This window comes from Thermobia domestica, chromosome 3, assembly GCF_964235325.1.
Source record: "Thermobia domestica chromosome 3, izTheDome1.hap1.1, whole genome shotgun sequence".
NCBI lineage: Eukaryota > Metazoa > Arthropoda > Insecta > Zygentoma > Lepismatidae > Thermobia > Thermobia domestica.
In genome coordinates, this window is record NC_137456.1 from 154,953,820 (window position 1) to 155,242,177 (window position 288,358).

The following is a 288,358-nucleotide window of genomic DNA, read 5'->3' on the forward strand; positions in this document are numbered from 1 at the left end:
AACCTTCTCCCTGAGTGCTGCTGATACTCTGGTTCACTCTTGTTTCACGAGCAACTCTTCTCCGTTTATTTGCAGTACTTGGGATGTGATTACTTCTTTTCGATCTTGTTAGGATTGTCCCATCTAGTTAGTGCCACTTAGATCGAACCGGAATATTCTGTCGTCTTCTTTATACTTTTTCTTTATTGACGATATATGCTACCGGGAGGCGATGTTGCTGCTTTAAAGACTCACCTGGCATTACTTTACAGTCGTTTGCAGCATGTAGGTTTTTTCTTTTCCATAAGAACAAGTCGATCTGAGACCTTGCGGTGCCACTCTTATATGTAATAGTGTTATTCTTTCTTCGTGTAGAGGGTCGTCAGGATAGACAGATAGTGTGCTTTTGCCAGTTTTAGTATGATCTCGCCTTCCTTATTTCTGTTTTCAAATTCATATCTCTGTGTATTCTTTCATATAATCTTCCTGGTCGTACTATGTTTTCATTTAGTTATCCTGGTAGGGTAAGCTTTCATGTAGTGAACAATTTTGGAGAGTACTATGTAGTTCTAAAATTCTTGCTTTGTCTCATCACACTCAAGATGTGAGGCACAGGTGCTGGTTATATTAAAAGCGTCTCCTTCTTCTACCACGAGGTTGACTATAATAATTCTCTCGCTTATTCTATTTACGTCCAGCGGTTCCTCCTGCATATTCTTATACGGGACAATCCCAATGCCATTCTTTCTCTTGTTTATTTCTCTATATATAAGCCTGTACCCATTTCCTCTTTCCTTCGGTCTACTGGATGCATAGTATGCTTAATCTTCTGCTGACAGCGTCTTCAATAACTCGTAGCTAATATCTGTCAAGATTTCAATATTCCACGTTTCTACTCTTATTTCCTGCTGTTCTTGGACTCGCTTCTTTAGCCCCTTCCGTCCATTGTTAAGGGGTAGCCCTTGTTCACTTGTCACGGCCTTAAGGCAAAGGGTCCGCGCAGCGATTCTGGGTCTCACCTTTGCCTTTTTCTCATTCTCAAATGTTTTCAACTTGGGTTCAAATATCATTGGCTCTGTCATCAATCAGTTTAGCAATTCCGAAAACTACGGATTCGACATAATATCGGTCATTTTAAACATGTTATCTGCTATGCATATATACCTTAATTTCCATAACGTTCTGTGCGATTAATTGGATTTGAACGACATCGAGGACATCATTGTTCATCTCAGCAATCTTGAAACTATTAAGTTACACTAATATAAGTTATTTTCTACATTTGTTTCATGCCTCTTTGAACTCGTCATAATACTGGGGTTAAACTGGGTTTGTATGGTGTCGGAAGTGTTACCATTCATTTCAGTGTCCCCGAAAACTATGAATGTTACACTAATATTCATCATCCTGGATATTTATATCACTTTATGCATACAATTTGACCCTCCCATAATTTTTTCCCGTATCGAAATTTGAACAAAGGGCTTTCGTATACTATTAGACGTGGTGACAATGTATCCGCCTACCAAATTTGGTGGATATACGTCGCTCCAGTCTATGCAAAAAGCTGATGACAGATAAACAGATATAGAGACATACACATTATTTTAATAGTAGTAACGCTAATAATTATAATCCCTCAGCTTTTTTTCCTTCATCGTTTTCTTCACTTCTACGTCACATATCAAAGAACGCTGAAATACGTATCTAATTAATTTAAATGGTAAGTGCAAATATAAAATCAAATTTCATGTTTCTACTTTATAGATCGAGAAACAATGGACGTTTTGATAACAGGTATAATAATTTGTACCCCTATTTCCAGCTTTCATGTCAAATTTCTCCAAATCCTTTCTTAGTGGTACCCTATGCCACAATCTTATGTATTGTACAAATTTCAAATATCTAGCTCAAGCAATTTGGCATGGTGGTTGATCAGTTTGTCCGTCAGTCGTTCAGTATAGACAGATTTATGAGTGCTTACACAACACACAAAATTCACAGTGCGTACATACGGGATGTTCGGAGCACAAAAAAATTAAGTCCAATTATCAACTTGTGTCTTGTTAATTATAGCTTTGGGAAAATATTCCACACTATTAATAAAGTAAATTTGAACAAAGCACCAAATATACGGTAAATTTTTGAAAATGTTACACAAATATTATCAGTGTATATTTGGTGTTTTGGTCAGTTTTTTGTTTTACTAATACTGGCCAATTACCTAAGTCATAACAAAAAGACATAGTTCATATGGTACATTTAAGTACATGGAAATGTTAACTACTTCTTTTTACATTTTAAAAATTATTTACAACTAGTGTCAATTACCCTCTTCGCTGGGTTAAAAAAAAATTAGTAATATGTTCCCCTAGTAAGTCACTTTTTACTTTTACTGAAACACTCTCAAATCGATAGAAACAAAGACAATATAATGAAAAATTACAAAATTATAAGTAATCTATACTCAGTAAGTAGTATTTGAATTTAAACGGTATCAGAAGTGTCACTGCTCTGGTGTCGTTAGCTTTGTAAATCTGGGGGTGGGGGTCGGATGAATCAAAATGAAAATCCTCTTTCTGACAAAAGTTACATATCCAAAGTAGGATAGTTTCTTTAAATATACTTGACTAAAATCTGGAAAAAGTGTTCACCCCGACCACCCACTAACGACACCCGCGGTCATTGTTCATCTTACCTATCCCGAAAACTATGAATTCGACTCTAATGTCGGTCACTTTCGATCATCCCAAACTTGCACAAAGTGAAATAATAAAAACATTCCAGACCCGAACACTATCTATGTTGAAAATTTGATCGATATCAGTCGGGTGGCTTAAGAAGTATGAAGTTACAAACATAATCTCTTATATATATATATATACATATATATATATATATATATATATATATATATATATATATATATATATATATATATATATACAGGGTGACGGCGTAACTATGTTACAAAATTTAAGAGATGATTCCTGACACGGAAACAAGAAAAAAAGTTCAAATAAACTTTTGTCCAACGTACATAATTTCGGAGCTACAAGGTGCCGAAAGCGTGGGAAAATGACATTCAAAGCTCTATAGCTCGACTATGGTGAATGATAGAGCTAATGCGGCATGGTGACGTCAAAGACACCAAAGCTGCTGTATTCAAAAATGCTTAGGTCGAGATCGTGCAATTCATGCACAAGGGATTCCCCAAAGGAGCGTAGGGATTCCCGGATAATCTGTCAAGAAAGATGGGTCGAAAAGGATACGGATGAATAGCTGTCCCAACTGCTAGCAATAATGCGTCTGTACTAAGTCGATATCTCGCACAAGCACAAAATGGCGAACAGTTTTATACGTGCCATGTGTGGTTGCATAACGCGCACTAAATAAGAGTGGGAAACATGAAAGGAAAATGTGAATAAATTGGTACAAAAGGTGAATATATGATAGTACACTGTCCTGTTCATTGTACGTATAGACGCGTTTAATAAAGGGAATAATCATGAAACGTACTAAAATGTACAAACATCACACTAACATTGTTTTCTTCCATGTAGTTTTGTCATTGAAAGCAAGTAAAGCTAAGGGGATAAACCGGGAGATATGGGTGCTTTCTTCCAGGCAGAAATCTTATTTTATTTGATGATACGAGCCGAGGATACTTTTAACGAGAGGGGGATTTTTCCGCCATCCCTTGTTAATGTGACCACTGCCAGAGAACAACAGTAAAATATCCGTTTCTTATCATTAGCCGAAATGTGCGTTACCCGAACATTGAAAAAGAACAAGGAAAAACAATTTATCAGGACGTTTGTTTTAGTCGCTGCTTCTGATGTTTTGCAGGACTGATTCCGAGATTTTGTCTAGAATGCTTAACATGTCGTCATATTGTTATCGTTTAGAAGATATTTTGTTTTCACAGACGGTGTTATCACCTGAAGTACGCACAGTTTGCAGGTTTGATCACAAGCATTAGTTCTTCCTTCTGTCGTAGAAAACAATCGAAGGTAAGGAAAGTATAAGACAACCCTACTAGAAGGCGTTGTGGAAGGTCATTCTTCATGTGGTTTCTTCGTAGCGTATGAGTTCCTTAGTGCAGTTTGTGCTTTGCTTGGAGATCAAATGGAGTATTCGATAGCAGAACTTGCGGACATGATATTTGTATACGCTCAAGCAAATGGCAACAGTCGAGAAGCTGATAGGTTATATCGACTGAAGTATCCACAAAGAAGACATCCAGCCCATACTATGTTTGCCAGACTTTTCCAACGCTTACGAGACACGGGGAATTTACAACCTCAATACTACGACCAAGGAAGACGAAGAACCACAAGGACTCCGGACTTTGAAGAACAAGTGCTTGATCGTTTCGCCCAAGACGAAACAGTAAGTACCCGGAAAGTAGCACGTGAAAGGGGAGTAGCACAATATACTGTTTGGAAAGTAGCACACGAGCAACAGTTACACCCCTATCATCCGCAGAGCGTTCAGGAATTACGTCCAACTGACTTTCAACCTCGCGTTCGGTTTTGTGAGTGATTTCTCTAACGCTTTGTAATTGATCCGCAGTTTGCTTCCTACGTGGTTTTCACCGACGAAGCTTGTTTTACGAAAGACGGGATATTTAATAGTCACAATAGTCATGTATGGGCAGACGAAAATCCTTATGCAATTGTGGAAAGGGGTCACCAAGACCGATTCGCCATAAATATGTGGGCGGGTATTATCAGTGATCAGATAATAGGTCCATATTTACTACCACCACGATTAACTGCACCAGTGTATACGAGATTCCTGCGAGACATACTTCCAGAGTTATTAGAGGATGTTTCTCTCGGTGTTCGTCAACGGGTGTGGTTTCAACATGATGGCGCCCGAGCCCACTTTTCAGCTAGTGCTCGAGAGTATTTGAATCAAACGTTTCGTGACAGATGGATTGGAAGAGGTGGTCCTTGTAATTGGCCTGTACGTTCCCCAGATTTGGCTCCGCTTGATTTTTTCTTGTGGGGTCATGTCAAAACACTTGTCTATGAAACGCCTTTAGACAACGCAGAAGAATTATTAGCACGAATACTCGCTGCATGTGATACTATAAGAACAGCTCCTGGGTTGTTACAGCGGATGCGTCAGAACTTACTGCGACGCTGTAACGCCTATGTTGAAGTAGAGGGACGCCATGTCCATCACCTATTGTAGGATAATTGGGAGATTTGTCTCGTTTACAGGTAATTGATGATGTTCTTGGCTGCATTCAATCCTGCTGTAAAATTCTGATTGAAGACATTATTCCCATTCTTGTGACTTTTGTTTTTAGGAAACAAGTTCTTTTGCATTATGGTTGTTTCGCTCAGTTTTGTTTATTTGGTTTCAATGACAACAATACATGGAAGAAAGACTTTAATAGTGTGATCCTTTTACAACATTTTAGTACGTTTCATGACTATTACCTTTTATTAAAAGCGTCCTTCAATGATAGGACAGCGTAATATCATGTATTTACCATTTGTACCAAATTATTCACATTTTCCTTACATGTTTCCCACTCTTATTTAGTGCGCGTTATGCAATCACACATGGCATGTATAAAACCATTTTGTGCTTGTGCGAGATATCGACTTAGTACAGACGCATTATTGCTAGCAGTTGGGACAGCTATTCATCCGTATCCTTTTCGACCCATCTTTCTTGACAGATTATCCAGGAATCCCTACGCCCCTTTGGGGAATCCCTTGTGCACGAATTGCACGATCTCGACCTAAGCATTTTTGAATACAGCAGCTTCGGTGTCTTTGACGTGACCATGCCGCATTAGCTCTATCATTCACCATAGTCGAGCTACAGAGCTTTGAATGTCATTTTCCCACGCTTTCGGCACCTTGTAGCTCCGAAATTATGTACGTTGGACAAAAGTTTATTTGAACTTTTTTTCTTGTTTCCGTGTCAGGAATCATCTCTTAAATTTTGTAACATAGTCACGCGGTCACCCTGTATATATATATATATATATATATATATATATATATATATATATATATATATATATATATATATATATATATATATATATATATATATATATACAGGGTGTTTCGAAACAACACCGGCAACGTTTGGGAGGTGATACCTGACACCAAGGTAAGACGAAAAGTATAGACCAAACTGGGTGCACAAATGCTTCCTTTCGGAGTTACAGGCTACCGAAAACATGAACAAAAATAAGTTTAAAAGTCAATAGCTCCAAAACTATGGGACCTACCCTAGTCAGGTCAAGAATTCACTTAGAAACTAATGTGTCGTATCGAAAAATACATGTTTTAGAATCCTAAGGTACTTAAGGTACTTACGCAACATTTTTTATAGAGGCATTTTGCCTACGTGATATAATTTCAAGTACTGAAAAACTACCTCTGTAAAAATTGTTGCGAATGTATCGCAGGATTCTGAAATATAGTTATTTGGATAGGGCACATATTAGTTCGTAAATAAAGTCTTGACCCGACTACGGTTATTATCCAAATGGTAAATGAATGTCAATAGTCACGTGAGTACGTTGCGAATAACGCTATAACTAAGTTTTCATTTCATCACGATTCAGGATACCTAGGTTGCCAATATGTTTTGAGTTGGGATGGAGACAGATTCACGCAATGGACCTCTATATCAAAATAACTTCTCCCACAATATAGTTAGAATCCTTGGAATGACCTTAAAAGAAACGTAGGTAACAAGTGTGATATAATCTTAGCAAATAGATAATGCAATCATTGACTGCTTGGTATAGGTTGTAATTCAGTAAGTCTTGTCTAATTGTGCCAGTGAAAATTCGAAGTTCGTAATGAATTTTTGAACTTAATTTAGAGCCTTAGAAAGTTTGCTAATTTTCTGCCACTACCAATAGATAAATAAATATATCTGCATTTATCTGCATGAAACAGAAGCAGTGACTCGGTGGCTGAGACTATGCTTCCTAAGTATTTTTGTATTTAACTAGTACTCAGTTATATTATTCTCCATTTTGCTTATTTCGCGATACCAGCCGTTTCAAGCATTCACACTTTTTCATACAATTTTGGATATGTGAGGGTATGCCAGAAAGTTCTTATTCTCACTATGATAGAGATGAGCCGGGGGTTAGCAATTTGGTGTGCAGACGATTCTTCGTAATTAAAATGAATGGATGTTTAATTGTAGATGCCAAATTCATGTTAGAATACAGAAAAAGTTCGAAAGAAGTGACGAAGAGTTGCTTGTATTGCCGCTTAAGGTGGTTGTAAGATTAGTATTGAATGCTTTGAACACCCTATGTAACGTGTTCTGGATGGCTCAGGAGAGATGTTGTGATTATTACCATCGTGAATCACCAACATTGGACAAAACCCTGAATTGCTACTCTGCTTTCATAAACTAATTAATACCAATTTATATCAATATGCGTACATTGACAAAGATACTGCTGAGTCAGTCTTTTACTTATTTTAAACTAACTTTTTCTGCATATGTTTTAGATTTTATACAAGTGAACGCAGTAATGTCTATGAAATAAATTACGGTGGATACCTTAATTGTTCGAGAACTCCCAAGTGGGTACATGATTAGTGTACGCGCCTTTGACGTGGGAGATCTGAATTCGATTTCTGGTCCGAGCTCATGTAGTTTGAATCCCACGTTTTAAGTTGTGGGTAAACGTCTCATATAGCCCCCTTGCTAATAATCAACCAACTTGATTATTTTGAGAAAATGTAACATACTGGAAAGTTAATAAGCGCAGGAAAAAAGATAATTGAGTATTTCAATAGCACTAAGTTCCTAAACCCTTTTTAACTCTTTATTCTTGATATTGCATTACAATTACACAGCTTTTGTCAGCTTCCGTCATCTGTAATTTGCTCCTAATTTTTCTTAGTGCATAATTTTGAAAAATGGAGCCAAGAAAACTAAACGTACATGATACAGTATAAATGATTTTCTAATTGTGTAAAATTAAGAAAAATAACTAACTTGGTCATTTTTTTCTATCTTTGCAGTGTGTTTTGTGTGACCACCTCACAGTCTCCATCAACGTGTGCATATAATGGCCAGGATTTCCATGAATCGGATTGGAGCAGGGAATCCTCAAATATAATATCTGCACCTTCCTATACTAATGCAATATACGATCATGAAGTTTTCAATCTTCAGTAAGATATTAATATTAATCGTTACTACTTTGGAGCACCCTATCACAAATCTAACAATGCTTCAGTTGATGAATTGATAAGCCTCATCAACTGCTGCGAACTATCATAACGTCCTGGGACTGGATATGGAGTGACTGAACATAAGTGAACAACTGTAAAGCATCCTAAACGGCAATGGGTACATATGCCGGTCAAGGGTCGACACGTCACGGTTATGTCTATAATCTACAATCTCCTACATTCTTTATTCAAGCAAAACTACATACTTTAAACCAAGGAAGACAAGAAATGTGTAGTTCAAAGCCAGTATGGATTATCAATCACAAACTTCTTCAAGAAGAGGTAGTGCGTCTGGAGATGAAATGTCAAATTATTTTCACCGTTTTGCAGGTACTCCGCGATCAGCAATGCGAAATGGGATCTTTATTCAAGATCTATATATAACCCACAGTCCTACTAGCAAAGTGGCGTATTATACTGAAGAAGATACATTATTCCCTGCATTTCATACTTCTTCGTGGTAAATCACCAGCATTGGACCAAATCCTGAATTTCTACTGGATTTCTTCTGATGGCTTAGAAGATATGATTTCACAAGCCCAAACATGAAAGCCAGCTTTTTTATCCAACAGCCAACCAACAACAACAATCAAAATCACGAAATGTTTCTTCAATTACAAAGGAATAGATGTAAGGGGTTTATCATCGTCATCCTTATTGTCTGCATCTCCAAGAAAGAATAAGAATCTATTATTAGGAGCACGAATATGCTCTCCATTCGACAGATGACTAAATGTATCTTCTGTAAGAACAGTGAAGTGCAATGAATGTACTACTTTCATACATAGAGGCATCCGGTAACAGAGATCCTTATATGTTCAATACTACGTCAACATGTATGAGAAGAATGTGCAATTACTGTTGGCAGTTCTCATACCAAATTGTATTGTACTGTTGTATAGCAGATACTGGGAAAGCAAAAATTTCTGAACGCTACATTTCTTCTAAATATACAGTACGAAAAGGAAATGGGTAGTTAAGAAAGCACAAAGGAGAAAAACTGGATGTTGTAAGTATCTGGTTTGACAAAATTTGAGAACAATTGAAGACCTGAATATCAGAACATCCCAAGTGCAACGGAGTACTTTTTTATTTTAGGAGAAATGACAAGAAGATTATGCTTTGCATGCTCTGTTTAGCTGAAATTATTTTGTATTTTCTTAAAAATGTTTGGTTTTGACTTACATATTATGGAAGTGAATAGCCCTTAAAACATAGATGCTAATGTAAAAAACAAGAAACGCAAAATACGAAGAAAAAGAGTGGACTTCGGATGTTTTGCAATTCAGGTCTTCAATTATATTTGGGATATAAAAGGCAGGAAGAGTGATATAGCTTCTTAAGTGTTGAAAGATTTGAATTGCAACTTATTCTATTTTTCTCTTTCTTAGCCTACTTTAATTACAGAATATGGTTAATATTTTCTTATAACTATCACAACCAAAAGATAATATGGGGTGATTAGAAAGTAAGGTTACAATGCCTGTACTGATATGTCAATAAAATATGTCAATATTATTTCATACAACCAAGACAGCAATTATATTGTACGTACGAGAATTTATTTATCGACATAGCCTTCATATTCATTGAGGAACTTGTCGCATCGTGGAATCAGTTTGAAGATTGCCATTTGGTAAATATTCTGTACTTGTGTGTTTAGCGACGTTGTCACATATGTTTCACCTCCTCGTCTGAAGCGAAGCGACGACCTCCCAGATACTCCTTTAAGTGAGGGTACAGGTCAAAATCGCTTAGGTCAATGTCCGGGCAATAGGGAGGATGGCAGATGATGTCCGAGCAAAACTGCTTTAACAGCGTGGTTGTTTTCTGGACTGTCTGCTGGCGCAAGTGGTCGTAAAGAATGATGACGCTCTCGGTGAGAAGTCCTGGCTATTTCCTCTTTATTGTTTCGCGCAATCGTGTCAAGGTCTCACAGTAGTGGTCAGCGATCACTGTACTCCCCCTTTCCAAAAACTCTACGTGTATGATAACGGTGCTGTCCCAAACCACTGAGACCATCACCTTAACAGCAAATAGCGTCACCATAAACATTTTTGTCTTTGTAGGGGAAGGGTGTTTTCACTCCTTTGATGACCGCTTACTGCTGTGAATGTAATAGAAGATCTATGTTTCGTCTCCCGTGATAATGAGGTGAAGAAAACTGTTCCCTTATGTACAGAACCGTTTCAAAAATTGCATACTTGTCACCATGCGCTTTTTCTTGTGTTGGTTAGTCGGATTGGTCGGACGATTGATTGGTCGGAACCCATCTGGAATAAACTTTCCGTTACTGTAGAATGTGAATGAATTCTTTACAATCTGACGAACGCTTCCGAACGCCATTCCCAATTCTGCCATCAGGTGCCATAACGTTACCCTGTTGTTGCCCTGAATCACTTCCTGCACGCGAGCTGTGTTCAATTCTGTTGATGCTGTGCTGGGTCTTCCACTGCACTCCTTGTTAGTGACGTTTTCTCTACCAGACACAAACTTCCGACACGATTACCGACATACTGACGAGACCAGTTTGTCTATAAACCTCTACCAGCTGCCGATGAATTTCAGCCGCGTTTCACGCCAACAGAAATCCTATAACTGAGCTTACTTCTTCATGAGTCCAGTTTTCCAAACGAGTCGCCATTTATGTTTTCATACAACTAACGCCTATGTGGGTGGCTGAAACTCTACATAGTTGCCAATTCAATGTATTAAAATTATCATTCCTCTATAACAGACGAAACTTCAGAAATATAGTCCTTGTATGTAACCTTAGTTTCTGATCCTTCATCATAATTAGAATTTTATAAGTTTTAAATAAATCGTATGTTGGTGCATGGACCGTAAAATAGAGTATAAAGTTATTTCTTTGCTTTTTATTATGGATTGGGATGTTCTCTGTCAGATTCCCACGGGTCCCACTCTGGCACCATGGGGCAATTCCCAGTATGACGTCACTGATGCACCCGCCGAACGTATGTAACAAACGATAATCCGCACAAAAAACTTCTCTCTTATTCACAAATAGTACACAATACTTAGGCCTAATTTTCAGAATAAGATGTGGCTTGTCCGTTTCACAATTTGGATTATTCTGGTTGGCATAGGTGGTATGATGATGTCACAATAATAATATAAAAATCAGACATCTAGATTTTAAAGAGTTTTCAATTTGTTAATTTGTATCCCACAAATTACGTATCAAATTGAGCTAAGAAAGAAACTACTGTAAAAATCCAGCTATACAAAGCACAGTATTACATGTATTACGAAAGAACCTGAAAGAAATTGGTTTAGGATATGAACAGGAATAAAACTTGTTTTAAAATATAACAAAAACTAACACTTCTTTCTTTCACGTATAAAGTATTATATTTTTTTCACTATTCTACAAGCGAAACAAAAGTTGGTAAGCTTAAGACAAATCATCAAAGCTTTCACTGTTATCACAGCTATCACTACTTCCATCAACATCGCTTGTACGATCGTAATAATCAGAAATAGCTTTTGTGTACACATTCATGCACATACCATTGGCTACACGCTTGCAATGCATTGTACATGATAATTTACACGATTTACAACTGCAATTACTTTGCTTACAACAAACACATCCACTAGCAATCCAGTATATCACCTGTAATTGGGCACACTTCATATGTTGCGCATGACCTCATCTGTTGGTAGCAGCACCTTCAGGTTGGGTGGAGCATCCTTTTTAGTGATAAAGATATGGTGTCGCAGTTGATTCATAGATAGGCAGGTTCTTGCTCAGTACAAGAGGGCGAAGAATTGCATTACCAGCTTTAGAAATCTCCTTGTGATGTACCAAAATGCACAAAAAAATGCGACATTTATGAGTACAAATCAGTTATTAGTATGTGGAGATAATAGAAAGCTATCCGTCTAAGGAAATATTTCCAAAAAAATATAATAAAATAATAAAAATATAAGCAAAAAACAAAATTACGCTCGGTTTTGTGTATACTGGCAATCATGCTTTCATTTTATTTTTCAGTAGCAGAGAACGATTGCAAAGGGAAATTGACAATAGGTAGTAAAAGACCTGGCGGAAGGAACTGGAAAGTGGAGAAAAATATTGAATTTATTGGTTTAAACCTAGTATCTAGATGGTTTGTCAAATATAAATCAGGTTCTGTAACTAAGATGTCATACGAAAATATAGAATTAAAAAGAAAAACTCTTATCTTAAGGTTCGAAGCGATACGCAATATGGTTATGAGCATTACTTGTTAAGAAAAAGAGACAAAACAAAACGTAATTTCCGTGGTTAGTTGGATAGAGTGGTGGACTAGCAGTTATTTTATTATTTTGACACAACATCGAATCCCATCCCATCCCATATTTTTCTTTGTTTTTTTTTACAAAACATTATAGGAAGTGTATAATTTTGATGTTAATGAGTACCGAAACAATATAATAAAGAAATAACTTATTGATAGTATCCTTTAATCGACGTATTTATTCAGTATTGGAATACGTGTAGGCCTACTATTGGAAACAGCGATTGCTTTCAGTTCATGGTCTTGTATGTTATAGCTTAGCTCACGAATCTCTGCCGCAGTTGACGGACAAACGTATTAGAATCGCGGCAGAGATTCGTGAGCTAAGCTCTACACCTCCCGTGCCCGTTCTTGAACAGCAGACAACTCACTTGGGATTTGTGTGTCAGGAAGAAAAAAAAGAACATACGCGACTTGGACAGTCTTTCAAGTCTTACCCATTGTTATATCGACATGACGTTACATCGAATGAGTAGCTGGACATGGAAAAAAAAAGGAAGAAAGGGAAAAGCTCATGTAAAATTACTGTTTGTGTGTTTGTGTGTGCTTGTGTTTTTTTTCTTTTTAGACTATTGACTTTCTCTCTCTTTTTTTCATATCCACAAGTGCAAGAAATGCAATCGTAAGTCTATGTAAGAAAAAGCGTTCGCTTTCGTAGAACGAAACTAAAAATATACAGATCTATGTGTGCGGAACACGAATATTTCCAAAAGATAGCATGAATATGAACGATAATCATACCATATTTCTACATTATGTAGTAGCGTGAAAAAATGATATTAAAATGATATAACAAACAGCATAAGCTTTTTTTCTAGCATGGCAAGACATTAAAAGTAAGTCATTAAATTTTGATTATTACAAATTATCAGCTTCCGTGTAGTTGTATTCCTATTCGTTTTCACGTTCGAGCGAGGAAAGAAAAAGTTGTAGTGATAGTGATAAAAATCGAGTTCGAGATTTCAATGAATTCAAGTTTCACGCCCCCACATATCCAAAGTGATTTTGATGTCTGTCGATCTGTTCGTCTGTCGGTTCGTCACGCTTTTACATGCATTCAAATAGAGGCCATACTGTTCGACGTATCTGGACCGAATGCTAGACATGAAGTTTTTCTAACACTTTATCGTTTCGAATTCTATATTCTCCGACACCTAAAAATAAAGGTAGTTTACTGAAGGATGAAAATTTAAAATAATTAAATTGTCTCAAAACCAGCTATAAAGATTTTTCGTATTTTTTTTACAAATATATATTTTATTAATAACCCTTCACCGTAGTATGAATCATTGCTCTGAAAAAATGTATAAGGTGTAATTCACTGTTTGGGATGCGTTTTTTCGAACATTTTTTTCAATCACATTTCATAAATAAATGTATCATTAGTAACCTAACAATATGACACAACTCGTTCGTCCTATAAACATTCGGAAGGGGTAGTTTACTTTTAGTTTACTCTTCTCCGTCGATTTTCCCATTAATGCCTCACCTAATTTTGTTCATATTTCATAAATAAATGTTACATAAGTAACCTAACGATATGGTATAATTACATCATCCTAAAAAGCTAGAAGTGGTATATTACTTTTCGGAGTAAATTTTACCCTACGATTTTGTCGAGAACGACTCAGGCAATTTTGTTCGTATTTCATAAATAGCATAACTCGTTTGTCCTGAAAAGACATACAAGGGATATTTTATTCTTGGGGATGACTTTTTTGACGATTTTCTCAGAAAGTACTCAGACGCTTTTGCTCATAGTTCACATACAATTATTTCCTTAAAAATTCTAATATATGGCATAACAGAAATATGACCAATAGGTACTTTACTTTTGGACGTAAGTTGCTTCGAACAAAGTTTTTGAAAACACATTATTTTATTCGCATTTCCGAAATAAGTGTTTCAGTAATAGTTGCACCCTAACACGAGTCAGTTTAAGGAATTCGAGCGAGAAAATTCAGTGCGTTTCATCCGTACCCATTCTTAAATATATTTTTAAATTTTCCACCTAATCACAATTTTCCAAACAAAATCGAAACTTCTTTTTAAATGTGCCTTGTTGTGGCCAAACGGTTCAAGTGAATTGGTTTTGGATTTGATTTCCGGTGAGAGCCTGTGCATTTTTATCCAACGTTAAGGTATAGGTAATAAGTAGGTTGAAAGAGAAAAGTGCTTAAACAAGTCTAACCAAGCTAATGAATAATACCATATCACGAAATTATAGAAGAAACGTTGTTAATATTAGATATTTGCGTGTAAAATGTCCAACCGATGACTGTTAACTCCAAAGGTAAGAAAGTGAAACATCCAATACCAGGTTAATCAGTGGTCTCTAGGTAAAGCTATCCTACTAGGAAGTGATTGAGATACCAAAAAATGATGTAATCGTTGGGAGACATGTTAGGAGAATACAGTGGGTGAGAGTTTAATACTGCAACTCATCAATAGTCTGCACCTTCATTGAGTATTGAAGTGCGTAGGCCTATATAGGTTTGCACTGAAATGAGCATTAATACACAATATCTTTTGAACAATACGGGGGGCTTGCGGACAGGTTTGCAGTGCATTTCACGGGGTTCGATATTGTAAGGATCCTAGCAAACTCCTGAGCCTTCCCCACTGTACACTATAAGTTAAATTCGTGCTTAATTAAAACTCTATTTTTTAGATTTAACACTGTTAACCGTTATCACGTGTGCACTACGAGCAATAATCCGCCAGTAATTCTTTATTCTTGCCCTTTGTTTTAGCGCCATAAATGTCTTTGTTCATAAATTTCTTTGTCTATGGTTTTGCATATAAGTAGCGTGAACATTAAATTTTGACTTCTACGCTATATGCATCTAATAGCATACACATCTATAGAACAAACACAACAAACTTGGAATATATAGTTTGTGTATGGAAAATCATACACGAACCGCTGCACGGTAGAGCCGTGTGCATACATATGGGAGTCAGTTTCCAAAGAAATTTATAATAATAATAATAATAATAATAATAATAATAATAATAATAATAATAATAATAATAATAATAATAATAATAATAAACAGAAAACGAAACAGTTATCTACATAATTTATTTCTTTAAGTATGTAAGTGGAATGGATTTAAGTTATTTCTCTCTCTCTCTCTCTCTCTCTCATTGAAGGCAACAACCCTTAGAGTGCCAAGACGTAGAAAAGGACTTACGGCTATAGGGTAGTGTGTGGTTGGCACATTGGCTTCCTTTGTTGTTAGTCCCAGCTTTCTAGACCGGATGCAGTTATTCCCGGTAGAAAATACAAGAAAATATACCTTTCTATTACTATTAAAGTAAATAATTGCACTCATTCCCTCAATGTGGTACTTGTTTGTTTTACTGTATGAAGACAGCTGATCCGTGGAAGAATAGTTGATAATAATAAATAAAATAAACTCAACCAATATTCTTGTAAATAATAGGTAAAAGTTTGCGCCACACTGTTCATTTTGCTGGGCACGCCAGTTTGCCGTGTTATCCGGTTGTGGTGTTATCCTGTTGAAGCGAATATAGGGTATGGGTTTCTAATTTTTCCCAACTATTTTAACTGATTCAATTGAAATGAATCTATAGTAATAAGAGAGTGAATTTAGTCTTCTTTTCCTTCGATTTAGAAATAAGGTCCGCTGGAATTGTATATATAAAAAATAATAATACTCAGAATTTAATAGAGTAGTTTGTTTTATTCTAAATGACATACTTCCTGCAACTGTTTGGGTTGGAATTATTTGAAATCAAATCTTTAAGTTTTACGACCCACGGTTATACCGGCTAGGCTAAAGGAAACGGTTATGAGAAATGAATGAAATGGTGGAATGAAGAAAGTGGGAGAAAACGGGACAACCCCGAGAAAACCCATGCACATGGTGTTTGTCCACCACAAAATTCACTTGGTGCGAGCTGGGATCGAACCAAGGATCCCATGCACCAAAGGTTAACACTTTATCACTGAGCCACCGAGGCCCCTCTGAAATTATTTATAGGAGCGAGTGACTACTTTATAAAAACTTGATAACGAACACATTTGTTTAAAAATACCAGCTTTTTGTGAAATATTGCTTAATATTCAGGAAAACCTAAGTCAATAATAATAATAATAATAATAATAATAATAATAATAATAATAATAATAATAATCTGAAATTAAAAACTCTCTGGACCTAGTGCATTGGCACAATTCCACGAATTAAAACGAATTTGTTTACTTCTCATGTAAGTGTAGAAGGACTTAATTCCTGTTGCTTTCAATATACGAAGAAAGTGTCCAACTGTCAAATGATATGCTACGTAAAATGCCCTATGCAACATAATGTAGTATAGAGTCATCATTTCTAGGTGGTCTAAAGAACACTTTTGTTTTAGCAAGAAAGGAATAAAATAGAAAATGCTCAGTTTTAACCTAGTAGAAAATTTGCAGATTTAAGGGAAAATGCACAGAGTTGTTAGATATTAAATGTAGTTCGGATTAATGGAGTAAGGCACCGTAGTTATTGTTTGAAATATACTGGGAGTGACCAAGCCATTACCTGTGGAAATATCGAAAGAGACACGTTAATAGTGTTAGTTGCAAACTATTGTAGAAATGAAAAAAATTAAGGAAATCTCTAAAACTGAAATCACAGATCCAAATTGACTGACTGTTAAGTAAAACTGCTAAATCTGACTAAAGCACAAAAAAAGGTATTAATTACCTGTGTTACAGTTTCAGACGTATCATTATCATATCAAAACTACGATAGAAGTAAATTATGAATAAAGCTGAATTTACAGTTCTGGAATACCAACAAATGAGTTTTGCTAGATGTAAATTTTGGGAAAACTTTTTTATAAGCCTTTAGATTTATTTATTGGTTTGTTTGTTTAATAGCTTCACCATGTAAACGTCGCACACACCTAGTGGCCCTTTGCCGGTAAATGGCGATCGTCGATGTAGCGACGCGCCGAAGGATTGCCGCTAGTGTGCCACTAGTGGTAGGGATTGTCGAGTCGAAGCAGATATCTAGAATCGGGGGCATTGAAGTTACCACCGTGTAACAGCGAGGACTTAACTTTGATCCGCGCTCCTTTGATTTGATAGAATCTCAAAGGGATCAACACGAACTATCCCCAGTCATGTGCATGCGGTTATTATATTATTTTTCGCTAACGAATTGTTATTATACGGACAATAAATGAGCTCCGGGTGTCAAGAATAACTCATGCCTTTACATCATGAAGTGAAAAATCTTGAGATGGGCGTGTATAATTGTATGAATTTAGATGACAACTGTCGCCGATCAGTAGCGAGTGAATATGGGAGAACTATGAAAAAAGTAAATAGACGCTTGCCATTTTGTTATAAAATTACATGGCGAGTACATTTGATCTGATTTCAAACAGTTATTGTCAAATACACGGTTAAAGGAGCACTCTGATTAGAAATATTAGAAAGACTTCAATGATTTATTACTCTACAAGCTGTGTTTTCATAATCGTCTCCGGCCGAATTCGGAAGTATACGCAACTAGTAACCCTAAGGTTGGTGGTTCGCGTCCAGTTCAGGACACTTTTTTAATTTTTACAAATGTATTAGACTCACCTTAATGCAAACAAATTACGCATATAGGCGATTTAACGTATTTTAGGGGAAGATTTTGTGGTCCGTTGGTGTTCCGTCGCTTCTCTGTCGCTGGTGGTATAATTTTCAAAACGAAAGTGAGACCATCGCCGATCGTCGCTGCGGGACCGCCAATTTTGGGGGACATTCCGCCAGTTGCCTATCTGTGGTCCACCGACGCTTACGGCATGGGGTTGTCCCCTCACAAGTGAGGCAGATTGTAATCAATCAAGTGTGTTTTGGAAAAATGGGGAACGTCTTCCGACTTCGACTTCTGAATAATTCGTTTAGGATCAAGTCGAATCAAAGCTTCCCCACGGGAAGGTAGAACAAGTGAGGTAATCGTTCGAAGCACCACGCTCGAGAGCCTCCGTCTCCTTCAAGACTTAGACTCTTCAGGAAAAGTAACAAGATTATTACTTGTAATTTATTCTTTGAGTCAAAGTATTTTGCAATAAACCATCGTTTTGTAAGATATTTTTACGATTCTATTCTATTAATTTCGAAAATTGTACTCATAATTGTATTGACCCTTAATTTATTTTAGTCCTAGGCAACGCGAATCGACGGGATGGTTCTAAGTGAAAACATTCATTTAGATGGTTAAGTAGTCAGGAAATTGCTGCTGTTATTTCACGAAACACAACGGATCTTAACGAAAAAAACAATTTTGCTTACTAGGCGGAGGGAGTAAAGCATCTGCTTACGTTTGCTTAACTATGAAGAAGGCCAGGGCGCCGATCCTGGAGGGCCGTGATCCCCGAAGCTCATGTGGTCCTCCTTTGTATTTATGAATATACAATATTTGGCATAATTTGAGTGGAATTTGTCTTAAAATCCTCATATATAAATCTTCTGCATTTGAATAGGCTCCCCAAATTTACAGAGAAATAAGCGCCCTTGGAAGAAGGTCTAGTAAAATGAATAAAAATGTTACAACGTAATACTTGAACAACTCTATCTAATGGAGGAAAGTAAATTAGTATTCAACACTTCTTTCAATTTTAAGCATTTCAAAGATTCTCGTAATTTAGTAGCGTCCCGGGTTTGCATTTCTGAAATATGGGAACTCTATCTATACCTTAACGTAGGAATCGGTTTTGGACCATGCACTTAAGCCGCTTTACCACAAGAGGCACATAGGAGTTTTTCTTTCGATTTCCTTAGGAATATTGCGAATGGTATGACTTAAAACTATCCTTAAAAATAATACACATCGACACAGTAAGATGATAATCTGATACCTAGGAAATATATTGAATTGTTTTTAATTTGTTCTCACGCTACCACAACAGTACTTATGCTTTTTTATTCCAGCCTTTTAATATAAGCATTTCACACTCTTGTCTGTTCTAGGACGATACAATTCTAGTTCATGTATATGCTAGCTTTTGAAATACAGTAGAGTTTCGTTTATCCGACATAAACAGGCAGGCAGAACACCGGATAATATGGATGTGTTAAGAAAAGACCTATTAAAAGTAAAATTTATCATATAAATTTACATATTACGTATCTAATAATCATGTTTTATAACAAATAAATGCACTGCACTGAATCAGGGACGTATCCAGCGTGAGGACCTGAGGGCTGTCCCCCTCCAAAACTCAAGCAGTTTTTTAATAAACTTGCTTTTACACTTTTGAGGTTCTTTTATATCAGTTTACTTGGAGTCGGTGTCCAAACTTTGAGCGATGTGCTGTTTTCTTGTTATAATTCTAAGAACATCCCATCATGCCATTATACCAGACAGAATTAAAGAACAGTTTTAAATAGGATTAACATTTCGTTTCCGTTCTGTTTTTAACTTTAATATATTAGAACGATACACTCAATGTCTTCTTGCTATTTTTGTTATGTGATATACGTAGCAGACAGTTTTCTTTAGTTCCATTTCTCTCGAAAATATGTTTCATTTTGTTTGTGCTATAATGCAGTTTCCCAATTAAACCGGTTTATAAATGAAAAGTAAGGAAAATTTTAAGATAAATACAGAACTGTTGCATTATTATTATTATTATTATTATTATTATTATTATTATTATTATTATTATTATTATTATTATTGATATTTTTAATACATTAAATTTACGTGCTTACGAGGATTCTTGTTGAGCCCCCCCCCCCCGAATAGGAAACCTGGATACGTGTCTATACTGAATTATAGACATATGAGTCAAGGTGTAGACGGGCGCGCTAGGCGATAAGACTCCAAAGCATGAAAAATAGATTAAGACCACAACTTGCAGTTCTTCTTGCCGATTGGTGCTATCTGCAATGACATGTCGGATTATACGGTATGTGGAACAAAGGAAAGTCAGAGAAGCGAGACCATGGTGTATTTGTGTTTCACGCAACTAAATCTCAAAAATGTTTGTATAAACAATTATCTTTCACTCCCTAGCTAAATTTGTGGGTATGATCACACACCTTGCGCTATTAAGTATAGCCTTATAAAGAAGAAAATATTTATTTAGCTAAAAGCTAAAGAGAAGGCAACTTCAATAATTTACTTTAGGTTTTTTTTTAAATAATGAGAAACTAGTTCATTTCATCACGATAAATTACGTTTGGTACTAAGATGTCTTTTTGTGTCAGTATATATCCTTCACACTTTTTTGGAGACAAAATTGTTCTTTTCCCAAGGAAACAGGATGAGAAAAGCCATACAATAGCATGAACTGAAAACAATAGTTATTACCAATAGTACTCAAATACTGGATAAATACATAATTACAGCAAAATATCAATAAGTTATGTCCTTATTATATTGCTTCAGTTCTTATTTACATGAAAAGTATAATGTTTTGTAAAAAAGATGGGATCGGATGGGATAGGATTCGATCTTGCGTCAAAATAGTGTAAGAACTACTAAACCACCACGCTACCCACTTAACCACGGAAACTACTTTTTGCTTTTTCTCTTTTTCTTAACAAATAAATGCTAATATTCATAGCGCATATCACTTCCAACCTCAAGACAGGAGGTTTGCTCTCTTTTTCTATATTTCCGTACGACATCTTGGTTACAGAAGCTACTTTATATTTGACAGACAATCTACACACTAGGTTTTAACCAATACATGCAACATTTTACTCCACTATCCAGTTCCTTTATCCAACTCCTCGAATCCCCTACTAAATTCTTTCCGCAATCATGCTCTGCTACTGAAAAAAATACCTTGAAATAATGATTGCCAGTATACACAAAACCGAGCATGAATTTTTTTGCTTATATTTTTATCATTTTATTATATTTTTTGGAAATATCTCCTTAGATGGATTACTTTCTATTTTCTCTACATACTAATAACAGCCGGTACACATTTTTAACCTGACTTCTTCCCAACTCTCTTCTTAGTTTCTGCTAATACTTTGAACCTACTGCCAATAACAAATGAACAATCAGGAAAAGGTATTTTTGGGGAATTTTCCCACTAAAATTCCCTTTTTACTATTTTACTAATGTGCTTTACATAATTTGAAAATCTTTTCTATTGCAAATCAACTGATATATAATTTATACCTCTGTAACATTTACAGGCTTAAGTAGTTATTTTTAAGTAGAGCCTTTAGATTCCTAATGAAATCCTGGAAATCTGAAAGGTTTAAGAGAATTTCCCACGAGTTTTAGCCTGGCACTCGTAATTAATTTGAAAGTTGAAGTACCTAACTATTATAAAATGCAAAGAAAAACTTTATACTAAGTGTTACGTTGTCACAAATTTTTACATGGGTCACCTCCAGACTATACGATTGTACCAGGCGATCGAGTTTTAGGCTTATATAATTTTAATGAATAATTTTATAATTTTATAATTTTATTATGGTATTAAAAATGTTATTGCATATTTTTATCGTTTATTATTTACTATGAACTTTAATTTTTTATTGCAGATGGTTGTGCGGCTGAAAAAGGTATTTCATATCCACAGAGTATCTTACATTTTTTTTAAATTCTGAATATGTTTGGGTTTTTCACTTTCATTATTATCTGTACATGCAAAATATGTAATGTTTACATGCAATATTTCAATAGTATATACAGGGAGTATTCTGTGAAAACAACTCATTTTTTTATACAGCAGATCCCGTGTAGGATCAAAGTTAATAACACTTAAAGAGTGAAAAATGGAACAAGACCATCAGTCGAAATTTCGATCTTTTACATACCGTGCCGATGCGTTCATCACGACTTTACAAACTCCGCTTCACATAATAGCCCCATACCCTCTAACGCATGAAGATGGTGGTCTAAACTCAAGCCACATGGAGTGTACCAAATTTAAAGAAAGTAAATCTCAACACTAAGCGGATTTGCACATCCACACTCCTAACTATGAAACATTTACGATCACTTCATCCTCAATTATTTCACGTATTCAACCTGTTTTATATAAGTTATTAGGACTAAAATCTAACGCAGTTTATTTATCACTTTTATAAAAATTGCAACCTCTCTCGAGCTGACCAATACATTGCCAGTTAACCCTTATCCGGGCAACCGGGGCCTCCCAGGCCCAGTAGCTTCGTTTTTCAAAAATTTCTCAATAACCATACATATTTCGAAGACATAAAATACTGAATTCTTCTATCTTTCGTCGAAGTTAAAATCATGAACATATCGAGTTGGTAAAGTTTTTTTTTTAAAATTTGAAAATCTTTTCCTGACGTAACCGGGCAACCGGGGCCTAGGAGGCCCCGTAAAACTTTAGTGAAATTCCTGTCAAATATTAGATCAAATTGTCACATAATTATATATTGACCACGTGACTATTGTAACCTTTAGTCGGAACAGTATGCGGCAACAGACATTGAATTTTGAGTGTTCTGCACTTAAAATATATACTGTGCCTGACAGGCCCCGGTTGCCTGTTTACGTTACAAAAATGTCTTGCCCGGATAAGGGTTAAGGGTTAATAAAAATGACTTCCTACTGCGTTTGGACACAGAAACATCTAACTGGTTGACTATTGAACCAAACCTCTCGACTATTTCCTATGGAATCACAAAACTTATTTTGACTTTTGTGTAAATTAGTTTCTGCTCCATATTAGGTTTTGTTTAATCCGATACAAATATGAATATCCTTTGAATTTTTCGAACTTGAAGCTCTTTTAATGTAAAAATATAAAAAGTTTTCTCGAATAAATTACAATTTATTTTACGTCTTAATAATTCATACAAAACAGGTTGAATCCATGAAATGATTGTGGTTGGAGTCATCATAAATGTTTTCACAGATAGGAGTCTGAATATCGAAATTGGCTTAATGTGGGGATTTGCTTGCTTGAAATATGGTACCACAGCATAGCTGCGGTTCTTGGGCAATTTACTGTCAATATATATTAATAACACCTTTTGACTGTTGTAATTTCATAAATATTAATGAAAGAAGGAAACAACCGCCTTTTTACATACAAAATTCACTTCAGGGCTGCAAAATCTCTTCCCACGCATGCGATCTTTGATCCTCGGGGACAGAAAAAATCACACGGGGCCAGCTCAGGGATATACCGCGGATGAGTCATACGCTTGACCTCCGTAGAGTCTAAAAACTGAATTGTGATGTTGGCCGTGTGTGCGGACGCGTTGTCATGATGAAGCAGGATCCCCGCAATCCAGTTCTTGGACGCCGTTCCCGAAGCTTCTGGAACACTTTGTTAGGGAAACAGTGGTGTACCACTCAGCAGTAACAGCCCTTTGTTCTTCAAATGGAATAGTTGCAACATGGCCAGATTTAGGGAAGAAAGTTGCGACCATCTTCTTCCCACACTTTGCGGTCGCTTCACTTTCGTGGTTGGATTTTGTACTGGAAGGATCCAAACTCTAGACTGGCGTTTATTTTCAATGTCAAATTCATAGATCCAAGTCTCATAACCAGTAACAATGCCAGAGACGCGTCGAGGATTGCCTCCATCAAATCTTGCAAGCATTTCTTCACACCATTCCACACGCATGCGCTTCTGCTGTTCAATCAAAGTATGAGGCACCCAACGAGATGAAACCTTCCTAAGCCGAAGATGATCTTCAAGAATTTTTCTTACTGCTGGCGATCCAATGTTCACTGTAGATTCAATGTCCTTGAAATTGTTCGAGGTTTTTCTTACAACATCCAGTTTTTCTCCTTTGTGCTTTCTTAACTATCCATTTCCTTTTCGTACTGTATATTTAGAAGAAATGTAGCGTTCAGAAATTTTTGCTTTCCCAGTATCTGCTATAGAACAGTACAATACAATTTGGTATGAGCACTGCCAACAGTAATTGCACATTCTTCTCATACATGTTGACGTAGTATTGAACATATAAGGATCTCTGTTACCGGATGCCTCTATGTATGAAAGTAGTACATTCATTGCACTTCACTGTTCTTACAGAAGATACATTTAGTCATCTGTCGAATGGAGAGCATATTCGTGCTCCTAATAAGAGATTCTTATTCTTTCTTGGAGATGCAGACAATAAGGATGACGATGATAAACCCCTTACATCTATTCCTTTGTAATTGAAGGAACATTTCGTGATTTTGATTGTTGTTGTTGGTTGGCTGTTGGATAAAAAAGCTGGCTTTCATGTTTGGGCTTGTGGAATCATATCTTCTAAGCCATCAGAAGAAATCCAGTAGAAATTCAGGATTTGGTCCAATGCTGGTGATTTACCACGAAGAAGTATGAAATGCAGGGAATAATGTATCTTCTTCAGTATAATACGCCACTTTGCTAGTAGGACTGTGGGTTATATATAGATCTTGAATAAAGATCCCATTTCGCATTGCTGATGGCGGAGTACCTGCAAAACGGTGAAAATAATTTGACATTTCATCTCCAGACGCACTACCTCTTCTTGAAGAAGTTTGTGATTGATAATCCATACTGGCTTTGAACTACACATTTCTTGTCTTCCTTGGTTTAAAGTATGTAGTTTTGCTTGAGAAAAGAATGTAGGAGATTGTAGATTATAGACATAACCGTGACGTGTCGACCCTTGACCGGCATATGTACCCATTGCCGTTTAGGATGCTTTACAGTTGTTCACTTATGTTCAGTCACTGCATATCCTGTCCCAGGACATTATGATAGTTCGTAGCAGTTGATGAGGCTTATCAATTCATCAACTGAAGCATTGTTAGATTTGTGATAGGGTGCCCCCAAGTAGTAACGATTAATATTAATATCTTACTGAAGATTGAAAACTTCATGATCGTTTATTGCATTAGTATAGGAATGTGCAGATATTGTATTTGATGATTCCCTGCTGCAACCCTATTCATGGAAATCCTGACCAATATATGCACAAGTTGATAGAGACTGTGATAAGGTAGTAGATATTTTCAACCCCTTTGGGGCGTTTGTATGAGCGCTGGCAGGAAATATCAGCTTTGTGGAGTCCATATATATTGTACAGCTATATACAATGACCCTGTGGCTAATCATAATCATTAGATATTATCATACGTTTTAATTTTACTGAGAAGTGAAAACTACTACATCAAAAACATCAAATTTAACCTTAGTTTGAAAAGCTGTTACGACAGTTTTCATTGATTTCTAAAAAAAGGCGGTTATTTCGTTTCTTCACTAATATATACAGTGGAGTCTCGTTAATTCGAACTTGGATAATTCGAACAGAAGTCTATTCCCCTTGAAAACTGTATTGAAAGCAATAGTAAAAAATCGTGGATAAATCGAACTTTTGAGCCTATGTTTTGGATAATTCGAACTAAATACAGTTGAAAATTTTTAATGTTGGACAGATATAAACAGAGAAATACAGTTTTAACGTGTTTTCAGTTATCCATATGCAGCCATAGAGAAGAGTAATACAAAAGATAAATAGAAAATCTATGTAATGATAAAGATGAAGGTGAGTTGGGGAAGAAGTAAAGATAGAGAACGTGTGCCAATCTCATCTTGTTTCAGAATTGGTTGAAAATTTAAGATGAATTATTGATAAAGTCAACCAAATGTTATTAATGTCGTATTCCACGCAATACATGAAATTCAATATTTATTGACCGTACAAAAATAATCAAATTTAAGCAAATGAGATTTACGACTTCTTAAAAGTGAGTGCGTGCTGGTGTTTAATTGTTTGGGCTATTCAATGTACGTTGTAGTGTTGTACGTAAATATATTTTCCATTGTACACGTAGTTTGAATTATGTGGAGTCAATGTCGTTTGTTAGTTTGCGGTATTCGATCACACAAATAATAAGCTGCTTTAAAGGTAAAGTCTACACCATATGAATATGTTTTTGATGCACAGTACTTTGGTTTGTTTGTTGTTATATATGTGAAAAAATGTTGTTGGATAATTCGAATTTCGGATAATTCAAAAGTTTTTTCGTGTCCCCTTGGACTTCGAATTAAAAAGAGTCCACTGTATATGAAATTACAACCGTAAGGAGGTGTTCTCAATATATATGGACAATGTACGAGGGCCATCCGGAAAGTGGTACCCGTTTGCGCCGCATGAAGCGATTACGACTCGGGGAGCCGCTGCGCAAGGCCAGATCGCGTCAGTGGCTTGTCTGCCTGCTCTGTGCGAGTTTGCGTGACGCTAGCAGTGCTTTTGTTGTGTCTGTGCTCGTTTATAATGATTAAACGAATTGAGAACCCCGCCAGTTGTGAAGTGAGGGCCGTGATTAAATTTCTTAATGCACGAAACGTTCGACCTTGTGAAATTCATTGCCGATTAAAGGAGGTGTATAGAGACAATGTGATGGACGAGTCGTCTGTTCGGCGCTGGTGTCGCAACTTCAACCTGGGAAGGGGGAGTACACACGACGAGGAGCGTTCAGGGAGACCATCTGTCATTACAGACGAACTGCTGAGGTCAGTAGACGAATCCGTGAGGAACGATCGGCGCGTCACTATTGATGAACTCTGTGAACATTTTCCTAATGTGTCTCGAACAATTGTTCGTGAAATTGTCAAAGACCATCTGCATTATTCAAAAATCTGTGCAAGGTGGGTCCCTCGCATGCTCACAGATGACCACAAAACCAAGCGTATGGCTGCAGCACTGACGTTTCTGGGACGCTATTCCGATGAAGGAGACTCTTTCCTGAATCGCATCATTACAGGGTACGAAACATGGGTTTGTTATGCATCACCTGAGAGTAAACGACAGTCCATGGAGTGGCATCACGCTCATTCACCAACCAAACCAAAAAAATTCAAGACAGTTCCGTCAACCAGGAAACTCATGGCAACCATATTCTGGGATCGACGAGGTGTACTGCTCATTGATTTTATGGCCTGTGGAGAACAATTAATGCTAATGCGTATTGGGAAACATTAAATAAATTACGGCGGGCAATACAAAATCGACGGCGAGGTCTGTTGTCTATAGGCGTCATTCTCCTTCATGACAATGCCAGGTCCCATGCAGCTGCGAAAACACAAGAACGTCTGCAGCAATTCAAGTGGGAAACCTTCGACCATCCACCGTATGGCCCGGATTTGGCCTCTTCGGATTTTCATCTCTTTACGAAGCTTAAAGACTTTCTGGCGGGAAAAGATTTGACAGCGATGAAGAACTTAAACGAGGCGTGACTACGTATCTCAATACGCTGGCGGCGGAGGACTATGACGCTGGAGTACAAAAACTCGTCACACGGTATGACAAATGTCTCAATTTTCTGGGTGATTATGTGAAGAAGTAGCGTAAAGTATGCTCTTTCCAATAAAAATGTGTATATTTGTTAATATATACTACTGTGTCTTTATTGCACAAACGGGTACAACTTTCCGGATGGCCCTCGTATTGTCCAAGCTCAGAGCAAGACTGTGGCACACTTCTCTTCACAAAAACTTACAGTTAATGTTACGTTTGGGTGAATCGAATTGCTGCCAGAGACATGTGTGATAGAGTAATACCAAGTGTGCCAAATATGTCAGTGAAGGTTTAGATGCAAACTCAAAGGGTTTAGGAGATAAAGCATCTAGAACGTCACATGGAGGTACATGTTATTCATCTAATACATAGTTCAGAACATAAGAGAGAAGTCTTACACCTATTATTTTCTCTAAATTACATTATGTTCATGTTTCCAGCATTTTTAAGTGATGAAACGCAAGTGAAAGTTGTTTGCTTTGCAAATCCAAAGTGGTTTTGTTATTCCATAAAAAAGTTATCTTTTACTATAATCAATATGCAGTTCAGAAAAGAGTGCATGCCTCGCACAAATACTCTGCTCACAGTGAGTGAGACGCAGAATTTCTCCTTCCAAGGACACAACCAGTATTATCATGTAGGAATGAAATGTTACACTCACATATCCATTATTGATCTTTGCTGAGCCTTCCTCCCTTAACATCCGGTACGAACGCAATTTCTTCTCGAATAGACTTTGAGCCGCATTAATGACATTGGCACGAATGTCATCAGTGATCATATCATGTACTGAAATAGAATATAACATGCAGCTACATGTAACCTTCTAGTGGCTGTATCTCCTAAACTCTTTGAACTTTGCACCTGAAACTGACACGACATACTGAACACACTTAGCAGTACTCTATCATATATGCGTCGGGTAGCAATTTGATTCACACAAACATGATGTTTACTTGTTAGAATCCCTTTCAGAGACTGAGTCCAAAAAGTTGAGCCGAGATCAATCATAATTCCCACAGATCTGTGCAGAGAGAATTGCTTTTCTCTCCATTCTTTATATAGATATTACAGAGTGTTCCGAAAGAAATCCCAAACGTTGATCGGGAATATTTTTTGAATTAAGAACGATAGAGGCATGACATTTGTGACAAAAGTTAGCGTTGTCTAAGGAGATAGTGTGAGAATAAGACCAATGAGCCAAATTGTAAAGTTAAATCCTGATTTTATTTTGAGTTTAGTGTTTCGATCAGCAGCGAAGCTATATGACATAGACCTACAGTTCAAAGTGGGATCCGAACCACATGAGCTCCTACCGGGAATCGAACCCGGGTCTCCCACGCCAAAGGCGCGTACGCTAACCGCTTAACCATGAAGGTGCTCTAATTGAATTTTAGTAATTATTTAAAAGACTAAAAGTCTATTGCAATTCAAAAATTTGCAAATTGCGAATAATCAATTGCAAGGAACAGAAAAAATTAATTGAAGTAATTCTTGATGTAAATGTTTAGTGCGCATCAATAATTATCGGATGGGACAAAAACTGCATGTCGTTTTGGGTCGTTGACACTTATAAAAGTTAATTTTACACATTCAGAAAAAAAATTTAAAATACCGCATTCTGGCAACAATGTTTCAGCAAAAATACCTCCATAGCAATAACTGATCCTCGCACACGTTAGGTGATGTGCTTTATCAAGAAAATAATAAATTGATTTTTAGTTTAAATAAACACGATTAAAATAATTACTCATCTGCTGCTGGTACCCGTACTGGCTTGAAGAAAAGTAAAAGGCGCTTTAGAGAAAGTGTTCAAAGTGGCTCGCACATACTGGCACACACAATGTTACGCTCCTTATCATTTCGTGAATGTTCCGAAGAGAGTAACTGGCAATTGCTTCCACTTCTGTTTCAAAGTTTCTTTCAATTGTTCTATCGTTCTGGGATTATTTTCGTACAACTCTCTCTTCAAGAAACCCTACAATTAAATGAAGTGTTGTTAAGTGTGGAGAACGTGGAGACCAAAGTTTTTAGAAACTGTGATCACCAAAGACATTTTGTAGTATTTCTAAAGTTTCAATAGAGCTATGTCTCTTGGCTATGTCTTGCTAGGAACAGCAGTCTCGCTCATCATAAATAAATCTCAAGAGAAGATGCCATCCACAGTTGTATTGAGAAAGAGAGGACCTATGTTTCGTTGTCGCGTTTTCGCACACCACACACCGACCTTTTGAAGATGAAGCGGACTTCCATGTAAAACATGTTGATTCTCGGTTATTCAATAACCACATTTCTCGATATTTATGTAACCATTCAAATGTAACTACTTCTCGTCGGTGTAGAAGAACTTATCCAATGTGTCTATTATTTTATCTAACTAAGAAATTGAAACAATGACAGTATCTCACTGGTGCTTCATTATCATTTTCCTTTTGTCTTTGTAGAGCACGAATTCTGTACGGTTGCATTTCCAAGTTGTTTATGGTTCGGTGAGCGGTACTTTTAGGTTAACTGGATTGGGTTGCAAGTTTTCAAACATACTTTCTTGGAGAATTTGTCATTCGTACCTCAACATTGTAAAGGGCCTCTTCACTTAGTACTATAGGTCTTCCTGTGCGAGGCTTGTCGCAAACAAAACCAGTCTCATGAAATCGTTGCACAAGGCGCCATATTTTGCTTTTGTCTGCAACTATTGAGCTGAACAAGGCTTTTTGGAAATAGTACTCTAACCGCTTCCTACAAATAGGTTTGAAAATATAGCTCAATAATACGAGTTCTTTCTTCGATGAAACACCGCATTGTAACGAATAACAATGTCAATAATCAATGCAACACAACACATCACAGCACACAATGCAATTCGACTACCACCTGACCCGAAGCAAAATTCCACCGCGAATAAAGATATATAAGGGGGTTTCAAAAATACCGACATTTGGGAGGTGATTCCTGGGACCAAGGTAAGACAAAGAATATAGACCAACCTGGGTGCACAAATACTTACTTTCGCTGCCAAAAATATAAGGCTGCCGGAGTTATAGGCTGCCAAAAATATAAAAAAGAATTTAAAAGCCCATAGCTCCAATACTATAGGACCTATTGTAGTCGGGCAGCCAAGACTTCACTTAGGAACTAATATGTGCGCTTTCCAAAAATACACGTTTCAGAATCCTACCATAATCACGTAAGAAATTTTATAGGTATAGTATGGCTACGGGTATTTAATTTGAAGTACTCACCAACTACCTCTATGAAAATTGTTGCGGAAGTGCCACAGGATCCTAAAACTTTTATATTTGAATAGGGCACATACTAGTTCCTAAGTAAAGTTTTGACCCGACTACGGTAGATCCCAAAGATTTGGAGCTAGGGGCCTTTAAAGTCCAGTTTTCCATGTTTTTGGCAGCTTATAACTCCGGAAGAAAGCATTTGTGTAAACAGTTTGGTCTATACTTTTTGTATTATCTTGGTGTGATGAATTACCTCCCAAACGTTGTCGGTGTTGTTTTGAAACACCCTGTATATTTTCCTCTCTGCCAGTACGGTTGCCAGCTGAAAATGGGTAACTATATTGATCGTTTTTTCCAAAAAAAAAAAAAATATTACTTTATTGAGAAATCACATTGCCTAACACGTACAAGAATGAGTTGTGCCTCCTGTTGTAGTACTTTCGCTGGAATATTGTTGCCGGAATGTGCTATTTTACTTTCAAAAAGTGTATCTTTCTGAATTCATAAAAGTAGGCTTTTCAAATGTCAACGCTGCAGAACAACATGCTGTTTTTGTCCTATCTGATAAAAGTTGATGCGTACTAAACATTTACATTAAGAATTACTTCGTTTAATTCGTTTTTCTGATCCTTGTAATTGATTCTAAGCGATTTGCATGTTTTAAAATACACTTTTGGTCATTAAAAAAATAGTAAAATTAAACGTTACGATTTGTCTCAATGGTTTTATTCTCTATATATCTCCATGGTCAACACTAACTATTGTCGGAAAAATTATGTCTCTATCATTCTTACTTCAAGAAATACAATCGATTAAAATTTGGGTTGCATTTTGTGGGACATTCTGTAGCTGCAAGAAGTGCTTGTAAAGACGGCAGTCGAGTGTGATGAGTCACGTAGATTTGTGAAACTTGAAGATCGAGGGTCCGAAACTCAGACTCAGATGTTTCTTATTTATTTTTTAAACACGAAGTTACGATGAAAATATTTTGTTACACAAGTAAATTTCAAGAACAATCAGTGACATATGCATAGGTGTGAAATTAGACTGAAACAAATGCAAATAAGAATATAATTAGAAATTTATTATTATTATTATTATTATTATTATTAATAATAATAATAATAATAATAATAATAATAATAATAATAATAATAATAATAATAATAATAAGTAGTTTGCCTTTAGGCAGGTCCTGGGTCTAATGAGTATTTTTCTTTTCTTCTTAATTTTCAGTTTGGATCTGGAAATGTTTCTTCCACGTTTCTCGATTTCAGCTTTCTCTTTTACCTTCCAACATTTTCTTCTATTTTTCAAATCATCGATCACTTGTGTTCTTCTGTTCCTATTCCTCTGTTTCCTTCCATCCCTCCTTCTATGGCGGTATAAAGAAGACAATTTCTTCGCAAGATGTGTCCAAGCCGATTGGCCATTCTACGAAGGGTGGTTTCTAGAAGCTCCTCTTCTCTACTATCTGTTTCACAACGCTTTCGTTTATCTGTACATTTTATCTTCTTCATCTTTCTCCAACATCACATTTCAAAGCTCTCTAAATATTTCTGCCTCTAACGTCCGTAATGTCCAAGTTTCTGAACCATAACGTACAATGCTCCATATATAACTCTTGGCCTATTTCTTCCTTAGTCTGATATTAAGGTTGCTAGTTACAAGTGACCTTTACTTGTTGAATGCTTTTTTTGGCTATGGCAATTCTCGAGTTGATCTCTCTGATGCAGTACGCGTCTTTCGCCAAAATACTTCCGAGATATTTGAAATGGTCGAACTACTCTTTGTTCTACCTGTACTCTGACCCGTAAGGCTGCATTTCCACGGGATATTCTCATGACTTTCGATTTTTCCTCGTGTCAACTATGTTGTCAATCATCTCTTTTCGTTCTTCTTCGGTTCTAGCTATAATAACGTATCATCTGCATTCCTGATATTGTTAATGATCTGCCCTCCAATCTTGAAGCCTTTAATATCCATTAAAGCTTCCTTCATTAAACATTCACTGTAAATTTTGAATAATTGGGGCGACACACTACGGCCAATCCATACGAAGTGGCCCAGAGGTGGTTCCTCGACAATCTCCGAAAATTATAAAAATTTGAGTGTGATGAACGTTGTGTATGAGAAGGTCAATAATATCATTCAAATTGTCGTATGCACAAGTGTTCCTGAATGGCGGCCATCTTTGTTGTCGGTGGAGTGCCAAGTTTTGCACTTGCAAGCATTTACGAAAACTACAGTTGCTCAGGATGAACGAATCAGACGAACACGAAGCAAAAACGAATGTTTAGAGGAGAGAGTGAGGTACACGGAGAATATGAACTTTTGCGTGTAAATAAATACGCAGGGTTGGAAACCAATGCATCAAATCACCAGAAAAACTAGAGAAAATTACACTTTTAAAGAGACTGTATTTTGGAATGGCATATAGTGGGTGGTTCATAAGTTTTGTGGTGAATACTATAGCATGTAGAAAGTCTATATAAATATCCACAGCTATGATACTACTTTTACCGTAGATTTATGGGGGTCCGAAAGTTGAAGTTTATGACTTTGCTGCCATTTTTGGGGCGTAAGATCTCAGAAGGGCAAAGTGCTGAAAATTGCTTCTTATGCCACCAAGTAATTTTGTATGTAAATAAACTATTGGAAAAAATCATGACTGATGTTACATGGAGAAAAAAGCGAGCACATGGTAAATACGCGAAGAAAGCACCTGCGTGACAGTAGTCGTAGCCCAGAAAAATTTAAATGTTTCGATGTGTTTCATGCTAGATCTGAAAAACTATGCATTGTGCAGCAATTAGGCCTCGCTTTTGTCTGTGTTCAGTTGTGAAAAAGCTTGCGAGTGGTGTTTGTTCCATATTTCTAGCTCCATGATCATTGCCACGTCTATGTAGTAAGGGGTTAGCACCCCCTTGCATCCAGGACACACGTCGTCGAAGTGGGCCGCGGTATTAATACACTTTTTGTATCAGCAAAGTGATATTGAAAGCCAATCCCAGTTACGGAAGTCAAGATGTTCACAAGGTTGCGTTATATAGGATAGACTAGCCTTTAGCTACCTTGGATCTCCGCTCTCAGACCCCCGTGTTTGCTCGGTCTACGGCTTCGAACCTCTAAAACCTACAATTCTACTAAAGGCTAGTTTCTTTTCGTATTTCAACTATCTAAAAGATAAGATTTTGTATCACAAGAAAACACCCGTTTAAAGAACATGGGAATTACTTCATCCCCTCAATAGATACCTTAAAAACTAAACAAATTCACTTTTGGCAATTTCCCTATGCGTTTATCCCAGAAATCTACAATAATGCCAAATTTCATTATTCTAATCCTGCCGGAAGTGCCTAAACATTTTGGGGTGTAGAAGATGTCCCATATAAATAGCCAAACATTGGAAGGACCTTTTAGTTCCCCATAAAACTTCTCTACGATTGAAAATCTTTATTTTTGGTCATTAACTTAACTAACGACAACGGAACCATACAAGCATACTGAATTTAAAGTTTTTATTCCAATTCCAAGTACCTAAAATATGAGATTATAAGTCCAAAAAAGGGTCCATTTAAAAAAGCAGTGAGAATTTCTTCATCCTCCCTTTAGACCCCCTAAAAATTAAAAATATTAATTTTTGGCAATTTTCCTGTGGGTTAGCACTTGAAAGCTACAATCATGTTAAATTTCGCCTTTCCACGTCAACCGAAATTACCCTTTTATTTTATGTCGCTTCATGTAGTTTTATATTTAGCTAAGATAGATGTAACGCAACTTTGTGAATATATTAATTTCCATAACTTGGATTGGATTTCAATATCACTTTCCTGATACATTATGTGCTTTCATACCGCAGTCCAGTTCGACGACGGTGTCGTGGGTGCAAATCGGTGTAACCCCCTTACCATATAGGCGTGGCAATGTTCATGGAGCTAGAAAGATGGAACAAACGCCACTGCACAACTGAATACATACAAAAGCTTGCCTAATTGCTGCACCATGCGTATTTTGTGAGATCTAGCATGAAACATATCCAAACATTTAAATTCTGGCTACGACCATCGTCACGCAGGTGCTTTCTTTGTATTTTTACCATGTTCTCGCTGATTTCTCCGTGTAATATCAGTCATGATTTTTTGGGAATAGTTTGGTGGCATAAGAATTACTTTGTGGCATAAGCAGCAATTCTTAACACTTTGTCCTCCTGAGATATTACGCCCCAAAAATGGCATCAAAATCACAAACTTCAACTTCCGGATCTCCATAAATCTACGGTAAAAGTAGTATCATAGCTGTAGATATTTATACAGACTCTTTACGTGCACGGGCCGCGGTGGCTCAGTGGTAGAGCATTCACCTCTGGTGCTTGGGGTCCCGGGTTCGATCCCAGCCCCCGCCAAGTGAATTTTGTGGTGGACAAACACCGTGTGCGTGGGTTTTCTCGGGGTTCTCCCGTTTCCTCCCACTTTCTTCATTCCACCCTTTCATTCATTACTCATCATCACCGTCTCCTTTAGCCTAACCGGCATAACCGCGGGACGTAAAACTCAAAGATTTCATTTCATTTCATTTTCTTTACGTGCAATAGTATTTACCACAAAACTTATGAAACCCTTACTTTATGCCATTCCAAAATACAGCCCGTTTAAAAGTGTAATTTTCCCAGTTTTTCTGGTGATTTGATGTATTGGTTTGCAATCCTGGATATTTATTTAGACACAAAAGTTTATATTCTCCGTGTACCTCAGTCTCTACTCTAAACATTTGTTTTTATTTCGTGTTCGTCTGATTCATACGTCCTGAGCAACTGTAGTTTTCGTAAATGCTTGCAAATGCAAAACTTGGCACTCCACCGATAACAATGATGATCGCCATTCAGGAACACTCGTACATACGACAATGCGAATGATGTTATTGGTCTTCTGATCCACACGGTTCGCCACACCTTAAATTTTATAATTTTCGGAGATGGTCGAGCAACCATTTTCAAAATTTCTGGAACACTTAAGATGGATTGACCCACTACACACGTACTTGTCTGACTCATCTTCCAACCTACACACTATTGGCTTCTGCTTCATTCAAGGTTATCTTGACTCGTTGTCCTATGTTGCGAATGTGCAGGTCGCGAATGAGCAGTCGGTCTTTCTAGTTGACTCCAATTTCTTTAAGTATTTGCAAAAGTTTTGTTCCAATAGACCCTGTTAAAAGGTTTTTGCCAATCTATGAAGCACAAACACAACTCTTCCTTTACGTCAAGAACTCGGTTTGAGATAACTGATCATCCATTGGTATCTCTGGTGCCTTTTCTTTTCCGAAATCCAAATTGGTCTTCCTCCAAATTATCTTCTATCTCATTTTCCAGCCGTCTTTTCAATATGCGCGCAATTATCTTTCCAGTGTGAGAAATAAGGCTAATGGTTCTGTGATCGGTGCATTCTTTGCTTCCTTTCTCTTGAATAAAGCAATCATTGTAACACCAAGAAAATCCTTTGGCTATTCTTCACTCAGGTAGATGTTCTTAATAAGCGAAGTCAATACTTTCATTGCATTGTCTCGTAATCCCTTGCGTAAACCTGCTGGTATTTCGTCTTTTCCAGCGTTGACAATTCTTATATAGTTATGATGTGGTAACTCTTTCTGTGAATTTTTACCTCTTAATTCATTAATGACGGTAATTGCATTTACCGTAGCAAAGGAACACGTTTCGTGTGATACTTTTTTCTCCTATTAGTTCTCACTCTGCCCAGAAACAAGCTATTTAAAACGGGACTGCCAAGCTCAAATTATCATACAATATTTACAACTTACGAAATAGTTGATTTTAATGTTAACACATAACCACACCAGACAGGTAAAAGCTCGGTTCTATAAGGTTGCTTACTACAATGGCTTAATAATATATTTTAAATATGACCCACTTAATTTTTTGAGTTCTTCAACTTCTTATATCTCTCTCCAAGAGAGAGTGAGTAAATGTTTGAATTTGTACCTAAAAGATCTGGGATTCTTTCTTCTGAAAGCCGTTCATTTTGAAAATACTACAGCTGATAGTTACTGAATGATATATATGTTCGTGTTAGTAAAGAAAATAAAGTTACCTTAATTGCACTGACTGTACTTTATCTACAATTTAGTTTTCAATTTGTTAGTATTGTACTTATGATTAATTATTTATCAAATATGTTTGAAGTAGAAATTTACTTTTTCAGATATAAAATTTCTTTGGCATACAAATTTCTAATTACATTCGTATTTGCATTCATGTCAATCTAATTTCTCGCCTGTTCAAGTATCAATGATTATTCTAGAAATTTTCAACCGAAAAAGTCTTTATGTGGTGTATACAATCAATTTATGAACTGAGCTAGTAGGGTGATCTTGAGTTGAAGTTAGGCCATACGTATTGTTCCTATGTTGGCAGCAAACCGATTGGAACGGCAAGAACTGCCAGATCGTCCGTGTGTCCACGTGAGCATACATCTAGAGGTGGCGTTTGTATTGTCATACCTACATTTGTTCGTGCCGATGATAGATTTAATGAGACGATTGAACAACGTATCAACATACAAATCTTTGGTGAAATTTGGAAGAAAACTTTTAGGATATTCATGAAATGTTTATGGCTGCTTATGGAAATAACACACTAGAACAGACAGCTCGTTTCTAGTGAATGAAGTATTTCAGTGAGGCCTGTGAATGGGTGCAAGGATGAGGCATGACCATGACGATCTTCGGCCACCTGTGCTATTGAACGTCAGTGGTCTCTTGCGCTTTCTGAACATCAACTCACTGTCCGGAGGGTTGTTGGTAAACTAAATTTAAGAAAATCATCTGTGCACACGATTTGAAGAGAACATTCGGAGTACATAGAACTATCTGCGCAGGTGGTTTTCCTAAATTCAGTTGATCAATAAATATCCGGACAGTTAATAGAGGATAAGAAAACACAACGGACGACACACGTTCTATGAAACACAAGAGGTTGTCGGTCGTCTTGGTGTTATCTCATCCTTGCAATCACCACTGCCCTTACGGAAACACTTGATCCACTTGAAAAGAGCTTTTTTCCTCGGTGCATTATTTCCATAAACACCTTGCAATATTTCGTGAATTTCCTGAGCGATTTTTTCAAGTTTCAGTAAAAATTTGATGTTGATTCGTTGTTCTATCTTTTCTTTAATATTCATCGTCGACACAAACAAATGCAGGACACGGCAAAACCAATGCCACCTCTAGTTGTACGCTCCCCTAAACAGTCTGGCAGTTTTTGCCACTCAAGTGGGTATCCTGCCAACAGAGAGGCAATGTGCATGGCCTAACTTCAACTCAAGGCCACCCTGTTAGCTCAGTTTGCATATTTCTTGGAAAGATCACATAAAGATTTATTTTGGAACTAAAACTACAAAAAATGTATTATATACAATAAACATTAATTTTAACACAAAATCATTCAATTTGAAATTTACATGTGTAACAAACATTGCACTTTTAATTATTTCATCATATCTTCATTTAAAAAGCATATACATACATCGGAGACGAAAATAAGAACTGAAGCTTCTCTGGTGGCATGATGAATATATTTGTTCTTAGCCAATGACCAAGGTGAATCCTACGTCGTCCAACCTTTCGAGATCCGACAACATTGTTCTCGTTTGCAGGTTAAAGAATGAGATACCAAAATGAGAAGCCTTAATTTGTAGGTAATTGCAGAAAAGGGATACTATTTGAATCGTCTATGGTGATGTCCAATCAGTGTCTGTTTATTGTCTCAGTTGTGATTGGCTGGTTCCTTGGGTTGCTTGGCAAGTCCTGTTTAGTCGTTTTGTATACGTTTCCTTCCAATGAGGGAAGCTATGTTTGGCCGAGTTGAAGACTTCTATCCTTATTGAGATCCTGCCTTCTTCTAATATTGCCTATAATATCCTCCTTTACTTTTCTTTCCAATGCCCTAAAAACTGGAGTTTCTGCTAGTTTCAGAGAAAGAGATAATAATATCCTTGTTATGGTATCCTCCACCAATCCTGAATTTTTCTGTTTGCCTTTTCCTGATGTAATCGGAATGTTTCTTTCATCGAATTTCAATTGAACGTTCAGTCTTTATAATATAGGCATTCCCACATTCACATGGCTTACGATACACCCTGGATGTCTAAGTTCTAAATCATTTATCAATGGACGAAGCAGGCCCTGAGTTGGGCAGGAGGTCCATGGATAGTTTCTATTCCGTGTTGTTGTAGGATTCTGTAGGAAAGTGAATCCATGTATGGAAGTCAAAAAAGGAAGAGCCTGTCCTCCATACACGGCTTCACTTTCGGGAAAACTCTGCAGAATCCTACAGAAACACGTGATAGAAATTATCCATAAACCTCATGTCAATCTCAGGGCGCTACTACGTAAAGTGAAAGATGGTTAAAGAATTAGGACATTTGAAGCGTCCATGTGAATGTTGGAATGCTATATTGGAAAGTCTGGACGTACAATTGAAATTCGATGAAAAGAACATTTAATTTACATTAAACGAAAGCAAGCAAAAAATCAGGATTGGCAGAGCATAATGTAACTGACAAGCGAGGTTTCTCAATTGTCACAGTCCGATTTGCTTGAAACTTCTGAAGTGAATAAATGAATCAAAAGTAGGACATACGTGTTTTTATATCGGCCAACGTGGGGTATAAAAGGGGTAAACACACTTAAAGTGCGAACATATGGCAATGTGATGCATTTTAGCAAGGCCATAACTAGCAACGCATAATGGGAATTTGCTTGAAACTCCTGCAAATAATTAAAGGAATCAAACAATATTTACCACTTTTCCACTTCCACTCAAACAATATATTGTTTTTTCCTCTACGAATTTTAAAAGCGTCTAGCTAATCGAAAGAGCATGTTGCTTGTTATTGCCTTTCCTACATGGTGTTATATTGTCCAATATTCGCAGTTTAAGGGGATGTTTATCCCCTTCATCCCCCAAGTTGGCCGATATAAAAAAAACACGTATGTCCTACTTTTGATTTCTTTATTCACTCCAGGACTTTCAAGCAAATCGGAATGTGACACTTGAAAAACCTTGCTTGTGAGTGACACAACATCTCTTTGTCTGATAGAGGTTTCATAGCATAGTGTTCAGGCTACATGGAAAGACAAGTGAGAGGCAATATGAAAAGAAGGGAGTAACCTGAACAGGGATACAGTCTTTAACTCAGCCAAACATTGCTTCATCTCATTGGAAGAAAACGTATACAGAAAAACTAATTAGGGCTTACCAACCAACCTACTAAAAGCTGCAAATCACAACTGAGACCGTAGATTTAGACTGACGGGAAATCACCATATACCAATCGATTTTTCCGCTTTCCTACCACCACTTATATAATAAAGGCTTCTGATTTTGGTCTCTCATACTTTACCCTGAACACTAGAAGTATGTTGTCGCTTCTTCAAAGGTTGAGTGACGTAGAGTTCAGCTTGCTCGTTGCTCAAGACTGACTATATTCACCACAGCAAAAGAAAAGCTTCAGTTCTTATTTTGGTTTAAGATGTTTCTTATTTCTTTTTTGAACATAAAGATATAACTAAATAATTAAAAATGTAATATATGTTACACATGTAAATTTAAATTTAAAGCCTTAGTGTTAAAATTGGTGTTTATTGTATATATGCATATAACTGTTTTTACTTTTGGTTCCAAAAGAAATCCTTACATGGTCTTCCCAACAAATACACGAATTGAGCTAATATTGTGACCTTGAGTTGAAGTTAGGCAATACACGTTGCTGGTCTGTTGGAAGGGGACCCACTAGAGCGGCAGTAACCGCTAGACCGTCGAGGCGAGTGTGCAGCTAGAGGAGACATTGCTTTTGCTGCGTAATGTTTTTGTTTATGTCGATGATGGATATTAATGAAAGGATGGAACAACGAATCAACATCAAATTTTTGCTGAAACGTGGAGAAACATCTTAGGAAATTCATGAAATATTGAGAACTGTTTATGTAAATAACGCACTAAAGGAAACAACTATTTTAAGAGAATCAAGCATTTCCGTGAGCGCCGTGGAAACTGCCAGGATGGGATAATCCTAGGACGACTGTCGACCTCCTGTGTTAAACACAATATATAACGAGTGTGTTGTCTTATGCTCTCTGATTGTCTGTCCGGACGATTGTTGATCAACTGAATTTAGAAAAATCATCTGTGTAGACAATTCTATCAACTCCAAATGTTCTCTTCAAATCGTATGCACAGACGATTTTCCTAAATTCAGTTGATGAACAATCATAAGGACAGTTAATTAACGATCAGGAAGCACACAAGAGGCCGCACACGTTCTATGTTCCCTTCAACACAGGGGGTCAAAGATCTTCATGTCCTTGCAGCTTTAACAGGCCTCTCGGAAACGTCCGATCCCCTGGATAAGAGCCATTTCCTTCAGTGTGTTATTTCCATAAACAGCCATCAACATTTCGTAAAGTTTCTTAAAGCTTTTCACTAAAACTTTGATGTTGATTCGTTGTTCCATCTTTTCATTAATATTCATCCTCAACACAAACAAAAACAGGACACCGAAAAACCAATGCCAGCTCTAGCTCTATGGTCGTCTCAATGGTTTGGCAGTTATCTCCGCTCCAGGGATCACCTGCGAACAGAGTAGAAAAACACATGGCCTAACGTCAAGTCAAGGTCCCCTTACTAGCTCAGTTTGCTCATTTATTGGAGAGACCATGAAAGTATTTTTTGGAACTAGAAGTAGAAAAATTCAATATAGACAATAAACATACATTTTAACATCAAAGCATTAATTTAGAGTTTATATGTGTAATAAATGTTACACTTTAATTATTTTATCATATCTTCATGTTTAAGAAAAAAACATTTGAGTCTGAAATATAAACTGAAGTTTTTGTGGTGTCGTGATTAATATAGTTGTTCTCGGGCAATCAGACAGGTAAGTTCTACGTCGTCCAACATTTTGAAAACAGACAAAATTGTTCTCATCTACAGAGTAAAGTATGAGAGACCAAAACAGAAGTCTTCAATATACAGGTGATAGTAGGAAAGGGCAGAATTTGATTGATCAATGGTGATTTCCAACCAGTCTCAGCCTTAGTTCTGATTTTCAGCTTTGATTGGCAAGCCTTGAGTAGTTGTTTTGTATATGTTCTGTTCCAGTGAGGGAAAGCCATATTTGGCTGAGTTAAAGACCGGTGTCCTTATTCAGATCCCTGCCTTCTTCTGAAATTTTCTTCTTCACTTTTCTTTTCAAACAGCTTGAACGCTTCGGTATCAAAGCTCTAAAGGATAAAGAGATATTGTGTCACTCAGTCATGCTATGCTCTGCCAATCATGATTTTTTATTTGCTGTCGTTTGATGTAATGGGAATTTTTTCACGAATTTTAATTGTTTGCCCAGTATGTTCAATCTAGAGTTTTCCACACTTACATGGAGTACCGTACACTGCCGGCGTCCTAAGTCCTAAATCATCTTTTACTGGACGTAGCAAAACCCAGAGTTTGGTAACAGGTTTATGGATAATTTCTATGCCGTGTTTTCGTAGGGTTCTACTGAGTTTTCTTGAAAGTAAATTCGTGTATAGAAGAAAGAACAGGAAGTGCTTGTTTTCGGTACACGGGTTCACTTTCAGGAAAATTCTGCAGAATCCTACAAAAAACGGAATACAAATTATTCATAATCTCCTGCCAAACGCAGGGCCTTGCTACGTCCAGTGAAAGATGATTTAGAACTAGGGTGCCAAGAGTGTGCCATGTGAATATGGAACATCCTATATTGTAGAGACTGGAAGTGCAAGTGAAATTCGACGAAAACAACATCCCGATTACAGCAAACGACAGCAAGAAAAGAAGCCGGATTGGCTATGCATAGCATAACTGAGGGACGCAACGCCCTTTTCTCTGAAACAACTTACATAGTGGTGTTCAGTCTACTTGAAAAGAAGAGTGAAGCAGACAATATTATAAGAAGACAGCAATCTGAATAAGGATACTAGTCTTCAACTCAGCCAAACATAGCTTCCCCTCATTAGAAGGAAAACATACGAAACTACGAATCAGGGTTTGTCAACAAAGCCAGTCAACCAGCCAATCACACTTGAGGCTATAGACTGAAGCTGATTGCATATCACCATAGACCAATCAAATTCTGACCCTTCCTACCACCAGCTGGTTAATGTAGGCTTGTGTTTTCGATGTCTCATTCTTTACCCTGAAACCGAGAGCAGTGTTGTCGGTTCTCCAAACTTTGGATCACAGAGAATTCACATGGCAGATTAATCGAGAGCAACTCTATTCATCTGAGACCGTTTCAAACCCTCGATCTTCATGTTTCACAAGTTGTTTACGAAGCCTCCATGTCTCACCACGCTCGGCTACCGCCGACGTAAATACTTCTTGCAGCTATTGTCTGTATAAAGAACGGAGATAAAATGCACTTCCTTCTACCCAGATCTGTTGAAATTGTGATGGATCTAGACTCATCTGGTTGTGCTTAGTCTCTGAAAGGGACTCTAGACTTTGTTGAACAGAAGTGTACAAGCCATGTGGTTGGAGTGGAGAGCACGGACTTCATGAGTGAGAAAGTGTTTGGCTTTTCTGTGAAGCGAACTGGTTAGCGTAGTGGTTAAAGCATCGACACGGTATTCTGAAAATCCTGGCTCAGTAATTCTCTTTTTCACTCGTTGTGTGTTATACCTAGTCTTAGAGGGGATGGACAAAAATATGGAAACATCTGGAACAAAACAGGTAGCCCTTTCAAACACGATTTGCGTCTGAATGGTAGGTGTCGCTGTGGTCACCAGTACCTCTTGTGAAATATACAACCTCGCCAGTCGAACAGATGGGCCAGTCACAATTTAGCAACCGGTCCGTGCAGGTTATCGTGAAACATGTCTGAGTTAAGAGAGATTCAAAGAGAGCAGAAATGGTGGGTGTGCGTATGGTGTGAGCTTCCATGACGAAAGTATCGGAAATATTTGGTGTATCAAGAGATACAGTCTCGAAGATCATGACTTTCTACGATTATTCCGAAAAAAAAAAACTCCATAAGCGAAGCATCAGCGAGGGCTCAAGTTTTTGTTGCCTGACAGAGACAGACGCACCTTGGTTAGGATTGTGACCAAACAGAAGGTCACGACGGCGCCATAAGTCACAGCTGAGCTGCATGGACATATCACTGCCAAGTACAATGTAACCAGCTGCATCCCATGGCGCAAACATTGTTCCCAGATGGTAATGCCGTGTTTCAAGATGACAAAGCTCCTTCATATAGCTCCCATCGTCCAGAACTGATTTGATGAGCACAAAGATGAAGGGTCACGTGTGTCATGGGTTCGACAATGGCCGGACTTCAATGTCATTGAGCTCCTGTGGTAAGTTTTGGGGACCAAGGTGCGAGCCACCTACCCACCACCATGGTCTCTTCAACAATCACTCCCCGATGACTGCAACCCGTTCTACGTGGCAAAGATGGTCCTACTCATTATTAATAAAGATAATGTTCATTTTCTTAGGTGTTTCCATATTCTTGTTCTTCCTCTGTACCATAAATACTGTCCCAACTTTTAAGGGTGACTTCTGAAGTACAGGCAAACGACGTCAAGCGTGGTATTGTGAAGCATAAGTCATTGCTGGATGAGCTAAAAAAAGCGTAATAGTGTTAGTTGTAAGTGTTCAAGATGGAATAAGAAGAGTGTGAAAATCGTATGTCCACACAATGTAGGCAACCACCAAGGTAAATTTTCATAACCCTCCAGGAGCTGATAATTATTTAAAAATTTGTGTACTGCTTTATCCAGTAGCTTGTTGAGGCTAGATCTGTGAAAAGTCGCTCGCGGCAAGGAAGACTATGCACAGTACTAACTTGTGAAGTATTTTCCTTTGATATTTTGTAAAACATGTTTGTCGGTCACAATCTCAATGTGCTGATAAATTTTATTGCGTTGTAAGACATTTTTCAAAAGTGAACAAGGATTATTCAAGAACATTCTGAAATTATTACGCAAAGATGATTATGCTGCCTTAGGGAATAATTAGAAATTTTGATATGTTACACTTATTTTATAGTACAAGATGGCTGTGTGGACAATTGAAAGAATTTGTACGAAGGTTACATCAAATTATAGTATTGTAGAACTCTACATTTTGTTCTATCATCGTTAATGATTAAGTTATTTTACCTTTCGTAGGTAAACAATCCACAAGTTTCAATAATACTTTTGTATTTCTTCAATACCTGAAATATTTACATTAAATGTGCGTTAATGTATTAAAGTTTCGGCTTTTAATAAATGTATCTTCCTATAATACTGACTTATTATTTTCTTGTAGAAACATTTCAATATTTTAACAATTAGTAATTCTCTCTCTTATAGGAAGAGAGTTTTCTTTTGAAACTGATATGCAATTAAACTTTTCTCCTGCAAAAAATCTACCAAGGTAAATTTTAAAAAGTGTAACAAACAGCAGTAATTCAATAAATTGTCTTATTTCCAAAAAAAATACGATACTTAAAGGAAACAAAAACATATTCTCTAATTATTGGTTGATTACGAATGTTTCAGAACCGAATTCATCTCAAGATGAAGATAGCCAAGACTGAATCTTGCAAATACTCGGAAAGGAATCCCTAAAGAAAGTAGCCTTATTAGTAAAATTGAAACTGATTTTACATATCCTGTTATCCAATATGAAGATGAGAATTTCTGGAGTGTTACGACCCCCACTAATCCCCGTGGAATCAGCAGTATAGATTTTAGAATATTATCCTTGTCTATCAAATGGAAAATTCATCTAATCCGAAATTGGAAACATGGAATCTAACAGTTCTTCATGTGAAATATGTTTAAAGTTTATGCAAGCTTCTACAGTACGACCATATTCTGAGAAGATAATTTGTAGATGGGTTATGAATCAAATTGTTTTTAACGCTTTCTAGATGTGTATGTTAACTGCAATGCGACAGTCATATTTACATCAAATGACAAACGTTACATTTACAGAATAAAGTGCTATATTAAGTATCAAGTATACTTAAACTCAGGTTCTATTTGTGAAATCTTGTAAAAATTGTTAAAATAGAACTTCTAATTATGATATTTCAATCCGTTTACTCTTCACTTCAATGAAATATATAGATATCAAAATCTTTAAAAATGCATATTCAGGAAAATCTGATTTGTGGATTAAGATCATTTTTAGTATAAAGGTAAGTAATCGGTTAGGAAATATTTCTATGAGTTCGCAGTTTGGAGTTTATATCCCAAAGGAAGGAAGAAAACGCAGTATTTCACTTGCGTTAGAAGCCTCGATATAAAGGAAAGAAACTTGGTACATTAATCATATTGATACATGGAATGCGAATGTGCAATTCATTTCTCGAATTCAACGTGGTTGATATAGGAACAACTTTCAATACCTTGTCCAGCTTTCACAAAAAAATCAGGAACTATTATTTTGTAACACGAAAACATCAAATAGTGATGGTTTAAGTTCTATTCAGAAAGGGAGAGAGTGAAAAATATTCTTACACTAAAATCCATAATTTAAAAGCATTTTACAAATAGGATACGATATTAGGGACGCAATCATGAAATTTGGTCAATTTTGGTCATTAGAAACCTAGACGGCCCGTAAACAAACTAAGTAACTAAGTATAAAAGATGAACTTTTTTTAACGGATTTCTTTATGTTTGATTCATTTTCCCTGGATTTCTGTTGCAGACAGTGGTGGATGTTGCATGATAATATTATTGAACGCATATTGTAATTTTGTTTTCTGTACGTGTTGATCAAAAATATCTACCATACTGGAAAATGCGATAATTTTAAGTCGTATTTAATATATAATTTATATTTTTAATGTCGAACTATTAAAGTGACCGACAAAAATACAGAGGTAACATGAGAACCACAAATAGCCTGCAAAGATTAACCATCTGTTTCACGCGATTTGTTTCTTGTTTCACTGCCAATTCGAGTTTCCGTAAAGCATAACCTTACCCAGTTAACTTCATTGAAACCAAACTAAGGAGCAATTAAGAAAATCTGTCGAAAGTAGCAGGATAAAAGCAAGAATATTTGAAACGATTTGACATATGATAAATCTTATTCAGGGACGTAGGTAGGAGTTTATTTCGGAACGCTCGAAAGCGTCTCAATTTCAATACCACTGCCTATTGAAAGGGAATCAATTTCAATACAAAGACGACAAAATGTATTACAATTTGTCAAATCGCCCTTAAAATTTGGCGAAATTTGAAGAAAATTCTGAATTTCGGGGGTTTAGAGTCGAGGATCATCCCTGCGTACGACTCTGGCAAATTACTTTTTTTTAACAAGAGAACGGCCGCGGGACTTACAGCAAAATTTTTTCTAAAGGCCGCATATATTCCATATTACCTGTATGTTTACCATATCTTGCTACTCTTTGAAAATGCCATCAGTCGTTCTTGCTAAGTTATTCCCAATAGAATAAACCGACAGGACTCTATTGGGAATAGAGGTTTTCTGAAAACGGTCCAGTAAATTTATTTTTATTTTTGTCACTTTTATTTGCAGTTCATGCAGAAAGTTTAATATGGTTTTCATGGGATATTTACATGGCACTTAACTATTTTTTTTAATTTGACTTCTTAATGCAATGCTTTTTCCTGTATGAATTTTGTGTTGTAATTCCCAACCCTGTGCTCATAGATCATCAGAACAACATTTTTACTTTCTCTCGTGAATTCTTAAACATTCCTTTTCACTCATAAAGTAATTTTAAACATTGTCGGCGGTATCTGAATACTTCTATTAAAGCATTGATTTACATATATATCAAGTAAATAATTAAAAATTGATCCCGATTTTAATAACTGTTAGCTTTACTCACAGCCTATCTACTTTAACTGTCAAGAGAACGACATTATTCATCGAAAATATTGTTTCAGTTGTAAAAAATGTGTGCAAATTAAGAAAGTGACAAACCATAGATCTAAGATTCGAATTTATTCTACGAACTATGTTTTTGAGTGATATAATTGAAATAGGAAAAAAGATATATTCATCGTGGGCTCTATAGATTCACACAGACCAGAAAAGTAAGCGTTTCATAATGGGGTAATTTATACCAAAAACATGTTTCATGCCAAAATAATCGTCTACCTCAGAGAGTAGCAAATTGGTTAGCAGTCTCTTTCTTTTTAAAGGTTGAGACTACCAAAACCATAGAACGCATGCATGGAAAGTAGTGGATTTTTTTTTTTTTTTTTTTTTTTTTTGCTAACGAACGAAAACCCTTGCTAAATCATAGTGTCTACACAACTATGGAAAGATTTTTTTAAAACAATCGTTTTACGTTCTACTTTTAAACTTTACAATTCATTTTTCTCATACTTTATTATAAAACTTATGAATGGGAATTATAGTTGTATAGTTAAATAAGATCGTATTGTTCTATAAAAATAATAATGAAAATGAATGACTGACATATACTGTAAATAATTAACACTTTTAAATTATTAAATACATTTACATATTTTATAGGATTTTCTCTTATATACGAAAGGATACTTAATAAGTCCAGTGGCGTAACAAGGCCAAGTGGGACTCCGGGGCAGACATTGACCAGTGGGCCCCATCAGAAAAAGTAAAATGTTGGTCATATAATCACCTTTTTATTTTTGACATAGAACACATCATTTAACAGTACCTTTTTGAGGCACATAATGTAATAGCATTTATAGTGTTTAAATTTCATATTGTTTGTAAAAGTATATTTTTAACCAGATACAAGAAAAGATAATATCCTTAATCCGGAGGAATTCATATAAATAAATAAATTTGAATAAAATATTATGAGAATTTTCGATGTTTTAAAAATTAATTACCGGTATTTTTCAAGCAGGATGAAATAACACTTTTTATCTTATAAATATTTATGAGACAATAACTTATAAATAAATATTTTCATACATTTATTATATATTGTATTTTGACAAGATTAATACTCAGACGACAATTCAATTCTATTTTATTTGAATCAATCATTTCACAAATTTAAATCAGTTTTTTTATTGAATTTGTTATTGACAATTTCGTCATCTGCAGATATCGACACATCGTTTCCATCATAAATCTATCCTTTTTGTAATCCCATAACTCCATTCACATTAGCTTTGCACCGAAAATTAGTACAACTATTTTTTACCGTGTATTTTGGGAGGTGTTTCGAAGTTTTTGTTGTCTTTGAACGCTGATCTGTCAAAAAAAGTCATCATATTCCCATAGAAATAATTACCCTTGCACGAAATTTTGATGCAAAGTTATCGCAAAAGAAGTATAAATGTATTTGTTTAACAATCACCCCATACAGCTCAATGGCCATTTTGCACGGGGTATTTAACCATAACAAAGGAAATGATTTGGGTAGGTAATGGCAAGCGCCTATTTATTTACTAGGTATAGTCCTGGAAGTTGACTGATAGAACTGAGGGAAAACTTAATCAGAATAATCGGCAACAGGATTCGAACCTACAACCTCCCGAATGCGAAGCCAACGCTCTACCAACTGAGCTAATTCGCTATACGTTCTTTTTCGTAATATGGACTTGATAAATACATTTCTCGTACACTGTCATACCTTTCAGAAACAACGTAAGTCACAATATTTTCAACATGGCTTTTGCACATACACTTTTGACATATGTAAGTTAGAGCTTAATATGCATGATTAAACAACGGTTTCATGTTACAATAACAGTTAGTACTTCACTTTACTGGTGATTTTCGTTCTTTTGAATTTCACTTAAAATTCTTTTTTTAAAAAAAACTATCGATTATCTCAATTAAAAGGATAGGGTGAACACGTGACCATATTAGAAAATGTCAGTGTAGAAACTTGATACTGATCAGATTGATGCCGCTAGTTTCGGAGATATAAGGTGCCGAAAGGGTAGTAAAATGAATTTCAGAGCCTATATTTCAAAAACTATCCAGTGTAGAGACTGTGGCTTAAAACGTCATACTGAAAGTAGTACCTGGTCTAGTTGTAAATGCGTGTTTCAAAGCTCTGGAATTGATTGGACAAGGGATTTTGCAAAGGGACTGATGAACCAACAATCAATTCATATCGATTTGACAGTTCCTTTGAAGAGTCCCTTGGAAATACATGTCTCTGAAATTCACTGTTCCACGCTTTGGACACCTCCGAAACTCCGAAAGAAGTTGCATTTAACAAAAGTTCAAGAGGATCTTTTCTTGATTTGATACCTTTCTTCGGCCAGAACAGTCCATCATCTACATCAATCATTTACCCTTTTCTTCTAACATAATCAAGCGCTCCTCTGTATAATTCTTTACTTACCAGAAGCTAATGAAAAATCATTCCTCGTATTTTCTGGAACAGTCGTAAAAAAGAATCAATCTTCATATGTTTTCTCTTCACATTTCTCTTTCTTCCTTCTTTCTACTCTTTGATTCGCCACTTAGTTCATCCATCTTTTAGCGTTATTTTTGTGCCATCTAAACGTAAGAGAATTGAACCATGAAATGCGTCATTACCATTTACTACCCACCTAGGGTTCAGCGATGCGTGGCCTGTTATAGAAACCACATAAAAACAAATTGCAGAATTACAAATTCCAGGACATTTTACGGCATGCTTTAATATCTACAAGTTTTAGGTAAAGCAAAAAAGTTAAGCTTTGCTGACTCAGAGGTCCCGAGGTCGGGGCGTGCAGACTGCAGGAGGCATTGACCTCGACATGATAATACTGCTTTTAGATTCTGACATTACAGGTGTGTGCTGGCATCAACACCTTCCCTGGCTGAGGGTGGAACAAGGAAATCCTTGGTAACAATCAATCCGGAAGGAAACTCGTTTAAATCCCGACCCATGCTGCTGTTATTTCAAGGAGCTTATTCCAAGTAAACAACATGTTTATTTTCAATTTAACATGACGCACATCACGGGTAGTCTTGATTGAAAAAGAAGTTCATGATCACGTATTGAGCAGGGAGGTCGACAAATGTAGTATCATTTTTACGTTTTTTCAGTTTATATATATCGATGGGTATCTGGACAAAGGTGATAAGTGCATGCTTGCATTTTTCAGGAAACAAAAAACAAATTTCAAATCATCTCATAAATCAGAGATTCATTCAAAACTTAGTTTTTATAAATGAAATGTTAGCTTGAAGTTCTTTTGTTTTTATGTAACGTGCTATAAAGTGTGTACTGATCGCTATTTACAAAATAAATTAGTTTTCAGCGATTAATGATGGACATATCACTATAGGTTAGATACAATCAATTATAGACAAAAGGTGTAAGTCCTGATAAGCAGTCCTTTGCAATGCAGCATTATGAAAGTTTTCTTAAAAACATAAATTTTCTTCTTAGACAAACAATAATAGAGATTCCAAAGTTACATACAGGGTGCCCCATAAATCCCTTAACATAGACCATTTGGGTAACTATTGACGAAAGAAAAGAATTATAAGCGGGCAAAGTTACTGTAAATTATGGCTTTTTAGTTTAAAATCTTAGAAGTTTTGAAATTGAACCAACCGTATAGCGCCCAATGTACACATGAATGGCGTCCAATAGTAAAGGAAAATGCAACATAGCCACATCTTTGTTGGATAACAGTAAATGATAGATTGTGTCGTTCGGAAAACGGTGGACAGCGGAGAATAGCTGAGACATCCATAATGTATCACAAATATCACATGTGTTGTCAGTGCCCAAATTTCACAAACTTTACTGTTATCCAACAAAGATGTGGCTATGTTGCATTTTTCTTCACTGTTGGTCGCTATGTAAGTGTAGAATCCAAACGGTTGGTTCACTTGAAAAACTTCCAACATTTTAGATTCAAAAGCCATCTTTACAGCAACTTATCCCGCTAATAATTTTTTCGTATCATTAATAGGGTAACTGTCCCAGTAATTGACAGTGTACCAGTAATTGACACTGTCATCTTTTTCTCGCCACAACAAGACTGCGGGGCTGGGTACGAGCAAATGTTGCCTTCTTTTATTCCTTTGTAATGTTGTCAATCCTACACTCCTGCTAATATCTGCCACTCGGTAGTAGTACTTCAAAAGTAGCAAAACATTGATGGAAAGTGAGAAGTGAACTGTTTTTTCATACTTCTAGTAACGGTTTATCTTAAGGTAGGTTGTTTCTGTATCCGGTGCATATCAAATAGATCATAATAAAAACTGACGAGCTGAAGATGTTTTCAGGTAATTGAAGGACTAATAGATCAGACTAAACCGATAAATATAGCTTTTTGAAAGTAAAATCAAGTTTTCAGGGGGGTGTCAATTATTGATCACAAGTTATCTGCAATAACCAGTAAGTGACATCCCCTGTCAATTACTAGTGATTTGCCTAAGCTCAATAAATATCAGTGGAGATTTTTATAACGCGTATTTCCTTGGAGTTAAGTTGACTGATAAGTTAAAAACATTATTTCTTATAAAATCCCAGTAGTTGACAGGGGGTGTCATATACTAGATCAAGGAGTGTCAATTACTAGGCTACTGCAGAAGAATTGTACGAACTATTTACCAAGGCATACCTGAGTTGTTAGTGTGATTTGTTATAATTCAAAAGGTCATGGGTTGACACCTTTGTGATTAACAGAGAACCGACCTTGCTTTTTAATTTTTTTCTGGAAGTGATATATACCTCTTGGTACGGGGTTAAGCCCTCCTACGTCTTTTTCTTTATTTTTCTTTGTCTCTTTGAGCGTTAAGTGTGACTTTTAAGCAAGTGCCTTCCCTTAATCTGCATTACTCTTACTTGGCACGTTGCCACAGGTAGAGTAGCCTACAGTAACCACTAAGTTTAAAAAAAAAACTATGCATACTGTAAATGCTTTACACTGATTAAAAGTTTACTACTTTGTTTCAATACAATTGCCAACCATGGATAACCCTAGAAGGAAGACGAATCCATCAAATGTAATTCCAGGTAAATCGAAACCTTTCTTCGAGTACTCAAAGTGCAATGTTGAAGGCAATCGCAACAGAGAGAGTAGAATGTCATATGCATCTGCAAGGAAACAGTTCGAGGTTCCTAGAACAACCTTATTAATACAAGTGTTCAGAAAGGACTCCAGAGGGTAGGAAAATGAGGCAACAGACAGTAGTTACTGAGACCGAAGAAAACCGTATTGTTGATTGGGTACTTTCAATTACAAAGCGTGGTTTCCCGTTAACGAATGATGTTCTAGTAGCAGTTCAGAAAATTGTCTTGAACTCTAAACGTCAAAATCCATTCACAAAAACCTGGCCGTCATTGGTATGAATCATTTATGGGGCGTCACCTCGAATTAGCTAAATGAATACCTGAGCAGCTCACAAGCCAGCGTGTGAATGTGTCCGAACAGCAAATTCGTAACTGGTGTAACGAAATACAACCATAAATGGAAGACAAAAAGCTGATTGAAGTTCTTCAGGGTTCCTCTCGTGTTTTCAACTGCGACGAAGCTGCATTCCAGTTGAATCCAGATACTATTAAAGTGATTGGACCACGAGGAGAAAACAAAACAGGTATAACATAATTTAAGGTTCAGATGAAGACTCCATCACCGTATCTCTCAATGTGTGTGCCAATGGTACTGCCCTCCCATTTAAAGTGTTCCCGTATGCTCACATTCCAGGTGAGTTGTGCAAAATGTGCCTGACGACTGGCCAATAAGAAAAACTTCGTCGGGATGAATGACTGGAGAACCCTTTTACGAATATATAACCACTGTGCCTCTGCAGACCCACATACCCTGTGACATGTGAAGCAGGACTGACAAAATATATTCCAGTTGTGTATCCAGCGCAATGGAGGTCATATTGAACAAATGCTCTAATGCCGACTCTGACAAGTGTCCCAAACTTTAACAGGTCATATCTCCTACACAAATAAAGATTTCGCAAAACGGATTGCACTGGTGTATTCCCCAGAAAGAGATAGTGTAAAATATGTGACATGACCCCATTTACATTTCATAAACGTAACCCAAATCCAGGATGGCTGCCGCTGTTGCCACAGCCCCTATAAGTTGTGGCTCCATTTATAAACATCCCATACCAAACGACATTATGATTCCTCACACCGTTTGATTTTTATAAGGATGTATCCAGACTTTCGCCTCACCCTGTATTTTACCCATGGCTTCTTAGTCATAAAGTGAATTTTTCAATAAATTTTCTTTTTCTGTGCTATGAATATTTGTATTATTTGGTCTAGGAATTAATTCGTGCGGTTGGAACGCACTCATTGAAGCTGTAGTACAAACACAAAATACATAAATACCTTAAGAAAAATATTGTCCATCGCTAGCCACCACTTTCGCCCATCTGTCAGGCGATGTACGGATTCCGTGGCGAAAGAAGTCCTCATCCTTGGAAGCGATCCAGTCAGAGACCCATGTTTCGATATCTTCTGAAGAAGTAAACCACTATCCAATCAAATCGTTGTTCATGCAATCGAACAAGTAGTAGTCCGAAGGAGCAACGTCTGGTGAATACGGCGGGTGGGGTAAAACTTCCCATCCGACATTTTCTAAATAGGTTTTGACCGGTTTTGCGACATGTGGGCGAGCGTTATCATGTTGAACAATAAGTTTATCATGTCTGTTCTCCCATTCTGGTCGTGTTCTGGCCAGAGCTTGCTTCAAGCGCATTAATTGTCGTCGATAACGTTCTCCATTCATAGTTTCACCCGGTTGCAGCAGCTCATAGTACACCACACCTTTCATATCCCACCATATGCACAGCATAACCTTTGCACAGTGAATATCTCGTTTTGGTTGTGATGGACCTGGTTCACCTGGTTTCATCCAGGCCTTTTTTCGTTTAGGGTTCTCGTAATGGATCCACTTCTCATCACCCGTAATAATTCGATGCAGAAACCCCTTTCTGCTCTGTCGTTGAAGCAGCAATTCGCAAATGGTTTTTCGTCTTTCAACGTCTCTGTCTTTCAATTCATGTGGAACCCAATGTGGCATCTTTTGAATCATTCCCATGGCTTTCAAGCGTTTGGAGACTGTTGTTTGATCAACGCCTAATGCTGCTGCAAGTTGTTCCTGCGTTTGACACGAATCCTGCTCGAGCAATGCTGTCAATTCTTCGTCTTGAAATTTTTTTGGCCGTCCAGCTCGCTCTTGGTCTGCCAAGCCGAAATCACCACTTCTAAACCGTGCAAACCACTTCTGACACGTTCGCTCAGCTAGAGCATGGTCACCATACACTTCCACCAAAATACGATGACTTTCAGTCGCACTTTTCTGCATGTTAAAGTAATGCAGCAGGACACCCCGCAAAAACACTTTATCAGGCACAAATTGCGCCATGTTCACTAAACTACAAACTGGTGTTGTTGACGCTTTAATCCACTGCCCTATACTACGAACGATACGCGATGACAGGGGTTTGCAACACATGTGTGGATACACGGAACTGTGGGACGCTCCGTTCGTTGCGCCATCTCTTGTCCACCCGCACGAATTAATTCCTAGACCAAATATTTCAGTTTTAACATCCGTTGTATACAAAAATACTGTAATAGCTCTATTTGAGAAAGAAATAAACATATGTTTATGTAAATAAAAACTTATAAATCAGCTTGGAAAGTTGGTAGAAAATTATATGGTCCATTGGAATAAGATATTAAGAGATATCAATTACTGAGCCATGATGTGTCAATTACTGATGATTCTCTCAAATCACAGTGTCAATTTCTGGTACAATGAACAACCTTTCATAAACATATTAAAAAATAATTATCAGTCTCTTATTTTCATGGTGGTGTGTATGGATGAAGGGAAGATGCCTTCGTAACTATACGAGAGATCAGTAAGACAGGCCCATTTAAAGGGTGAAAAAACATGCAATTTGTCACTAGATACTGAGATGGCCTGAGGGGGAACATCACAAGTTAAACCGAAGCACTATGTTCAGTCTTCTTCACAATCTTCTTCTGCTTATAAATCTATCAACGGTGGTTTTACTGACTGGGATACGGTTGTAAAAACCTTCGTAATCCTTTGGTATGACTACACTCTTGATCATGGGTAGCAGATCAGATTTCTTTTGTACTGATATGGGAATTCTGCTACGGTATAAGGAGGAAACTGTAATGTTTCCAGGTTTTGCTCTCCTCCCCTTTGGTGTAAAAAGTGAAGTTCACGGAATTCTGAATCCGATAAACGTTCTTTAAACTGTACAACATAGGGCCTGCACTTCTCAAACCGTAGCGATTTTATAGTTAGCCAACACAGTTCTGTTTTCTGTATCACGTTATCACGTGTTGATAATCTTGGCCGCTAAAGCATAATAGTCTTTGAAAAACTCATGATGAACTAGTTTCACTGAGTAGTGGTTGGGCCTGATGCGCGTTCCTTTAATATATACTTTCCATTCTCTTGTAGTGTAAATTTGTCGCCCCTTCCGCTCGTGTTCTATTTTTGCATGCATACTGTCGGCTTCAAGGTAAATATGACCGGACTCCATGAATTTTATATCGATGGTTTCCATGCTAAGTTCAGTCTCGATGGAATGAGCAAGTGCTGCAACTAAGTATTGGTTCCTATTTTGGCCCGCGCAAGTATCACAATAGCACACTACATGTTTTATCTTTGATGGTAGACTGCATAAGTAATCGATTATGCATGACGCGATTTCGCAAGCACCACGTTTACCTTCCGATTCGTCAGAGAGATAGCAGTACCCGTTACTTGTAGGATTCTCGAAAATTGCAAAATTATAGACAGCCAGTTTTCTTTTATAAAAATTTATACTGTCAGCAGCGTGTGGAGCATATAGGAAACCTTCCATATCAAAACTAATACAAATAAACGAATCCGTTGTTTTTGACTTCTTCTTGTCAGCATCTTTCGACTCCATTACTTCCCATCTCCCTTAATTTATGAGGATTCCACTCAAGAAATAATTTCTTTTTTTTCTCACTTCCCTCATAATACCGATGGCACAACGAACGGTGGTCCTTTTTCGGAAGAAAGAATTTCAGTTTGAAATCAGTGTGGAAAATCTTTCTGTACGTCTGTTTTCCAACTGGCACTGCATTCAGTTCACCGCACTTTTCTACATGCAGGCGATACATTTTTGATATATTCAAGTCAGAAGACAAGTACTTGTAATTCGTCTCCTTGCGGCAATAATCAGGTGGTATCTGAGGAAAACTTCCAATGTGATCAGGTACAACTTGTAACTGATCATACGGCACCTTGGTTTGAGGAATGTGGCCTCTCCTTCCATCTTCATCATGGTAAGGTCCAGATGTTTTCCTTTTCAAGCAATTGTAAATAACCTTCTTGCTGATCGCAAGAGTGGAACAAAAGGATTTTTGGCAAACGCGACACTTTGCACCACCCACTGTCAAGGAATACTGTACACTTTGGCTCTTCACTTTTTGATCAATATTTTTGCGACTTCTTTGACGCGCAACATGTTCACATATAAAATCTTCTTGTCTTTGATAATCTTTCATATCATAAAAGTTCTTGCAAATGTCCTTTCTATGCTCTTCTGAAATTTTCATAGAACATCCATATCTACACTGTGAACAATCTACTTTCCACGGAACTTTGGCTAGCACCATAAATCCTTTTCAGGTGATGTACGACTATCCAGATACGTGTGCCTCTTTTCTTTAATTCTGCTTCCAATTTTCTGGTTGTGCTTCCTTCTTTCGACGTCGAGTGTGGTCACAATTATTCATAGGAACATTATCTCTCTCTTGTTCTGCTGGGTGGAATGTGGCATCGCTGTCTGAGTACTCCACATGATCTGCAAAGAAAAATAAAGAATATGATTAGGCTTAAGTTACAATAAAATTATTATTCAAAGTGATTATTGCCCACAAAGACATTTAAAGAACAAACCTCCAGTAGGGGCGGGCATTTTCAAGTCGGAAATGGACAGATAACCACATCCACCCCTATCACGATTAACCAATTGCGGGCATTATGAAGTCGAAATAGATTGCCACACTCTACACTCACAATGATTAATCAATTATCTAACGAAGGAAATTATGTGCAGTACGTTACTTATAATTTTACAGAAGAATCATAGAGTGGGTGGTAGAATTAAATGTTATGTTAGAAATAAGCGTAACTCCGCCTACCCTACCCTGAGCTCCGCCTATCCTCTACAAATTTTGGCTTCATTCAGCATAGTTTTTTAGATATAGGGGCTGGCGGTCTGCTCTTTACTTCGATATCTGTGATTACCCAGTAATAACATCGAGATAACGAACGTTCCCCGGGTTTGTGGAAAACGGCCTTTGAGTAGGGTATTAGGTTAGGCTATAAGAAGTATTAGGTTATTGCATCGAGATTATAATTCTTGTACCAGAACGGGAGGCCAGAAATAGCATAAATTAGCAAATAGGATAAAATATACGGGAGAAAATAAATAACAGAAACTCTAGTAAAATGTTATAAAAAGAGTATAACTATATTTAAGCAATTTGAGCGAGAGAAATTGATATTGTGTAAAGAAAAAACTGTGAAAAGTTTACATAGGCCTACATAACCTAAACAGGTCACAATAACCTGCAAACCAAGATTTCCCAAGCTGGAATTTTGCGGTATTATTGCTGACCAGAAGTTTGCTGTCATCCTCACCTGATCCTTTTCTAACATTAATTTGTTCGTGAATTTCTGGCAATCAAAACTTTTAGTAGCAGTCTTGGATATCAAATGTGGCGATCAGTGGTTAAATGTCACTCAATGATGACAATAGAGCAAGTTTAGCATTCCTACCATGGAGCCAACGCTTGCAACCAATGAAGCTTCATTGAATATTTTTTTGGAGGGAGGAGCCAAAGTTTGAGGCTTAGGAGGTTAGAGCAGACGGCACCTGCAGCTTGAAACTTGGGAGGGTAATGGAACTCCTGGAGCAAATCTGAACTATTGACAAACTCCGTAAATAACCAGCGTGATTGCCAAACTCTTCCGAATAAACTAGGGTTGCAGGCGTAAACATTACAGTAGGAATGGCAAACTTGCCCATAGGAACGATCCTAACCAACCAAAGTTACTCGCTTTCGTTCGCTACCTTTCGCTCGGAATTATTGTGCTTTAAAAGCTAAATGAAATATAAATCCGTAATAAGAAAAGCTCCAAACAACAAGAAAATTGCGAAAATGTACTTAATCTTATAATTTCAGCAGCAGTAACTACTTCTTAGTGCTGAAACGAGACTTACGATTAGTTGCTTCAATTCTTTCTTCTCTAGGTACTTCCTGTAATATGTATTCATTGCCTAACATGTTCACCACATATTCCACAGGTTCACTGTTATTTTCTAGTTCTTTCAGGATCTGACTATCGGTTAATTCTCCACGGAACGGCATACTTCTTCCACCAACGTAAAACCCAGAACACCTTTCTGTCTTCTACAATCATCAACAGAAGTTATATGTCCAAACAAACAAATTACTACTACTAACCATTTTCAGAAAACAGAGGTGACATGTCCACATAAATGAAATTATCACCTCTGTTTTATGAAGAAACAAGTGATATGTCTATATAAAAGGACTTATCACTTTTGCTCACAGCATATCATGATTCCAAAACATCGCCTTTGTTTTTTTGCCAACAACTCGTTATTACGTAGTCAGAACCAGTGCTCACAAATGAAAAAGCACTTCTGACATTATCCGTATCAGTCATAACCTGATTTTCGAAAAACAATGGACATATCACCTTTGTCCTGATACCCATCGATATATATTGCTAAAACCTTAGATATTGTTTTCCCAAAATACTTTTTGTGACAGACTGCATTTTCGTTTTTCATTTACTTCTATGGAGCCGGGATTCCCCCAAACACCTCCTCCAAACCTCTGGGACCCTGGGGCACCGTCCCGGCAGCGCCGGTGTACCTACCTCACTGATAAGTCTAAATATTATGTAGAAGGGTCAATAGTTCTCAGAAGATAATCGTGAAACATTATTAAATATTAATCACATTGTATGTGTTCTGGGTATAGCTAATAATAGTCCTGGATTTGCCCTTCAATTTTATTATAAAATAATTCACTATAGAATAGTTTACAGTTTGTTTGTAAAGATAAAGGAATAAATGTTTTCAATGCTAGTTCTTAGCGCATGTAAAGTGGTTTCGGTTTGATGAAGGTAGAGATTTCAGGCTTCTTGTTTTCCTGTTATTTGGTGTATCGTCTGCTTGTATTGGTTATTATAAACAATAGAAAATGTTTTACAGTTGCAACATGTGTTTGAAGAAATAGTACACACTGAAAGTGTTGTTCCTTACACCCCCCACACTGGAAAAAAATAATCTATAGGATTTTTTTTAGAAAACACACATACAATGAATTATCGTGTCGTGACACAAAGCACTGAGGCACTATAATGACACTAAAACACTAAACATTTAAAAACACTTGTAATGAAATATTTAAAATAAGAAAATGCTTAATACACTACAGTTCTGTTCCGACTAAGCAGGATCAAAACGTTATGATCTCCCTCAAAGCGGCCGGAATATGCTATCATTGTATTTTAGTATATGTACAGTAAGTGACTAATCCTGTGTATCGTCCGAATTTCTTGATGAAGAGGTTCGGTGTATATTTTAATAATTATCATGTCCGGGAGGATTTATTTGTATCGGAGAGATATCAGTCTTATCACCAGGTGCCGATGAAATTATTCTTTTTAATGGTAGCAAAATATCCAGATGCAATGGTGAACCTTTGCAATTATAATAGAACTTACAAATTGTGAGGCTTAACCGTACAATTACGAGCGTTATAATGAAGAAAAGAATTAGAATCGAACGAAAGTTCGGCAACACTTACTGAAAAGAAGAAGTATCATTAAGCTTGTGATTTTAATGATCGTAACTTTCTGCTCATTATGTTTATAGTAACTAGAAACATGATTTTATGAACATCCTGTAATAACAAATCTTTGTTGAAAACAGAGTTTATATTGACAAAAAATTGTTATCTAGTTGAAATTTGGATATGAATGTTTTGATAATACATTGTTACATTATTACGTTATCTGTAGGTTATTACGATTATGCTATTTTCTCTCGTTTAAGAATTAAAGGAAAATTTGATTTATAGAAAACTCCTTGAACGCATTAGATGAGATTAATAACTTAGTTTCGGTTGGATTCTTTAGCAAAAAGCTAACTGATGAAATATCTAAGAAATTAAATTTATTAGCTTGGTCAAAACAATATATAAGTGTGCACAAACGAAACACTAACAAATGGCAACCCTTTCCTTTGTGATTCATGTGAGGCAGTCATGACCATGAGATTCATTTTATTTAAAAAAAAAAAAAATACCACAAATTTGTATCCAGTTTCCAACTCCGTTTTCAGTTGTTGCCTTATATCTTAGGAGCTATTGAAGCACAAACGATGGGGCTTCGTGCATAGGCAAGCACAAAGGATGGACTTAAGAACGACACTATTTTCAGCGTTTGTGCCTTAGGTTGGCGGACCAGTTTAAACATTCCCCCCCCCCCCCTACCCGTGTTCCGCTTCTATCTCTGGAAAGCACAAACGATATAGTTTCGTGCAGAGACGAACACTAAACGATGCACTAACTACCGAAACTAATAATATCATTTGGGTTTAAAGTCGCAAGGAAAGTGTGAATTATCAAAATTTTTCGCTTATATCTCCGGAAATAATGAAGTACAAATAATAGGGTTTCGTGCATAAACTAGCACAATTACACTTACGAATTACATCATTTTCATCTTTTATACTTGAAGTTGGAGAGCCAAGTTCATGCAGGCCCCTAAAAGTTTTTCACTCATATGTCTGAAACGATTAAAGCACAAACGATGGGGTTTCACGCACAAACGTTGCAGAAACCATTGGCATTAATTCCATAGTTGCTGCTTCACATGTGGTAGAAATGAATACACTTTATTTCAAAAGAAATAACAAACATTTGTGTGCGGTTTCCAACCCTGTTTTCAGTTTTTGGCTTATAACGCACGAAATATTGAAGCATAAACGATGGGATTTCGTGCACAAATGATGCAATAACGAACGACAATACTTTGATTGTTTCTGCACTAAAGTTGGGGGCGAACGTGAACTTGGCCCACTACAAGTTTTTCGCTTATATCTCTGGAACTGAAAAGCACAAACGATAGAGTTTCGTGCACAAAATAATACTAACGATGCACTAACCAATGGTACTAATTCCATCACACATGTGGGAGAAATAAATGTACATATACTATTTCAAAAGAAATATAAAAAAATTGTATCCGGTTTCCAACTGTGTTCAGTTTTCGGCTTGTAACTCAGGAAATATTGAAGCACAAACGATGGGGTTTCGTGCATAAAGGAGCACAAAGGAAACACTAACGAACGGCACTACTTTGATTGTTTGTGCTTGAAGTCGGAGGGCAGCGTGAAATCGCCCCCTACCAGTTTTTCGCTTATATCTCTAGAACCAATAAAGCACAAACGATGGGGTTTCTGCACAAACGAGTACAAACGATGCACTAACGAATGACACTAATCCCATCGTTGGTTCTCCAAGTCGTGGGGTCAAGTTTCTGATCTTATGAATGTTAACATTTTGTTTCTCGTTATGTATCTAGTTTCCCTGCACAAACGATAAAAATCAAGTACTTTCAAGCACAAACGTTGAAGAATCGATTGACATGTTGAAAACGTTGTTTTCGGAAAGTATCCTTGCAAACCTGACGTCAAGCTGGCCGCGACATACAAAGTTTATTAACGGCATTTAATTCACTTTGATAACAATGAAACTCAAGTACTTTCCTGCACAAACGTAGCTCAAATGATCAAGGTAATAAAATTTACTTATTATAAGAATATCCCGGTTAACTTGACGTCAAGTTGGCCTGGACATTTGAAATGTTAATTTCGTCGTTAGTTTCATTGCACGAATATTAAAACTAGATCCTATTTTAACACAAACGAAGCATAAATGATTAATGTCTTTAAATCTGTACCATCCTAAAAATCTACAAAAATGTCCCGGCTAACTTGACGTCAACTTGGTCGGTACTTTTGAAGTGTGAATAACATCATTATTTAGATTGCACAAACAATAAAACTAGAGCACGTTTCAGCACAAACTATTAATGTGTTTAAATATGTGCCATCTTAAAATGATCCGGCCAAATTGACGGACATCCACGCTACCTTTATATACCTTTACATATATGGTCTGTTGTTGGAGAGGGTGAGGATTAAGTTTTCTTTCTTCCCTGCCTCTATTTTTGTTTTTTCTCCCTTGTCCACTATTATGTCAACTCTCAGCCTGATGTCACTGGAGCCTCCTTTAGCCGAACTATATCTCTTGCCTTTTTTGAGTTAATTTTTCTACATCCTTACAACAATCACGCGATGAAAAATATATCTGAAAAACTACATTCTTTTTCCTTTTGTTATTTTTGTTATTCTGTTAATATTTTAATGTTCATTATTCAAATATATATATATATATATATATATATATATATATATATATATATATATATATATATATATATATATATATATATATATATATAGGGCTGCATCCAGGATTTCTTCAAGGGAAGTGCACCAATAACTAACATTATATTTGATTTAAATTTTTAAGTTTTAAATGGCTTTAGGCATCTGTGGTGTGAATGAGGATTATTACTTTGCTCAGTGAATTCTTTTCCTTCAACCTTCAAAAAATAGACTTAAAATATTGCCTTAGCAAAACTAAGCTTTCTTTTAAGACTCAAACGGACACATGACAGCAGAAATTTCGGAAAATGTTCCTTTCCCACTGCGAGGTTCTCATTTTAGATAGTGTATATTTACAGTGAAGGGGGTGCATGCAGGGCCGGCTTTAAGCCGATTGGACCGATTGCTCCCAATCGGGCCCCGCGCCTAAGGGGGCCCCGCGCTGGTGCCATTTACTCTACCCTCCAGTGTCGTTTTAACAGCATGTTAGGCCCCAGAGCAAACAAGTGTTGTGTGGTCCCTATGACCAAATTTTGCTCCTAATAGGTCTACTTATAATTAATACATGCCATTCTGCTCGCGGGGCCCCCGGTTAAGTGGCTATGTACCGTTAAGATGGCTCTGCTACTCTCGGTTGTCAAGCCCATACAGTGGCGTATTTACGATTTTGTTTCGGGAGGGGCTTTGGTAACTTTCGGAGGAGCGCTTTGCCTGGAAATGTGAAAATTCTGCAAGATATTTACTTTAATGTAGTAAGTAAGATTTCGGGGGGCTTAAACCCGGAATCCCCCTAAATACGCCACTGAGTACACACAACAACATATTGCAATACAGGTACATTCATGGACGCCACAAAGGAGGGTATGGCCTCTCTCTAACAAGTAAATAAATAGTTTGTATTAAGTTTCCGGGAATAAGCAAATATTTTCTGAACTTAATATTGCAGTAATTTCTTTATTTTTTTACGTTTACAACTTCTGTTGAATAAATAGACATTATGTCCAAGAATTATTCTGCACACTCCTAACACTCCTCCAAATTTCCTTACATACACACCTCTGGACCAAGGGCGCCGATCCTGGGGGCCGGGCCCCCCAAAGCTCATGTGGGCCCCTATTGTATTTATGAATATAGAATACAATATTTGGTATAATTTGAATGCAATTTGTCTTAAAATCCTCATATATATATATATACCTTCTGCATCTGAATGCCCTCCCCCCCAAATTTACAGAGAAATCGGCGCCCTTGCTCTGGTCGTAAAAATATTGTTTTCTTTGACTTGCGTAAAAATGTAATTATTCTGGGTGCTTATTCTCTTTCATTTTGAACACCTCACTAAGTAAACGTTCCTGGCGTTCTTAGTGATTGGCATGTGATACTACCGTGAATGCCGAGATGGTATCAAATAAATCAATCTCAGTGCGACTTCTTTGCATATCCTTTCTCTTATTAAGCTATTATAAAAATACAAAACCAGAGGACAAACTTTGCCCTCTCCTGCGAAAAATCTCTCGGATGTATTTTTTAAAATCAAGTAAGGAAAACCAAATGTACACTAGTGCGTACTGAATAGGTGGCTGCTTATGAAGGTTTGTCTTCTGACGCGAATAATCGAATGGAAAACGTGTCATCCATCTTCCATCAGTTCTAAGATTTGTGATCATCTCATCACCATTTCATTTTGTCTGCAGTCGATAACGATTTCAAGTTGATTATACCTCTCATAAGTGGCTACCTACGATGTTCTCACTAGCGTACATTAGGCTTTCCAGAGTTGATTTATTTTTTCAAAAAGATACGGCTGTTAAGAAATCTTTGAACCAACGAATTCATATCTATGTGCATTACATTGTGTCTTACAAATGTAAACTTATGGAAACATAGACTTCACCATTGTATTTCTCGTAAAACTCTAGCCCAATTTGATATATTACATGACTCCTTTCCTATTTAAAGAAGTCGAGCGAGATACAAGTTGGCTGACTTCAAGATGGCCGCCATGATAAACATTCCGTCAAATAGATGTGCACTTTCTCCCGATGTTGGTTAATGTGTCTTTGTTTCCATCCCTTTACCCGTTTTACAAATAAAATAAAATTTTCAAACTTGAAACACATTGTTATGGCTTATTCTGATCAATCATGTTTTTGGCCACTGTGGCCGTCTTTATTGACGGAAGCACTTTAAATTTTGCTTACGCTCGTTTCTTGATATTCCCCACTTCTCTACCAAGTTTGGTTAAGAAATTAGATTTCGACATTGATAGGTTTACTTGTAAGAGAACAAAACTATGGAATACTGGTACAGAACCTTCTTGAAAAATTGCGAGGTACAGGGGTGGAGTATTTATTTTAAAATTCATTCACTGTCTGCATTTCTATTTGAGTTATTTCTTTGAAAAATTAGCTACTATAAGCAATAAACAGGGGTGAGCGTTTTTACCAGAACATTTTGCAGATGGGAAAACGTTATAAAGGGAAATAGGATCCGTCCATAATGAGAGATTACTGTTAGTTCCTTCCCAAAGAGAACTCCATAACATAGAAACGGGAAAATGTTTCGAAACTGTCTTTGCTGTTAATCAGTTTTCCTAATCAAGCCTATAAGTAAATATGCAGGGTGTTCCGGGGATAAACTGACACTTATCATTAGGGTTGCCAACATTGGAAAAAAAAATGGCACCCTCCTCAAAATGCCCTATGATATAGGTCTAAGTGTGAAATATTCTTGTTCGGACCCATGTACTATCGTGAACAAAAGTGCATTAGCACCTGTATTCTGCATATCCTTAGCACATTCACTAATAAGCTTAATAGAAGATACATTGTGCTATAAATGAGAAACTGAAATCGGCATTGATCATTTTATTGTATTTACCAGTAACTGCCACTTCTTTAAAATTATCGAAACAGATGAACAGAAGTGTATTAATCCTTACGTGACAATTTTGGATTTGGAAAATGAAATTTATTCTTTAAACTTATACTTCAACTACAGGAAATTGCATTAAGAAGTCTTTTTCACTCTCAATAAATGTACAAAATTCCTTGTTACAAGTAAATTTCAAATTTTCCCTAATACAGTCCCTGTCATCTCTTTAAAATTATCTAGACAGACGAACAAAATATATTAACCATTGATAGATGGTGAAAGGTGATTGTTTTGGATTTACAGAATGAAAGTTACTTTTTAAATCTATACTTCGAACTACATGAAACTGCTTCAAACTAGCTACAAATTTGAGAAAAAAGCCGGTCATAAAGGGGTTGATAAGAAGTTTGTACCGGTCACCGGCTTTAATCAAAATCACAGCAATATATCCGGCTAGGCTGGTCAAAAACCGGCCAGTTGGCAACCCTACTTATCATATGTGTTCAGGATCTCAATACAAGAAATATATATATTTTTTGCGACTTTAGTCGGAAACGTTTAATTACGGAGAGAAAGCCAATTAAAAGTAATTACTGGAATTGGTCATTACTCTTACCCTTTTATTATCCGTATCTCCATAATTAAGCCGTTTCGATTAAAATTGCAGATTTTTTTTTTTTTTTTTTTTTGTATGGAGGTTTTGAACACATATGCGAAGTTTGTCGGCTTTTCCTGGAATACCCTGTATATGAGTACGTAATAACGATATATAGATAAGTTTGTAATTGATGTGTTTGCAATGTTTAGTGTGACATACATGCATTTCTTTGATTGAAACTTGGAATTTATCTTCATACACAACCATTTTATTTTATATCTCAAATTACATTTACTCCTGTCAGCAGTTTTCATCATCATCCTAGCAGAAAATCTGAGGATGATACAAAAAAATGATTGCATTTTCGTTTTCAGGACGTGTGATTAAGTAAAGATTGCATTATTTTATCTCTGCACATTTTTGAAAGTTGAAATTTGTAGATATGTGTTATCAGTGCTTCAAAATTTGTTACTGAAACTATATGTAAAAATGCGATTCTACAGAAGAAGGTGCACATCATACCATCAGCCTTTAGATAATTTTTACATTACCCTCAATCAAACCTAAGGGTAATTCCACAATTATCACCAAAAAGATATGACACCAAGAATGTTTCAAGTAATCAAGGATGATTAATGAAAGGGAGTGATTATGAAATTAAGAATCGGGAATCGGGCTCGAGACTATGTACACCACAGGCCCACGCGCTAACAACTAGAACAGCAGGGACAGTGATATATATATATATATATATATATATATATATATATATATATATATATATATATATATATATATATATATATATATATAACTCTATGGCCTATGGAACCCAGAGGTTCAATGCCGCGTTCACAAAAGCTCTCCACTGACTTCTATCCTTAGCTAACTGCATCCAGTTTCTTTTGCTGAGGTAGTGCCAAGTTATCAGTCCTTGTCCGAGGCTTTTGTGAACATTTCTGAACAAGTGCTTTTTTTTTTAAGAGGATGAGGTTGTTAGCCCTACCCTAACCCCCAAGCTGGAGGACCACTCCTAGTCGGCTGTCCGCGACTGCTTATTCAGTATATTCGCAGCTAACCTCTATATCTAGAGGCCTTCTCCTCGATCCGCAACCTGAGGACGCGCCATGCCGCGGTGACAGGAACCCACGTTACATATATATATATATATATATATATATATATATATGTGTGTGTGTGTGTGTGTGTGTGGGTGGGTGGGTGGGTGTGTAGGTTATACAGACCTTAGTGCAAGTTAGTTGTAAACCTGGGGCCCCGCAAAATTTTCCCAATTGGGCCCCGCACCACCTAAGGCCGGCCCTGGGTGCATGTGCATATATATTCCTTCAAGGACTCATTGCTTTGTGGTACTTTTCTAATCTAACAAACTGCTAACGGTCAAAGGCCGCCATAATTTGCATTAATCAAATCATAACACGATTGAACTATTGCCCCCGCCAAGTGAACTTTGTGGTGGACAAACACCTTGTGCGTGGGTTTTCTCGGGGTTCTCCCGTTTCCTCCCACTTTCTTCATTCCACCATTTCATTCATTACTCATCATCACCGTCTCCTTTAGCCTAACCGGCATAACCGTGGGACGTAAAACTCAAAGATTTCATTTCATTTTTTACGATTGAACTATATGCGATCTTTTTTGTTACTTCTCCCTCTACATCTAGCGAAAGTACAGCATTTTTATTTCAAGCAGGAAGAAGCCCGGGCTAATGGCTATTATTTGATTCATTAGTAATAATATATGCGTGTGCGTTCACGAAACATATCGTAGAATACATTTTTCATTGAGAATAATTAACACTTTAAATTCTGGACGGATTTAAACCCATGTAGTGATTTATTGGGAAGTCTACAATAAGGTATACGAAGTGTTGCATGAAAATCTCATATTTTTGTAGCAGTGAGCAAAAGAACATTTTTGTATATCATAATATTTCAAGGAAAAAACCTTGGAATTTGAGAGAAATTAACCCACTTTACAAACACAAAAAATGTAACATTAGCTAGTGATAGGTGGAGGTCCGGGATACTGTGAATTTCAATGATTATATTTAATACATACTAGTATCAATTAACTCACACCACTATTTATTAGACGGTTGTCAATCCGGTACACGGCGGGTCCATAGGTGGTGGATAGTGGAACAACCCTACATCATATGGGTTAGGGACAAAAGATTCTCGAACCAAAACAGACAAAAAAGATACGCGAAATTGATAAAATACGAGTAATATATTCTAGAAAATCGGGAAATATTTATTTGCGATCATCATTCATGAAGAACAATAGTGAGTGTGGCTTAAGGCAGGGACTATAAGTGTCAGGAATCAACGAACCTACAAAATCAGAAAAAGAATGAAAGGAGCCCATTTTTGGATATTGCGTAGGTGTCCATGCGATCTTATGCTTTGGTATTTGAGGTAAACGAGGCAAGCGAGAACACGTCAACTCTGCGAAGTTTGCAATAACGGTAAGCGCGCACTTCACTCTCTTAAGGTTTTATTTTAAACGTTCCCATACCTCTAAGTATATTAATATATACACCGTTCTAAAGCTAAAGAAGCGCAAGCGCTCTACAACTTTTATTTAATATGTTCCTACAAAGTATCGAAACAAAAGTCAAAATATAAAAAACGGGAAAAGGTACACATAAAAATGTAAAATTTTATATATTTCTATGAATAGCTCTTAAAGTATTAGAGCTAGCGAAAATTGTTTATATATTTTTTTAGATCGTGGTACAAGAAAAAGAACAGTAAAAAAGTTTGAAGATCGAATTAATAATAATGGAGATATGAGCGATAATCGAAAACTTGCAAATTGGATGTTAAAGGGAGTGGAGGGGAAAGCACAAGTGGGAGGGATAGGGAATTTTGGGAAAATGCACCTCTAGTTGGGTTCTAACAACTGGCAAAAATTGATTTCCCCGACAAAAACCTCTTGTTTCCTGGGCTAAGACTGAAACAACGGGGAAAATCTGCAATAGTCGAACACTGCATACAATACAATTATACGACTATGTGAGACCAAATTGAAGTTCTAAAGAAAAGCAAAAAGTTATGGGACAGGAAAATACATGAAGCTCTATTCATACGTACACACAAGCCCTGCATCAACAGAGACGAAGGTTATCATCTACCTGACATGTGGCTTCAGCTTCTCAGTACGAAAAAAATAACAAGATCAAATCAGAGAACAGTTTCCAGTGGCATCATCAGATCATGCTATTGGTCAATGACAACAACCAATAGAAGCACACCAATTCCTTAAGACTACAATATAAATTGTACGACCAGCATACTCCAACGCATAGCTCTGAAGATGTTACCGCTATATGGTAGAGAAAGCTCAGCATTGCAACATTCACTCTGGCAGCTATCCCGAGAACATTGGATTAATTAAATCAAATACAGCTACTTACTTGGATACCCCCGATTTTCCAAAAGTAGCCGAAATGTCTGCCCTACATCATTTTAAAGGTTAATTGATATCCACTATTCTTAGCTCGATTATTCTCATATTTGATTACCGGTGTCACATTCCTTCATCTACCAAGTCTTCAATACTTAAAGTATACATTTTTTGCATTTTTATATTACAAATAACGCTACAGTTTTTTTATAACATTACGCAGGAAGACTAAGCAAAACTCTATTTGAACTAAGCGGTACTCAAAAAGTTTTACGGACTCGTTGATTAAACTTTGACGATCCCTTATAAAAATTATTTACTCCGGCTCCCCTAAGTAAAGAGCCTTTTCTGCTCGCTTAAAACAGTAGCTTCTTAATGGACAAATTGATTGGCAAAACAGAGGAATATATAATTCAGAACTCGGAGGCTATTATATCATTTAATTCACTAAATTATCAACATTACAGATTTTTTTAAAAAACAAAAAGCAAAATTGCTTTATTTTGAATCAAATACGGTGCATATATTATACTCGTAAACAAACTAAAGATGAACCAATTATTGCGTAGTGATCGTGGTTCAGAGGTGTTTGATTAGCAATCTGAAGGTAATCGAATCGGATCCACGAAAGACAAGTACCTTTTTTTTTTTTTACTTTACAATTTTTGGTGGCAATTGGTCGGCGATGACAAACGTTTTATTATCTTCAGATATTTGAATACTTGCATGTTTCAATGCTTGAACTATCAAATATTCAGTAATAATAATAATAATAATAATAATAATAATAATAATAATAATAATAATAATAATAATAGTAATAATTCTTCCTCTTATTATTACTGATGATTTGAGACCTCAATATTACGTCCTATTGTAATGTAAATAAGCATAGTGAAGTCGATAGGAAAAGAAAAAGAAAGAATAAGAGATACTTTTGAAGGATTAGTGTCCGAAAGAAAAGAGGGAGAGAGAGAAGGTGTCAGCTAGACAATATTAATATCGAAACTTCGGATGCCTAAACAGAAACTAAGTAGGATTTGTCTTCATCACGATACATAGTAACACGCTTTCTTTGGATAAACGATTTTGGATTATGAATGCGTTATATTGATATTTTCGCAAAATATACATACAAATGTAAAAAAGAATAGTTCCTATTTACAAATTTTGGTTGACCGGATATATGGAACGTGTTAGAAATGGCGAACGAAAATATTTCTAGCAGTACGTGTTGGAAATGTAGCGAACGAAAATATTATTTCTAGCAGTAGGAGTAATAACCGTGTAACGTGGGTTCCTGTCACCACGGCATGGCGCGTCCTCAGGTTGCGGATCGAGAAGAAGACCTCTAGATATAAAGGTTAGCTGCGAATATACTGAATAAGCAGTCGCGGACAGCCGACTAGGAGTGGTCCTCCAGCTTGGGGGTTTGGGTAAGATTAACAACCTCAACCTGTAAAAAAAAAAAAAAAAAGCACTTGTTCAGAAATATTTACAAAGCCTCGGACACGGACTGATAACTTGGCACGATATCAGCAAAAGAAAATGGACATGAGATTTGGAACATGGAATATTAGAAGTCTTTATAGGGCAGGCGCGTTAAAATCCGTAACGAGTGAGCTGGAGAAATACAGAATGGACCTAGTAGGAGTTCAGGAAGTTAGGTGGGAAGGAAAAGGATCTGTGAATTCCGGAAATTTTACGTTGTTTTACGGGGAAGGCAATAAAATCACCAGTTAGGAACAGGGTTTTTCGTTCACAAACGAATACTACCAGCAATTGAACGGGTTGAATTTGTTACTGACAGACTTTCTTTTATTATTCTTAAGGGACGGTGGTGTGATATTATTGTTTTAAATGTCCCAACTAAAGATAAGGATGATGATATAAAAGACAGCTTTTACGAAGAAGTGGAACGGATATTTGACCAACTCCCGCGATACCATATGAAAATTCTATTAGCGGATTTCAATGCGAAGGTAGGACGAGAAGATATTTTCAAACCGATTATAGGGAACGAAAGTCTACATATGGAAAGTAATGACAACGGTGTTAGACTCGTGAACTTTGCAACATCCAAAAACTTAGTCGTGAAGAGTACAAAATTCCCACATCGCGACGTTCATAAATACTTTTGGACATCACCAGACGGAAAAACACATAATCAAATTGATCACGTTCTAATAGATAGAAAAAGGCAATCTAGCATAATTGATGTCCGGTCGTTTAGAAGGGCTGATTCTGACACTGATCACTACCTGGGTGATCAGCAGCGATAATACGAAAGAGATTATCGATGAATAAAGGTAATATTCAATGTCCGAAAATGGAGAGATTCAATTTAAAGAAATTAGAAGAAAGCCAGGTAAGAGAGGAAAACCAGTTTGAAGTTTCGAATAGATTCTCGATCTTAGAAGACTCGGAGTGCACTAGTGTTGAGGATACCTGGATTGAAATTAGAGGTAGAATTAAAATTTCAGCAAAAGAAACGTTACGACACGCGGAAATACGTAGGAACAAACCATGTTTCGACCAGGAGTGCATTAAACCAGCAGAGAAGAGAAAACAGGCAAAATTACGCTGGCTACAAAATTTGAATGAAATAACTACACAAAATTTCGCAGATACCAGGCGGGAAACTTCCAAAACATTTAGAACAAAGAAACGTGATTTTTTTAAAGTTACAATTAAGGAACTTGATGATAATAGTAAAAAACAAAACATCCGGGACATGTATAAGGGGATCAGTGAATTTAAGAAAGGCTACTAACCTCGTATTTATATATTAAATAAATCTGACGGTACAGTTCTCACTGATAGGGGTAGCATCTTAAATAGATGGAAAGATTTCTTTGACGATTTGCTTAACACGCAACCAAAAACTAGTGTGCGTGGAGAAAAGGAGATAGATACCGCAGAACCGTACATTCCAGAACCCAACCGAATAGAATTAGAAACCGCTATAAAGAAATTAAAGAAACACAAATCTCCGGGTGTAGATGAAATTCCGACTGAGTTAATTTTAGCTGGAGGCGAAAAATTGTGGAACAATATACACAAACTCATTCCGAAAAATTGTGGAACAATATACACAAACTCATTCTCCTTATCTGGAACAAGGAAGAATTGCCACAAGAGTGGAGAGTATCAATCATTGTTCCAATTCACAAGAAAGGCGACAAAACTGACTGTAATAATTATCGAGGCATTTCTCTTCTGTCAAAATCCTATAAAATACTTTCAAATATTCTATTAGCAAGACTGACCCCATACGGAGATGAAATTATTGGAGATTATCAGTGCGGATTTAGACGAAATCGATCAACTATCGACCAAATATTTACCATTCGCCAAATACTCGAAAAAAACTGGGAATACAATACCCCGGCACATCAACTATTTATTGATTTTAGAAAGGCGTATGACTCGGTTAGGAGACGAACATTATAAAACGTTCTTATAGAACTTGAAATACCGAGAAAGCTAATTAGATTAATTAATATATGTTTAAATGAATCCCAAAGTAAAGTCCGGGTAGGAAAATTTTTGTCCACGAGCTTTCACGTCGAAAATGGCCTGAAACCAGGAGATGTGTTATCGCCATTATTATTTAACTTTGTTCTGGAGTACGCTATAAGGAAAATCAAAGATAGCAACCAAAGCCTAGAGTTGAACGGTATTCACCAGGCTACGGCTTATGCTGATGATGTAAATTTAATAGGGGATGATAGGAGAACAATAAAAAGAAATGCAGAGATCTTATTAAAAGCTTGCAGGGACACGGGTTTAGAAGCTAATGCTGAGAAAACTAAATACATGGAAGTGCGTCGGGACCGTAATACAGCAAATTATGGATGTGTTAAAATATTAAATAATACTTTTGATAAAGTGGATAGTTTCAAATATCTAGGATCAATGTTAACACACGAAAATCATATTCACGAAGAAATTAAATATCGACTGAAAGCAGGGAATTCGTGTTACTATTCGCTTCAAAATCTCTTGTCACGAATTCTGTCCAGGAATTTGAAGCTTAAAATGTACAAAACGATAATCATGCCTGTTGTTCTGTATGGTTGCGAAACATGGTCGCTTACTCTGAAGGAAGAACATAGACTGAAAGTATTTGAGAACAAGATCACTAGACAAATATTCGGATCCAAGAGGAACAGGAATGGGGAATGGCGGAAACTTCATAACGAGGAACTACATAATTTATACGGTTTACCAAACATTGTTAGGGTCGTCAAGTCTAGGAGGCTTAGATGGGCAGGTCATGTAGCTAGAATGGAAGAAATTAAAAACGCTTTCAAAGTCTTGACTGGAAGACTAATCGGAAAACGACCATTAGGAAGACCTAGGCGCAGATGGGAGGAAAATATTGAGATGGATCTTGCAGAGATTGGAATACAAAGTAGAAACTGGATGCAGTTAGCTAAGGATAGAAGTAAGTGGAGAACTTTTGTGAACGCGACATTGAACCTCCGGGTTCCATAGGCCATAGAGTTAGTTAGTTAGTAGGAGTAATAGTGGAAGACGTTCGGAAGAAGTACTAGGAAACAATATCGTTTCAGACACATTTATGACTCATACTAGGCCCTAAGCATGACCTTTATGTATTCACGAATTGTTTGCTAATCACATTACATTTTCATACAGTACGATTCAAGGTTGCAGACAGACATGTAACGGCATATTGCTAGTACAGTATTTTCCGTTTGAAGAAATTCGTTTCTACTCTAACTTGTAAGATCGAAAGAAATTTAGTATTTTCTATTGTATTACACGTCAGAAGTATGAATATTGTTGTTGATAAAACAACATACCGCCCAGGGAATCGAACCCGAGACCCAAGAATTACGAAATGATCGCTCACGCCACTACGCTAAGACTGTTCAGCTAAGTAAGATTAAAAAAAAAAAAAAAAACTCGCGTGTGTAGCAAATTGCACAAGTTTACGTTAACGACGAAACATACTAATTTCGGTCATGATAAAATTCTATAGTCGTGAGACTTCAAATTTAAATTAGAAAACAAAAATAGACATACAAGCACGCAAGGACATGAAGGAGAAACTGGTTTTAAGAGTAATTCGAACCCTTATATGAAACCTGGTACCTCAAAGAACTTTCTTTTCTGATTCACCGAAAGTAACTCCGTAAGTTGTCTCTATTATACTTAGTAATACTCGTTTTACAGTTATTTCCAGTAACCTTGAACTACAGGGACATAAACATAGATACATCGACAACATATAGAATTTTAAAGGATCACGCACCGGGAATCGAACACGGGACCGCGAGCACTGAACTATCTGAGGCAGTGATGGCGTGGGTCAATGAAAACTTGACCCACCATCCATCGTGTCCCACCGTCCACCATGACCCATTCTGATCCACCACCCACAAAAACACATCATTATCAACTGTGACACATGATTCACGACCTCTTCTTTACTGACTAAAGACTTTATACTTGAAATAAAACCAAGTTGTGAAATTCTAACTAATTGGAGTTTAGACTAATCGGTCAATCGCACAAGCACCGCTCTGTTACAATGAAGGTGGATCAGACCTTTACTATATAAAATGGTAAAGTGTTTATCATCTGCCAAATTACGATGAATTTCAATTAAATTATCATGTTATAGTTATTTCCTTCTTGAATTATCGATTCTTTTCAGTGGAAAAACGCATGAAATTTGGAAGTCCAAAATCAGGGTAAGTATAAAAAAGTACAGTACAAACTAAAAATTTCCGTGTAACTAAGCATATAAATTTTTCAATGATGCGAAGCAGTTTACTATTTTTTCTCAATCTTGTTCCCAACTAATATTGAGAGTTTTCGATTATCCTCACAAACCAAACCACTACCAATTTTGCATATATATAGAAAATGGCGCCCCCTCATAAAGGAGAACTTTAAATAATGCTATAAGAAGTTTTGTTCATTTTCAATAAAGAGTTAATATACGGAATTTCAGCTCCGTAATTTTAACGGCTTGTGACAAACTAATCTTTTTTTGGCGAAAATTCGAATCCCCACCACTCCCTTAAGATATTATTATAATGAAAGTGATATGATAACATCCCAGTTTTGATTAAGGCATAACTATATACCAAAAGTCATTCCATTTGACTTTCCAATTTGGCCGTGATGATCAGGCACCCATAGTTACATCAATTGTTTATATAATAATTAATATATATTACAGTGATTCAAAAATGTATTTTTTCGAGTAGTTAGCTCCTCCAAAAGCTCACATGGTGTGTCTGTAAAGCAAGTAATAGTGTAAGTCCTATTACTATTATTTCAAGTACAAATATCAATATCCAAAAATGCCTGAAGTTCTTTTTTCACTTAGAGAAACTGATCTGAGGTAAGTAAACAGAAACAAATGGAAAACGAAGGGTAATGCAGGCGTTGAAAGTAAAACGTAGACAAATTCATCAATGTTCAGAAGAATATTTGTCAAAGACACTCGACGCTAGCCACAGGACCTAAATACGCGGTTGTGATTAGATGAAGTTGTTCGTTTCTGGTTCGCCACGTACCAGAAATATAGCAGAAATCAAACAACTACTACTGTCGGTCTTCGTGGCCGAATGTGCTAACACAACTGGTTATTAATTATAATCAATTTTGACGTGGGTTGAAATCCGGCTCAGGTTTTTTATATTTTACTTTTTATTAAGTTTTCATAACACTTTTTCATTAAAATAAGATCAATAATACTCAAAAATGTGATTTACTTACGTTACACATGCAGTTTTGCTACTCGAATCCATAGTATAAGTATTATGAGTTGTAGTAGTGTTAGTATTAGTATTAGTATTATTATTATTATTATTAGTAGTAGTAGTAGCAGTAACCAGTTAGAAGCCCGGAAGGGCTCGTTTTGTTCCAACTTCACTGCCACGAAATAAATTTAACCTCAGCTGCTTCTTCAATTTTCTTCTTTAATTCCAACAAAGTGACAATTTTCTTTTATTACTATAAAACACAATACATACACCGGAAGGGTTCGACAATCACAAACTACAAAGAATTAGAAACGTTATTTAGTTCCTATGGCTAGGATCGAGGGTGAACAAATATACTGTTCAGAAGATACTCTCTACAATACCGTAAGTAGAGTGCGTCGGTGGGTTGCAGTGGATCATGGTGGTTAGCAGTGTTTCATGGTGGGTCGCAGTAAGTCACATGCTGTTGACCCATGACCCGCTCATAAAACTCGACCCACTTGACTCCCTGACCCACCGACCCACTCCTACTTTGATCTGAAGGTGGAGTAGTTGGTTCGTTCCCAAGGCAAGTAAGCTTGAGGTGGACAACATCGTGCTCGTGGGTTTACTCGGGACATTCCAATTCCCTCCCACTTTCTCCTTACACTAATTCGTGCATAGTAATTCACTTGCTTTAATCATGGTCTCCCTTAACCTAACAACATAATCGTGGGACATTAAACGCAAAGATCACGAAATATCAAAAGTGCTAATAACAGTACGTCAAAAGTGCGTAAAGGACATGAAGATTTGTAACGAAACTTTGTATAGACACAATACGCAAGAAATAAACGGATACGTGTTTATTATATTCTGCGGAAAAACTGTTTTAGGGGACAAAGGAACTCACCAAAAATTTTAAAATTTGACACCAGAAATCAATAAGTGGACCGAAGCGAACCAAATTGTGTACAGGTATTCAAGACCCGAATGAGGGAATATGTGTTTCATATTTTTCTGGAAAAAATGGTTGGGTGGGCACGGACTCCCCAAATACTTTGATCATGAAATTTCAAAATTGTTAATAACAGTACGTCAGAAGTGCCTAAAGGTCATAAAGAATTGCAACGAAACTTTGTGTAGGACCAATACGCAAAAAGGAAACGAATATTTGTTTCCTTTTTCATTTTCTGGGGAAAAACTGTTTTCCGCAAAAGCAGAAGCCCCCACCCAAAATTGTGAAAGTTGACAACCTAAAGGCAAGATGAAGTGGACTGAAGTGAATGTAATTGTGCACAGATATTTATTGTAAAATGAGGCAATATGTGTTTCATATTTTCCTTAAAAAAAAAAAAAAAAGTTGGGTGGGGCACAGCCCTTACAAACCTTTGATTATCAATTATCAAGTGGTTATAAGTATACGCCAGAAGTGCATAAAGGATATGGAGAATTGCAAGGAAATTTTGTATACTTATAATACGCAAAAAGTAAGCGAACATGTGTTTTTAGCTTGTGTGGAGTAGTGTTGTTGCCAAGGCCTCGTCCGGAAAAAGTAAGTATTATCGTAAAAGTACAGGAAGGAATGGATCGAAGCGAATGAAATTGTGTTTAGGTCTAGATATTGTAACCATCTAGAGGTCGAGGTCCATGTTCGGGCAGCTATTTATTTGTAATCGATTGAGTGTTCATGTCACTGTTCGGGCTTCCATTTATTTGTAACCGGCGTGGTTCTGTTCGCTGTCCTTGGCTCGTGGTATTACCAATAAGTATGCTCCTGATACTTTAACTTACCTGGACAGGACGACGAAGACCTCTCCAAAGAAGGTTACAAACTGTTTCCCCAAAAAGCTCGTCGGTCTCAATAATGAGATGAGCATTAGGCGCCGAGAGGTTCGGGTGTCTCGTCTCGAAAACCTCACGGACGATCAGACGGTCATCCAGACCATAACGCACACAAATATCACTCATACAAACAACGAAAACACACTGGATTAATTGACACTATACTTATTTATTGGAACACTATTTTGAAAAAAAAATAACGAAGAGAAATGAATACAACACTGGACACTAATAAATTTTGCCGCTGAAATTACGTTTTGCCCTATTCGGGAAATATAGCCCTTTCTATGTATATATGATTATAATTTAGGTATCACTATAAATACTTTGCTCACACCATGAACACACTTGGGGGATTCGCACTGGGGGAAAGTTGTCTGGATCGTCCCACGATGAACCCAATTGTTACGCTGAACAGTCCTGCAGCGTAAAAGTAAATCTTGAGTAAATAAACGAAAAGAAGGTCTTCACAGTTGAATTCTGATATTGGAGGGCGCGAATATAACTTTTGAAACGCACAAGGTCTGAGGACCTGGGATTTCACTGATTGGGGCTAGCCGTAAGTAATCGTCCTTCATCGGCTAAATAGCTTGTGCCCCTTAACACAACTTATGTTTGAAGTTCAACGCGAGATGCGTGGTTGCATCTTCCAGACCTGGAGTCAAACTCCTCGAGCGTCCAAGCTCAAGCTACGGGTTGCAATGGTCAACGGAATAGTGTTGGCAGTTCATTTCAAAAATTACTCAGTTACTCACCTGTATGCACATACAAACAGAATACGGAAAACAATTTATGTTAATTTTAGTCAACTGCCCATAATGCACTAGACACGGCGATAACACTGGCGTGAGAAAGTACAGATAACGGGCTACGAAACAACACAGTTGGTGCCACTTTGGTTACTGAAACATCTGGTCAGCCCGTATTTCTCCAATCTATTATAATGTTTCCATAAGCGATTAAAGAAAACACTTAATTCAGTTCCCATTAACTATAGAATATATACTGTGCATATAATAAGTCAGGGAGAAACACTGAAATGGTTAGTCACTAACTGAAATGTTCTCAGCGAAAGCAACGTTTTAAATATATATATGAAAAAAATGATGAAAGACTTCTTTGTCCAATTATGTGGGAAAGAAGCAATTCCCACCAAAGAAAGAACTTATGTGCGTTGCAGAATAAAGTACAAATCGAAAATAATAATCACTGTCTTCACGAAATATACAGGGCGTCCACAAAAAATACTTCTATAACCTGGTGGCGGTTATAGATTGGTGTCCGAAAGTGGAACGACCTGTCAAGTGCACACGTGGACAGGTTGAGAACCCTTGGCCGTCTGACGAAGTATGAATAAAATTAGGTTTTTCACCTGAAAATTTAAAATAAGTTAGTTGGCAACACTGTCATATGGTGTGAGACTTACGTGCATAGACGATGAATGGTTTTTCACCTGAAAAAGGGCTATTTAAAATAGTTAAAGAACTAGTTCACTCACTACAACATGATGAGGTTCCTGCATGAGCAATGTCCAATCCAAATGTTCCATGAAGTAATAAGATCCTCTTGAACAACTGGTGCAGTTGGGTTTCCTTATCTTCCGTTACTTCACATGTTGAAACCATGCTGTCTTCCTGTGTGAGTATCCTCCATGATTCTCCAACGATGAGTTGATGGGGAGAAGGGGAGATTTTTTTTTTTTTTTTAACACTGGTGTGAGAAACGAGGTACGGTTGAAACACCTGTATGATAACTTTTTTTTTTTTTTTTTTTTTTAAGTTCGCAGAAAGCGTTTGTAGGGCTATTAAAATTCCTTTTTTTTTTTTTTTTAACACGCAAATACTTTTTGTAAAATGTCTAAGTGTTCCGTTTCGATCACTTTATTTGATATAATATGAAGTAAATACGTTATAGGGCTATTTAAATGTTTTTTTTTTTTTTAACACTAATAAATTCTTTTCGTAAAATGTTTGAGTGTTCCGTTTCGATCACTTTATTTTGTGCAATATGAAATAAATATACACACACGATAACTATTTATGAAAACATCGACTTGAAGAATTATCAAATATCTCAATAAAAATTAGTAAATATACTGATATCTATATTTAAAATATCAAAATGTGAATGAATAAGCAAATAGTAAAACATGTTAAAGGTACTAAAATATTAAAATTATTATCAAAGTTTCGATATCACTATAATATATTTGAAAAATATGAAAATCATTGAAAAAGTAAAATGAATGGAAATGTAAACACATGATAAACTGACAATATATAAACAAAATAAGATTTTCACCTGTATGTCCCTTTTTTTTTTTTTTTTAACTGTGCCTCGTGTTGTTTGGCAGAAAAGAACGAAAAATCGTTTTTCAAAAATAAAAAAAATAAACTTAAGTGTCAAAATTGACGTTTATAGTAATTCCAAGAAATAAGCATGATTCTGCATATCAAAGAAAAAGATCGTGATTTCGTTGACATGTATGAAGGAAATTCGGCACGCCATAAGATCAAATGCCATCTGCTCGTCGAGACTTTAGTTCGATAATGCTCAATACAACAAATGATTTCATTCTGAAACAAAGTTATTATGAGCTTAAGCCTAAAATAATGGTTGTTGTTCACTTCCAAAAACGTAAACATTGTAGGGTTACCAAAATAGATGGGTATTATCTGCAAAGAATTTATTAATAAAGTGTTGAAAACTATTCAATATTGATCCAAGTTTTTCGAAGGTCTGAATCAAGGAAGTTGACTCACTAGTCCAAACATTCCTGAAAATAAATGGTCATTACGCCATGAATTGACCAAAACCATTGGTGGGAAAAATGTGTAATACTACACGTACTTACACACACAATATGCCATCGACACCTGCGAGGCAAAAAAAAAACTAGAAACGAGGAAGGCCTGCAACCCTAGGCACTTACAAAATTGTTTCTGCACAAAACTGAAATATAAACATTAATATTCAGTAAACTACGCGTATGTTCCCTGGAACATAACATACGTCTTCCACCTAGAAAAAATGTGTAAACACACAAAATACAAATGCTCTCGTAGCATCGTAAAATATGTCTCTAAAAGACAAAATACATGAGACCTGTGAAAAGAAAAACATGGGATACAAACAAAAATATAGTCAACGACATTACAACTTTCTGGTCGATCTGAAACATCAAGATTAAATTCCCTACAAAATGGTTATGTAATTTCACGACAGTTAAACTTTCTTAGGCATCATTGCTACAAAATATTCAAAATGTTCTTATTGACACATAAAAATTCAAAGTCATCGAGCATACGAAATAATTGACAAAGTAATTTTCAAAAAATCGTTATGGCTTCATGCTGTTGGAAATAAAATAAGTTTATTATTTCGGGATCTATATCGATATCTCAGAGACGGCTGAAACCTCATAAATAATGGGCCATGTCGATTTTTGAAGAAAATCATCCGTCATTGGCAGTATGGCTGAAACCTAAAGATTTATATTCCAAAACCTTTGGCCATGTTGATTTAAAAAATCCTCCATAACAAAAACAATGTTACTAATAAATTTCAAATAGTTTTGGGACATACTGTGACTAAAATATACGATTTTCTCAAAATTAATATGAAAAATAAACATTACAACTCATTAGCATACAAGTACACAACATAGTTACGATTCATAAACGTTAAAATATTCGCTGAAATGTTACTAGACAATAACATACTCAAAAAATCTAACCTAAGAATACGCATACTTAGTTACGGATACCATAAAGAAGAGAAATGAAAAACTATATTTTGCGATTGATGGCGAAAATACAGTTAGCTATGGAATATCCAATGGATTAGCCACATCCATTTTTGCAACAGATCTGCAATTCCAGGAAAAATTGCCTCCCTGAAAAAAAATATTTATATTTATCCCCATAAAATATCCTACCCGAAGAAGTTTCCCTACGGTCGTTCAGTGGTCTAGAGAAGAAAAAAAATGTTAATTAGAAATTACAAGAAAATATAGAAGTTAAACATATTTCCGCATACATATTAATATGAGGGAAAAAACGACCGTTCACCATCAGAATATCTGTTCATATAGTTCTTTCTAAAATAAAAAGATTACTGCTTCCGTTCGGAGAATTATACTATTCACGCGACATTCCTACACACACTATTAGCTAGCAAGGAAATGTCTGTTTCACTCGTTTAAGGCTTAGCCTACTTTCCGTTCTAAACTTTTCTCTTCGAACGAATTATATCATGTCACATCCTGGAAATTCAAATAAGTCAAAATCGGGTAAATGACGTAAATGAGGTTCAATCAAATTACAGTAAACATTTAAAAATGAAAACGGGAATCTAAGATTAACACTGAAAAAGAAATTTAACATTGGTAATTGTAAAGTTTCATGTTCTACGCATGAGATTACGTACTAAGTTTTAATCACAAATATAAAATGTATATATATTTAACAACCAAAAGTTTTCTTATCCTGGGCATCTCGATAATTTTTTTTTTTTCTAAAAGAAAATCAAACATTAATTCTAAATAACATGTAATAACATATTTAAGAATTTCGAAAGTGGGAAAGGATCCTAAAAAGGGATTTAAAATTTAAAATACAATAAAAATATATATTATAACGCCAAAACATCTTCCCACTAGCTGAGGTACGGATATCTCGCCAAGATATCAAACCGTTTTTGGATAAGTACGGTCCCTCTACGTATGTGATACGTTAATTATTTACTAAAAAAATCTAAATTCAAACATCTGAAATGAAAAGAAGAAAAAATTAATAACATTAAACTAATAGTAAGTTAGTGATAAGGTTTGCAACACAAATGCACAGCTGGTTGAAGTATGAAGTACTACGTTGAGCAAAGACACACACATACACACACACAAAGAATCAATCAGCTGTGTGTTGTTCGTCATTCATCGACATTAACAGGTGATCGAAAATGCAGCGACTATCTTATCAAAACAAAGGAAGAAAAACGTGTTATCTATTCTTTGCTGAACAGTTAAAAGCTAGAAGCAAAAAGGAGTATTAAAAGAAATGCGTAGTTCTCCTTTTCGTATCCAGGTGTTCTATCAAAAACTAAAAGCAAAAAAGAAGAAAAATGAATATATGTTTATCGCTTGGAAATGCGTCGCTCGCCGAGGAGAAAAATTTGTATTAACACACAAAGTCTTGGTTACTTTTTTTTTTCTTTTTCTATGATTACTGTTTCTGCTTTGATAATTACGGTTTGTTCGTCTATTTCTACGATGGTTATCTCTCCGTACAAATCTATGCTTAATGTCACACAAATTGCGGTTCCTGTCTAGTATGTGATAACTCAGGCTACGTGGCCGTGATTTACGACTCCTTCTGTTTCTGTTACTACCTTTTCGAGTGCGGTCTTGGTTCTGATTCCCTTTAAATTTCGTATTATTTACGATCTGAACTTGGTATCTTTGCTTATTGCTATAACTGTAACTTCGTTTACGCTTTTTCTCTCTGTAGTTTGTGGTAGTTGTTTTTGTGCGCTTACGACCTCTGTCGTCTACAATCATATGTTCGTGATTTTCACTACTACTACTGTGACTACAAGTGGTGTTACTAGATTCTGAATGAATAAAATCATTATCGGATTTGTTACGAGGTTGGCTGAGACTACCTGTCTCTGGTTGGAGTTCAGATTCCTGCGTTTCCTTTTCATTAGGAGTATTAGTTTCTAGCTCAGGTTCCAATTCCAATGTTTTATTTACACTAGGAATATCAGTCACTAACTGAGGCTCAAATTCCGGTGTTTTGCTTTCGGTAGGAAAATCTGACTGTAACTGGGATTCACATTCCGATGTTTTGCTTTCAGCGCTCTCTGTTTCTTGGCTATTTTCACGAAACACGTCCCGTAAAGCGTCTATCTTTTGCCCTAATTCGCTCTTTACCTCAGTAAAAGTCTCTCTATTTTTATCCAGTTTTCGTTCTAACCTGGCAAAATTCTCTCTATTTTCCTTTTTTAATCTGTCAATATTCTCTTTAAAAAGTAAGCTTATCTTAGTAAACAAATCTGCTTCGTTGTATGCCATCTTCAACAAGAATAAAACAAAACATACAATTAGGATAGAATAAACTATCACTAAAACATATTATTAAAATCACCTGAAAAAGAATATTTTTTCAAATTCCTGGTACTAAGCTGAAAGAGAAATCGTATATCAAAATATTGATCTTATAAGTTTTCGAGCACCAACGGTCTCGATTCGGGTCGGTAGTTCGGGCGTCATTTATTTGTAATCGATTGAATGTTCATGTCCCTGTTCGGGCGCCATTTATTTGTAACCATCTAGAGGTCGAGGTCCATGTTCGGGCAGCTATTTATTTGTAATCGATTGAGTGTTCATGTCACTGTTCGGGCTTCCATTTATTTGTAACCGGCGTGGTTCTGTTCGCTGTCCTTGGCTCGTGGTATTACCAATAAGTATGCTCCTGATACTTTAACTTACCTGGACAGGACGACGAAGACCTCTCCAAAGAAGGTTACAAACTGTTTCCCCAAAAAGCTCGTCGGTCTCAATAATGAGATGAGCATTAGGCGCCGAGAGGTTCGGGTGTCTCGTCTCGAAAACCTCACGGACGATCAGACGGTCATCCAGACCATAACGCACACAAATATCACTCATACAAACAACGAAAACACACTGGATTAATTGACACTATACTTATTTATTGGAACACTATTTTGAAAAAAAAATAACGAAGAGAAATGAATACAACACTGGACACTAATAAATTTTGCCGCTGAAATTACGTTTTGCCCTATTCGGGAAATATAGCCCTTTCTATGTATATATGATTATAATTTAGGTATCACTATAAATACTTTGCTCACACCATGAACACACTTGGGGGATTCGCACTGGGGGAAAGTTGTCTGGATCGTCCCACGATGAACCCAATTGTTACGCTGAACAGTCCTGCAGCGTAAAAGTAAATCTTGAGTAAATAAACGAAAAGAAGGTCTTCACAGTTGAATTCTGATATTGGAGGGCGCGAATATAACTTTTGAAACGCACAAGGTCTGAGGACCTGGGATTTCACTGATTGGGGCTAGCCGTAAGTAATCGTCCTTCATCGGCTAAATAGCTTGTGCCCCTTAACACAACTTATGTTTGAAGTTCAACGCGAGATGCGTGGTTGCATCTTCCAGACCTGGAGTCAAACTCCTCGAGCGTCCAAGCTCAAGCTACGGGTTGCAATGGTCAACGGAATAGTGTTGGCAGTTCATTTCAAAAATTACTCAGTTACTCACCTGTATGCACATACAAACAGAATACGGAAAACAATTTATGTTAATTTTAGTCAACTGCCCATAATGCACTAGACACGGCGATAACACTGGCGTGAGAAAGTACAGATAACGGGCTACGAAACAACACAGTTGGTGCCACTTTGGTTACTGAAACATCTGGTCAGCCCGTATTTCTCCAATCTATTATAATGTTTCCATAAGCGATTAAAGAAAACACTTAATTCAGTTCCCATTAACTATAGAATATATACTGTGCATATAATAAGTCAGGGAGAAACACTGAAATGGTTAGTCACTAACTGAAATGTTCTCAGCGAAAGCAACGTTTTAAATATATATATGAAAAAAATGATGAAAGACTTCTTTGTCCAATTATGTGGGAAAGAAGCAATTCCCACCAAAGAAAGAACTTATGTGCGTTGCAGAATAAAGTACAAATCGAAAATAATAATCACTGTCTTCACGAAATATACAGGGCGTCCACAAAAAATACTTCTATAACCTGGTGGCGGTTATAATATTCTATATGTAAAATAAGGCAATTCGTGTTTCCCAATTGTCTCCATCCAATTTGCTTCAAATTTGGCACATCAAAAGTAAACAGAAAATAAAATCGACACGTTGTTTTGTTAATGTGGCAATTGCTCGTTTGTCTGTCTGTTTGTACCATGCTAGAGTACGCAATGTTCAGTCTTTGAACTAGAACGTTTGAGGTAGACGCAGGAAAGACACACTCAAAATGCACTGTATTGATTATAAATTTTAGGTCATTTATCTATTGATAGAAATTTTCTATTTTAACACTAGCCGTTTCCTACCTATGGCGTATTTTATAGTATTTCGTGGGGCGCCTTTAACCCTTACAACATTTTCCCACATAAACAAAAACACATAACGATTTCTGTTTATTCGTAGTGTTCCAAATGTGAAGCAAATCCGATGGGGACAATTGGGAAACACGAATTGCCTTATTTTACATATACAATATCGACAAACAATTTCATTCGCTTCGATCCACTCCTTCCTGTATTGCTACCATAATATTTACTTTTTTCGGAAAATGCCCTGGCCCAAAGACTGTTTCTCCACACAAACTAAAAACGCGTGTTCGTTTATTTTTTGCGTATTGTCCCTACACAAAGCTTCATTGCAACTCTTCATGTCCTTTAGGCATTTCTGGCATACTGTTATTAGCACTTTTGATATTTCGTGATCTTTGCGTTTAATGTCCCACGATTATGCCTGTTAGGTTAAGGGAGACCATGATTAAAGTAAGTGAATTACTATGCACGAATTAGTGTAAGGAGAAAGTGGGAGGAAATTGGAGTGCCCCGAGAAAACCCACGAGCACAATGTTGTCCACCTCAAGCTTACTTGCCTCGGGAGCGAACCAAGTACTTCACCCTCAGATCAGAGTTGGAATGAGTCGGCGGGTCAGTGGGTCGAGTTTTCTGAGTAGATCAGTGGGTCATGGGTCAATAGGATGTAACTTACTGCAACCAACCACCCACTATGTCGAACTGCGACTCACCATGACCCACTCTGATCTACCGAATCATTGCAGACAGTATCTTATGAACAGTTTTTTCACCCTCGACCCTAGCTATAGGAACTAAATACTCGTTTCTGATTTTTTGCAGTTTGTGATTGTCCATACTTTCTGGTGTATGTATTGTGTATTAAAGTACTAGAAGAAAATTGTCACTTTGTTCGAATTAAAGAAGAAGAAAATTGAAGAAGCAGCTGTTAAATTTATATCATGGCAGTCAAGTTGGAACAAAACGGGTCCTTCCGGGCTTCTAACCCGTCCCTACTACTACTACTACAACTACTACTAGTACTAACACTAAAACTAATACTACTACTACTTCTACTACTGCTACTTATACTATTGATTCGTGTAGCAAAACTGCACGCGTAACGTAAGTAAATCACTTTCTTGAGTATTATTTATCTAATTTATTAAAAAAGTGTTATGAAAACTTAATAAAAAATAAAATATAAAAATTAAAGAAAGTTCCCTGAGCCGGGTTTGAACCCACACCAAAGTGATTATAATTACTAACTGGTTGTGCTAGCAAGTTCAGACACAAAGACCGACAGTAATAGTTGTTCGACTTCTGCTATTTATGTTACGTGACGAGAAACTGATAACTTCATCTAATCAGATCCTCGTATTTAGTTCCTATGGCTAGGGTCGAACATCATTGAAAAATATGCTTCTGAACACTTGTGAATTTGTCTACGTTTTACTTCCAAGGCATCCATTATCCTTCTTTTTTATTTGTTTCTGTTTATACCTCAGATGGGTATCTACTTACCTTGATTTTGGACTTTCAACTTTCATGCCTTTTTAAGCAGAAAAGTATCCATAATTCAACAAGGAAATAATTATAACATGATAATTTAATTGAAATTCATCGTAATTTGGCCCATGAGAAACACTTTACCATTTTATATCGTAAAGGTCAGATCCATTTTTATTGTACCAGAGCGGTGCTTGTGCGATTGACCGATTTGTCCAAACTCAGATTAGTTAGAATTTCACAACCTGGTTTTATTACAAGTATTAACTTTTTAGTCAGTGAAGAAGAGGTCGTGAATCTTGTGTCAGAGTTGATGACGATGTGTTTCGGTGGGTCGGAGTGGGTCAGTGGGTGGTGGATCAGAGTGGTCATGGTAGGTGGTGAGTCACGATGGTGGATGGGTCAAGTTTTCATTGACCCACGCCATCACTGCCTCAGATTGTTCAATGCTCGCGGTCCCGTTTTCGATTCTCGGTGCGTGATCCTTTGAAATTGTATGTCCTCGACGTATCTGTGTCCGTGTCCCTGTAGTTCAAGGTTACTGGAAATAACTGTAAAATGAGTATTACTAAGGATAATAGAGACAACTTACGGAGTTACTTTCGGTGAATCAGAAAAGAAAGTTCTCTGAGGTACCAGGTTTCATATAAGGGTTCGAATTACTCTTAAAACCAGTTTCTCCTTCATGTTCTTGCGTGCTTGTATGTTTACTTTTGTTTTCCAAATTTAAATTTGAAGTCTCTCGACTATAGGATTTTATCATGACCGAAATCAGTGTGTTTCGTTGTTATCGTAAACGTGTGCGAATTGCTACATACACGAGTGTTTTTTTACTCTTACTTAACAGAACAGTCTTAGCGTAGTGGCGTGAGCGATCGTGTCGTAATTCAGGGGTCCCGAGTTCGATTCCCTAGGCCTTAAGTTGTTTTTATCAACTACAATATTCAGACTTCTGATGTGTAATAAAATAAAAAAATACTAAATATCTTTTGGTCTTACAAGTTAGAGTGAAAACGGGTTTCTTAACAGGGTTTGTTTAGAATCTTGATTCGTACTGCATGAGAACGTAAGGTGGTTAGCAAACAATTCATGAATACATAAAGGTCATGCTTAGGGTCTAGTATGCGTCATAAATGTGTCTGAAACGACATTGTTTCTTAGTAATTCTTCCCAGTGGCAGGCTGACCAGGGCCGCTAGACCCTCTCAAAAGCAAATAATGAAAATAATAAAGAAAGAAATAAATCTAAAACAGAAGAAAGCTAAATAATTCAGTAGATCACTGGTTATTATGCTGTCAACACACATCCCTCTTCCATCCTTCCATCAGTTACAACGACTCACCAAAGGTAGTCGTTAACCCTGGTTCAGTTATATCTTCAGTGGCAATAATCGTTTTCACCTTAAAATATCTTCTGATGTTTTATTCACTAAGATGATCACCTTTTAACGAAATTACAAGTTCATGATAAATATTAAATAATTTATTCTTTGATTACCTTTTAACGTATATTTACACAAACTGTCTTGCAATCAAACATGTTAAGCAAGTATCTATAAACAACGACATAGCAACCCATTAGACAATAATGTATATTTCTTCTATATATTAAAACATTCTTCTTTTATTATTTTTAATTAACATTATAACACGTATAGTGCTTGTGTAAAAGCACTTTCTGCCCGAGATATATGTAATTATGGACCGATACAAAGTATCTCGTTATATAAAATGTCGCCCGATAAAGGGACTAAATATAAAAGTTACAAGGGAGCTTGACTTTTATATTTAAGAAACATTGGTCCGTTTATAATAATGACATAAGAATAGTGCTATTCTTTACATTTTGATCGCCCTTCATATATAACTTCATTAAGTTTCCTGCATATAAATACATTTATAATAAAACTTTTATTCCATTATTATTTATCTTTTATCATTAAAAATGTCGTCGCTTACTAATACAATCAACGAAGGATGCGAAATCAAAAGCGTAAGAGATAATTACATTTTAAAACACAAATTACAATGATCAACGATTTCATTCATCATTAAAAACGGTCATGTAAAAAAAATGTTTGCTCTTTCCAGGGCGCATTATATAACAGTAGTATGGGCTGCACTTTAGGACACTTTTTGGCCGCTGGGTCCCTGCCTCAGGACCCATGGTCCCTGGCCGGGGTCAATGACCTAGGGGTACATAGGACCACCCCTCTAAATTTTGGCAGGGGTACCATGGCCCACCCCCTAAATTTTGGCAGGGGTACATAGGACCACCCCCCTTAAATTTTGGAAATTGCCAAATCTAAAAATTTGGTATGGTAGCCTAGGACCACAGTATGTATCTCTATCAGTATTGGGTGTCTATGTCGTTCCCTTTCATGGGTAAAAAATTGCCAAAAATTCAAATTTCGGGGGTTTTTGACCTAATTTATCCCCTTTGATGAGGTGTTATTACCCTATATAGTTATATGGGCGTATACAGGGGTCCATTACCTTTCATAAGACATGGGTATATTAATGCACCCCTTGAAAAATCTGGGAGGGGTACCTTGGCCCACCCCTTCAATTTTGGAAATTGCCAAATTTAAAAATTTGGAGTGGTAGCCTAGGACCATAGTATGTACCTCTATCAGTATTGGGTGTCTATGTCGTTCCCTTTCATGGGTAAAAAATTGCCAAAAATTCAAATTTCGGGGGTTTTTGACCTAATTTATCCCCTTTGATGAGGTATTATTACCCTATATAGTTATATGGACGTATACAGGGGTCCATTACTTTTCATAACATATGGGTATATTAATGCACCCCTTGAAAAATTTGGGAGGGGTACTTTGGCCCACCTTTTAAATTTTGGAAATTGACCAATTTAAACATTGGGTATTATAGTGCAGGACCCTAATATGTATCATGATAAATTTGGGTGGTCCACCTCGTTTCCTTCCAGGGGCACAAAATTGCCAAAATATAAACGTAAGCAATACGTTATACCACGTGTTTGATTTTTGGTCGATTTTATCCCCTTTGATGAGATGTTATTACCTTATATGGTTATATGGTCATGTATAGGGGTCCATTACCTTTCATAAGATATCGGTATATTTGTACCTCCTTTAAAAATTTGGGAGGGGTACTTTGGCCCACCCCTTAAATTTTGGAAATTGCCCAATTTAAACATTTGGTATTATAGTACCGGACCTTAACATGTATTATGATAAATTTGGGTGTTCCACCTCGTTCCCTTTTAGGGGTACAAAATTGTCAAAATATAAACGTAAGCAATACGTTGTACCACGTGTTTGGTCTTTTGGCCCAATTTATCCTCTTGGATGAGGTTCTATTACCTTATATGGTTATATGGTTATGTATAGGGGTCTATTCCCTATCATAAGACATAGGTACATTTGTGCACTCCTTTAAAATTTTTGGGAGGGGTACTTTGGCCCACCCCTTAAATTTTGGAAATTGCTCATTTTATATATTTGGTATTATAGTACCGGACCTTAACATGTATTATTATGATAAATTTGGGTGTTCCACCTCGTTCCCTTTTAGGGGTACAAAATTGTCAAAATATAAACGTAAGCAATACGTTGTACCACGTGTTTGGTCTTTTGGCCCAATTTATCCTCTTGGATGAGGTTCTATTACCTTATATGGTTATATGGTTATGTATAGGGGTCTATTCCCTATCATAAGACATAGGTACATTTGTGCACTCCTTTAAAATTTTTGGGAGGGGTACTTTGGCCCACCCCTTAAATTTTGGAAATTGCTCATTTTATATATTTGGTATTATAGTACCGGACCTTAACATGTATTATTATGATAAATTTGGGTGTTCCACCTCGTTCCCTTTTAGGGGTACGAAATTGCCAAATTTTAGTACAACCACGTGTTTGGTCTTTTGGCCCAATTTATCCTCTTGGATGAGGTCCTATTACCTTATATGGTTATATGGTCATGTATAAGGGTCCATTATCTATCATAATACATAGGTACATTTGTGCACTCTTTAAATTTTTTTTGGGAGGCGTACTTTGGCCCACCCCTTAAATTTTGGAAATTGCTCATTTTATATATTTGGTATTATAGTACTGGACCCTAACATGTATTATGATAAATTTGGGTAGTTCACCTTGTTCCCTTTCATGCGTAAAAAAAATTGCCAAATTTTACTACAACCACGTGTTTGGTATTTTGGTTCAATTTATCCCCTTGGATGAGGTCCTATTACCTTATATGATTATATGGTTATGTATATTGGTCCATTCCCTATTATAAGACATGGGTATATTGATGCACCCTTTAAAAAATTTGGGAGGGGTATCTTGACTCATCCACTGACTTTTAGAAATTGATTAATATAAGCATTTGGTATCTTCGTACAGGTCTTCAATATGTACCACTATAAATTTGGATGGTCCACATCGTTCCCTTTCATGGGTAAAGAACTACCAAAAATCAAATTTCGGATGTTATTGACCCCTATTTAATACGTTATATGGTTTATTACCTCTATATGTTTATGTTCTCTTTTAAATTTGGGAATTATCAAATAACAAAATTCGGTAAACGTTTTCTAAGACCCATTGGTATTCCTCTTATGGCCAAATATTCAAAATTTAAAGGTTATTGACCGGCTTTATTATTGAATAAGTACAGGATTTATTACTTTTTCATAAGACACAGGTGTATTTGTGTACCAATCTTAAATTTTGGGAGGGGTACATTTCTTATTGTCATATCAATAATTGGTAATTGTTCTTTGGGTAAATCATTGTGAAATATGAGTATGGTCACGTGATCAGTTATTGACCTATGATGGGATTAGGAGTCCAGGACATTGGTACATTTAAACTTTGTAGGATAATTTGAGAATGCGTCATTGGTATTGATTATTCCCCGCCAAATATAAACGTAAGCAATACGATGTACCACGTGATTGACCTTGATGAGGTAGTGTACAGGGATACATAGCTAACCTTATTGAATCTTATGACTCATAGTCTTAAGGGAATACATGCTACAACACTGGGAAAGTTATTGTTAATGCAATTTCATTGGTTGATCACTATCTTTCGTGCAATCTGATTGGTTGATCACTATCTTTCTTGCAATCTGATTGGTTGCTGATTTTCAAATCTTTGCTGTATTCAGTTTTAAGTTTTGTTTAACATTTAAAAATCTTGGTTTCGTTCAACATTTTGCACTCACTGATAAATATGATCAAAACCGTTTATTTGTTAATCGAATAGTTAAAAACCGGATAAAGTTTGACGGTTAAACGTGAAACGTAAATTTTTTTAGTTTGAAAATTTTTTGTTTGAAAATTTTTGTTTGAAAACTCTCGTTTCTGGTCCCTGGCCGGGGTCAATGACCTAGGGGTACATAGGACCACCCCCTCTAAATTTTGGCAGTGGTACCATGGCCCACCCCCTAAATTTTGGCAGGGGTACATAGGACCACCCCCCTTAAATTTTGGAAATTGCCTAATCTAAAAATTTGGTATGGTAGCCTAGGACCACAGTATGTACCTCTATCAGTATTGGGTGTCTATGTCGTTCCCTTTTATGGGTAAAAAATTGCCAAAAATTCAAATTTCGGGGGGTTTTGACCTAATTTATCCCCTTTGATGAGGTGTTATTACCCTATATGGTTATATGGGCGTATACAGGGGTTCATTACCTTTCACAAGGCATGGGTATATTAATGCACCCCTTGAAAAATTTGGGAGGGGTACCTTGGCCCACCCCTATGGGTATATTAATGCACCCCTTGAAAAATTTGGGAGGGGTACCTTGGCCCACCCCTTAAATTTTGGAAATTGACCAATTTAAACATTGGGTATTATAGTATAGGACCCTAATATGTATCGTGATAAATTTGGGCGGTCCACCTCGTTTCCTTCTAGGGGTACAAAATTGCCAAAATATAAACGTAAGCAATACGTTATACCACGTGTTTGGTTTTTGGTCGATTTTATCCCCTTTGATGAGGTGTTATTATCCTATATAGTTATATGGTCATGTATAGGGGTCCATTACCTATCATAAGACATGGGTATATTGGTGCACCCCGGGAGGAGTACCTTGGCCCACCCCTTAAATTTTGGAAATTGCCCAATTTAAACATTTGGTATTATAGTACATGACCTCAATATGTATCATGATAAATTTGGATGGTCCACATCGTTCCCTTTCATGGGTAAAGAACTACCAAAAATCAAATTTCGGATGTTATTGACCCCTATTTAATACGTTATATGGTTTATTACCTCTATATGTTTATGTTCTTTTTTAAATTTGGGAATTATAAAATAACATAATTTGGTAAACGTTTTCTAGGACCCATTGGTGTTCCTCTTATGGCCCAATATTGAAAATTTAAAGGTTATTAACCGGCTTTATTATTAAATGAGTAGAGGATTTATTACTTTTTCATAAGACACAGGTGTATTTGTGTACCAATCTTAAATTTTGGGAGGGGTACATTTCTTATTGTCATATCAATAATTGGTAATTGTTCTTTGGGTAAATCATTGTGAAATATTAGTATGATCACGTGATCAGTTATTGACCTATGATGGGATTAGGAGTCCAGGATATTGGTACATTTAAACTTTGTAGGATAATTTGAGAATGCGTCATTGGTATTGATTATTACAGCCAAATATAAACGTAAGCAATACGATGTACCACGTGATTGACCTTGATGATGTAGTGTACAGGGATACTTAGCTAACCTTATTGAATCTTATGACTCATAGTCTTAAGGGAATACATGCTACAACACTGGCAAAGTTATTGTTGATGCAATTTGATTGGTTGATCACTATCTTTCGTGCAATCTGATTGGTTGATCACTATCTTTCGTGCAATCTGATTGGTTGCTGATTTTCAAATCTTTGCTGCATTCAGTTTTAAGTTTTGTTTAACATTTAAAAATCTTGGTTTCGTTCAACATTTTGCACTCACTGATAAATATGATCAAAACCGTTTATTTGTTAATCGAATAGTTAAAAACCGGATAAAGTTTGACGGTTAACCGTGAAACGTAAAATTTTTAGTTTGAAATTTTTTGCTTGAAACTTTTTGTTTGAAAATTCTTGCTTTCAAATTTTTTGTTTCTGAATTTTGTTTGAAATTTTTTTGACAACTTTTGTTTCAAAATTTTTTTGTTTAAAAATTTTTCGTTTGAAATTTTTTTGTTGCAAAATTTTGTTTAAAATTTTTTGTTTGAAATTTTTTTGATTCCAAATTTTTTGTTTGAAATTTTTTGTTTTAAAATTTTGTTTGAAATTTTTTTCGTTTCAAAATTTTGTTTGAATTTTTTTCGTTTGACATTTTTTGTTTGAATTTTTTCGTTTCAAAAATTTTGTTTCAAAGATTTTTGTTCGAAATTTTTGTTTGTAAACTTTTTTGTTTGAAATTATTGTTTGGAAAATTTTGGTTTGACATTTTTTAAGTTTGTGCACTCATTAGTAAAGAAAGTTTGTGCACTCATTACTAAAGAACCGGAACTGTTTAGAACAAAAACCTCTGGCAACATTGTGGTGCAATAGTACACGTCAGAACATGATAATGCAACGTCATCAGTTTTGCATCATATATAAGTATCGTTCGAGTTAGTATTCATGATAACATCATCATGGCTACTTGTCTGCAGTTTCTAAACACACGTGATGTGATGAAATCATTTACCAAGATTACTGATTTACAACAGAATGTACCTTATAGAATCTTAGCTAGCCAAATAATCTCTACAAAGTTTGGATTAAGAATCGTAGTGAAGCTTGAAAATGATAAGAATGTAATTTTCCCAGCAAGATATTTACCCATGGAAGCATCAAAACAAGAAGAACTGCTGCGTTTCTTAAATACTGGATCTGTATCTTTATGTTACAAAGGATTCTTGGGTCGAAGTCATCAATTTGAATTTAGTACACAGCCGGATTCGTCAGCAATTGTGATGAAATCATGAATTCAAACGTCAGCACGTCAGACATAGTTGTATGAATTTGGTTGGTCGGCATGACGTCAGTAACTGTGATGAAATCATGAATTCAAACGTCAGCACATTCCTTACCAATGACGTCAGCAATAACTATAAATCAACCAATACAGTGTCATAACATGAAATCATTTGAGCAAGTGCTTTTCAGGAGGAAAGATGTGTACTTCTAACGATAAAGAATTCATCTTCGCAAGCTATTATCCAATAAATATATTTCAAACAAAACATGTGATGATTGGTATCAGTGCTAGAACATTTGAACCTGTGATTCGATTGGGCAAAGCAGAACAATTTGGTGTACAACTGACTTGTGAAGAATGGCAAATATTATGTTCACGAATCGACCAAATGAACGAATATTTTCATGATGAGCTAAATGTGACCATAGTCAAATCATTAGGCTCAAATCATGAAGTGGTGCTGCGTACAGTCCTCGAAGAGAAGATGGTGCTGTTACGTAAAAAGAGTACATTCCATGTCCATCGCAACATGGTGTATCTAACGCAAACGGAATGGAACAAATTTATCAGCGTATTTCAGTGTGTGAAACATGCAGTGGAAGTGTGCAACAAAACTAGTATATTCCTGAAAAAGTACTATTTTGAAAAATGTGTTATGCATATTGTACAACACGTATCTAGATATTGTGATGGTTGTCAACATCGTTCGTGGGTGCATAACTGTATTGATAAACAGTTTATTTGTGATCAAATGGACATTGAGTTTCCACCAATTGATATTGCAATAGACCTTAAAAGACTTCAACTGGAATTAAAATTATATGCTAAAGAAAAACTAGTGCAAGAAGTTCAAAATACATTGTATCGACAATATCCAGAACCACTATCTGGTATGGATGTATGTGGAGTGTAATAAAACGATCCATTTCAATGAATTGTGTTTTTTCATTTCAAGTACAACCCCATGTTCTGACGTGTACTATTGCACCACAATGTTGCCAGAGATTTTTGTTCTAAACAGTTCCGGTTCTTTACTAATGAGTGCACAAACTTTCTTTACTAATGAGTGCACAAACTTAAAAAATGTCAAACCAAAATTTTCCAAACAATAATTTCAAACAAAAAAGTTTACAAACAAAAATTTCGAACAAAAATCTTTGAAACAAAATTTTTGAAACGAAAAAATTCAAACAAAAAATTTCAAACGAAAAAAATTCAAACAAAATTTTGAAACGAAAAAAATTTCAAACAAAATTTTAAAACAAAAAATTTCAAACAAAAAATTTGGAATCAAAAAAATTTCAAACAAAAAATTTTAAACAAAATTTTGCAACAAAAAAATTTCAAACGAAAAATTTTTAAACAAAAAAATTTTGAAACAAAAGTTGTCAAAAAAATTTCAAACAAAATTCAGAAACAAAAAATTTGAAAGCAAGAATTTTCAAACAAAAAGTTTCAAGCAAAAAAATTTCAAACTAAAAATTTTACGTTTCACGGTTAACCGTCAAACTTTATCCGGTTTTAACTATTCGATTAACAAATAAACGGTTTTGATCATATTTATCAGTGAGTGCAAAATGTTGAACGAAACCAAGATTTTTAAATGTTAAACAAAACTTAAAACTGAATTCAGCAAAGATTTGAAAATCAGCAACCAATCAGATTGCACGAAAGATAGTGATCAACCAATCAGATTGCACGAAAGATAGTGATCAACCAATCAAATTGCATCAACAATAACTTTGCCAGTGTTGTAGCATGTATTCCCTTAAGACTATGAGTCATAAGATTCAATAAGGTTAGCTAAGTATCCCTGTACACTACATCATCAAGGTCAATCACGTGGTACATCGTATTGCTTACGTTTATATTTGGCTGTAATAATCAATACCAATGACGCATTCTCAAATTATCCTACAAAGTTTAAATGTACCAATATCCTGGACTCCTAATCCCATCATAGGTCAATAACTGATCACGTGATCATACTAATATTTCACAATGATTTACCCAAAGAACAATTACCAATTATTGATATGACAATAAGAAATGTACCCCTCCCAAAATTTAAGATTGGTACACAAATACACCTGTGTCTTATGAAAAAGTAATAAATCCTGTACTCATTTAATAATAAAGCCGATTAATAACCTTTAAATTTTGAATATTGGGCCATAAGAGGAACACCAATGGGTCCTAGAAAACGTTTACCAAATTATGTTATTTTATAATTCCCAAATTTAAAAGAGAACATAAACATATAGAGATAATAAACCATATAACGTATTAAATAGGAGTCAATAACCTCCGAAATTTGATTTTTGGTAGTTCTTTACCCATGAAAGGGAACGATGTGGACCATCCAAATTTATAGTGGTACATATTGAAGACCTGTACGAAGATACCAAATGCTTATATTAAACAATTTCTAAAACTGAGTGGATGAGTCAAGATACCCCTCCCAAATTTTTAAAGGGTGCATCAATGTACTCATGTCTTATGATATGAAATGAACCTATATACATGACCATATAAACATATACGGTAATAAGACCGCATCAAACGGGATAAATTGGGCCAAAAAACCAAACACGTGATACAACATATTGCTTATCTTTATATTTTGGCATTTTTTTTACTCATGAAAGGGAACAAGGTGGACCACCCAAATTTATCATGATACATATTGAGGTCATATACTATAATACCAAATGTTTAAATTGGGCAATTTCCAAAATTTAAGGGGTGGGCCAAGGTACTCCTCCCGGGGTGCACCAATATACCCATGTCTTATGATAGGTAATGGACCCCTATACATGACCATATAACTATATAAGGTAATAGGACCTCATCAAAGGGGGATAAAATGGACCAAAAACCAAACACGTGGTACAACGTATTGCTTACGTTTATATTTTTGGCAATTTTGTACCCCTAAAAGGGAACGAGGTGGACCACCCAAATTTATAGTAATATATATATATATATATATATATATATATATATATATATATATATATATTAGAGTCTTATACTATTATACCAAATGTTTAAATTCGGCAATTTCCAAAATAAAGAGGTGGGCCAAGGTACCCCTCCCAAATTTTAAAGGGTGCATCAATATACCCATGTCTTATAATAGGGAATGGACCAATATACATAACCATATAATCATATAAGGTAATAGGACCTCATCCAAGGGGATAAATTGCGCCAAAACAAACACGTGGTTGTACTAAAATTTGGCAATTTCGTACCCCTAAAAGGAACGAGGTGAACTACCAAAATTTATCATAATACATGTTAGGGTCCAGTATTATAATACCAAATATATAAAATGAGCAATTTCTAAAATTTAAGGGATGGGCCAAGGTACCCCTCACAAATTTTAAAAGGAGTGCACAAATGTACCTATGTCTTATGATATGGAATAAACCCCTATACATAACCATATAACCATATAAGGTAATAGAACCTCATCCAAGAGGATAAATTGGGCCAAAAGACCAAACACGTGGTACAACGTATTGCTTACGTTTATATTTTGACAATTTTGTACCCCTAAAAGGGAACGAGGTGGACCACCCAAATTTATCATAATACATGTTAGGGTCCGGTACTATAATACCAAATGTTTAAATTGGGCAATTTCCAAAATTTAAGGGGTGGGCCAAAGTACCCCTCCCAAATTTTTAAAGGAGTGCACAAATGTACCTATGTCTTATGATAGGGAATAGACCCCTATACATAACCATATAACCATATAAGGTAATAGAACCTCATCCAAGAGGATAAATTGGGCCAAAAGACCAAACACGTGGTACAACGTATTGCTTACGTTTATATTTTGACAATTTTGTACCCCTAAAAGGGAACGAGGTGGACCACCCAAATTTATCATAATACATGTTAGGGTCCGGTACTATAATACCAAATGTTTAAATTGGGCAATTTCCAAATTTTAAGGGGTGGGCCAAAGTACCCCTCCCAAATTTTTAAAGGAGTGCACAAATATACCCATATCTTATGAAAGGTAATGGACCCCTATACATGACCATATAACCATATAAGGTAATAACACCTCATCAAAGGGGATAAATTAGGTCAAAAACCAAACACGTGGTACTACGTATTGCTTACGTTTATATTTTGGCAATTTGGTATTCCTAGAAGGAAACGAGGTGGACCGTCCAAATTTATCATAATACATATTAGGGTCCTATACTATAATACCAAATGTTTAAATTGGGCAATTTCCAAAAATTAATTGGTGGGCCAAGGTACCACTCCCAAATTTTTCAAGAGGTGCATTAATATACCCATGTCTTATGAAAGGTAATGGACCCCTGTATACGCCCATATAACCATATAGGGTAATAACACCTCATCAAAGGGGATAAATTAGGTCAAAAACCCCCGAAATTTGAATTTTTGGCAATTTTTTACCCATGAAAGGGAACGACATAGACACCCAATACTGATAGAGGTACATACTGTGGTCCTAGGCTACCATACCAAATTTTTAGATTTGGCAATTTCCAAAATTTAAGGGGGGTGGTCCTATGTACCCCTGTCAAAATTTAGGGTGTGGGCCATGGTACCCCTGCCAAAATTTAGAGGGGTGGTCCTATGTACCCCTAGGTCATTGACCCCGGCCAGGGACTATGGGTCCTGAGGCAGGGACCCAGGGGCCAAAATGTGTCCTAAAGTGCAGCCCATACTACTATAACAATTATGTAAGATGGTATTTTAAAGAATACATCATATCAACAAGGTACAAAAGAATCTTATCTAAGTATCATATAAGGTGACACATGAGTACAGTCGTCGGATAATTAGCTTAATAGAATGAACCTTCTACTGAATATAATCTTTGACAATAAAGTTTCAACATAAATCAATATAATATAAATAACCTTTGTTTTTAATCAGTAACAACATTAACATCTTCCCGTATGGTAGATATAATAATCTATGTTCAAGTGAACGAAAAGAAGAAATTAAATTTATTTTCACACATAAATATTCAGAAGAATCAATAGCTGATATGGGTTTAACCCCTACCACATCAACTGCAATCAGTTTAGATTCGTACTTGTATATGATTCCAATAAAGTACATTGTACCGCACAATCATGATTATGTTCCGCATTATTACTCTGTACATGAATTGCGTCATTGTTTTGATTTTGATACGAAGTGCCATCTCTTGAACTACGGTTACGTCTATCAATGTAGTTTACAGTATTTCTAGAATTTCGCCATGTATTTCGTCTGTTTTTGAATCTACTTTGGTTAAATGGTCTGACATAATTATTGTCACGATTAGTTAGGTTAGGTGTGTTCCCATCATATCTTTGCCTATTCTGATTGTTCTGATTGTTTAAATTTACTCGATTTAGGTTATGTTCCGTATCGTCTACATTACGGATATTTAGATTCCGGACTGGTACTGATCTAAAGTTATCTGAATTGTTTTTAATTTTGCCTACTCCTGCTTGATGATTCTGTGCCTGGTATTGAGTTTCATAACATTGAACAAGCATTAATAGATGATTAAAACTCATGCATTGCGTAGAAAACAGGATTTGTTGTAATTTAAACGGTAGTAGATTTCGAATAGATGCGATCACTCTAGATTCAGATTGTAGTGGATTTACGATTTTTAATTCGTTATACGTATTCACAACAAAATCAACAACAGATTTGTGCACGCGAGGATTAAAAGGTTGATTTCTAATCGTAGCGTCTCTGTTTGCAAGTAGAAAGTCATTCTCATAATTTGCAATCAGCGCTGCCTTGAACTCCTCATATGTTTTGACGTGTTCCCGTACCGCTTTAAACCATAAAGAACACGGTGGAAGTAATAAATGAGGGATTAGTTTCATATATTGAGATTTATCTATACACATTATACTGCATTCGTCCTGAAATTTTTCTAGGAAAGAAGTAGCATTTTCACTACATCTACCACTAAACTTACTCATAGCACGTATTTCGCTCATTTTTACACTTAACTTTACATTTCTTTCACCATTTCGTGTTCGTGTTGAGTGAAAATTTCTACCTACTGCGTTATGTGTGGTTCCACCATCTCTTTTCCGCCCATCTGTATTCCTTGGTTGAATTCTTTCCAAAATAATATCCTCATCGGATGGGTTACTTGAAGAAGAGATAACGCAAGGTCCACGTCGATCTACTGCGGGTGAATGCGAGGTCATCTCTTGTGAATGAGGGAACTCCAAACGATCATTAACCATGTTGTTGTTGTATGCGTTGTCTTTAATCTGTAACGTCCTAATTTCCTCCTGTAAGGTAGATATCAATTGTGTATTTGCACGTATTTGGTTAGAATTATCTGTCACCTGAATCTTTTGCTGACGAACAGAAGATTCGATTACTTCAAAATCTTTTTTTACAATATTAACTTCTTGGATTACATGATTGTAATTATCCTTGCAATCTTCAGATAATCTTTTTAACTTCTCGTCGAATTGTAACGTGATATCTGTCACAGCTTGTATTATAGATTGTTTCGCTTCTTCGGATTTTTGTTCTAATCGTCTACCCAATTCTTCATACTGTGTTTCTAATCGTCCATTCAATTCTTCGGATTTTTGCTGTACCGTTTGTTTTAACTCTTTGGACATCTGAGTTAAATTTTGTTCTAGTCGTTGTTCCTGTCGCTGTAATGCTAGTAGAATTCTGTCTTCTAATGTCAACATTCCGGGTGCAATAGGAGCTATATTCTGCCCGTTGTTAGCATCATCAACAGTTTCATTCTCTACTGTCTCACCAATCATGATTTTTCTTGTAATTACTCTACCACTTCTAAGAATAGTTGAGTTCGTATTCATGAACCTTCTTACTAAGGTAAATTCACCCTTACTTAGACTTCGGGATATGAATTTACAAGAATCCCGGGTGAGGTAAACCAAAAATTTTACAACGACTCACCAAAGGTAGTCGTTAACCCTGGTTCAGTTATATCTTCAGTGGCAATAATCGTTTTCACCTTAAAATATCTTCTGATGTTTTATTCACTAAGATGATCACCTTTTAACGAAATTACAAGTTCATGATAAATATTAAATAATTTATTCTTTGATTACCTTTTAACGTATATTCACACAAACTGTCTTGCAATCAAACATGTTAAGCAAGTATCTATAAACAACGACATAGCAACCCATTAGACAATAATGTATATTTCTTCTATATATTAAAACATTCTTCTTTTATTATTTTTAATTAACATTATAACAGGTATAGTGCTTGTGTAAAAGCACTTTCTGCCCGAGATATATGTAATTATGGACCGATACAAAGTATCTCGTTATACAGTAAGTTAACTTTTTAATAGGTACCTTTTGTTAGTGGATTTGTGGCTAGGCCCATCTTTGACTATAGTCTTTCATTATTGGAAACTGTGGTTTAGTAGTTGCCTTGGTAATTCGGCCCTTCTTTCAATATATTAGGCAGTTGGGCCCTTCGTTCATTACATTGAGCAGTTGGGCCCTCAGTTCATTACATTGAGCAGTTGGGATCCTTTTCTCATTGTGTGGGCAGTTGTGTCAATGGGCCGTTTTTCATTATGTTGTGCCATCTTTTATTACATTTTGCAGTTGGGGTCCTGAGTTATTTTTTCATTATGTTGGGCCGTTGCTGCCCTTTCATCGTTAAAGACTCGGGCCTGGTTTGTAGCTGGACCCATATTGAAGCACAGGCTGATTGGTTCTTTATGGATAACACATCTTGCAGGTCTATATTTGATATCTCAAAATTGGAAAAGCAGCGCCTTTTTAAAAATGTATTCACTTTTTCTTAGTCCAAATATCAAGTTCATTTAGAACATAAAACGTGATTCATTTTTTGGAATTATCCGCTGGAGCTTATGCTATAGTGTTGACATGGAATTTATTTTTCACGAGCATAAATACCATAATTCTATCCATCTTTGGAACAAAAGCGTCATATCCTAATCATGTCCAGTAGGCGATAATGCCAATAAAGTACGAGATTGATGGTGTAGTTCACGTAGTTACTAAGGTAGACTCAAAATAACGTGATTGGTAATCAGAAGACAATGCACACTGTTTTAGAGTAGGGTCTGCAGTGAGCAATGCTTCTTCCTTAGCAGCCAAGTTATTATTTTTGCGTCTACTCTATGCAGTTGATCAATGTTACATTACGAAAATTTCAAAAATTTCGTGCAATACGATGGTGGATCAAAACACAAGGCACTGAATGCGATAATAATTAACACTAACGGAGTTTCGCTACGCACCAGGAAGCCAAGACGAGGACGACTGTCCGTCATCATCAAGATTTCTTACATTTTTACTGTTCCTCAATGATGTGCAGCACAGACGCTTTGATGCGAAATCAAAATTTCAAGCTGAGATTTTGCTAAATAAATGGACAGAATTTGACACTGAAATGATGTGCTCTGTATATTAGGACTTGTTTACAGAAATGGAACCTGTTTCAAAATACCTGCATTCTCACGGATTGGACTATCTTACGGCCTGAAGACTTGTAGACAATTTGCACCAGGAACTTCAGAAGAAAATAAAGGCAAAAGATGTCTGTTTAATGGTTTACGAAAATACAAACATATTTTGTGAGGAGATAAATCAAATGCTTGTGCAATCTGGTGTAGAGATAGAAATGGAATACGATTTTCCGCTCAGAAAAATCTCAAAGAAGAAGAAAATGCCAGGAGAGTTTGCCGCAGGGGAATTGGGAAAGAACTTAAATGTAAGTGAATGTGATTCATTCAGAATATAAAACTTTTATATATTTCGTAAAGGGGATCCGTGACATGAAATACTATGGCCATCACATCATGGGGTTGATCATTCTAAACTATTTTACTGGCAAGATATATTGGTTCGTTTAGCCAAGATTTCGTGATGGGGGGGGGGGAGATTGACATGAAACACTCTGGTTATCAGCCCAGCAGTTCGATCAATCTAAACTATTTTACTGGCAACATATTTTGGTTTGTTCGCACAATAAAATGAGAATATGTGAGTAATTACTTAATAAAAACTACGAAGAAATCTTCAGCAAAAGAATAAAGAAAAAGTATTGAAAAATATTTTACAATATCTACGTTCCTTCCTCTGTTGATTCAAATATAACAATTTTCCTTTCATTATGACCTCAACTTTTATAAAAAGTACATATCCACTATAATATCAACTACATATTCAATAATGTCTTGTAAAATATTTTACAATGTCTGTGTTCCTTTCTCTCTTCAATCAGATGTTAACAACTTTCTTTCTACATAACTTTTTTGTTTTCATTATTACATCAACTATTATCTGTTCCAAATGACAGGTTAAAGGAACAGTAGAAAACTGTTTCTGATATCACATGTTTGATACTGCACAGAAGAGATGACGAAAAATTATGATAAAAAATATCCCCACTGTTACGGAACGGCACTATGCTTTCGTAAGCTTGCAATTACCCTGACTAGTAGCAGAAATTCTGAAACTTCCGTAACTTTTCTAAAAATTTCGAATTTCCTGACCTTTTCAGGATTTCCTGCTCATTTGCTACCATGTATTGCAAGTAATACAAATCTCCTCATAAGAAAGAGTAACCGAAAGCTTGCTGTAGCTTTTTATTTTTAACTCTGATTCTCCTTTTCCTCGTTTATTTCTGTTTCAACGTTTCTTAATTTTTCATTTCTGGTTTCGAAGGGAGGTCCGGACCCCCAGGAGCCCCCTTGGCTACGTGCCTGCTACAATGAAATTCTGAATACAGGTTACATGTATCAGTGATAGAATCCAGCAGCCAAAAGACTTACTGTGTACTTCAAATGCTGGATCCCAAGCACTTTCCGGAAATCAAGGAGAATGGTGTGCATGCAGGAGCTTTCAGAGTTGCTAAAAAAAGAGCTAAATATAAAACAGAAGGAAATATGCAAAGAGCTCGTGTATGACACACTGTCACAAAATGTTCTGCTTTTTGATGATCTGAAGAGAATGATGTCAGTGTATCCGTAGAATAATAAGATGATTATTGTGCACCTGAGCCGGTATGCGAGATGGAACATCTTTGGACGGTATTCACGGCAAGAGTAATAATGATACTGCAAACACATCATGTAAAAATTGTTTGTCAATGTGGAGAGAAAATTGTGTACCAATTTCTATGTCAATCTAGTTGTTTTAAAAATTTATACATTGTATACACATATTTGTTATCTTGACCAGGCACACAAGTGACATGTGAAAGGTGCTTCTCAGAGCTAAAGTCGGTGAAAAAAACCTCAGAGCTAGTTTGTCAAAAGATATTTTGGACACATTTTTACTAATGAGTATGGGAAGAGACATGCTAAATTTAGCGTCAGAGGACGAAGTTATTCACGAACTCTACAAATCATCATCTAAACTGAAAAGATCCTTAACTTCTTCAAATTATTAGTTGTTTATTGTTTCAACACTGTAGTCCATTTTCAGTAAAACTGTCGTGTTCATTCCTCAGTCAACAGTAAGCTGTCTTGTTCATTATAGAGTAAAATGTTAATGACTATTATTTGTTTAGTGTTTCAGCTACTATATGGTAGTACAATAATAATTTTAAAATATTCTCTCGAGACTTTATGTTCCTGGAAATCCTGTGCTTTGCTGTTTGATTAAAACTTGTGACATCAAATTTTCAATGACCAGTGATAAATCATAGTTTGCAAAAATTATCACGTAACAACGAATTTACAACTGCATTAGGTGATGACTCATTGTACAATCCGCGGCAAAAAACCTGCAACATGAGCATATAAGTTTATTGTGAAATGACGAAGTCTTTTGCTCCAAAATAAGTGTGCACGGGAGGAGGCCGAGGCTTATCCTGGCGTGATTCGTTCCACTTAGACGTTATGTTCATTCCCTGTGCTGTTAGGCGTAGCTTCACAATAAACTTACATCCTCATGTTGCAGGTTTTTTGCCGCGGATTGTATGTTCATTGTACGTTATTTTAGAGATTAGTGTTATAGACTGACTGCCCTAATTGGTAACCGCGGCCTAGGCCCTAATATACTCAGTTCGCCCCTGATTATTCCGGACGTCTTCCATTATTACTCCTACTGCTAGAAATAATAATAATATTTTCGTTCGCCATTTCCAATACGTTCCATATATCCGTTCAAACGAAATTTGTAAATAGGAAGTATTCTTTTTTGTATTCCTAGCGCATACATAATGCAAAGTCTTTTATCTAAAGAAAGCGTGTTACTATGTATCGTGATGAAGACAAATCCTACTTAGTTTCTGTTTAAGCATCCAAAATTTCGATATTAATATTGTCCAGGAGGTGACACCTTCTTTTACCACGCCAGTTTCCTTTCTGACACTAATCCTTCGAAAGTAACTCTTATCTTTTCTTTTTCTTTTCCTATCAACTTCAGTATACTTCTATACATTGCAATAGGACGTGATATTGAGGTCTTTAATCTTCAGTAATAATAATAATAATAATAATAATAATAATAATAATAATAATAATAATAATAATAATAATAATAATAAAATAGTGTTATTAACATTTTTAAAATTGCCCTAAAATTAGCAAAAATTTACAGATAAGTCGGGATTTCGGACGGTGTCCGGACCTCCAGGACATGCTTATGCAACTACCAAAATTTTAAAGGAAAGCGTTCCACCAAAGTTTCATGTAGATAGTATTCTACTGTACGTTTTCAGGAAAATACCTGCAATAAAAATAACTGAATATCACTGAACAATAAGGCATATAATAAACTAACTTTCAGCATATGCTGAAGTAATTATAAAAGCTTTGCTACAAAAAAACCTACACAGATTATAATTCGATGAGCTCCGTAATACAAAGTAACAAATAGCGTATAAGATTCAGTCTAGAAAGTAATTGTTACTTAAAGAATGGACATGCACTACTTCGACAATCGAGATAAAACGAGAAATGTTTACGATATTTTTCCGCTCATATCGATTCTCATCTCCAAAGCGAGATGATAATTGGAATTAGCCTAGTCCCGTCTCGAATGTAAAATGTTAATTCTCGTCTCAATTTTCTTTTCTTTTCTTTCTTTTCTTTTTTTTTTTTTTTTTTTTTTTTTTTACAAATGAGATGAGAAATTCCTCTTCTCGTGGACAACACTAAGCAAAACCGAAATATTCTTGCCAAATATCAGGTTTCTGGTTGTAATGTTGTCCTGAGCGGTAATAATCTCCTAACTTTTAATCTTCTATAAGACAATAATAATTTTATTAGTTTATTATTATTATTGCTATTATTATTCCTGAAGATTTGATAGTTCAGGTGTTGAAACATCCGAGTATTCAAATAACTGAAGATAATAAAACGTGCGTCATCGCCGATCAAACGACAAAAAAACTCTAAAGTAAAAAAAATACTTCGCGTTCGTGGAAACGATTCGATTACGTTCAAATTACTAGTCGAGCGCCTTGACAACTGAACCACGATTACTACGCTGTAATGGGTTCGTCTTTAGTTCGTTTACTAGTATAATATACGCGCCGTATTTGATTCAAAATAAAGGATTTTTGTAGTTTGTTTTTTAAAAATCTGAAATGTTAGTAACTTAGTGAACACAGTAATATAATGCCCTCAGAGTTCTTAATTACTACAGCCCGAATGTATATGCAAAGTGCTTGTTTATAGTAACATGCAGAAACGTATGGACATTTTTTTCTTTCAGATGGACATGTAAGGATTCGTTTGAGACCCCTGAGCTTCTCCGTGGCTAAGCGGTTAGCGTACGCGCCTTTGGCGTGGGAAACCCGGGTTCGACTCCCGGTGGGGCCTCATGTGTTTCGGATTCCACGTTAATCAGCAAGTCCACGTCTCATATAGCCTCACTGCTGAACGGGACGTTTAACTCAAAATCAACTCAACTCAACTCAACTCGGTTGAGACTCTCGGGGCCGCGGTGGCTCAGTGGTAGAGCGTTCACCTCTGGTGCATGGGGTCCCGGGTACAAACCCTGCTCCCGCCAAGTGAACTTTGTGGTGGACACACACCGTGTGCGTGGGTTTTCTCGGGGTTCTCCCGTTTCCTCCCACTTTCTTCATTCCACCATTTCATTCATTTCTCATAATCACCGTCTCCTTTAGCCTAACCGGCGTAAGCGTGGGACGTAAAACTCAAAGATTTCATTTCATTTTTTTTCGTTTGAGACTTATATGGCATGCATTTTTCATAAACTTTGCAGGATACTGCATATTTCCGAATTTTATTGCTGCATACTTGCATATTTCAGAGTATATTACAAAACGTAGGTTAGTTAAAGTGAAGTCAATCACTTTGTAAATTCAGATGTATAATAAAACTTTGTGTACAATAAAAGATAACATAATAAAGTGTTGTATCCAGAATTAGTCCACCTCACTTGTCTTGCATACGGTCTTCATCATGTAGCAAAAACAATCAGGTACCAATATCTGGAAGTAGGTGCGTTTGTATCAAGAATAAAGAAAGTATTTTTGAAAGCTCCATCGTGCGTACGTATCTTTCGCGAAATTACAAAAAATGTTCCGCTATCTTCGCAACCAGTTTAAACTAAATGAGGCTCGTGGGCAGAAGCCGTATTATGCAGAAAACGTAAATCATAAAGTGAAGACAATTGTAAACTCACTAAATCCCGATGATGCTGCTGCTATTTCCATGTTGCAAAAATGATTTTCTACAAGCGACATTTAGAACAAAATTTACATACACAACAATTTCTCGAGAATATCTGAAATTATCAGACAGTTGGAATGCGATAACAATGCCTTGCTCCATTTACTCTCCTTGTTGGGTGAATTAGTACAGACTTTGTCCAGTGAAATACACAGCGTCAGATAAACTTTTCCAGGCATTATGCAGAAATTCCGGATATAAAACAATTTGACATTTGAAATATACTTATGGCGTAAAGATGGAATTGAAAGAGGACCTAACATAAGAAGATATTTGGTGCTTTTCGTGCTTTTCAAATACATCAGTGACTTCTGCTAGTGTGGAAAGGAACGTTTTGATATACAAAACGTTCCCGCTGATAAACGCAGAGGGTTTACAGAAGAAAATCTCAAGAAGACGTTAAGAGTTCAAACAACAGAGGTCATTAAATATTTTTCATAAGAAATTGTAATTTTATTTTCTTAGTGTATATTTCAGTGCATATGTTACAATTTTTAATGCATATTTTTGATATTTTTCGTGCTTATTTGCATGGATATCTTGGGGTTTGTTTGTGCATGGAATCCCGAGCTCTATTAATTACATATTCCTGTGTTTTGCCGATAAATTTGATTATTAGCAAGCTACTGTTTTGAGCATAGAGAAAAGGCTCTTTGTTTAGACGAGCTGGAATACGTAACACTTTAGACAAGTGGTTTTCTAATCCGGCGATCTAGCTTCGATTCTCTCCTCCCCATTTATACTTTTTAAACTGTTTCATTTACAAGGCTGAGCTCCTGTTGGATGCTTTCAAATGAAAGATAATCTCCAGTGGAGAAATCCAGTAATGATGTAATCCTGAAAATAAATAAAGGAAAATGAATGGAGAAAACGAATTACAGAGTTAATTCTGTTAATGGTTCTATATTTGATATTAACCGTTAATTTCGTGCATTTTTAAATTGTTGTTTATTGACACTATATTCTCTTCTTTTCTCCTTGTGTCTCAATGAGTAAATGTTAAAAAATAAGATACAAATCAGGAACCCTCAGTTATATTTGCAACCTAAGGGGAAATACGCTTAGTATGGATAAGTTCTCCAAATCGTTTGAGTATTATCGAATTTTGCAATTTTAATATTTACAAATAAGTTACTGCATACCAATATTTAGCATTTTCAAAAGTCATTTAACGAATAATGAAATCAGACAAGTTCTTGTTTCGAAGTAACATTACGTATCAATCACTGGCGCCGAAACCTAGGAGCTCAGGTCCCGTTAGACCCCCAAAATTTTCATTAGGGGCTGGGTTCTTCCCCTGAATGATCCATCCATACTTTGATTGATTTGCATCTAGGATTACTGTTAATAGTTTCAAAACTCAGCGCAAGGCATTGTGCTTACTTAAAAAAATAATCTAATACATATACCACATAATCTATCCGCATATTATTTGTAACACATACATGTATAGTCATTTGAAGTAAGTTAACTTGTTTATATAATCCATCATTTGAGTTAATTATAAGATTATTTAAGTCCCCTGACTGCTATCTTCTCATCGGCGCCTCTTGTGTCCGTATATTGTTTTCTGATACTGTGCTGTGTACTGTGAGTACAAGTATGCAAAGATTCCCTTTTGTCATTTCGTCAGCCAGCGATTTGCCTCACTCGTACACAAAAACACTCTTCACGATTTGCTCTTGTAACAGATGGGGACAACTTCATGCTGCTGTTCTAGCCTCTACCAGGCGTAATTAATCTTGGAGTGGACGTTAGGTGGGTTGCCTAACCCACGGATTTTTTGCCTCAAGAATTTATGTGGCCCACTGTACAATTGAAGTCGTGATTTGTTAGGCAAAATTGGTATGGACCTATATTCCTTCCTAAAAGTTTGGCACTATTATTTCACATATACTGTTTGCTATGAAGTCCCATTTAATGTTGATTTATCATTGTATAATTAATTGTTAAATTCCGATTTATAAATTTATCAAAAATGACATGATATTGTGCTAATTTTATTTGAACACAATCTAATTAGTGTAGAGTAGTTTCGATTTTTCTAAATTATAACAATCTTTGAATTATCAAATTTACACTCCATGACGCACTAACACTTTCGTGTTATAAATAAGAACGTGAATTATCGACAATGGCGGAAGGTGAAGTATAGTTGAGAGAGACGGGACAAAGCCAGATCCTGGAAAACTATACTCAAGAATGCGAGAATTTAACACAAACACATACAATCTAAATCAAGGGAACCGAGTAGCGATACGAACCTGGCTGTTCTTGACACCCGAAGATATTCAGCAACTGATTTGTGAATTCTTACATGTTATACGGAGGTCATTTCACAAAATATCGCTAATTAGAGCTTACATAAAATATGTAGAAACGAAAGCACAGTGGTAGAGCGTGCGGTAAATGGTTCAACCCCTGTCAGGTAAGTTTGTAGTGAAGACATCATGTCCGTATGTTTTGTTGGGATACTCCCGTTTCCTCCCACATTTGTATCTAACCGATTCTGTCATCATCATTCATTTGTCTTATTTCTTTGTCTTAATTAGATTTATGGGCATATTTGTGGGACGTTAAAGTGAAAGATTAACCATTAGCTTCAATCTTTTGAATTTCAGTTCTATATCTGCCTAATAGTTTAGGTTGAACCCTTATATTAGTCGTATACTCTATGTATTTGGATATCTGGTTACCTTTCTGTCGTAGTTAAGCATAGGTAAACTGAATCTTCTGATGTTACCATTAACAATTAAGTCATGACGTAAAGCCGTTAACTTTATTCTTGAATCTCATTAGACGTGGACTCCAAACGCTTAAATAGTTAGCATAATAGTTTTCTGGATAAATATCACGAATTCTTTGTGGAAGTATTGTTCAAATACCAGCGTTTGGAGACATTTGTACAATTAAATCAATGTCTGGTAAATTTTGAACGTTAGGATTACAAGGTTTGGAATACGGTTCGGAATGAAGGTTTGGAATGAAGCTTGTAGGGAACATGATATTTACTATAGAGATAATAAAGACGCACCCCCAGAATAAGACTGTCGTAACTCAAAATAGATTTTTAATTGTTATCAATTTTTAACGTGTAATAATTGCAATGTGTATGTATTTAAGAAAGACTTTGTTTGCAATAATTATTACTATACATATTGAAATAACGTTACAATCTTCAAAAAGAGACGAGATAATGAAGTTCCTTTAGATATAACAAATTTCTTTGGCTTACTCTTAAAATTGACATTTCAGAGTTACGACAGTTTTATTCTGGGGGTACGCAGACACAGAATTAGAAAATAAAGCATGGAACAGAGATTTGCTAAAGATGCTAATCTAATAAGTGAGAAGCTACCTGCTCTTGGAACTGCCTTAGCTATGAACACAAAAGTAAGGTTTGGTTTAGGTTTATAAGTATTATGTTTAATTTTTATGGATTTTTCCATAAAAGTTTTATAATAAATATAAGTATGAAGTTAAGTAGTTTTACATTTACAATTCCTAATGAGGAACTTAAACAATTAAATATTAATCACATTTTAACTAAGAAACAGATAAATGATAAAGCTAAAAAGATGAAAGAAGATACAAAAATGAATTTAACTCTTTCTATACCTCAAGTTAAGAAAATAAACAAAGAAATAAGGGCAAATGATAATAAAGTTCACTATGGAGGTTTTATATTTACTATTCCAACCATTCTAGATTTAATAGGTGCTCTTGGTTCTGCTAGTGCTGGAGTTGCTACTGTAGTCAAAACGGTAGAAGATATGAAAAAGAATAAAGCAGAATTAGAAGAACAGAAGAGACATAACTTAGTAACGGAAGAAAAACAAGGGGGTAAGCTTCCAAAAAACTTAAAGCCCAAAACAGTAAAGAAAAAGAAATCAAAGCCTTAAGTAACTTGAATCTAATTCATCTTGTTAAACAGCTTAAAATAAAAAAAAATTTAGAGGTGTATTTATGAGTGATGAATTACCTAAACAACCAAAGAAAAATGAGTGTGGTATTGTTATCTTTGATACGTCTAAAAATATAGGAACTCATTGGATTTGTTATTGGAAAGAAGGAAATAAAAAGTATGTGTTTGATTCATTCGGAGGTAATCCACCAAAAACACTTGCAAAATATCTTGGTTATAGTATAGAGTACAGTAGCAATCGTATACAACATTTTAACGAGGTAATCTGTGGGCATTTATGTATTGTAGTATTAAAAAATGTTTACAAATGGATATAGTTTTTCAGAAATCATTAGTCAGGTGAATAGAAATAAGGATATTTGGAGAAGTTATATTTTATTTGTTTTATGGGCTGAACTCATAAAACGATAACAATAATTTTTCTTTATAATAAATATGGATAAAATAGTCATATGAATTACAATCCTTTAAACCTAATCAAAAGACAATCGAAAATTTAAATAAGCCAAACAGATCTATTGAGTTTGATATAGATGTTGGGGATGGGTTCGTTCATCCTTATTATGCTATTTATGTAACTTTTGAAATTAGAGGTAGAGATGCTAATGGAGAATATACTGCTCGTCAAAATATTAGACTTGTTAATAACTTCTTCCCACATCTGTTTTCTCAAATACATGTTAGTAAGCATGGACAAATATTGGATATTATAGATTATCCTGGTTTAAGTTCGATAGCTGTAAACACATGTACAATTTCAAAACCAGAAGCAAATCATTATGATGAATGTGGATGGGAAGGAATTACACGGCGAAGAACAGATGAAGAATTAGTATTTTTACTAAGACTTTTACCAGGATTTTGTTCTGATTATAAAGATATTATGTGGAAAGGAGGATTGAAATATACATTTAAAGAAGTGGTTCTTGTGATAATGCATTTGCTATTTGGAAAACTAAAAAGCAGGATGGAACGTATGAGAATGATCAACCACATCCAGGTAAAGTTAAGATTACAAATATGGAGTTGAGAATGCCTATTGTTAATTATGAACCTTACTATGCTACCTTGTTAAGAACTAACATGTTAAAATAGGTAAGATTCCTATTTCCTTCAACATATATCAATGTTTACAAAAATCAGTTACAGGCAAATATTTAGAATTCGATCTAACCACACAATTTAACTCAAGTGAATTTGATATGCCTAATTTTGTGATTGCATTTTTCCAAACTGATAGGAATGATAACTAAGAAAGAGATTCAAGCTATTTTGATCATTATAAAATACAGAATATCCATTTTCGTAATTCTAGAAATGAGTCTTTTCCTTTAGAATCTTTGAACTTAGATTTTGAAAAGCATAAATATCTCTAAGCTTACGAAATGTATACGATATACAAGAGAGTTACAATTTAAACACAGAGATGTTTTATTATCCTAAAGAGTTTTTAGAAAATAGACCCATGTTCGTAATTAACACAAGCAAGCATAAATCAGTAACTGTAAATGACAAAACTAATTTGAAATTGACTGTTAATTTTGAAAGCGATGTATCAGATAAAACGATTTGTTATGTTGTAATGATTGGGAAGAAAAACCTTGAATATGATGTTCAAAAAGAAAAGATGATTGAGAAAATTTAAATGCGATTAGATGTTTTTTAGTTCGTAAAGTATTTTTGTGGTAATTATCATAAAAACTGATATATAGACCAAGAAGATAAACAGATTGTGATCCAAACCGTACAAAACGGAACGAATTGTTCCACTTGTTTTTAAGCTAAGATGAATGATGAATTGTGTGTAATAAGAACGAAACGTTCCACTTGTGTTTAAGTTAAGTTGAATGATGAATTGTGTTTAATAAGAACGAAACTTTCCACTTGTGTTTAAGTTAAGATGAATGATGAATTGTGTTTAATAAGAACGAAACGCTTCACTTGTGTTTAAGTTAAGATGAATGATGAATTGTGTTTAATAAGAACGAAACGTTCCACTTTGCTTATTTAATGAAACCGATAATTTAAAAAATGACCATAAAAACTTATTTAATAAAATGAATATTCCAGATAACATTCCACGAGAGAATCTAATTGCATTAATTGAGAATACAATATTAACACTCCGAAACTTACTAGCAAAAAATAAGAGGAAATTTAAGAGGTTAAAATGTATTTATGTTACTCTTATTGCATTTTCGATACGACTTTCTGCTTCAACGGGGTTTATAAATATATTTATTCCTGTTACAGTCTATTCAATTGTTACATCAGTATTTGGATCTGCTTCTGCCGTTATCACTGGTTTATCAACACGATTTAATATAGCTTCGAAGAAAGAGTATTATAAAAATAAGGTTTCTCAAATAGTTATGTTTAAGGATGAGCTAAATGTTATTAAAGTAATGAATGGAGAATTAACAGACGAATATATAAAAGACATTGTTGATAAAATTAACTATATATATAACGAGATAAGATCACTACAAAAATGAATAGATTTTCAAAAGTTTTATGCAATAAATGAGAAATGGCCTCACAATTAAACAAGAAAAACAATATTAACATTTTAAAGCTTGTTAAATTGTAAGATCTGGAAGAAGGAAAATCATAAGAAATAACCTCATGGAAATTGATACAAACAAAATACACTGGGGAAAGGGTATTAGTACATCTAAATGAGAAATACAAAACCTTATTATCACAGAGATATAATGAAGATACTGGTCAAGTTTTAAAAGAGATGAAAACTAAGAAACTGTTTATGAGGTATGTTGGAATGAAAGATCTTTCTAATGGTTACAAAATACATCAACAGTTCTTTAAAAATGATTCTAAGAAGTAAAAAAATGATTTAAAAATTTTTTCTAAAGTAAAAAATGGAGTGGTTAGTATGGATTCCCAAAAGAAGTTCATTCATACTAATAATTTCAATGTAATTGTAAAATATGAGCAAACCAAAACGGAAGTAGTTTTTGATATTAACGGTTGCCTATTCAGCTTGAATTATGACCAATGGACTGAGTTTAAGAAGTCATTGTTTCCCATAGAGAACGAGGTTAACAGAAGATTCCATTATCAGTATCCAAACTTGTAATTTTAAGTATGTTTTAAATTATAGTTAATTGATTTTAAGAGTTTTATGATTATAAAGCTATAAAACTAAGACCCTTAGACATATAGAACGCAATGTCATTTGAATTTTAAAGATACATGTATAAATAAGGGAGTTATTTGAGTTCTTGTAATAATATCCTTAGAGTTATGCAGCCTACAAAACATTCAAAAGATAGTAATTTTATTTCTCTATTGATTGCCGTTTGAATTTTGAAAATTGGCTAATAAACAACGGAGAAATAACAAATTCAATATTTCGAGAATTTTTTACGGGTTTTGTTTTGAGTTTTCGGGAAAATGTTATTCTTTAAAAAAGTCTTACCCTTTTATGTAGATTATGCTAGTATTTTTTATTTTCAATTATCTGAATTTTTATTTTTTGCAGTGTTGCACTCATAATTTTTTTCAGAAATTTGCCAACTTTTTTATTTGATGAGTTAGCGCATTTTAACTATGGAGGGGTAAAACTATCCTCTTAAAATATTTGGGGTGAACACTATAATATTTGATAAGTGGGTTGGGAACACTGACATTTTTTTTTCTTTTTGAACATTGATGCTTAATCTAAATTTGCAGGCTAGGTTAACATATTCAAGCAGTTACTCACTTACTTAATAGATGGCGTAGCATATCATTTAGTTTATCACTTTGCTAATAGAGGCATTGCTTGTAGAAGTATTTGTTCACATATAAGGACCGATTTTCACTTGATTTCCTTGAGTACGTGTTAGCCGAGCGTGCTCGCTCATGGTCTGGCCAGCTGTGAGTAGTTATCGGCGTGGTCGACGTCGCAGGTTCGAATCGCCTTCAAGCCAGAAGAAGGATTTTAACTATCTCCTCTACAAGCCAAACAGATCAGAGGGAGTTGATGTGAATGGAGACTAGCGCTAGTCGTGAAAGGAAAACGGAGGCACAACAGAAGCAGCAGCAGAAGCAGCAGAAGCAACAGAAAGAGAAACAAACAGAAAAAGGAGCCTGAGAGCAGCCAAAAGCAAAACCAAAGAAGCAAATAGGAGAAAGACGTAAGTCCTCTCAGGTCCACCTGTGCACAGGTTTTGCTGCTTTTTACTTTGAAAATTTATTTATGTTATAGAGTTTTTAGATGTAAGTTTTTATGATTTTAAATGTCATAAAAGCCTGCCCAAAGACAATACTCAATCTCACTTTGTGCCATCCTAAAGTGTTAAATAATATTTGCCAAAAGTACTGGTAGGAGGAAAAAGTGGGCTGGTAGTAACCAATGTACACTACTACTAATAATAAAATTACATGAATTCAATAGAAACAATGTGTAACTTGTCAAAAGACAATACACTAAAATCTCTAAACTTTTACTGAAAGCTCTATAGCAATATACAACTGCACACAATGCAGGATTACACAAGGAATAATAAAGAACGATATGTACAAAAATAAATTAGAACAATAGTACCTGGACAGGTAAGTTGATATTATGTGCAGCCTAAATGTAATTTTCTTTGTGAATGCCAAAACGGTATTGTTTAAGACCTGACAACGTTGTGGCGCTATCTGTGTAGTATTCTTGATAGTCAGGAGTGTTGTTCGTATATTCCGTCTTCCGTTTGCTTCGGTTTTGCTACAAAACGCTTTTTGCGATTCAGTTTTTTCGCTCTAGTGTTTAGCAGTATATATACATCCTCACGACATTGTCAAGGCTCTATATTTGTATCTTACATTTAAAGTTGCAACCGGGTGTTTCTGGCTGCCGTATTCGGTAGCCCGACCATCACTCCTGTTCTTCGCGCGCAGAGTCATTCGAAGAACTGAAAACGTACTCTGTACACAAACAGTTTATGGTTGTGAACTCGGAAAGCCTGGTACTTCTGCTTGTCAAGATCAAAAAGTGGGAGAAAAAAGGATGTGTAGAATGTAAAGAGGGTTCAACAGTGATTGATACTTGTAAGAAACATATTCATTTGTAGTTCGTGCACATTCCGCCTGTAGCGCTACTGGGCACAACGTATATTGCAACTGTATAACTCTTGAATACCGCATGTAGGTCTATTGGCGTATGTGACGACCGAAACTATGTTGTCAGCTCTGACTGCGATAACGCACTGCTGTGCTGCTTTTGCTTTTCTTTTTTGTCCTTTGTCATTTGTGAGACGCCAAGCATGTTGTTTTTGCTTGTTGCACGCGCTGAACGAGTTCCTGCGGAGGGAAGTATTTAAGAAGTTAACTACATATTCTTGTTTGCGTTAAAAATATGATAAGTACTTTGAATTATAATACGGTTTTAAATTAGTTAACTGTTGAAAAAAAGAAACGAAAATAAAAGCTGTACTTGTAAATGTATATTAGTCGAGGACGTAGCTTCTGACAGTGTTGCAGGCACGTAGCCAGGATTTCGTGAAGGGGGGGGGGGTCCGTGACATGAAATACTGTGGTCATCATCACTCTAAACTCTTTTACTGGAACATATATTGGTTCGTTTAGCCAACATTTCGTCACGGTGAGGGGGAGTGACATGAAATTCTGAAGACCCAGTACCTCTATCAATCTAAACTGTTTTACTATCAATATATATTGGTTTGTTAGGACAATAAAATGAGGATATGTTGGCAAGTATTTTAATAACAAACTATGAAGACATTTCGAGCAAAATAATAAAAAAAAGTATTGAAAAAGATTTTGCAATATTTACCTCCTTCTCCTGTTTATTAAAATATAACAATTTTCCTTTCGTTATGACCTCAATTATTATAAAAAGTACATACTGAATACTGTCTTGTAAACTATCTTTTAATATAAATAAAATAAAGAGTTTGTTTTTTGTGTTTGTCTCTGTCTTTTTGTGTGCGGCCTGGGAACCAGACGAGTGGACCGAGAGTTACCAAATTTTGGTCAGGGGTACCTTGGCCCAGGCCCCAGATCAAGACGCAGCGATTTTTTCAAATTTCGAAGCAGTGGGGTCTCAGGGGTCTTTTACCGGACCGGCTTGGGAACCAGACAAATTGACCGAGCGTTACCAAATTTTAGTCACGAATACCTTGGTCAAGGCTCCAGACCAGAGTAAACGTTTTTGTCGAAATTCTAACCAGGGGGTCTCAGGGGGGCGTTTACCGGGACATGTAAAGGTAGTAGAAAATGACCGATATTTTACTATTTATTTATATAACAATCACCAGATACAGCTCAGAGGCCATTTTGCATTGGATATCCAACAACATTAACAATGGAAAGGATTTGGGAAGGTATCGCCCAGGGCCAGTTTAGTAGGTGCCATCCCTGCATTTGCCTGGTAGGACTGAGGGAAACCCTGGAAAACTTCAGTCAGGATGGTAGGCAGCGGGATTCGAAGCCACGACCTCCCGAATGCGAAGCCAACGCTCTACCACTTGAGCTATTAGTGTGGAATTCTTATTTTCGCGGTCGCTGAAATCAATGGTGAAACTCCAGTCGCATTAATTTCCAAATTCACGCTATTCGGCTCCGGGCCGGGGATCACCGGAGGGGGTGAGATACCAAGACATACAAAAGTAATTCAAAATGACCGATATTAGTGTCAAATCCATAGTTTTCGCGGTCGCTGAAATCAATGGTGACACTTCCATTAGCGATGACTTGCAAGTATGCGGTCCGGGAGTCAGCGGGGGGCGATGTAAAAAATGTCCCAAAATGACCGATATTAGTATCAAATCCATAGTTTTCGCGGTCACTGAGATAATGGTGATACTCCCACAGGCGTTGACTTCCAAATACAGGCGTTGACTTCATGTCTTCAACTTTACGGGATCCCGAGATATAAACATCTTAGTATAATAATAATTGTAATATCCAACTTTATTCTCTTACAAACCCTTTTCTTCCCTTCTAGATCACAATCAAAAACGCTGAAATATGTATCTAATTATTGGGATTACAGAGTAAGATTTATAATAATATTGTACAGTTAGTACTTTGGTCCATCCCGTCCGTTACTCCGCACGAAACTCTTGAACGAAACTGAATTTGACTTCTGTTTTTTGCAATTGATAGCTAAAGTAATTATCTCGAAAGCGTTCGTTAGTAAAGGATCATAAACCAGGAGGTTGTGGATCAGAAACCAGGAGTGGTAGAAATCAACCATTTTTGCTTTTAATGTTGATCCTGTAAACCAAAAAGGGTAATAGTTAGCAAGAAACGGTTTAAGGCAGTCGATTTAGCATCCCAAGAATACCTTTCAACTCCATCCTTAATACTGTATTGAAATAGAAAGTGGCAGAAATAAAGAAGTTCCCGCTTTAACATTGAATGGGGAAAAACGGTAATATATAGCGAGAAGCAGTTTTGGGAAATCGACTAAAAGATTCCAAGAACACCTGTCATTTCTATCCTTAACACTGATAAAACTAGAAGCGGTAGAAATCAACAATTTTCGGTTTATTTTTCATTACTGTGGAGCAAAAGCTGTAATAGATAGCGAGAAGCTGTTTTGGACAATCGACGGAGCATCCCAAGAATTCATTTTGTCTTTCCATAACACTCTAATAAAATCAGAAATGACAGGGTGTCTACTAAAATTCCAAAATGAATTTTCATGACCTTTTCTTTAACAAACCATTAAATTTAGTAACATTCTCAAAAGCGAATTTGAGTGCGACTTGAGCCAATTTTCACGCACGTGATAGAAGCGTGCTTTACTTGTGATTTGTTAGCGTCTAAAACCATTTCAGTTTTTGGTGGTGAATTTTGACATTTTATAGAACAACATTTACAAGTATATACTTATATTTGTACAGATAAAATGAATCGTGACCCAAAAGCAAACTTTCTTGACTTTCATGACCATTTTCTGATTTCATGACTTTCTTTAATCCTTTTCGTAACCGATAGACACCGTGGTAATCCAATATGACTTCCAGGTTCAATGTAATATACATAGAACATGACCTATAAGAGACAGCGAGAAGAGTTTTTTTTTAATGAGTTAGCGTTCTTAAAATAGTTACCATCTCTTCTTTTACCCTGTAATCAAACGTAATTATTAGAAATCAACCACTTCCGGTTTTAACGTTCATCGTTGTACAGTCTTGTTCAAGAAATCTTGACCACTCACCCTGCTATGAAAGATGATATTCTTGCAACCGCAAAAGGAAATTATAATGCTGTGGCTCTTAATAAACTTTTTAATCGACCAAACAAAATTCACATTTATTTGATTTAATTCTAACTATAGGTAAGACCACAGGCCTTTTCAAAGAGAGATGAGTGGCAAAGTTTTCTTGAACAAGACTGTATATAACAAACGGCAATAGATAGGCACGGTTTTTGTATTCGGTTAAGCGTCCCTAGAATATATTCCATCTCCACTATAATCACAAGTAAATAACACTAAGTGGTAGATATCTACTACAACTTCTGGTTTCAATTTTAATTGAAAAATATTGGGTGGTCCTGTTTACTGTCTTTAAGTGATTTTGTTTTAAATGAGAAGTCCTAAAGCCAAATTTCATGTTTGTAACTTTCAGAGATTCTGAGATACCGATATGCTATTATATGAGTAATAATTCCTACTCTCACCTTTTCCTTCTCCTTTTTTACTAAGAGATAAAAGAAATGCTGAAACACGTGTTAAATTATTTTAAATTGGAAATCCAAATACCAAATTTTAAGTTCCCAGTCCTATACGTTTCGGAGATGAGGGTATCTTATTAAAATAACTCTCACCACAATTCCTCCTCTTTTCGTGAATTTTCAAAAAATTTTCTTAGTGGTACACCACGTCACAAATCCTATGTAGGTGTAAATTCAAAGTTTCTAGGCAGTCCCTAGAACAGTGGCTCCTAATCTAGGGGTGCGAGTCTCTGACAGAACTAAATTTAAAATTACAAATATTACGAATGTTGTAACAAACATTAAATTAAATATTTAAACACGAAATAACTATTGTGTAGGAACTGTGGTTTCATTGACAAAACTGGTAAAATATAATATTCCACTGCACTACAATGCTAGCAGCAATCTTGCTGGAAATAAATATAAATTTGTGAGAATATGGCTATTATTATTTACTATTATTATATGCAAGCCCGTTCTTCGTACGGGTCAGCGGCGTAGCGTAAGGGAACGCCGCTATGCCCGGCATCCGCTGTTAATAAGAAAAATATGTATTTCATTGTATATAAATTGTTTGCTTGTAATTATTATCACAATTATTTCCACTGCAATCTTCTGGATGTCCTCTCTCGCCTTACTTTGACAGGTGGAACCTACGCATGCGCATCACTCAGATGCACATTTTCTCTCTTTCCTCTTGTCGTATGCTATGTTCCTTGGGCATCCAGGCCTACTGCAAGCAACGTGGTTTTCGTCTGCTTTCTGTCGAATGCGCATGCCCAACTACTACTCTCTTCATCCCTTGCAACTCTACATTTTGCTTTAGATATGCGCTGGCGTATTCAAGTATTTCCAACTCTATATATCTTGAACTAAGTTATAGTTTCTGTACAGAACGTACGAGCGCTAACATCAAGGAGATAGAACAAAACAAAAGTGGTTAATTCAATGTCTTTTTGAAGCATGCCGGTTATGTAAATAATAGTATAAAAATAGTTATGCTTTAATCGTAATTAAATGCATCGTAATTGTAATCGTAATTAAAGGCAAATTATTAATCTTCATCATAAATACATAGTACGTCCAGTGTCGTGGCCAGAAACTCTTCGAGGGAGCTCACACACACAAGCATAAATATAAAGCATTCAGTAGAATCATGGTCATCGATCTGGTAGACCAAGAAAGCCAGTACTCCTTGCCCCTCGTAAGGATTTCTTGGGACCTTCAGTCACTGGCACGTATTCCGGGGAGATGAGGAGGACATGTCCCCTCCAATCTTGGAGCAGGGAGACTGTTCGCCCCCCAACTATCCGATTTGAAATTGTGATGATTTGTATCCAACTGCTACAAAGGAAAGCAAGATGAAATTGATGTCCCTTGAATTGTTTTATTTTTAAAAAAGAATCGTATTCTTTAATATTTCATTGTCATTAATTATTGTTAGTCTACTTGCAGCTACTTGTTTAATTCCTGTAAAGATTCCTATAATGCTATTGCGATCATCATAATTTTGGTCAAATAAGAGTATTGTTGCGCCATAGATAGTTGACTTTCTTTCATAGTTTTGGGGAAGTCATGATATATATTATTACAAAACAAGTGTCCTAAAATTTTAATGTGGATCATTGTGGATGCGTAAATAGAAACATATCAATTATAAATATGCATTTATTCAGATTTCAGAATGTGTTCACGGTACTGATACGTATCACAATTTCATCTACATCCCCTGGTATATAAAATACAACAGATTCACCTCATAAATCAAATTCATCTACCGTAATATGAATCTCATCTCCCCTCCCCCCGGAATAAGCCTCAAATCTGCCCTCCTCCCAATGTTGAAGACAACTCTGGTCCTCTGATCCTCCACAGCATTGTTTTTCAACTTCATAAATATTTTGAACATCGCTTTAAAAAAAATAGGAACGGTCCTTCCCCTTTCCCCAAATGTTGAAGACAGATTTGCGCCCCTGCCTTCAGTGTCTGGATATCTGACAACGAAATACATACACAGAAACAGGCCCTCTGAGTTGGTTTAAGTGCTTTCTATTTGCATCTTCAAATGATATACGTATACACTCAGGTCCATATTCACGAATGGGCGTCTGAGTTCCGGACTCAAGATGACAAATTTCTAGGGGCGACTTTTTAAAGAACGAGATTGAAGTACGGTATGCGGAGAAAGAAGTTGCCTACGAGAAATAAAAAAAGGGAACTATACTGGAAACAATGTTCATACAACAGCGGGGCCGAGCTTTCTTGTCACATGGTAGTGGTAAGAAGGAGCTGAGACAATTGCTTATTGGCTTCTAACGTAATCGACGCATTTGCTTCTGTATATCCCACTAGGCCACCAATTAGGGGGCCTCCCACTTAATTTTTTTAATAACCATATATTTCCCATCAGTATAGCTATGTATTGCTGATTTTAGTAGTATTGTATCGCACAAGTGACTAACTTTGGCATCCCCATTTCGGAATACCACGCTACGCTACTGGTACGGGTAGAATAGGTTTATGGGAAATATTTGAAAGTTATATTTGATCACTCTTTCCCCATTACGTAACTTATTTGAACAAAAGTGAAATAAAACCCCTAGCTCGACCATGTTCAAAAATGTGTTTCATTCGATGCAGTATTTATTCTTTGCAAGAAATCTAAATTCTTTTCTGCTTTTACGATTCTTTTATTTCGAAGTGAGTTGATAAAATAGAAATGTCCCACATGCTAAATATATTTAAAAATTCATTTCAGACGTTTCAAACACTTTGCCACACTGTAACCTCTTTTCGAAGCAGAATTTTCGAAAACGCTGGGGAATGTCCACATGATGACCTCGTTAAGTAAAAAGTTATATACCTAGTTTCATCTCCTTTGCTTGGAAGATATTTAATTTTCGCCGTATATAGTAACTTCTCCACCCTCTTAGGATACAAATTTTAATGAAACTGACATGATTAAGAAATGGCTTCAGCCAAGTGCTAACTATGATCTAAAATTCCCAATCATTTTTCATGAGATGAGACGGAAGTGGAATTTCTTAGAACGCTGGGTTGCGTGTCTACTTGGTTTTTATATTAAATCACATCTTCATACATGAGAGATTTGAAAGATACTGTATTTTTAGCAAATATTTTAGACCTTGACCCCTCCCCTTAGGATACGCATTTCAGTGAAAGTGATATGATGAAACCATGCTCTAGAGTAGTTCTAAATATGTTCAGTAATTCTCCTCGAACATTCTATGATGATGAGACAGCGAACGCCGATTTGAATGTCGAGAAATAAGTAAATTAATTCCTCCCTCCTTCTGCTTAAAAGGAGAATTTCGAAAACTCTGAAATACATATTCCATTCTTTTTAGTTCAGAGTTGGTTTACGAAATTTTACATTACAAATTTAAGCGAATTTCACATTTCATGATATTTTCTGAATAAACAGTGGTAAATTTTAATATTATAGAAATCGTGTCTTTTCTCCATCTTTAAGAGGGGAATTTCCGGAAACATACGTTCAATTATTTATAGTTAAGAAATCAAAGCCAAATTTCACACCTCAAACATAAGCAAATGCAGAAATTTTAATAGGTAGACACTATTCTCCATTCTCATCTTAGGACAGAATTTTCGGAAAACCTAAACATGTATTGGTTCGTTTCTACTTTAGTTTAATTTTGAAACTTCACGTCTCCAATATAAAGAATTCTTACATTTATCAAGAGGGTATTATGATGGCAGTAGAAAATAAGAATGGGAAGGTAGTCAGCGAGAGAAATGAGGTCATAGGAAGATGGAAAGAATACGTTGAAGACTTATATGAGAGTAGAGATAGACCGTGTAGCCTAAATGTTGAAGTAGAAAATGAAGTAGGCGAGGATGATAAAGAATTTAGTATTCTTAGGGGTGAGTTTGAAAAGGCTATATCCGAGATTAGAAATGGAAAGGCAACCTGAATAGATAACATACCAATCGAATTCATTAAAAATATAGGAGACAAGGGAAAGAAAGAATTGTTCCGATTATGCAATGAAATATATGAAACACGACAATGGCCAAAAGACTTTCTGAAAACGATCGTGATACCAATGGCTAAGAAATCGAACCCAAAGAGATGTGAAGATTATAGAACTATTAGTCTCATATCAAATGCAGCTAAAATTCTGCTCCGAATACTGAACAGAAGGTTATATGAAATAACAAATAAAGAAGTTGAGGAGGAGCAGTTCGGGTTCAGAAGAGACAAGGGCACAAGAGATGCAATTGGATTATTAAGGGAGATCGGAGAAAGATTTATAGAAAAAGGGAAAGAGGTGTATGTTATATTTATTGATCTAGAAAAGGCTTTCGACCGCGTGAATTGGGAATTGTTGTTGGGAGTTCTAACGAAGATAAGGTTGGAATGGAAAGATAGAAGACTAATAAGAAACTTATACATTAACCAACAAGTAAGTGTTAGGATAGGGGAAGAGCTGACGGAAGAGAGTGCAATTGGAAGGGGAGTTCAACAAGGATGCTGCCTCTCGCCAACACTATTTAATGTCTATCTAGAAGAGATAGTGAAGAAAAGTTTACATGATGATGATGGCATTTCGGTAGGAGGTAGAATGATTAAATGCATAAGATTTGCAGACGATATGGCGCTTGTTGCAGAATCTGAAAAGAAAATCAATAAAATGTTAGAAAAAATGAGAAAGGGCTTTGAAGAATATGGGATGAAAATAAATGTTAGAAAGACAAAAGCCATGGTGATTGGAACGAAAGGGTCTGTGTCAAATATAAAAGTAGGAAGGAAGAAAATAGAACAAGTGAATAGTTTTCGATATCTGGGTAGTATTCTTAGTAATAACATGAAGTGCGAACTTGAAATAAAAGCAAGGATAGGAATGGCGAAAGAAGCCTTTAGGAGGAAGGAAAGTCTGTTTTGTGGGACCTTGAATAAAGAGTTGAGAAAAAAACTCATAAAATGCTTCGTGTGGAGTGTTGTACTGTATGGGGCGGAAACGTGGACATTACGTAAAGGTGATGAAAATCGACTGGAAGCCTTCGAAATGTGGCGGGAAAGAGAGGGAGGGGACGAAGGAGACTACAATTAATGGATTATATAAAAACAGAAGGATCATACGCGAAGACGAAGAGGTTAGCGGAGGACCGTGGAGCATGGAAGCTTCTCAGCTGCGGCAAGTGACCTGCCAATAAAGGCAGAATACCTATGATGATGACATTTATCATTTTATAAAAATAAAATGAAATAAAATACAGTTGAAAAATTAATGTTATACGAATTACTCCTTTCTTGTTTAGGTGCGGAATTTTCAGAAACTGTGAGAAATATATTCAGTTATTTTTAATGGTTAGTTTATTTGCCTAGTTTCATCTTCCTTACCTCAGGGATTAGCAAGATACACTATCTTATTTACGCCCCTAAGGATACACATTTCCAAAAATCCTTCTTTATCCCTTGCTTTCGTCAAAAAGAGTATTTTTGGTAATTATAGCATTATGGCTTGGTCAATAATGAGTAACTCACATATATTGTCTTATATATAGTATAGGTTATTATTATTGTTATTATTTTTGTTGCTATTACTGATGATTTGAGAATACAATGGTGCAACTAAAATTGCAGAAACGGTCAAAGACATCGCGAATGATGTATTCGTGAAGTATGTAGGGTTTAAGAATCTCGGCGCTTGTTAAAAATGTTGGAACAATTGCCCTAGAGGATCCCAAAACTTTAATTTAGAAAACACAGCGTCCTGTATCATTTCCTACTTTATAACACTACAACGAATACTCTATAAGAACATTGTACTTCTGTTAAATTACCTCGCTCAACAGTACTAAATGTTCACCGAAGATTAACATGAAATGGAGGATTCACACAACTAGATCGGCTTTTTCTTGAGTTAACTAAACATTAAGTATAACACCGAAGTAGCATTATAGATAAAGTGAGGCTGCAGAAAAATGAACCTTTCCTCTAACAGTTAAAAGAATAACAGAACATAGAGGCAATAATAATAATAATAATAATAATAATAATAATAATAATAATAATAATAATAATAATAATAATAATAATAATAATAATAATAATAATAATAATAATTCAATTTCTTAAAACTAGTATTCAAAAATAGATAGAGGAAACTGCAGTCTGGTAATAATTATAAGGAACCAGATTAAAACGTATTAGCTTTTCTCAACCCACTGGGGAAGAGAAAAGTTGAAATTAAGAGATGAAAGGTAAGAAAGGAATAGTAAGAAGAAGAATGCAATTGGTCGATGATTTGAAAAATGGTATCAAATATTTTGAATAAAAAGAGGAAGCCGAAGACAGAGAAAGGTGAAAGAAGAATTTCCAGACCAGAACCTAAGAAAACACACAATCACACTCACATCTCCCATTAGTCCCAGTACCTGCCAACAGGTAGAATACTTAATAATAATAATAATAATAATAATAATAATAATAATAATAATAATAATAATAATAATAATAATAATAATAATAATAATAATAGACCACGATAGCTGTTGCGACTAAGTTACTGCGCACGATAGCTCTTGAAAGAAAGGACATTTTTATTTTATTTTATTTATTTATTTATTTATTTATTTGCAAACAATGGGTAGAGTAATTATTTCGGAGGAGCTAGTTAATTGAAGTGATCCATAAACCGAAAGTGGTAGAAATCAACCTTTTCCAAATTTTAACGTTGATCACTATAAAACAAAAACGGTTTTCGGCAATCGATTAAGCATTCCAAGAATATTTTACATCTCCTTTCGTTACCAACCGAAAGTGGTAGAAATAAACCATTTCCGGTTTTACGTTGAACACTATAAAGCAAAATCGATAAATAGTTACGAGCGGCTTTCTGTAATGGCAAATCCTTTAGATTGGAACTGACAAGAGATTACCGAGAAATAAATTACCACACGCAAATCAAGCCCAAAACTTGGCCAAACTCGACCAGCAAATGTAGAGATCTTAATTAGGTTGAAGGCTGTCCACCACCGAATTTTGTTCCGATTCGGCCAATAGTTATCAAGAAAATTCTGCTGGCTAATTAAGTAGTTATCGAGAAATAAGGTATGAAATGCAACCCGCGTTCACGCTGTTCTTGGCCGAGTTTGACCACAGAATATGCCAGTACGTATTCCTTAGGGAATGGGCTAGTGGCTCACAAAATTTAGTAAACATCCGGCTAGTATTTAATTTAAAAATAAACGCTAGTAAAAACCGTAAAGAGGATGACGTAATATGTTCTCTATTAATATGGATACCGGAATTTGTATCGTATTTCTTTCCTTTCTGGTATTAATACAGAGATTACTGTCGAGATGGGATACACTCATGCGGTACTTAATGAATTACATAAAATCCCTTCTAGCTCTCCAATCTATAACACTCAATTTATAACCGGAAGTGATTGATATATGCCACTTCTGCTTTTAGTATAAAGGTTAGAGTTGAGATAGAACATATTCTTGGGACACTAAATGATTATAGAAAACCGCTTCTCCGTATCTGTTATCTTTTCTAATCTATTGCGATCAACACTAAAACCGGAAGTAGTTGGATTTTGCTACTTCCGGTTTGGAGTTTCAGAGAGGTAATAACTTACCTGTTCCCACAACGTTAAATTGATTCCATAAAACTTCTTCTCCCTATATCTTATAGTTTATGCTCTATGTAAATTAAATTGAAACCGGAAGTTATAGGTGATTTCTACACTTCCTTTTTACTAGGGTGTTAAGTACGAAGATGAAAGTTACTCCTGGAACGCTTTATCGATTGCCGAAAACTGCTTCTTACTATCTATTATCGTTTTCGTTCTATAGTGACCAACGTTGAAACAGGAAATGGCTCAATTCTGTTACTTTCAGAATTTACTAGCTTGTTAAATGTGAAGAAGGTTATACTTGAAAACTTTAATTGATTGCCAAAAACATCTTCTCGTTATCTATTATCGTTTTTGCTCATTTCTACCATTTTCAGTTCTACTAGAATGTTAAGAATAAGAATAGAGATTCCCTTGAAACGTATAATCGATTGCCCAGAACTGATTTTCGCTATCCATTATCGTTTTTGTTTTTTATTGATCAACGTTAAAACCTGAAAAAATCTTTTCTACCATTTTGTTTGTCGAATCACCTCTATTAATGAACTCTGGAGAAAATCACACTATCTACTTATTGAAAATAATAATAATAATAATAATAATAATAATAATAATAATAATAATAATAATAATAATAATAATAATAATAATAATAATAATAATAATAATTCGCATCCTTTCAAATGTTATCTTTCGAAGTAACGGACGTATGTATGTACGTACGTACTAACATTACAATATTACAAGTTGCACTACGTGATCCTAATAATAATAAAATCTTAAAGAGGATCATGTTATATTTTGTGTAGTGGTTTGGGAACCAGAAGCTCTAGTATATTTATTTCACTTCCGATTTGAGTACAGGGATCACTGCCGAGATGGAATATACTCTTGGAGCACTTAATGAATTACCAAAAAAAGCCTTCTCGCTATCCATTCTATAACGCCCAATGTTATAACCGGAAGCGATTGATTTCTACCACTTCAAGTTTTAGTAGAAAGATTAGAGTCGAGATATAACATATTCTTGGGACACTTAATTGATTACAGAAAACAGCTTATCGCTACTTAGTTTCTAATCTATACCAATCAACACTAAAACCGGAAGTAGTTGGGTTTTGCTACTTCCGGTTCGATTAGAAGTTTAATAGAGATGGTACCTGGGCTTACAACGCTAAATTAGTTCCCAAAAACAGTTTCTATAGCTTATAGTTTCTGCACTATATAGATTAAATTGAAACCGGAAGTTATAGGTAATTTCTGCCACATCTTTTTCACAAAGGTGTTAATTATGAAGAAGAAAGTTATTCTTGAAACTATTTATCGATTGCCGAAAACTACCTCTTATTCTCTATTACCCTTTTCTCTCTATAGTGATCAACGTTAAAACCGGAAATGATTTATTTGTACCAGTTCATGTTTTACTAGAGTGTTAAGGGTGAAGACGTAGATTATTCTTGAAACGCTTTTTCGATTGTCCATTCTCGATGGCTCATTCGTACCTCTTCCGGTTTTATTAGACTATTAAGAATGAAGATGAGAGTTGGCTATGAAACGTGTAATCGATTGTCAAGAACCGCTTTTCCATATCTATTACCGTTTTTGTTCTATAATGATCAACATTAAAACCGGAAATGACTTATTTCTACCACTTCCGGTTGGTGAATCTTCTCTATTAAAGAACTCCCTGGAGATAATCATTGTATCTTTCTATTGCAAAAACAATTTAAAAATTCGCATCCGTCCAAATGTCATCGTACGGAGTAACGGACGGACGTATGTACAAACATTATGATGTTACAAGTTTCACTACGTAATCCTAATAGTAAAAACAGTAAAGATTTACGTAATATTTTCTCAATTGATTTGGAAACCAGAAGTTGTAGTATATTTTTTTTCACTTCCTAGTTGAGTAGAGTGATTACTGTCGAGATGGAACACACCCTTGGGCACTTAATAAATTTTCCATTCTATTCCCTTCTCGTTATATATTCTATAACACTCAATGCTTAAACTGGAAGTGATTGATTTCTGTCACTTCCGGTTTGAGTAGAAAGATTAAAGTCGAATTAGAAAATTCTTGGAACACTTAATTGATTACTGAAAACCGCTTCTCGTTATTTATTACGGTTTCTAATCTATTGTGGTCAACACTAAAACCGGAAGTAGTTGGGTTTTGCCATTCCCGGTTTATTTAGAAGTTTAAGAGAGGAGACGATACTTATTCCCACAACGCTAAACTGATTCCCCAAAACAGCTTCTCCCTATCTCCCTATGTAGATTAATTTGAAGTCGGAAATTATAGTTAATTTCTACTGCTTCCGGTTTTATTGGATGTTAATGATGAAGATGAAAGTTACCCTTGACACGCTTTATCGATTGCCGAAAATTGCTTCCTGCTATCTTTTACCGTTTTTGCTCTATAGTGATCAACAATAAAACCAGAAATGACTCATTTATACCACTTCCGGTTTTACTATAGTGTTAAGAATGAATATGGGAGTTGCGCTTGAAACGTTTAATCGTTTGCCGAAAACCGTTTGTCGCTATCTATTACAGTATGTGCTCTACAGTGATCAACGTTGAAACCGGAAATGGCTCATTTGCACCACTTTCTGTTGACTAAATCATCTCCGTTAACGAACTCCCTCGAGATAATTACTCTATTTATCTATTTCAAAAAGCAGAATTTAAAAAAAATCGCATTCGTTCAAAAGCTATCGTGCGGAATGTTACGGTAAGGTCCACTAAGTGATCGTAATAAATACTTCATACCTCCGACCCCGCCTCCACTCCCGCCTATTTTTTTTCACTAATTTATGTACACACGAAAGTGTATCTGGTAGTTCCCATATGCCTATGCCGGTAGCTGGAAACAGAGAGAGAGAGAGAATCTTATTGCACATTTACACAGAACGCGAAACTACTCAGAACATCAATTAAAAAAAGAAAAAAAAGAATAGTTGTAAATGAAGCTTTCAAAGATTGGTACCACTGCTGCAACATACACATGCAATTCTTCCATAATGATTGATTCGTAAGATGATGTATATGGGTTTCATAATGACACTGTAATAAAATGCCTTCAAATTGACCACAAAATAAAAAGTTAAATTTCTCTCTCAAATTTTATAAAATCGAAGTCGATGGTCATTATGGGAACAGTCTACAATAACAATATATGCAAACAAACATTTATATACTCCAAGCTTTCCACTGGATGCCAGAAAGCTTCGGATCATATTTGATGTCATAATCATAAGCAGATATATATATATATATATATATATATATATATATATATATATATATATATATATATATATATATATAGTGAATCTTTGAAGATGACACTTCTTTCTTCGGAAGACATTCAAAAAATTTTAGAACAAGATTAGTCAGAGGATGAAGACGATGGCAATGTTCTTAATGCTGGAGATGAGGATTATGATTACGTATGTGATTCTCCTAGCTCTGGAGAGTAAGACAATTTGTCTGAAGACCTGGAGATTGTTCCTGACGAGATTGATATCGTAGATAGTGTTGAGATTGATTGATCGAAATCTACAGCGGAAGAAGAAATGTATCATATTTATAAGTCTAAAGATCAGACGGAATGGTTATCAGAACTAGGTCCCACAGCAAGGTGAGGTTGGGGCTACGATGGCTCAGTGGTAGAGCGTTCACCTCTGGTGCATGGGGTCCCGGGTTCAAACACTGCTCCTGCCAAGTTAACTTTGTGGTGGACAATCACCGTGTACGTGGGTCTCCTCGGGGTTCTCCCGTTACCTCCCACATTCTTCATTCCATCCTTTCATTCATTTCTTATCATCACAGTCTCCTTTAGCCTAGCCGGCATAAACGTGGGAAGTAAAACTCAAAGATTTCATTTCATTTTCCAAGGTGAGAGATCTCAGAATATTATTCGCACCAAACTTCACAAGGTGCAACGTCCAGCCAATACTCATACTGAAACTCCGAGTGATGCTTATTTGTTCTTATCAAGTAGTGTCATTGAGGATGTGGTGAAAAATACTAACTTGAAAGCTGAGAGGTACTACAAAAACAATAATATCGCAAACAAGTGGGAATCTTGTGACGAGATTGGAATAAAAGCATTTTGTGAGTTACTACTTTCAGTCGGACATCTTCGATCAAATTTTACTGATATTCGAACCCTGTTTAGTGAAAAGTATGGGTCGCCCATTTTTAGAGCAATTATGGAACAAGTTAGATTTGTTGCTCTCATGAAATTTACGCGTTTTGAAGATAAGGTTACACGTTCATCTAGAGGACAGAAAGACAAATTACCTGCAATTCGGGATGTTTGGGAAAAGTTGTGTATGTCTTTATTGAGGTATTATCTTCCCGACCATAACATTACAGTTGATGAACAGTTAGTCCCTTATCGTGGTCGTTGTCCGTTTCGTCAACATTCCATCGAAACCAGACCAATATGGTATGATTTAGTGGGTGTATGATAGTGAAACCTTTTACCCTCTAAAAGGCATCCCATAAATCGGTAAAGAAGATTCAAGTTCTAAAAGGTCCACAATATTTCTGAAAAAGTAGGAACTGAACTTACACAACCCCTTTTTCGCAAGCAACAAAACTGTAACATTCGACTTTTTTTACAGATCTAAATTTAGCAAAAACACTGTTACGAAATAGACTGGCGTGTGTAGGGACAGTAAGGAAGAATAAAAAGTTCATTCCTCCTGAATTTCTAAATGTAAAATCATGTGAGGTTAATTTTACACGATTGGGATTTCCCAAAGAATGTACTGTACACTGATTATACACGTTCCTAAGAAAAATAAATTTGTTATTACTATCAAATATGCTTCACGACAAGGGCACAGGGGACAACGTTGAAAAGAAACCAGAAATCGTCCAATATTATAACCAAACGAAAGGAGGGGTTAATCCGCTCGACCAAATGGTTCTTGCATTTTAGTGCAAACGAAAGACAGAGATGGCCGATGGCATTTTTCATGAGCTGTTTAGACGTCATTGGTGTAGCAGCTTATGTAATTGGAATCTGAAAAACAGGGCGAAAAGAAGGGAAACTTTTCTAATGCAGATTGCGGAGTCATTAGTGCTTGAGCATATTCTACGGCGTTCTCTTTGTGGTTTGCCGAAAAGCATTGCATAAAATGTGAATTCGCTACGAAATGAGACAATACCATCTATATCTCAAGTGAAATCAACTGACGGACAAAGGAGGTGTTACTTGTGTGATGTAAAAAAGGCACGAAAGCAAAACTAAGTTTGCCAAATCTGTAACCAAAATGTTTGTAACGAAAATGCAGTTTGTAAGAGAATGTGCATGCCATGCACAAAAAGGAGACAATTATAAACACAGTCCGATAGATCACCATAGACGGGTAGGTCACCAGTAAAAGGAAGAGAAAAAAGGTTTTTCTTGAATGTACAATGATATTTTCATCTAATGAAATATAATGATACACAATTTGATACAGAGAATGTCTTTAATTAATGTTAAACCTATGAGGGTCCGACGGACATTTCGATTGAGGGTGGGAAAAGAGGGGCGAATTACAACGTTGTGAAGACTTCACACTCTGCGTTTTCTCTCTCTCAGTGACAATTATTTTCGTGCGGAACAGAAACTTCGATGCCCTGTGAGTTTAGGCAGAAACCATTCCTACTAAACACTGGTGGCCAGCTATAAATTTCTAGTCGCCAATGGCCCGGAAATTTTGCTCCCTGCTTTAGATATTGGAGTGAACCAGATCGTTCTAGTGAAAGATTCCATGTTGTACCTTATCTGAAAATGAAAGTTTGACCTCGAGTAAAATATTCTCTAACGTGGTTTTGTTGTTCTAAAATGAAATCATCAAACACTGCCACAGAATTTTTCTCGCAGTCATCTAACGGAATAATCTCTTCGTTGTTTCCTGTTACTATTGCAATTGTATCTTTAATATTACATTGTATATCACGAAAAAGTTGTATTAGCTGTTGGTATTTAGGTTGATGTAGGCTTTTAGAATAGATATAAACATTTGTATACTTAAGCCAATCTGGTGCTAGTAAAAAGTTATCAATCATTAGTGTTGTTTTTCCGCATCCACTAGGTCCAACTATTAGACATCTTATATCATCAGGTAACCACACACCGTCCCTCTTTTTCTTTGTGGGTTTTTCTGTTAACCTTACTTTAATATCCCAATTATCCATTTTATTATTTATTATATAATAAATGAAAGTATTTAATTTAAATGGTTATTCATCTGTATTAAATATGTCTTTGCATTACCCATTTGAAAACAACTTAGAAATAGCTCTTGCAGGAATTTATACAACATACTTAACTCCAAACATTACAGAGAAAAATAATAAGTTAAAAAAATTTGTAGCGATAAACAATTATCAAAGCAACTCATAGTTCAACCTGGCAGATATAATTTAAAAGAATTAGAAGAACATATTATATCAATTCTTCCATACACCGATAGTTTTAATCACACTTTAGGAGATTTTATTGAATTAATCAAAGATAGAAAGAAAAACAGAGTTAAAATATTTAGCGGGTTGTGTGATATAACCTTAGATACCATTAACACTGTATTGGGTTTTAGTGAGAAGAAGTTAATTAGAAACTCAAAACATGTTGGAGATAAGCCGCCTAGGTTCCACCCATTTGATACTATAAATATTCACTGTGATTTAGCAGAAGGTATGATTTTAAAAGATAAAGATACCATACACAACGAAACAGATTTAATTGTGACGTTTAGAACAAATGCAGAATTTAGAGAACCAATTATATACGAGCCTAGAGAAAAGTTATTTTTCCCAATATATCAAAACAAATTTAATAATTTCAAAGTTTCAATTCGAGATGAGAATGGTGATTTGATTGATTTTGGTGGAGCTCGTATAACTGTTTTTCTCGCTGTTAATAGATATAAATTTTGTATATAATAAATATGGATATCTTTGGTAATGTTAAAAGTTGGAAGAATGATACCATTAGCGAAGAGTTTGAGAAACCTTAGTGATCTAGATAAAGTTTTCACAACAAATAATACAACATGGGTTGATTTTAAAAACAAAAGACTTGTTAACGTAGCCGATGCTATTGATCAACAAGATGTAATAACTTTTCATCAGCTTGAATCAATAAATAGTCAATTAGAAAGTGGTAGAAAGAAATTTGAGAATGTATTAAAATCATTAAAAAACACATACATAAAGATAGATGATATTAACACTTTTCCGAAAGAATGTATGGAAGAAGTTCTTTTGTTTAGTGCAAAGGTTCCTATATCAGAATTCAATAAATACAAAGCAGAAATGTCATCGCAGTTAGAGAATGTTGTTAGAAAGAATGATATAGATAATTTTGTTACAAAAGAAGATTTCCAAAAATCAAACAAAGAAGCAAATATGTTCATTATGAAGAAAGAAACTATAAATCTATTATGGCGATTGAGAACTAAGAATGTTAAAGACCTAATCTTTAGAATATTTAATCTATCGAATGGTTATAAGTTTCTCTATAATGGAAAAATAATGCATATGGAATTAAGTTTGGATAAATACTATCTACATATATTTTTGAACGATACTTTGGTTGAAACTTTTCCTTTAGACGTTAAGAATGGTGATATAATTACGTTTCAAGCAGATAAAAATTCAGCTTTCCAAGAAGGACAATTATTAACTGTTATTATCTACATAGAAAAGAACTTAAATGATTTTGTATACAATAAATAGGATGTATTGTGTTAAGTGCAAGAAATCAACAGATACGAAGAAAAATACCATTAGAATAGAGCAAACAAAGAATGGAAGATATATTAAGAAAGGTATTTGTTCTATATGTGGTGTTACTAAATCTCAATTCGTTAAAAAGAAAGATTGATTAGAAGAAGGTAAAGGTATTAGAGAAGACATTATAGAAGAAACTCACAAACCTTCCAGAAAAAATTATCCTAGGTTAAGTGTTATTGTTAAAGGTATAGATGATTTATGGCAAGCTGATCTTGTAGAAATAGATAGCGGGGTATTAAAAGATGTTTCCAAATTAAAAAAAAGGCTATAAGTATTTGCTAACGATTATAGATGTGTTTTCGAAATATGCGTTTGCTGTTCCTGTTAAAGATAAGAGTGGTAAGAATGTTACAGAAGCATTTGAATCCATATTAAGAGCGAGAAAACCTAGTAACTTACAAACTGATTAAGGCAAAGAGTTTTCCAATAAAGAATTTAAGAAGTTGGTGGAGGAAAATAAGATTAATCATTACTCAACCTATAGTGGTAAGAAAGCTTCTGTTGGTGAGAGATTTAATAGAACACTTAAACAAAACATGTGGAAGAAATTTACAACACAAGGGAATCATAAATGGATAGAGATATTGCCAACATTGGTTAGTGAATATAATAATAGAGTACATAGAACAATTGGTTTAAAGCCTATAGAAGTTAACAAGAAGAATGAACGAACAATATTGGAGAAAGTGTATCAAAAAGAATATAAGCGTGTTAAACCCAAATACAAATTAGGCGATTATGTTCGAATAAGTAAATCGAAAGGGTTATTTGAGAAAGGATATACACCTAATTGGTCAACAGAAGAATTTGTTATTAGCGAAGTTATTCCATCTAATCCGCCTACGTATAGAATGAAAGATTTAGAAGAAGATGTGCAAGGTAGATTTTACGAGCCAGAACTATTAAAGACGAAACCTAAAGATGAATAATTGGTGGAGAAGGTGTTGAGAAAGAAAGATAGTACCGTATACGTTAAATGGTTAGCATTTGATGATTCACATAATAATTGGATAGATAAAAGTAATGTTGTAATGTAAATATAAATGTTGTCTTTTATGGAATAATAACCATAAAAGGCTAGTTTGAATGAGATAAGGGTAACACAACTTACTCTTCAAACAACAAAACAATCTAAACCGTCCATGATGATTGTGTTTAAATGAAGATAGATGAATGATTGTTTAACCTAAGATGACTAGAATAATTTGTTTAATAGGAACGAAACTTTCCACTCGTGTTTAAGCTAAGATGAATGATGATTGTGCTTAAATGAAGATAGACGAATGATTGTTTAAGTTAAAATGACTAGAATAATTTGTTTAATACGAACAAATCGTTCCATTGCCAGGATTTCGACCACTTCAGAAACTCATCTGACACAGTAAAACAAGGTGGTAACGAAATAAAGTTAAAAAAAGATTTTCTATACAATAAAAATGGAGAAACATTTTGATTTATTACATGATAGACTTAAACTAATTCACGAAGATCTTAAACTCTTAGCAATACTATTAGAAAAACAATTATTATTCAAAGAAAAGGAGCTGATATTAAAAGAAAAATAGAGTGCAGAACACTCACAAGAATCAAATTGGGATAGTGAAAGTGATAATGATAATGATGGCTATGAAGGTTACGAAAGTTATGATGAAGTAGATTCTTCTTAAGTCGCAGCGGTGTTTTATGAAACTATTTACATAAAAGCCATGTAAAGAGTGAAAATGAATTGCTAACTTTGATGGGTTATCCCCATGAGTGTCCTGTCCTAATACGATATACTAATAGACATCGAGATTTTCTAGTCATAATGAGTATTAGCTGTTGTACTAGATATAAAAATGATTAACAAAAATAATTATGATAAAAAAAATGGGAGATGGCTAGTAAACGTGTACTCGATTTAAAACACTTAAAAAACTGTAACGATGAATGCCCTATTTGCCAAGAACAAAAACGTGGAATGTATGAAACTAGATGTGGTCATGTGTTTTGTCAGGATTGTATATCTCGCTGGTTAAGAAATCATAATACATGCCATCTATGTAGAGAAGAACTTCAAAATCGAGAAAATGATTCTGATGATGATATGTAAGACTTTACTAATCCTACATACAACAATGATGATGATATGGAAGACTTTACTAATCCTACATACTACAATGATGATGATATGGAAGATTTCGTGCGTTTGGGAGATTTGTCCATTTGTGTGGGGGTTATGACCGATCGTGTGGTCGTTTTGACATTTCTTGAGTGTGGGGGTTTTGGCTGTGGGGTTTTTGACTAGACCCTTATTTCTTCATCAGCATCTTGACGAAATTGTTCAAGACGTTATTTATCTTAATGATGATGATGCGCAACATGTTTTTGATACTGTTCTTGAAATTTTAAGAAATGATACTGATTTAATAAATTCAATAAAAGATGATCCTGTTTTAGAACCCATAAGAACCTGGGCTAGAGAAAGAATTTAAAAATGTAAAGAAGTGTAATTTGTAGTAAATCTTTTATGGAAAATATTCTCTAAAACTCTAAAAATCATCTTATAATAAATATACTACTCGTTTAAACCATGCCTACATATTACTTAACTGATAAAAGTAAGTACAAAGAGCTTCAGCCTATTAAACTTGCTGAGCTGAAGAAAAACAAAGCATATGAAATTACATCTTGGAGAATTATTAAAACCAAAGCTGGAGAAAAAGTATTAATACATTTAAATAACAAAATGAAAACTTTACTTCCAGATAGGTTTAAAGAAGGTACGGAGCAAGTATATGATGATTTAAAGAAAATGAGAATATTTTTAAAGTACAAGAGTAAGAAGGAATACAATAATAGATTTAGCAGGCGTGATACAGAGTTTGAATTAGAATCTAGAAACTAGATTTTAATCATGTAACTTTGTGAAATATTTTTATGGTAATAATCATAAAAATGAATTAACTTTTATTATATCATTAGTAACTTTGATGGGTTATTCCCATGAAAGCCATGTTCTAATACAGCATGTAATATATGTAGGCAATGGCAGTAGTGTACAATGTTAAGTGCTGTATTAGGAAAAATAAAAATGATTAGAAATAATCCAGTGAAAAGAAAAAACGATAGGTAGTAATGAATAATTTAATTAAACATACAATTATAGAATTGAAAAGCTTATGTAAAGGAAAGGGGATAAAATGTTATTCCCGATTAAGAAAAGCAGAACTTATTGACCGTATTAAAGAACATGAAGATGAGCAAAACAGATTAAACTTTAACCAAACATTTCCATTTCAAGAAGACATTTTTGAAAAAACCAAAACCTAAGAGATTAGGTAGAAAAAAAGCTTGAAAACTGTTTCCATTTAAACAAGAGACTTTTGAAGAACCAAGAATCAAAGTTGAATCAATACCAATCGATGTAAAACGTCAAAAAATTGCATTAAAATCAAGATTAGAAACATGGAGATTTAAAACAGATTATAAGCCAAAAGATCCACTCGAACAATATATTACTCCAACATCTAAAGCTATATTAAACAGATTACGAATTAGCTTAAGTAAACATAGTTAATTGAAAGCTAATCTTCATATAAGTTGTGCATATAAGAAAGGTGAAGAAACTCAAGACTTCTATTTTAACACTGAAAACCAAGAAATATATCAATCAAGTAATTTAAAAGAAGAAATAACTAAGATGAAACAAAGATTAAGAACAAGAATGGATGAGTTCGAAGCTAGAGGTTCTGGTTGGGCTCTTTTAAATATTAACTTTTTACAACTAGCAATCGTCAAATATACACCATATAGAGGATCAACATACATAGATCTAACTGATAAGATTAAAAATAAACAAGCAGTCATAAATGTAAAGAACAAAGATTAAAAGTGTTTCTTGTATTCAATTGCTTCTGTATTACAACCTGTTGAAAAACATCCACAACGACCACCAAAGTACAAGCATGTTGTTATAGACTTAGAAAAAAATTAAAATGCATCAATTATCCTGTAAAACTAAGTGACATCCCAAAAGCCGAAAAATTACTAAATATTTCTATAAATGTGTATACGTATGATGAAGACTATTCAATCTATATACTCCATCACACACAAAACAAGAAAGAAAATCATATCAATTTATTATATATAAAAGAACAAAATGAAGACCAAGTTAAAACACATTATTGTTGGATTAAGGATTTAAGTAGGCTAGTATGTGCACAGTTAACTAAAAAGAGAGCTCGAAAATATTTATGTGATAGATGTTTGTTATACTTTTACTCCCAAGACGCTTTAAATAAACATGAGCAAGATTGTTCGTCAAATGAGCCAGTAAAAATAATAATACCTGAAGAAGGTAAATACGTTGAATTTAAAAACTACCAATACACAATGAAAATGACATTTGTAATTTATGCTGATTTTGAATGCTTGTTACATAAAGTTATGAGTTGTCAAGAATGTTATCCGGATAACGAATCATATACACAGAAATATCAACAACATAAGCATCTGGATTTTGTTATTATGTAGTATAGAGAGATGGAAGTAAAACCAATCCTGTTTTGTATAGAGATAAGAACGCTGCTAAGAAATTTATAAGACTGTTATGAAAAGAAGCCAAACACATATCGAACATATACAAACAAAATAACGAATTACCATTAACAAAAAGTCGGAGAAAAGAGTTCAATAAATCTAAATGTTGTTATTACTGTAAGCAGAAGTATACTAAAGAAAATCATAAAGTTAAGCATCATGATCTTATAACAGGAAAATTTGTAGCACCTCTATGTAATAACTGCAATTTCAAAGTTAGAGTACCAAAGTTTGTACCAGTGATCATACATAACTTAACAGGATATGACTCTCACTTATTTATAAAAGAGCTTGGATGTAGTAAAGAAAAAATAGATCTAATACCCAATAACGAAGAAAGATACATATCATTCAGTAAAAAGGTTGGAACTATTAAATTGAAATTTGTAGATTCATTTAGATTTATGGCTTCTAGTTTAGAAAATTTTTCACCAAACTTAAAACCTGAACAAATGATACATACCCAACACTTTTATCCTAATCAAGAACAGTTTCAACTTGCAATAAGAAAAGGTGTTTACCCATATGATTATGTTAACGATTGGAATAGGTTTAGAGAAAGAAAATTACCGCTAAAGGAAGCATTCTACAACAAGCTTAACAACACAAACATAAGTGATGAAGATTATGAACATGCAAAGAAAGTATGGGAAAAATTCAACATTAAGAATCTCGGACAATACCATGATTTATATTTAAAAACGGATGTATTATTATTAGCAGATATATTTGAAAATTTTAGGGAAACATGTCTTAAAGCTTATGACCTTGATCCAATGGATGCAATGTTAAAGATTCAAATATAGAATTAGAATTGTTGTGTGGTTATGATATGGTATTAATGGTAGAGAAAGGTATAAGAGGCGGGATTAGTCAATGCTCAAAAAGATATGTTAACGCAAATAATAAGTATATGGAAGATTACGATGAGAATAAAGAAGATTCTTACTTAATGTACCTAGATGCTAATAACTTGTATGGGTGGGCAATGACTCAATATCTACCGTATAAGGGATTTAGATGGTTAAGCGAAGATGAGATAAGAGAAATAGACTTCACAACTATATCTGATAATTCTGATACTGGTTAGTTATTAGAAGTTGAACTTGAATATTCAAAAGAATTACATAACTATCACAAAGACTATCCACTAGCTCCTCAAAACATATGTCCGCCTGGTTCAAAACAATCAAAGCTATTAACGACCCTATATGACAAAGAAAAATATGTAATTCACTATCGAAACCTAAAACAATGTCTTTCACTTGGATTAAAACTTAAGAAGATACATCGAGTAATAGAGTTCGAACAATCAGATTGGTTAAAGAAATATATTGATTTAAACACACAGATGAGAACGAAAGCAGCAAATGATTTTGAAAAGGACTTCTATAAGCTCATGAATAATTCAGTATTTGGGATGACTATGGAGAATATTAGAAAGAGAGTTAATATTAAACTTCTAAGTGATGAGAAAAAATACGAGAAGCTTGTAGCAAAACCAAATTATAAGAGTACTACAGTTTTTACGGAAAATTTAGTAGCTGTTCATATGAACAAGGTTAAAGTGCAATTTAACAAACCGATTGATGTAGGTATGTCAATTTTAGATTTATCAAAGCATTTAATGTATGATTTCCATTATAATGTAATGAAACCAAAATACCAAGACAAAATAGAAGTATGTTATACAGATACCGATAGTTATATATACCATATTCAAACAGAAGATGTGTACGAGGATATGAAAAATTATATTGATTACTTCGACACGAGTGATTACTCTAAAGATAACAAATATAAGATACCACAGGTCAATAAGAAAATACTTGGTAAGATGAAAGATGAGCTTAAAGGAACAATCGTAGAAGAATTTGTTGGTTTAAGATCAAAAATGGATTCAATCAGGTTCGAAAAAGATAAATGTTGTATAAAAACAAAAGGAGTTAAGAAAAATGTTGTAAGTAAAGAACTATCATTTAACAATTATAAAGACTGTTTATTCAATCAAAAAGAATATTATAAAAAGATGAATTTAATCAGAAGTTATAAGCACTATTTGTACAGTATAGAAGTAAATAAGTTAGCTTTAATTTGTGTAGACGATAAGAGATGTGTTTTAAAGAATGGGATAACTACTCTACCATGGGGACATTATAAGATAGAAGAGACGTATTTTTAGATGCAAGATTTTAGATTGTAAGTTTTTAGATGTAAGTTTTTATGATTTTAAATGTCATAAAAGCCTGACCAAAGACAATACTCAATCTCACTTTGCGCTATCCTACAGTGTTAAATAATATTTGCCAAAAGTACTGGGAGGAGGAAAAAGTGGGCTCGTAGTAACCAATGTACACTATTATTATTATTATTATTATTATTATTATTATTATTATTATTATTATTATTATTATTATTATTATTATTATTATTATTATTATTAAAATTATTCAATGTCGTAATAAAAATTCTTATTTGATCAGCTTCAAAATAACACACGTCTGCAAAATTAAACTTAGTTTCTGATGCCCTGCATATGTTTGCTGATTCTTATTGATTTCGACGTGCTGAAACAGCAAACGACCTCCATTGCCCTCCATCACGTCAGATTTTCAGGCAAATGAATAATTCCCTTAAAAATTCGTCAATGTTTTCATTTATTGTGTAAGTTGGTATTTAGGGACGTATTGTCCCGTCCCTGATTATCGTATAGGAACGCGTTATACCTCTTTTAATCGCCCGAGACCACACCTTTCAAAAATGTACGAATATTGTTAGTCAGATTTACCGCTGGGGAATTATGGACTGAAAATGGGAAAAAGTATCTTTTCTAAAAGCAAATAATAATAATAATAATAATAATAATAATAAAATAAATAAAAAAATCCGATTTTTTGTGGACTAGCAAACATGGGTAATGAAAACGTAATTTATATTCGAAAAATAACTTTTAAATACTGGAAACATAATTGCAAATTTGGTCAGGGTGGGGTAAAACTAAAGTGTGGAAAAATATATTTTGTACCTATTTCCTCCTGAAAATTTCCCTAGACCGTCCTAATTAATTTAGGAATTTCCTATAACCTCCATAGTTGCAGCAAAGAAATAAATTCTATATCAACTCATTCCTCTAATACCATGATTCCACACAATATTACACACAATTCCGGTATCCAGTACCAGAGTGGGTATTAGGTACCGATAATATCCGGAAGAATCCCTTTCTTGAAAAAACATTTCTTTATTTTTGGTTGGCAACCCTGTGCTATACTTGCATTTAAACAAAATGTCACCCAAATTATTCTACGCATCATGAAATATTATATTCAAAATCATTGTAATATCTATCGTTGATGCAGCTGTAAGATTATATTATTAAATATAATCCATTTATGAAATTGGAATAAAGGTTACCTGTCATTGATGCTTATGGAAGCACTTCTTTTTGCCTTGTAGACTTCTCCTGGCGCATTTATGTTTTTAGAATGTTACTGAAATGTTACTGACAAACATCCAACAATAGTCCGTCATCATGTTAACACTATTTGCCTTGATACCTTCTTTGCATTATCTTTAAGTTTTGATGAAACCTCTCCCTTTGGTCTTCACTGTAAGCTTCCAAGTTTTCGGAGTAGTCGTCACCATCAGAATGCAAGAAATGGATCTTTAAGCTCATGGAACGCTACCACCCTTTTTTCACAATTTCCCTGTAATTTGGCATTTTCCGATTACCCAAGAACTTATCAATTTCTACGAAAACAATGCAAACTTGTTTCTAAGTATCATTAATACTTTCATGGAAACGATGGTGGGCGACGAGTTTCCTTATATCAGGTTGAACCAAAATGCCCTCCTTCAGTTGTCCATTTGATAAACCTGGAAACTTGGACCACAGATACTTGAAGCATTCACCATCTTTAAGAACAACTTTGATGAATTGTTTTACAAGAGCCAACTTGATGTGGAGCGGTGGTAGTAGAACTTTATTGGCAGGCATTAGGTTCTCCGTCACATTTTCCACTCAAGGTTGGAGAGCAACTCTTTGTGGCCACTGTTTCTCGGTACACTGATTTTCTTTGTCACGAATGTTTCATAAGCAAAGGAAACTTAGATATTTATATAACCTTCTTGTTGACTCAATAACATAAAGAGCACTTTCAAGTGACCACATACCAACCACCCGTATTCTTCATATCTTATTTTCTCCAGTACTAATGTCAGACTCTCATGCGTTTTTTACGGAAAAATGAAATGAAATGAAATCTTTGAGTTTTACGTCCCACGGTTATGCCGGTTAGGCTAAAGGAGACGGTGAAGATGAGAAATGAATGAAATGGTGGAATGAACAAAGTGGGAGGAAACGGGAGAACCCCGAGAAAACCCACGCACACGGTGTTTGTCCACCACAAAGTTCACTTGGCGGGGGCTGGGATCGAACCCGATACCCCAAGCACCAGAGGTGAACGCTATACCACTGAGCCACCGAGGCCCCGCGTTTTTTACGGAAGTGGAGTGGCCTGTTGCAAGAGATGCATATGTATTACCATTATAGGACAGCTTTTAAACTGTTTTTAGATGAATCGATAAACAACCTCCAATCAGATCAATTGTATTGTATTTGACACTGTTCCATTAAATTACAAATATCATTACAATATGAAAGAGTTTGCTCTTCAGCGAAATATGGAATAAGCAGTTTTTCACAAGACCGGTACCAATGAAAAGGGGCAATGGGAAGTGAATTGAATGTCGCTATACTTTCGAATTCAAATTGAAATATTTTGTAATTTTGATAATTTATCCAAATATAAATTAAATAAATGGATTTTAGAGTTCTAACTTCAGATGCTTGTGTTATGGTTGATTAATTCATATCGGACCTCCGAAGAAACTTTAAAACAATTTAATGACCGTGTCAATAGCGACAATTCCCAGTCAGAAACGACAATTCCCTCGTTTCAGTTTTGTAATAGAAATAGGAAAAGAAAGAGTGAGAAAGAGGAAGAAGAAGATAGGAGAGAAAAAGGAAGGAAAACGAGGGAAAGAAGAGGAATATAAGAAGTTAGAGGAGAAGGAATTACTAGATGAATATGAGAATATGGTGAAGAAACTCGAATAGTTATTAAAAGATAATTTATATTCAAATGCTATTACTTAGGATCGATGTTGAAGTGATTCGGAAGAGACACATGTTCACTCATACAACCCTGACCTGGATCCAGGCAACTACGCGATTGGTAGTTGCCCCGACCCAACCCGGGTGACGAAAAAGTTTAATTTAGTTGTTTGCCTGTTATTTCCAAACGTTACATAACCTTTACTTATTATCTAAATTCCTATATTGAAAATCCACCACACATTTGAATCGGTCAGGAAAAAAATTCGAAGTAATATATATATCTTCCACAAAAGAACAATTGTAAGATCTCTGGAAAAGACCGTCGTTATTCTGGCTCATCATTTTCTTTTGGTTTCTCTTATAGAGCCGATGTTTCGTACCTTTGAATTAGCAATTTCTTCATGACCTCCGTCATGTATTAGTATATTGTTACATATATATCACAAACACTATAATCGTAAATCAATATTAATACTACCACTTAAAAACTAAGTTTATCATTTTTTCAAGCACACTCACATACGTACAAGACAGCGTATCGACTTGGATAAAAATAATGTAATAGAGACTCTCTAAGTACCATTTTATAAACATTTATTACACCTATTCCAGAATAAGACATAAGTTAATATGAACATGCAATCAACATATACACGAATGTATCAATCTACATATGAAATTAAATAATAACAATGTGACATTATGAATATATATTAATATAAAGATTAAAAGAACATTTCTTATTTAGGTATCTATCTATCTATCTATCTATCTATCTATCTATCTATCTATCAATCAATCAATATATATATATATATATATATATATATATATATATATATATATATATATATATATATATATATATATATATATTCATCCTCACGGCATTGTCGAGGCTCTATATTTGTATTTTACATTTAAAGTTGCAACCGGTGTTTCTGACTGCCGTATTCGGTAGTCCGATCATCACCCCTGTTCTTCGCGCGCAGAGTCATTGGAAGAACTGAAAACGTACTCTGTACACAAACAGTTTATGGTTGTGAACTCGGAAAGCCTGGTACTTCTGCTTGTCAAGGTCAAAAAGTGGGAGAAAAAATGATGTGTAGAAAGTAAAGAGGGTGCAACAGTGTCTGATGCTTGTAAGGGAACATATTCATTTGTAGTTCGTGCACATTCCGCCTGGAGCGCTACTGTGGCACAACGTATATTGTAACTGTATAACTCTTGTACACCGCTAGTAGGTCTATTGGCGTTAGTGACGACCGAAACTATGTTGTCAGCTCTGACTGCGATAAGGCACTGCCGTGCTGCTTTTGCTTTTCTTTTTCCCCTTTTTCATTTGTGAGACGCCAAACATGTTGTTTTTGCTTGTTGCACACGCTGAATGGGTTCCTGCGAACGAAGTATTTAAGAAGTTGACTACATATTCTTGTTTGCGATAGTTTTAAATTGGTTAACTGTTGAAAAATATACGAAAATAAAGCTGTACTTGTTAAGGTATATTAGTCGACGACGTAGCTACTGACAGTGTTGATTACAGATTTTCTCGAGGAAGAATTTAATTACAGTAAAGGTGAATTTAATTACAGTAGAGGTACCATTTAGACAGCCCCCCCCCTTATCAGACTCAATCGGAAATGGTCTCAATCGTTTGTACACGAATGTGCAGGCGAAATTTTCGTTTGTACACAATTATGGGCGCCGTCAGAACGAAAACAAAGTGGGGGCTGTCTAAATGGTAGCCCCCCACTCACCATGTCCAATTCAATCACAAATTGTCGCAATCGTTTTGTACATCGTTTGTACAGAAATGTGCAAGAGAAATTTTCGTTTTACACAATAAGGGGCGCCGCCAGAACGTAAACAAAGTGGGGGCTGTCTACGTGGTAGCCCCCACCATGTCCAATTCAATCACAAATTGTCGCAATCGTTTGTACATGGTTTGAACAGAAATGTGAAGGCGAAATTATCGTTTGCACACAATTAGGGGCGCCGCCAGGGCGAAAACAAAGTGGGGGGCTGTCAAAATGGAAGCCCCCCACCATGTCCAATTCAATCACAAATTGTCGCAATCGTTTGTACTTCGTTTGTACAGAAACGTGCAGGCGAAATTTTCGTTTGTACACAATTAGAGGCGCCGCCAGAACGAAAACAAGTGGAGGCTGTCTAAGTGGTAGTCCCCCACTATGTACAATTGAATCAGAAATTGTCGCAATCGTTTGTACATCGTTTGTACAGAAATCTGGAAGCAAAATTTTCGTTTTTAGACAATTAGGGGCGTCGACAGAACGAAAAAAAGTGGGGGACTGTCTAAATGTTAGCCCCCCCAAAATGTCCAATTCAATCAAAAATTATCGCAATCGTTTCTACACCTTTTGTACAGAAATGTGCAGGCAAAAGTTTTGTTTGTACACAATTAGGGGCGCCGCATGAACGAAAACAAAGTGCGGGCTGTCTAAATGGTAGCCCTCCCCACCATATCCAATTCAATCACAAATTGTCGCAATCGTTCCTACATCGTTTGTACAGAAATGTGCAGACGAAATTTTTGTTTGTACACAATTAGGGGCGCCGCCAGAACGAAAACAAAGTGGGGGCTGTTTAAATGGTAGCACTTCACCATGTCAAATTGAAGCAAAAATTGTCGCAATCGTTTCTACATCATTTGTACAAGAATGTGCAGGCGAAATTTTTGCTTGTACATAAATGGGAGCGCCGTAAAAACTGAAACAAATTGGAGGCTGTCTAAGTGATAGCCCCCCCCCCAAATGTCCAATTCAATCACAAATTGTCGCAATCGTTTCCACATCGTTTCTACAGAAATGTGAAGGCTAAATTTTCGTTTGTACATAATTAAGGGCGCCGCCAGAACGAAAAAAGTGGGGGTCTGTCTAAGAGATAGCCCTCCCACCATGTCCAATTCAATCACAAATTGTCGCAATCGTTTCTACATCGTTTGTACAGAAATGTGCATGCGAAATTTTCGTTTGTACATAATTAGGGGCGCCGCCAGGGCGAAAACAAAGTGGGGGACTTTCTAAGTGATAGCCCAATCACCATGTTCAATTCAATCACAAATTGTCGCAATCGTTTGTACATCGTTTGTACATAAATATGCAGGCGAAATTTTCGTTTTTGCGTAATTAGGGGGCGACGGCAGAACGAAAACAAAGTGGGGGGCTGTCTAAATGGTAGCTCCCCACCATGTGCAATTGAACCACAAATTGTCGCAATCGTTTGAATATAGTTATAGAGAAATGTGTAGGCGAGATTTTCGTTTGTACCAGGGCCGGCGCTAGAAGTTTTGCCGCCCTGGGCGGTTCTTTCACATGCCGCCCTTTTATTGTTTTCTTTCTCAAATTTTGCCGCCCCTGTATTCTTTTCTTTTTTCAAATTTTGCCGCCCATCAGACTTGCCGCCCCGGGCGGTGGCATGGCTCGACCCCCCCTCGCGCCGGCCCTGGTTTGTACACAATTAGGGGCACCGCCAGAACGAAAACAAAGTGGGGGCTGTCTAAATGGTAGCCCTCCCACCATGTTCAATTCAACCACAAATTGTCGCACTTGTTTGTACGCCTTTGTACATAAATGTGCAACTGAAATTTTCGTTTGCACATAAAGTGGCCCCGCCAAAACGATAACAAACTATGGGCTCTCTAATTGATAGCCCTCCCACCATGTCGAATTCAACCACAAACTGTCGCACTGGTTTATTACGGTTTTGTACAGAAATTTGCAGGCGAAATTTTCGTTTGTACACAATTGCGAGCGCGCCAAAACGATAACAAAGTATAGGCTGCCTAATTGGTAGCACCTCCCTACTCCGATTCAAAAGAAAATTATCTCAATTGTTTGTACATCGTTTGGGCAGTAATACGCAGGCGAAAGTTTTTTTTTCTACGCTATCAGGTGCGTGGACAGAACGAAAAAAAGGGGAGTTGTCTAAGTGCTAGCCCCACCATGTTCGATTGAACCACAAATTGTCGCGATCGTTTATACATCGTTTGTGCAGAAATGTGCAGGTAAAATTTTCGTTTGTATTAAATAATATACGGATGTGAGTATTTTTAATATCTGCGATCAACGTTAACCGGTTTGAATAACGGTTGCTGAGTTTGAAAATAGTACCTATTACACTAGTCGAAAAAAAAAATCTTTTTCTCTGGCATACGGGAGAAAATGCCTGATTCTAATAGAACTTTTCACGTAGAATTCGAATCTGCAATCAGTTTTTCTCTATCACCCTCAGTTTCTCCGTGACAGAGGTGTTTTCGGAAAATTTCCTTTCCCCTCAAATTTCTTTTCTTTTTCTTTTTTCTTTTTTTAAAAAACATTTTCATACTTCTAGCTTGGGTACGTTAGGTATATAAACACACAAATTATATTGTATGTTAGCTTGATTTATACTTAGTAAGCCCTCTAAGTAGCATTATTCTATCTAGAGAAATAAACATATTTATATAAAAATATGCTATGTGTACTGTTCATTTTACAATATTCATTAGTGCAGATAAAATCACATATAACTTCCATTACAACATAAGCATGGTTTATATCTTATTGGATTTGAAATAAAACATATTTTCAATGATGTATACACCGTGTCAGCATTTTATATCTACTTAATAAATAATACAATAGAAGTGAGTGGTATCTTCTTAATAAATGGACACTTACTTACCTCAACTAATATGTTTTAGTTGTCGACTTTCTTCTGTGTTTGGTTTCTAGAACATCTCTTTTAAGTGTCCAACAGTAATCAGCTAGCATTTTTGAACTTCACTGTCACTGGTATCTCTTCTCCATGGAGGAATTGTCCTGATGAAAATGTTTCCCATACTCATCACTAACAGCACCAAGGTTTTCAGGAAAGAAATGCAGGTGGGAGTCTAGAAAGTGAACTTTAAGTGACATGTTGCAACCCATTTCATTGAATGATTGCCGGAAATTACTCACAATTTCACTGTAATTTTGGGCTTTCTTGTTTCCTAAAAAATTCTCTGTTAAACATTTAAATGGACACCAAGCTGCTTTCTCAACCAGAGTTAAGAGATCCTCAAATTTTTGGTCACGAATCAAACATCTTATTTGGGGGTCTGCAAAACTCCCTAGCGTCACTAACGCGAGGAATTTTTTCCTTGAGATAACAAGATCCTGCATTACTTTTGTCCATTGCCCTAACAAAGTTTTTGAAGAGCCCCAACTTTATGTGAAGAGGAGGTAGAATTATCTAATCAGGGCTCACCAGTGAGGAATAAACAGCATTCTTCTGTCCAGGAGTTAATACATGTATTGGCCATTCCTTCTTGATGTAATGTTCCGCTTTGTTCCTGCTGTCCCATTCGCAGAGGAAACAACATTTCGTATAACCAAGCTGCAAACCCATTAACAAAGAAATGACGTAAATCACAGCAAACGGTCCACTTGTATTTCTCATACTGAATGTTTTCTAACACTATTTCGATGTTTTCATAGGTTTCCTTCATATTACTTGCATAAGCCAAAGGCACTGAAGGAAATTTGTTGCCATTGTGCAAAAGGACAGCCTTAAAACTAGTTTTCGAAGAGTCAATAAGCAATCTCCACTCTGTACTTATGTGCATGTCCAAGTGTATCCATCACAGCACAGACATTATTACAATACACTAAATCATTTTCTTGAGAATAATAGTTTTGAAACTCTGTATGAAGGTTTCGAAAAATACACACTTTAGTGTGACGATGGAGCAGATTCCAGCCTTAAGTTTAGTATCAAGAAGTTCTGTCTGTGTCTTGGAGAGTTTTAAATCCCGTACGAGGTCATTTAGTTCACCCGGACTTATCAGATGGGGATCCAATGTAGATGTGCTTCCTACATAAGTAGGATCATCATCTTCATTTGGAACTTCAATAGTTGCCTCAAGTACGTAATCCTCATTTACCGTAAGATGAGGAAGAGGTACTGGTACAGGTAATTCTGCACTGTGTGGAACTGGCCTAATTGCTTATGGCAAATTAGGGTACTGTACTGTGTGGTTAGATTTACTGCTTATTTCTTTTATCTGTGTCATACAAAAGTAGTAGTCTGAAGAATGATCTTTTCGTTCCCTCCAGATCATCGGTACTGCGAAGTTCATGTTTCGTCCACCATTTGCCCACCCAGTCAGACGTTTCACGCAAGTACAACAAATGTAGTGAGGAACCCAGTTCTTATCTTTGTCTCCTACACAGCAACCAAAATATAACTGATAACACTTCCTCACAAGTGGAGTAAAACATCGACGTTGTGATTTAAATATCAGCTCCCCACATACATAACAGAAATTGTCCGGTTTATTACACACTTCCTCGACATCTTGTATCCTGTAAAATATCACACACACACACACACACACACACACACACACACATACAGGAATCTACACTCCATCAAATTCCCACAAAATCCCTCTAGAAATTTCCTCATACAAAAATGGTGACATGGTGTACACATCATTGAAAATGTTTTATTGGAAGTCCAATGAGGTATAAACCGTGGTATATTGTAATTTTCGTGGAAATTATATGTGTTGAAGACCGACCCGACCCCACCCGTGACCCGAATTGACTGACCCGACCCGACAACCCGACCAGAGCTGACTCGATTGGCCCGACCCAAAGTGACCCGAGTGAACCAACCCGAAGTGACCTAACCCGACAACCGACCCGAGTGACCTGACCTTACAATCTAATCAGTTTGAGAGAGCTAGAACCTTACAAAACTGCCACCAGAAAAAAAAATGCTGACCAATTCTTATGCATAAACCATTGTTTCGGCTTTTTTTTATTTGTAGTATAATTATCCTCCTCCTCCTCCTCAGTGTTCTGCCATTAATGACAGGCCAGTTTCCGTGAACTAGGTAAGAAGCTTCCATTTTTGCGATTTCCCGCTAATATCTGCCTCGCAACCCAACATAAAGTACCACCCTCCTTATTACAATCTATCAATTGCTACCTTCTTACACACTCTCGCTCTCCTGATATCACCCCCTTTACTACATCTCTCAGAATGCAATCCCTTAGCAAGATCGAAACTTGTGATCCGTCCATTTTTTCGCTTCCTTATATCGTCTAATATTGCTCTCGTCTCTTGCATTTTTTCAGCATTTCCTAATTCGTTTTCCTCTCTACCCTGCTAACCTTCTTTATTTTACTCCACATCCAAATTTCCAAGGTTAAAATTTAGGCAATCAACTTCGAAAATCAAAATAAAATTTGACTGAGTTCCGAAGACAAGTTCTGAAGACTAAAAGAATAAAAGTTCTGAAGACAACATTATTTTCTAGTAAGGAATGTATATAGAACTTCTTTTAATATTTTTTGCTGTGTAACAAACAAAAATTTCATCACGTTAACATTCCGATTTTTCTGTTTAAGAACAGCGTTGCTGTCTGATAGAATCATAAGGAACTAATTGCACTGAAATTTCATTCTGTAGGGAATTACCTTTTATTTTTTCTTGATTAATTTATCTAGAAGATATTTGCAACATTATATAAAATTAGCAAGTATTTTATTGCGGAGAAAGTCAAATCACTACCGCAGCAATAATAATAATAATAATAATAATAATAATAATAATAATAATAATAATAATAATAATAATAATAATAATAATAATAATAATAATAATAATCTGAAGATGACCAAGAAAGTTCTGTCTCTTTGTGGAGGTCTGTGTTCAATTGGCCCTCACACCGTGAGTTGAATGCGAATGGATGTAAGGTGAAGGTCAGTTGTTGGACGAGACGAGACGAGACAGAATTTTCATGATGGGGTACGAGATGAAACAGAGCTCTTTCAATAGAAACATATGCACTTTTCGAGACGAGACTACCTTCACGACACATTTTCGAGACGAGAATGCCCCAAACCTGGTCTCGTGAGCAACACTGGTAAGTATATCCAACATACTACTTGGTTGTGGCTGTTCAGATACACCGTAAACCTGCGTAAGGACTGAGTGAACATGGGGCCTTCACAGAGCGTCATAAGGGCTTGTTTGCTGTACGAGTTCAAATTGCTGCTCCGCGGGGCGGAAGATATGACAGACCTTTGGTGAGGGTGTCGTGACTAAGCGGAGAGTGCAGTGGTATGACGGTTTAAGGACGGTGACGAAACACTCGAAGACGCACCACGTGCCGGAAGACAAACAGATGTTCAAAATAAAGATCTTCAGGCAGCAATTGAGGCGAAGACAGATATGTGAGGAACTGGTACTACATTTCAGTGTGAGTGTAGTACCAATTAGAAAAAATTCGGCACCACCACCATCAACTTGGGAAGCACTGCAAGTTGGGTTAATGGGTCCTACATGATTTGACTTGGAGCCCGAAAGCAACGCGAGCAGACACCTGTGTTTCTTTGGTGTCTCGTCTGAGGAAGGAGCAATTTCTGGACAGGGTGTTGACATGTGATGGGAAGCGGGTCCTGTACGAAGCTCCACGGCGCCGTCATTGTTGGTTAGCATCCCATGAACCGGTTGAAAACAGCCCAAGCCAGCACTACACCAGAATAAGGTTCTCCTGTGCATTTTGTGGACTGCTCGAGGCATCGTCCATCGGGAACTGCTACAAGCTGGTCAGATCATCAATGCAACTGTGTACTGTCTGGATCCAGCAGTTCTGAATCGCAAAGGGGTCCTCTTGTTACAAGGCAACGCTAAGCCCCACGTAGTTAAATGACCCAGTACATCATTCTACGCCTTGAATGGAAAACACTATTGGATCCGCCATACTCCACGGACATTGTACCGTCCGATTATCACCTGTTCCATTCCTTGGACAATCACCTTAGAGAACGCCAATTCAAATCGCTAGTAGAGGTTCAATATGCACTTGATACCTTCTTCACTTCACGTCCCACCAAGTTCGACTGCGATGGAATCCATAGCCTTCCAGAACGTCGGCAGAAGGTCGTCGAGACTGATGGAGACGATTTTTGATATTCCAGGTACGTCTTAGGTTACATACCAATGTTCGAAGGTGTTGGTGAAAAGACGGCGGAACTTTCTTGGGCACTATTAAAGTTATAATAATAATAATAATAATAATAATAATAATAATAATAATAATAATAATAATAATAATAATAATAATAATAATAATAATAATAATAATAATAATAATGTGTCCTGCCCAAAGGCAGATGTTTGACCCGAAGATCCATGGATATTGATTCCAGTTCGTACCAAGTAAGTTTTCTGGTGGACAAACACCATGTGCATGGGTTTTCTCGGTGTTCTCCCATTTCCTCCCACTTTCTGCATTCAACCACTTCAATTATTTCTCATCATCGCTGTCTCTCTTAGCGTTGCTGCATAACGTTGGACGTTAACTAGATATTTCCTTTCAATTTCACTTAATGTGACATTCAACTTGACATAGAAACGCAGAAAGAAAAGAAGTCAGTAGTAATATTAATTACAATTACAATGCCAATTAGTTAATATAGGGTTAAATTAAAATTTTGTTACTATTTCACCTTCAATTAGTCACAATTATCATTCATTCACTAACTTCGAATTCAATTCTACAACAAAGCTCCTTATAGTATTCCGTATAGAAAATAAGTGAAGAATGTGACGACTCGACCCGAGTGACCCGACACGAGCTAACCCGACTCGACCCGACCCGACCCGTAACCCGACCCCTTTGAGAGCACTATCAGAGGGGTACAATTGACAGTACAATTTATTTTGTATGGTTTAGCATACTTTAAGGCTACCATACTTTTTGAAAACAGAAAAAACGGGACATCTTACAAATAGTAGTAAATATTGCATTTTGTATTAATTTTATCTTTCCAATTTTACTACAGTATCGCACTAGTTATACAACTTAAAATAATGTATTAATATAGTCCATACTTAATCAACAGTGCTAAAAATTATTATAGAAGCTAGAAGCTGTTATAGAATATAAACGCAATCAGTGAACATACAATATTTAGGCAAAAATTATATTTTCAATATTATTACACATACCACCTTTACATGCTCTACATGTCTATAAAGAAAAAAAATCCAGATTTATGAAGTTGTTTCCAAATTTCGATAGACTGATTTATTTTTGTTAACCTAAAATGCGAACTAAAAGAAAGCAATTTGCATAATTGTTTTTCTGAAGCAGAAAAAATTTGTTTTCGGGGCTGGTCTGCAACGTCACAAGAATTTGTTGCCACCTCGGGGTATACATTCTTACTTTTAGTGATAAGAGTGCTGCTTAGGAGGATTTAAACATTGCATGTTATATCTGGGGAAGCAGCGATTGGAATAATAATAAAGATTAGAATGAAATTGTTCCTATAGTATTGTCGGAATTGAAAGCAAAAGGAATAAGTCGATTTTATTATCTTTTCAGAAATTTTGATATGTAATTAATAATAATAATAAAGAAAAAAACAGGACAAGAAGGAAAATTTCTGCACACCGGAACAAATTTTAAGAAACCGGGGCGTATGGTAGCCTTACATACTTATTTGCATGCTGAGTGTCAGTACGGAGCCACTACGTAGCAGAGTTGAAACAAAACCTCGTAAATAGGTTGCCAACTCAGGAAAACAAAATTACCGGCACACCCTCAAAATTCTCTGTACAAATGAGAAACTGAAGACTGTATTGTTCGTTATTTTATTTACCAGCAATTGCCACTTGTTTAAAATTATCGAAACAGATGAATAATACTGGATATTAATCTTTATGTAACAATAGTTGATTCATAAAATGAAATTTACTCTATAAACTTACACTTCAAACAAAGGAAATTGCTTTGAAAAGTCATTTTCTACTCTCAATAAATGTATAAAATCCTTTTACAATAAAATATAAGTGTTATCAAATTTGTTATGTTAAATAAATAAAAAAACTGCCATACATTAAAAAAATATCGGTAATGTATAATACAACGGAAATTTGTGTTTGTAAAGGCACTGTTGAAAAATTTCGATGTTCAATGTTATATTCTGGATTGCAGATTCCAAAATACCCGTCAGAAGGGGGCTAATAAGTTTGTACCGGTCACCGGCCTTAATCAAAATCACAGCAAATACCGGCCAGTTAGCAACTCTACTCATATGAACCGAAAATCATGTCCACGGGATGTAATTTAAGAAGAAGGGGCCAAAATCAAACAAACTAAATCACTAACTCGTGCAATGTCATAATGTCAACAAACAATTGATTACCGAAAACGGACACGATGGTTCTGTAGTAAGGAATAATCCGCTGTGTACTAAATATAGCCTTACACTTATTACTCAAATCTCTAATATTTACTCTGGTTTATTTGTTTTTAGTTAGAAAAATGGTACTAAATTGACGCATGTTTAATACACTGTCCTTACGGTAAAATCATGCACTCACACAGAACTACGAACTACACACCACTATAAATACTACATATAAATACTAACTAAACAAGCACCATTTATTATAGGCATATTATAGGCAAGTACCTGATATCTTATACTTAAAACACACTATTCCCTTGTCGGTATATCCAGTTGGCTCTATTGAACTTCAGGGGACAAAATGAGGAGGGTAACCCTTAGGTCCAACTGACCTGACCAATTGTTTACAAAATGATTACTAAAGATTGATGCCCTGGGGGCATCTTAACGAGGTTTATTGAGGGACCCTTCCCCTGAAAGGTGTAAAGGCCCTAAACCAAACAATAACTAACTCATCTCCCGCTAGAACTGGTTCAATTTTGAGAGAGAAATAGGAGCCCCTTTTTGTTAGATTAAGCTGCCATTCTGCTGATTAGTATTACAGTTATGAAACCTACTAAGTACATGCACTTACTGATTTTAAAAAAATCACATTTACAATATACACTATAGAATGTACGAAACCAGGTCGTATTTCCCTAATCCCTAACTGAATTTTACTGTTTGAAAGAAAAGGAAAGTAAAATCTCTCTTATAAACTGTCTATGCTTTGGCTTGGATGACGAGCAATATGACGTCTGAAAAGCTGGTTCCTATTTCTCCTTTATTTTACAGTTCACTTAACGAAAAATGGAGGTTTGTCAGCTCCTAAATCATCATATGGCGTTTACTATGGCAGAGAAACTAAAATTGTACCTTACTTTCGTCGAAATCTTAGTCTTTTAGGCAGATATGTAGCCGTAAGAAAATGTAGGTTGCTCCTCTTAATGTGTCTTCGATTATAATGATAATATTGCGCCGAAAACGACAGGGATTGAAAGATTCCTCCAATTAGGGCGAAATCTTTAAGCCGCGGAAATTACAAGGCAAATAGAAATTTGTCAAATCCAGATATAACCGGATCTGAAAGTGACTATGGCCTTTAAACCTTTCAGGGGAAGGGTCCCTCAATAAACCTCGTTAAGATGCCCCCAGGACATCAATCTCTAGTAATCATTTATGTTATATACATAAATTGGACCATTTATCTTTCGTAGTTGTAGTGTTCTGTCTCCTCTCTTTTTACCTATCCTTCTTCTATTCCTTCTCTAAAGTTTTTTTTCAACCCTCCCCCCCGGTTTTGAAACTCATGAAAGCATACAATGTTCATATCACTTATTTCGATCGTATGTACTAACTGAGACATCGAGGGATACAATTCGTGGAGGTATTTCAGAACAACTTACTACCGTTTTTCACGATACCAAACCCACCATGAGAAGGACTGACGAGAAGGTACAATACGATTTCAGATACCCAGAAACTTGATTATTGTTCATCGATCGTACAAATTATATCCATTGATTACTGATTTCTGGTTTTCTTTCTATTGATTGGTTATATGGTGTATGTATTAATAGTTTGGGCCCACTAGTTTCAAATAACCTTGAGTTTTTTTGCTTTCTCTGTATATACATCTATATACATATGCTTATATAGTTTGGAAACTTATGTGCCTGCTCTATTTGTTGTATTTCCACTTTTGTGTCGACTTATTAAATAATACCAACCATTTCTCTATACGCGGATCTTAATAAAATTGAAATTTTATTGATTATCGGGCTTATATATGCATTGCAATGTTGCAACCTTATTAAAAGAAAAAGATTTTTGTTTGTCAGGGTTTTTTGTTTATTTTGAGCCAAGAAAGTGTGAATATTTATTGAATATGAAAAGATTACGTATAGAATTAGGTGTCGACGAAATACTAAGATTGATATTAGAATAAAATTTATTATATTGAGTAATATGAATATATATATATATATATATATATATATATATATATATATATATATATATATATATATATATATATATATATATATATATATATAAGCGAGTATGTATGTAAAGGGCTCGGTATTTACTCTGTTTGTTTTAGGTTGCCATTGATTTTTGACACCCTATATTGACCAACTATTTGTGTTTGTAAAGTATTACCGCGTAACTCGTAGTAAATGAAACCTTACTGATTTGTTAGTAATGTTTGTAACTATTAAATTTTTAATGCTATGTCAAATGTTGCATGTAAATAGAACAAGTAACAGGTCGTAAAAAGAACCCTAATCCGTATCTAAAGTTATTTCGTAAAACAATACTGAAATCAGTAAACTATGAAACAGTGCGCCCCAAATCGTTCCCCTACGACCGGAAACAAAACTATTTGTCATTCGTCAGTTCAGTGACTAAAATCTCTTGACTCCACGATCTATACTAGAAATAAAAATTCAGTGATCTTGATTTGAACTGATTTTGGTTAATAATTTAGTAATGTGAATACAGGACCTAGACAGGTTCAAAGACCTAACTCCATTGACATATCATATAGTATTATGGAAATATGTTCCCAAGGTCTGGGACTGGATTTGATATTTTTTTAAAATCTTAATACATTTTGAATGTTTATACCAAGTGCGTCAAGTGACGAAATGGAAAATATATATAATATGAAGAAACTATTTTTCTTTTGTCTGTAGTTAAGACAAACGATTAAATACTCTCATGGACACAAATCACAGTGCATAAAGAGAGTTGATAAAGGAGTTACTATCGACGTGAGAACAAGGACTCATAAAATTGTCAAAATTTCTCCTCTTGGGACGGAGACTCAATAAAAATGCTACCAAAGTGCTTTTTTTTAATGATTAACCAATTTTGTTTCTTCTTTCGCATTGGTATGTACTCGTTTAGTACTGAATCTGAAATATGTTCAATGTTGACCCTTGATTTGTTTTTCTCTTCGTCTTTCGTTTTGTCGATTTTTTTAAACGTAATCCAACTTTTAAATGTATCTACAAAGAGAAATGTGTTATTCGATATTGTTGAAAGTAACAGATTTCTGTGCATGCTTATGAAACATTTTTTTTAAAATTCATTTATCAAACTTTTTCTGTTATGTCGAACTAAGTTTTCTTTTCTTGAAATATAATAAATGTCTATAGAAATGTAGTTAGGTTAGTTTAATTACACTAAATGCGACCTTAAGTATACATTGTCCTGTATGAATGTGAGTGTGAGTGAAATGTAGGTTTAGTATTAAGTGCACAAATTCTTTTGACATATATGTGTGACTTACTATAATTAATGGTAGTTGGCAATTAAAGTCGTTGAAAGTCAATACTAACTTAATTTAAGTTGGCTCTATAAAGGAAGCAAAAAGGACCGAAGTAGCCTGAACGAATGATCATCATGGGAGAACTGTGAAAGTCAAAATCTTCGACAAATATACGTTACTCTGATTTCTTTTTTTTTTTCTGTGGTCGATTCTAGCATGCCGTCCACTTCATTGTTTATACTTCAAGTACTGGATAAAAGTCAAGAATTTTGGAAATATTTAATAAACTGTTAAATTAAACTTTCTCATCTATCTCGGAGCTAGATTGGGATAATTCGGTAGTTCGAGTTAAATGGATCTAGGTCTGAGAAGTATGGGTTAACATGTGTATACCTTCGATCACCTTAATACCAAATATTCACCCAATAGCTATTGGAAATGATCCCAATTCGATAATTATTCACTTTCCTTTACCATATTTCTCAAAAATATCCAGTAACAGTTTCCCTCTTTTCTCCTCTTCTTACTTTCCCTCTTTTTCCTCTCTTCCTTTTTATCCCAACTTTCTCTTCTCTTCTTTACTTCTTCTTCTATTTTAATAAAACTGAAAAGGGGGTCGTGACTGGGAATTCCATATATAATAAACACTGTCATGTATTTATTTTATTTATTTGGAAGTCTGAGCTGAGCGAAGCGAAGCTCTTATACTCGGGTTAGCCGTTTGGTTGTCCGCGAACTCCTCCTAGACCGTTTGGCCGATCTCAACCAAACTTAGCACGCTGATAGAGTATGTCGTGCTGAGTAACAACATATGCCGAAATCAAAAATCCGATGTACCATCGAGGAATAATCACCGAAAAACGCTTACTCCCAGACCGTTTGGCCGATCTCAACCAAACTCAGCACGCTGATAGAGTATGTCGTGCTGAGTGACAACATAGGTCGAAATCAAAAATCCGATGTACCATCGAGGAATAATCACCGAAAAACGCTTCATGATTACGTAGTTTAAGCTCGCTCAGCTCATTTCATTGCAACCGGGTATATCCATTGCATTCCTAGTATAAAAGTCTTTTCATTTTGATTGAACCTTGTAGGTTCGAAAGTTAGGAATGAATTATATATATATAATTAGACATAAGCTGATAGCTTCATGAATATCCCCCCACCAGGGGTGAAGGGTTCCCACTCACGACTTACTCCATGCATCTCATTTGTTGCAGAGCGAGCTTAGTATTCTTTCTTTCTTTTTTCTATTTTTCTTTCCCTTTTCAGTTTTAGATTGGCGAACCGTGACAGCACGGTTGTCATGGCAACGTTTGTTCCCATGGCAACGGATCTCAGTTTAAATGGCGACCGGTAGATCTGAATTTTTTTAAGAATGTCAAAGAGTGAGGTTGAAGGCATGTTGAATTGATTACAACATTGAAATTAATAAGAGAAATTTTATAGTCAAGTGGGACAACTAGAGTCGTTGGCTACTCAGTCATTTTTGTTTCCTTTTCTAAGGGGAAAAATGGAAGGAGTGTCAAAAATTTTTCTATATTAGAACTAAACGCTAGAAGGGTTTCAAGGAAGGAAAGAGAATGGGAGTCCTTTAATTCATGAATAATATCTGGCTTTATAGTGAATAAGTATTTCATAGTATATGTGTATTGTATATGTGTATTTGTAACATATATCTTGTCTTTGTATAGTGTGTCAAAGCTATGGCAACAAATAAAAAAGTTGTTGTGTCACAGGACGAATGTGAAGTCACGTGCACTCAATGCACGTTAGATGAAAAAGCTAAAAGATCTCGCGCCCCGCCGAGATTAATAAGATGCACCGGTTGTGGGCTAAAATGGATCCACTTTGCTTGCACCAATCTGGATGATACTGTTGAAAATGCAGAAAAGTCCAAACCGGCGAAATAGTAAAATACTGTGATGATTGTGAAAAAGACCTAGGCCAAATATCTCCAGCGGAGATATCTGACCTCGATGATGAGGAAAAGAATGGAGGTCACAGTGATTCTCGGGATCAGACGGTAAACCCGAAAGAAGGAATTAATCTGGAGGGTCTGACACGTCTGCATTAATTAGCCAGATGATGGAAATGAATGAAAAATTTTCTAAGATGAATGAAAAATTTTCTAACATGGAACAAAATAATATGGAAATGTGGCTTGAGATAAATGAAAAGTTAGATCAGAATAGTAAAGACTTAAGGCGTGAGATAAATGAAAAGTTAGAAAAGAATAGTGAAGACTTCAGGCGTGAGATAAATGAAAAGTTTGATACCTCGAAACGAGTGACCGACGCTCGATTTGAGGGACTAAACAACAAAATTGATCAGATCTGTTTAGACTTTGCTTCTTCAATTAGCAAATTCAAGGAGCAAACGTCCACTGAACTAGACCAGGGTAGATACCAGGCCCAACATTCAACCGAGCAGCTCAGAGAGGAAACAAATGCAAAATTACATGAAATAGATGTAAGGTTTGAGAACACAAACACAAGATTCTGTGATATAGAACAAAAGGTTGAACAGCAGCAGGCTGAAATAAGTAAATTAAATGTTACACTATCTAATCTGTCAATAGAAATACAACTCGAATCAGTCAACCAGAAAATTAGCAATATCCAAAATGAAGTGACAAACCTCAAGGAGAATGTCGAAAAACCAAATCAAGTAAAACTGGATCTGTCCTATCCTTTTCCTGGTAGCGATTCCCCAGGGAAAATTTTCCCAGAAATGAGTAATATTACACCGGTACAGAGTAAAGTGTTGCTTGATGCACGGGACACAGCAATGTATTGTCCCCCGCACCAGCCAACCTCGAAATCATGGTTGAGCAATTTCAATGTACCGATGCAGTCAAGTGTTGTGACTACAACAGTCACTAGCGTAAATGCTCATTCTACTTTTGGAATGGTACAATTTTACAGCGTGCTGCCAGGAGGGGGAGAGAGATGTGCCGGACCGTCGGTTACTGCCGTGGTGGGTCCTAAGTTCGAACCTCAGATGGTCGACACTAATTATAAAACCTCTCTTGGTTATATGGGAGCGTTCAGTTCGGTGACCACTCCGTCGGTGGCAAATCTGGTGACAACCCCAACCGCTCAGGATAACGCGTTGATTCCAATAGATTCTTTTCCTGCCCCGTATAGTATGAGCTCTAAAGTTTCCCTTCGGGATATTGAACGCTTTCCCATTTTTGATGGGAACATTGCTAACGGGTTACCTCGAGTTTTATTGCGAAGACTGCAACAATATCTAGATATGTACAAACTCACTGATGGGGAACGTCTACAAATAGTCGAAAAATGCTTGATCGCCGCTTCGGGCGCATGGTTTGCCTCTGTTAAATACCAAATCCGGACGTTCAGTGATTTTTAGATTCTTTTCAAAGAAGAGTATTGTAATTAGCACATCGAGCGGCTCCAAAAGAGAAACTTGCAATCACTCCGATATGATCGCTCCAAGTATGGGTCTCTCTTGGACTATGCTTGGAAAATAGTTGAGTTTTATTATCAGATAGCGGAACATCCCTCTCAGGCTGAACTGGTAGAAATTATAGTTAACGCTCTTCCACCCGATGAGTCCCGGGCCATAGCGTCCCATTTGTGCCAAACGGTGCGAGAAGTCACCTCACGTCTGGCTGCCTTGTACGGCAAGGAAGTTGGTGGCCCACCAAAACGGTACTTCGCTTCACAGGCAAAGATTCTAAAACCAACTAAAACGAAGGTAACGGCAAGTTGCCAGACAGATTTCCTGAGTTATACCCAAGTTGGATCTCGTTATCCTAGTGGGTATGGCTCAGAAAACAACAATAATGGCCGGCGACTATTCAGAAATCGGCCCATGTTCAACAATCGCCGGAGGTATCGTCCCTATGACCGTACCAACATGGAATCGAACCCGGATAGGGGCGACAACGCCCGGAAGAATTTTAACAGGACGTACGGAAGAAGAGAGAACGGTAATAGTCAGGGTAATACTAATAACAATAATAGTAACAATAATGTAAATCGACCCCAGAATTCAGTCCCTTCGCAAGGGCACGGCCGGGGTTTCTAAGGACTCAACCGGATACAGCGAGGAGAAGAATTTCCTTAAAGCTTTCGTCTTTCTGAAAATTCCCTGGCGGGCACGGACTAGTTGTGTTTTTTGGAGATAACTTTTGAGTTTACGTATTTAAGTATACCACCCTCTTTCGGCATATGTGAACTTTATGAATGAGTTGTTACATACATAAATTGGACCATTTATCTTTCGTAGTTGTAGTGTTCTGTCTCCTCTCTTTTTACCTATCCTTCTTCTATTCCTTCTCTAAATTATTTTTCAACTTTCCCCCGGTTTCGAAACTCATGAAAGCATACAATGTTCATATCACTTATTTCGATCGTATGTACTAACTGAGACATCGAGGGATACAATTCGTGGAAGTATTTCAGAACAACTTACTACCGTTTGTCACGATATTCAACCCACCATGGGAGGAAGTGACGAGAAGGTACAATACGATTTCAGATACCCAGAAACTTGATTATTGTTCATCGATCGTACAAATTATATCCATTGATTACTGATTTCTGGTTTTCTTTCTATTGATTGGTTATATGGTGTATGTATTAGTAGTTTGGGCCCACTAGTTTCAAATAACCTTGATTTTTTTGGTTTCTCTGTATATACATCTATATATATATGCTTACATAGTTTGGAAAACTTACGTGCCTGAAGGCATATAATAAACTAAATTTTAGAATATGCAGAGGTAAATATAAAAGCTTTGCTACAAAATACCTACAAAGACCACAATTCAATGAGCTCTGAAATACAAAGTAACGAAATAGGCTATGAGATTCAGTCTACATAGCAATTGTTACTTAAAGAATGAACATATACTATTTCGAGAATCGAGACAAGACAAGACATGTTTACGATACTTTTCGTCTCGTCTCGATTCTCATCTCCAAAGCGAGACAATAATTTGAGTTAGCCTTGTCCCTCCTCGAATGTAAAATGTTAATTCTCATTATTTTGTTTGGTTTAGAAACGAGATAAGACATTCCCCTTCTCGTGGGCAACATTAAACAAAACTGAAATATTCTTTCCAAATGTCACGTTTCTGCTTGAAATGGTATGACCTGAGCGATAATTAGCTCCTAGCTTTTAATTTTCTACGAGATAATAATAATAATTATTAGTTTATTAATATTACTATTATTATTCCTGAAGATTTGATAGTTCAAGTATTGAAACATCCGAGTATTCAAATATCTGAATATAATAAAACGTATGTCATCGTTGATCAATAGCCATCAAAAATCTTAAAGGGAAAAAAATATGTGCGACTTGGATTGGCCACTGAACCGCGATCGCTACGCGCTAAACGATTCATCTTTAGTCTGATTACGTTAGGTTTCTTTGCCTCCACTTCCAAACTATGTTATATTTCTTCGATTCATAATTTTTTTCGTATTTCTTTTATGGTGATATAAGTGAATAATCTTCGGCAAATTTATATTAATAACTTGTGTTGTTTCTAAACCGTTGGTTCACAAGTTTGTTTTTTCTCCACACGAAACTACAGATATGACAGATTGAATTCTCATACTCTCCATTTCTTTCAAAGCAGTCGACATTACCTGGTCAAAGACTTATTTCCGCCACGATACATATTAACCAAAATTAATTCATTTTTTGGAAGCGGAACTTTCACTTTCCGGATTTCGGAAAATTATGGAATTCAGTTAAACTTCCGAATTCAGAAAAATTCCGGAACTCGGAAAGAATCCGGAATTTAGAAAATTCCGGAATTGAGAAAAAGTCCTGAATTCGAAAAAATCCGGAATTTTTCGAATTCCGGAATGTTAACGAAATCAGAAATTTCTAAATTCCGGATTTTTTTCGAATTCCAGAATTGTTCCGAAATCGGATTTTTCCGAATTCCGGAATTTGCCTGGTTTTACTTTCGGGAGTCCGGAAAGCAAAATTCCGGAATTGGCAATCTCTAGTTTACACACAAACTTGCAGAACACTAAGCTAATAGCTGTCTACAAACAAACAAGTAAAGGAAAGCATTTTATATCCTGCAATACGTCATGTATTAAAATCGACAGCAGTTTCAGTATCTAACCAGAAATTGCATGTATCTAGCTACTGGAAGCTGACATATGAGAATTGTATTGTGTCTTATCTTTTTGTGTCTTATACTACTCTGCAAACCACTGAATATCTAAAGGGCTTTCGTTAAATCCAAATTGTAGAACTCACAGCCACATCCACTTGTATCTATATGATCGGGTTAGTAAATCTTTCTATATGATAGCGTTAGTAAGTCTTTCCCTGCTCTCTCGTAAAGTTGTGATACAATCTACTACAGCATACAGAACGAATTATCAATTTAACCAAGTTATTACTACAAATCTGCTTCCTCCTCTGTCAACTCTGGTCAATCTCGTTGACGCGACATGCTTGCTTTCTATACCCCTTTCTTCGTTTACTGAACTCAACAGTAAATATTCTGAATTATATTACTGCGCATGCCTCGTAGATAAATATTTCTGATGCCAATAGTTTCCGTTTTGTCCAAGGAATGTTCTTTTTCTTATTCCCTACATGATACTTTTATTACATTATATGAATAGCATGTAGGTCTAAATATCTCATGTATTAAATAGAATGTAGGTTTAACTCTTCCAGCAAAGAAGGAACATGTGATCATAGTATACAACCGACAGAAGTGATAGCTGGTAATACAGTGGCCGTAATCCCTAACAACACACAAAATGAGTGGTGCCCTCCCAACTGCTCTAGTGGCTAGCACGTGCGCCTTTGGTGTACGGTGTCCCGGGTTCTATTAATGGCGGGAGTGCTCTTACGATTTTTAACTGTTCTCGATGTTCGTGTCCCTGTCGTTGTAAGTTATTAGAAAAAGCAAGATAAACGAGTGAAGCAAGTAAAATTAGCAATAAGTAATAGGGTGGAGTGAAATAGTGGTCAATTTTTTTTTTTGGAATTAATTTTTCTAATAGGGCGGAAAAGTTGCCTTACCATTAGAGTACTGTATCACAAAAATATTAGTCTCGTTAATTAATTCCTTTGGGTGCCACACGGGACTTGAAATTTGGCTGAAATCCAATATTTTTATCCATATTGGTAAAAGGGACAAAATTATTTTTTTCTGTATTATTTTTTCTAATAGAGAGAAAAAGTTGCCTTACCATTGGAGTACTGTGCCACAGAAATATTAGTCTCCTGAGTCATTTCCTTTGGGTGCTATACGGACTTGAAATTTGGCTGAAATATGTATTTTTAACAGTATTGTGAAATGAGGCATTTTTTTTTCTGTTCTAAAAAGTTGTTATACAACAATATTGTACCACAGAAACCTCACTCCTCTGAGTCAGTACCTTTTAGTGTTATAGATATAGGGGGCTCGAAAAGTTAGTTGTAACGTATTTATATTTTTTACATTAATGAAACTAAGTATCTTACATATATGCTATATTCGAATACAACATCTTTAGAAAAATATAATTATTACAAATATTACACAAGTTTCATAACATCAACTTTTTTGTTTCTTATCTTATTTTGAAAATCGGTTGGAAAATCTTTATAACATATGTGAACAAACATATAAAAAGAGCACTACCTTGTACGTAAAATTGGACTAGATTTATGTGTAGTCTGTATTACCCTACGTATATACTCGACTACAGGCATCATTGATAAATACTGTATATTAATAATATTAGAGAAGTTAGTGAGGCGATTTTTCATTCTTGTCTGTTTGAATATAAGCTAAGAAAGCTTTATAATATGATATGTGAAAAAAGATGACAAAAATACACCACTCAGTGCAAACATAAGATTTAGGTTTTTGTGTGTAGTGTATGTTACAATAGACATCTTCACACAATTTTTAGATTAATTGCAAATATAAGAAAAGTCATGTAATGACATGAACATTTCTGACCTCAGTTTGAAAATAACCTAGGAAATCTTAATATACAAATAATATGTGAAAACATGACAAAATACATTACTTTCTATTCTTGAAAATGAGCTAGGAAAACTTCATATCAAAACAATATGTGGAGATACATGTCAACATACATTACACTGTAGAAAACTCTGACTTTTTGTTGAAGACAGGCGTACGTCTTCGGGATTCGAGTCTTGCCCTTATGTATCCATCTCGTGCACTTACACCACAAACACAAGACGATGCTTCTGTCGCCAATTTTACATATCGTTCTACAGCTTGGCTAAGGCATGGAATATTCGGAATTTCAATATTTGTGGTATCACCTTGAATGACTCTATGAATATTCGCAGCAGTAAGATCCATAATAAGTGTGTGTGTAGGGGGAAGCAAGTTATAGCCAAATCTGTCCAGTCTATGAGTTTTGTGTAGTCTTCAGCTTCAAAATTGAGTAATGGAATGTCGTAATTTCTGATTCCAGGCATTTGCGAGGTTTTGCCTTAAGGACTCGTCGAAACCCCGTTCTCTGATATGTTTCTTCTCATCTGTCATCATACAGAGAATAATGTTTTCAGGATGTGCAAAGTATCCATTTCTTTGAAGTACAGGATCAATGACAGCCTTGTAATTTTCAGGAAGGAAGCGCGATAACTGAATTATTTTGAAGAAATGTCTTGATCCATCTGTGCCAAAACGTTTCTGTTTTATGCTGAACCAAACTGGCGCATACACTTTCACAACATACTAAGAGAGCACTTTTAATTCTTCTGAAGGGTTTGGTGTAGCTACATACAATCGAATAGTTCTGTTTGCTGTAGGAACCCACCTGACGTGCGAAATGTTTCCTGGATAGCTTTTTGCCAAAGAATCAGGAAAATGTCCATTTGAAACAGCCCTGCAAATCTCATACAAATATTTCTGATCCTCATTAAGATCATTATAATTCTCGAAAGCTGAAAGATGGCTCTCAATTACATCTTATTCCACAACTGGTTGGTTTTCACAACTTAATAATGATCTTCCACTCTGTAAAGGACCTGTTGTCTTACCATCAATTGATTCTAGGAAATGTCTTAAAGGGAGCTCATTTACGTGCAGCAGACACACCTATCATTGCAAAAGTCTCTGAACAGACTCTTCTAAACGTATTATTCCACCATTTCTTCCAGTATTTGTAGCACGAAAATTTGAAATATTTTCACTCTACGTATTGTAAAATGCTTTGGCAGAATAAAAACACATACTCTCAATTTCAATTCTTTTTAGTTCAAGTTTCTAAGACACTTATTTGGCAGGATATCAACTATTCCTCTAGTCTCCTTGCTCACCAACCTAAAAGTTGGAAAATTTTGCGGAAGGAAAGGGTTAACCATGCTGGTGGCACCCAAAGATAATAGATTTCAACGAAAATAAATATTGTTTTTTAAAATACTTACTAAGGAGCAATAATCCCGCACTATTAGAATACCGATGTGCAAACTTCAATTTTTCACTCCACCCTAATAAGTAAGTTACTGAAACACGTTTGGTGAGTCAGTTAAAAAACAAAAAGTGGACAAGGCACTGGCTTTTCGCGCCGTCCACGCAAGTTCGAATCTATCTTGGCTTGATTTTTTATCCATTTGAAAGAAACTATTGTTCCTTTTCGCTACAGGTAGTCATTCTTTTCATATTTTTCGCCGTCCTTCACAGTTAAAGTAATTGGCTATTCTTATTCTTTCTACGAATGATGGATCTTCTCTTTGGTTTCATGTCAAACATGCACACGTACTACATTTAGTTAAGTTAGTCAAACTGTAACACGTGTTGAATTTTAATGAAAATATATAGTTTTGCTCAGCAAATAATTAGTTTAATGCACACATAATGAAAAAACGCTGTTGATAATAATAATAATAATATGAAATATTACTAGCTAACTCGTGTGTGTATTTCGCAAAATATAATTTTATATTATCATGTGGAAATAAGTAAGGCTGGCTCGCGCCCCCCTTATTTTTTCGATGCGCCTTATGGGTCCACAGTGTCCAACGTTGGTCCCATCCCACAATCACCTTCCGTTCTCTCGGTATAAGTTATCGACATTTTGCCTAAAGAGGGCTCTGCCGTGGCCCCATGACTCTCCATCACAATGACTCTTCGTTCTTTTTTCATTGAAATCGCCTATTTTTCTGAGTACTATGAGAGCATACTGTCCAACGTTGCTCCCATCACTCTACATTTTCCCATTCTCTCGATATAAATTGCTAATCTTTTGTTTGTAAGGGAGATATGGCGTTACAATCATTACGTTTGAAGAAGAATTGAGGAAGATATTGCCTTACCACAAACAACACCTTTTATTATTATTATTATTATTATTATTATTATTATTATTATTATTATTATTATTATTATTATTATTATTATTATTATTATTATTATTATTGTGGTTGTTGTTGTTGTTGTTCTTTTACTTACTACTAATGTTGCCTACCACTATTTGCAATGCAATATGTTACTAAAAAGCAAATCAAATAACACTCCTCGCCATTTACGCTCACGAACTCGAAATACATGATTTACAATTCTCTGTGTTAGGGGAAAGAACATTTATTATATTATTCTTTCAAATAACACGTTTCACAAGTTACTTCACTTTCAATTGCAACTTCATATCCTCATTAACAGTCTTGTTGTTCCGATAGGAAAATATCCCCCCTCCTGCAAAAAAAAAAAAGCCTGACCGTAGCGAAAGGGCGTGAACCTTCTTTAGGTGATTAATCGTATCCAATATTTCAATAAAAGAGAATAAGTCCCTGCAAACAAATATTTCAGGATAAGAGGAAAAGTCACTCAAACATTGTGAATACCCATTTATGGGCGAAATTTGTTTTCCTTGGAACTTTTTAAGAGTTGGAATTGCCGCAATTTTGAACATTTTCATCTGATCATTTTGGTTAACGAACTCTTTGAAGATATTTCAACAATTAATGTTTGTGCCAAGTTTCGTCTCAATCCGCTGAAAATTACGGTGGTTATGGCATTCACAAATAGCGTTATATATATACAAACAGATAGATAGATAGACACACAGAGGGAGAGAGAGAAAGTGCCCAGCATCCTTCTCCCTTCTCGCACCTGTGCTGCGTCAGAGCTATACCGGGCCTCTTTGCAAAACGTATTGACCAGCCTAACTAAAACACAAGCCTCTTAGTAGTTAACGTAGAAACATGGTCGAGAGGTTTAAGGCATATAATGATTGTATTTTTAATAACCATGAGTATGGGTTTCGCACCCCTCCACTTCCATGTTTTGTTTACTTTTTGCAGCTACGCCGGAACGTTCAATTTTCATTCTTTACTAATTGCAAATGGCGTTTACATTCAAAATAAGAGGAATTTTGGTGGCATTTGTTCGGATATTCTTCTCTTTCGAAATGAAGACAAGAATAAGAGCAATACGCAAAGACAAAAATTATTATCAGTACTAATTATTACCTGGTTCTGGTTCTGGACAGAGAATTCAATACTTAAAAGTGAAATCAATTTATCATAGATAACGTGGATCCGACATTCACAGTGAGAAAATCCGATTTCAAAGAAATATTAACAAAATGCATCAACAAAAGAAGTTAATAACCTAAGGTAAAAATACCCATAAGATAAAAATAAGAATAGAAACACTATGAATATTCACTATTTTCATTATTTTTTTCCATTTGATATTTAACAGACTAAGATTATACAGAGAAACAGTAACTAAGTCACAGGGATGCTAAGGGACAGTAAAGATTATATGGATGGGTAGTGACGGAATGACAAGGGTAGAAGGAAACGGCGGATTTCTGAAAATGCACACACTCTCTGTTTGTTCATCACAAATCTCACTACCAAGTGACCACACTTTGGCTTCATTCATAATAGAATGTGTTAGGAACCACATTAAACTTTCTCGTTCCAATTTTGTAAACTACATCATATTTAACTACTACAGTTATTAATGAACCATTTTCTTGTAAATTACTTGTACGATCTTCCTCGTAGCTATGTGGATGGCGTACACGCCTTTGCTCGAGGGACCTAGGTTCGTTTTCCAGTGAAGGCTCAGGTGGTTTGCATCTCACTTTAAGTCATTTCATATTACTTTCCTGCGAAAAGGACGAAATTCTCAAATAAAATCAAATGTAATAGGACGTACAAAATTAGATGTGTTTCATAAACTTCGAGCAATGGATATTTACCATTTAATGTAAGCTAGTAATTTATTTCTTGTATATTTTCTATAATAAATAACTTATCCTGTATTTTGGGAATATTAACCAAATAATTTTGTATATAAAATAACAATCGCTTGTTTCGTGTTTTAGAAAGTTAAGAAAACTCACTAGGAAGAATAATCTACATTTCCTGGATATTCTCATTATAGGAATATTAATGAAATATTTACTTATGAAATCGGCTAATTTAGCATTATGTGGTATGCCACTTTTGGCCATTTGAACAAAATTGGCTGGCATTTTGAAAAAAACATCTAAATACCAGTAAATTAACAGCGGAGATGGACAGTGAAGGAAATATTTCTGGAGACTAAGATTGAAGGAAAGCTCGTGATAGTCAAGTAGTCAGTTTACACAGATATTTTTAGCTCAGAGCTGATTTTTATCATCATCTCAGAAAGGTACAATATTAAAAACATTGTTACACAAGGCATCTCGTAGAGATCTTCAAGAAGAAATACGTCTTTTAAAATATTTTTTTAGAAAATGAATACAATAACTAGTTAAATAATTTGGTTATTAGATAAATATAGAATAACAGAAATTTGCATGTCACTTTTGAACATCAGACAAAAAGCGTATTCCGTAAAATATTAAGAAAGATTAGACACACTCCAGAAATGTATTCAATTCTTTCTGAATGTGGCTTAATATATATTGGACTTAGAGGGCGTACAATAAAAACACGACGTAAGAAGTGTACAAGATATATACGATTAATTCAACCAGAAAAGCAGCATTATAGTACGGACGCATGCACTAGAGGAAAAGCATAATAATTGTTTAAAAAATTGTGTATTACATGCGATCTATTCATGAATGCAAGAGTTATTAGGAGAAGGAAATGAAATAAAAAAAATACATTGAACAGAGAAGAAGTGCCGGAAAATATAAATTTGAATGAAACCGTAAATTATAACAATATGTGATTAAATTTGAGATGTAAACTTGTAATAATTAAAATACCTTACAATAGTTGTAGAACAATTCCCCAAATTAGTAAAATTCAGACGATGGACGCAGAGAGTTTAAAACGTAGGCTAAAATAGAATAGATAAAACATGGATGCAACACCAATAAATGAGTTTATTAAATTATACATATCTCCTTGAAGAATATGTTTAATATATACTATCAGTTATTAACTTTATAATACTTTATAAAATATGAACTACTTCATCAGTCGTTTTTACAAATATCGTCCTCTTAGTTCTAAGAATAAGTTTGCCCTCATATATTTTTTTCAGGACAAATGTGTTATAACATTTCAGGTTATTAATCAGCTACTGGTTTTTTCACAATTACGATACTTTCCTCTCAAAATTTCGTCTCTCGAAAGTAAACTTTAAAGGAAAAAGTTAGTACATACTTGTTACAAATCTGTAAGCCGAGGATTAAATATATGAAATTGCTATAGCGTTGAGTATTAAAGGCAGAGTGACCTACATAAGATATTAAACCCCTACAGGTATTGTGGTAATGAGTTTGACATCATTTTATGCTCTACGGATATTTATCTCAGAAATAACGTCATTCTTAAGATGAGTGGTCGAGTCACCCATTTCATCACATGTATTATAGATCCATTGTACATACTCTTCCCGTTAATTCATTTTGTTCCTACTTAAATCTCTACCAAACAATCTTCTAATATTTCACTTTTCCGATCAGGAACACTATCAACGTAATCCCTTTTGTAGCGTCGATGATAACCTGCCCATCAAACACGTACCCCTTGTGCCACTAGCCACGGAAGTGCCTTCCAGAAAACCTGCAGAGAGCCTGAGATCATTGTGCCTAAAGTTCTTCCTTGATTAATGGTCCTGACAAATTTCTTGAACTATATCGTGACTAAGTTCAAGACATTTGTAAACTAGTCACGGACTAATTTAGAAGAATATGAAATACTACAACTAAGCGATTGCCAACCTAAAAATATAAATTCTCAATCAACCTATTCAGTTCGTTATCTAATTTGCATACATTATTCTCTTTGCTGACAATAAAACTTCAATCTCACCAAATAAGTGATTGTGTCAGTCACTTATGGTAGGACTATTTGTGGCTTCATATATTAAACCAACTATTTTGAATGTTGGGTTTGCACCACGTACCAAGGCCTATAAGAGCTGCCTCACAGTGCTCCGGGCCTACCAGACGTAGGGGACGCAAAGCAAGGCAGAGGACAACAAGTGCGTCTAGTTCGTCCAGGATATAAATATCCTTTTACTACCAACTTTCCTGTTCCGTGATTTATAATACGTGAACCATATATTTCTATCCATAAATGCTGGAGCCCACGATTACACGTCCTTACATTGAAAAAGCCACTGCTAACTCTGAGAACCGGATCTTCTAGAAGTGGATATTCTGTTATGTACTGTGGCGTAGTAAAGATTCAACAATATTTGTATCAATAGATTGTTGTCTCGATGGTTTTTCAATGAAATAACAATTGAAATGTTTTGACAATGGAAAATTCAATAATATTGAAAGTTTAATTATTGGACATTTTAGCTTATATTCTTTAAAATAATAGATCTGCAACCGTAGTTTTTGTTTTACAGATACTTGCAGGCTGTAATGTGTAAGCCGCAAATAGAATTATGTATATATCAATTGAACTATGAGCACTTGCAGAGAGTGTAAATAACGACAAGAATATTAATATCTCAATTCTGAGATGTTCTACCCATCCGATGAATAAAATCGAAACCCCCAAAATTTTGGCGTCACGTAGAATACCCCAGAGAACCCTCACTAAGGTTTATTTCATACAATTTCTGAAACTTAATTTTCCATAAATTTCGGAAGGTAAGAAAAAGGACATACTACTCCTGTCCACTTTGAGAGTTCATTGATCTGTGAAGTGAATGGGAATCAACATTAAGTAACATGACTTCTAACATAATTAGAGCTTATTTATTTCAATGCTTCCCATTATTAGTGAGTAATTAAAGAATAATTGGCCTTGAAGTAACTGGTAAGTTATGAATGAAGGATACTTTCACTATTTTAATTTGAAAATATCAATCTATTTTTAAGCTATTTTAATTTAAATTATATTCAGATAAAAGACTGATTGATATTGTTACTGAATATAGTAATAGTCAATCTAATCCAATGTCAAACGGTTATCAAGTTTTCGTAAATGTGGCTTCAGTTAGCCGTTCCCTACTACTGCTGCCAGAACGTCTGTCGTGTGAGGACTATGCATGCAGAGTGTTTTTATTAAACTACTTTTTGTCGATATGGTTTTACTACTAAATACATAGTTTCTAGTGCACAATTCCTCGTAATTGGTTAGGCTAAGATATACAAATATCTTTTAATTCAATAATATATTATACAATATATCTACCTGAGTCGAGCTACAAGTACGGCAATAAAACGTGATCTCTGGGTCCTTATAGAGAAAAAAAAGCTGCAGTATGGGTCGCGCATTCTCGTTCAGGAGGAGGATCTGTCGGAGCTATTGGTCTCGTCTTTTGCAGCGATATGTAACTCTCGCCTTGTTCAACAGCTCGCAGTAGTATTCAGCATTTATTGTGCGTCGCTCATGTAAAAAGTCAATCAGCAACAGGCCTCACCGATCCTTAAAAAATGGTTGAAAGAACCTTGCCAGCTGATAGTCGAGTCTTGGTTTTCACTGGTGCTGTTTCCCCTTTCCTCCGCCACTCCTTACTGGCTTATTTGGATTCAGGAGTGTAGTTGTGAACCCATGTTTCGTCGCAGGTGACGATCCGACTCAAAAATGAATCACTTTCCGCAAACCTTACTTTAAGCCTCTGACAGACCTCCAAACGTCTCAACTTCAGATTTTCGGTCAAAAGGTGAGAGACCCACACACTTTACTGAACTGTAGGTCGTTGTTGATGATTGCTTGACAGCTCCCATAGCTGATTCCGATTTTTTCTGCAATTTCTGATAACTTTACTCGTCGATCGTCATCAATAATGCCTTTAACTGCACGAAAGTTTTCATCCGTAATGCTGGTCCCAGGATGGCGATCGTGTTGCTAATTTTCCACATGTTCTCGTCCTTCAATGAACTTTTTATGCCAGGCATATACACGCGTCCTTAACAATGTTTGATCCCCGAGCTGTGCAGTCAATCTCTGGCAAATTTCTGCCGCTGTAACTCCTTCACGAGCAATACATTTTATAATTATGCGTTGCGCAGTGGAGGGGTGCACTTGTTGCTCCGACATCATGAGCGGCACTGATGAAATGGCGGGAAATATCTAACAGCACGCTCTCTCCACTCCTAGTGGTCCCGCCTAATCATAACAGAAGCGAGCGGCAAGTCCTACCAACTATTGATGTTCAGGAACAAAAATCCCGTTTATATTTCTTCCCCCCTCGTAATTGTTTAGTATAAGAAGAAGAAATACGATTGCGCATTAAAAATATAGCTAGTTAAGAGGCCTCATTGTGACGAAATTAAACTTCCGCTAATTTTACAGATTTTGTGTAATATCTTCAAAATGGATAAAATTACTCAAAAAGTGGTAGCTTATTGTACTAGACAATATTATTTTGCATCAAATACCGTTATCATGACTCACCTATGTACTTTCGTTTTGCAGCCATTATTTAACGTGAAAATAAATGTCGTATCTATAAAATGTTCGTAAAGCGAAAGCAGATAGATGAGTCGTGATAACGGTATCTCATGCAAAATACTCTTGTCTAATATACTGCTTTTCCACTTTTCGATTAATTTTATCTATTTTGAAGATATTACAGATCACATCCCTCCGTGCACGCAGTAATGAACGGAGATGACATTACTTTATACACACGGAGGTGAAAAATTCCGCCATTGTGGCACGATTAAGATATACCCTTAGGTTAGATTCTGTTTACCCTTATTTTCAGCATTAATTCTTAAAGAGTAACATTATGATTCAACTAAATTAAATTATCATCTATAAATACTTTCTCATAATTTCGAACGGAGTTGACAGCTTGTGTTGAACCAAATTATAACAAGTGCGATTTCAAAATAATAGAAAGGAAAAATCACCACCAACAAACTTACCTCGCTTAACTGACGCCTTCCTTGGAAAGTTCCATAAACTAGCAAGTCCTGAGCCTACGACAAAAATGAAGTTGAGAAATATGGCGGACATATATGTTTTTTTTAAATGCATTAGCACGGAGGTGACAAAAAAACTGGATAGAGAAAAGAATGCTACTTTTAATAGCATAAAAAAGCTTTAGCTTATAAATTTATTTCCATCTATTCATTGATATTCATAGGTTAAATAAGTCGTCTAATACTTGGCGAATAAAAGATAGTACTTTAATAATTTCGAATCTTCAAGTAAAACTGTAAGTGGTTACAGCGCATGGAGGTGACATATCACCTATTTTGACATCAATATTTTTAAATAAAATTATAAAAATATTACTGAGTTCATTATTAATTTCAAGTTACCTTTGCAATGTATGTACTTACATAATTTCAACGTGTTTTGATTTCTACCTGCCCCTCAGCATATCAGTTACATCAAAAGTCCCATTTCAAATAGAATAACCCATAAAGGAAAAGGATAACACATATCTGAGACGGACGAATAAAACTGCTACGGAAATAAAGACCGATAACGAATAACTTAAAATGGTATCCTAAGTTGCAAAGCAACGATTGAATAATGCAATGTTTAATCGATTGTTCTTTATTTATCGTCAATAAGTCCATTTATGTTTATCGAAATATTTTAACCTATATTTTCTGAAGGAGAAGTAGGCCAATCATGATTTTTATGCTCGATTTTTTGGGGACTGTATTGTGCGAGCTAACAGTACCTAGAACAACAAGAACCTCTCACGTGCTTATGTGTAACATAGTGTTTCCAAGTCCAGTATAAGCGTGGTATATACTCTTAGCAGTGAAAAAACAATTGATGTTATTTACAAAGTAAAGCATTTCAAATACTGAAATAGAAAGCACGTAATCATTCTTAACGAGTTTTACACGTTGAATATCTTTTGTATAATATGTAATAATCGTGCAGATGGTTTCTACATAAATACTGATTTCCTTTTATTTAACAGTTTTATTTTGCTTAAATCTTAATATTAATACTTTAATGGCATAATGATCTTGTAATCCTAAAAATGATAGTGCACAATACTGCTAAAAGGGACGACATCTGAATTCCAGAACAAAGAGATGTATATACAGTGTCTCGTTGTACTGTACCATGAACCCAGTTATACAATATACCATCTATATACACGTAGCCTCCTGTCAGAAAGTCTCGCGTCTGCCGTATGAGAATATGCACGCTAGCCTTTATAATATACTTTTCGTAGGATTGTTTTACTAAGTAGTACATAGTTCTTAATACACAATCTCTTTCGTAAGTGTTTACACTAAGATATAGAAAAATCTTTCATATAACATGTAGGTCCTTGGTGCATATGTTCTCGACATGTACTAGAAAAGTATTCTTTACATAGATTATCTGATTTGCGGTTTAATAATATAATGCACTTAATATTGGTGCAAACTTTTACACATTCACACACATTATTGCCGATTTCATTACCTTTAAGTGATTATCAAAGAACTGACTCGTGGTAAAATAACCATTGCATGTATTGCATTTCAGTTTGTACGTATATAGAAATGTCTTGATCGTTTAATTGTTCGGAAGTTGAACGTTATATCACACACTTATCTGAAATTTTGGAACCATTAAACCCAGTTAAACAAAGGAAACAATATTTTCCAAGTCTTAAAAATGACATAGTTCTAATTGGTCCGAAGTGGCCAATAACATTCTCTTTATTATAATGAAAGATGGACATAATCTCTTTACTGTAGGGACAGATTATATCAGATAATTATATTATATTTATTATAATGAATAAAATCTTTATATTTTTTTATTTTAATAAATATTTGTTTTGCCCTTCGCACTTCTGTTATAGGGTATCGTACCTTAAGTTAGAGCTTATTATCTCTATCTTTTTTCGTAAATAACAATTTGATAATCGAGAGTTAAAGGATTATGAAATAATTCTACGTCATTATTGTTTCATGTTTTCCTTTAATATTAACAGCTTCGAGTATACAGAGGGCAATATGCATTAACTTGCCATGATCTTCTTCTGTTAGATTGCTAATAGTTCAACATGTTTAAGTATGACTGATTATGCGCCATGTAATGCTATTCGAGAGACAGAGAGTATTATCATTCCCAGTAGCACTGACAAATGTTGAAGACATTCATTTAAAGATGGAAATTTACTCTAAGCTAAATTACTATTTGTACTTGTTTCCGCACTGTGCATCCTGTCTACAATATAGAATAAAATTTGGTTGCCCAACAAGAACTTCTCATTACTATTTAACACTGTAGTAATAAAGGCTAATATGGTATCTGCAGTAATGTTTTTGCGGTATCTCTATGGAATATACATTGCCTTATTGTATTTACTATTTGATGAATCAATGTACATAGAAATGGTTGAGTTTTGCATTAGCTAGAACTTCCTCGAATGTAAAGTTGATTAAATTGGTAATATATTCCGTTCGATTACTAATATGGTTCCTTTTTTGCCTTACTTCCATTGAGTGTGTAGTACTTCGAAGGGACCTTCCCCTCTATTTTGAACAATTCTCTGAACACTACGTTGTCCCATAAAGACATGTCCAGATGATTCATGCTGTAGAGAAACAATTCCGTAACTTCTAGTATCTTGTGAACATTGTACTGTTGTCCAGATAATTTTGTATTGTTTCATTTAATTCCTTATACAGAGCCTACACATAATCAGATGTTCCGTAGTCGTCGCGATTTCCTCAGATGTATACTATTTGCATTTATTAACATTTGTTCCCTAATTATTATTTTTTTTAATCTATAGTAATTCATCATGAAGTGTATTTTCTGAATTTTCCAAGCTTCAATTACTTGGCTGTCGGATTGAGCAATCTCAAGCAAACCTTAACAACTTTACCAATCTTGTCATGATGATAGAAATTTTCGAGCTTAATATACTCGTATATATGAAGTATTAAGCTGTACAAGTCTTTGGATCCCAGGTTTTTTGTCATCAATTTTGGAGTTGGACTCAGTGAAAGAATATTTCATATTTCATGCTATTGAAGATAGTATTCCGGTCTTGAGCACGTTAGGCATAGTAATTAAATTTTGTGAGGCCATTATGCATCTGAAATATGCAAACAATCGGTTCTTGTGTTATTGACTATCCCGTCTTTTTTAATAAATAAATCCAAATCTCGTATATGATTACCAATAAGTCAAAGCAAGAATCATTAATATGCCTATTAAGATCATTAAAGTCTACCACAATTTGAGACATGGGCAAGTGAGATTGTTTGGTTCTCGAGTTATTGACGAACAAATTGGAATTCGGACATACTCAAATTTTTGCAAAATATATTCATTTAATCTTGTCCAATCTTCACATGGTTGTAGACTTTTATATGATTAATACGCATATGGAATGCTATATCGTGACATGTTTTAATTTTTAAGTTATTTGTCATTGAATTTGGAATTTGGATTGTTTGACTCCAAAATCCAAGTTTGATAATATCTCAAAAGTGGAAGGCGTGTATAGTATTGATATTTCACATGTATGTTAAGTTACTGTCTACCAACATTCAAATTTAGTAAAGTGATGACCTTTGGTTTTACAGTTAATAACCACTAAATTTCGGACTTGAAATTATTAAACTTGTTAATAGGTTAGTCGCAATGGCATCAGATTGATACAATCAAACTTTCTTTAAAGTCTAATGTTTGAATGCGCTTGTAAATTGCTCTTTACCTCACTATATACTTCTCACTCAACTTCCCCAGTATACCGCATTTATAGTACTGTCGGTTGGACTGTATTATTACAGTTGTTGTTTGGTTGATAGTTTATTTCATGTCAGTGTGTGTGAACAGTAATGTACTTTTCATTTCAAAAATTCTTATGTTCAACTGGTTTAAGAACTTTTGTGTGATGATCGAAATTCAAACAATCGTGTTGATTTAGAATATTTTGGAAGCGATTGTGGCATCAATGTGTCTGGTGCTAATGGTGGGGAACGTGAAGGAAAATCCAGTAAAATTAGGAACAAATTAAAGTGATCTCGATTGTAACTTAATTTATATTGAGTGAGACAAAATGGCAAAACTACATAATGATAAAACTTTCTCGAGTGAAGGTATTGGTAAACAAAGTAAAACTCCTGTAAATTGGTTTAAAATCTTATTTAGGTATGAAATAATAATATTGTTCGTTGTACGAATCAGGAGTGTACCGAGTATTAAGAACTGTGAGATTAACTGTTACGAATTTGAGTGAAATCAACATATCAATATGGAGAGATGTTCAAAATACAGGGGAATGTCCCTTTGATGTAGTATAAGAAAGCAAGAAGAGTTACACAAAGTTTAACTTGGTGGGACAAGAAATTATAATAAGGCTAACGAGGAACCATGACATTAGTAACCCGTCGGCCTACATTACCAATTAATAAACTTTATATTGGAGCAGATTCTCTATAATGCAAGTCCAACAGTTTCCATGTATTTTGATTCATCAAATAGTGAAGACAGTAAGGCCATGTATGTTCCATGGAGAGAATGCAAACACTTTTCTCCACACACCATATTAGTCTCTACTACTTGAGTGTTTAATAGGAAAGAAAACTTCTTGTGGAGTAACTGGATTTTATTTAAAATACATATACACGGTGCTAGATGGAAGTACATATAATAATTCACCCTTAAATGTTTACCCTTAAAATATTTCTTGATAAACATTTAATAGTGCTACCTGGTAATGATAATAAACCCTGTCTCTCAAGGAAAATTGCTTGGGGCATAGCCAATCATACTGAAATACTTTGAACTTCAAGCAATTCAACACAAGAAGATCGTGACAAATCAATGCATAGAGCTATTGCCCTTTGTATATGTTCAGGTATTAATGGAAAAAATGGTTGCTACTTTAGGTAGAATTATTTCAAAGTCATTTAGCTCTCGATTGTCAAATTGTCATTTATGAAAGAGATAAAAATAATGTAGAGTAGGGTACCCAAGAACAGACGTACGAAGCGCAAAGCAAATATATATTATAATAAGAGAGGAAATATTGATCATTAAAAAAAATTAGAAGTATAACGTTGTTATTAAGCTTTTGAAAATGTTTTCGTTCTTGAACTGGGTTTAATGGTTCCAAACGTTCACATAAGTGTGAGGTATGATGTTCAACTTGCGGACAAATGCACAATGAACACACTACTACATGAAATGCAATGCATTCATGAGATATTTTACCAGGCGTCAATGGTATTGAAAATACATGTTTTTCAATGTGGTAGATAACGTCTCGCTGTTATCCATTTCTTCCATCACTAATTGCGCATAAACACTATCCACACATTTGACATTCTCAATAGGTGCTCTAAGGAACTCGATTATTAAATCGGCAAAAATGTATGTAAAAGTTTGCACCAACTGTGATGTATTTATTGATTTAATAACCGGAGATAGAATCATATATGTGGAGTATAATTTTGTAGTACACGTGAAGAACATGTCCGATAAGGTCAGACATGTTATGTGAGCAAAACTAAAGCTCTTTGTATATATTAGTGTAGCCATTTACGAGAGGTTATGTAGTAGATACCATGTACTACGTAGTAAAACAATGGCTACCAAAACTAGTTTAAAAAGGCCATGCGTGCATAATAGTCACATGACAGAATTTTGTAGCGACGACTAGAAAACAACTAGTTATTTACATTTGTCTTCCTGATACATCTTTATGCTGTATATAAGCCTATGTGGAAGAATTGTTTAAATTCTCATTATCATATCTCATCCAGAAACGATCTAATTCTTGCAGTCGTCCAATTTCTTGTTTTGTGCTGCTATAACTAAATTCCATGGCCTCCTGTGAAATCTTATAAATTCGTTAATGTCTTGTATAACATATCAGAGAGTAGTGAAAAGCAACTGTCAAACTCTTAGACATGTTCTAACGTGTTTGCATCTTTATCATCGTTCCGGAACTTAGAAACAAACGCTACGGTTTGGTGCGCAGGATGATGAAATTGCTTATATGTAAGTTTTATTCGATTGTTGTCTCGATGTTTTTTTTAACGAGAAAAGTATTGAATGTTTTAACTTATAAGTTCAATCATTATAATTTCATCTTTAATTATTGAAAGATTTTAACTTACATTTTCTAAAATAATTCTTCGGCAAATCTGTTTTTTCATGTTCAGACTTGCAGACTGCGATGGGTTAGCCATAAGCAGAGTGATGTATCGATCCATAGAAACATGGACACCAATTAGAGAGGGTAAATTACGACAAGATAATTTAAAATTCTAATTCTGTAATTTTTTACCCATCCGAAGAACAAACCCGAACCTCATGTTGGTTGGTCTTTTCTTAATTCTTGAAAATATTACCAGCAACGGGAAAACATTTTGATAGACTTAGTAATGAAAATAGACTAATTACACAGGCATACATTATGTCGGTTATGTCACGTTTTTCAACATTGCACGATGGATTCCTATGTATGTTGGTGCGCTTAATCTAAAAATGATTAAGTTTTTGACCATCACGTCAGAATTGTTTGCAAATCGTAAGTGTCACAATTATGTATAAAAGCATCACAAATATGAAACGTATGGACAGATATCAGGACATAGGAAATATTGCCATCTGTTTGTTTATGATAACAACGAATCGTTTGCAGCGTAAACCGGCTGATGCAGCACTTGCATCATTAAACGTGGTGCACACTACAACTGTTAGTGCTGGTGCAACCGTGTATCTCGCGTATTTCGGTATACAAGCAGGACACCAAAACAAAATTGGGCACCCCACTGTGTTTGCTATACATGTGTTGAAGCACTAAGAGGGTGGTTCACGGGAGAACAACAGGCTTTCAGATTTCGCGGCGCGAGCAACAAAATCACATTGCTGATTGTGGCATTTGTTCAACTAATATTTACGGTTTCAATATCAAGACTAAAAGAAACATTGTCTCTTCAAGGTGCCATCGGCGTCATGTCCTGTCCCTCATATTCCAGACGTGTCCGTGCTAGTGCATCCAGATCATTTGTCTGATGTAGGTAGTTCCGAAAATGAAATCACCGACGAAAACAAAGACTCTTTCGAACCTGACATGTCTGAACCACAACCATTGACATAATCGGAACTGAACGATGTAATTCGTGACTTACATCTCACCAAACGGGGGGCAGAACTACTTTCTTTCCAGGCCAAAAGAAAATAATTTGCTTGCAACTGGCACTTCGTTGTCCTGGTTCAGGCACAGAGAATAACAATTTCTTCCAGATTTGTCGAAAGGAGGAGACTTAGCATTCTGCAATGATGTGTGTGGACTGTTTCAGGCATTTAATATTCCATACGAAAGCACTGATTGAGAACTATTCATATATTCGTAGAAACGAAACCTAACAGTTTGCCTGCTTGACAACGAAAACAGGTATGCTTTAATACCCATGGGACATACACTTACAAGAACGCTACGAAAATTTACCATTTGTTCTCCAGAAAATGAAATATGACGATCATCAATGGGTCATGTGAGGTGATTTTATAGTAATATTGATATACAACTACGCCATTAAGTCGCATATTTGTGACATTTTTCGACATATACTAGATTTGGTACATTGGCATTTGCAAACAAGTCTGACGGGATGGAAACAAACTAAGGTAATTTCTGGAATAAGCGCACCAAGATACATAGGAATTCACCATCAAATGTTGAAAACCAGAACCATTGCAGGCTAGTGTTATCAGAACAAATATTGACTTGCATGAGTATTCTGCCCAAAGCAAAATTTGTTTCGTTCACTATTTAACAGTTGCTCCAATCAATAAATAAAATGAAATCTTTGAGTTTAACGTCCCACGGTTATGCCGGTTAGGCTAAAGGAGACGGTGATTATGAGAAATGAATGAAATGGTGGAATGAAGAAAGTGAGAGGAAACGGGAGAACTTTGAGAAAACACACGCACACGGTATTTTTCCGCCACAAAGTTCACTTGGCGCGAGCTGGGATTGAACTATTGACCCCATGCACCAGAGGTGAACGCTCTACCACTGAGCCACCGCGACCCCTTCTCCAATCAATTTGACGTTCTCAACAATGGAAAAAAAGCCAGTATTTCATGTGGGTGAAGAGATAAATAGTTGCAGGAGTTACATCTGAACTGTTTAGTAGTTGATCATCGATATCCACACGTAACTGATAGAAAAGTTGGGTCAAGCTTTGCTAGCAAAAGCATTTTCAAGAACAATCCCTACATCCAATGCGAGAATGCTGTAGCGATTGTTCCAAATGTCTCACCCATTTTGTAAAATATAATCTGAGATATCTAATACCCAAAAATTAGAATATTCTCAAGTTATAACTAATTGTCTTTATAATATTTATGCTCTGGATAATAATTCAGTACATTTCCTTTTCTCACTTATTGAGTATTGTCCAAGGAGGTATCAAAAAAGTCACGCAATCACCAAGAAAGTGACAAACTACGAACCACCTCGAATGTGCAGTTTATAGCTAGGTTCTTGAGTGTGAACCACGCAAATTATTGACTCGTTAGAACAAGTTTTCTTTCTTTCTTTCTTTTTCTGTTCTTTTTCGTCTTTCTTTTGTAATTAAATCACTGAGGGTTCGCTGATTATTGCAGGGAGCTTCATTAAATTCTTCCATGTCTAGGAGAAATCAGCAAAGCAGATGCACGCACAGATGAAAGAAGTCTGTAAGGATGAAGGCACATCCTATGAGTTGCACTTATCTAAATGGAAACGGCAATTCCAAACTGGACACAAGACCAACGCAAAAGCCATAGATGTGGAAGACCATCTTTCACTGATGATGCCGCCTTGACGGAGAAGGTTGAGATCATATAAAAAGATAAGAGGATAACAATTAAAAGGTTATTGAATATGTATGAGTTATCAGTCTCCCTCAAATTTACATCCAGTTGCACCTTTAGAAAATGTTAGCACGACTGCTTACATTCACGACTGCTTACATTCACGACTGCTTACATTCACGACTGCTTCACTCACGACTGCTTACACCTTTCCAGAAGAGAAATCGCAAAGACTCTGCAAGATAAAATGTTACATGGTGTAAGGTGGATGAAGAGAACTTTTTAGGCAGAGTAGACAATGGATAAAAATTGGGTTTAGCTTTATGATCAAGAAACAAAGGATATGTGCGAATAGTGGATAGACCCCTCCTCCCCAAACCTAAAAGTCTGCGCAAAAGTGATTCTTATAATTTTCTGGGACTGTGAAGCGGATATCATGACAGGTTACCTACCACTTGGGGCAAACTATTACTGGTACTATTATTCCCATCTCCTGACCAAGTTACGAAAACGGAAGAGGAAATGTGGATTGGTCACAAAAAAAGTGCTACTGTCGGCAGATTTGAGTTGAGTTGATTTTGAGTTTAACGTCCCGTTAAGCAGCGAGGCTATATGAAACGTGGACCTACTGATTAACGTGAAATCCGAAGCACATGAGCTCCTGCCGGGAATTGAACCCGGGTCTCCCACGTCAAAGGTGCATACGCTAACTGCTTAGCCACGAAGGAACTCACTGCTGTTGCAGACAATCCACCACAGCTAATCATTCCTCCTATGCGTCCATGATGATGTGGAATTTGAATATGAAATATTGCTCTACCCATAGTCACTGCACCTAGCTCGAAGTAAATTCTCTTCCTATGACTACGTAGAAAAAGACTAATGCCATCCTGGTGTCCCAGTTCTCCAGAGTGGATTTCTTCTAGGCGATTACACAAATTTTTTGATATACCCTCGTACACCAACGACTCAGCAACGTAAGGTTTAACCGATTGTTCCTGAAGTATTTATTGTCTACTTAAAATTATTAGAATATTTTTAACCTATATATTCTAAACAAGAGCTCTGCCAATCATGTTTTTTACGTTCATTTTTTTGGAGACTGTATTGTGCGAGACACCGGAAGGTAGAATAGCAACGATCTATAACATGCTTTCTTATGTGTAAAATAGCGTTTCCAACTCTAGTATAACGTGCTATACACTCTTAGCATTGAAATCCCTAGAATTAGCATTATTTACAAAGTAATCCATTTCAAAGACTGAATTTAGAATTACATAATCACTTAATAACATTTTTATTGATTAGCGGTATTTAAAACTTTTTTATGTATTCAATATTTATTTGTAAAATTTGTAATAATCATGTAGATGTTTCCCACATATATGTATGTTTTTAATACTATTTACTTGTTTTAGTTTACTTCACAGTTTTATTTTGTTTAAATTTTAAGATTTATATCTTAATGTCATTATCATGTTGTAAAACTGAAGATGAAAGTACACAATAATACTAAAAATGTCGTAAACTTAATAAAAAAAGATAACTGTATGAATTTCTAAGTTTATGCCATTGTTTCTGCGCTTTCATGCATGAGAAATATATCAAATTTTAAATTTTTATTTTAAGCTTCATGTATCACACTTTAAATGGAGAAACACAAGTCCACTATTATCTTAACTGATAAACTTTGAATTGTTCACACTGAAAACAACGGTCGAAAAGCAACGATTTTTCTTACACATAATAGTATGTACGTGTATATTTAATCTTGTGTGAATTTATTACAATATTACAGAAAAATCTATATTTGATTCTTCTTTTCGTGTATATGCCATATACTGAAACGCAGTATATAAAGTCGCTTAATTATGTAATTACATATTTATTATTTACTAAAATGGATTATTTCATTATTTGAAAATCAATAAGCTTCACTAAGCCCTTTCAAATTTTGGCAATCTTTATACATGATTCCGTTCTGAGATACGTGCTATTATTATCGCCAATAGGAAGCAGAAAAATTTTACATTCCTATAATGACATGGTGGGAGATTTGATTACGAAAAGGAAATACATTTTCATTTCCATTTTTTATCATGATGTGAAACCTCTACCATAGTTAGGTTTGCATATGAAAACACATTTTTATACAAATTATAACAAAATAATGTATTTATTACACATAAGCTGGAAATTATAATTGGGAAAACATATCATTAACATGAGACTAAATTTTATTACCGGTACTAAATTTTGTGACTTTATGGAAATTGATGGAAACTAACATATCATTAACATGAGACTAAATTTTATTAAGTCAAATCCTATGACTTTATGGTAATTGATGGAAACTAACATTTTTCTTACACCTCACTTCGTATTCTCTTTGACACCTTCAAGCATTAAAATTGATGAAATGCCTAAATCATTTTTGCTACCTTTGATTATGACTTTCTCATATAAGTTTAGGAGTGATGGGGAAAGTTTTACCAATCACAAATGTTTCTTGTTAAGGGCACTTGAAAATATATGAAATTAGTGCAGCCAAATTAGCAAAAAAGTAAGGAACGAATTAGTAACAAGCTGAAAATTGATACAGATGTTGGGAATGATATTCTAAACAACATACTAAAAGCCTCCTGAAATCCAAGGTGATCTTCGCCACCATATTGGAAAATGGTCGCCGGAAGTGTCAAATGAACAATACCCACATAAAAATAGCAATATCTTCGTTATGTTGAACACAAAGAGATAAACTTAGTGTTCTTTTATAGAACATAGAGAACATAATATTTTTTAAAATAGAGAAACAGTTTTTCATAAAACGCATACTTTTAGAAATTTTTAGCTCTACATTCTAAAATTCCGAAAACTAACGTCAAACTGATTTAAAATTTTATTGAACTTAGGATGTAATTATTAACAAGTTAGAATTTGACATAGATGTTGATAATGATTATCTAAATGACATACTAAAATCCCAAAACTTCTTCGTTCCCCATATTGGAAAATGTACAAATGTCCGACAATATTTTGTAAAGTGAAATACAAAATCTGGACCGGGCTAAATATTTGAGAAACTAAATACAGTCGATCCGAACCCAATTGGAATCAATTGTTGTGCAAGGGGGAAACATTATGACGTGTATAAGGTTGTCCTCCGCCATCTTGGTGACCGCCATCTTGGAATCAACTTGTTTATTTTAAATGGCAACATGGTCGTATGACATATTAAACAACATCCCCGTTTGAAGAGAAACCCAGTGGTAAGGTTATTTTTCCAAAACCTACAACTGTTTTGAAGTTGTGAATAGATTTGGGATATGTTATATGTGAAATGCTGTGAAATGTGCTGTGCGAAGTTTGGAATTGAAGGATAAAGATAAAGTAAAAAGCAAGCTTTGTAACATCTCACATTACGTATTCTTTAATAACCAGGAAAAGAAAGAGCTAACACACATGAGAAAATTACAATCACATGACATGTTAAGCATGTCCACCTTTCTGTTCTATGCACATCCTTAACCGTGTGTCCCTGTGCTTAGCACTCTGCGAACATAGTTAGTGATATTGTTCACAGACAGTAATGATTCTCCTTTTCAGGTAGCCAATGTGAATACTTTTTACACTGGTAGACAATAGCTTTAGAGTGCTCCCAAAGATAGAAATCCAACAGAGGTAGGTGTAGGATCTTGCTGGCCACTCAACTGGTCCATGTCGACCTATCCAGCGACCTGGAAAGTGTTCATTGAACCATCGGTTACATTACGACCATAATTTCGCGGTGCCCCATCTTGTTGCCAATATTGATGAAATCACCCTTCCTCTTTCAACAAAAGTGGCATAAAGTGTTTTCAAACATATCTCCATATCGTGCAGCATCCAAGGTTTCATCAATGAAAATAGGTCCAATAGGTCCCATCAATGAAAACAGGTCCAATAGATCCCATCAATGAAAACAGGTCCAATAAGTTTCTCGCCCCATATTTTACACCACACCATTACCTTACCTGCACCTTGCATCTTTGAAGCATCTATCTAATTAAGATTTGTATTAGGACTGTACCGAACATTTTGCCTAATACAGAGAAAACCTACGGTAAGGCTTTTTTTTTTAAAAAAAATCTGGAACCGTTTTGAAGTTGTGAATGGATTTAGCAGTGGTGCCCCCCCTTATGTCTATGACGCACCCCCCCACAATTGTCTATCCATAGGTGTTCTTCCATGAAAAAAAATCTTTTCGATTAATTTTTACACCCCCTCAAACATATTTATATAGATTTTTACCCCCCAAATATTTCAATGACGCAGTTTGCGTCATAGCCCCCCCTTGTGGGCACTCCTGGATTTAGACTAGAATATTTTATCATTTACAATTAAATTTTGTTGTGTGGAACATTGTATAGACGGGAACCGACTGACTATTTATCATTTTTTTCTTGTAGGTAGGATAATATGCTAACTCGAGAGGAAAGAATCGAAATCTTTCTTTTGGCTGGGAACGCAGTTCAGCAATAACATCCGTCTTTAAAGAACATCCTAATCGCGAGCCGGTGACAGACAGTGTTGTACGAAAACTAATCCACAAATTCATGGCAAGGGAAAATGTTGATGATTTACCTCGATCAGGACGACCACGAAATGTAACCGATCCACACACAACAGCAGTTGTGTTGTGTGTATTGGTGAAAAGTCCTATGGAGAGTTTGCTACGTCTATCAAGTGAAAATAATATTAACGTCAAAAGTATTCAAGGAATGTTAGAAAGGAAAAAGTGGCACCGCTAAAAAATAAAGTTGAAACAAAACTGCCAGATGATGATTTAGATAGACCAATGGAGTTTTGTGAGTAGGCGTTAGCCTAGATAGCTCATAACCGAGAGTTTCCTCATAACATTGTTTCTAGTGTTGAGACAAGTTTCTATGTTACAAGTGGATTAACAACCCGGTACTGGGATAATACAAATCTTAATTGGATAGATGCATCAAAGATGCAAGATGCAGGTAAGGTAATGGTGTGGTGTGGAATATGAGGCGAAAATTTATTGGACGTGTTTTCATTGATGGGACCTTGGATGCTGCACAATATGGAGATATGCTTGAAAACACTGTTATGCCACTTTTGTTGGACGAGGAAGGGCAATTTCATGAATATTGGCAACAAGATGGGGCACCCCGGAATTATGGTCTTAATGTAATCGATGGTTCAGTGAACACTTTGCCAGTTGTTGGGTAGATCGGCATGGACAAGTAGAGTGGCCAGCAAGATCCTCGACCTATTTCTATCTTTGGGGGCACTTTAAAGCTATTGTCTACCAGTGTAAAAGTATTCACATTGGTTACCTGAAAAGGAGAATCATTACTGTATGTGAACAAATATCACCAACTATGCTTCGCAGGGTGCACAAGCACTGTGTCTCAAGGTTAAGGATATGCATAGAACAGGGTGCACAAGCACTGTGGGCATAATGAACATGTCATGTGATTGTAATTGTCTCATGTGTGTTAGCTTTCTCTTTTCCTGGTTATTAAACATTATGTAATGTGAGATGTTACAAAGCTTGCTTTCCACTTTATCTTTATCCTTCAATTCGAAACATCGCACAGAACATTTCACAGCATTCCACATATAACATATCCTAAATCTATTCACAACTTCAAAACAGTGGTAGGTTTTGGAAAAATATCCTTACAATTGGGTTTCTCTTTAAACGAGGATGTTGTTTAATATGTCACACAACCATGTTGCCATTTAAAATAAACAAGTTGATTCCAAGATGGCGGTCACCAAGATGGCGGAGGACAACCTTATATACGTCATAATGTTTCCCCATTGCAGCACCATTGATCCCAATTGGCTTCGGATCGACTGCATGTACAGTTTCTCAAATATTTAGGCCGGTCCGGATTTTGTATTTCACTTAACACAATATTATCTTTGAATTACTTCGGACATTTGTACATTTTCCAATATGGCGAACGAAGAAGTTTTTGGATTTTAGTATGTCATTTAAATAATCGTTATCAACATCTATGTCAAATTCTAACTTTTAATAATTACATCCTAAGTTCAATAAAATTTTAAATCAGTTTGATGTTAGTTTTCGGAATTTTAGAATTTAGAGCTAAATATTTCTAAAAGTATGCGTTTTATGAAAAATAGTTTCTGTCTAAAAATTTTATGTTACTTATGTTCTATAAAACGACACTAAGTTTATCTCTTTGTGTTCAACCATAACGAAGATGTTGCTATTTTTATCTGGGTATTGTTCATTTGACACTTCCGGTGACCATTTTCCAATATGGTGGCGAAGATCACCTGGGATTTCAGGAGAATGTTAGCATGTTGTTTACAACATCATTTCCAACACCTGTACCAATTTTCAGCTTGTTACTAATTTGTTTGTTTCTTCATTAAAATTTGAGCTTCATTTACTGCACTAAGATCTGAAATTTTTAAATAAGTAAATCACTTTAATGATTACGTTATTAATAAATGAATGTAAATAGGAGGAATGGTTTGATTCGAGCTTTCTAAATTTTAGCTTTCCAAACGAAAGTTCATTCTTTTCTTCGTCGTGAGGCTTTAAAATAAATTGTACCCAGAATATACAATCTATATGTGGTTCTGATACTTTACATACTATTTTTCTATGTATTAAAAAGTACAGCCGTGGAGATTAATAAAAATATAACTTTTAAAATTAAACCCTCGTTGGTTTAGTGAATGCAGTTTTAACGCTTAGATGCATGACAAGGGTCTTTTTGGACCCCAGTACCATCAAATTTCTTTGTACGTTTTATAATATTTGGGTTCGAACGACAATTTTCTATGCCATTTTTTCAAATTCCATTTTACAGTGAAATTTGCCCTTTTTATTTTTTCACTGGCTTTTATTTCATAAATAATCAATAATTTCTCTTTGTACCCCTTTAATGCATGAGGGGGTTCCTAAAGACCCCAATCGCCTATCAAGCTTTATATTACAATAACCTTGGATATAATCAATTAATATGCGCAATTTATGTTTTAATGCTTCACTGTGGCCAATAGTTGGCTCGCAAGTAGTACTGTAATTGTAATTTTTGCCAGCAGCACAATATCACGTAGTCTTTGAACATTGTACGAAATTTGTATAATTTCCATTTCATCTACATATATATATATATATATATATATATATATATATATATATATATATATATATATATATATATATATATATATATATATATATTAGGGTGGTCCTTAATTTTCGATTTCCGAATTTCTTTGCTCCCAACCCCTAAATTGGTTCCATGTAGGACCAAATTAATCTGTGAAAAAATGGGCTCAATCGAAGAATATTTAACCTACCCCCAAGCGACCTAAACATCTAAATGCATTTACAATGTATAGTATATGGCAAAAGTTTGTAATAAACTCTTGTAACTTAAAAATGGCTGAGGGAAAGGAATCATATCTTGGATAAAGGTTGTAGAAGTAGATCCATACCTGATACTGAGTAGTGACCGAGATGAGGCATATCTTTACGTCCATCATCTTGGATTCGGGCACAAAATTTTAAATAGAAATGGCCTCGTATGATATATCATTTTGAGGTAGCTTTTGACGACAAACAGACGTCTGCCTTTATTTTCCACTTATCTCTGAACATGTAATAATTATCAACTATGGAAAATAAAAGCCCCAAAGTAATAAAACTTAATATTCTGTGAGTTTATATCTCTGTACGGGCTGCAGATTTATAAGATTATTGAATAGTTTCCCAATAGTTTCCCTTATTTGAATTAAACCATAAAGTAAAGAAAGAAATGCACATGTCCATCTACTTGGAAAGAAGATGTGAACTTTCAAGTGGGCTGAATATATTGAAAAACATTGTGGTGGTGAATGATGTTGCAGAGAGAAATGTGAAACTGATACAAGAATACGGGAACATTTTAACAAAGGACGAAAAAGAGAAACAATACATATTGCAGATAGTCAGTGAACACAAAAAAGTATCCAGATTCTACAAAAATTGGCTTAATGATGCAGTAGAATTTGGCTAGTTATCCACAGCCTTCAGCTTTATCTTATTATCATTTTAAACATTCATTATATTATTTATGTAATTTCATTTCATATAAATAATTTCAATATAGTCTGGTGTGTATTTCGACGGGGTGTAATTATATAACAACATATATAATTATTTCCTTGTTACATGTATGTAATAGTTTATTAATATTTCAGTAACCTATAAAGAAAAAAACAATATTGAAAAATAATAAACTATTATTTCAAAGCTAAAAAGAATTAAATGACAAGAGATAAGTTGAAAATATAGGAAGATATGTTTTTATAATGAAAGGTTACCCAAAAGCGATGTCACAAAACATCATTTCCATTTAAAATTTTGGGTCCGAATACAAAATTGCGGACTTCAAAATGGCCACCATCATGCTATTTCTCAGGGTCAGATGTGGATTACTTCCAATCCCTGTATCCAAGATTTGGTCCTTTTCCCTTCAACCGCTTTGAAGTAAGGAGGGTTTATTCCAGACTTTTCCTATATATTAACATATTGGATATGCATTCAAACTTTAGGTCGCTTGGGGGTCGGTTAAATATTCTTCGATTGAGCCCATTTTTTTCATGGATAAATTGGGTCCGACATGGAACCAATTTAGGGGTTGGGAGCAAAGAAATTCGGGAAAAAAATTTTCGCCATGTAATTAAGGACCACCCTAATATATATATATATATATATATATATATATATATATATATATATATAAGCTTCTATTTTGCCTTTCAAACTAATTTGTTACGGGTTGTACACCAGAACGTACTTGTATGTTTCTAGGGTATTGGTATACAGTGGGCTATTGTATACGACGTCTGTGTATACTGGATTGATCCGTGCTCAAGTTAGTGAAGTGTGTGGGGTTCTGATGGCGTCTACGAGCAGGAAAAGGACCTAGAGTTCTGTGAATTACCTTGACCAAAAATTTCGCAACAACGGTAAATGAATGGTTGGAAGAAGACTATGAAGGTGTTCTGGACTCCAATGATAGTTCTACTAGTAGTGTGAATGAACATGATGACAGCACCTTTCAAACTAAAAGTAAAAACGGTGATTCTGAACTATACTCTGACAAAGAATATGAATCATATAATATCGAAGACTCAGATGATATATCGGACGTAGATATTTCCACCAAAAGCAATACTAACGACACTTTCGTTAGCCGTGATAATTCTGTTTGAAAAAAAAAACAACAACAACCACCGACTCTTCGTCAAATTCCTGCCCACAACATCATCAGAAAACCTCCAGGTCCTATCCCTGGCATCAAGACCAATTCACTGAAAGATTATTGGAATTACTTCATCACTTCAGAAATGATTGAGGAAATTATTAGGTGCACTAACAAAGAAGGAATGAGAATAGCTGACATAATACAGAAGATCTGGCAAGATGTTAGCGTGAACGAAATGGAAGCATTTCTTGGTGTATTCCTACTTGCCGGTTGTGGAAAGAATTGGGATGTATCAATAAAAGATTTGTTTTTAGATAAACATGCCAGTCCCATGTTTCGGGCCGCTTTCTCTGTAAACGAATTCGAGGATGTACGGCGAGTCATTCGTTTCGACGACAAACGAACAAGAGATACTCGAGAGAAAGACGACAATTTAGCGGCTTTCAGATACATCTGTTAACAGTTAATTATCAGAATAGCCGACGAAGATTCAATCCCAGTGAATCAACTACAATTGACGAACATCTCTTGTCCTTTTGAGGACGTTGCAAGTTCATTCAATACAACCCACGAAAATCAGCGAAGTATGGCATTAAAATATTTTGGCTCTGTGATTCAAAATATTATGCCATCGATGGAATTATCTATTGTGGAGAACAGCCCGTTAAACCTGTGGAGAAAAATCTCGCTGCTAATGTTGTACTTGAGCTGTCAAGTTCTGTTCGGGGTACTGGTGTTAACATTACAATGGACAATTTTACAAGTGTGCCATTATTTGAAGAGCTGCTGAAAGAAAACATTACTGCTGTCGGAACAATGAGACTCAACAATAGAGAAATACCACAGGACTTGTTGCCGGACAAAAGCAGAGAAGTCACCTATTTCATCTTTGAATTCAGAAAGTACTTGACAATCGTAAGTTATGTTCCAAAGAAAAACAAAGCTGCTATTTACTTAGTACTTTGCGTCACGATAAGAAGGTGGATGAAACTAGCAGTAAGAAGAAACCAGGAATTATTCTCTTTTACAATAAAACTCTTGATCAAAAAGTGCGAAACTACTCTTGTAAGAGACAGTGAAGAAGATGGCCATTCGTCTTGTGGACAAACGTAATGGATGTTGCTGGACTCAATACATTTGTTTTATTTATGCAGCAACACCCGGACTATCAGAAGGGACCATCCAATAGACGAAAGTTGTTTCTACAGGAGCTTGCAGATTAGTTAATGCTTCCACAGTTGCAAGAAAGGATAATGAATCCTAAGTTGAAGGCAGTAACTTTGGAGGCCATGGAGCCCTGTGGAGTGAGAAGACCTGAAGAAGAGAAAAGATATGAACCAAGTTCGAAGAAACGAAGGTGCTCAGGATTTCCTCGCAATCGTGACAGTAAAGTTTCCCAAGTGTGTTACAAGTGCAACAGAAACATTTGCAAGGAGCACAGCATCGTTCAGTGTAAAAACTGTGCTTCGTAGACGCACGTAGCAAAAACATGCAATGGCTATTTACAGTACAACAGTAGAGAAGTTACCAAAAATATCATTCAAGTAACATAACATATAATTATATTGGAAACAGAGTGATTAAAGTTTAATTATATTTATGAAAAATTATGTTTTTATATTCGTGTGTGTGAATGATAGACTGGAGTGAGCGAGTGTGGTGTGTATACCTTGAAATTATTGAATTTCAAATTGGTGCCCCTGTCATGCATTAGTGTAAGTTCTTCCTTTCCTGCATCTAAGATTTAAAGCAACTTTCTACTTCTTGTATGGATCCTGGTGGGAAAGAAGTATACATATCAGAACGTTTAGGATTTTATATTAAATAGTAGGTTTATGTTTTATATATTAATTTCCCCACTGTCATAGTGGCTAAAGCCTCTTTGTTACACATGTTCTTTTGTTACTGCTTCGAAGGATTTAATGTGGTTAGAATCTGACTTTAAACTGTAGGCTCCCGTCTTATATAACATCGGTGATGAAATTGATGCTCAACTTTAAAGGACTAAGCAAAATTTCAACAAGATGGCATATCCTGAAATGCAAAAAGTGTTACCTTTGAACTCTTGCAAAACTTGTTGTACATATTGTTAAAATCCTAGAAATAAAATAGGAAAACAATTAGTTAGCTATAAAGTTGCTTTAGATTAATTGTCTTCGAAATTGGCGGGAGAAATGGCAAGTATATGGTAATACTTAATAGTAGGGTTAGTTTATAGTTAATGCACTCAAAATGTATTTAATATATCTTAATTTATTAATATCATTCATTGCAAATTCCTTGCGTTTCAGTAGTCCTGACGCCACTTAATACACTTTTTTTAAACCATGGTTCAGTTATACATAGGACCACCTCTCTAAACTATGCCCTGGGTACCTTGGTGTAAATCCTAAAATAAAGGATGGGTAAACAGAACTAACCCGTTGAATTTTGAAAATTTCTAAATTAAAAAAAATATTTTGATTATTTAGGATCAGGATAGTTTCTTTTGAAAGATTGGCTGGTCCATCTTGTTCCCTGTTACGCAAAATATTGCAAAATAAGGCAATATATTATAATGTATTTAAACATTTTTAATAAAGTCTTATTACCTTATATGGTTATAAGATTGTGTACACGGGCCTTGGGTTCATAGGACTACCCTTTAAATTTGGGAATTGTCAAAAATGGAGATTAAGAGCTGTACCATTCTACGAGTGTCTTACCAATTCCTTCACATGTCTATTCTATAAGTACATTTCCATTTTCAAAAAAAGATATAGGTGAAATTGGCAGGCCCACGGATTGCTTCAGTACAAATAGATACATTTGAATGAAATTGAGCATGCATTTCAAGATGTGTATTTTCACCTTAGGGAAAACCTTTGTCCAATTAGAAGACGTTTCTGGATTTCAAACAGTATTCTGTGAAGAACATCTCTTATTTCTGTCTCTTCAATCAGCTACCAACGGCGCAGTTACCTTTGCCATTCAGGAAATTACACAACATATTGCCTCACTACTGACAATAGTTAAAGATAGGACACGCCAACATTTACTCTATAAGGCCTTTCAAACTACTGCTAAAGATATATAACACACTACTGTAGTACTCTAAACAATGGCTAGAAACCTTTGTATTTTACATCCAGCAAATAGGAATTCATCAAAAATAGTAATTCTAGAAAACACTGCTTTGTTTCGTGACAAGTTAAGTTTAGATTGCTACTTACGGCGCAGTGTGTATGAATGGATTTACAACCTCGTACTTGTCCTTAGTTGATAGCAAATCAAAATACTAGTACCTTCATAGGATGTCTCCGCAATTCCTCATAAGACCTGAAGACCCATTCCTTTTCAGACCTCGCTGAACAAACACACCCACTCTTTTCTCAACAGGAAGGACAAAGCAGCCTTGGCCAGACGTCATTTTTTCCCTTTAGAAAGTGATAAAATGACTTTCTTCGTTCGTTCGTTCGAATAACGCCGTGCATGTGAGTTTTCTGGTGCGTAATAGAAGAGTTCAGTCGGTTTGCCAGCTGTGAAAGTTGATTTGTAATTCCACTTCTGGCTGCGCAGGCACGTAGCCAAGGGGGTCCGGGGGGTCCGGACCCCCCTTCGAGACAAGAAATGAAATAAAATTAGGGAAAGATGAAAAAATGAAATGAGAAAAAGAAGGATCAGCGTTAAAAACAAACTACAGGAAGGTTTTGGTTACTCTTTCTTATGAGGAAATTTGTATTACTTGCAATACATAGTTGCGAGGTGAGTGATATATCCTGGAAGAGTCAGGGAATTTGAAATTTCTAGAAAAGATTAGGAATTCTCAGAATTTCTGCTACTAGTCAGGGAGATTTCAAGCTTCCGAAAGCATCGTGCCGTTGTGTAACAGCATGGATATTTTTTATCATAATTTTTCGTCATCGCATCCCTGCAATATCAAACATGTTATTTCAAAAACAATTTTCTACTGCTCCTTTAACCTGTCATTTGAAACAGACAGTAGTTGACGGAATAATAAAAACACAAATATATGTGGAAAGAAAGTTTTGTTAATATTTGATTCAACAGAGAAAGAACGCAGATATTGCAAAACATTTTTCAAGACATTATTGAGTATGTACTTTTTATAATACTGAATAGGTATTTTTTATAATAGTTGAGGCCATAATGAAAGGAAAATTGTTATATTTGAATAAACAGAGGAAGGATGTACATATTGTATAATCTTTTTCAATACTTTTTTTTAAAATTTTACTCGGGATTTCTTCATAGTTTATTAAAATACTTACCAACATATCCTCACAAACCAATATATGTTGATAGTAAAGTAGTTTAGATTGATCGAGCTCGTGGGCCCTCAGAATTTCATGTCACGACCCCCCTTCCCCGTTACGAAATCCTGGCTAAACGAACCAATATATGTTCTAGTAAAATTGTTTAGAATGATGGAGCCCCTGATGTGATGACCACAGTATTTCATGTCACGGACTTCCCCTTCACGAAATCCTGGCTACGTGCCTGCTGCGTGAAATGTGAAACCCGCAGAAATTCATCGCCAAATCTTTAAGTTGTATGTTGCAAACGCCATGAGTAACGGGAAACCTCGAAAGTGAATGACACTGGCATATCTGGTTCAAATCTTCGTTAATTTTTTTCGATCACAGTTTTACAATTTTTGAATTTTAGGATTGTAGTTCATAGTCTATATTTATTATTCCTGATGAAATATGATTGGCTGATTGGTGGAAATTTATTCTTGATACAGTTTGACTTGTTGATCACTTTTAAATCTTTGATTCATATTTGCTAAAAGTTTCAACATTTTTGCAGAATTTTTATATCACTATTTGATTTTTAACTTTTAGTTTTAAAATTTTGTTTTGATAATTTTTAGTTCGAAAAATGTTTGTTTAGAAAGTTTGTTTAAAAATTTTGTTTACAAATTTTTGTTTGAAAGTTTTTGTTTAAAACTTTTAGTTTGAAAATTTTGGTTTAAAGACTTTTAATTTGAAACGTTTTGTTTGATTTTTTTTTAGTTTGAAAATAGAAGTGTAAGAAAAGAATCGGAATTGTTTAGAGTAAAGAAATATAGCAACACTGTTCACAAGAATTGCACCAAGGTGATGGTATGGTACTAAGTGAATGGATGGAATAGTACTAAGTGATATTGTGCTTGACATGGAATAAATACTTGTGGATTTTATATTAGTAAGTATATTATCCTTTACCTTTTTATACGACCTTGTTTTAATGATAAACATCAAAAGCACATTCAACTTCAGCATCGTCACTAGCATCATCACTATCTATTTTCAAACAAAGGCAGACAAGTACGAATGGAAATCTAGGAAGTGGTGGCTGTTAAATATTGGGAATTAGAGTTATCTACTGAATTAGAACTGTCATGATTAGAATGAGGTTCCATGGCCATTGGCTTGATTTATTTTTCTTTCGAGAGTTTAAAGTTGTTTGTACCCAAGCTTTGTACATCACAGACACTGAATAGTGAGTGTTGTTGTCACAATGAAGCCATATATTACTCTCATATGAATTTTACGAAAAATAGTTTTCTGTGTTACCGAACAGCAGATATGGTATTTTGTTATTGTAGAGGCCATAATGTTTTAAAATTATTTGTTTTACAAGTTGGCACTTTTTATTTCAAGTTTACTTCATTTTATAAGTTCTTGAAATTGTGTTTTCTTAACTTTCTACAGAAATCAAGCAACACTCCATAATCGGAAAGAATGTTTATATACCATATTTTACATAACAATGTTATACATTTTATGTTATATTTGTGTTGAGAAAAGTAACATTTTTTATTGTTGTTGCTTCTTATATGTTGTTCAGTTTATGTTAGTTGTATTTTATTGCCTGTTTTGTTTACTTCTTTCAAACCTGAGAATTTCTGTAGATGTAACACTTAATTTACAATCGTTTCTAAATATTTAATATTCTCAAGTAATGCTGATCGGTATGTTAAGTGAAACATATTCTTATGAAATATGAGGGAAAATTAATTGGTGTTTTACATATCTTGTTGCGCTCGTTCTTCCATGAGTGTAGAAGTAACTTTATTGATGTTTTAATTAATATTAAGAAATTTTCATTTATTTTTCTATTATCTTATTTTGATATTTATACATGGTAAGTATTTCTATTTCAACTATGTAAAGTTTTAATTCATGTGAAGTTTGAGCACATTCAGAGCCAGATCTGACACAAATATTACCTAAATTTGCTAATAATGCTGTGCAATTCTGACCATAATGGGTGATTTTGTTAAAATCACTAAAATATATAAATTGTTGCAATTCTGCTATTCCATAATCCTTAATTGACAATATATTAATAGCCAATAGGGAATAATCTATACTCTTATATAGAAATGAGAAGAGACACGCTCGTCATTATCTAGGGAATATTACACTAGATAGAAAAGTGAAATTTAGACAAAATCTTTTAACACAAGAACACGGGACTAGGAAAGACGTTTTTAACACATATACTCAAAGTGGGGTAAAGGATAACTCAATTCTTTTTTCTCAAAATTAATGTATCTTACTAATTCTTGAAATCAGAGAAATTAAACTCGGCACATAAACTTTAAAGAAATACATTTTTCAGTTTTTTTTTGAAATTTCCCTCTTAATATCGGAAACAAACCGAACTTATCTAAAAACAAAAATACTCAAATTTCCATTTGTTTAATCAAGATAGCAAAATGTAATGATTGGTTGAAGTTGGAGATTTTAAATTCGATACACATATTTAATTAGAAATAAGGAAGCACATATTGTAAAAAAAAAGTCCGTTCCTAATGTGAAAATGGAAGCAATTTCAGTAATATTGAAATTAACTTTTATGTATTCACAAAGCCTCCTGTGTAGGGATTTGTTTACATTAGAAATGTGAAATTCGGCATACAAATTCTTAAATAAAAATAAGGGAACAAGTATTTTTTTAGTATTTTGAAAATTTCACTCATAAAGTGGAAGTAACTATTATTACTATAATATATAACTTTCCCTATCTCTATTAAGAAATATTCATAGTAAAAATTTACTTAAGTTGACAATATCAAAATCGATATTAAAACTATTAAATAAAAATAAAGGAAAAGTTATTTCGGCGTCTGCAAACCTTCCGCTTCTAAAGAGGACGATTTTCATAACATTAAGATCTTCCATTACGTACTCTGAGAACTCTAATTGAAGAATTCGTTTAAGTTCGAGATGTGAAATTCGTTATATAGTCTCTTACTTAAAAATAAGGAAACAAGTATTTCAACGTTTTCGAAAATTCCGCTTCTAAAAGCGTACAAGGAGCGATCTGAACTATTATACGATTTTGCGCTAAAGTATAATCAACGCCACTTGAATTTTAGCTCAATAATGAACAATTTTAATTCTAACTCTACAGCTTTAGAAGATAATTGACATTGCAAATATAAAGATTTAATAATTGTAAATCTGGTTGTGGTTACATTGATTACAGTTTATTTCTCAATCACTTATCTCTACAAAATATAAATAATATTTACTGTTAGTTTTCTCTCTAGCAGTCTATAATGAATACATGTATTGAAAGTTTCCTCAGATAAACATTTAATTTGCTAATATTGCATAAGTGTAAATACTTCTCTGATTAATTTTCGTACTTCTTTCCTTAATAGTTTTGGAGAATAGGAATATATTGGTATAAGAAGGTAAATTAAGTTACTTCATTCTAATAGCTAGATAATTGGGAAGTACAACAAAATGAAATATACTATTTCATATATCAGATTCTAGATCCGGGTTATTTATTAGATCGCAATTACTTATCTAATAACAATAAATGTACTTTGTTTTAGTAATGATTTGAACTTACCATATTTGGTTCTCACCAACAAAAGAGAAGCTGGAAGTGAACCGAACGGACACCAAAGCAGAAATGTGCACCTCATTGAGTCATGGGTGTCGTTAAGTTACAGATCAACATTAACACAACCATCGTGAGTATTTGACTATTCTGTTATAAATGACAGGCGATTTTCTGAAGACTAATAATAATTTCCATTGCCTGTGGTCCTCCATCAATCTCTGTTTTGAAATACGAATTACTACTCCATCCACTAGAACTTTGTTATTTTGCCTTCTCCTTTACTTCCAGCATACTTTCTATCTAAATTACAATGAATACAATTACTCTCAAGTAGCGATCGAATTCGTTTTCCAAAAATACTTCTAAGAGTCTAAAACAGTATACTTATTTTCCTAACTTAGGCCAACACTATTCGGTTTTCTGATCTAGCTTCGTGATCTTTTCAACAGTATATTTTAGAATATTTCATGTCGTTATTTGGTAGTGTATTCGAGGGAACGGTCGTTCAAAGGTAGAGCGCTTACCTTCGGTGCGTGGTGTCCCTGGTCCGATCCTTGGTGTGGTGGTTGACAACATCGTGTCCGTGTATCTTCTCGGGTACTCTCATTTCCTTCCACATTATCATTCCATTCATTTTCCGATAATATTTCAGTTGCCTTTATCATCTATCTTCCCAAAGGGCATAATCGTGGGACGTAATTGGAGGATTGCATTTCTTTTTCCTTTTTGGAGTATTTCGTTTCTGCATATCATTTCAGTGGAAAGTAGATCACCCTAATATTTTTATCCATTTGTTCGTTAGTACAGAAAGTTGTTTAGCTTATATCCGACCGACTTTCAAAGTATATCCACCCTATAAAAATTCATTCTGCCACCACCAATTGCGTTTTGTTATATCCCACTCCTATGGACGATCCAATTGTTATAGACGGATAAAGGCATTCCCAATAGTAAATACTACATTAGAACACACGCGAAGGAATTCAATCCTGCTCTTCCAGTAGGTTTCCACATCCAATCGAGCGATGTCTCAGACCTCGTTCTTACATTTCAGATTGCGTATAAATCAATTCAGCTGGCGAGGGCTTTTGATATGAATATGATGGAAGGAAATAACACAGGTCCCCGTTTCCTGTTTCATATCGGATAACATAAGGTAATGGACGGATGTTTGGTTGGGTAGTAGATGAAATCTGCATCTATTTCTTGTTGGGTACGTACAAACCAGGGATGACTTTTGGATACAGTCAGGTCATAATGGATTTGTGCATTGCACCAGAATTCAGAATGATGAATTTGAAGATTGAAGAATTTCTACATCGCATCACTTTATCGATGATTAATTCAGCTGTCCTGCAAAATTTGTAAACGACCATGAAATTTGTAAACTGAACCTTCGCCATATATTTGAATGAGCCCCTTTGTTGTGGAATATTTCTGCATGAACCCAATTTGAGTTTCCCTGGTCACGATATCTTTAGTGATAGTCACTATATTTATTGAACGTTTTCGTGACTTTTCCATTTTTTTGGTTGTACAAAAAGAACTGTGTGTGAAAAAGAACTATGGTGTACTCTTCCCAATAACCGTTCAGTTTTACCATCATTTCGTTAATATAAACAAAACAGTGAGCAGGTGGAAGCTCAGATATCACACTGATAAAAGTATGGTTACATGTTTCGGACTCAACTAAAGAAATGACAGCAATGCTGCCAAATCGGTCAGATATAAAAGGAACGAGCTCGTGTTCGTTATGCTCATAATAGAACATACCTTTATATACTACCTAACCTTACTTGTATGTATAGGAAATAAATAGTTCATTTCTCTCTTTTACCATATAATTAGTATTTGCTCATACTTCCTATTTTGTCACATGGTACGCTACTTTTGGTTATAAGGGAATTATTCTTTTATATGTATTTATAACATAATAAAATGATTAACAATTGTTATTTTCTTGTATTTCTTTTTAAGAGTTGTAATAATGTTTACGATAAATATACATTTAAGATAATAAATACAGGAAATGTTGTAATGATGTTTACGAGAAACGTATAGGGTTCGCAGTCGCTCAGTTATGTAGTGCTCATTTCTGACACGTGAGGTCGTTGTTCTATGCCGGCTTCTGCCAAGTGGACTTTGTAGTGAACAAACAGTGTCTGTGTGGGTTTTCTTGATGAGTCCTTTTCTATCTTTTTTCATCATTCCACCATTACTATCCATCTCATAATCATTATCTCTTTTAGTCACTGTACATAATTATGGAGTGTTAAACTAAAAGACATTTATAATAATATATTGTGAAATTCTCTCAGTTTATGTAAAGTAGAGCAATTATCTTACACGGGAATTTGGACTTTCCCATCACCTTTTATTATAAAAGATCTTAAATACAGAAATATATTACAATCAGTAGTTCCTCTAAAAGTTTTAGGTAAGAAAGTGGAAGGAACCCAATGACCAGGTGTCGTAGGGCTTTTGTAGGTGAGGTTACTCTCTTTGACCGGGCGTCGTGAGAGGGGATAAGTTTTATGCGATTAGCTATCTCTCGGTGACCGGGCGTCGTGCGAGTGAAAGGGAACCCAATGACCGAACGTCGTAGAACGTAAGGAAAGGTATCTCTGAATTGACTGAGCGTCGTGAGAGGGTAAGGTGTTCCCAATGGCCAGGCGCCTTATTGCTTTAGATGGTTTGATCAACCTGGATAGATTGATGCTGTTTGAGGCGTGCTCCTGTCTTTTATCCTAAAATGTGGGCTACCTTCGGTGATCTCCGTCTTACCGACTGCTGGCGATTGTGGGCGACTCCTCTTCGGTACTATTATCTGCGTTGTATTTGTTCACTGTCAACACGTGTAGTACACACATGGTTATCACATGATGTGAAGACATACGAAACCTTACAATATAAAGTAATATATTCCTATTAAATAAATTAACACATTTTGTATTGGTATTTTAATATGATTTCTAGTATCTACTGTACACGTTATTTAGTTCTTGTATTTTAAGAACTTTTCTTGATACTGGCTTTATGCGGAGATTACCTTTCATATGGTTATTATTCATACTGTTCATTGCTTCTTTGACAGTGTTTACTTATCTGTGATCTGATATTTACCTAGTATTAGGAGAACGCAACACAACTTGTATGTATGATTTTCGTCTGCAGCAAGACTTTTACAAACCATTTTTGGATTTTTGCTATAAATAATTTCGAAGTGTGTCTTAAGGCTCTCTTCATTTACATTTATTTTTAAAGGATATTTAAGTTTAAAATATTTAGTTTTCAGTTTCACTAATAAGTTGATTACAGTTTCTCAAGTTCAATCCAGTGTTTTAATTTTGCTTCTTTGTATGTTTACTTTACTTCGTAACCTGCGAATAACATGTTTCAAAGAAAGGATTTGTTTTAAGTACAAGCAGTAATAATTTCAGGGAGTGGCTCGTACGAGCTCGTATCGTGCTCAATGTGCTAATAGATTCTCAGTATTTTTGTTTTCACTCATAGTGAATGGAAATTCCGCTTCGGAAAAAGTCTTACAATATCATCACTGGGTGCAAGAGACCGTTGAGGTTAATTTTACAGTTGAAACTCTTAGGCCCACCAGGGATGTTTATGTAGCTCTAGAAGTCTGAAGTGAGACTTGACATTCTTTTGAAAGAACCTCCAGGCTTTTCTCGAGGCCTAGTTCTACCTTTCACAATTTAAAAACAAAGATGGAATACTACCAATTCTTAGTAGTCTTCGTTCACTGTGAGTTCGCTATTATTCTTGCTGAAAATGCCTACTTCAAACTACAATACAGGTCAACGGTTGCATTGTTCGTTATGAACTGTACCTTTCGAGAAACAACTTTTAGCTATTTATTCTTTAAAATTTTATCTTTTCACTTGGTACTTTTACAGTGAAGAACACAACAATAGACAATTTTGTACTCTACACAAAAGATAATACCAGTATAAACAAAGACACATTTCTAACTACGGAACTCCAGCTAAGGACGGACACTAGGGTCCGGCAGAAATTAGAACTACTACCCGGGCGGAGATATTGACATACGCAATGAACAGGTCTTACTAGGAATGAGTCCAAAGTTGAACTTTGAATCTGGGAGTAACCTATATACTTCCTGAAATGATTTGTCGAGCAAGTTCCAAAACAGTTTTGAATTCCTTGTCTGGAAGTGATCCTAATCCTTCAGGGTTGGAAATATATCGAACAACTTGATCTATATGTTCTATATATCAAAGTGCTCCGCATGGCTAGTAGATTAAGAATATAATATTAAGAATAAGAACATAATAAAAGTGACTCCCTTCTGTTTCAGAATTGTTGAACAATTTTTGTGTTCAGTGTTCACTACTTAATGCAGATGAGTAAAATCAACAACTAAAGAGAAACGATTGTTCAACAATTCTGAAACAGAAGGGAGTCACTTTTGTATCGTCTTCTGACAAAGTTTAATATTGGATTTAGCAGGGTTTACTTCTATAGCCCTGATTTATAGTGAAATATTCATTTTTTAATTTTATTACCTTGAATAGGATATAATTGGATTGTGCATGTTACATGGTTAATCTACTAGTCATTCAGAGTACTTTAATATATAGAACATATAGGTCAAGTTGTTCTATATATTTCCAACCTTCAAGGGATGGGGCCACTTCCGGGCAAGGAATTGAAACCTGTTTTGGAACTTGCTCGACAAATTCTTTCAGAAAATACGTATAGAGGTTATCCGTAGATTCAAGGTTCAACTTTGGACTCATTCCTAGTTAATTATACATGTAGACCTAGGCCCTACATGTAGACTCTTTAGTTTTGGTTTGAAAATTAATCTGATTAATATTGTGGCCGTACAAGCCGAGTAATGGCTAAAGGCGTACGTTCATAATATAGACCTATAAGATGTGACCTTTATCTTCTTTGATTTCATAGATTTCAGTGTTTGTCTGGTATGTTATAGAACAAGTGCTCAATTTGATTTTTTTGTAAGTTATGCGATAAATTCAATAAAATAATAAGAGATGATAGTCGTTATAATCTAGGAATACGGCTTAGATTCCATTTCAGTATTTACATATAATGCAATATAAATTGTACAAATGTTGTAATTTTCTTGTCTAATTTCAGGAATGAGCTTAAAATCATGAACTTATTACAGCGATATTTAATTAGTGCAATTATTCTACATATATGTTATGGCATTGCATCAGCGATTGCCAATTCCTGTTCAAAAATGTCTTTCAAAAAATTAGATGTGAAAACAAGAAGTATGAGAAACGACTCTGGAGAAATGAACATTTATGTGCAGGTCGATTTTGTAGGCATAACACAGAATGTTTGGATTGTGAATGTGGAAACACTACCTACAAAACATAATAAGGATAAGATCGTACGACTTTTAGCTTCACTAGTCGGTAAGAATTACGTTAATATAATTGAAAATATTAGCCAATGATGTTCAATCAGTTACCTGCTTACTGTGAATGGTCCCTTAGATATATTTTCTGCTTCTTGCTTTTATTTCTTGAGTGTTCTTAATTTGTAATAGTGCAGAAGTATTATTACATTTTGTATAGTTTGAATTAATCTATATTTTATGCAGAAACGAAATTTCAGGAGTTAGAAAGTACGGTGGAAGGATTTTCCACCGATACACATAAAGTTGAACGTTTTCCATTATTACATTCTATTACCTAGGTATATTTATTAAAATATTCATTCCTGAAATTTTCAATTTAACATGTATCCAATAAATGACGTCCCTTCTGTAATAATTTATATCTCTAGCAATTCAAAATATAGAAAATTTGAATTCAAAAAAATTTTCGTTCTTTGTCTTTTGTCCTGACTTCATTATTTCGGATTTCAAGATATATGCCACAAACATGCAAAATCTTTACTCACAAACAGAACTTAAACACAATATTCCTTTCATGTAGGAATTTAAATTGAATGTTGGTTCAAACAACTGTAAAGTATCGCGTCAAGTGGGATTTGTAGTGGACGAACACCGTGTGCATGGATTTCTCGGCCCTCCCACTTCTCTCAATGAACCTTTTCATTAATTTCTCCTCATCACCATCAACTTAATAACCGTGGAACGTAAAACTGAAAAATTTCATCTCATTTCATTTCAACTGTAAAACAACATTATGGACTTTATATTTGAATAGACAATATTTTTCATAGAGAAATAACTAATTTAAAAGCTAGTTTTATATAAAAAGAGTTTTTGAGACAGAATAAAAATGAAGATCATCAAGATGTTGAAATATTTAAATTTTAATAAATCATCATCATTATTCTTTAAAGATATACATAGTTAGGCGTTGCAAAAATTCTTTAGTGGTAATGTTATTTATACTTAAAAGAAATAAATTAATGATCTTAACGTTTTACGTATCCAGTAAGGCTCCTTGAAGTTGATTAACTTTTAATATTTTGATTTAATATGTTCAAACTAATGTTCCGTCAACAAAACATGACGGAGCTAATTCATTTTAAATCACTTTTTGAAAAAATAGTTTATCAATACTGATAAAGAGGTCCTTGTGGCTATATGGTTAGAGTCCAGACATGGTTTGGACGGAAACCTGGATTCGATTTCCTGAGGAATTTCATGTTGTTTAGAATCCACCTTATCCTCTGTTATAGCCTCACATATTATTGTTGATGAAATAGATTCTAAACGTCAAACCAAAGTAAAATTGATAAAAGACAGTATGTTTCAGTTTGTTTCTTTAACTTCAATAATTTACTCTATATATGTCGAGATTCGTATTCATTTTTGCAATACTATAAAAGGGTATTAATTTATAAAGCGAAAATCAAACATTTCATCTTAGGCACAACAACATATTTAATAAAAATAAGTATCGATTCTTTCACACCTAGGTTCATTCGTACAAGAATATATATATGGTAGAACAATTTTAGAAAATTTAAACAAAATAAACATATGTAGTTAATTCACATTTAATTTAGTCTATGTTCCCTCTGCATCTATGAGACTGATTTGATTTTTCAATCCAGTTTATACCTTTGATTTTCACGGACCGTCACAATTTCACTGCAGTTTTCATCTCACATTGAGAATTTTATATATTGGAAATTGCCTAATGATCTATCTGTGAACCTCTGATTGTTAAATCGCTTTATGCTGATAGTCTTAGATAATCTTTATGAGGAAAGTAATCAGTTATATATCATCGAAATTTAACATGATTCTCTAGGGCTAACTTTGAATCCACTGAAGGATGTATTTAATCACTGACTGATTTCCAGTCTCAGAGTTTCCGTTGATAAAAGAAAATTTCCATAAGGAGACTTTAGCTCTAGTCAACAGAATATAGACATTTGGTTTTTAGATTTCAAACAAAATCATTAATTTCATCAACTCATATAAGCTACCAAAATCTCCAATACAGTTGAGACAATTTTTAAGAATGGACAATTTCACTTAAAACCAATTGCCGCATAAGTGACCACTTTGCAACATTTGGTGCCTCTTGTCTCAGTACTTACGATGTCAAAAAACTATTTCGGTAAATAGTGTTTCTATCATGCCTTAGATAGTGTAATTTTGCCGCAACAAGTACGTATCTGAAAGATCGGAAGAACTGTCTAACGCTTATTTTTCTAGACTTCCAAACCTAGTGGAAAGCAGTCGTCAATAATTCAACTTAAAAGTCTTATAATCGTATGAGCCCTGGAAGCCTTTAACTATTATCTATCATATAGTAAGGTTGTTGAAGCTTGAGACAACAAAGGTCTTCAATAGTTTTTTAGAATGTAAGAATTTATCACTGCAATTGCTTAGGAGGTACAATATCTCAATTTAATATTGACATCAAATGCATGATATAATCTCACAATTTTACAGATGCGGATAACAGATACACCACACATTAAAAGGATATAACTATTGATGATTTGGAAAGAGGAGATGTTTTGTACAACGTCTTAACGAAGAAACAGAAGTTGATAACCTTTGTAGAAGAAGATAAATTGTCTTTTTTTTAACTGTCTTATAACTATTGGCAATCAGATTAAAAACTTCAAGGCAATTAATTTCCTTGAATGTCCAAAAACTATACAAAAGTAGACGTTAAACTTTATATAATATGCATGTACAGTAACACTGAAGAGTTATTATTCTGGATTACACATTTTTATTTGTACTAGAAACATGCTGAACATACGATGATAACACTACAACTCATGTAAATATTAATAAGCTCACAACGCCATTTTCATGAAATTTACAGAGATTATAATGCATTTTATGTAATATAAATGTTAAATATACAAAGTAAAGCTTTGCTCGTAGCAACAAATAAAAACAAAAATTCTCACTGATAGTTAATAGAAATTTCTGATATGGGTACAATAGTATTAAAATATAACATTCTTTCTCAGTCCTTGATCTTGCTCTCTGATATTCGATGAACAACACTTATCAGAGTGATCCAGCCAATATAACTCGTGGCGACACGTTTAGCTTGGAGTATTGTCTGACCTTAGCTTACTATCCGAATAAGTGGCCTTAAACCTACTACTCATTACCTATATTTGTTGTGGTATCTGTATGGTTAGCCTTTCACTGGCTATATCTTCTGCAGGACTTACTATTGCTGATTTCCGCCCTTCAGTTGTACCCACGAAAGGAGATAAACGGACGTAACCCCGAAAAAATCATAGTAATGACCGTTCGTAATAGTCTCATCATTCTACAGGCGATCCCCAGTTGCTCTCACCACGATCTCAATCACATGATACGCTTTATAAATCATCTTCATCTACAACCTTAGATCAATTCGACATAGATGCAGATTTTCCATCTCTACCTCTTTCAGAGAATCAGAATCTTCCATCGATTTCCTCCTTCTTCCTCAATAATTATGATCCAAAATATCAAAATCTGAAACAACTTTACTTACGTCTTCCAAAGTATGTTCCTCGCTCTAACATAATTCAGTCTCGCCATTTATCGGTATCATCATCAAAACTTCTGACTCCAATCAGACATCTTCACTTCTCCATACATATATCTATGAGAAATTTGGCAAAAATGCAAATGTTTCTAAACTGGCTCCATCTCGCACCAAACAACCACTGTCGCCACGTCATTCACCACCACTCTCAGTTGTCATTCACAGGGTAACACTATACAGATGACGATAATGCCGAGAAACTAAAACCAGACGGACACTCTGTCGTTAAGTGCATCAAAAACGCCTCTGAAAACATATGGTCCGTGTGCTTACAAATTCCTTGTCAAAAATTGACAATGTTCTTTCGCATGAAGCCCACATTAAATCGTAAAAGACATAGACTAGAACTGTCTAAATCTCCGGCACACCTTTCTAATCGATGTGAAATTTGTCACAATACAACTTGCATTATACTTCTCAATACCCAAATACACCCAAGTGCGGTTTCTGCTTCGAGTCTCATGCTACCAAAACCTACACAAAACTTTAGCAGCGTCCACTCTGCACTATCTGTGGTTCGCATCAACATCCGACTTATAAACGCAAAGCTAGGCCAAACGCCGAACTTCTAAGTCAGAACTCGTTTCTCTTCTACGTCCTCATGTGACTCAACATAGCACTATTGTCCCGCTATCATCCGTATACCAACCGATCACCATCAACCAATTTTTGTCATTTATTACTGTTACTCTTGAGATTATCCATTCTTTCCTTCGACATCATATCTTACGAATTCGACAAGGAGCCAACGCAATTCTTAACGCCAATTTTCAGACAAGATATTCTGGTTCAACTGTGTATTTTTACTCTGATTTTTTCAAAACAGCAGTGTGACTATTCTGAGTATCTATAACATAAAATCATTTTCCTTGTTTTTTCATAAAGAATCTTAAGTTTCTATTTTGAATATTCGTTCGCTATCTCAACATCAACCTTTCTTTGAGCAACTTTCCAGGAATAAAGTTATTACTGTAAATAATGTATCTAGAATTTTTTAAAGAAGAAGTAGCATGGCTAGCAAATAATTAAACCCTTCAACTTAAAGGTTTGAATGTTCGGTCAAACTGAACCTGTTCGGAAAGTCGTGTCATTGAATCACAAGAACGAGAACGAAATTTTATCCGAATCAGACTCACAAAATTCAACGCATTCACAGTCAGAATAGAGAACTAAGACGAAAACTAATTCTGTTACCATGCCTGAAATCTCGTCCGCTGCACAACGGGCCGCTTTCACGTTCCTGACCAATTCTTTCCACAACCAAGAAACAACAAAACAGACAAATATCATGTTTTCAAAAAACCTCAGGAGTAGAAAAACAAGACTGAAGTCCCCTGAATAAGCAATGAATTTCCAGGTTCTGTTCTTTATAACTTCGACCGAGCTCCACGAAATCATGGAATAATGTTACTTTTAACCTATATTATCGTACATTCCACACAAAAACCTCCGCACCTCTTATGAGTTGATTTCAAATATGTGTAAGGTAAGAATGAAACAAGTTTGTAGCCTATGCTCTGAGTCTTTGAAAAAGTCCCTGTTTTTTAAACAACTTTTTCAGATAGGCTCAATAAACGCAAAACAGCCATAATCATTATCCTTATCATTTATGCATTTAATTTATTTGTTATCACTTTATTTTAAAGCATTTGCTATATTATATTAATTTATATACATGTATATACATGTATTTTAAATCTGTTATTATCGTTATTATATATTGTCTCTCCATTTTCTTCTCTGAAATTCTTCTCAAGTAAGTTGCAAGCAGATTAGTAGATTGGCTTCAAAGTGTAAGCGACTAGTTATAACTCACACGGAAAGGTCCCACAAGTTGTCGCTCAAATCTGATTGTCACATAGCACATCTGATAGACCATCATGAGAAATTAAAATGATCAAAATTTATTACTACTCAAAGTTATTACTACCTCATTTCGTTTTTAGTCGGCCCGGATAGCCGTGTGCTCTAGAAGGCTAGACAACAGACATATTAGGGATCGCAGATTCCAATCCCGCCTCGAACATGTTTTTGTTGTGCTTTTCACCTTACATTTCATTGTTATCTTTCTCTTTCATAGTTGTTCGGATCCCACTTTACACTATAGATCCCGTCTTATATAGTTTAGGAGATGTCACAGGATGTAAATATGGCATCACTCAATTTCGTCTTTCAAATGCATCAATCTTTTGTGACACTGTTGACATTTGCTATGTTATACTATCCGTATTATGCATTTGAACTAAATTCATAGCATAAGACCCAGATTTCTTTATTGCCCTTTGTTACCACATCAGACTTCTCCATTATACATTTTCAGCACACTAAGCTCCAACAGTGTGCAACATTGTACCACTACACTTTACTGTTATGTTTAGTAATAACAGTGCATTTTAAATCTGTGAACACTTGTATATGGTGCTACTGTATTTCAAACAAAATATTTTATGCTGAGTTGGTAACACTGCTTCACCTGTGCAAATACTGTTTGTGGTTTTTGATAGGGCATTTTGTTCTCATTATATTGTGCAACTTTTGTTTGATTGCTTTACCGGGTTTCAAAATATTTATTTTAAATGTACATAATTCCATCATATAATTTTTTGGATATTCAAATTTTGAAGCCCCGTAGCTCTTATCCTTCTGGTCCATAGCACCTTAAATTTTGCTCATTTTTATTTCCCGTGATGCTCTATCAGATGTGCTATGTCGCAATCAGATTTGAGCGACAACTTGTGGGACCTTCCCGTGTCAGTTTTGCTTTGCAAACTATGCAAACTATTACTTTTGAAATCTAGCAATTGCTCTACCGCTCTGCACTTAAACTGCTTAAGGTCTTATCAACAAGGTAACGTAAATTTTTGCAAAAGGAACTCAATGAATGATATTATTTTGATCGCATAGTTCAAGTTATGAGTCATTATCCTCAGATAAATATTTAATAACTCAATTGTAATTCGCTAACGAAACTGATTAACTTTTAACTTGTGGGAAGTGAGCAAGAAATAAGTTCCTACACTGAAAAAAAAATTTGTAATTAAATTGCCAAACATCAATGTAAAATCATTTGCCCTTTATTTTGTAAGTTGATATACATTTCCTTAGATTAAATTACAAAATTTGCTGGGTTATTTTACAAATTTACAGTAAATTTATAAGAAAGTATGATATTTTTATTGATAAGAATGTAATTTTACACCATCTCATATTAGTAATTTTACTTTAAAGGTGTAAATTGATTTACAAAGAGGAGTGGCAAACGGATTGCCACCGTTTTTTGTAAATTTACCTATGAAATTTTTTACAGTGTAGAGTGGTCAGCAGAATAAAGGAATTCTCTCTAATAAGAGAATTGGATTCTTAGACTTTGATGTAATCTTCATATCATGAAACAAAACGCAAACTACGTTACCAACACTTATTGTATGAAACGGAAAATATTAGATTACTCTAATTTGAAGACCAGTATGAGATATCAGATTTTGAAAAACTGAATTTGATCTCAAATACTAGTTTCACACTTAACAAAATTGTGTATCTCGCGCAAGGATTGGTCATTGATGTATCCTGAGCTTTTTTAGCAATCGGTACACAGTACAGTGGGTTCATTTATCTTCATGTACTGATGAGATTGACGGTCAAATTACCATTTTCTGTTAGATTAGTGATAGAATAAGTCTAGTTGAATTTGGAGTATTTAAGTTTTGAAGTGGTAATTACTTGTCCGAATTCACAAGATGCGATGTCCTGAAGAATCTAACACTGGTTCAGGTTACTATAGTGCGTCCAGTAAGAGAACGTCTCTGACAACTCGCAGTGATATTGCGACTACTCGCGTGTCAAGGTTTTTTTCGGTGCAACTGTAGTGGCAATTTAATTAATGGTATAAGACAGAGTGATCGTGGTTGGTAACACTGGTATCAAAATAGGGGCTGCAATGTCCCACCGCATGTGGTAAGAAACGTCACAGACCATCTCCTGTTGGCCGTGCTATAGTAAGATCTACATGTCCAATACAGTTAGTAAATGTTGATAGTATATCGTTGAATTGAAAGTCTACACAATAACTTAGTTGCAAATAGCAAGTTGAAGTTCAGTACAAGATAAATAAAAAACACTGGTTGTTTCTTGATGTACGAGCATATCGAGACTTTGCCTTTTTCGTCATCGTTCGACCTTATAAAAAATCGAAATTGTGCTACTTAATGTAACTTCTGACCATGAATTTGACAGTTTCGAACGTACTTTCATTTCTAGATTAATCCGTATTGAATTTGATTACCTAACGATTTTGTTACAGTTTGATAGCCTCGGATTTTTACAATCGGATCAGTACTAAGTTTCCATGGGAATAAACACTTGCATTCATAATGCATCAACAGTTAGTCACTGTTCATTGCTTGATATTCATTCTCGGGCTAAAGAGAAAAATACAAGGATAGTGATAGGGAATACAAATTGTTGAAATAAATTGTTCTCGATTTGTCTTTACTGCTACTCATAGATGCAATAAAATGTACAATATCCCATTACATTGTGTCCTACCAAACTTCAAGAACTACTGAAAGTTTTTCTCGATATAAATGCTTACGGGGGCATTAAGCTGTTCAATTTATGAGCAGCTTTCACGTACAATCGTATACTCAATATCAAAAGTTGTTATCAAGATATACGAGTACAAGAAAAAGTGTAGTGGAAATGAAATGATATTTTTTTCAGATTATAACAATTGTTAAAACCGAAAGTTAAAAGGAAACCTAATTTATTCTTTCGAAAAGTCAGTTGATGCAAAAATGCATTTGTAGCAAATTAAACTGAAAATTTTAAGTTAGCGTGAAAGAGAAAGCTTAAATTCAATAAAATCTGTTTCATATTTCTATATAAATCAATATATGGATATTAATTAATTGATTATCATATCTCTTTAATAACTAACTTTGATTACTACATTGGTAATAAATATCATTGCTATATTAACCAAAGTAAACACAAGTCCAAATTAGTGAATAAAGTAGATTGAATTGTTACTATCTTGATTTAGTTTTGTAAACACAATTTTTGGCAATTCGAAAAGACAATCGAGTTTTCATTCTTATCGGTTCGTCACTTTGTACATCCTAAGAAGTAGAGGATCCAGATGGATGAATCAAATTGCCGGATGAGACATAGTGTGCCTGATAGAGGATGTGAAAATGTGTGCATGTGTAAAGCTATAGCGACTGAGCGCCATAAGAAACGGAGGGGGAGGAGTCAAAGTTGTTGGGAGAAGGACTACGCTGTTATTGAAATACATCAAATAAACTGTTGAATCGTAAAAGATAGTGAAAGATAAACAATGCAAATGGTGGTAGTTTCACATATTGGCAAAAGAAAAATGGGTAGAGTAGTTCACGAACCTCCATCGCCGACATGAAATCCGTCATGTTCAAATCTGTGATATTTCTTGAAATGGAAAGATAGTCATGTGATGTATCAATTAGGGCCAGCATGTTCTCAAAAAGTCAATTATGAACTTTAGTGATCATTATCTATTTATTTGGAAGGTTTAGGATCATCTTTATAGCTATTTACGAAAATCTAGGAGACTGATACTCGTATGTTGAAAGTTTGGATTATCACGAAAACAGATATAAGTTAAACATAGATCTACAAGCCAGAAAAAACTAACAGTGAAATTTGATATCCAAGTTGTATATTAGTATATTATTATTTATGACATTACTTCAAATTTAATTCATATAGTGCCGAAGAGAACTGTTCCGGTCTAGAAGAGCCACTTCCACTTTTTTTCACTTTTGGTCTAAAATGTGGAGTTTATATAGTAAACTTTTTTAAATGACATACTTACTAATATAGACCATAACACAATAAAATCTGATAGATTGGAATGTAATTATGTACTGTATGTATGTAGACCACTATTTTTTTCCACCACTTGCTAAACTTTTCACTCAACTTTCTTTGTCCATCTTCATAAGCATTAAGAACTTGGAACGAGCGTAGCATGTGATATCTGGATGAAAAGTGGACTAAAACAGTTGAATGTGTTTTTTCTGATACCTCAAAGTTTCAACATATGAGTATCTGTCTCCTAAATTTTCGTAAAAATCTATAAAGATGATAATAAATCTTATAAGTAAATACAGATAATGAATACGAAAATTCATAATTGAATTTTTGAGAACATGCTGATACTAATTGATAAACAACATGACTACCTTTCCATTTTTAAAAAATATCACATATTTTAAAATAGCGAATTTCAAGATGGCGGCGGAGGTTCCTGATCTACTCTGCTCATTCTTCTTTTGCCAATATGTGAAACTACCACCTTTTGTGTTGTCTATCTTTCACTATTTTCACGATTCAACAATTTATTTGATGTATTTGTATAACATAGCATAACCCTTCTCCCACTAACTTTCATACCCTCCCCTACCGTTTCTTATGGAGCTCAGTCTCTATAACTTTGCACATGCACATATTTTCACATCCTCTATCAGGCGCACTATCTCTCAGCCCGCAACTCGATTCGTCCATTTGGACCGTTTACTAGTAAGGTATATTGCAATATAGTAAACAATCCCTTGTGAGTTCAAACTGCTGTCATATCTATTTCATATTTTAGGACAATCAAATATGAAATATGAACGTTCAAGTGCAAACACACACGAAACCTCTCGTTATATAAATAAAAAGTGAATGAAAGAACTCTAATATATATATATATATATATATATATATATATATATATATATATATATATATATATATATATATATATATATATATATATATATTAGAAAATGACACTTTTGCATCAATTAATTATTTGAAATGCCACTCATGAACCAGGTTATACCCAAAATCCGAACTAAGTATAAAATTTTATTTTTTAGTTGTGTTACTTCTATCTAAATAATTTATTTAATAATACTGTTAATGAATGTTTATAACTCATTATTATTTTAAATATGTACTTATTATATTGTGATATATTTCATTTTATTTTTTTAAAATATTCACTTTCATGATGTGTAGCATTTTTTTTCTTAATGCTATATCCTAGTTTCTTGTCCTGATGACTATGAATTCTTCCCTGGGATTGGATATTACAAGTTCCACACGGATAAAAGGAATTTTGACAACGCTATAGCCGTTTGTGAAGAAGAAAATGCTCATTTAGTTATTATCAACTCAGTAGAAGAAGCAAATGTTTTGAAGAAGATGTTTGATAAAACAAACGATCAAGCTGAATGGGCGTTAGTTGGCTTTCATGATAGGAACAGTGAAGGAGAATACCGCACAATATTCGGTGAGGAACTGTAGTTTAAATTAAGCATTAAAGTGTAAGATTTGTCCTTATCGTTCTCAATATCCAAAATTTGCAAGCACCAACACACACACACACACACACACATATATATATATATATATATAGAGTATATGGCTTGTACATCAAGGTACAAATCCAACACTTACTCGTGAGCACTATATAGATAATGGGCTATGAGCTGGGTGGAGAGTGGAATCGCTCCCAAATTGAACAGGTTTTCAGAGGAAAAGTTGCTGGCAATTTTCGAGTTGAAGGTCTCTGTGTCTAAAATTCAAAACCAAATTCAAAAGTGGATGCATTTTTTGGAATTGGATTTGAGTTTAGCGACCTGTTCAGCCGCGAGGCTATATAATACGTAGATCTATAGTTTAACTTGGTATTCGAACCTCATGAGATTCTGCTGGGAATCTTACCTAGGTCTCCCACGCCAAAAGGCGCGTTCACTATCCACATAGCCCTGAGGGAGAAAGTAGATTCACCATAGGATAGAAACCTAGGAAGATTCTAATGAAGGTATGTAAAAGCCAAGTGGTTTCAGCTATCAGTAAACCATCAAGGGATGAAATCTGTCTGAGAAGTGGAAGTTCGAGACCACGCTCGGTTAAGCTTGAATTTTTCTGTATGAGTGTGATAACATTCGTTTCAGAACTTAGAGCGTTTTCCTCGCCTCGTGTCACTGCTTTCCGGAACATGCGGAAAATCTAAAGAAAAAAATATTTTCTGTTTTTGCTTAGTAGAAAGATTCTAAAATAAAAGCTGCAGTTCATTGCTATTGTCGGGTTACAGGAAGCTTACATAGTGATCAACTGATGATTGCTATTCCGAAGGTTATTGCAAGTTCAGTTTCAGACACATATACTGAACTTGTCTCATTTCATTAGTCGTATCTCAACGAAAATTAAAAAGAAATTAGTGTACTCTTTTATATAGACTAGAAGTAACTGACTCATGATGTCTTAGATCAGACTACTATATGTAGAGACGTGAAATTTGGAAAACATATTAATTTTGTCACAAAAATAAAAAAAATAAAGGAGTTTTAAAAATATGAATCCTTAGGGGAAAAAAAGGGGGTTAAGCTTTTTTTCTATTTTACAAAAGCTAATGTATCTCACGAATCAATCAGGTTAAGAAGATGAATATCAGTATATAAACATCCCACTAAATATGATAGCCTTGACAAATATGACACACATTAAAGTCCTTTTTGTTTTCTAAAGTCTGCACTGGAATTTAGAAATTTCTTTAATAAGCTTTCTATTATTCAGAAACGAGGAAACATAACATTTGCGTAAACTTGATTGCTGAAATTTGCATTTAGATATTTAACTATTATAAAAGAGAATGAAAAATATGAGTTTTAACATTTTCGAAAATTTGCTCCAAAGGGGGAAAAGGGTTATATTTGTATAATTTTGAAATATCTCACTATTTATTCAGAAGTTACCAACAGTAAGGATTTACTTAAGTTGAAGATATGAAATTTGGTATTTAAGCTCTTTACTGAAGTATTGTAATATTTCTCTAAGTGTTTCTGGATATTCAGCTTCTAATTATCAGGAAAGTATTCCAGTGCTTTCCAAAATTCTGCTTTTAAGGAAGAATCGTAATTTATAAATGTTTTTCTCGATATTGAAATGGACGCTGTTTGTTTCATATTCGCACAAAATAGCCTGAATAGTTTAAAACCATTTTTTTAAACACTTTCTTTTGCCTGTTTTTCTTTGTGTCACCTCCATTAAAATATGTATCAAAGTGCAATTAAATATGTGCACCAAAAATAGATTCTTATGGTCTTCTTATGTAAGTAAAGAAAACTTGTTATATGTAATTCTTATCAAAATAAAGGGTCACATGTCCAAATATTTTCGAAAATTCTACTTCTAAGGAGAAAGGGGATATATATATATATATATATATATAGAGAGAGAGAGAGAGAGAGAGAGAGAGAGGGAGAGAGAGTATATATTGAGTTATCTGTTTTATTATTAATATTAAAATATTTACATCGTTCAAAAGTAATCCCTCAACATAACACTTTTCTTGAGTCCGTTATTTTTTTCACCATGTTTACAATAAAATTCTTATCCTGAAAGAGGATTTAAATTTATTCCAAGAATAGATTATTCTAGGAGAAAACTTAAATTAGGTACATATAGCTCTTTACAAAAATATCAAGACTCTAATCTAAATATAGTTAACTATTATTAAACTCAAGTATAAGTGTGGTTAATAGTGTGCTTTGTGGGTTGTGAGTAAAACGTCTTGATCTTTCCTAAATATAAATTATATCAACTGTCTGTATTTTTATTTTTAACGTTGTTGTTTTACTGTTTTTGTGTTGTTTGGTTACTAAATTATATTCTGCTTGATATGAAATAAATACTTGAGGATTTCATATACGTAAGTAATTGCAGGCTTATTTATACGGGGTGAAATGCCAATTCTTCACACGGAAAGGAAATTTTCATTGAAAATATTCGAGTCCCTTTTCTTCTTAAGATACGTGTTTCAATGATGATCATTTTAATAACAAGAATCCAGAAAATACTGTGCTTTTGCCATAAATTTTGGAAAACCATATCCCAGTCGAAAAAAGCCTTTAATCAAAGTTGCGTGATAAACGTCCTGCTTAAAGTGGATAATAACTATGTTCTCGAAGTTATTTCAAATGGATAAGGGGATTTTCTGATCCTGAAAACTATGAATTAGACACTATAGTTGTTATTTTTTACATTCCACCTCTTCTCAGGCTTCAAGTCAATGGAGTCTGAAGTTGGACTTAAACAGGATTGGACGTACCACTATTCATCTCAGCAGCTCCGAATACTAACGATTCGACACTAATATCGGCCATTTTCCATTATTTCATCACATCACTTCTTTGCCACCTTCTGAAGTGTTGAGAATGTCTTAACTACCAGTATGTTTTCCAGATTCTAACACATACGTGAACCAAGTTTGGTTGAAATTACCACAGGCCTTTCAAAGTTATGCTGGAATATACACACATTCATCCCTTTTTACAAACATATACACATATTTGGATGATTGAATGGATGGTTTAATATAAAATGAATGGACATATGTGTTTATGATGCTGCCACCATCAGAGAAAAGTTCACAGTGAAATCATTTTAGTTCGATCTTCATGCAGCATGCAGTTTAAGTCTAACATTGCCAACCCATAAAACATATTTTTACCCATAATGATTAGTCATCATAAAGTAATGCCGCATAGAGGCCACTTACGGAATGTCATTCGTGAAGATATTAAGAGTCTATCTTGCCCAATATGTCTATGTAAGTATTTTGTATTGATGTATCTATTCTTAATTTGTACCATACAGATATTTAATTGTAGATAAATTTATAACGTTTCATGAATTGAAATAATCACTTTTGATTCTAAGTCTAGAGTATAAGGAATTAGTAGCTTAAAAGCGGGCTGTGTTGAATAAACAATTGTATATAGTTTATAGACAGTGTGCATTTTGCTTGGTTACTAAATTATACAGGGCACCCGAGAAGTGACTAACCATTTCTGAAGGAGCACTTGAATTCAAATGAAGTGTTTATAATAACAAAGAAGACATCACAGTCTTTTTTGATATTATAAACACTTCAACTTTGATAGCATAAGTAAGTCAACGAAATCGCAGCAATCTGACATAGCAACCCTCCATATCCAAACAGAGTCTATATCTCTCCGCGGTGCACCTGAACACACACAGTAACATTGCTGGGATAATTGTATGCACCAATACCGAAATGCGTTCATGGAGATGAGCCAAATCCCTAATATTCACATTGTAAATCTAAAGATCACAAAGTTTGTGCAGTATGCGATGACCTCTTGTCGTTGAAGCATCCAATGCTCTAGACATTACCCAAACTCACTACATCAACTGAGTGTGTTTTCTCTAACACAACACTGTGGCTGATAACACGATTCACGGCGAGAACTTGAGTGTATCACTTTTCTTCGCGTGAATCATGGCTTCTACTCACATACTCGGTTGATCCTTTCACTTCTCACGGAAGGTATTTTTCACTGCATTGTCAATCATGTTTTCTTCCGTATATTCCCAATACACTTTTTAACCTTCCCCATTATGTAAAAGCCAAATTGAGAAGTGAAGCTAATTGCCAGTGGGTAGATATCATAATCCATTTCGTGACTAGAAAGTTAGGATGAGAATTGACCCGGGAAAACGAGTTCTGCAACGGACAAAGTTCGAAACATGTTACGATGTCTTAGTGTTATACTTTAACATGAAAGGTAAAAATTTATTACAAAATGAATACATCGAGTTTATTTCTGGACATCGTCTTTCTGAAAGAATAAGATTTTTTCCTTTCGTATCTGCTTGTATATTCATTGGAGCTCACGGTTTACTTATGACAATATATTCTTTAGAAAAATGTTGAATGATTTTTGTGACTATTTTAAGAATTCTACTTATACTATATAACTATCAGTCTGCATATTTTTCTTATAGGCGAACCTTTACATTTAACGGGGTATGCTAAGTGGAGACGTGGACAACCTGATAACCACCTTGGCATTGAAAACTGTGGATCTTTTAACAAAAGAGGAGGATTAAACGACATCAGCTGTTTTACTGAACATTATTTTATTTGTGAACGTGAACTGAACTGAACTGTATACAATATTTAATTTAATGTAACTAGTAAAATAATAAAACCAATTACATAAACTTAAGCAAAGATTCTACACACATATTGCATTTGTTGGCTAACACTATAATTCTATATGATCTTAGATATAGGTTATAAAATTAGTAATGACTAACATATTTTAATACAGTAAAAAAAATTCTCTAAGATGTGTGCAAATAACGGCATAACACTATGATTTCCAATACTATGGAGAAGAAGTAATTAGCACAATATAAGATGTATTATGCAAGTATGTCATAGTACGCAATAATATTAAAAAATATATTATTTTTACTTGTTGTGAGAAATTTATTCACACGAATTCCAAATTTATCCACTTAGGATGTGTACCTACCCAATAAAACTAACTATTCTTATCCAACTCTACAATTACATCCTAATTTTGCATTTTTACCTTAAAGTAATATAAATACTAGTGATATATGTAGCTATATTATCTTTAAAACATGTTGTTTTAAATATCATTGTATGTTAATGAAAATATTATTTAAAATGTTATTTAAACTATCACAAACACGTGGCAATGAGAAACGTGATAAAACCTGGTATTACAGAACTTGTGCTATTTCTTCAACTTTAATTCATTAATGTATATTTAAAAAAAATATGTAGAATGTTTACAAAATTAAATTGGCCGTAAATGGCTTATAGTGCAGTCAAATTACCACAAAGTAAGGAACAATTTATTAACAAGCTGAAAATTGGTAGAGATCTTGGGAATAATGTTCTAAACAACATACTAAAAGTCCCCAGAAACCCCAAGTGATCTTCGCCGCCATATTAGAAAATAGCTGCTGGAAGTGTCAAATAAACAATACCCAGATAAAATAGCAATGTCTTCGCTATGGTTGAACATAAGGAGATAAACTTAGTGTCGTTTAACATAGAACATAGATAACAATATACTTTAGAGAGAAAAATTTTTTCATAACACGAATAATTTTAAAAATATTTAGCTCTAAATTGTAAAATTCCGAAAACTACCATCAAACTGATTTAAAATTTTATTGAACTTAGGAAATAATTATTAACAAGTTAAAATTTGACATAGATGTTGATAAAGATTATTTAAATGATATACTAAAATCCCACAACTTCTTCGTTCGCCATATTGGAAAATGTCCAAATGTCCGAAGTCATTGAAAGAAGATATTTTGTTAAGTGAAATATAAAATCTGGTCCGAGGTAAATATTTGTAAATGCAGTCGATCCAAAATTAATTGCGATCAATTTTGGGGCGAGGGGGAAACATTATGTCGTGTTTAAGGTTGTCGTCCGACATCTTGGTGGCAGCCACCTTGGAATCAACTTGTTTATTTCAAATAGCAACATAGTCGGGTCACATATTAAATAACATCTTCGTTTAAAGAGAAACCAAATGGTAAGATTATTTTTTCAAACCCTGCAACGGTTTTGAAGTGGTAAATAGATTTAGAATATGTTGAAATGCTGTGAAACGTGCTGTGCGAAGTTCGAATTGAAGGATAAAGTAAAAAACAAGATTTGTAACATCTCACATTATGTATTCTTTAATAACCAAGAAAAGAGGGAGATAACACACATAAGATAATTACAATCACATGACATGTTCAACATGCCCACCGTTCTGTTTTGTGCTTATCCTTAACCGTGAGACCCAGTGCTTGTACACTCTGAGAAGCATAGTTGGTGATATTTGTTCACTGGTGGTAATGATTCTCCTCCTCAATAGCCATTATCATTAATTTTACCTTGGTAAACAATAGTCTAAAGTGTTCCCAAAGATAGAAATCCAACGGAGTTAGGTCGGGGGACCTTGCTGACCACTCAACTGATCTATGCCGACCTAACGGGGATAATGTTCATTGAGCCATCGATTACATTACGACCGTAATGCGGTGGTGTCCCATCTTGTTGCCATTGTTGATGGAAATCACCCTTCCTTGTTCAACGAGGGGGCATAACAATGTTTTCAAGTATATCTCCATATTGTGCAGCATCCAAGGTCCCATCAATGAAAACAGATCCAATAAGTTTTTCGTCCCATATTCTACACTACAGTATTATCTTACTTGCACCTTGTATCTTCGATGCATCTATCTAATTAAGATTTGTATTAGTCCAGCACCGAACATTTTGTCCATACCGGGAAATTCAACGGTAATGTTTTTTCTTTAAAAATCTACAACGGTTTGGAAGTTGTGAATGATTTTCGGAAAGATTATGTTATCATTTAGACTTAAATTTTGTTATGTGTGGAATTTTGTATAGATGGGAACCGACTGTCTCTTTACTTTTTTCTTCTAGGTAGGACAGGATGCTAACTTGAGAGTAAAGAATCGAAATTATCGTTTTCGCTGGAGGACGCAGTTCAGCAATAAATAACAGCTGTCTTCAAAGAGCCACATCCTAATCGCGAGCAGGTGACAGACAGTGCTGTACGGAAACTAATCCGCAAATTCAGGGCAACAGGAAATGTTGATGATTTACCTCGATCAGGATGACTACGAAATGCAACTGATCCAGAGACATCAGCAGCTCTGTTGGCCGTATTGGTGAAACGTCCTACGAAGGGTATGCGACGTTTATCAAGTGAACATAATGTTAGTGTCAAAAGTGTTCAAAGAATATTAAAAAGGGAAAAGTAGCACCCTTAAAAATTACAGTTGAAACAAAAACTGTCAGAGGATGATTCTGATAGACCAATGGAGTTTTGTGAGTAGCCGTTGGCCCAGATAGCTCGTGACCCAGTGTTTAATCATAACATTGTCTTTACTTATGAAGCAAATTTCTATGTAACAGGTGAGATTAACAACCAAAATGTCCGCTACTGGACTAATATAAATCTTAATTGGATAGATGCATCAAAGATGCAAGGTGCAGGTAAAGTAATGGTGAAAATCATACAATATTTACAAACCAACTAGATTGCAATGAGTTGTGTTACCACCAATTCATTTAAGTACTTCTCATCAAGAGTAGTCACTCCGTATGATATAATGCAAAAACCTCCTAGTCAGGAAGTTTAATAACTTTGGCACTAATTAATGAGATTTCCATAAGTCTGGAAGATTAGTAGTAACCAAAATTGACCAAACATGGATATGAAAGAATTTGAGAAGAGTAACACAAAAGATGCAGGGAAAAATCAGGTTAGGTGCTGACTGAAATTTGTGGTCCTGTTTCTTATTTACTATTCAGAAGAATCAACAAACAAAAAAATCTCCCTTTGAAATCTTATTAAATAAGGGATTTAAGACCTCCTTCATGTCTTAAACTGTAATTACCACGCTTTCTACGTACTAAATGGAATCCAAACCTCCCCCCTTTTTTAAGAATATAAAGGCATTTATAACTCACCATACATATACGTACACATTATAATAATAAGTTATTTTAGTATGCTGCCTTATTGAAGCTTGGGTCACGAAAATGAGTGAGGTTAAAATTATAACTTATAGGAAACATACCAATAATTTACTCATAAGGAAACAAAACCTGTCTACAGAAGTTCGTTTGAAATTAAATAAATGTTCTTTAGACTAAAGGAAACGGGTGATTTAGGAAGATGAATGGTAATGAAATAATTTGTGGAATAAGCATGTTTTAGCAAATTGGAGAACCCGAGATGATCTTCACCACTAACTTATTTGGTCTGGGATCGAACCTCGGATCCTGAACACAAGAGTGAGCGCTCTACCTTGTACTATCGTGACACCTGCCGTTTATGTTGTCTGCTCTTATGTTAGAGGAATCAGCTCTTTAAATTTGGACGTATTTGACCGACCCACCTAGTAGTGTTCCTTGTATCAAATGAAAGAAAAAAGTTCTAATAAATATTGGTCGAAAAATGCTTTTTTTTAAAAAAAAAAAGTTATAAATCGCCTGAAGTCCATAACATACATATCTTATCCAACATGTAACTCCATCCATCTTAACCGGAATTATTACTTAAATAATTAATACTTTTCTGACCAGCGTGTGTGCTTATTTATTAAAATTAAAATAAGTCGTAACAGTTTCAATAACTTAACGTTATTTTCATCAGACGTTAAGTTATTGAAACTATTACGACTTATCTTAATTTTAATAAAGAACTGTGGTCACAAAAAAATAATTATCTTATCCAAATGCCTATGTATCACTTATCTTCCGATACTGACGCAAGGAGTACTTAATTAACACTTCAAAGTGTATTTCTGTACCTCAATTCCGTTATACAGAGGATGGTAATACAATGATATTTAGATAGAGCACATGCTAGTTCTTGTATAAATCCTTGAACCGCCAGCTACAGGTCATATAGTGTTCTAGCTAGTTTGTTGTAAAACGTGAAGTTTTGCATTTTCGGCGGTTTATAACTCTGAAAGGAGGTGTTTTTCTACCTATGTTTATTAGAACGATTTTTCGTTTACTGATATAAGGAATCACCTCTCGAAGTTTATCGATGGAATTACCTTCAACCCAGTATACTAATTAGTACGTTATATATTTACGTATATATTAATACGATATATTTACGTTATATATTTACAATATGGGAAGAACAGATAAAAGAAACACTATTTTGAACGGGATTTTCTTGGAGATGTTACACCTATATCCCACCAGCAATTTAATATATATTTAAACAAATAGTGAACAATCAGTTATTAATTAATCTTGAAAACACGAATTTGATTTCACTGTGTAAAATACGGTAGGATCTTAAGCTATAAGGGTCTAACATAGAAATCGTAAGTACTAGATGTACTGCTTATGGTTTTAACACAAGGAAAAGGATTAAGATGCAAGCTACTTTTGCAAAGATGAATCCATTTTGAAGTATGTCAGTCTATTCTGTCCTGCTTTGTACTATAAGGTCCAACATTGAAATATATATTCGTTAAATCTGCCACTTGTAGTTCCAATAGAATACAATGACGAACATTTACCTACACACAGAGTGTTGAATTTGTATCAAAATATATAGATCTCACTTTGTTACTGGTTTACAACTTTAGAGATTAATATTTGAAACAGAGATCACAAATTTCGGTGTAAATAGATGGACAGGGAAGGAATTCTTGTGACCCTGAATTCATATATTACGGTCCACCCCAGTAGTCCTGACTATGTGATTAAGTGCTGTCAAGAATAAGGAAACATTAAATATATAACTACTGGTTGCAATAGATAAGTAATATCAAAGTTAGAACCTGTTCTCGGGCGCTGAGCCATTACTCGCCATACTTTAGCTTTTTGATCTAAGGCGATAAAGTTTGAAACCAGAAATCATTAATTTGAACTAATTTCTGATTGAGTATATGGTTAGGGAGAATATAGAAGTACTCTTGGAAAGCTGAATCAATTGCAAGAAATTTTATCTCGGTATCTTCTTCTGGTTGTGCTTTACGGAAATCAGTATTGAAACCGAAAATAGTAGTAAATTTGAACCACTCTAGGTTTTGATAGATTTTTGCAGGTGGTGAGGTGGTATGATTTCTTGAGACCCTGAATAGATTGGAGAAAACCGCTCCCCGGTATCAATTACCATTTTTGTTTTGTATCGTGTTGAAACCAGAAGTGGCAAATTTGAACGATTTCCGGTTTGAATAGAGAGTTTACGGAGAAGATGGAACCATTCCTTTGCCAGCTGAATCGACTGCGAAAAGACCATATCTCGATATCCCTTACCATTTTTGCTCCTATACCTGGCAACAAACGGACTAACTTACAAAGACGTTCTATAAGATTTCTGACAATTATGAATAGCATAGTTTGGATGACTAACAACCTTTAACAAATAAGATTATAGTAAGAAATGTTATCGTTTATGTCCAGTGTACCTTAGAAAGTACACTTGTATCTCCAGAACTGGGAAAGATATATTCCTAAATAAATGTGTAAGTTGAAATACGTTTCCAATGTTTAAAGAAAATTCTGTTAAAATATCTGAAGCACTTTCTTCTTGGGTTAATGAGTTTAATACTTCACTCTTTTAATATTTATACATAACATAGTCTGAAAGTCGCAAAAAAAACAACCGGTGGTTACTTATTATAAATTTGTTAGCTACTTCTTTTAAATAATTTAATTCGCTACCTATTTACAATACAAATTCATCTTAGTCTGTAACTAACGTTAGTTCCTAGTAGTTAGCAATCGCCTACAATTCGTTCGCTGTCTGTCTTTCTTTGAACTTAAACGTTTTTTGCTGTTTATTAATAAGACAAGAGCCGTATTAAATGTAAACAGGGATGCAATTACTTATATAAAATCCTGAATATTTATTCCATTGTAAACACAAAATACAGTGGACAAGAAAGACAGGAACTTAATCCGTTCTATAACGTTGTTTGTAAATCGGAATTATTTTTCCCACTGAAATTAATGTAAATACAATTAAACAGTTCTAGCCACAGAAATAATGGTACAGCACTTTACATATATTTCTTTTTTACATTTGAAGCTCTATTTGTAATGAAGAGTATAGAATTAAAATAACAGTGTTCTTTTTAAAGAGAAATAAGAAATATTAAATTAACCAACACGGTATGAAGATCAGAAACGATACAGCAAACCCACAAAAAACACTCTTAGGCTCCTTCAATTTGTCGATACAGACGTATTGTTCACAAGACTTGATCATAAACAGATCTCTTCGCAAAACGAGGGGCTCGTAACTCTGGATCCACACTAATTTAGTAACTAACCAGGATGGGTACATTAGTTACCAGTAACTACAGACATTTGTTGGGGGCACGATGGCTCAGTGTTGTACGGGGTCCCAGGTTGGAGAGCCTTTGGAATATTAATTGTCCTCGATGTGTCTGTGTTCGTATCCCTATCGTTCAAGGTTACTGGAAATAACTGTAAAACGAGTGTACCCGAGTAGAAAATAGGGACAAGTTAAAAAGAAAGTGGTAGAACCCTTACCTCTCGTGTTTGAGATCCCTGGTTCGATCCCCGACGAAGTAAGTTTGTGGTGCACAATATCGTGTTCCTGCGTTTTCTCGGGGTACCCCTGTTTCCTTCCAAATTTTCATTCTAACAATTCTCCCATCATCATTCCCTTTCCTTAATCATCGAATTCCTTAGCCTAAAGATCATGATCGTTGGACGTTAAACTACAATATGCCGCAGCGGCGTACACAGCTGCAATTCTTTTTTTTTTATTTTTTATTTGCAGACATTTGCTATCATTTATCTTTAGGCCAGTACAATATTTAACAAGTTTTACCGTCAAAATGCATCAAGCATATTTCAAATAATAGGAACCAACCATATTTAGATTTTAGCTTAAGCATTCGTGAAACTGCAGGTCATTGGCAAACAAAAAATGTTACATATAAACAAAATATTTTGTTAATCATGATTTCAAACAAATATCGTACAGTAAGCTAAGGCTTAGGAAAACAGACTACTGTTTGTAATTCATCATTCACTCCGCCGAATCATTTCATTTGATATCCAAACAAAACGTTTTGAATACTTATCTTATGATTTAAAATTCAGCGAAAAGAATATGAAATTTTACATGTCACGTATAAGTTGTTTTGTTATATGGTGATGAATTATAAAACGCCTGCTTCAACAAATACTTTCAACTTGTTTAGGTCACATGTAGGTATTTATGTATTTTCCAATATGTTATTTAATCATTTAATCGAACCAGAGACCACTATTACCAAACCACACACTCTAGGTACTAAATCGACGGCTAGGGAGTTTATGTGGGGAGGTCATGTGTGACATTTTGAATTAAATTTGAATTGTCTATGTCCTCATCAGCTGAGAACGGCTTAACATTTTAAATGACTTTTCCGTATACTCTAATACTCGTATAGTCGGATTTGTTTTGAAATTGCACAAAGACAAAGTTATCTCTGTTAAATACCTCTTACTTGAGAATAGATCCTATCCGTTATGAAGATGTGAAACAGAATGTTAGTAACATGTTACACGTGGGCAGGGAGAACATTATTCGATTCCATATAACAGAGTCCCCGGGAAACAAAGGGAAATGCATACGAGTATATTCTTACCGAGACAAAATATCTGTACATTTTATGGTAATGTCCGTTATTGGAGGTTTAACTAGTTATATATATATATATATATATATATATATAATAAAATACTATACAATATATTACTGTATATGCATACAGCGATATTTTGAACATTCTACACTAAGAAATCGGTATAAATAAAATCTGTCTCGCAAGATTTTGGACAACGAGCTTTTATACTAGACGAGATTTCCTCCCGTGAGAGTCTGACCAGGAAAGATTTCGTCTCGCTCGATTTTAGCTCACGAGGTATTGACCATGCGATATGTTGATCAGGCGAGATTTCAGTTCACGAGGATTTAATACCGCGCGATTTCGGACAGAGAGGTTTTGGCCACGCGAGATGTCGGCCACGATCTTGTGGCTGCAAGGTTTCGACCGAAAGGGTTTCCACCCAAACCCTCTCTCATGCACAGGCACACACGTATAAATTGGTTTATTGGCTGAATTAGAGTTTGGAGTTCCATTCAGCTGCGAGGCCATATGAAATGTGGATCTTCAGATTAACACGACGTCCGAACCACATGAAATCCATCTGGAAATCAACTCGGATTTTCTGCGTTGAAGATGCAAATGAAAACCATACCTATATGTATATACTTAATCCAAGCCTTGTGAATATGGGTAAGGATGTTGTAGGAGGAAGTGATTAAAATTTCAGACAGATATCATACACATCTTCTTCAGCACCTTCTCGTCTGTGATCGCGGTGGTACCACACAAGGTCACTGCATGTGGCAAAGGAAGCAATGAATAGTGGTCAATCAAATTGGAAACACGTAGGCAAGTACCATTATGCCTCATCAACGCCAAAGAACAGAATGATCGAACGGAGCAGAATGATTGGTTAGCGGGAAGCGGGTTTATCTTACTGCAAAATTACTACTTATACAGGACAAGCTGCGACGACAGAGATGCGTGCGTAGGAGCAGTTGACAGAAGAGAATCATTCAAAGCGATGAGAAGGAACTGAACAATGCAATGCGACCAGAGCACGGGATAAAAGACACCTTGTCCGAATGGACATAACGGACCGGATAGCGGTATACACAGTGCTGGATCAACGCTGGAATACTGTCACAGGTGTTGTCATGTCTGCTTTGACTGCTCGATGTTGTTTACTGAACCCTGAACTTATGGCTCGCGTACCGTTGCGACAACTCCCCTTGACCAGAAACCACATACACCAACAGACTTATATAGGCACGCAAACATCGTCACTGGCGTGCTGAATGGCAAAATGTGGTGTTTTCGGACCAATACCGTTTCAACCTGTCCTACAGTGATTGCCGCATGCTCGCACGACGCTACCGTCGCTCGCGTAATTTTCCAGCTTGTATTGATGAACGTCATAGCGGAGAAACCCCAGGTTGATGTGGGGCGCCTTTGGTTACAACATACGATCGTAATTCATCCGTATCCAGGACAATGTTGGTGAGGTTTTAGAATCCTGGGTGATGGCCTATGTACAGACACTCCAGGTGTCATATATCAGCAGGACAATGCCAAGCCACATTTGCTAAGAAATGTGTAAGTTTACTTCGCAAAACGCCGAGTATCACTACTTCCCTGGCCTGCCCGGTCGCCTGATATGTCGCCCATCGAACATGTATGGAAATAGTTAGGCACGAACTTCTTCGTCATGGTCTGCCATCGGCATATGTGGATGCCTTGTGAACTCGTGCAAACTGTGTGGCAGAATATCCTCCAGGAAGATATCCAGAACCTTCTTGATTCCATGCTAGGTGGTATAGAGGCGCTGGTCTCATCACATGGTGGATTCAAATAATACTGATTTTTCAACACCACAGGTGATGTACAGTTCTGTAATTCTAATCATTTGTGTCATGTTACATACCTAATCTCCGCACTAAACTTCATTGTTCTAGCATAGATCTTTCTGGATATTGTAATTTTAATAAACAGCAGTGTAGTTACTTAGGAACACTATATTCAGAAGTTTAATAATAATAAGCCGTTTGGTGTCTATGGTTACTCATTTTTGTAGGACGGTACAGGGATGTTCGCAGGGAGATGAGCCCTGGGGGGTCCAGGCCTCTGGAAATCGCAATTTCTCTGTGAATTTAATCTCATTTTAGAGGTGATCTTAAAATTTTTGTATATTGGTCCTCTTATCGAATTTATAGCCACAATAGTACTAGTGTCATTTTAGATTTTGCCGGGAGGGAAAACAAGGTCAATTTTGAGTTGAGTTGGTTTTGGGTTTAACGTCCCGTTCAGCAGCGAGGCTATATGAGACGTGGACCTACTGATTAACGTGGAATCCGAACCACATGAGCTCCCGCCGGGAATCGAACCCGGGTCTCCCACGCCAAAGGCGCGTACGCTAACCGCTTAGCCACGGAGGGGGAAGGTCAATTTTTTCTTAGTATTTTTTTTTTTTTTAAAAAGTCAATTTTTTCTTAGTAAATTTTTATACAATTTATTCAAAAATATTTGTTTCTTAAACTCAGGGGTACCTTGTCCCAAAAGCTTTTGTATATTTTCGAAATAAATACCTATGTATCTGCCTGGAATCTTTTCAGCATCACTTCTGAAAATAAGACATCGACACGTCATTTATGAAATATTATCAAGCTGTTAAGGTTTTAAATTAAAATAAAGTTACACACACACACACACACACACGATAAAAATATGATCCGTCAGTCGTTTTTTAATAATCCGTAGTAATGGCATGGAATTTCTCTTCTCAGCCGGCAGCCAGACCCCCTATTTTCGGTTTTTCGGCTCAGTTGGGCGCAGGATTTGCAACTTTGGGTGAAGATTGTTTGGCCCATGGGAAGTATAAAAATGAATGTTGCCCGTCTGGGAAGAGCAGCTTTTCCAAGATGGCGGCCCAAATCCAAGATGGCTTCCATCAAACAGACGCATTCACATTTCCCCACATTAAAATAAAACGGTAAGAGATAGGAAGGTTTTCCTTTAGTGTAAGGACGCTGAATGGTCTATGGAAAGTTAAGAAATGCATGCTACCCGTCTGGGAAGAGCAGCTGTTCCAAGATGGCTGCCTAAATCCAAGATGGCCTCCATCAAACAGTCGCGGTTTCGCATTTTCTTTCGTAACAATGAATTAGTGATAGAAAATAAGGTTTTTCTTCTTTGTGAAAATGTTGAATAACCCACGGGATGTTCAAAAATAGATGTTGCCCATCTGGGAAGAGCAGCTATGGAGCACTAAAATTAATTCACTTGAGCATTAAAACTGAATTTTGAATATTTCTAAAAAAAAAAAAGAATCAAGGACAGTTCAATGAGTTCCAAGATGGCTATCAAACAGACAGGGTTTTTACTATCGCTCTTTTTAACACTAACACATACTCATTGAACTGTCCTTGATTTTTTTTTTTTTTTTAGAAATATTCAAAATTCAGTTTTAATGCTCCAGTGAATTAATTTTTGTTCCGCATGGATCAATGTTTCATATTCAGTTTCATTTAAAAAAGTAATATAGATTCGAGGAAGTTTATTGTTCTTTTATATTATTCTTTTTAATGGTGAAGGTATGGGATAAATGCTGTTATTATGTAACTGGATAAATCCTTCTTCGTTTACCACTCTGTATTCCAGTTACACATTTTATTTTACAAGGCAATCAATGAAAAGGTGTGTAAAATTTAATAACAGTAACAGGACTAAAACTCCTCACACAATTTTAAGAAGAAATTATTGTGAAATCACAGAAAGAAACCAGTTTTTCTTATACCAATCGTGGAAAACCTCACACATCCTCACCAGTGTCACTTTTCATGTTATCACACTGAACTTTACATAAATCTGTGCAAAGTAAACTAGCTTGGAAACAGCAGCAGATATCTTTGGTGCATTTTTTACAGTCGCAACACATGAATTGTAGTATTTCATCTGGCGCTGGTTTACATCCTAGCCACTGTATCTGCAGAGTGTTGCCATCACTCAGAGTCCATCCATGACCGTGGGGTGTAGGGATTGTAGGTTTTGCAATAAGTGCGTTTCTCCAGATGCCACATTGATAGTTTGCTCGAGCAATATGAAGTTGAAGGGATGACTGGCAAGGAGGAAGATTTTCTGGATTTATCTCTCCACCCTTTGCCCAGTACAGTTCATATCTTAAGGAATTCACATCAGCCATCTTTTTTCCGTATAATTCGCACACTAATGACTCGATGGAAGCTGTTAGCTCTTCAGTTACTTCCCAGTTTGTCCCCAGATGCTTACATGCAATAGTGTGTTCTTTTGATCTGAGGACCAACTTAAGAATGGAAACTTTTCCTTTTCCGGAGAAGGCTGAAACTGTGTCGCACCCTGAAAGTGAATGCACTCCAGGCAAAGCGGAAAGGAAATCATTCACCGTTATGTCTGCACTGATCGATTTCTTGACTTTACCTACAATGGCTTGAAATGGAATTATCTTAGGTTTTTTTCCTTTCTTGAAGTAAAAAAATCCCTGTTCCTGTATAGTAAGACTATGTGACAAAGCGATCACAAATGCGTCTGTGTCATCGCTGTGGATCACAAATGATGACTGAGGGACGTGGGCAACATGCAGCATCATTCTTGTGTCAGCCTCCTCATGTGTGCAGAACAACTCCGGAACAGGATGGGAACCACTGGAAGTGATGCAAATGCATTCTTCACCACGGGTTACGAAGAGTGTTCTTCCACCGAGTTTTTTCCTATAAGACTCCTTCTCCCATTCCTTTGTAAGAAAGGTGACCAATGCCATTTTGTTTTCTGAGCATTGTAAGAATTGTCTCCATGACCGCACAACATAAGACGGTAGGATAGCACTGTACTGCAACGAGGCTGGTTGTGATTGTGCTCTTCTCTGTCGTTCACAATCTTTTATGCTAGGGCAGGTATACACATCAAAAACAACATCTATTCTGCTAGAAGGGAACCTAGTAATGGTATCGAATATCTTCTGAGCGAGCACATCAAATGTTTCACCAGATGGAGGTGTGTATCTCTGAATAACAGCCATTCCATCAAAGACGGTTGCAGCTCCGTTTGGATAACTCGTTTCAGGATCGAGATCTTTTGTGAAGTAGTTGGTAAGCTGGGCTTTGTTGGTTTTTCTGGGAATGGCAAAAGGATCACTCAGACTCCATGGAAGTGGACCCAAAGGATACTGGAACACAATTCTCATGTCGATGGAGCGGACCTGTGCCAAGACTGCCATTCTGCCGAATATAGACCTGTCAGCTTTTAAGGGGATGAGCTTATCCTTTGTTGAAACAGAGACTTTGGTCGTCATGCTTGTAAAAGTTCTTAAACGTTGCTTTGGTAATGGGTCAAAATAACCCGTTGCTGGGGTACTTGAACAACGATCCTGAAGGAACTGTTTGTAGGCTTTTCTTCCTATTTCTTCTGCGTTCAACAAATCTTGTTTTGTCTGTTCTGTTGCCACTTTTCCTGTAGACAGACTTCTGAACTCGCCACCTAACCATGGATTCGCTACGACTTCACCAAACAAAAGGGTTACTTTGCGCACACATTCATTGTCTTTCTTTGTGAAAGAATGGTACAGTTCCTTGTGTTGGCAGACGTTCTCAGGTGACTTTATATGGTCATGGATGAGTTGTCTGAACATGGCTCTACGTGATGCATTCAGTACCCAACGCTGAGTCGCTGAATAATTTACACTAAAGCCAGTGTAACCTCCTGGCGTCTTGCAGTCTCTGTTAATCGTGTTTTCAATCGTTTTGTCAGCTTCGTTTCCAGAGAAAGGGCGTTTATCACTGCGGTATATGGCGAAGTCACCTCGTAAGAAGGCATTGTGAACTGAAGGATGTGAATGAGGAAGATGAAGCATATCACTCAGGAAAGGTGGGAGATACCTGGCATAATTTTGCCTGTCATACGCAAACGTCCAAGGAATTACTGCGTTTAGGCAAGCAACGTACATGTTCCAGTCTCCAGTACGAGTAGCGAAGATGAGATTCAGGACCAGTTCTACCATATGTAAGTATGTTTCCCAGAATCGTAACAAATCTCCACGTTTCTCTTTCTGATCAGAAAAATGTTGTTCGAATTGCTGATACCACGTTAGAAACACTTCACTTTGTAGCACTTGTTCGTGCTGATGCTGACAAAGATTGAGCTTCAGATCACCAATGGATTCGGTAAATTCACGTACTGTCATTTCGAAACTATCCTTTTCTTGCAGTGAAGCCTCAAAGTCATCGATGAGTAAACGAAATAGAGATTCGTACATCACTTTATGCATGTGAATCGCCCGATTATAGTTCTTACCACTTAACGCACTATCCACGCTACCAGCAGCTACAACCTCACCATAGACCGCTAAGTCCCTAAGGCCTGCATCCTGATATCTGTGTCCAATTATCCCGAGCAGCATCATCAACAGGTGAAAACCACCCAACATTATAACTATGTTTCCGTATAAGTCCTTGTTCTTCCAGTAAACCTCGGCAACTTTCGCATAAAATGACTGATCGAATACACACACTACTGCTGCAAGATGCAACGTTTCGCGCACTGCAAGTGCTCTCTGAAGAATCTCATGGGCAGTTCTTACGTCTGTTGCGGGAGAATCTATCATGTCTAAATAGCCCACAACACTTTCAATGATAGCGATGTCTTGATGAACAAGAATGTTGAATCCCGTCCAGCTGGGAACAAGTTTATTTGGATAAAGAGGATTTCGCCTGGCACTTATCCAAATCAGGTAACGCTGTCTCTGCTTTTTCTCAATTTCCGAGTACTTATGATCGTCGGGAATATTTAAAGGTCCAGGTCCCACCCTAAGCCCGGAATAGTAGTCAGGAATATTTTTTGCAATTATAGCAGTGGGTAAGGAACGGCAATGTCTTTTTATTCTCGGTTCGATTACTTCCTCTGATTCTTCACTCTGCTCATTCGGAAAAGAGTCGGGTAACTTTCTCTGGGCAACAATGGCATTGACACGATGTGATGTACCAGCACCTGTAAAGGTATTTTCGTTCTTGTCGATGTTGTCTGCAACCATAACTACTATTCCATCTCCAGGCACATGTGACTTACGAATTGAATCGGGAATGACAACAGAAGTCTGATTTTGTTTGGATATAATGTTGAGTGCGTTGACGTCATCCTCTGTTAGTCCTTTAAATGTCTCCTGCTCTTTCCTTAATTTGTAATTCTCGCGAATGACATCTTCCATTTTCAGCGTGATGGGAACGATCACAGTTTTTCTCTGTTCGATCTCGATGAACGTTAACTCAGGGAATTTGTTTGAAATGTGACGCACAAGATTCTTCTTAAGAGAAGGTCTGCATTCCAGTTCGTGACTTTTGAATTCGTTTAGTAGGATTTCATGCAATACTTCAAGATGAACTGCCTTCGGATCCTCAATGAGGTTCTCACAGAAAGAGTACACTTTTCCCATTGCTTGTACTTCAATACTCTCAACTCCACTTTGCTGTGCAATTTCTGAATCGGTGGTGGAGTCAAGAATTCTGGTAAAATTTCTATAACAGGAATTGTGATATTTACCTTCACTTGACATGAGGTCTTTAACACATATACCCATTATGTAACTGGCATCGGAGTAACAGGAGGTTTTATCTTTTATGTGCTTCATTGCTGCTGCCTTGATGTTTTCGCTTGCTCTGGTTACTTCACAATTACTTAACCTCTCTCGAGTGTTCGATGCTTTCACGTACTTGTCTTTTTTACAAAATATGCATACAGGTGGTAGTATATTAGATGAAGTAGATGACGAAGTACCAGTAATGGACAATGTTGCTCGGGTGCATGGTTTATGTAAATCCGCCGCTGGTTCATCAGATGAAGCTACTGACTTGTTGATTTTTTCAAGCTTCTGCTTATGAGTGAATGCTTGGTAACATTGCCGGTGATAAACAATGGATTTCTTATCAACGGCGGGGAATGTGGTCTCAAGGATTTTGCTGTGGCTTCGTATCTTTGCAGCATTACGCAAAGTTTCCCAGGATGATGAAGAACGTATTTGACTTAGGGATCCTCCCCCTTCTCCACATATGATGCAGGTGTCATTCATTTCATCTGAAAATAAAAGGAAACAAAAAATATAAATACGTTAAACATGGAGGCATATGCATATACATTACATGTGGATATATACGCATTACTTGTTATACATATATGAAAGTAGTGATTGTGCCATATTTCAACGTTTAACACAATGAAAAGATGTATATAAAAAATTTAAATATAAATTTTAAATTATAGGTGTAAATCCTTCATTCTTATTAATGTCACCCTTGAAACCGCCCCTGAAAACAACCGAATGAGGTGTTGTTTACTAACCAAATATTGCATATTTACAAATGGGAACATGTGCCCTAAAACTAGTCTATTTCGTTCTTTTTCCATAATCTATCAGATAAGTGAGAAATAATAATTAATAATAATAATGAGAAATATAATTCTCTATCCTCAGTGTCGCCCTTGAAGCCCCCCTGCCCCTGAAACAAAGAACGAGATACTGCTTACTAACCAAATCTTGAATATCCAAAATGATAACAATGTTCCGTAAGCGAAGTCTCTTTCTTCTTGCCAAAGTATGAGAGATAAATGAAATAAGTGAAATAATTAAATAAATGAAAAATAATAATTAAATTCTCTATTCTTAGAAATGCCAATAGCGAAACCGCTCCTGAAATCAGACATGTAACTAAAGAATGGACCTCCAGCCCCTATATCAAAAGCATTTGGCAAGATGAAGTCAAAAATTTGTGACGGAGTGCCGAGCACAGGGTAGGTTGGGTGGATTTGAATTCTATTATTTGCAATTATTTATATTTAATACAATTACTCACTATACGATTACTTTTCTGTATAGTCATCGAGTAACGCAATGTACATAAAAATTACCCCCGTCAGATAAATTAGTGATTCACAGTGAGGGTAGGATGTGTCTATCCACCTATTTCCGGCTTCAAAATGCCCGCTACTGGCTGTTGGAATTGCCACAACCTACCCTCACCACATCTATTTCCGACTTCATAATGCACGGTCTCGTTATCGCTCTATTCTTTAGTTATATGTCTGTGCCTGAAACAGAGATAATTATATACTGCTCACATCATACCTACAAATGGCAGTCATTCTCTAATATTTAGCATACAACGCACAATTCGAATAATATTACCTAAAATTGCAACATATCTTTGTTTAGTCGTAAAACATCCATTGAGTCACAATGTCCAAGATAAAGGACACACAATTTGAAACACATATTACGGGATAACTATAACAGCTATTATCATCATTTAACACAAGTTTTCTTTCTAGACATTATGATTACTTAAAATCACAAGTAATGGGGCTGTAGAAATAACAAAAATAATAAATATTTATAATGCTTACCTCCATTACTCTTCGTGCTCTTATCCATCGTGTAAGTATGACGTCACTACACCATCAATGTTGCACAAGCGGGATATATTTTGACTACAAATGAACAATAAAGGCTCCAAGCACGAGTACTTGGATATCATAATAATCAGCCTCATAACAACGGTATAAAATTGATGTCCATCAAAGTGGACACGATGATCGCAAGGGTTAAGAATCAATTTGATAATTTGGTATGTTATCCAAACATGTCCACTGTCTATTGGATTTGGGCGTATTGGATTTGTGCGGCCATCTTGGAGCAGTTTCTCTGTTCAGACTGGTAACATTAATTTCTTTATTGCCCATGGGTCATTCACATCTTTACAATAAAGGGGAAAACTTCCTATACCACAGTTTCATTTTTATGTATGGAAATCTGAATACAGCTGTTGATGGAGACCATATTGATTTTAGGCAGCTATCTTGGAACAGCTGCACTTCCCAGACAGGCAACATCCATTTTTAACATCCCATAGACCATTCAACATCTTTACAAAAAAAGGCAAACCTTCATATTCATTACAATTCCATTCTTATGTAGGAAAATGTGAATGCAGCTGTTTGATGGAGGCCATCTTGGATTTGTACCGCCATCTTGGAACAGTTACTCTTCTCAGACTTGCAACAATCAACTTCCCATAGACCAGTCAGCATCTTTATAATGAAGAAAAACCTTCCTATATATCACCGTTTCATTTTTATGTAGGGAAATGTTAATGGAGGAGGCCATCTTGGATTTAGACAGCCATCTTGGAACAGCTGCTCTTCCCAGATGGGCAACATCTATTTTTCAACATACCGTGGGTCACAACATTTTCACAAAGAAGAAAAACCTTATTTTCTATCACTAATTCATTGTTATGAAAGAAAATGTGAAACCGCGGCTGTTTGATGGAGGCCATCTTGGACTTAGGCAGCCATCTTGGAACTGCTGCTCTTCCCAGACGGGCAGCATGTACTTTTTAACTTCCCACAGACCATTCAACGTCTTTATAATAAAGGAAAACCTTCATATCTCTCACCGTTTCATTTTTATGTAGGGAAATGTGAATGCGTCTGTTTGATGGAAGCCATCTTGGATTTGGGCCGCCATCTTGGAAAAGCTACTCTTCCCAGACGGGCAACATTCATTTTTATACTTCCCATGGGCCAAACAATCTTCACCCAAAGTTGCAAATCCTGCCCTCAACTGAGCCGAAAATCGACCCTGGCTGCCGGACTAGTTCTTTAACGAGTTTTCCTAAGTCCTAGTAACTATCTAAAAATTACAGAGATGGCGTTAGTGAAATAGCCACTGGTAGAGTACGCACTCTGCGAAACAATTCTGGAACTACATCAACAGAAAGTATCGCTACCGACAGGAAACACGTTATATTGCAAGAGAGAATTTGTATAATTGACTAATATTCAGTCAGAGAAAGATTTTCGAAATGCGTTCAGTTCTTAGAAATACATGTCGAGACTAAGAGTGCGCCTATCGGGGGTTCCACCGAGTCCGGATAATCCCAAACTTCGTACTCGACATACAGTTTTTGTTCTTTCTTAATAAAACTATTCTTGTTTAGCAGAGAAATTATTGATGTAGACTGAAGATGTTACTTTACTCATGGTCTGTAATATTCGGTTTCTTTTCTGATAAAAACAATCTGATTTTATCATTTTCCGTGAGAATATAGGTGGCAGTATATGAACATTACTTATCGTATATTTCAGCTGTAGAATAACCCGTTCCATATTGCATAAACGTAATATCTTGTATCATTGCTTCCTCCCCCCAAAACGTCGGACCCTTCCAAACAAAACTTTCTGCATGCGCGCCTGGTCAAGACATACTAATTTGCTTATCTATTCTATAGTACTTGATGTTTATATTAACCAATAGATTCCTCTTGCACCACCACTGACCCATTTCACTTTTACTACGTTACACTTTATAATATTCGTTTTGCTAAACGCCTGTTGCCTCACGTTAAGTACCCTACGTTTTACGTGTCTTGAAGCAGAAATTTCGTTCCGGTTTTCTTGTCAGGACTTCGATGTAGCATTGCATTTTTTCAGCTAATAGCAAGTATACGCAAATGTGTCTGACCTTGGGGATGAGATGGCAAATACAAAACAAGGTAAGCAGTTTCGGGAAAGTATGTTCATTTTCTTCAAATGTATGTTCAGTAATATACAGAGGCCAACAGAAGTATTCGAATAATATAATACTTTACATTTCATGTATTATAAACAACGTAATATTTATTTAGTAGTGTTGAATTTGTAAGCATATAAACGTTAGCATTGTTGTCTCCGAAACTATCATCATAATGCATGTCCTTGAAGTTGCCAGCATGCAATAGGTTTTGCCATTCAGATTTAAGCAAAGCGCCTGCAATGTCATTCAACCCGCCATACGTAGCTTCTCTACTGGTTGCTAAACACCGTAGTTTCGGCCTGCAATAATGTTAATCTTATGGGCTCAAAACGACCCCTAAAATGTTGAATAGAACAATAACGAGAGATTTTTGAAAATTTGAATGAGAACTGGACAATCTACACAAAATTTCGAATTGATCAGAGAAAACGACACGTTTTAGTACTTGTGGTTTTCGAGATCTCATTGTCGAAAGGATTGGAGACAAACATATAAACCTAACATTTTAATATAAAGACTAGCTGAACCTGCAATCTCTACACAGCACATCATTCGCATATGAGCACAAATCTCCTCCTCATTCCTCACATCTATACATGTGTCTTTACAGCCACAAGTGCAAGACGACTTGATAAAAAAGAGTAATCGGCAAGGAGTATCATAAAGGGGAGACTTTTTCGATTATTTTTTCTCAATATCTCGCACTGTTTGCAAGATTTGAACCTACTTCCGGTTGGAGTTTCTAATTCATGTGTGACCAGTGTTCTCCTTCTTGCATGCAGTATGCAATAAACAAATACATTATATACACAATTAATTATAATGTCAATTATATATGGTGTTCATTGGGCAAAACTCCAAAAATAAAGATTTATCTTAGACTGGAGAAATGGTTATCCTTACTTTTCCATTATTATTTGACCTGAGATATATACAACCCCTATATACAACAGTGTGGTGTTGGAATGTATAATGCGTAGAATATGATGCATTAGTTTAGTTTTTTTTTTTTTTTTAATTTCAACACTTCCAGTGTAACCGTAAAAATGTAATAAAGAAATATTGGCCATGTTTTTTTTTAAATATTCAAATAGAACTGATCAATTTACGCAAAATTTACAATCGAGTGGTTTCCGAGATCTCATTGTCGAAAGGACTGGCCACAATTATATAAACGTCCACAAACATCTAGTTTAAAAAAAACTCAAAAGATGTTAGCATAATTCATTTATTAGCATTATAATGTGTACGTGATTCTCTAGCACCTCCAGGTACACAACGGACGTCTCGCTGTGGTTCAAACGTATTGACGCTCCCAGTCCATGCCAATAGAAGTATCCCAAAACCACACAACATCCCCACCTGCCCATACAGTAAGCACCATGCACGAGAGATCCATAGCTTAGTGTTGCTGGCGCCACACATGCGCACACCCATTCTAGAGGAGTAGCACAAACCGTGATTTATCGGACCAACACACCCTTTCAAATCATCCATGGTCCAATTAGCGTGTTTCTGTGCCTGAGCGCGACGAAGTCGGTGGTGATGATTCGTAACAAGTAGGTGACTAGTGTGTAGACAGCTGTGGAACTGCATGCGTTCCAGTGTACGCCATATAGTTGCGTGGGATATGGATGTTGTGTATGACACTGATAGTTCGTTTGGGTGTCACAAGCTGTTTGACGCGACGCTCGCCCTACATTCTGAACTTCCGTACGCCTCTGTAGTTTCGTCTCTTGGAGACTGGTACTCCATTTTCTTCCCACCCCTTGTACACCTTCACTACACAGGAACGGGTGCATCCAACAAGTATTGCTGTCTGGATTATTTACGCACCTATTGCTCGGGTACCCACAATCATGCCCTCTTAAAATGCGAATAAATCCTGCCAACTTCCCATTATAACAGTGTGCTGTCTGCCAACTTGTAGTTTCGAATGTGTTCTTTCTCTGCATTACTACCAGTCGAGGTGGTCATATAGTCTGCTCGGCTACTGGCCACACTTTCTTGTGTGGAGGGGTGGTCGCAATTCAGTGAGCACTCAGTGTACATTGTAAACATATACGGAAGAAATGTCACTGTCGTTTTTGACGGTTATCGTAAAGTTGGACATGTTAAAGAAAAGCTTTGATACCAGTACCAAAGCTCTAACCCTTCTGCACCTGGTGAATTTCGTCTCGTTACTCACAGCTATGAATAATCTTACGCCAACTATATGTAAAAATGTAGGGTTAGATTGTTCTACTATGCGTAAGCACTGTAATGGACGTTTCTGTAATAATTCTCCTGCCTATGACGATGTTATCGACTTAAATGATGAGGATGTGAACAGTGTAACATTTTGATTTGACCAGATTAGATTGAAAGGCGAATTGACTTTTATCAGCCAACAAGTCAACAGAACAGACATTTAACAGTCGATTTAATAAAATGTGTAGTAATATTGTAATAATGTGTATGTAGTAGTAGTGTGTAGAAAGTAGAATATTCGATTCTACTTTCTACATTCAGTTTCGGGTGGGTGGTCCGCGATGATGTCGTTGCAGTATAAAGTACATTATTTAGCACTATTAAGCACCTACCAATTGTTGCCAGTCGAGGACATGGCGAGTCCGTAGATGGTGGATAATGGAACAGCCTTGATTTAAGTTAGGAATAATCCTCGAACCAAAATTGGAGATATTAAATTGCAATAACACAAGTAATAAAGAAATTCATAAAATATAGTAAAATTCATAAATAAAATATTAACATATAAGTTTATTAATAATATATATACATGTATATATTTTAAAGCTAAGAGTTATATTTCGTTGCGTTGGTCATATTTTCCTGGCATATTAGAAGGGTAAGGGTGCTGTTACCAGATTTGATTCTCCGAAAGTATCTCATTTGTATTGTTAAACAGGATTAAGAAATATGTTTTCTCCTCGTAATTCTTCTAGATATTGCAACGAAACTTAGCAGATACATTATGTATAAACAATAGTATTTTTCAAAGTAGATTATATTCAGACATCTGTACCTGGTACCTCGTCAGTGGTCCCCGAATTTCAAAAAAGGGATTTTTGTAGGGAAATTTTTATATTTATCCCTAAATCCTTTTCTTTTGTACATTATGAACACATGCTCATGGTGCCATTTAAAATCTTGTTTCATTCTGAAAAGAGTGACGTATTAATTATGATTCTTGGATGCATAGCACTGTGTTTGGAAACTTATATTTTTATATATGTCCCATTTTTCTGTATATGAAATTCGATATTGTCAAAAGTTTTCGATATTGTCGATTGAGAAACATTTTTCCCTTGTAACTATTCTAGATATTGCAATAAAACTTGGAACATACATTACATATATACCATAGTATTTTTCAAGGTAGATTATTTTCAGGTACCTGTAACCATTTATGCTCCAAGGGACACCAAATTTTTTAAAAAAAAAAAAGTTTTTTGGAGGGAAAATTCTCTATTTTATCCCGAATTTCCCTTCCCGAGTACATTATGCAAACATGAGTATGATACCACTTGAAAGCATGTTTCATTCTGAAGAGAATGATGTATAATTCATGATACTCGGTCGAACAGTACTGAAGCAGTAGCTACTTAATTGAAAGTCAAGATTTTCCTCGAAAAAAGCGTCTAAAAGGGTGTAGGGGGTAGAGAGAAAAGCAAGGCGGGATAGGTGTGGACTTTTAAGAAAATACCCCTTATATTGTGGTATAACGTTCCTGAAAAATTCAGCTTGTTACTAATTAGTCCCGAACCAAAACCTTTATTGACTGGACTAATATGACTCTTATTGGACAACACGCTCCAAGCGAGTAAATAATGATTTTTTTCGTGCATCAATGCTACAGGAAAAACATATTTCAGAACACAGCCTTACCAACTGCCGCTTGCTGGTTGTAATGCTGGGACAGTAGCAAAAGTACTGGACCTAACCTAATGGAGTTATAGCAATCAAGGGGAAGATTCTTTTGCTGCTCACTGTACACGCACCAAACCAACATATAACTTCCTGGGAATATTATTCACAAGATTTCCAACAGATGTCACACGTCCCGTTTAGTATCCCTTCAAGCTTTTAAGAACAGAAGTTCATAAAATAACGAATTGCCTTAACATTTTTTATCTATCATGCTGTAAATTAATTGAATATATAGGTAATATACTCAAATACTTCTATATAAATACAAAGGTAAACAACAACGTTCTTGCTTGTTTCGTAAGTGTATGCATACAAGTTGAACAATCGCTACAGTCAATATATATATATATATATGTTTTTTTATATGATTGTCTCGGTTGCAGTTGAATTTAAAGAAATATGTCTATGATTGCAGATAATTGTACGAGTATATGTATAATATTTTGAAGTTCTTTGATATTGCTGAGTATTTTATGTATAACATGTCTCTGTGACGTATGGTTGACATTGCTTGAGTTGTTGTTTTATTGACACACCTGAAGAATTATGGTCAATCATAAAAATCTTGATGTCTGCATCTATGCTTTTATGGTCAAATAAATATTTCAAGCAGCTTCGAGTTTGTTATCACATAATGTTTTGGAATAACAACTATATACATAAGAGCAAATGCTTTATGTGTATTAATGCACCACGTATAAGGAGAAAGTGTTCAACTTTCAACATGAAAATATCTAATTTCTAAGGAGTTTCGTCTTCCAAAACTGTTACCCTGTATATCAGTCCGGGAGACAAAAACAATCTCAAGCAGTACTAGAATTATCACCACCAAATTTGCTCAGGATGAAGGGATTAAATTTCAGTTGTCGTTTTCCTTTAGGGTATAAACAGAGTTTGTCCGTAAAGTAGGCACGTAGCCAAGGGGTGGGTCTGGCGGGTCAGGCCCCTTCCGCTTCGAAACCAGAAATGAAAAACATTAAGGAAGGATGAAACAAAAGGAAACGAGAAAAAGAAGAATCAGTATTCAAAATAAAGATCTACAACAAGTGTTTGGTTATTCTTTCCTATGAGGAGCTTTGTGAAGAGGAAACAGAGGAGGATCAAGGATCAAAATAGATATTATTTTAACGGAGCGTTCCGAATACCATCTAGCTTCATGCTAATCCTATGAACTACAAGACAATCGATAAACTCTGTTCGATTAGATAGACTGTACCCTACCCTTTTCAGGATAGTTACTGTTGTTTAATTCTACTATTTTACATTATATATATTTTTTGTAATTGTCTGAATCTTTATCATTTTAGATGTTTTATATTTTCTATTTCTTTTTGGAACAAACATGGCTTCTTTTAAAGTTTATTCAATATATATGTTCAGTTTCATAACAGAAATAAATACTCAACAGCATACTTCCATTGTTTCTTGTTTCAAAGAAAAAGATAACCGAGAAAATTTCCTTCTTTTTGTCAATAAGTCTCATATTTCATAAACTTTTAAATAATTTTAGCCCTTATTCGTTCTTTCGAACAAAGGAGAAGTGTATTTTTTTATCATTTTACCGCCTAATCTCTCAAACCCTCGTAAGAGGCGCTTCCGCTAGTTTTACTCCATCCAATTCTTGAATTTATCCGCCAAATGTGTAATTGATTTATAAAATGGTCATTGGTTATCTAAATTTGTTTCTTTAATTTCATTACGTTTCTTTGTAAAACTCTAAATAGTTCTTGGCAACTTATGCATTGATAATGTTATTCGAACGCAGAATTTTAATCTCCACTCCTCGGTTAAGAGTAGAGTGCTGGCACTTGGTGCTGTTTTTTGACCTACTGCACATAAGCAAACTGTTCCGGTTCATGCTCCAGTTCCGGTTCCTGTTCCGATTTCTGTTCCGATTCTTGCTCCGACTCATCATCTAGTAGTACCTCTTCCGGTTCCTCCGGATAGCCTTTTACGACTATGAACACCACAACGGGCGACGCATGCGCCCAACAGCAAGACTATGCGCGACTATAACACAGCCGTTAGTGTTTTTTTCAACCATTATATAACATCAGGGGTGTACTCGTTCTCTTTTACGAGCACTTTTTTATCAATGGCAACAGAGTAGATCAGAGATTAAAAAATAAAAGTATTTAACAAGTCTGGTTATTCACACACACACACACACACACGACGCACACACACACACACACGACGCACACACACACACACACTTGGTTTACGGAGCACTTGGTAGCGCATGAGCAAACTGTTCCGGTTACAGTGCCAGTTCTGGTTCCGGAGCAGACTACGCAACGAGTACCCTTTTACGACTGTGACCTATTGTACCGATTGCGCAAGCTGTTTCGCTTCCTGTTCCGACTCGTTCCATTACCGGTTTCGGAGCAGACAACGCAACGACTAGGCTCTTGCGATCCTTGTTTTTGAACCGTTATAAAAGACTATGACCTATTTTTCGTCCACACACACACTCTTGTTTACGCATGCGCAGTTCCAATTTAGTAGAAACTATAGTTCCATCTTCCATTCCGGTTGTAATTGAACACAACAACAGCAGCAGCAGCAGACCACAAACTACAAAGGGTACAACATAGGACTATGAGAACATATTCCAACTCCTATTGAACATAGTAGAGCAGTGGTTCGCTCAACGGCTTGCGTGTGGTTCACACACGCACTTGATTTACGAGCACTTGGTAGCGCATGAACAAACTGTTCCGGTTCCGGTTCCTGTTCCAAATCAAGTTCCGGTACCATAACCGGCTTCCCCCGTAGCAGACTACGCAACGAGTGGGTTATTACAACCTTTTCTTTTAACTGTTATAAAAGACTATGGCCTACTTTTATTTCAAATAGGTAAGAAAATAATTTCAGCGCTACCAATTTCGGCGACAACCAGATTTAGTAAGTTTATGTTCTGTTTTATTGCCCTTTTGTAAGCTGATTAAAAAGTACGGCCTTTTGTTAAAATATATAAAAATAAGACTAACGTACTGCGTATTATAATTCTTGGATGTTTTAAGTTGCCTTGGAAAAAGATATCGTGTAGAGAAATGTAGACAATCCTAATCAGCATATGTATTTAAAAAATAAATTTATAGCACAATACACCATTGGATTGGGAATATATTAAAAAGACACGTAAAACAAAAGAAAGGTATTACAACATAATATCCTGGGTTTAGATAGTATAGCCTAAATAATTCATTCTAGAATACACACACTAAACCATTATGGCAAAAATGCACCATAAAAGAAATTTTTCAAACTAAAAAAGCAGATATGAATCTAAATTAAACAACAGTAAATACTAATCTCTCCTTATACTTATTTGGGGCAGACTTAAGAGGACCAAGCTTTATCTTAAACTTAATATTTAAATCTTGTTGCTTATTATTAACTCGTATTCTAGGCAACAATTAGAAACATACAATTCGGAAATACCTGCAAACTTCAAAACGTACCGAGTTTTACCTCTATGTTCTTATAATTGGATAGCCTCTATTAACAATTCTTGTCCTTCCTGCAAATCCTCTCATCTTTGGCAAGACCTCACTTTAAAATTAGTTTGTATTTTTCCCATTAATAGAATATCGATCTCGTCCAAAGTATCCTGGTTCCAATTAAACTCCTCCTTATTCTTAAAAACTTTATCGTCTACAGTAACACTACTAATATATGTAAATGAATAACCATGAAAATAACTTACACCACCTGTTACCAAAGTAGCAAACCTAAAATGTTTTGGAAAGTAAGCATTTGTAAGCTCATTATGCTTTAAAAAACAAAATCCTTCTTTCTTTAGGTAATCCATATCGGAGTATAACTTTAAAAACATACTCTTATAACCACCTTTTAAATAACAAACAAACTTATTTTCTGGATGGTTCTTCCTAGCCACCAATGCACCTACGTATTAAAATGACCTAATCCGTCTAACAGTAATAGCAAACATAAAATAAGTTGACTCAATATCGAGTTAGCTCCAGACATTAGAAAACAAATTCTTTAACTCTTCTTCTTGCTGTTCCCTCTCTTTAATAACGGCTAATAATTCTAGATATCTACTCTTTCTTTCTCATATGGTTTTCTTATTAAAATCTCGATATTCTGCATGCATCTGTTGTATTTTTAGCTCTTTCAGTTCTTACATTCTCTTCTTAATACACTGCAAATATACCTTATTAGGTGGAGATATTTCCCGAAAAGTAAATGGATACAAACGGTTGGTAATACTAAGCTTTTTTCGAAACACATCAGGAAGAACATTACCCTGCCCAGTAGACCAAGAGCGGCAGGATTAATATTTTTGGAAATAGCAGAGAACAGAGAGTTCGTCTTAGTAAAATATGTATTCCCCTCCCTTAAATAACACTTCTGCTGTATAGTAATTCGATTCTCCTCACACTCTTCTATAGCAATATAATTAATAGGCCATGTATTTAAACTAAAAGCAGAAAGTACAAACACTATTAACTTCTTCTGTTTTAAGAGGCAAGTTTACTTGGAAGCCTGACTTTTCAGTATGTAAATTACGCCAATAAGCATAACTTAAAAGCTATTGTGTCTTATTAATTACTAAACAACTGTTCTGTAAAGTATCTGTTAATTTTATCCACATCTTAGAAATCGGGACTTTGTAAAACGGAGCATCTGTAAATATTCTTTGGTGTGTAAAGTTAGATCTAATAGGCTTGTATTGGATCCCACTTATTAGAATTTATCTACTCGTCAGTAGAGTAGTTAAAGATAGTCGCTACCAATCTCGTAATTCCATTTTCTTGTGCGAAGTTACTCTCGAAAGTATCCTGTAAACGCTTGTCTCGACAATGAATAAAATCAGTTAGGTGGTTACTCAAAACTTTAGATACGCCTCGAGAAGCAATTTGGCAAATAAATTTGTTGTAAATTTTAATGGTAGAATTACGTGTATTCCGTCTAAGACAATCTAAACCCACGGAATCATCATTGTTACAAATAGTGTTAATAGGCTTGTCCTTCTCGAAATTAGCTATAGAAGAATCTTCCATTCTAAAATTAGTTACTAATTAGATATTTTTCCATTTCTCTCTTAATAAAAATACCTGCAAAATCTTATGTAATATCGAAATCTAGAAGAAAGTAATATTCTATTTGTAAATGTTCTAAAATTTCTGGTAAACGCTTTAGTAATTTTTCTATTGGCACATCTGCTAATTCCACCTTATATGATATAATGATCGGATCGTTGTATTTCTTAGTTATATTTCCCATATAATTTTGCACAATTTGCTGTACACCTCTTGCTCTTTTAGTACAAGAATATAGAAGAAAAGGTAATTTAGTCTTAACACCGTGCAAAGGTAAAGAAAAATATGAAAAATTAGATCGTATAAAAGTGTTAAAAGAACTACAAGCTTCCTTCTTAATTAGAAATTTATTATTAACTCTTTGTCCCTCGCAACATAATTCCCAAGAGCTTGCCTTAACAAGAAGTACAGTACATTGTCGCAGAATGGTGTTGTAATTGTTTCTAAAGATTGGAGTCTTGGTTCTCCACTAGCATAAATAATATCTCCAATGTTTGTAAGCAAATTGTTATCGTGAAAGTTTTCTAGTAATAGCCTTTGGTTAAATCTCTCTGCTGTTGTTTTGTCTTTACCTAATAACTCTCTAAGAGAATAAACTGCAGAAATCTCAGTGGCATTTATTATATAAAAAAGAAAAACAAGGAACTTATTCTGCTGCTATTATTGCTGGTAGACTAGAAAATGTGTACTATAATGCACAAATTTAAAGCAGAGAGTACCTTTGAAGATATAATAGAATAGAAAATTAGAGAACCTTATTGCAGTCGAATTTGTTTTAAAAATTATGTTATTGCCCTTTTAAACACGCGATTAATTGGGAAATCTTGTGCAATGTAACCTATTTAAAACTGTTTTTAATATTCCTGTAAAACCTACTATTATTCGGAAAATTAACTGCCCAATTATAGACTATTATTATTATCCAAGTATAGTGTGATGCCGCCGAAATACTCTTAAGACTACTATTAATTGGAAAATCTTGCGCAATATAACCTATTAAAATTGATGGTATTGTTCTTGTAAAACCTACTATTAATCGGGAAATTAACTGTACTACTATAGACTATTATTGTTATCGAAGTATAGTGTAATATCGCCTAAATTCTCTTAAGTCTCCCCCAAATAAGCATAAGGAGAGATTAGTATTTACTGTTGTTTATTATAGATATTTAGCTGCATCTTAACTTAGAAAATTTCACGGCCTTTTATAACAATTATAACGGATTTTGATAAAACTCGGTATATAGGGATTTTCGAACATGCTGATTACGAATACCATATTTTGTTTTTACATAGGTCTTACAGTTATGTGGGATACACCCTTTCCATGACAATTTTAACCGATTTCGATGAAACTACGTATATAGGGGTTTTCGAACATGCTGACTACCAACAGCATATTTATTTTTACCTAGGTCTTATAGTTCATGTGAGATACGCTCTTTTTATGACAATTGTAACCGATTTGAATGAAACTCGATATATAGAGGTTTTCGTACATCTTGATTACGAATAGCATATTTGTTTTTACCTAGGTCCTATAGATTATGTGGGATACGCCATTTTTATGACAATTTTAACTGATTTGGATGAAACTCGGCATCTAGAGGTTTTCGGACATGGTGATTACGAATAGCATATTTATTATACCTAGGTCGTATAGTTTATGTGGGATACGCCCTTTCTATGACAATTTTAGCCGATTTGGATGAAACTCGGTATATAGGGGTTTTCGAACATGCTAATTACGAATACCATATTTATTTGTTACCTAGGACAAATAGGTAAGAAAATATTTTCGGCTGAACCAATTTCGGCGGTAACCAGATGTAGTGATTTTTGTTCCATTTTACTGTCCTTTTTATTTGCTGATAAAAGAGTACGGCCCTTTGCTAAAATAACGTACTGCGTGTTATAATTCTTGGACGTTTTAAAATTGATTTGTAAAAAATATTGTGAAGAGAAATGTAGAGAAACTAACTAGTGCATTATTTAAAAAAATAAACAGATAAAAAGTATACTATTGGCTTGGAAATATATTAGAAAGACGCATAAAACGAAAAAGAATTACAACATGATATTCTGGTATAGATAAGTATAACCTAAATAATTCATTTTAGAGTACATACAGATTAAACCAGTGTGGCAATAAAGAAACTTTCTCACTAAATAAACAGATAAAAATCAATATTAAACATATCACATTTTACTTATGTTTTTGATGCAGACTTAAGAGAATTTCGGCGGTATTACACTATACTTCGATAACAATAATAGTTTATAGTAGTACAGTTAATTTCCCGATTAATAGTAGGTTTTACAAGAACAATACCAGCAGTTTTAAATAGGTTATATTGCGCAAGATTTTACAATTAATAGTAGATTTATCAAGGCCAAAAACAACAGTTTTAAATAAATAACACTGCATCAGATTCTCCAATTGCCTATTTCTATTATCTGTTCTAAGATTCTATTAATTTGTTTATTATACTGTACATTTCCTAGTCTACCAGTATTAATAGCCGCAGAATAAGTCTTTATACATGATGAATGGCAGCTGAAATTTCTACAGTTTATTATCTTAGAGAGTTATTAGGCAAAGACAAAACAATAGCAGAGAGATTTAATCAATGGCTACTACTAGAAAACTTACACGATAACAATTTACTTACAAACATCGGGTGGATTTACAGACTTACTTCACATGGAGTCATCACAAGGAGAAAAAAAAACATTTTTTTTAAAAATATAATCATGAATAGGCTGATACGGGGATAATACTTCACGCATAACACGCTTTCAGCTGCGGTTATAAGTAGCTGGTCATTGACTCCAAAGACAAAAATGTTCTTGTTCTGTTTATACATTTTTAAAACAATTAAGGCAGAAGAATATGGATGTCTACTAGAAAAGCAATAAAATTGCAATTTATAAAATGAACACAATTGTGAGTGAGCTCAACGATGAAATATGCTATTCCTTGCCAGCGTTCCATGTACTTACTGGAAGTGACACCACCAGTCGGTTCGCAGATATTGGGAAATAGAAAGCATGGAATATATATTGTAAAAAATCATACTTGCTAAGAAATTTAGGATCTGGTAATGTGGATGATGAGATGATACCACGTGTAGAAGAATTTGTGGTGAATCTCTACCCGGATTCACAAATATCTTCGATCAGTGCTGTCTGCTCTGATTTGGTCGATCACAAAAAAGACCATCTTCTATCAATGAAGTGTGCTCTAATGCTCCACATAAAGCGAGCACACCTTTAAGCATACATTAAGCGGTAAGCCAGTCACTCGAATATTGACTTCTTTCAACTCGAACATTTTGGTTGGCAAACTACGAATGAAAAATTGTTACCCAAATCGACCACTCAGGAGTCTATGGCAAAACGTTGCCCAGAGATAAAATCTTGTACATGTAAACATACGTGGGACGCAAACAATTCAAGTGTATGCAGGCTTCAGTGGAGTGCATGAAAAGCTGTAGGTGTAATGGTAACAAATGTTATCAGTTATTTATAAACACTTAAGTACCAGATAATGATTCGTCTGATGAGGATTCAAAAGAATAAAGAAATATGTAATTTTGTGCAGATTTGATACGATAATGTAGAATGTTATTATAGTTTTGCTTGTTTCCGGTAATTAGTAAGTATTTAATGAAGTTCGATGTAATATTCTCATAAATTACATACAAATAGAGTTATTTAGGTTTCTGCAAAACCATTCTTTAAAGTGACCATTGAGAAAATATAAACCATTCTTGATTTTAAAAATACCCTTCAGGCTTACAACGATGTTGTCAATCACCCTATAGATCACCTGTAAATGGTGTTTGCCCTGACTTAGGACATCTTTACATAAGAGTTGAAAAATTTGAATCAACCTTGATATCAACTGTAAATGGATTTTAATACTATAAAAGACATCTATACATATCTCAAAATCTTGTGATCCTTAACTCACGGTTGTATCAAGTACGAGATCCAGAAATGATTATGAAAGTGCGGGAGAGCTCAAGGGAGAAGGGTAAGAACTGTTTTTCATACATTGGAAAAAATCAGATTTTATCTCGGAAACAAAATCATTATTGACTAAGGTGAGTTGAATTTCAGTGGTACCATTCAGAGCATCAGCATTCGAATCAAAGTGCACTTTCCTTCAAACTTACCTCACTGTACGGCTACTTTTTGAAGTAAACCTAACAATATTGGTACCGTTGGAAAGATAATATAATGCTCTACAAATTTAATTAGGCATGTTTTTTTTATATATATATATATCTCAACTCATTGGGGAGATACAGAACAAAACATAAAATATTAAGGACAAAATATTTGAGTTGAGTTCAGCAGCGAGGCTATATGAGACGTGGACCTACTGATTAACGTGGAATCCGAACCACATGAGCTCCCGCCGGGAATCGAACCCGGGTCTCCCACGCCAAAGGCGCGTACGCTAACCGCTTAGCCACGGAGGAGCTCAAGGACAAAATATGTCAGTTTTTAATGTTTAAGTTAAATTTTCTGAAAACTCGTTGGGTCTATCCAAAGCATGAATAGACAAAATCGTAAAGCGCACCTTAGAGATGAAACCGGAAAAAGAAATTCATTAATATCTCGATTAATTTCGGAGATATGACCTTTTATTAGAAACACTCATTTCTTAGCTTCAGTAGAGGGGAAGGTGGTGTACGGGGGGACCTTCCGCTCTCCTCAAGTGTGGTAAAAAATTACAGTCGAAAAAAAAGTGATATATTTTAAATATTTTTCATACAGGTGGAAAAACCAGAGATTAATGTATTTCTCTATGCTCATTGAGTTAGAAGAGACCAGAAGTCTCCACCTAACAGTAAAAATTCTAAAAATTGTTCTATGCTACGTGACTTCTGTAGGTGAGTGGGTCACAACAGAAATAGGTTAAGAGGAATTTAACCACAGTTACACGATTCATATAAAAGACTGCCGTAAATTTGCTTCGGGGTTCAGTTGGTACAGTGGAGAAGCAAGGTAGTTGTTTTGAAGAAGTCTCCATCGATTCAGAACATAGAGATGGATCTCTCCTGCCCATCAAAGGTTGGAACTTCTTGTCTCTTCTGCCGAATAATATTGTAAGTGACGATCCTTCTACTTATCCCATAATTTGGATAAATGTTAAATTGTAATTTTCAATAGGAAATGTTCAAAATTCTTACCATGTAATTGGAAATGTCTCCCATCTAATTTATAAACATTCAATTAACTAGCTTTCACTTTTTAATTAGTTGTTAATTTTGTAACTACATTTAAATTGTCATTATATTTCAATAAATCATTTTAAATGTACTAACAACCCTTTTTAACATCATTTAAATTTGTTTCCATTATAATAAAAGGTGTATTTTATTTAACAGTGACAGGCATTCTGGTTAACCAATGCTCTTAACAAGATATTTCAATTACATTTGTTAATGACGTTATGGCTAACAAAGTTAAATATCTCACCGCAATAGAAAAGTACACCACATGGCTCCCCGGCGGGGAATCGAACCCCGGTCTCCCGCGTGACAGGCGGGGATACTAACCACTGTGTTTAATTTTCTTTTCTGTGTGTATAATAAGTGACTCCTTTAGGAATCAGTAAAAGTAACGCTATTTTTACTTTAAACAAAAAAAAAAAAAAAAAGAAAACAGCACACAATCGAAAAAAAAATAGTGATCACAACATACATTGAAAAGTAATGTGTGATGAATTTACTCTAGGAGGGGTAATGTGGTAAAAAATCACAGTCGAAAAAAAGTGATATATTTTAAATATTTTTCATACAGGTGGAAAAACCAGAGATTAATGTATTTCTCTATGCTCATTGAGTTAGAAGAGACCAGAAGTCTCCACCTAACAGTAAAAATTCTAAAAATTGTTCTATGCTACGTGACTTCTGTAGGTGAGTGGGTCACAACAGAAATAGGTTAAGAGGAATTCAACCACAGTTACACGATTCATATAAAAGACTGCCGTAAATTTGCTTCGGGGTTCAGTTGGTACAGTGGAGAAGCAAGGTAGTTGTTTTGAAGAAGTCTCCATCGATTCAGAACATAGAGATGGATCTCTCCTGCCCATCAAAGGTTGGAACTTCTGGTCTCTTCTGCCGAATAATATTGTAAGTGACTTATCCTTCTATTTATCCCATAATTTGGATAAATGTTAAATTGTAATTTTCAATAGGAAATGTTCAAAATTCTTACCATGTAATTGGAAATGTCTCCCATCTAATTCATAAACATTCAATTAACTAGCTTTCACTTTTTAATTAGTTATTAATTTTGTAACTACATTTAAATTGTCATTATATTTCAATAAATCATTTTAAATGTACTAACAACCCTTTTTAACATCATTTAAATTTGTTTCCATTATAATAAAAGGTGTATCTTATTTAACAGTGACAGGCATTTTGGTTAGCCAATGCTCTTAACAAGATATTTCAATTACATTTGCTAATGACGTTATGGCTAACAAAGTTAAATATCTCACCGCAATAGAAAAGTACATCACACAAGCGACCGGTGGTCTAGAAATGATCAGGATAGTGGACTTGATGAGTTAGGACCAAAGGTTGCTTGTACTCTCTCGGGTTGAACGAAACTTAATAACCACGTGTTCTGCCTCTCGACTATTAACGGTATAATTATATTTAAGTCTCTTGGAAACGTACTACTTGATTTTCTAAGAAACAAGATGTGTACTTCAAAATATTACAAAGAATTTCAACTTGCATATTACTACGTTTGATCATGTTTCAAAACATCTTGATCATCTCGCACCCCAGAATAAAGCTGTCGTGCCTTAAAGTAAAAATTTAAATTTTTGTTAATTTTTAATGCACATCTAAATAACGCCATAATTTCTAAGAACAGGAAATATAACCAGCCTTCTCTACATACACCGTGTTTCTTCTTTAACTGTAAAATCAATATTTTCGAGTTGGGACAGTCTTATTCTAGGAGTGTGATATTATTCACATGGTTCGCAACAGATGTCAGTCTTCCCATTCAAACCACTCCATATACATGTACTTGTTACATTAGAAAATAATATGTATTTGTAACATTATTCTTAATTTAAAGTGGTAAGTAAAGGATCAGTGTGTGTATATGTACATAATATACGCTAGCGTTTACAGAGATAAGCAAAGCTTAGTTATAACGCTCCATATCTTTTGTAAGAGATTGAAATACAATTTCGACAATCGTTAATTGTAACATTATGCTTTTCCGACATGCTAAAAGTGAATACATACTGTTATTGAGTAAAAATGTTTCCTGAGTTTTCTTGTGAAGAAAGTACACTGATTTAAGTAAATCATTATCATGGACATGGACTCTTGTTGGACAATGTCTGGAGGAGGTCGCGGACATCATTATTTTACAGTTTCCGAAATTCTCTGTAAGGTAATTTTCTATGAAGATTCATGACTTCATTGACTTGACATAGAGATCCTGGTAACTGAATCTAGCATGTCATATTAGAAAGGATGATTTGAATGGATTCACAGTACTGTACGGTAGATGAATTAGGATATATTAACAAGGTAAAATTCTTTACATATATATATATTCAATATCACTCATAATGAGAAATTATTAACCGTTCAAGATTAAATTCATCATTTTTTTTACAATTCAAAATCTAAAACAAATTCTACGGTAAAGATTATCACTAGTCCTATCTCCACGTTCTCATTTCCCTTTTAATATATTTCAGAAATCATAAAGTAAAAGTGTTTCTAATCATTGTAGGATGTCTTACTTTTCTGCATTTCGCACAATTATTAGAATTCTTGTTAGCTAGCCTCCTCTCTATATGGTTAAACTACGCATATATCTTGCAGAATACTAAAGCTATGCGCATGCTAAGAACACTCATCTCAAGTCTCTGACATCACTGTCATTACATCGTACCAAGAGGTCTTTTGTCTGATATTTCAAATATTATGTGAATCTTCATGTCTGACCAGATAATGTCTATAGTGTCACACATCCACTAATTTCTTTTGTACATTACCATTAAGGATTTCCAAAGACTTATCATGCCTACCTTATTGTTATATCCAGCAGGAAAAAAATGATTCAGAATTTCGTGGGAAACCCATATCTATAGAGGCCACTCATCTTCACATTTAGCTTCATTTGTGTCATTATTAGGGCCAAAATCCTTAGATTGTAACATACTTTGTTTCTTATTTGGTATGGTCAATATTTCATCATAACTTTTAGATTTACTCATGACCATAAAAATGAGAGGAGCCTATGGTTCCAGAAAATGACTGAATTAAGCTGAGAGTCTAACAGATGCTAAATATATCAATTATCTAATTTTTTTAAAGATTTCTACTAACAATGTGTTATTTTCATTTCCCAGATGTAACACATTTTAAAATTATTTTCTTCAACATATAGAAAAGATCTAAATACAAGAAAATATAGGTTGAACTAAAATGACATAAAAAACTTTTTTTGGTCTCGTTTGTTTTCTAACATATAAGAAGATAAGGTATGGAATATTTTTTATCCACTGAATCAACATTAACGTATTCTGTCGTGAAATCAGGCCAACAGTACGATCAAGAATTGTCTCAATCAGTTTACTTGAAAATTTAACTCCTGCTTACATTTCAGTAGGGAAAAGATTAATCTCCTTTTAAAGCATAATAAAAAATCCTTAAAACCATTGCAGACGTTATATCGTCGGTAAAGACACATAGGGGCGTACTAGCAAAATTTCGAATTTGAGTTTTGAACGTCATACATGCTTATTTAACCTGCTCTATAAACCATAAAACTTTCGGAGCTTAATTCCTTACATGACTAAAGATATGAGCTGTCTGCAAAAGGCGTTTCTTGAAAGTAAGCGTCTAAACAAGTCTACGAAGAAGCGCTGTTGGCACTTTAGCAGGGTGTTTACCCCTTCATTCCCCACGTTGGCCGATATAAAAAGCACGTATGTCTTACTTTTGATTCCTTTATTCACTCCAGGAGTTTCAAGCAAATCCGTATTGTGCGTTATTAGTTATGCTCTTGTTAAAATGTGTCATATTGCCCTATTTTCGCACTTTAGGGGGTGTTTACCTTCTTTATCTCCCATGTTGGAGGATATAGAAAAACAGCTTTGTCCTATTTTTGATTCCTTTATGCGCTCCAGGAGTTTCAGGTAAATCGGAGTGTGATAATATTACAAAATTATTTACTTAAAATATAACGTGCGAGAAGAAAACAATTTTACTAAAAATTTAATTTGTTACTTGCAAAAGAAACAACACATTTACTTATATCAGGGACTTTACTACTTCCTGGCTTCAATTACAAACCCATTGGGATGTCATCAACAGTGATGCACGGCAGTGGTGATTACGAAAGTACCGGGGCGCCCAACCGAGTGCATTCTTATTCTTATTCTTATTGTTGTTCTTGTTGTTGCTGTTCATACTACTACTACTGCTACTACTACTACTAATAATAATAATAATAGTAATAATAATAATAATGACAAACTATGGCACTACCATACTTTCTGAGTTCAAACGGTGGAACAGGAAAAAACAAATTTTCTCGAAAAGGAATATTCAAAATGTACTCATTACCTGAAAATGTACCAGGACGCTGCCCTGGCAGTAAGAAATGTACTAGGGTATCGCCTAGGCGCACCCTGCTCGACTTCATTCCTGGTCATCAGCGTATTCTTGAACGCTTAAAACTATCGCTCTATCTTGTTTTTAATTTCTCGAGGGCATAACTTAAACTTTTTCTTTAGAAAAGAAAAGCGGCGGAAAGGCGTAACTGATTGAGGCACAATTTCCCGCCAAAAGTACAACGTAGTCAACCTTTAATAATATCTTCAAGAACACTAAGGTCAAAGCTTTCTCCGTACAAACTTTCGCAACACTGTGTTGAAAATGAAATGAAATGAAATGAAATAAAGTCTTTAAGTTTTACGTCCCACGGTTATACCGGTTAGGCTAAAGGAGACGGTGATGAGAGATGAGTGAAATGGTGGAATCAAGAAAGTGGGAGCAAACGGGAGAACCCCGAGAAAACCCACAAGCACGGTGTTTGTCCACCACAAAATCCACACGGTGCGAGCTGGGATCGAACCAGGGACCCCAAGCACCGGAGATGAACGCTCTACCACTGAGCCACCGCGCCCCCTGAAAATGAAATGAGTAGTAAGGTATAACATTATACGAAGAATTTCAAATCGCTTTTCTGTAAAATTAAAATCATGAAGATACACCTGTACGTGAATTTACCGACGATATCTGGTTCTTTTTACTTTATGAATAAAAGTTTGTCCAGAAACAGTGGCTCTTATGCTGCTCTCTTTCTGTTTCAGGAAAAAGGGTGCTTAGAAAGAGCGCACATGTGGCGATTAGTAATGACGCTTATTGAACGCTGATCGAAACAAATAACAAAAAGACGAACTTTAAAGATCATTAAAATGGGTTAATAATTTTTGTGACAGTAAACAGAACATTGTTTTATTTTGAATTCACTGTTAAGCACATTTCGAATTTTGTTCTGATCAAGAAACACTTCAAGCAATACTTCTTGAACCGCTGGGAATCGCTTTGATTATATCCTTGTCGAATTCGACTACTTTAAAACGACACATCCTTGTACTGCCGTACTTGTACTGTTCTCAAGAAAGTAGCCCTGTGGTGACCAAACGATTAGTAATTTGTGGTTGTATCCATTGAGACTTTTTCTCAGGATGACAATATACATAACATTTCACGGTTTCTGTCAGTTTGACCGAAATCAAGAATATAACTATTTTCGGCTCGGCTGCTTTCAAAAAAGTGGCCTGGTAGTGGGTAAACAGTCAGTGATTGATGGTTATGCCTATTAAGATTTTTTCTCAGGGTCACAATATCTACAACAGTTCACTGTTTCAGTCATTTTTAGCGAAATCCAGAATATCGTTATCTGTAGCCGTTTTCAAAGAAGTGGCCCTGTAGTAGTCTTTTTCATTTCGAAGGAAGCCATTGCTCCCTGAAACCCTTATCTCGCAAAAATAACAAAACTCGTATTTCTTATTTTGAACCCATCTTTCCTTCGGCAGAGTTTCGTTTCTTTAGTGTGGCTCTTTTAATCAAGGGGACCCTTTTTGGAAAAGAGGCCCTTTGCTCCCCTTAACGTATTTTCCGAAAGAAACAGAAAAACACATGCAATTTTTTTTCGGTGTAGTATATATGTGCCCAGTTTAAAGAAATTCGGATAACGAGAAACCCTTGTGAAGCTATCTCCTTTACACTTTCACTTTTTGGACTTGACGGGTTTTTTTTTTTTTTCCTCTAAGTCTTCACTTATTCTTCCAGAATATGTTAAAATTATTAAGCAGTTTATTACACTATTTAGAAAGATATGCTTTCTTATCTCCGCTCTTAGAAAGTGTGAAACTCGAAGCTGTATTTCCTTTTAAAGAAATCCCTTCCTACATGAAATTCCCTCGCTCAAAATATTAGGCAGAATAGGAATGTGCCTAAAGATAAGACCTTTTAAGATATTTTGGACAAAGTGCTGTAGTGCCCTTAGACAGATCGGTAAGACACCGTTTAATATACCATACCTTAAATTACAAGTTTAGTCATATTTTATAAATATTGGTTCTGATGTAAATGGACAGAATAAGATCCATGGTTCATTCACTAGATTTATCAAAAGAAAGATAAAACATCATTTGACAGTGAATACACCTGATCAAGTAAGAAAGGAAAATTTCTACAAAAATATAATGAAGGAAACTATAGGTGTAATAAATTAAAATACACAATACTATTACTTAGAATATTTATTGGCATATTTATTTTTACAATTTTTATACGTATAAATATTTAAATCTGCATTTGATAATATTAGTTTTAATGTCGAAAATGCGAATAAACTCAAACAGATATTCAATATCAAACATACAGTCTGAAGAAAAATAACGCTATAAAACTCCGGGAGGTGTCTCCTTATGTAATATGAGAGAAAATAGTGTAGACATGGGTTGGAAAAGCCTCTTTCTCAGAGTTATAAACTGCCGGAAATGGGAAATATCACGCTTTCAAACTCTCTAGCTTAAAACCTATGGGCGCTCTGGCAAGTGATTAAAAAAATATATAACAAATACAGAAGGTTATTTTGTCTTTATAGTAGTGAATCACAGGCGCGAAAAGTGCTCTGCCTTTGTCCCAGTACCATTAAGGACTTGTCACGCATTAAGCAAGCTTGAAGAGATTAAGGATCTTTGCGCTCATCATACTTCTAGAAATGCGTCTACCCTTGGAACGCTAGATAGTAACACTTTCCAACGTGGACTATAAATATAGGCAAATTAAAACAGTGCAGGTACAAATGCTTCACAATGTCTGATAAAGAGATACATGCATGAATAAATCATAATCTTGAAGGACACAACAACCGACGGTAGCCGCACAAGAAGCAACCAGCTCCGAAATACACTCAAGAAATTATTGCTAAAGTGCGGTAATATGTGACTAACAAGAACCCACATCCGCAACGTAACATAAATGGCGTTATGTCATCATCCTAGATGAGCCGTGGGTCATTTTGATCAGTTCAAAGCCGGTGCGTGCGAGTCACTACCACCCTATCGATGGAGAAAACCACGTATGGTAGATTCGCAAGTGTAAAAGAAGTTTCCCCAAAAGGTTTATGATATTGGCGTTTTTCTATATTAAGAGAAGCCTCATATATTAATACTGACATCTATTGTAAAGGTGTTTTCCTCTTACTATATACAGCTCGTCTTAGATCCCATATCGCCAAGATTACCCTACTTTATATGACAATAAGACTACTAAAGCTCACGTCCACAAAAACAAGGCCAGAAATCACAACAACGGCGGAATACATGGCTCGTATGAAACAAAAGACAAGTACCAAGGGTATTCCATGTAGAGACATTCCTGTAAAATTGCTGGAGAGACATTGGTCAGATGCGCCACTCATGGACGTTTGTGTCTTTTGTTTATTAAAACGGAACATGGCCGTGCTACTACTCTTGAAGGAGTTTGGAATGTTTGCAGGAACGAGTGGGCTCAGCTGGAGCAGCCTGTGCTGAATAGAAGCCTCCTTCATTGAAAGATCCGATATCTTACAATTGTCTTACAACTCCCTAGGCCATCATATTGAACATGATCGGTAGTGAATAGGAGTTTTACAACATAGAGCACGATCCAACAATTCACTTCCATAACTATGAAATAACCTTGTGTCGTATGTGCTCTTTTTAAATATCCATGTTTGAAAATCCTCTGATATCGGCAAAAAGGAATTGCACAGAGGAAGTTGGGTTACGGGGATACATTTCTAAGCACTAATTAGAGACAGCATTCTAATATACAATTTAGTTTAATATCATTTCATTTTATGTTACTAATCGAAAATGAAATCACTTTCTCCTTCTACGCAACAAATAATGTTATTTCTAGGAGTTACGCAACAGCGTACAACATATTTTATCTTGAAAGAAAAGTTTTGATAATAAAATGGAATCTAATTTCAATATTAATATATGATTTAGTACGTATGAATTAGGCGCATTTAGTAACTTACTATTGTTTAGGAATTAATGCTAAAAATATATATATCTTAAAGTTGAAGAAGTGTGTTCTGTTCAGTCCGAGTGACTATACTTCTTTCTAAAATCGAATCCGTGTAATCTAAGAAAGTGGTTTTCAATCTTTTGAAGACAGGCATAAAACATAAACAAATGTTGAGTAGCGACAAATTATTTTGTATTTTGATGTCTAATTCTAGTATTTATTATTAACATTATAAATTATTTTTATCAATTATCGAAATAATGTATTTAGAAGTTACAAATGTTAGAGTCTTAATGGTATTTTACTTCTGATTATACTTCTGATCTTTACTTCTGATTCTGGTATTTACATTTAACATACTTACAACTAATTAATTTATTTTTCATAAAATGTCAATTTTAAGGATGTCATTTACGCTTGTCGTTTGTTTGCCAAAGTCTTGTCGATCTGTAGATCCAATGTTAAAAACTGCATCAACGTCTAATCGGTTTTGGTATTGTGTCTTAATCGTGTAGACAGTAGAAAAGTTGATTTACATAAACATGTAGTGAAAAAAGTGACTAAAAATTTCAAAACATTTTACTTAGATCAGGAAATCCTTCACTCACATATAACTAAAACTGGGTTAGTGCTTTGTTTTTGAATCTAGAATTAAAGAGTTATATCAGACGATGTTCTTGTGGAAACGTACCAAACGTATGCAACCAGTCAATGAGTGTGACATAGTGATGGTGTTAACATGTAGTCAATGAGTAGTAGCATATTACTAGAGGTTCTTTCGTTTGCTCCCACTTTCTTCGTTCCACCATTTCATTCATTTCTCATCATCACCGTCTCCTTTAGAGTAACCGGCATAACCGTAAAACTTAAATATTTCATTTCACCGTGTTACTCGGACATAGTTGTGACGACCTGAGGGAGTTTACCCGAGGTCGCATAAATGGGTATAGGATATATAGTAGAAGGTAACATGCTAGTAGTGATGGTTAGTGGATTGTTATCAACTGGTAACAAGTTAATAATACTACAGTTCAAGTGGGGGTAGAAAGGTCGAAACTAGATCAAGTCGACCGAGACTAATGCAGAGTAGTTCTTGGGTCCTACAAACTGGCAGAACTAACTAAATCTGTCAATAAAATAACTAAAATCTGTCAATAAAAGGTTCGCAGATCATCATAAACAGTCCTACGATACTGTGGAACTAAAGTGACAAGTTGTAAAAAAGCAAATACATAATACGTTTCATGGTTACAAACCATAAACATATCAATTCCACGAAACACATCAAGCTGTCGCAAGATATATTGTTACCCTTCCTTGAAGCTGAATAACTGCTACGGGATGCCAACTTATAAAGATGGTATGCTAATTGTTAGCAAAAAACCTAACTACCCATGGGAAGAGAAAAAATGAGTATCGAGCTCCGCCGTTGCTCGTATAAACCTTGGGCATGAATCCTCTTTAAAATGATTGTTATTTATCACATCTCAATTTTTATAAAAGATCACATGCCTGGAACCAACCAATACTTACTTCGGGCACTGTTTGATGAGTGGTACAACTTGTGAATGGATATTAACAATAACTTGAATACTATCTACTATCTAAGTATAGATAGGATTGGAGTTTATATAGTGCCAAATGTAGATTTCCAAAGTACTACTTCCATCATCACGAATAATTCATTTTTTGCACTGGTACATAACAAAAACCACAGGTTTATTTCTTGGACATATAGTTTCGTATATCAGAATAGTGAAATTGAACTCTATGAATGCTCTATTGAGGATAGGCAAAGTAGTATCACTGACTAATAGTTAAAAACCACTGATCCATGACGAATATATGGAAAAATACGACACCCGAACAACTGGACTGGGAGGAAATTCACTTCACGTCTTGAACAGTTGCTCCCCTTCGGTAAAAACACTACACTTTTACGTAGCTGTTTCGATTTTGTTTTTTGCATTGCTACATAAATGTGAACACTTAACATGCATTTATGGTGCACATTAAATACTAAACAAGTTGTTTTGAACTACTCGAAGAATGCGTAATTACCAGAGGCTGTTTGATTACTGGAATCACAAGAAATAACATACAAAGGAAACTGGTTACTGGTTGGTCTTGAGTAATGTATAATAAACTTACCAAAAATACTGCATAGCATCAATTTGCAATACCCTTTAGCTTAACACTACTACAGAACTGTAATGAGGGCAAATGTTGGTCCAGTGAGAAGCGCTCACTTCTAGTATGTACTACTCTGTGTTCGATCCAGGCAGAGCTGTGACCTGTGTGTAATGAACCACAATGATGTCAATTACATGTGTTTTATTCATCCATTTTCTCTCACTACCATATTTTACTGATATCCTATTACTCGGATAACTATTCCTTTCCGGCCCCGCGTAGCGTAGTCGTCAACCTCTTGCCTTCGGTGCGAGCGGTCAAGGGTTCGGTTCCCGGTGGGACACTCGGTCGAAAAAGTGTAAAAAGCTTTGCCAGATTTTCCTTATTCACACCAGCAAATGCCGGGGTGGTACCTAACTTATAGGTCCCCCTCCCCTGTCCCCCTCCGCTTTCTTCCCTTCCCCGTCCTTTCTTCCTTCCCTTTCCCCTGATAGTGTGCTTGCCGAGGGACGTCATCCCTCAAACGTGACTGTCTAAATGGCTATAGATACCGAAAGCCCAGAAATCTAAGTCCTAAATCCTAACTATTCCTTACCTTTCATCTTCCGTCTAAATAGCTTAAATTCTATAACCATGGACACAAAAACCAACTAAATACTATTTCACGTCAGTTCGCAATCGTAAAAATGTATTTTATCCTAAGTAACATGATAAGGGAGATTTGGAATGTCTATTATCTCGATCAGTGGAGACGCGAGGATGACTCAGTGGTAGACCGCTCGCTTTGATGTGTGAGTTCAATGGTTCGATCCCAGCTCTTGCCAACTGGGCTTCATAATGACAAACTTTGTTAGCATCGGTTTCCGTCGTTTTCTCTCACTATCCTTATTTCACCATTTTGTTCACTATCATCATAATAGTTTCCCTTAGCTTCGGAGCATACCTGTGGGATGTTACACTCAAATAAAATCGGCATCTAAATATGTAGAGAGCCATTACATTATATTAAGCACTGGTGTAGCAATACTAATGCTGTTGTGCACATCAACATGCACGGCAGTGCATGGCAGCCAAGTTCCACGAAGAAAATGAAAACTGGCCTGCACTGCCGTAAGCATATTATACACGAACAAGAGTTTTGGGTAAAATCGCCGATTTCGAGGCTTTGTAAAAACGATTCTATTAAATGTAGAAACATGAAATTTAGAATGTAAGGAGATATCCCACAGATGTGCTAATATGCCAAATCTCACATACCTACCTTCAACCATATTTGAGTACTGGACCCCCAAAATATGCAGTTTTCAGGCTCACTGACTCACTGACTCACTCATCAAATTGATTAGGTACTTCCCAATGAGATAGAAACCTGAAACTTTGCATAAAGGTACCCTATAACAGTTTGAGTACGGGAAAAGTCCAAAATCTGAGGAATGTCCTATGGGAATTATTTTATGGACAAAAAACTGTCCTTAGCCAGGAAAAAAATCGTTTCACTCACTCACTCATCAAATTGATTAGGCACTTACCAATGAGATAAAAACTTGAAACTTTGCATAAAGGTACCCTATAACAACCTGAGTATGGAAAAAGTCCGAAATCTGAGGAATGTGCCATGAGAAATTTTTTATGGCCAAAAAACTGTCCTTAGCCAGGAAAAAAATCGTTTCACTCACTCATTCATCAAATTGATCAGGTACTTCCCAATGAGATAGAAACTTGAAACTTTGCATAAAGGTACCCTACAATAAATTGAGTATGGAAAAAGTCCGAAATTTGAGGAATGTGCTATGGGAAATCTTTTATGGGCAAAAAACTGTCGTTAGCCAGGAAAAAAATCGTTTGACTCACTCATTCATCAAATTGATTAGGTACTTCCCTATGAGATGGAAACCTGAAACTTTGCACAAAGATATACTGTAACAACCTGAGTATGGAAAAAGTCCGAAATCTGAGGAATGTGCTATGGGAAATATTTTATGGGCAAAAAACTGTCCTTAGCCAGGAAAAAATCGTTTCACTCACTCACTCATCAAATTGATCAGGTACTTCCCAATGAGATGGAAACTTGAAACTTTGCATAAAGGTACCCTACAACAACTTGAGTATGGAAAAAGTCCGAAATCTGAAGAATGTGCTATGGGAATTTTTTTACAGGCAAGAAACTGTCCTTAGCCACGAAAAAAAATCGTTTGACTAACTCACTCATCAAATTGATTAGGTACTTCCCTAAGAGATAGAAACTTGAAACTTTGCATAAAGGTACCCTACAATAAATTGAGTATGGAAAAAGTCCGAAATCTGAGGAATGTGCTACGGGAAATTTTTTGTGGGCAAAAAACTGTCGTTAGCCAGGAAAAAAATCGTTTCACTCACTCATTCATCAAATTGATTAGGTACTTCCCAATGAGAGAGAAACCTGAAACTTTGCATAAAGGTACCCTACAATAACTTGAGTATGGAAAAAGTCCTAAATCTGAGAAATGGGCTATGGGAAATCTTTTATGGGCAAAAAACTGTCCTTAGCCAGGAAAAAAATCGTTTCACTCACTCACTCACCAAATTGATTAGGCACTTCCCAATGAGATAGAAACTTGAAACTTTACATAAAGGTACCCTATAACAACCTCAGTATGGAAAAAGTCCGAAATCTGAAGAATTTGCTATGAGAAATTTTTATGGGCATAAAACTGTCCTTAACCAGGAAAAAAATCGTTTCACTCACTCATTCATCAAAATGATTAGGTACTTCCCAATGAGATGGAAACCTTAAACTTTGCATAAAGGTACCCTATAACGACCTGAGTATGGAAAAAGTCCAAAATCTGCGGAATGTGCTATGGGAAATCTTTTATGGGCAAAAAACTGTCCTTAGCCAGGAAAAAAAACGTTTCACTCACTCACTCATCAAATTGATTTGGCACTTCCCAATGAGATAGAAACTTGAAACTTTGCATAAAGGTACCCTACAATAAATTGTGTATGGAAAAAGTCCGAAATCTGAGAAATGTGCTATGGGAAATTTTTTGTGGGCAAAAAATGTTCTTAGCCAGGAAAAAAATCGTTTCACTCACTCACTCATCAAGTTGATTAGGTACTTCACTATGAGACAGAAACTTGAAACTTTGCACAAAGGTACCCTACAATAACTTGAGTATGGAAAAAGTCCGAAATCTGAGGAATGTGGTATGGGAAATCTTTTATGGACAAGAAACTGTCTTTAGCCAGGAAAAAAATCGTTTCACTCACTCATTCATCAAATTGATTAGGTACTTCCCAATGAGATGGAAACCGGAAACTCTGAACAAAGGTACCTTATAACGACTTGAGTATGGAAAAAGTCCGAAATTTGAAGAACGTCCTAAAGGAAATTTTTTATAGGCAAAAAACTGTCGTTAGGCAAGCAAGAAATCGATTCACTCATCTTCTCAACAAATTGATTAGGTACTTCCCAGTGCGATAGAAACGTGAAACTTTGCATAAAGGTACCATACAATAACTTGAGTATGAAAAAAGTCCGAAATCTGAGGAAGGTGCTATGAGAAATTTTTTATGGGAAAAAAATTCTTCCTTAGCCAGGAGAAAAATCGTTTCACTCACTCATTCATCAAATTGATTAGGTACTTTTCAATGAGATGGAAACCTGAAACTTTGCATAAAGGTACCCTATAACGACTTGAGTATGGAAAAGGTCCGAAATCTGAGGAATGTGCTATGGAAAATCTTTTATGGGCAAAAAAACTATCCTTAGCCAGTCAAAAAATCGTTTCACTCACTCACTCATCAAATTGATTAGGCACTTCCCAATGAGATAGAAAGCTGAATCTCTGGACAAAGGTACCTTATAATGACCTGAGTATGGAAAGAAGTCCGGAATTTGAGGAATGTTCTAGGGGAAAGTTTTTATGGGCAAAAAATTATCCTTAGCCAAGCAAGAAATCGATTCACTCACTCACTCAACAAATTGATTAGGTACTTCCCAACAAAATAGAAACTTGAAACTGCATAAAGGTACCCTGCAGTAACTTGAAAATGGAAAAAGTCCGAAATCTGAGGAATGTACTATGGGAATTTTTTTACGGGCAAAAAATGTCCTTAGCCAGGAAAAAATCGTTTCACTCACTCACTCACCAAATTGATTAGGCACTTCCCAATGAGATAGAAACTTGAAACCTTACATAAAGGTACTCTATAACAACCTGAGTATGGAAAATGTCCGAAATCTGAGGAATGTGCTATGAGAAATTTTTTATGGGCAAAAAACTGTCTTTAGCCAGGAAAAAAATCGTTTCACTCACTCATTCATCAAATTAATTAGGTACTTCCCAATGAGATGGAAACTGGAAACTTTGCATAAAGGCACCCTACAATAACTTGAGTATGGAAAAGGTTTGAAATCTGAGGAATGTGCTATGCGAATTTTTTCATGGGCAAAAAACTTTCCTTAGCCAGGAAAAAAATCGTTTCACTCACTCATTCAACAAATTGATTAGGTACTTCCCTATGAGATAGAAAGCTGAATCTCTGGACAAAGGTACCTTATAATGACCTGAGTATGGAAAGAAGTCCGGAATTTGAGGAATGTTCTAGGGGAAAGTTTTTATGGGCAAAAAATTATCCTTAGCCAAGCAAGAAATCGATTCACTCACTCACTCAACAAATTGATTAGGTACTTCCCAACAAAATAGAAACTTGAAACTGCATAAAGGTACCCTGCAGTAACTTGAAAATGGAAAAAGTCCGAAATCTGAGGAATGTACTATGGGAATTTTTTTACGGGCAAAAAATGTCCTTAGCCAGGAAAAAATCGTTTCACTCACTCACTCACCAAATTGATTAGGCACTTCCCAATGAGATAGAAACTTGAAACCTTACATAAAGGTACTCTATAACAACCTGAGTATGGAAAATGTCCGAAATCTGAGGAATGTGCTATGAGAAATTTTTTATGGGCAAAAAACTGTCTTTAGCCAGGAAAAAAATCGTTTCACTCACTCATTCATCAAATTAATTAGGTACTTCCCAATGAGATGGAAACTGGAAACTTTGCATAAAGGCACCCTACAATAACTTGAGTATGGAAAAAGTCCGAAATCTGAGGAATGTGCAATGAAAAATTTTTTACAGGCAAAAAACTGTTCTTAGCCAGGAAAAAAATCGTTTCACTCACTCACTCATCAAATTGATTAGGTACTTCCCAATGAGATGGAAACCTGAAACTCTGAACAAAGGTACCTTATAATGACTTGAGTATGGAAAAAGTCCGAAATTTGAAGAACGTCCTAAAGGAAATTTTAATAGGCAAAAAACTGTCGTTAGGCAAGCAAGAAATCGATTCACTCATCTTCTCAACAAATTGATTAGGTACTTCCCAGTGCGATAGAAACGTGAAACTTTGCATAAAGGTACCATACAATAACTTGAGTATGAAAAAAGTCCGAAATCTGAGGAAGGTGCTATGAGAAATTTTTTATGGGAAAAAACTGTCCTTAACAAGGAAAAAAAATCGTTTCACTCACTCATTCATCAAATTGATTAGGTACTTTCCAATGAGATGGAAACCTGAAACTTTGCATAAAGGTACCCTATAACGACTTGAGTATGGAAAAGGTCCGAAATCTGAGGAATGTGCTATGAGAAATCTTTTATGGGCAAAAAAACTATCCTTAGCCAGTCAAAAAATCGTTTCACTCACTCACTCATCAAATTGATTAGGCACTTCCCAATGAGATAGAAACTTGAAACTTTGCATAAAGGTACCCTACAATAACTTGAGTATGGAAAAAGTTTGAAATCTGAGGAATGTGCTATGCGAACTTTTTTATGGGCAAAAAACTTTCCTTAGCCAGGAAAAAAATCGTTTCACTCACTCATTTATCAAATTGATTAGGTACTTCCCTATGAGATAGAAAGCTGAAACTCTGCACAAAGGTACCTTATAATGACCTGAGTATGGAAAGAAGTCCGGAATTTGAGGAATGTTCTAGGGGAAAGTTTTTATGGGCAAAAAATTATCCTTAGCCAAGCAAGAAATCGATTCACTCACTCACTCAACAAATTGATTAGGTACTTCCCAACAAAATAGAAACTTGAAACTGCATAAAGGTACCCTGCAGTAACTTGAGTATGGAAAAAGTCCGAAATCTGAGGAATGTACTATGGGAATTTTTTTATGGGCAAAAAATGTCCTTAGACAGGAAAAAATCGTTTCACTGACTCACTCTATAATTTGATTAGGTATTTCCTAATGAGACAGAGACATGAAACTCTGCACAATGGTACCTTATAATGACCTGAGTATGGAAAAAGTCCGAAATTTAAGGAATGTACAATAGGAAAGTTTTTATAGGCAAAAAACTGTCCTTACCCAAGCACGAAATCGTTTAAATCACTCACTTATCAAGTTAATTAGGTACTTCCCAATGAGATATAAACGTGAAATTCTTCATAAAGGTATCTTATAATAGCTTAAGTGTGAAAAAATTCCGAAATGTGAGGAATGTGCTATTGGAAATTTTTCATGGGCGAAAAACTGTCCTTAGCAAAGCACGGTTCATTCAGTCACTCATCACATTGATTTGTTAGTTTCCAATGAGATAATGACGTGAAGCTGTGCATAAAGGTACCTTATAATGACTTGAGTGTGAAAAAAGTCTTAAATGTGAGGAATGTGCAATGGGAATTTTTTTATGGGTGAAAAACTATTTTTAGCCAAGCAGATATCGATTCATTCATTCACTCGTCACATTGATTAAGTACTTTTTTATGAAATATTGACGTAAAAGTCTGTATATTGGTACCTTATAATGACTTGAGTATGCAAAAGGTTTGAAATTTAAGTAATGTACTAAAGGAATTTTTTTATGGGTGAAAACTGTCCGTAGCCACGCAGAAATCGGTTCACTCACTGATTGACTCATTCATAGCATTAATTAGGTACTTCCCAATGAGATAGAAGGATGAATCTCTGCATAAAGGTACCTTATAATGATTTGAATATGGAAAATGTCCGAAATTTAAGGAAGTGCTATGGAAAAATTTTATGGGTGAAAACTGTTCTTAGTCAAGCAGAAATCGGTTCACTCACTCGCTCATCACATTGATTTTGTATTTCCAATGAGATAAGTCGTGAAACTCTGCATAAAGATATCTTATAATGACCTGAGTATGGAAAAAGTCCGAAATGTGACGAATGTGCTATGGGAAATTTTTTATAGACGAAAAATTGTCCGTAGCCATTAGGTACTTCCCAATGAGATGAAGATGTGAATGTCTACACGAAGGTAGCTTATAATGGCTTGAATATGAAAAATATCCGAAATTTAAGGAATGTGCTATGGAATTTTCTATGGGCGAAAAATTGTCCTTACTCAAACAGAGATCGGTTCATTTACTCACTCATCATTGATTAGGTGCTTCCAAATGAGATAGAGAATTGAAACTCTGCATAATGGTACCTACCTTATGTAATGACCTGTGTAAGTAAAGGTTCCAAATTTAAGGAATGTACTATGGGAATTTTTATGGGTGAAAAACTGTCCATAGCCATTAGGTACTTCTTAATGAGATAAAGATGCGAAACTCTCCATAAAGGTACACTATAACGGCTTGAAAATGAAATTTGAGGAATTTGCAACGGAAACTTTTTCATTATAAAAAAAAACTGTCCTTACAATGAGAAATCGGGAACGATTCCATTATTGAACACATCATGTGCATAGTGATAATGTTGTCAATCGTCTGAGTGGTCGAGTTGGTGCCCTCCTCGCTGGTCTATTGGCTACCACGTGCGCTTTTGGTGTATGGAGTCCTGGGTTCGACTCCCGGTGGAAGAGTCTTTGGAATCTTAACTCTCCTCGATGTTTCTGTGTTCGTGTCCCTGTCGTTCTAGGTTAATAGAAAAACGAGCTAAGGTCACTGAGAAAAATCCGTTATCCGGAAAGCGGTATAGTGTACAAATATACTGGATCCTTATGTTTACTGCAGAAATTAATACTTACCATACGTTATCCATATGCTACATACGTACTGCCCTCTTTCCCGCTTAAATGTTACACAATGTCGTTGCAGGATGTCTGACATCTAACAGTCTTCCGTACATTACGTACGTCAGCTATAAGTTACATACGGCCATCTGTATATGAGATCCTGACCGCCTACATACAGTCTTTTCGTTCGTGTAGAAAGTACGTTTATTCGGAACACTTATACGGAAAGTACGTTCAAATATACTTTTTCAGTTATACGTTTAGTGTACGTTAAGTCCAACAACTACAAGATTTACACATGTAACAAACGTTTCTACGTACGCCACATACAGTTTTTCACAGTGTGCGAGTAAAATAAGTGGAAACTAGTAATAAGTAGTTAAGCAAGTTAATGAGGCACGTTCTGTGAATCAGTTAACTTTTAAAACCGTGGGCTCAGACACGTACATACTGCCGGAAATTTCGTGGTTGGAAACCCAGACAAGGAAAGCCAATATTTTGTGTTTTTCGGTGAATATTTTTCCTTTATTGCAGTCATTGGTATTAAATAGATATTGAAATTAATTTGATAAGTAAAATAATGTAGAGGTGAGAATATTTAAAATTAATGGTTTTCGAAGAAATGAGAAATCCAATTGTTCGAATTTATGTGAGACTAGTAACAAAATGTAACCGATTTCGTAAATACATTGGTACCAGAGTTATATTATAGTTACCACAGTCGTTATGTAAAAATGTTCTTAATACTTCGTGTCTCCATCTGTGAACAGTGTGAGAATCTCTTACGTATCAGCCTTTTCATCAACAGTGAATTTCGTGCCTTTGCTCTTCATATTTCCTGAATTTGCCCTTCGGGGGTTCACCCCCAGATCCTCGCCTTTGCTCGTCCTATTCCTCACCCCTCTTAAGCTTACAATTCCCGAATTTCAAGTTTCTTTTCCTATTTCAACTATCTAAAAGATAAGATTTTGTATTCCAGGAAAACGCCTATTTAAATAACATGGTGATTTCTTCATCTCCCTTTAGACTCCTTAAAAATTAAAAATATTCAATTTTAGCAATTTTCCTGTTGATTAGTCCCGGAAGGCTACAATCGTGCCAAATTTCATCATTCTAACCCTGTCGGAAGTGCCTAAACATTTTGGGGTGTAGAAGACGTCCAATATAAATAACATGGAAAAGGTTTTTCTGTTCCCCATAAAACCACTCTAAATTTAGATATTTTCAATTTTACTGACTTACTTAGGTAATACTAACGAAAACGTTGAAGCATACCGAATTTCACGTTTGTATTCTAATTTCAAGTACCTAAAATATGGGATTATAAGTCAAAAAAAATGCCTATTTAAATAGCATGGGGAATTTCTTCATCTCCCCTTTAGACTCCCTAAAAATTAAAAATATTCACTTTTGGCAATTTTTCTGTCGGTTAGTTCCGAAAAACTACAATCACGTCAAATTTAGTCATTGTAGCCCTACAGGAAGGCAGTATAATTTTGGGGTGTAAAAGGTGTCCCATATAAATACGTACCATGGGAAAGATTATTCAGTTCCCCAGAAAACCACTCTAAAGTTGGAATTGTTTATTTTTACTGATTTACTTAGGTAATACTAATGAAAACGTACAAGCATACCGATTTTCAATTTTTTATTCCAATTCCAACTTTCTAAAACATGAGATTATATGTTTAAAAAAAAGACCCATTTAAATAACATGGGAAAATTCTTCATCCCCCTTCATCATTTCAACTTTCCACGTCAACCGGAAGCACCCCTTTAATTTATGTCAGTTCATGTAGTTTTATATACAGTTAGGATATGTTGGTGGCAAATATTATTAAGTTTACCAGCTATTTGAAAGGTGTATATTATTGGAAGGAAAACCCGAGGCAGTGTGAAACTGCGCAACATGCGCGTCATGTAATGAACTCTGTAATTTCGCAATGTGAAAAGGTAGAGAACAACTAGGTATATTGAAACAACAGCTATGTCTAGTGATGTAGCAGCGAGGATTCAGCATCAAGGATTTTGAGCCCTGTTGATACTCTTCGTATTTAGGTAATGAAAAATGAGATGTTAGCGATTGTGATTTTGTAGTTCGGGTAAATGAATTGGAATCTCGTTTGGACATAACGCTTTGACAGATATTTAATAGAATAAATCCTCCCCGCTGTTCTAGTGACTAGAATGTGCGCCTTTCTTGTACAGGTCTTGGGTTCGATTCCCGGTGGGAGAGCCCTTGGGAACTAATGTTGTATGTGGCACATTATGACTCCTTTAAAAATGTACAATTTTAAATTTAAATCCAGCAATATGCCACAATTGAGAATTCCAATATACAATATTGACTTGGTGAACTACAAAAAGAAGTGAAATATGAACAAAAACACCAGAGGTGCAAAAAGTGCAGCCAAGTTCGTCAGCTTCAAAAAGTGTTGAGATGAGGATGGATGAGCCAAGTTCCTTGGCCACTGCATCTGAAAGGAACACTGGAACTTGGCGCGAGGTGTCAAGGAAAATGATGTTAAGGAACCTTAGGAACAGTGGTGGGTTTGGGACCACCATCAAACTTAGGAATATCAACTTTGCTAATGCTCTAAGGCACATATACAGTATACTGCAGTAAGATTGGTGGTTCGAAACTCAGACAAGGAAAACTTATATTCCTCCACGAAGTGTCAAAGTAAATGATGTTAACAAGCCTTAGGGGTGGTGTTTGTGAGCGTGGTGGATTTGAGGATAACCACTAGCCTTAGGGCTGAAATGTCCCGGCCGTGAAACTAGGAACAGACATCTTAATGTATTCGAATATGTTAGACACCTCGCGCCAAGTTCCAGTGTTCCTTTCAGATGCAGTGGCCAAGGAACTTGGCTCATCCATCCTCATCTCAACACTTTTTGAAGCTGACGAACTTGGCTGCACTTTTTGCACCTCTGGTGTTTTTGTTCATATTTATACTTCACGATAATATTGTTGAAGAAAATGCCATCATGCAACTTGAGGGTAAGATGAGTAATGCTAGGCCATACAACGTAAACGTTAAACTACAGTCGGATTCTGCTATAGACAATTTTCGACAAAATCGCATTTCCATGTTGACACGTATAATTATTATTTTTGGATTTATTATATCTCTTTTAGATAGCTCCAAATCTCTAAATACATAACTATCATACACAAAATAATTGTAAAGCTTTACCGAGAAGCAAATATAATATGGCTACAATTAGCTCCTTCAGATTGGTTTAATAACCTATACTCTTTCTAGTAAATCACTTGTATGAAGCAAGGTTTCATACGTATTTCCTTTTGTCGAGGCTTTAATAGACGTAGACCAAGCAAATAAAGTGTTTAGGAATCAGTGTATGTAGTTTGAACATAATAGTATTGAGTTATATTTTTAACGCCATCTTTTATTTTGTCAAAATGCGCTCTTATGGATGAATTAAGTTCTTCTTCGGACTTACTACTAAATAATGAAACATTCCAGTGAAACTGGTGATAGTTGTTCACTTGCTTTGTGTGAAAGGTTTGAGCAGTTTTGTTACATAGATAGTGCAGTTATAATGAACTGCTATGTACTTACTTTATCGTGCTAAAAATAGGAATAGTAGGAAAGAATTTATCGCGAACTATTTGGCTAGTAGACAATGTTCGCACTATCAAAAGGTTTGCTGTTATTCATCGTTGACTCTGAGAGAATGATTTGTTGCAGATCAGCAATCACAATGTGAACCATGGCAGATCAGATCGAACGGCACAATTTGATGAAACTATACTGACAAGGGAACACCTTATATTGATAGTAGCATTGACCAATCAAACAATGCGCAATCGATAGAGGAATAAAGAAAAGTGAGAAATCTAAAGTATTACGGGCCAACATCAAGAAACACAGGAGATATGGAGGAAAAGATCTAGAATCATGTGAAGAAAGAAATGCAAAAGATATATAGAACTTCAAAATGATTAAAGAAATCAAAATGACATTTATACAACAGTATAGTAAGCAAACATTGTACTTACAGACATGCACAATAACATTATATATCTTACTGTTTCCAACTAAGGACAAAATGAAGTTTATTAAATGGCACGGAATACAAATTATAACATTTAGAAAACCTAATTATGAGTTGAGCCATACATGTGAAGTCCTGATGTACAGTGTTGTCAACGTTTAAGGATACCCTGTATGAATTCCTACCGTTCACGTTTTAAACGATCTAAGGTCGTGAAAGACATCTCGGATCTAGCTTAACCTCTACGATCCTCCAGTGCTCATTTGAGTACATTCATTTTAATATTACGTAAACATATGTCGTTTCATTTCAATTGCATGCTTTCAAGTTTTGCTACTCAAGTACTCATTCGAGAACACATTTAGTGCACTCTGGGTCCATCATATGGCAGCTTTGAGTATACAGTGTACTAACTCGAAAATATTCAGAAATAATTTTTTGGCGCAGTAAAAAGATTCGGGTCTGTAGGATTCCGCTGTCTGTTAATGTAGGATTTGTTAATGTAGGATTCCAGCTACTACCATGTTGCAGAAAGCTCTAATCCAGGCCTGTCCATGAATTGGCTCCCGGAGCCGAAGCGTGAGCGAGCACGAGCGGAGGCAAGATCAGGTGAGCACAGGTATTGGTAGCTTCGCCCCTTCCACTGCATCCGATAAGTGTTGCCAACCACACGTGATGGCAAAAACCCTACGGCCAAGCCTGGTCAGAAATTCGCACGATGTTGAAGCATTGAGGAGACGCAAGTGTCAAATGTGCAGGTGTGCTCTCCCCCTCCCCATTTCGAAAACAGTGACGCGAAAACACTGCAGGAAATAAAATTGGTACGTTTTTTGGTCGAGGAAGACGCATGATAGAGGTTACAGTTAGCGTTGAAGTAACTAATAAATAAACAAGAAAGAAAGAAAGAAAGAAACTAATATTAAACATGTCAGCTTACAGACGTAAAAACGACTGCAAAAATCGGAAACGAATTGTTTCACACCTTTTTAGCTTGCTTACACAATTCGTGACGTTGTATTACATTAGCACTCGGTCTGTAACTTGTCACTCGCTTCACGTTTGCTAAGTTGTAAACGCCTTTCGTTCCTAGATTGATAGCAGAACGACGGGAGGTTGAAAATAGTAATAATAATAATAATAATAATAATAATAATAATAATAATAATAATAATAATAATAATAATGAGTATTATTATTATTATTATTATTATTATTATTATTATTCGGACCAAAGAGGGATGAAAATGGGGATTGGAGGAAATTCATAATGAGGAATTGCATAGTTTATACCGCTCACCTAACATTGTTAGGGTCATTAAGTGTAGAAGGCTCAGGTGGGCAGGCCATGTAGCCAGAATGGAAGAAATTAGAAACGCTTTCATAATTTTAACTGAAAACCCAATTGGAAGAAGACCACTAGGAAGACCTAGGCGTAGATGGAAAGACAATATTAAGATGGATCTTGCAGAAATAAGAGTACAGAGTAGAAACTGGATCCAGTTGGCTAAGGACAGAAGTTAGTGGAAATATTTTGTAAACGCGGCATTGAACCTTCGGGTTCCATAGGCCATATAGTTAGTTAGTTAGTTATTATTATCTAAAAGAAATGTTCAAATGTTGTTAAGAGACAATTACACAGAAGAACTGAGTTCCGACCAAACACTAATTTGCCGCAAGGAAATTCCAGTGCAGTCCAGCCCACTTTAAGCGTTATTCGTGCAACCCACGTTTCATGTTCAAGATATTGAGATTAAATGTTCGCATCATTCAGTTGGGACGTTTCCTTCCCAGTTTACGCTGTTACAGTAGGCCTCCAACATTGTGACTTTCAAAATCAATCAGTAACTATCGAAGACAAGCGTGAGCTTCAATCGTTGATATGATTTAACATTCTTTTTCACTTTTAACAAGCCACCGGCAAGCAACCAGCCAGGGACAATATATTTTTCATTATTAAAAAGACACCCCTTCTTTAAAAAAAAACACTAATGGTAGTCACTAATGGTCACTCTTAAAAATGGAAAATCTCTTTGGCTCTCTTAATATTTTGTTTGATTCTTTGCGATTAAAGTAACTTTAAAAGAGGAGTAAGAAATACTATTCTCCCTATTGATAGTGTAATAGTGGCTTCTAATCTCCTTAACCAACCCCTTGCTAAGCCTATTCGTACACACATACATTCATAAGCTAATTTTTTGGAGATAATACGTAGATAATTACAAACAAGTGCTACAGTATCTTTTTTTCGTATCAACAGATTCTTTTTTCCTAAAAAGCGAAACAACATAAAATAATATAACAAACCCACACGCGGATTAAGAACTTGATTATATATATATATATATATATATATATATATATATATATATATATATATATATATATATATATATATATATATATATCTATATATCTATATCTATATATCTCTCTCTCTATATATATATATATATGTATGTATATATAATATTGAAAACTGGTTTTCCATTGGGCAAACTAGCAAATTTTTATAAATTTAAGCGATGGTTTGGTTCCACCACATCCTTCTTTAACAAAAGGAAAAAAAAGAAGAAAAGGAACGTACATAGTTTATCATTTGATTGCTGTTACAAGTTTGTGTTGTCTATAGATAACGGTTACCACATTGTAAAAAACACTTTACAGTAAATAGCAATCAGTTGCCACACATACTTTTTTTATTTGGTAGGCTAGTGATTACCGCCAAGGTTCACAACACTTCCGCTCCTCGAAGGACGAAACCCGAAGATGCACGAAGTACGAACAATCGTATTTGCACGTAGAATGCTCGTGAGCGTTCACGAGGAGAGTTTCCACTATCTGCTCGCCGTGGCCAGGGCTGCTCTAATCGGAAATCGAACATGTACATCAGCAGCGAGCCTGCGAATCACTTGATCATACAAGGGCATGTATCATTTTACCTTATGTGCTGTGTTTAGGTATTATTCTGACATTTTCCTTTGACAAAAATGCTTAGACACTGTGCTTTGTCTGTTATTTTTGTACTTCAGTGATTATATTCTTGTTTGTGGTCTCATATTTTGGTTTTAACTAGTTCGAATCGTGTACTGTATGTACTCTTCTACATCCAAGATTCACATTGGAATTCGTATAGGCCTATATTCAACACTGTACATAATGATTTCACAGGTATGGGTTTACTTATAATTAGATTTTCTAGATGTTATAATTTGTCTTCTGTGCCATTTAACAAAACTTCAGTTCGTGCTCAGTTGGCAACACTGCATTACATATGTTATTGAGCATGTCTGTGGGTACAATGTTCGCTTATTATACTGTTGCGTAAATGTCATTTTGATTACTTCAATCATTTTAAAGTTCAGTGTATCTTTTGCATTCCTATATTCACATGATTCTAGAGCCATCTATCCTCTGTATCTCCTGGGTTTCTTGGTGCCGGCCGATAAAACTTTGGATTTCTCACTTTTCTTCATTCCTCTATCGATTGCGCATTGTTTGATTGGGCAATGCTACTATCAATATAATATGTTCCCTTGTGAGGTTCTTTTATGATGTTACATCTATTAGCACCCGAGCTCTTGTTAATTAACTGAATGTGCACTTCCGTATTGTGTAGAATATAGCAAAATCTAAAAAATACCTCCCTCTCAATTGACTACAGTTCAAGCTCTTAGTGGAATTGACTACCTTTGTATTCAATTTGTGCAATGGTCTCTTCACAGATTTGTGAACGAAGTTGGTCTGAGTAAACGAATATTGTTTATCGTCAAAGCATGTTTGACAGGGAATGGGATTTATAAAAACAGCTAATGGACAATAGTGAACCCGCGCGCTTCATTTGCACATAATAATCACCAGCCTTTCATAGTTAATAAATAGGCTATTATCGTAGACAACTTCCTTTTGGACTCTATTTATTGTCCTTAATAAAGACTGCAGAGAATTGTCCTCCAACAGTCTGTAAAATACGTGGTTCCAACACGACGGAACATCTGAAGATCGCTCACCCCGTGTATAAGAAAACTTTATTTCCGAATTTGTTGAACGCTTGTTAGATTGAAACGAATTTCTAGCTTGCCCTTCAAGATTACCTTATCTAACGTCATTGTAATTTTTCTATATGGATAACATTGATTATCAAATGCCTGTAGAAACTTTAATGGATTGTGTAGCTCGCATTTGATTTCTGCGGTATTTTTTAATCTCTCCAAAAATGTCTCAAATCTTTTAGAGGACCCGGTAATGTACTTTGGGTGAAGTCAGTTGTGTAATGAGATTTGCTAATCATTTAAAAATATACTCTAGAAATAAATTGTACTTGTGCACTCATTATTATATTGTTTCTTCCCTAATTTTACAGTGAATACTAACAACAAGAAAATAAAATTAACACGAAAACTTATATATATAAGCTGTATTTAGCAGGTTACAAACGCAATCAAATCTTTTAGTTTTACGTTCCATTTTTATGTCCTTTAGGCTAGAAAAGATGCATGATTGATCAAAGTGAATGATTTTTAAAAGAATTAGGCGGAATAACAAAGTGTCAGGAAACGAAAGAACCCAGAGGCAACTGATCACATGGTCTTTGATGACTACAAAGTCCAGTAGAGGAGAGATGGAATTGAACCATTGACCCCACGCAACAGAGGGGAACGTTCTGCCACTGATCCATGTTTATTACACCTTGTTTTCTTTCATTTAATATAAGGTATCACCTCAGGAGTTTGATAGTATTATTTTTTATCACATATTATATATTGATTTTAATTTGTTTTCTTTCATTTGATGTACCAGAAAAAAGAACAAATCTACATAATAGTTTAAGAGTTAATGAAAATTTTCTTATTTGATACTACTAAAATTCATCATTAGCATACCTCGAGTTTACTAATATTATAAACTTAACTTACTGTACAATATTTCTTAAATAGAAAAAAAAATCATAAACTTGTAATTACATGCTGTAAGATATATGGATAAAAGCTTTGCAAAATATAGAATATTACACATTTATATATACCCGATTAATGAACTTGTGATTCTCTTTCTTTTCACGATTGGAGAATACATTCTTCATACTCTTTTAAGAATTTCTTAAATAAAGATTAATTTCATTTTCATAGCAGTATCAATAAATAACACTACAGACTTCACTTTGACAAATATGCATAAATATATATATATCTTTAAAACAATAGCATATGGACAAATTATATCAAGTAAAACCTATTGGCCTCTAGTTATTCAAGAGTTATTTTGA

General features: G+C 35.4%; 1 protein-coding gene across 1 annotated transcript; it reads left to right on the forward strand.

The window, feature by feature from the left end:
• The first annotated feature begins 112,665 nt into the window (after window positions 1-112,665).
• LOC145682004 (hemolymph lipopolysaccharide-binding protein-like) lies at window positions 112,666-226,753 on the forward strand. Its single transcript, XM_081753607.1, has 4 exons — window positions 112,666-112,684; window positions 113,965-114,099; window positions 221,824-222,069; window positions 226,593-226,753. The coding sequence occupies exons 1-4, from the start codon at window positions 112,666-112,668 to the stop codon at window positions 226,751-226,753; spliced, it is 561 nt and encodes a 186-aa protein (XP_081609733.1).
• The last annotated feature ends 61,605 nt before the right edge of the window (window positions 226,754-288,358 follow it).

Coding starts and splice junctions, on each gene's coding strand:
- LOC145682004 (XM_081753607.1), top strand. Junction 114,100..221,823: donor AACGGAAGAAAAACAAGGGG/GTAAGCTTCCAA, acceptor GCTATATCCTAG/TTTCTTGTCCTGATGACTAT. Junction 222,070..226,592: donor AGAATACCGCACAATATTCG/GTGAGGAACTGT, acceptor TTTTTCTTATAG/GCGAACCTTTACATTTAACG.